This window comes from Cygnus atratus, chromosome 23, assembly GCF_013377495.2.
Source record: "Cygnus atratus isolate AKBS03 ecotype Queensland, Australia chromosome 23, CAtr_DNAZoo_HiC_assembly, whole genome shotgun sequence".
NCBI classification, from domain to species: Eukaryota; Metazoa; Chordata; class Aves; order Anseriformes; family Anatidae; genus Cygnus; species Cygnus atratus.
In genome coordinates, this window is record NC_066384.1 from 289,371 (window position 1) to 553,281 (window position 263,911).

At 44.7% G+C, this 263,911-nt stretch overlaps 10 protein-coding genes across 31 annotated transcripts; 4 read left to right on the forward strand and 6 right to left on the reverse strand.

The window, feature by feature from the left end:
- Positions 1–28,414: 28,414 nt before the first annotated feature.
- CLIC4 (chloride intracellular channel 4) lies at positions 28,415–57,731 on the reverse strand. 4 transcript variants are annotated; one of them, XM_035562033.2, is made up of 7 exons: positions 43,862–43,936; positions 42,358–42,417; positions 42,085–42,194; positions 36,413–36,538; positions 34,997–35,103; positions 33,466–33,647; positions 28,415–32,678 (listed from the first exon to the last, which is right to left on the reverse strand). In XM_035562033.2, the coding sequence occupies exons 2-7, from the start codon at positions 42,373–42,375 to the stop codon at positions 32,514–32,516; spliced, it is 708 nt and encodes a 235-aa protein (XP_035417926.1). In that variant the 5' UTR covers positions 42,376–42,417; positions 43,862–43,936; the 3' UTR covers positions 28,415–32,513. The 4 variants fall into 4 exon arrangements, with proteins under 4 accessions (XP_035417926.1, XP_035417925.1, XP_035417933.1 ...); XM_035562032.2 differs by lacking the exons at positions 42,358–42,417; positions 43,862–43,936 and adding an exon at positions 57,547–57,731; XM_035562040.1 differs by lacking the exons at positions 42,358–42,417; positions 43,862–43,936 and adding an exon at positions 56,930–57,111.
- A 15,267-nt stretch (positions 57,732–72,998) lies between these two features.
- SRRM1 (serine and arginine repetitive matrix 1) lies at positions 72,999–92,129 on the reverse strand. Of its 4 annotated transcripts, none has more exons than XM_035562293.2 (17): positions 91,972–92,098; positions 89,752–89,841; positions 88,135–88,257; positions 85,879–86,049; positions 85,554–85,666; positions 84,929–85,129; positions 84,240–84,443; positions 83,577–83,681; positions 81,797–82,068; positions 81,572–81,652; positions 81,145–81,231; positions 80,399–80,543; positions 78,008–78,112; positions 77,209–77,667; positions 76,109–76,295; positions 75,154–75,348; positions 72,999–74,936 (listed from the first exon to the last, which is right to left on the reverse strand). In XM_035562293.2, exons 1-17 carry the CDS (start codon positions 91,990–91,992, stop codon positions 74,832–74,834), a joined length of 2,664 nt encoding a protein of 887 aa, XP_035418186.1. In that variant the 5' UTR covers positions 91,993–92,098; the 3' UTR covers positions 72,999–74,831. The 4 variants fall into 4 exon arrangements, with proteins under 4 accessions (XP_035418186.1, XP_035418185.1, XP_035418187.1 ...); XM_035562292.2 differs by having other exon boundaries at positions 73,044–74,936; positions 83,577–83,696; positions 91,972–92,129; XM_035562294.2 differs by having other exon boundaries at positions 73,671–74,936; positions 83,577–83,678.
- Positions 92,130–94,559: 2,430 nt separating this feature from the next.
- Positions 94,560–107,539, reverse strand: NCMAP (non-compact myelin associated protein). Of its 5 annotated transcripts, none has more exons than XM_035562231.2 (6): positions 107,210–107,539; positions 99,011–99,134; positions 96,534–96,581; positions 96,330–96,424; positions 95,851–95,935; positions 94,560–95,340 (listed from the first exon to the last, which is right to left on the reverse strand). In XM_035562231.2, the coding sequence occupies exons 4-6, from the start codon at positions 96,412–96,414 to the stop codon at positions 95,193–95,195; spliced, it is 318 nt and encodes a 105-aa protein (XP_035418124.1). In that variant the 5' UTR covers positions 96,415–96,424; positions 96,534–96,581; positions 99,011–99,134; positions 107,210–107,539; the 3' UTR covers positions 94,560–95,192. The 5 variants fall into 5 exon arrangements, with proteins under 5 accessions (XP_035418124.1, XP_050571144.1, XP_050571145.1 ...); XM_050715187.1 differs by lacking the exon at positions 96,534–96,581 and adding an exon at positions 101,590–101,659; XM_050715188.1 differs by lacking the exon at positions 99,011–99,134.
- Positions 107,540–109,795: 2,256 nt separating this feature from the next.
- Positions 109,796–121,240, reverse strand: RCAN3 (RCAN family member 3). Of its 2 annotated transcripts, XM_035562279.2 has the most exons (6): positions 121,108–121,156; positions 117,402–117,460; positions 116,125–116,369; positions 113,395–113,568; positions 112,648–112,819; positions 109,796–111,929 (listed from the first exon to the last, which is right to left on the reverse strand). In XM_035562279.2, the coding sequence occupies exons 3-6, from the start codon at positions 116,317–116,319 to the stop codon at positions 111,721–111,723; spliced, it is 750 nt and encodes a 249-aa protein (XP_035418172.1). In that variant the 5' UTR covers positions 116,320–116,369; positions 117,402–117,460; positions 121,108–121,156; the 3' UTR covers positions 109,796–111,720. The 2 variants fall into 2 exon arrangements, with proteins under 2 accessions (XP_035418172.1, XP_035418171.1); XM_035562278.2 differs by lacking the exon at positions 117,402–117,460 and having other exon boundaries at positions 121,108–121,240.
- A 4,949-nt stretch (positions 121,241–126,189) lies between these two features.
- NIPAL3 (NIPA like domain containing 3) lies at positions 126,190–139,127 on the reverse strand. Of its 8 annotated transcripts, XM_035562235.2 has the most exons (13): positions 139,013–139,127; positions 137,356–137,709; positions 135,170–135,576; positions 133,269–133,337; positions 132,999–133,170; positions 132,841–132,900; positions 132,008–132,153; positions 131,175–131,271; positions 130,807–130,942; positions 130,064–130,152; positions 128,777–128,840; positions 127,587–127,681; positions 126,190–126,918 (listed from the first exon to the last, which is right to left on the reverse strand). In XM_035562235.2, the coding sequence occupies exons 3-13, from the start codon at positions 135,266–135,268 to the stop codon at positions 126,719–126,721; spliced, it is 1,227 nt and encodes a 408-aa protein (XP_035418128.1). In that variant the 5' UTR covers positions 135,269–135,576; positions 137,356–137,709; positions 139,013–139,127; the 3' UTR covers positions 126,190–126,718. The 8 variants fall into 8 exon arrangements, with proteins under 8 accessions (XP_035418128.1, XP_035418135.1, XP_035418132.1 ...); XM_035562242.2 differs by lacking the exon at positions 139,013–139,127 and having other exon boundaries at positions 132,008–132,129; positions 137,356–137,675; XM_035562239.2 differs by lacking the exon at positions 139,013–139,127 and having other exon boundaries at positions 135,170–135,418; positions 137,356–137,670.
- STPG1 (sperm tail PG-rich repeat containing 1) lies at positions 137,391–146,397 on the forward strand. The gene is given in 7 exon segments (XM_035562306.2): positions 137,391–137,655; positions 137,882–138,060; positions 140,243–140,344; positions 141,128–141,301; positions 143,985–144,096; positions 144,798–144,963; positions 146,268–146,397. Coding segments are annotated over 7 exon segments (1,002 nt in total). The 3' UTR covers positions 146,272–146,397.
- A 5,764-nt stretch (positions 146,398–152,161) lies between these two features.
- On the reverse strand, positions 152,162–191,437 carry GRHL3 (grainyhead like transcription factor 3). 4 transcript variants are annotated; one of them, XM_035562201.2, is made up of 18 exons: positions 181,640–181,747; positions 181,333–181,384; positions 180,746–180,827; positions 170,240–170,426; positions 169,472–169,533; positions 167,543–167,879; positions 167,159–167,238; positions 165,153–165,306; positions 164,067–164,178; positions 163,272–163,366; positions 161,340–161,498; positions 160,526–160,604; positions 159,982–160,115; positions 159,056–159,090; positions 158,245–158,333; positions 158,017–158,102; positions 156,793–156,857; positions 152,162–152,960 (listed from the first exon to the last, which is right to left on the reverse strand). In XM_035562201.2, exons 1-18 carry the CDS (start codon positions 181,682–181,684, stop codon positions 152,846–152,848), a joined length of 1,968 nt encoding a protein of 655 aa, XP_035418094.1. In that variant the 5' UTR covers positions 181,685–181,747; the 3' UTR covers positions 152,162–152,845. The 4 variants fall into 4 exon arrangements, with proteins under 4 accessions (XP_035418094.1, XP_035418097.1, XP_035418095.2 ...); XM_035562204.2 differs by lacking the exons at positions 180,746–180,827; positions 181,333–181,384; positions 181,640–181,747 and adding an exon at positions 191,386–191,437; XM_035562202.2 differs by lacking the exons at positions 180,746–180,827; positions 181,333–181,384; positions 181,640–181,747 and adding an exon at positions 187,043–187,179.
- A 22,975-nt stretch (positions 191,438–214,412) lies between these two features.
- IFNLR1 (interferon lambda receptor 1) lies at positions 214,413–218,973 on the forward strand. Its single transcript, XM_035562268.1, has 7 exons — positions 214,413–214,470; positions 215,150–215,273; positions 215,527–215,708; positions 216,133–216,275; positions 216,812–216,968; positions 217,729–217,853; positions 218,074–218,973. Exons 1-7 carry the CDS (start codon positions 214,413–214,415, stop codon positions 218,971–218,973), a joined length of 1,689 nt encoding a protein of 562 aa, XP_035418161.1.
- Positions 218,974–223,304: 4,331 nt separating this feature from the next.
- Positions 223,305–232,720, forward strand: IL22RA1 (interleukin 22 receptor subunit alpha 1). The gene is made up of 7 exons (XM_035562271.2): positions 223,305–223,456; positions 225,957–226,089; positions 226,777–226,958; positions 228,198–228,382; positions 228,849–228,984; positions 229,217–229,338; positions 230,252–232,720. Exons 1-7 carry the CDS (start codon positions 223,414–223,416, stop codon positions 231,260–231,262), a joined length of 1,812 nt encoding a protein of 603 aa, XP_035418164.1. The 5' UTR covers positions 223,305–223,413; the 3' UTR covers positions 231,263–232,720.
- A 3,778-nt stretch (positions 232,721–236,498) lies between these two features.
- Positions 236,499–263,069, forward strand: MYOM3 (myomesin 3). The gene is made up of 37 exons (XM_035562273.2): positions 236,499–236,573; positions 238,662–238,796; positions 238,950–239,024; positions 239,685–239,844; positions 240,089–240,246; positions 241,304–241,399; positions 242,053–242,141; positions 243,346–243,390; positions 243,595–243,735; positions 244,778–244,939; positions 245,224–245,365; positions 245,457–245,656; positions 245,988–246,041; positions 246,368–246,495; positions 247,402–247,585; positions 248,478–248,652; positions 249,290–249,411; positions 250,087–250,274; positions 250,443–250,569; positions 251,068–251,246; positions 251,323–251,437; positions 251,659–251,815; positions 252,184–252,293; positions 252,789–252,833; positions 252,965–253,101; positions 254,728–254,872; positions 256,126–256,185; positions 257,184–257,251; positions 257,539–257,649; positions 258,293–258,380; positions 258,711–258,749; positions 259,271–259,376; positions 260,188–260,351; positions 260,974–261,010; positions 261,132–261,154; positions 261,245–261,300; positions 262,367–263,069. Exons 1-37 carry the CDS (start codon positions 236,539–236,541, stop codon positions 262,661–262,663), a joined length of 4,353 nt encoding a protein of 1,450 aa, XP_035418166.1. The 5' UTR covers positions 236,499–236,538; the 3' UTR covers positions 262,664–263,069.
- Positions 263,070–263,911: the final 842 nt, after the last annotated feature.

A 263,911-nucleotide genomic window follows, 5' to 3' on the forward strand; every position in this document is an offset into this window, starting at 1 on the left:
ACCAGCATCCTCAGCACCATGGCACCTTGCTTCAACATGGAGGTAGACAAAGCAAAGGGGAAAAAAGTAGAAATGAGAAGTTTCTTAACAGTAGCAAAAAAACCTTTCAGCTGACCCAAAGCAACTGGCTTTCCACACAGATTTTGTTTTTTGGAGGGGAGAGAGGGCATAAAAACAGAGAGAGCGTGCACAGAGATTTCCACTCCTACCAGGGCCAGACCATCTCCAACAGGTTAAACACCTTCCCCAGGGTAAGAAAGCCTGGTACTGGCCAGCCCCTTGGTGCCTGACCCCTCTTGCCAGGCTTGACGCTAAGGCCAGCATTTGGTCTTTGTGCTCCTGAAGCAGTCAGAGCAGCCTCGGGACTCGTCCCTGTCTGAGCACATGGAGACACACACACCCCCCACCCCACCACAGTCATCACACCCCCACACACTTCATCTTCTATTTTTCAGTAAAATACAACTGAGCACTGATCCAGGTGGGGCAAGAGCGCACTTTGATAACTTTGATAAGTCCAAAAATATGAGTGCCATATTATCTTTAAACCATTAAAGAAATAACACAGCTAAAGCCCTAGTGGGCAATGAGAAACTTTAGCCAAGTTCCCCAAGCCAGCCCCCTGGTTCAGTTGTATTCCCTTGGAAATCCTTGCAAAGAAAAACACAGGGCATGAAAAATTTGGTTTTCATTAAAACCTCGAATGTGAGGGGTTCTGTAGCTTTCAATGGGGCTTTGATTCCTATAGATGATGGAATGTTTTCAGAACATTTAAAAAATGTTCTCCACCTTTATATCTTATATCTGCAGAAAACTGTGCTGGCAGATTTTTTACCCCTGCCCATGCAATAGTACTGGTGTGTGTTGAATGCACATGCAAACCGTTGCCTTTATTTACCCTGAGGTTTCATTTAAAAATACAAAGATATTTTCTTGTGGCTTTGGAACCAGAGGAGATACTCTTCCAAAGGGGGGGGGGGGGGGGGGGGGGCCAGGGCGGGGGGGGAAGAAATGTGTGGAAAGTACGGGAGGAATTTTCTTAGCGGTGTTTTTTTTCTTTTTTTTTTCTTCATTGGGAGAAACCAGGGTGTCTTGGCACTTAAAGGCACCTGTGTGCCTTGCTGAACACCATCACCAGAGAGGACAGAGGCATCTCATGGGTTTGGGGTGGCTTGTGCTTTCACGTGCAGGAAAATAAGAAAAAAACCTTGTTATGCATGTATGATCCGCACTTGGCATCTCTGTGCCACGCTGCGCACGCGGCAGCAAGGAGAGGTGAGGGCCCAGCCCTGCATGTGCCGAAATGCAGCACCGCAGAGCAGGCTGGTTCAACCAGCCAGGCTGGCTGGTCGGCGGCCGTTTCACCGGGAGACACGCCGCGCTCCCCGCTCTCTATCTCTTTCTTTTCTTCCCCTCCCCTCAGCCAGCTCACCTGCTGCTGTGCATTAAAGCCTCATCTCAATTACAAGTCATTAGTCACCGCCCAAGGAAGGGCCACCCAGTCTGCGGTGGCGGGCTGCCATCACTGCCGCCGATGGTGCGGGTGCTGGCCCCACAGCACCCACTGCCCCGTGCCCAGGGCCTGCGATGCCGCAGGCAGCTCCGGCGCCTGCCCCGCCAGCCACGGCTGGGCCGAGCCGTGCAACACAGCCCGGGGATCACCTGCAGGGCTCCACGTTTATCAGCCATTCGTCCCAGAGGGATGAGAGGGAGCCAAACAATTTGAATAAACCCAAACAAACCTCGTGCACATCTCAGAGGAGGCAAGGCGTGCAAAACCCCGAGGACGCCTCCGCTCCAGCACAGACCCAGCAGCATCAGTCACCAGCCGGGGGTGTCGCTGCCCCCCCCACACCCTGCATGGCGGCAGGGCCGGTGTGCGCGTAGCCGATCCAGGGGGCTGCCGATGTCAGCTCCATGCCCAACCGCGGGGCTCCTCCCAGGCGGCAGGCAGGGACAGGCCCGCTCTGCCTGCAGGCCGCTGCCAGCAGTAGTGCAGCAGAGGTGGGAGCATCGCAGGGCAGGGGCCCCCTGACCTTCCCTGGCCGTGCCGGGACTGAGGGCCCCTGCCCACCTCAGTTCGCTGCCACACTGCTCGGCGCCACGCCACCGAGGCCGGGAGGCGGAGGAGAGCGGCGCATGTGTGCCTGCCTGCCATGGCTCACGTAGGCAGGAGGTGCTGCTGACCTCAGCTGCCTCCTCACTGCAGCAGGAGGATGGCAGTGCCTGTGTGCAGCGCGGGCAGGAGCTGCACATCCTCACCCCGGGCCCTGGCCCTGCAGCAGAGCTGGCTGCCGAGCCCAGCCTGGTCACAGCTCAGCCACCTCAAAGATCACCATGGCTGTGCCTCATTTTAGGACGTGTATGGCTCCATCCCACCCCCACCACTCTCTCAGAGCTTTCTGTGCCAAGAAGCTACGAGTAACAAGTGGCCAAATAAAAGCTACCCTGCTCCTACCTACCACAAGAAATAAAAACATGATTAATTTTTTTTATATATAATGAACTTTTAATAAATTTTACCCTTGCTCTAGGAGTACAGTTACTGCCTCTGCAGCTGTCACTTCAACGCTGTGCATAAGGAGGTAATAAAACACCCTCTCAGAGCCTTTAAACACTTGATGGCTCCGCGTCCTGCCATACGGCAACAGCAAGGACCCCCACAGACGGCATGCTAATTAACATGCAGTGGTGTGCAGGGTTAATAATCAAAGAGCTTTCACCTCTGCAGCATCCCGCTGGCCCAGGCTACAGCCATGGAGGAGGCGGATGCTGGTTTTGGCGAGGTCGAGCCCCCAGTGCAGCCTCAGGGCCTGGGACCAAGCCCTCCCGGGCATGGGGGGCGGAACGCAGCCAGGCCAGCGGGCTCCAGGCCCCATCAGCATCTGTGAGCTCGTCAGGTCCCTGGCACAGCTTGGAACAAGCTGAAATTATTCAAGGAAAACGTCAAAGGCCCCTCTATAACCCGGCACGCAGCAGTGTTGATCTGTGCCTTGATGAGCTCTAGCACTTTGCCCAGAAGGAAAAAATGCTTATTAGATTAAAATCCAGCCCCTCTTCATGAATCCTCTCCCTCTTCCCAAACCCAATCATTTTAAAAGGTAGAGGTGAAGAAAAAAAGGGGGGGGGGGTAGCTTTAAAGAGACTTATCCATTAACAGGAGATACTTTGGCCTTCTGTAACTTTACAAATAAACTTTGCTTTAAAAGTTTGACTTGTGGCACAGTTTTGGCAAATTCAGACCCCTTAAATACACCATTTCCTGCATTCTTGATTGCTATCTGAAGGCTTGTGAAAATATACAGGTGGATTGAAAAACTTTAACTGTTTACTCCCCACCCTCACCCTCTGATTTGGAAAGATGCTGTTGCATGGAGCTCAGCCCTGCTCGGGACAGGGCCAGCACTTCTGGCTGGTGACCGAATCTCCACCATGGCACCGGGTCACTGCATCCAGCACTCGTGGGGCAGCAAGGGGAGACGCTTGGGACAGGCATAGGGTAAAAGAACCGGGGCCAAAGCAAAGGCCTGGAAATCAGGATCAGTCCCAGCTGCCCTCTACCTGTCTGTCTGTGCTGCCAAAAGCCTGAGGACAGGAGGGACAGACAGGCTGCAACGTCCTGTGTCACTGAATGCCAGGCTTGCTTTGCCTTTCCATGAAATGGCCTCTCACCACAGCCAGTTCAAAGAATGCCTGCAGAAGCCCTCAGAGGTTCTCACTGCACAACTGTAAAGGAATTTTTATTCTTGGTTTAAAAAAGAAGAAGAGGCATAAACATAGTAATTTATGGGATGCTGGGCTTGCATCCACGAGCACCGGTCCCAGCAGCCCTGGGGTGCAGTTGCACCCACAGGGGCGAACTCCCCCCGGAGCCACCCGGCTGTTCCCCATGGGGTAGAGCAGCCGGGACACGTGCCAGCCCCAAAGCCCACCATGTCCCCAGCCCCTGTGCGGAGAAGCAAACCACCTACACGGAGCACCAACCAACCTGTCTTGCTCCCTGTTAGAAGCCCATTTTTAAGACAGTTCCCTGACCCTTTGGCCGTGACCAGCCACCCAGCAGGGCTTTACTCAGCAAGGAATAGCCTGCCTTTCTCCTTCCAGCATCAGCATCATTGTGGGAGAGTGAGGCTTGGACCTAACCCTATTAGTTCCTAGTTATTTCCTCTCCGTCCACTGCTCGAGCATTAACAGGGCTCTTCCAAAACCACTGGGGCTATTGGCATCAGCTCTCCTCCTCGCTTGGCCGTGGCTGAGGGCTGCAGAGGTGAGGGGGCTGCCTTAGCAGGGGGCCCAGCCCACCCAAGGGTGCCCAGGGATGGAGCAGGGGCTGGGGTGAGCGGTGCTTTTTAGAAACGGGCGCCGTGCTGCTCATGTGGTTGTCCTGGCATGTTTCACCAGCACCGTCTGGCTTCTAAAGGAAACAAACCCCTGCAACTACAGCGAGCACTGAGATTTCAATCAAAAAAAAAAAAAAAAAAAGGAATCAAGGAAGCCTTTCCCCCACCCCCGCCCTCTCCTGGACAAACAGCGTTTCTCAGCCCACATTCAATACCTAATTTCTTTCTGCCACATCAAGATACTATGGATCTGAATCAGCTGTTTTCACAAGAGAGGATTTTTTTTTTCTCTTTTGCATTTGCCAACAAAAGTATTAATAGTTTCAGCTCTGGAGATGAAAAACAAGAGGCTGGAGAAAACGCAGCCCAACTCCCAGGTGTGGAGCTGTGGGGAATCTGCATGCTGCCCAGAGCTGGTGCTTTGGAGGGGGCAAGGAGAAGCCAGGAGCTGCAAGTTCAAGTTAATTTCCACCAGAACAGAGAATGAACACCAGCAATTTTGCTGGCCCCAGGCAGCCTGCATAAGGCCAGGGAGTATTCCTGTGCAGCTCCCCAAGCTCATCTGTAAAGTGAAACAAACAGGGGCTCAAATAAAATAATAATAAAAAATCTGAATTGAAAATGCCAGCCAAGGCCTTTTATATAAAGGGGACCCCGGGAGCTGCAAATACGCAGGTCCTCTGGTTTTCTCTGTTCTGCATCTCCTTACCCAGGCTGGGGGTTGCCGTGAGCTGCCCCCACCCCAAAGCGGCTGTGGGGCCAAGGCAGGGCTGCAGCAGGGGCAGAACCTGGCTCTGGTTCTGCACAGCTTGGACGAGCCTTTCCTTCACGGGCATGCAAAGGAGAGAGGTACTGAGTGGGCCTTTCTCTCTTACCTGCTCAGGCTGCAGGGTTGCATAAAGACAAACCATTTGCTGCACAGCAGCCTGACTCCAGCACACGTAACGAAGGTCCTTGTCAGCCTCGTGCTGGCACGAAGAGTTGTGCAAGAATTAAAACTCACTCCTGATCCCACCCACTGCTGCTGGACAGAAACCAGAGCCTTTCCCCTCATTCAAGTCTCTCATTTCCAGTGCGCCAGGCTGGTCCATTCTTTCCTCCCAGGCGCATCATGCCATTGCCGGTGGCATGCCTTTGCTCCACTCAGCAGCAGCAGGTTAGGGCCGTCAGCTGGCAGAGTTTGATGGCAGTTTTGCAGTTGAGTGGCTTGCAAAAGCTGAGTTCGCTTTCCATGGCACACGTGGGAATTTATTCATGAAGGAGCTGTGCTTGGGGACTGCATCGCGGAATCAGCGTGTCGGACAAGGACCTGCCCAAGGAGCCCCTGTCCGGAGCAGGCGAGGTGCTGGTTGCTGGGCTCTGCCTCTCCCTCCCACTTGGGCAAACATTGCCAGGGTCTGCTGCACGCCTGCGAGCACGGTACAATAAGGTTTAAGTTGCCAAAACCACAAGGGAAATAAGCATCTGTTTAAAAAAAACAAAAGGGAGGGAAAAAAAAAAGTCACAACACTGATGCTTTGGTCTGGGATTTTTGAGCTGGGGCAAATCCGAGCCAGCGTTGTCCCTGTACCAGAAACAAACCTTGGGTCTAGCCCAAGCAAAAGGAGGAAATTCCAGTCCCTTTCATTTTATTTAGCACTGTAGAAAGATGCTGAAGGTGCCCAGAAATACATATTTCAGAAACACGCTTCGCAGTGGCTCAGACACACAGGAATAACGCTTCTGTGCAAGAAGCGTTTGGGCTAGGCACTGCTTTTGCAGCTTTTTTCCTGCACGCATGGGCTGTAACCTTGGCTTTCCGTAAAAACGGGGGCAGGAATGCTGGCAGCACCTGGGCAGCTGCAAGCTGCTGTGGCGTGGATGTTGCCAGTGGGGTCAACACAGCCTTCCCAGAGCAGCAAGTGCCTTGCACAAGGGCAGGCACCAGCCCAGCAGCAGGAGGGGCCCAGGAACGTGATGGCTTCACAGGTCCCTTTGTGCAGCTGCGGGGCCACCAGCCTCACAGAGAAGCCCTTCCCTGGCGTGCTGCATCAGGACAGCTGGTGAGGGAGGGATTGCTAACCTCTGCGGGGCCTGCGGGCTCCCTGGGCAGGAAGGAGCATTCGCCGCTCCTGCCTCAGCCTACGCTTGCATGAGGCTGCCTTTGCTTTGCAGAGGCCAGATAGGACCGTGCTGTCGACCCACTGGGTATGCAGCCAGTTTCATGGCTTTGGCTTGGAGGAAGCCCACAGAGAGCTGCTGCTGAACAGAGCTCTGCAGGACTCTCCTGCTGGCAAAGCGGCGTCTGCAACATGCTGGAGCTGCATGGGTCCCTTCCGAGCAAGACAGCACGGCTGGGCTTGGGCTCTTCCTTCTGGGGAGTGAAACTAGCTCCACTGAATGAGGCAGACAGCAGCTCCGAGCTGTTGTGAATACCCACATCTAGTGAAAATTACTGGAAACTAAAGAGTTCACCATCACATGGCTCATCCCTCCCAATTCACCTGAATGCCCCATGCTTTGAGCACTTTTACTGACTCCCGGGTACAGGTTCAATCCAAGCCACTGATGCAAACACCCTGTGTCAGCAGCCTCGTCCAGCAAGTTAGCATGGAAAAATATAATGCCCGTGGAAGCACTCATACAAAATTAACAAGCACTCTTGCTGCTGCTCATCACACTGAAGCACCCCAAAGGCACCAGTTCCCAGCACAGCGATTACCTGCTCCAGAGCCTTCCTCGGCTGCAGGATGATCTCTGGACCCTCATGAGACCCACAGGAAGGAAGATGAGAGCTCACCAAAAGCCCAACTCAGCTGTAGTGCTGCCCAGACCAAAGTGAACCCTGGAGTCGAGCTGGAGAATTGGAGACCCTGGCACTGCTCCTGCATGGCACTGCCGGTCCCTGTCCCACATCCACTCGGCCCCAGGTGGGTGGGAAACAGAGCCCTTGTCTCCCACAGGATTCCCCTGGCCTTGCCGGCCCAAGAGGGAGCTGCGTGGGCGTCCCAGGGGCAGCTCGGCTGCCCTCACTGCCGTGTGGTGGAAACACGGCCAGGACATGCCATGAGCGGCGGGATGGTGATGGGAGCCCGGACAAGCTGTGGGCCCTGCCCTCTGGCAGTCTGAAGACGGGAATGCGGAGCCCACGGTGAGCATTGTCACCCTTAGACACACAACCCCACAAGGGACCGGGACACAGGGTGGGGAGGGGCATGCTTTCTTGCCCTGCTCCAGTGCAGTGGGGGCAATTAACAGGTGCCTAATGAGGCCCCTGTCTCACCCCTATTTCCCCAAGCAGGGCCCAAAAGCACCTGGGCATCAGGGGCCAGAGAAAGTCATACAGCTCTGCAGCTCTGCCTCAGCTGCATCCTGCCTGATGCTGGCGGCAGGCTCCGCACTCCCAGCTGCTGCCAGAGCTGGGGCCAGGGCCAGTGCCTCCCGAGGCTGAGAGGAGCTGGGGCTCCCTGCGGTGCAGGGCTCACACCCCCTGGCCCAGGGCAGATGCTGGCCCCGGGCTGAGCAGCGAGAGGCAGCGCAGCACAGATGAAAGCACAGGGGAGTGTTTTTGGAGCGATGGACAATACCGGGGAGAGGATAAGCAGATGTGAGCCTGCCCCAGATCAGCCTCGTCAAGGCTGGGGTGAGGTTGGGGAAGGTGTGAGCCCAGATCCAAGCTCTGCCCCAGATTTATGGAATGACCTCAGGCAACTGCTTTCATCTCGCTGTCTCTGTAAAACTGGGTTAAACGCTCCCCTCTTTCCTCCTTGTTTGTTTAGACTGTGAGCCTGCCAGAGCGAGGGCTGCCTCCCTGGTCCTCCCATGGCCAGCACCGAGGCCGAGCTGCTCCAGATCCTGTTTGACCTGAGAGCCAGCAGGCTCAGGCATCCCAGCTCAGTGCATCCACTCATTGCACAGCTCTGGGAATATCCCAGAAACCCAGCGTTGCCTCTAGAAGTCAGCAGAAATACAAAGTAGATTCTAGCCCTGGAGTTACAAAACCTGGAATGAAATAAGGGCATAAAAATGGTGCTCCTTTTCTCCTTTGGTAGTCATCAGCCCCTCTTTACTCCATCTCCAAGGGAAAGCAGAGGAAGAAAAGTCACAGAGCCCCTCTGTCAATGTCGGAGAGCTGGGACAAGGAGACGAGGGCAGGAGCTGTTCCCTTTGCGGCCCAGACCCTAGGGGCCATGTCGATGCTTTTATTGCACATGCCATGCCTTGTCTACCCTGTCCCCCAGCACAGGGATGGGGCGGGATGGAGACAGGATGGGGCCGGAGGAGAGCCACCACATTGCTCACCGCCCTCCCCTGGTGCTCTGCTGGGGTTTGCCAGGACAAGACAAAAGCACACCCACCTCGACGGGTGCTTCACTGCAGACTGGGGAGAGGACCCGGGTTATTAACGCAAGCACTGAAGGGGAGAGAGGAGGAAAAAAGGAACCTGAACCAAAACCACACCATACTTGTTTATGGGAATGGTTTACACTGACCACAGGAAATACTGCACATGTCCAGGCAACCCTCCTGGCCAACCTCCGCAGAGCCATTACCTTGGTGCAGGCAGGCAGAGCTTGGGCAGGAGCTGCTGGGGTCAGAGCCCAGCCCGCAGCCAAGGAGGCAGTGCCATGTCTGTCCTCGAGGACACCCGGGGCAGTGCTGGGTGCATGGAGAGGAAGGGGGATGCACAGATACACCTGGGCACAGAGCATTCCCTTTTCTCCTCCTCTCTCTGAAAAAAGCAGTACCAGAGTTTTCAGAGGTCACCTCTGTGTGCAACAACATTTATCAGGACTTCTGCTTGGAGAGGCCCCTACCAGCTCCAAGTGCCACTGTTTCAGAGCAAAACAGCATGGTTCACGTCCCTCTGCGGGGGCAGCCCTGCATGCAGGCCCGGTGTGGTCCCGAGCTCCCCGCCAGCCAGCCCGGCTGCCGCCGTCAGCCACGCAGCCCCGACCAGCGCCGACGCCGTGCCAAGCCAGCAGACCCGGGCGCTCTGACTCACGGCGCGGAGCCATCCCCGGCCTGCAGAGAAAGTCGGAGGCGAGAGCTGCGGCCGGCGATGGGGGAGCAGAGGCCAAGCTCCCCAGGCAAATGTCCCGTCTTGGAGCAGCGCGAGCTGATTGTGCAATAACATCCCTGTGTGAGCGGGGCTTTGAAATGCAAAGGCAGAAAGATCTGTTATGTTCATGTAGTGCTGTTGTGGTCTAAGTCAAACAAAGTACACAATATAAATTGGCTGCAATTGCTAATCAGCAGGCAGATTCAGACCAAGAGGCATCTCGCATGTAAATCATATTTACCACTAATTAAATGCACAAAGAAGTTTTTTCCAGGCATTCAAGGTTGCTTCTGCAGAGTTTGAACACCCACACATGCACACACCCATCGCCTCTGCAAAACGACAACTTTTTTGCGCACAAAGCAGTTCATTTCCATGCGCGTGGATTAGGCAAGCACTTGTCGAGATGCCATTCCCATGTTCCCATCCCTGCTCCTGTAAAGGTGCATGGGCTGAGCAGCAGCAGCACCCGGACCCACCGAGAGCTTGTCGCTCCCCAGGCACCCAGGTGGCTCCCAGGGTTCAGCCTCACGTCCACCTCAAGGGCATTTACATGGCAACAGGACCATTTCAGCCCATTTCCAAGTTCAATGGAGATGGGAGAGGTCTCAAGCTGCTACAGGGTCTGTGAAAACATCTGGTTTGATGGGGAGAGGCCTAAGAGGTTCCATCTCCCCAGGGAAAAACCCAGTCCCTGGTCCACCTTCCCAGGGAAAATCCCAATCCCTGAGGTCCAGCCGCTTGTTCCAGCTGATCTGCTAGCCACTTGACACATGTACCATCAGACACTCGCACCAACAGCCATAGGAGAAAGTCATGTGTCACGCCAGTGTAGATATGCTACATGAGCCAGGCAGAGGTAGCTCAGCACCCAATATATTGGGTATCAGCTGAATGCCAAGGCAGGTGCTGGAGAGGCATTAGGAAAATGCAGCCTTTTTCTCTCTGACCAGTTTTGGGGCTGCCATGAGATGACATGGGCAAGGGGCTGCTGCAGTCCCCCTCTTAGATGTTTACACCTGAGGGATGTGCACACTTGCCCTGTCCAGCCAACATCCCAGACCCTGTGTGTGAGCAGCAGGCAGCATCACAGGCCATGCTCTGCTGCCACAAAGCTCCACACCAGTCGGGAGCCTGGCTGCAAGATAATGAGATAATTTGGCAGAGGAAAGCTTGGGGTCAACAAATAATTGGGTGGTGTGCTGTCATGCACTAGGGTTTGTGAAGCAGCCAGCCTGCAGGACAGAGCAGCAAGTGTTGCCTTTAATGGGTGATGAATATAAATCATCTGCTAAACGTACCTGAAACTACGGTGACTTCAGAACAAGGAGGAGGTGATGACAGTGAAACTGAGCTGGCCTTTTCCTCGATCTCTTCCTGGAGCAGCTTTACCAGCAGAGACCTGCTCTGCAGCTCAGCTGAATGCGGGCTCCATGGGCAGGGCAGCAAGGTCGGCCTAGGAGGAAACGCAGAGCAGCAGCACACAGGGATGTCGCATGCTGCAGTCCCTGGCCACATGTGCAGTGCATGAACCCCAGCTCCCCCATCTGCACCGAGCAGCATGGCCAAGCACACCCCAAAATCCTGATGCCTCTATCCAGGAGCCGCAGCACAAGGTGCTCCAGGAGCAGGGGGCTCCGTTGCTTTGAGGAGCAGGGTCACTCACAAGCATCATCTGCGTTTGCAAGCAAGGCTTTAATCTGCGCTACCCGGCACGCCTGTGAGCAATCATCATGCTGCAAGGATGTCAGCATGCGCCGGCCCTCGCACAGGACACATTTGGATCGCATTATACTGGGGGTGTCAGCAGAAGGCATGGTGGTGAATGCTTCAAGGCCCAGAGCCGTGGACAGAAAGACATTCCAGCTGGTTTCTGACACAGCAGAGACCCATGTACGTGTCACGTGCAATTAGAGGAATGATCAAATATATGTCAGGGCACTGGGAATTAAACTCCTAATTCAGCACAGCACTAGTCCCTGAGAGGATCAGGCAGCAAGTCTGCAAACCCACAGAAAGAAGAGCTTTCCATGTGGTGCAGCATTAGGCAGCGAAAGCAGCTGTTGGGGCTGAGGATGGGAGGGTTCAGGAAGCGTGGAGCTACTGGCTGGGATGGGCTGCAGGCAGTGGCTGGCAGCTGCTTGTCCGTGGCAGTGGGAGAGGTGCAGCAAGCAAAGGCTTGAGCTGGCCCTGCCGTTCCTCTGCTCTGGCCCCTCGTGGAGCAGAGCCACACAGATGGCACCGAGATCTCTCTGTGCTGAGCACACAGGCTGCCCCAGCACAGAACCCCACCAGCACCTTTCCCCCACAGGGGCAGCAGAGGCACGATGCCACCAGCTGCAAACCAGCCCCTTGCCCTGCCGCCTCCTCCCCGCAGCCACAGCATGCCCAGGCCCCGGGTGCAAACCTCCACTCGGACGGGCAGCCTCGCTCCGTCCTCCCGTACGCAGCGCCTGCATCCAGCGCTGCCCAGGCATGAGCGGCCTCGCCAGAAGGGCGCATTTCTGAAGGCAGGCTGTGAGGGGGGGGCAGAGGGAAACAGCCGTTGCGCAAGAAGGCAGGCGCTGCTGCGAGCTCGGCGGGACGGCTCCGGGGAGTAATTCCACCCCACGGTGATGGAGAGGGGCGGGGGGACAACGTGGCATTTAGCAGCCGGTTTTCAAAGCCCACTCCACCCAAGGGAAATGCAGGGGACGTTCAGACGGCAGACAGCGACGGAGGGCCATGTTTCACAACTGCAAATGGCTCGTGCCCCCCACCACCCACGTTTGGGGTGTGTTTGAAATCTAGATGTTGACTTTGTATCTCCTGCTCATCTCCAGTTGAAACATTCCTTCTTGTTTACTGGTCCTCTCCTAGTCACAGGATCCCAGTTGAGCGAAGGAGCCTTCATTTCCTAGGGACATCTTGCATTCATTAGGACATGTTGTTATTGACTTACAAGGCTGCTAATTCTCAAGGTCCAATTTAGCCCTCAAAACCACTAACATGTGTGCTGGGGAGTTGCTACATTGCTGTGACCAGCCAAGTGCTGTTCGCCAACAAAGCAAAGCCGGGCACAAAGGAAGTCTCCATTTAAAGCCATCTCCTCCATCTCCTGGCGTGGCAGAGGTTTGGCTCCTCTCCTCTGGTGCTCAGGAGCTTCACCCCTGTGTGTTGTGTGGCAACGGCTCTGCTGGGGCTTGGTGGGCGACAAGGCTGGCAGATGAGCTCGAGCATCTGACCGCTGCAAATGGGAACGGATGTCAGGAGGGGGCAGCCGTGGTGCCAGGAATGCCAGCAGGGCCCCACTGGGGCCACCAGGACACCTGGCCCCCAGCACACTGTGGAAATGCACACAGGCTCCTGCCCGAGGAGCAGAGCAGGAGCCTTGGGGCTGGGGGAGCGCAGGCTCCTGGGGCTGGTGCCCGGCAGGCTCTGCACCAAGAGGCAGCGCAGCCAGGCGCCTGCTTCGGGGTGAATTCAAGTGGTTTAAGAAGTTGCCTCAGCCGCAGATGAACTGTGGCAACTGACCACGGGCTCCTTGTCTGGGCCCAGCATTAAGTAAAACAGGCTTGCTTAACTCCCCATCTCAGGGTACTTCTCCCTACCTGTGCTACCCAGGTAGCCAACAGGGAGGGGCAGGTTCATAAATTGCCTCCTAGCAGCCCCACTGACTATATATAGTGAGCCCAAGCTCTTAACTTGAGCCCCTCAGGGCACTGACTCACCAACATAGGTGGATTAAAGTTGGGTGGCTGAAGCAATTACAGCCCCCAGCTGCCAGCCCCACCCCAGCCGGGAAGCTGCAGCCCCCACAGCGGCGATGGCTGAACCACACTTGAAGCAATGCCTGAACCGCCGTGTTTACAGGCTGGTGAATGAAAGCAGCACTGGGGTGCTCCAGCGAGCCGGCCCACAGCCACCACAGGCTCCACGGCGCGATGGCGGCTGATTGCGCCTGGTGGGGTGTGCAGCCATGGTCCTCTGCTGCGGGCTCCGCAGCAGCCGGAACAGGGGGCAGCAGGGATGCAGTCGATGCACCTGTGGAAGAAGCTGCTCTTGGAAAAGTCCTCTTGACTTTTGTTGGCCAACGAGAAGCTAAGACCGCGGACAAAGCTAAAGAAAAAAGGATGAGACTGAACCTATGGCCCCCAGTCCATCGCTGAGCTGGTACCAACCCCATCGCTTCCTTTCCCCAGGAAAGGGTAGGTTTGGAAGCACCACAAGGCAGGACAAGACGCCCCTTCTCTGGGCATACAGAGCTTGGCATAGGACCAGGAGCTGAGGCCACCAGCACAGGGATACCTGAGAAAGGCACTTGCTGATGGCTCACTCATTGCTCCAAGGTTGAGGTGCTATAGAGGTCTCTTCTGGACGAGGGGGTCTGGGAACAGAGTTCCCCCCCAAAAAATCCACCCTGCAAAGCCCATTTTGGGCACCAGCTGGCTGCATCTCCTGGGACCGTGCCTGGCGCCAGGCCGACGGCAGCCAGGCCCCAGGCATCTCGCCAGCATTGCCCACAGGCTGGGCCTGACAGGCCGCCTTCCCCAGCTGGGCCTGTCCCAGCACACACCGGTCAAGCAAAGCCCATGCACTTATTGCTGCCTTTCCAGGCAGCTCCTTGAACAGAGCAGAGGCGACAGCAGCCAGGAATTGCATTAGCCCCCTGAGGTGTTTACACAACGCACAGAAGCAGGAAAGCTTCTGGCCATATAAATATCTTCACACACACAGGAGCTGCTCGAGTCACTCAAGCAAAAGGATAGCAGCCCAGTTAAGCACAGGGGCCCAAACCACCAGAAAGATTCACAGGTTTGCAACACAAGGTCCAGAGGCAATGCAAACTGCTGCTCTGGTGGGAAGAGAGAGGGCTGGAAGGGAGCAGAGGTGGCCAAAGCTGTCAAAGGCAAGTGACAGAATCCTGAAATCATTAAGGTTGGAAAAGACCTGCAAGATCATCTGGTCCAGTCATCCCCCTACCACCAGTATCACCCATGTCCCTAAGTACCACCTCCAACCTTTCCTTAAACACCCCCAGGGACAGTGATATTGTTAACACCCAGCAGGCTGACATGTCCCCAGGGCATGGTGCAGAACCAGGAGGTGCTCCAGGCCCAGGAGAGGTCAAGGTGTCTTCACATGCTGCTATACCCAAGCTAATCCACCCTAGCTGCAGGTGAGGTGCCACGCTGATGCAACTCCATCACCCGCAGGCTTGGCAAGTACTGCTTCGGGCAGCACGTCCTTGGGCAGCAAAGCAAGCAGGACCACCTTGCTTCAGACACGCTGTGCCTGGGAAAGCGCTCCCTGGACAGCATGGCCAATGGAAATCACTGGGGTGCTGCATTCCCTTTGGAAATCAGGCATTGCGAGGACTTTGGGAAGGGACTAGACCGTCTTTGAGAGCCCACTGCAAGGACCAAGTCCTGGGAAACCCAGCCTTGGGCTCCTTTGAAAAATTGATTCTCAGGTCATGGTTGAAGGACTTGAATTCATTACCATACATTTAAAAAATGCAGATGAAGAAGAGCCTGGGACCGATACACCTTGCTACAGGCAGGCATAAGGCAACCTAATAATTAAAGGCTTCAGGTATTTCTTCCCAGGTTCAAGTCATCACTTAACTGCCCGTCAGACGACTTTGTCCTCAGAGGAAGCTGGCCCTGGCCACTGCTCTTGGAGTGGCTGTTAAACATAAAAGTGATATCAGACAAAACCAGTGAAGCACCTGCTGATTAATGCTGGCATGAGACATGCCATCACAGGGCTGGTGACCTTAAAGGTCACCTGAAGAAGTCATCCATGTTAAATAATCAGGAAAGTCTTTGTTGGCACTAAAAATCTGCCTCTATCATTGGATAAGCAACCCCAAAAGTTTTCAGCAAGCAACACGTTGCCAAACACAGAAGCCCTACTGCACACAGAGGCTGGGCTGCTCCCAAAACGCTGTGCATCTTCAGAGAGCCCTGAGCCTGGAGATGGCCTCCCAACACACAGCTGTGAACAGCACCAAACCGTGCAAGGCCTTAAAACAAGAGCTGAAAAATTCAAGCAGATCATTTCCTCCTGGACATATTTGGGAATGTATTTATTTTATATCTTGTGAAAAAATTCCAGGATGTAAGTGAGAAGCCAAGAATGAAGGGAAAAAAAAAAAAGGAGGGGAGGGGGGAAAGAAAGAAAACAAATTTGAACTGGGAATGTTTTACGTGCAGTATTAAATCTCCAGCACACAATGAATCACGCAGTTCTTGGTCTAACAAGAAGGACTCCAGAAAGTCTGTAGTATGAAGGAGTCACTGGAGACTCTAAGAAATATGACAAGCTCAGTCCAAAGTGCACAAAAGAAGTGTTTTTTTTGTGTGTGTGTGTGTGTGTTTTTAAGTAGAGTAAGAAAGAAAGAAAAGAAAAAATTAATGGTAAGAAAAATTCTCTGAAATTACAGTCCTACAACAGCTCCATTTGTATAATCCTTCTCATACCCAGAAGCACTACAAAACTGTAGTGCTCAACGAGACTAGAAATAGATGACAATGCAACAAGGACAATATGTATTTGAACTTTTGTTCAGATCTCAAACCTGTGTTTATGGTGGGACAAGCACATAGGTGAATGAATGTGCCCACAAGCAAGTATGTGCATACAAATCACAGAGAAACAGCGCTGGAGCCCAGGGAGCTGCCGAACCTGTTCCCTCGCCCAAGGCACACTCATGTTTACATAGACAAACATCTGTCTGAGTGCTTTAACACGTCCTTCACCCCCAGTGGTGGCGGTTCCCCAGCCTGCTGAGACAACTCAGGCCTCTGCTGCAAAGCCAGAGATGCTGGGAAAGTCCTCACCTTGTGTCCTCTCTTTTGGACGTCAGTTCCCCTCCGCAGCTCCCGTTTGCACAGGGGGGATTTGTGCTTCTTCCCGCTACTCGTTTCTCTAGACGACACACCATGTCCCTTCGTGTATCCTGCTTGAGGCTCCCAATGTCTGCCTCCTTTCTGTGAAATTCCAGAAATAGCCACTTACCTTTGAGGTTTGACCTTACAGCCTCCAGCCCTGACTTCTCGGCTGGGGCAGACGTGCACAGGACAGCACAGCAACCAAAGCGGTGCAGAACCACCCAGAAAAAACCCTGGGGAAAGCTTCCACTCTCCTGAAGCTGCAGCACAGCCTCTCCCAACGTCTTCCCATGCATGGTTTGAGCTGGGCAAGGCAGGAGCCAGGTTCCTCTTTTTAGGGCTGGCGATCCTAAGGGGTAGATCTGAAGGAAGGTCCAGTGCAGCTATGCGACTGATTTAGGTCTGCAGAGGGTACATTCAGCCAAAAGCTCTCCAAGATGAGGTGCACGAGAGCTCCAGGTATGATGCCCAGTATGCACAAAGGCAGAGCAGCCTCTGGCAGCTGCACAGCCAGCAGAAGAGGCTGGAGAGGCCGTGCAGAGACCTGGCCAGTGCTGCAGCAGCAGACCCCTTGTCCACAGTTCCACCAAGACCCCTACCAAGACGTTGCTTTGCCCGCTACCCAAAAGCTGCACCGCAGCAGTTTCCCAGTCCCAAGGCAGGACACAGAGCTGCATTTCTTACCAAACCTGTCCAGACTGCTGCTGCCCAGCTCGGGACATGGCTGCCCCTTTGGTATCTACAGAAAAGCCATGGTTCTGCAAAGAGAAATCCCCCCCGACAGGGAGCATGTGCATGTACAGTGGGGCTCCAGCTTCCCTTTGTGCCTGCGACAGGGAGTGGCCAAACTCCACAAGGAGATTGCCCACACATACTGGCCAGGGTGAGTCCAAAACGTCTGGCCTCTCTTAGTCAAAAGCAGCAATGTCAACAGCAGAATGTCCTGCCTTGCCCAGTCACACCAGGCTCCAACTGAAGCGATTAATCTAACATGTGGAAGGAGGAATGCAAGAGTCAGCAAGCAAGCGGGGCTGGTGGAAGAGCCTCCAGGAAGGAGCGGGGCTGCCTTTTTTTTCAGTAGAACAACAGGCTGCAGGAAGCAAAAGATCAACCTGTCAGCTTGGCTCAGCCCAGCCATCAGTCTGTTACTTCACAAGCAGTGAAACACTTTGTGGTTTTGCTCCATTACCACCATTGCAGGGCCTTTCTGGAGAGCTTGCTTGCTTCTCGAAGCAACTTTGATGCAGGGTGAATACAATAAAAATGGGGGAGGGGTAGAAAACTCACCCCATGGGCATGCACAAGCACAGCAAACTCGTTCCTTGGCCTTTCATCTGCCTTAATAACATGCCTTCAGTGGCATCTATAGAAACCTGCTAATAGCAAAGAATATGAACTAAATGTGTATCTAACTTCTCCACATGTTAATGGCTGTGATGGAGCCTGGGGAGCACAAAGTGAGGACAGTTACCCGGCCAGACAGCAGCAAAGAGTCTCTGAGCATCTGCTGTGGTTAACAAGAGTGGCCACACTGTTTAAGCAGCAAGGGCACCAGCTTGAGAGAGCTGGGGTAACTCCTGGCTCCCCCACCCTCACCCTACCTGTCCCATCTATTGCCAGCAAAATGGGGACATGAGACCTTCAGATCTCACTGTTAAGCTTTTTCTAGAATGGATTGATGAGTACTGTGGAAGAGACCAAGGAGAGAAAGGTATTTTTTTCTTCTCCATCAGTACTCCACTGACCCTGAAGCCTCACTGCATACCTGCAGCGGGGAACTTCCTTCCTTCACTAGAGCTCCATCAACCCAGCTTGCCATATGGACCACGACCACTGTGATTAGTGACTGAGTGTCATGAAAGCCACGTCCCATTGGCAGGGCAGGAGCACAGCACAGGTCATTTCAGGAGCCTAAACTCAGCTCTGCTAATTAACACTGGGCACTGCACAGACAGCACACAGCAAGAGGAACCACACCGGCATCCAGCCGTGCTTCAGGTTCCTCTGTGGGAAGCCAATGGGAACAGGCCAAAGAAACGCCTTGTGGAATGAGATGGTCTCAGAAATACCATGGTAAGAGGCACTTGTCCTGACAGAGAGGCACCACACAGACTTCGGTCAGCAGACCTGCTCTGTAGCTTGCCCCAGGGGTCTTCAGAAACTGCCCAGACCTGGAGCTGTGCTTTGGCCAGGCTACAGAGGCGTCTTGGTGGTTTGTGGCATTTTGAGGATGGGGACTCCTACCACAGCAACCATATACACCCATCGATTTCCAGTGTTCCTCACTTGATGCATGAGGAGGGATCCGATCTGTGGTGCAGCTGGACAAAACAACACAAACTTGCCAGAAAAATCCACAGCCTCATATGGGGTCCCACCTGTGTGGGCACCTCTGATTTCAGCCTTAAGAGCATCCATGTGCTCCACTCACAGCTGAGGACACCTAACACTTAGAGGACAGCACAGGAAAGCAAACACCCACCCGATGTGCATCTGTGGCCATCTCTGACCTGCACGCTTGGAGGTGTGAGACTCGCACCAGCGCCCCGGGGATGCGGCACAGGCCCTACGGGGCGGGGAGGAAACTTTCTCCGCATTTCCCCAAGGCGACCCCCCCATCCCCTGCACGCCCCCCGCTGTCAGGAGAGGCCAGGCCGCGGCACCGCGGTGCTTCTCGCCCTCCTTCCCCTCCCCTTCCCCGCTCGGGCCTTGCTCGGTGCCCCAGGCCGGGCCGCGGTTCCCGGGCCGAGGCCGCCCCCTGCCGGCCCCGCGGGGCGCTGCCACCGCCTCCCCTCCCTCCAGCCACGAAGGGGTGTAAGGGACAGGGATGCTGCGGAAACGGAAGGTTCGCAGCAATTCATTACGCTGTCGGTCCCGCTGTCAACTTCTTCAAACACAACGCTAACGTGAGCTAGCAGGCTCCCAGGAGCAGGCATTTCGCCAGCTTCCCAGCTTGAAAAGCACAGCCGGACACAAGGCAGGCCGGAATCCACAGATGCTGAACTACCAGCAGAAAGTTTGTGCCTTGCCTTGTTTGCATCCTGCATTTCCCTACTGAAGTAAAGCCGCTTGGATCTCACGCAGACACAAAGAAGCTTCTGGCAGCTCCAAGGCTTTTCACTCCCCATCTGCCACCACATGCCCCAGACCCTTCTGTGGGTCCTCTCCCACCTCTGAAACTGAAGCAGACACTGCCTTCTGCACTGTTTTTGGAAGAGCCAATACACACAGGAACAGAGCCCCAGACTGATCCTGAAGCAAAACTGGCTGCAGAACCAGTGGTCTCTGATGAGATCCACACCTGGTGTATACAGGTTGCAGTGAGCAAGACGAATGCTGTACAGTAGTGGGGAAAAAAGGTCCCCCCAAGAAAACAATCTTTCAGGAAGACCCTTGACAGACAAGCTGAAGTACTAACATGCTTTCCAGAGCCTTGAGGACCCCTTTTGCACAGAGAGGAGGAAGCAGAACTTCACAGCCAGGAGCAGACCCAGGAGTCCTGATCCCCTGAGATCCACACCATTTGCTCAGAGCAGGCACTGAGAGGCGAGGACTGTGCGCTTTTGCACTAACCCAGTGCCTGGAAGGGCTTAGCAGGTCTCCAGTTTATCAGCAGGGCATCAAACATTGAAGATTTGGTTTTCAGCTCAAAAACTTAAAAAAAAAAAAAAAAAAAAGCCCACCTAATTTGCGTAGCCAATATTGAGTCTTCCTTTTCTGAAAAGGTCCAAGGCAGCAATGCATATGCCCTGATGGGGAACAAAGTCATCTCTGAAAGGCAACAGCAGCTCTGAAGCCTCTTGCCTTGCTGAGGTTTTCATTAACAGCTGCTGATCTGAACTCCTAGATGCAGCATTTGTCTCCTCAGAGCCTTGGCTTTGTCTGGGTGTTAGTGCCAGATGCAGAAGTTCTCCTGGGTCCAAGTGGGTCTGCTTTGCCCTCTGCGCACACCAGCCTCCCCACAACATAGCATGTGACGGGATGGAAAAGAGCAGCCCCAAGGGGCAGTGTGCGGCCAGTGCGGCAGGCAGTCTCCCTGCAGAAGGGCAGCTCTAAGTTGGTGATGCTGGGGAGACATCAAAACAAGAAAATCAAATGGAAGATTATTCAGAGAATCATTTTAATGCCTGGAGGAAGAGAGTGGGCAGAGCAAAGCCAATGAAGCTGGCAGGACTGAGTGAGTGGTTTGCAGGTCGGGGCTGTTTTCAGGAGGGCTTTGGCCAGACATGATGAGATGCCCCGTGCCCCTCCACCTGACACCACTGCTTTCCTCTCAGCCCAGCCTGTGCTCTGCATGGCACAAAGTGACAGACCCCAGGGGCAGCCTGAGCCCTGTGCTCCAACACCAACGCTGTGGCAGGTTCTCTCACCTACCCAGCCAGGAAAGTGGTTTCACAGAAATGGCAAAGGCCTTCCATCGAACAGCTGCATCTGCAGAGCAACATTTGGCACACTGAGGCAGGTTTTCTCTCTTCTACTGCCACTCCTGATGGGAATTGTGGGAATAAGCAGTGCTGATGGGAAAACAGAGCCTCTGGCATGGAGAGGGCAAAGATGTCTGACTGTTCTGCCACAGCCCTCTCACGTGGTAACCGGCCTTCTCCTCTGCAGACCCCTCTTCTCCCTCCTGGCCAGCTGCTCAGCTGGAAGGAGCAGCCTTGCCAGACTGGTACTGTGAAGATGACATGAGAAAAAAAAAGTCTCCCATGAAAACTCACTCAGGAAGGCGCCTGGCAGACGATGTGATGTACCGACACATTCTGCAGAGCCAAGTGTTTATACTGAAGTGAACTCTGTACAGATATGCACTCTAGGCTGGGCAGAGATCAGGATCACAGCAAGGGTGTAAATAAGATCATGAATGTAGCACTGATTCCAGTTTGCCCACTAACAACGCTCCCAGTTACTTAAGGAAACATTCCCAGGAACCATTCCCATTTGCTATCTAGCAATTCAGGCTGCGTTCTTCTCCTCTGTTGAACCAACACTCCCGATAAAGCAAGGAGCCTTACAGCCACTGTCTTAATGTAAGGATACAGAAAAAAAATCCTCACCTTTCGCTGCCTGTTCCAACCAGACAGTGGGGCCAAATCAGGGATCCTGGGGAATCAGGACTCCTGGATTCCTTCCTAGACCTTCTGTTAATGCCAGGAGAGGCACTCCACCCTCCACATGCAAAGGGGGTCCCTGACATGCACCCACATTCCACCAAAATGGGTGCATTTATAAGATCAGCTCCCTGTGGACATAAGATCAATCCTTGGAAGCAGTGTGATCACGGCAGGACAGCACTGCAGCTGGGTTGTTTGACCTCCATACAGCATACCCCAGATACTGCTTCACCCCTTCGGGTCAGGTCACAGCGGGGGACCTCTCCTCCCGGCTGCGCTGCATGATGCAGACACGCGCTGGGTGACTCACACAAGGGCACCCGGAGTCAGCAGCAGAGCCAGCTACAGTGCCTGTGAGCAAGTAACCTGGAGGGACCCCCAACGAAGCTGTGAAGCTCAGCTATTCCTGGGAACCAGTCACAACTTGCCTTGGTTTCAAGGCCTTCTCTTATCTTTTGCAGCAACTTGGGCTCATTGTGAAATCTTACCACTGGAGATGTTAACAGCTAAGATTTATGGCTTCTGTAGTTTCCCTTTAATAGCTTCAGCTGGGGAAGCGCTGGCGAAGGATGAAAGATGCTGGTACGGGATGGATGTCAGGAGAAGACTTCAAAGACTTCCAATACATTGAGTCGCGTTATGATACTCCGGATCCTTCTCTTACAACCATCCAACACTTTCAGGAGCCTCTCCCTCCTTAAGCACAGGCTTAACCATTTGGACCCACAGTCAAGCACCTGCATCTCCTCTCTAGAGGCTCACAGGCAGGATTCCGCCCCAAGGAGCCCCTGTTCACTTGCCCCCAGCAAGTTTCTCATCACCTACAGCACATTTTGAGTGGTACCTTCCTCCTTACCCCAGACTTCCCTAAATCCTTCACATTCCCAAAGATGCTATGAAATGCCGACTGGGTCAGACCAATGCAGTAACCACTGCAAAATCCAGCCTGCAGCAGGAAGTTTCATGGGAAAAGCAGCAAATTCTGCTGTAATGAGTTACAGAATAACTACCCATAGGGAAAGTTTCATCTGGAGGGGAAGGACAGAGCGAGTCTGAGAAGGGATTTTGCACACTAATAACTGTGGATTGCATTGCCCTGTGGACTAGTCACACTGTGAGAAAGTTTGCTCGTGTGCATCTTTCACTGCCCACTAGTATGAAAGGATCCTAGACTAACTGAACTGGTCTGTCACACGTTGTGACTGCAGGGCAGGTAGCTGGGACCCGGGAACAATCTCCATCCTGCAAGTGTGCAAAATTTCTTTCTTCAACAGATTAGCACAGAACTCACCCAATGATCAGAGCAGCATTATTCCACGGTCTTGCTATGGCAAATTTTACTTCATGGTTGATTCTGGTTCAAAGTCCAGAAACATTCTGAAATAGTTAGAACCCCTTGAAAAAAATCTCATGCTGAATACTTCGAACCTGTCAACCCCTCGCATGATGCCTGCAGTAAACGCAAGTGTGCTGTAGTGTATCTGATTCCTAGGCAAGTGGGTGCAGCAAGACAAAGAGCCAACCACTGCCTTAATAAAAACACAAACTACAGGAACTCCCAGTCCCCATAAGAAATATTGCCTGAGGAAATTAAAATTAAGAAGTAGCTGAAGCAGCATATGCCTGCCTACACCTTAAACCCACATATACAAGCAGGAGTTGTAATAACTCTCAGCATTCTCCTGCCCTGTGTCCCTGTGACCTTGCATGGTGTATCCTGGCTTCACAGGCTCATTTGTCACAGGTAATGCCACCCTGCATGCAAACAGCATTTTATGCTGTCCCGGTCCCTGAATAACAAGAAAAGCACAAGCTTCATCATATGGGTCTGTTTCAAACATATCCAAAGCAGGAGCCCATGGATGCAGATCATCCCAGCCAGATCAAATGAAAAAATTCAGCTACAAGCCACAGAATCAGTATGAATGCTAACACAGCTTTGTTACACCGATGTAACTTCGTTCTCAGTGAGCCAGCAAAGCAAATAAACAGAAGTCATTGTGACCAGAAGAGCTAATAGAAGCCAGTTTCCCTATGGCACATGCCCTTGTCCTCAAGCACTCCTCTCCGCTGCAGCAACCTCAGCTCTCCTCTTCACCCCACAGCCTGCTGACACTAGGCAGGGTGCAGCAGTGCCGTAACTCGTCTGGAGCTCTGCATGTGCTTAGGCCAGCTCTGCTGCCAGTGCCAATATAGCAGCTGAGCTCTGCCCTTCCTTGGATCTCACAGGGACATGACTGTCCAGGATACCTTCTTCTCCTTCAAGTTTCCTCACTGGTATCTACAGATGGAAAGCACTACTAAAATATTTTAATGGAAATCACTCCCTTCTTATGAAAGCAAAAAGCAGACAGCACAAAGGAAAACAGCTTGCTGAAAAGAGGCAAGAAATTAACCCAGGTCCCCTTCCATCGAGTCCAGGGAACTATTGTTAAGACCACAGTTCTTACACAATTTACTCTACAAGAAATTCATCCCCAAAACAACTCCCAAAGATCCTACAGCTGCAGAGTAACAGCTTGACTTAGCTCACAGAGCCCAGTTCTACAGCTTTATGAGGCAGTAAATTGTTCAGGAAGAAGATAGGGGCCTTTACCTTTTGCCTGGCATCCCACATAGCTGCTGGAGCATTCAGAAGTGTAAGTTCTCCTTGGAAAGCTGTTTACACAGCATGACAAGCACAGAGCAACTGGGCCTCTGGGAGAAGGCTGTAAGGTGGGGTTCATTGCTACCAGGCACTAAGGTGACTGCAGCTGTCTGCCTCGCCAGGAGGCTGCAAGTGGGCTGCTCTAAATTAAAACCAGGAGCCAGCCGCAGCCATGCTCCACATCCAGATTACAGCATCACACAGCAAACGCTGCAGCAGGGGTATGGAACTAAAGGAGCAATAACAGCAGAAGCTGTCACAGACAGATGATACTTAATGCTGGGAACAAGTAGGGTCAGTCAAGACTGTTAGGTTTACATGCTGGGCAAAAGTCTGACCAACAAGCTTCCCGTTTCTAGTTTGTCACTTACATTTTGAGAGAAGAAAAGGTAAAAAGAACAGCTACCTGTGCCTGGGTTCTGCTCTCACTCTGACCACCAGGATCTTTTAAGATACTGACTAAAGATTTCCGAAAGCCACAGTCCTGTATTACTAATGGGCACATCAGAAGATAGGATTGGAACAGGACTCAAATGGGCACCAAAACAGAGAACCCACTCTACTGCCCAGCTCTGCCTTGCAGGCACCTCCTCTCAGGTAACTAAGCTTCCTCTTTAGCACAGCAGCAAACCTGCTGCCTTGGAGTGTTTTACTATTAACAGCAGCTTCTTCAGCTTCTTAGAATCAGCTTTTTAATCACACATCACTTATAACTTTGCCACGTTCAACATCTAGAGCTCAACACTGGAAAAGGGTTCTCCTCTACCCTACATCTTTTGGTACATTCTACCAATGCATAGACAGAAAAGGTCATTTTAACCAGAATAAAAGAGGAGCCGTATCACTTTAATCAGACTCTTTAAAATAAGAATTCCATGTGCAAACTGACAAAGTCATTCTCCTAGGTCCTGCCAAGCCCCTTGCCGTGGGCAAAGGAGCTGAGACATCCCTTAGCATCAATTTTGTTTGTTTATAAAGTTCACGTTTGATCTTTGTTTAGCAACTGTTTTCATCTCTCTGTCCAGTGGTAAGAACACAGCAGTTCTTCTCTTGAGTCAAAGAATCATAAGTTCTCTTTTTCTGGCTCTGGAAACCATCCAGCATCAGCTCTGAGTGCTCACAAGAAGTTTAGCAAGACCAAATGCTGAGAGAAAGACCACGTACCTGCAGAGAGAAAGACCACGTACCTCCAGACCTTTCATTTTTCTCTCACACAGTTAAAAGACAGGCAGCTGTTTAAGTCATCTTAAGTTTATTATGTTTCAGAAGTTATTTATCGTGACAAATGTATTACTTTCCCTGATCTCTGGTTAATTTTGAACACGGCAGTCACGACCCCAAGTTGCTCAGCCACGACACACTTGTGGTAATCTCAGCAAAATACTAACCCAGGCTAAAGAGCTTTGTTACTGCCAGTGTTACTGCACTTTTTTTCTCATTAAACTGCATTAAGTCTCACACTATACCTACTGAGTACGCTAGACCACCACAAAACCAAGCATTTGGACGCGAGCTATTCACCAGTTCCAGGTGAATCTTGCTGTTGCAAAGAAAATTCACCGAAGTAAATCCCTAGAGCAGCAGTTCCCAAAGACTTGTGATTAAAACGTCTGTCGGCTTCTCACAGACCATTCACCTTTCATTAACACTATCCCCTGCTTCATGTAGGCCATAAAAAAACTCTCATTGGCATCATGCACCACCCGCGATTCACAGAGAGGAGTTTAGGAACCACTACAGTTAAACATATTCTTGATTAATGAGTCACTACATCCACCCTTTCTCCTGGAGACTTTCAGAGACAGCAAAAATGTTTAGACATTCAGCTCATACTTAGCTTTCATTGTAATGGGTGTCCAAAAGCCTTCAGGCAACCACGTCAAATGAGTTCCTTTTCTATCCCACTGAATACAAAGGTTTGTCCACTTTTCTTTTTCCTTCCATAAAAATCTCAACTGCACTCTGACAAATTGATTTATTCCTACACCAGCACGTAGTCAGAGATACTAGCAGGCTCTCCTTGGCCTTGTAGCTACTGTATTTTGCTGCTGTTTATAAGAAAACTGATTTGAGGAAGTAATTTGAGAACTGTTTCTGGATTTTCCACACCTAATTAGTATTACTGAAACTTTTGGAAAATAGTGTTTTAGCCTCTTTGCAATAAAAAAATTGAGTTTGAATAAAGTGTGCTCATTGCTAAAGGAATGAACCAAGACAAATCAGATCTTCTGAAATGCGAGCAACACACCTGCATAAAATACACTAACAAAATCAGGAAATCGTATAGCCGTTTATGTTGGAAAAAAATGCTAGCTTATTTCTAGGAACTTCAGTGAAACATCACAAAAATAAGGTGATGAGCATCTAAAACAGTATTTCCATACAAGATGCCAATACTTCAAGGCCAATGCCATTAAAAAAAACTTAAGATGAACCAGCACTTAAGATCTCCAGATCTTCCTGTGGCTTGGTTGCCCAGAGAAGTTGTGGATACCCCATCCCTGGAGGTGTTCAAGGCCAGGTTGGATGGGGCTTTGGCCAACCTGATCTAGTGGGTGGTGTCCCTGCCTAAGGCAGAGGGGTTGGAACTGGATGATCTTTGAGGTCCCTTCCAACCCAAGCCATTTTGTGATTAAGTTCAGTCAAAATAGGCCAGAGTACAAACAAGAATACTCAAATATAACTGGGGTCTAGCTAAAGCCTGTTGGTGTTGGGAGAGGCGGCACAGGAGAGGAAGATGAGTGACAAAGCACAATAGTCACTGCAGTTCAGATTCCACTGGTCTCAGACCTTGCAACTGAGCCGAACAGATACTGACTGTTTTCACAATTACTACATACCATAATTTAGGTGGTTGAAATCCTACACCACTGCAGTTCCTTGCAAGAGATCTCCATACTAATTCTCCTAGGGAACACAGTAATATTTTTGGAGAGATAAGCCAGAGCTATGAAACCTAGATTTACATCAAGTTCATAATTATTTGGATGAGAGAACAGGGAGAATGCAGTGGTCAGAAATAGCATGAAACATTCAGCCTCACCTAGCTCCCCTCAAGTTCTCTCCATTGCTCAGTCAGCAGCTACACAGAACTGTTTGAGAATGGGGCCCATAGCTTTCACTGAAGCCAAAATCCATCTGTTTCTTGCTAGGACATCCAGTAAGAACCTTCCGCACCAGACTGGGCACCTGAAATGCCTTAAAACAACATCTAGCAAAAAATAGAAAGGTTATCAGCTAGATGAAAGCAGCACTTGCAGCAAGTTTTAATTATACAAAATATTTATCTTAGGACTATTGTTTTTGCTCTTCAGGACAAACACCATCTTCGTAGCTTCACACCATTCCCTTTCTGTATGCTTTTCACACAAAGAGCGCGTTATCTTACTTTATGGTCCGCACAGTTGCATTTCATGGAACTATGTGACCAAACTGAAGGTAACTGGAAATCTCATTGCAAAACCCAGCTCTGATCACAGACCTCATGGTCAGTAAAATAATACAGGGATACAAGCATGTAATCATACCAAGGGTTTAATTGCCGGATTTCCTGCTCCTTCAGGTACAGCCATTGCTTTCCTGCACACGCTTGAACCCAGATGATAGCATCCCAGATTACAGGCTCCAGGAACGTCTTCTGGATTCCACACATTTCCTTTCAAAAACAAAATGAGACCCAAGATGCACCTCAAACACTCACAAGACAGACAAGAGATTGACATGATAACACTTAGGAAGTTTTGAAGAAAACTTCCACTAGCAGCTGGTGGTCTCTGCCCTGAAGACCTAATACCTACTTACACTCAGATTAAAAGCAGGGGTGTATGGTGTTTACCACAACTAGTTTAGACATACTTGCAAGCAAAAGACAGTATGGAACCAGGGCTGAAACTCAGAATAAGAGCACCAAAATCTATAAACCGAGATTTCTGTAGAGACATGAATTCAGTCTCAATTCTTGAAATGCCTATTTTTAGTGGATTATTTGGGCATAAATAAGTTTAAAAAAATACAATTTTTTGATGTATTTTTAATCAATTTTCCCAGTTTAACTTTGAGTATCTAGTGTTCTGGAGAAAAACAAGCTATCAAAATTTATATTCTTAAGAGTTTATACTTAACAATGCGGAAACCTGGAAGGGGGACCAGGGGGGAACATAAACCTTTTCAAAGTTTCTGTAGGAGAATTTAATGTTTTTCAATTTGTTCTGTTCCTTTGTTAATGGGCATTACAGCTAGTAATAACGTAAAGAACAGTATGTATTCTGCCTTAAGTAAAAACAGAAGGCCAAAAAATTGAGAGTATAATCAACTAAAAACTTCTGTAGTTTAGCACACCACATTCATGTCATAGCTTACACATACAGGAACTTAGTCTTCAAAAACAATAGAAAATCTGCTCGGTAGTGAAAATATAATTTTATTTTTAACAATAGCTGCCAGCAGTATACTGGTATATCTGTAAAAGACGTTCAAGAGAGTGAAAGACATAAGCAAACTACAATAAATTGTATCAACTCTTCAAGTATTTCTGCAAACAATGCTCCAATTCTTGATATCTTGTCTTGGGAGTCTCTATATCCTATTCTGCTCCACTCTTCTCCCATCCTCACACCTCCTCCCTCCAGAAACAAAATGTAATAGTGGCACAGGTTCTGAGGCAGATTAAATGTTTTTCACTTGGGATAAAGCTTTCTTCTGAAGATATTAATTGGATGTGTTCAGATAGTATTCTGAGTGGCAAAGAGTAAAAAATAAGTTGACTGTACTTAGCCACTTTTTGTTCTACATTAAGATAGGCATCAGTGGGTTTGGCTCAGGCATCTTCAACTTATTCATGTCTGTATTCCTTTGAGATGAAATGCTAATTTGCTACTTTAGCATAAAATCTTGATTACATCTCTCTTCTTATCATGGAACTGCACGCAACTCTCAACCAGTTTAGACATGCCCATTGTGGAAAAAACACCAATTTTATGGGAAAATTCAAGCGTACAAGCTACATGGCTGTGACTGTCAATGAGGGACATTTACACAGACCAGCAGTGAACAGTAGATGGATAGGAAGGTTTTGGAGTGCATGAAACTGTTTCAGAAGTTCGCATGCCTCTTGTTCAACAGGCAGCTGGGTACACATAAGGAATCTCTTCAAGCAGTAAAGCTTTGTTAAGAAAAAAAATCATGCACATACTATAATCTGTTCTCCCACACAAAACCAGGGTGAAGATGATGGATTTTCCCTTTATGTTCAGGAAACAGAAGTCACCTGTTTTAATGGAAAATTAAGAATATTTCAGCTTGAGAATAGAGCAAGTTATTCAGCATGCTAATACACGCAACCAACTTGCAAACTGGAATGCCTACTTGAAAGGGTAACTGCTGTTTTTAAATTGTAGAAGGGGCTAGAAGCATCATTTTAAATTTAAACAGGGGGTAGATTAATTGCTGTTTGATGAAATTAAAAATGCATTTAAAGATCAGATTGTAAACAAGTTGACAGAAGTCAAGAATTTACATAGTTATGAAAGGGCTTTTTTAATTAATGTGGAGCTGGTGATTGGGGCCAGATGAAAGTGCTCTACCCACACCAGACGCTAAGGCTTTTACACAGCAGCCTAGCTATACTGTGCTGCTCCAAAAAGATCACCTACAAAGGTGAAAGCAGCTCACCCTCTATTAGACTCCTGGACTCTGCTGAAGCCAGCAAGAGGCTGGCCAGCTTCTGCCACAACACAACAAAGCTGTGCAATAGGAAGCCAGAAAGTAACCAATTCCTTTCACGTTGGACAGTTAACAGCTATCATATGGTAATCGCCTTAGGAATTACTAACCTGGCCCTCATTTGAATTACACCTATAAGGGAAAGGCTCTAACACTCAACACTGCATTGTACTGAGATAAAAAATACATTACTTACAGCAAGAGCTTCAACTTTGTTTACAAGCTTTCAGACATAATCATTAAAATATTTAATGCTGAATATAATGTATTACAAGTGTTTGAAGATTGCCTAAAAAGTAGAGAGAGTATATTATCTACACAAGACAACATGTCTGGTGTTTCAACAAGTTAAGTATTTGTGTGCATTGATATGCAGGCAGCACACACGCTAGAAAACTGCATGAAAGCATTTTCATGTTCATATGCACAGAGTTGCCTGGTGTATTGAAGCGTGCACATGACGGCTAATTTGCTTTCATAAAGAGCAAGGCCTGATTACTACAACCTCAGACAGCTAAGGGCCATCACGATATAGGTTTTAAAGCAGGGTTAAAAATTTAACAAAACTATGCCCACAATTACATTGCTTCCTATACTGTTTTTAAAGGTTAACTACAGGATGGCAAGGAGCACCAAAATAATGAAGGCTTTTTTTTTTTTCCTTTTTTTTTTTTTAAACTCTGTGTGTCATTAAAAATGCTTTTCTCTAACAAAAGAGGATGTTGTTCCTTTTTCTAGATGCCACGTATCAAAGACTGAACCCCTACGAAAGATTATTATGGCTGAGAAACTTTATTCAGGATGAGAACGTGACATTAGAATACAGTAATTATTAAAAGGCTACAATTAATTCTTCCTAACCAGGTCACCCTGCAGAACTTACTTTCTGTGCCTCAACACTCCTGTAGTAAGTTATAATAGGGTCTAAGTGTATCTATGGTTGTCTTAGAAAGACATGTAACAGGATTGCTAATTGCCTTTATATTGCAATTCTAGTTCTAGGAAGGCAAGACAAGGCACCACAAGCCATGTATACAAATACAGATCTTTTACTCTACTTTTTCTATGTCAAGCTAACATCATGGGTATATAAAGTAGCAAAAGCAGGATGCTTAGAAAAGTCAGGCTGGTTTTCATAAAACCAGTGCTTACCAAAAAAAATTAGTGTATAAAAGTGTTTATGTGAGCATTTTTATGTTATTGCAGAATGTTAAATATTCCAAGAACAACCTAACAGGAATAGCACTTTCCAGCTTCTAAAATCAGTTAAATATAAAAGTATCTTCACAAAAAAAAATAGGTCTATAAGTCTAGCTTTCTTTGGAGTTGTTTATGATGGCCTTTTAAAAAATAACCTAGCAATTTATTTCATGCATCAAAATCTTTAATCTTAAACAAGAAAACTATTCACCTGGTTTAGAAATATTTGAAAATTGTTTTAAAAAAATGCAGTGCTATTCCTCAGTGTTGCTGTAAAAAGATTATGTATAGTAGTGCAATGATTACGATTATGCAAAGTTGCAATCCAGGTGCACAGACAAGCAATCAGGATAAATTCAATGTACAGACTTGTTTTCACGCACCATTTCTTTATAAGAGAAATTAATAAGTTTCCTTTCAAAAAAAAAAAAAGGAATACTATAATTTAAGGCAAATGTTATCTTTAAAGGTCACTTTAGCTTTCTTCAGGAAAAAAATAGCTTAAGAAAGTTCCCAGAAAGACTCCAACTTTAACGACTACCAGTGTTCAGTTTTATATCACTAATCATTGCACTGCTATTCACCATATACAGTAGCTATCTATCAACTATGACACTAATGTTTACATGTTTTGTTTACGACAGCAAAGATTTTTAAGTAAATATCACCGGAAAGACCTATACAAAATAAAGGCTCTTAACTACCAAAAAGAAAGCCACTTGCAATTTTTAAGGTGAACAGATGGCAAGCATCCAATTCTTTTGGTTTCATGATGTTAAAGGGCATCCTGACAGTTATTTGCTGCAACTCAGAACTTGGGGCAAGTGTAAGCTGATGATTTTTTTTTTTTTAATCTCAAACTCTTGAAGACATAACTAAATGCTAGCTCTGAACTGCGAGCTTCTTCTGGCTATAGTGCACAAGCCTAGATTCAAACTTCCTGATGTTTGAGGTCATTCAAATCCAAGTTTCACATTTGAGTCCACTCTCAACCATCACTGTGATTTCAAATCCAAGAGAAACGTGTTTTTTTTTTTTTTTTTTTTTTTTTTTTTTTTTTTTTTAAAAAGCCAAATATTCTGCAAGTGTCTTTTCTGGGTAAGTTCCCTTCTATATGCAAAGAGGATAGATGAACAGGTACAGTTCAATGTGTTGTAGATATGACAACTGTGTATAAATCTTCTGGAAAAGCAATAAATTCCAAAATACATAAATATTCCTGGTACCATATAGCAAGACAGTATCCTAGACCAATTCATAGACAGGGACCAAATGTTTGCAAGGAAAAGTAGCAGGGGCAAGGTAACTCTTCATGTTAAAGAATCTAGAGTTATCCCAGTGCAACATTAACGTAACTGCGTTAATGATATTCAGACTTGCTATGAAAAGAGGTAAGGAAAAACAAGGCTATAATTAAGTCTGCAAACTTTAGGTAATTACTGTACCTGGTCTATCCACCATTAACTTTGAATAACTGCAAGTTCATGCAAAAAAATTGCTATCTTATATGAAAAGAGCAGTCTGTTAGAAGCAATTGTTATGGAATACGTAAGAAGTCATCTCTTTTGCAAGTGTTGTTTACTTAGTGAGTCTCTTGGCTACATCACTGTAAGCTATTTCAATTTCTTTGTCTCCAGGACAGGTATTGGTGAATTCATCCCTGCTATAAGCATTTGTCAGGTATCTCCAAATGCCTGTCATTTCCTTGGGAATCTCGAAGTTGCGATACTTTTTGGCCACCACCTAGAACAAAAGAAAATAATAAATGTATATATTTCAGCATAAAAAACTTTTTCATCCCTCGTCACTCTCTTGCTATGTTACCCTTCCAACATGCTCAAGAGTCACTTCTCGATTCTGTAGAACCTGCCCCTCCGGGATATGCCTGCACCTGGCAGCATACTGCCTCATGTAGTCTTTAATTCTGTCCTCGCCAAAGTAAATACTTCCGTATCCAGGCAAAAGCTTAATCTATGGCTCCATCTGCAGTACAAAACTGTCAAAGATCACTGGAGTGAGTGAAAAGAAACCAACCCATGACTACATAGGCACATCTTCACTCCTGTAGTTATCCTGTGCTACTTCCTCCTTTCTAGACCTCTGACTTGCCTTTTTTGTTTTCCTCCTGCATCGAGCTGTTTACACTGTTACTGTTAGAGCAGTTTTCTCTACCTGTAAAAGAGGACATCCACTTCAACATTACCTGGTCACACGATGTTCAACTTCCTTCTTCTACCTCATTCATTTATGTATTCCAACTTCCTCCTGCGACCATATTGGTCAGTGCAGTAAAATGGGATTTAGCTTGTCCCACTGTATCATCTACTGCCTGACTTGTCTATTGGTTCATGCCTTCATAGAATTCAGCTGCTCTACCCCTAAAGCCTTTGTGAACAGTACCTTCATGTACTGTTAATATTGCAGTTAAATTTACACAGGAGCATGGTTGAAATGAGTTGGACTCCAGAATGTTATAGACTACAAGCATTTTTTTCCTTAATTGTCATGTAACTACATACAAGTCATTCACCTTGACAATGTGTAGTTTGGGTAGCAGGTTGCAGTCTGCTAGTGTCATCTCATTGCCATCCAAAAACTTGCGAGTAGAAATTGTAATATCTTCCATGCTATTTTCATCTATTTCATCAGGAAGAGGAGAGTTCAGATACTCATCCAGTTTCTGGAGGGTTTTCAAGAGACCACGTTCTAAGGCTATTGAGGAAGGAATAGCTTTAAGAACAAAAAGCCAAACCACAGCAAGCAAATTTCAAAGCAAATTAACATTTAGGATATTGATACTGGTACCAGACCTGAAATACAAAATCCAAATCACTGTGCTACCCAGAAGAGATTATACAATGAAGGATTTCTAATCCTTGCACAATTTTGGCGACAACACCTCTGCTGGAACTGCAATTGCAGTCACTTGTAACACTAGTAACAACGAAACAGAACTAGAATCTCTTAAATATCACACTGATACAGGTTATCTCAAAGTTAGTTTATATACAAGCTTGCACTAATTTGTAACACTGTAAGACTATTCACAAATGTTTATTTTTGGATTAAAAAATGGCTTATGTCAGTTTCTTAAAACTCTTCCTAACTGGCTTAAATTCTAATTAGAATTAAGTTAAGCTACCTAATCTATTTAATGTCACATGCTCAGCTAAGAGGCACGACTAAGCATGCAGACTACCTAGGTTTTTGAAACACAGCAGCAGAGGGCAGCAAAACCCATAAAAACAAAAAATATTTCTCATTAAGAATGTTTGCAAATATTTTGGAGCTCTCTGACTGAAATAGAGCAGAAAGGCATTCTGATTCCCTGAATGAAGTTTTCCCTCAAACTACATTGACCAGAAAAGACTTGTACTGAATGACTTAAAGTCCTAATTGAACATTCTTTCTCTCTTATTAACCTCACACCTTCCATCTACTATGTTCTCTCCACACAGAAGTGTCTTAATTCTTTACAGAAACTGACATGAACTAAGCTCAATTCATCAGTGTGAATAGGAGCACTCAGTCACAGAAAAGTCAAATATCAAGTGTGCAGTAAGACCTCATCAACTGGACTGTAACTATGTCACTGAGGCATGGTACAAACTCTGCATGGAATTCGGTTCTGGATGTTAAAATCATTACTACTTAGTTCAAGACTTTTGAATGGCTGTTGCAGAGAGAAATTTCAATGTTAGGGACATGTACAACACATGCACACCCTACTAAAATATCCTGCTTATAAGAAGAGTAAGTGGACAGAATGATTCTTTTTAAAACAAGCTTCAAGAGACTTGAAGGGGTGCAAGAATGGAGTGATGTCCTTCTCTTCAACCAATCTCCTCTGCCATACATAGAAGGACATGCTTAGTATAAGAATCTAAGCAGGGACACAAGACACACAAAGAGCTTTAAAGTTCTTCATGTTTCCATCCTTTTCCCCAGTCTTATTGGGAAATAAACTATTTGATCTTGAAGAGTGAGACACTTCACATAGCTCTGAACAACACAAGAATATACAGTAATGCAAGTACGGCTATCAGCCCCCAGTGACGTACCTTCATTAGCCTCTGGCCTAGAATTTTTTATAAATGCAGAAAATTTGGCAAATATATCCATTCCAGCAGTGTTTGATTCTGGGTGCTTTGGAGAAAGTTTTAGGTACCTAAGAAGTAAAAAGAAGTAGATCTACAGCATATTCAGCAGAATGACGATCATCATATATTAACTAGCATGAAATGACATTTTTTTAAAAAAAAGATTCTATATCACACACATTTACCGATTTATCCATTTTCAGATTTATGTGGGGAACTTGCTTCTTATGTGTATTATCACACACTTCTATTTAAGTTCAAGATTTTTAAATCCAACTTATCAGAGGAGAACCAAAGCATGTTTCTGCCTTCTGATTCAGACATTTGCTTTAAGCAGTGTTTGAAATAGACCATAGCAACAAGAACAAGCTCCTTTATTCTAGCATAGCTGTGTTGCCAACAGGGCAGATCAAACAGGTACAAAATGAAATATACTCTTGCCCATTTTCTGTTCGCAGGAGATATTTTTTTTCCAAGTTAATGTCAGTTGTCCCAGAAAACCCCAAACCTTTCAACAAAAAGTAGTCTTGCAAGCTTTAAAGACAGAACAGTTCATTCTGCTAAAGATGGTGTCTGCATTTTGCCATTGTCTCCCAGTTGAGGTAAAAGAAAGCAAACAGTTTAGAGAAACCTCAAACATGTTTCCCATGTTTGTGCTGTTTTATTTAATTATCTCAAGAAGCATCCAGTATTTTCAACTACACTTTCCAAATAGTAAATACTCTATCTCCAGGTTTCATCATTATGCCCAATATGAAGGAATTTTTAGAAAAATATTTCCAATTTGCTTTTAGCAATCATTTCTGTACAATTACAAACTGTTGATCTGCTTATAAAAAGCTGGAAAGAATAATGAAAAAAATAGTATTAAATACAAAGTTTCGCTGATATTCCTGGTGAGAACAAGAAAATGACAAGTTCTTAGAAGCTTAAATAACACCTTACTTCTAGAAGAATGACTGCCCATACAAGCCTCCAAAAGGAGGCAACATCTTAAAAATCAGTTTCTACTATGGTTCATTACTGAGTCAGGGCTAAGTTTTGTATAACAGGCTCATCTTAATTTACATTATTTGGACACATCATCAGAATGGCCTGACATAGTCATCAAAAGGAAAAGTCATTTAGTCTGAAAAAATTCAGGTAACAGGAAGGGTGACAGGACTAAGAAAGGACAATTTTAAAATAAGTAAATGTCTTTTAATATAAAAGATGGAAGAGCTGGAGGGAAGAAAGGTATGACAAACAAGAATTCCAAGCTATTACCGAAGTCTAAGCTGCAGTTTACTGATGCTGAAGAACTTACTAACTAGTGCAGAAAATCCCTGAGAACACTCCATCTAATCTAAGGTGAGAAATCATCATTTTAAAACTTACTTTGGTGGAGCCAAAACTTCTTCCAGGAACTCTTCAATTTTATTCACATCTGTTTTCACCTCACCATTATAAGTTATAAAGGGTGGATGAGTGCCTGGAGCCAAATTTTGAAGGTCTGCTGGTTTTCTAGGGTGAAATACAAACAAATACAAAAGTAAGCTTGGGACACGCATTACCCTATCTTTCAAAGATACGATCTCAAAAGCAGTGTGTGAGGTTTTCCAGTTCTTGGCAGTTCAGAAAATATATCACCAGTTTTCTTTTAAAAAAGAAGTTTAAAACTTAATTAATATTTTGAATATTTTCTTTAACAATTAAAGTGCTTTAACAATTAAAGTGCTACTGCTTTCTCCTACCTTCTGGTTACCTACTTTTCCTCAAGTCAATTGTATAACGTTGAATAGTGTGGCTGGAATTAGGTGATATGTACTATTACCACCCCCCAATACATACACACTCCCTCCTTCCCAACATATGCAGTACAGAGCTTATATAGAGTGTAATCTGCTATCAGTGATAATCCTCCCCCATTACACATGGCTTCTCTGGAAATAAGCAATGCAGAAAGAGCCATCTACTTGCACCCACTCTCCAACTCTAGACAAGGTAACGTGCTTAAGCATCATGTTTAAAAATGACACCTGCAGCTTCCTCCAGTGGAAAAAAAATTACAAATAATATCAGCACACTTAGACAAGGGGAGGAGAATCTATGATATTACCATAACAAGACCCAACAGAAACACAGAATCACGCTTAAGATACTTACACATTTCCACGCAAGTCAGTTTTGGTGATACCTCTTGCTATTGGAAGACCGACTCCATCTCCTTTTATACCAATTCTTACCAAGCTAAGCCAGTCATACGCAATTTGCTCTTCTCTCCTCTAGTGGGCCTTGATGTTGTAGTGACGAGTGACAGGCATTAATTTAGGGGTCTGTATGTCAGCTGCACATACACACCTAACTACTCATTCACCCCTAAGTGCCTAACTTACTCTTTAATGTAAAGCTCTCACATATGCCTTAGCAGCAGGTTTACATGCAAAGCTGGAGTCAATTCCATAATGTGATGTGGATTCATTAGAAGCTGTAGAATCCAAAACAGACTAAAAAACTGCACTTTTTCTCCCGGTAAACCATTATGTTATTGGTTAGTCCCATGATAACTGCAGCAGTCTCAGTGTAGGCAGAAGTAAAATTACAGTACCGCTTGGCACGACAGCAGCAGCACCTCCCTCTGATGAAGCTACTGACTACAGCTCAGAAGACTATCAGAAGAACAAATACTGAATGCTTGAAGAACCTTTTCACATTTTAAAGGGCAGCATGCAATTCCTAGCCCCTCAGACCACCCCTGTGTACTAATATCTGACAGTGGAGGCACAAGGGTGCACCTACATTTCTGGCAAGTTAACCAGAGCACCCGCTAGAGGACGACTACCACCTCTTGGTAATGTGCTGGACGAGGAACAACAAACGATACCCAAACCCAGCAGAAAGTTTGCCAAGACAAAGTTACCCCTTCGTTACTATTTGAACAAATCTAAGCTAGAGCATCACCCTTGAACTGGGTCTGTGCTTCGCACAGTGCGGCCTTGACTCTGGAGCCGGATCTGCTGTGTACTGGAAAGCCTCCTGACCACACAGGGCAGGGAAACCAGCCCCGCCACACAGCCACGGCCAGCCAGGTCGGCACGGTAAAGCATCTTCCAGGGACAGCACTCGAACTGTCCACACACACAGGTACAAGTCTGTCCTGTGGAAACCTAGCTTCTAAGTTCTTACAAGATTAAGATCCCCTGCCAGGACTTCGTGTCCTGCCCACTGCTGAACCTTTGAAGCAGGGGAAACAGCAATAGCATATAGTGCCAAACGGCACTTAGGACAGCTATGAGCACTTGGCTGAACATGTAAAACCTGATTGAGAAAATGGATTTTCATACTTAAGAAAATTAACTTCCCTGCTTTTAGCCAGGTGACAGAAGTCAGATGTTAATACAAGAATTTAACCATTTTCAATCAATTGTTAAGCTTCCAAGAAGTTACTTCTCACTACGAGTTGTCATTGCCCTCTTACTGTTAGGATTTAAAGTCTGTCATAGGCTAATGCTTCAACCTTAGCTTAACACTTCATTTAAATACAGCTTTGTAACCCACAACAATTATAGGAAGTCATTGTGGCTCACTTCCAATTTTGCATCTTGCCTAGATAACATTCCTCAAAAGGAACGTAACTTTAAAAACTAACACAGGCAAGACCTCCAGATTTGCACTAATACTATCACAGGAAAGATTTAATTTCAGAAGCAGACTAGTCTAATGAACTAAACAAAGAAGTTTTCCGGAGAATCAGAGTGCATCTCAAGGATACCAGAACATTTTATTGACACCCCCCCCCCGCCACTCCAGTCACACCATCTGCATCTTTCAAAGACAGCAGAGATTAACATACCACAGCCAAAGCCTAGACATTAATACTGGCTTTGACTTCCAGTTTGCTGCTCTTGCCAGTAGACATTAAACAAACCCTGGTTACCACATACAAGCCGCAGCTTCTCGAGCACCATAAGTACACAGGAATATCCTTAAAAGGTTGTGAGCACAACTTCCCTTAACAAAGAACAGCATTAAAAATATATAGTGAAGTTTACTTCAGATATGAAATTGGGCAGTTTAAAGCAATTCCAGGATAGTTAGTACCTGCCCTAAAGTTTGCTGAGGTATTTGGAGGTAGGACCACATACTTAAATATCTGCCTATCACTACCTAATCACTAGCTAATTAAATGGGCAAACTCTTTAACATCAGAGCTCAGCTACAGAATAGCTATAAACATCTTGTGGCTTTCCACAAGCCAGAATAACAATCAGTGTTTCAGTAACTTCTTGAGGATCAGACAAAAGCCATCCCCCAAATGTAATATGCTCTACTGTGATGTGTAAGTTAGACAAGTACTGAAACGAGTGCCTGAAGAGTTAACTTGGCAAAAAAAAAAAAAGCAAGGAAAAAAAAAACACACAAGAAACCCATCTCCAGTTCCTAAGCAGTATTGTACACTGCTGAAGTTGCATTCACCTCTGGGCAGCCTTTAATATTTACTAATCTCTTTATTTAATCGTTGTCTGTCAACATAATTGTAAAACTACACAATCAAGATGTTTAAAATAGGATTTCAAAACTTAACTGAATGCAACCCGGCCCTGAATGTTATGACAAGCCCAACAACGTCCTGTGACTGGTTTACGTACTGTAACTGCTCTAGTCACCAGAACAAGTCAGATCTCTGAGCACTGAAATGCTGCTTCTGCGAAGGGAAAGAATAAAGTCTCTGTCTGGCTGAACAGAAGCAAGAAATGCATTACTTCTTTGAAAGAGCTGTGCTTCCCTCTTCATTTGCCTATGTGCATATTTTGCCCTAAAAGTAGAGCTGAGGACTGCAAAACGTTTGTTAGCACAGTGTGATGCTCAATGCAAGCATGGAAGGGAAAAATACATGCCATAAAGTCAATCAAAACAGACTCATTCTTTCCTGTGTCCCGAAGTATTAACTTGTGAACTTTTGTATCCAACCCTGACCTTTTAAGCCTCGCAAACAGAGCTTGTCTAACTGTTGAACAGAAATTACACTGAGCCTGAAACACATGCTTTGCAAGTAAACCTGTTTTCTTGGCTAGTAAAATAAATGCAAATGATAAAACGTTACTACCCAGAATCTTGAACAAGTTTGTGTCTTTACTATAACAGGAGGGGAAAAAAAAAAAGAAGAGAATAATTGGCTTGAACAGTGAACTTGTGAAATCAGTTCCCTGTGAAATATTAGAAGGGCAAAAACTAGCACCTATAATCATTCTGGTAATGCTAACGGGGTAAAAATACCAGCATAAAACATTTCCACTTGAGCAGTTTGCTGAACTTCACGTTCCGCAAGCTACACTAGACTACAACTAGATATTAGACAATTCAGAACATTGTTTTGTTTGTTTGTTTTTCTTCTGAAACTTTATTCAAAGCCTACAAGGAATCAAGTTTGCATCATCATCTATTCAAATCTGAATTAGCTTCAACGGTCCTTATTTTCCTTCGCCAGTGTGCTAGGAAAAATAGAGTTCATTTGACCTATTCTTGTGCATTTTTTTTGAATTTTGAACTCACTTTGTGTTTTCCCCTTCCCAACATAAAAAAGAAAACCTGAAAGAAAGCTCTCTCTTGTGTAAGAAAGGACAATTTTAAACATCTGCAAGCAATTTTAATTCTAAACATTAGTTCTACATCCCAACATGCCCCCATCCAATCAACTCAAAGTTGCCAAACAAACCCAAATAAACCAATTCAATAGGGATCTTTGGCATTTTAATGATATTTCTCAAAACTAGTTCAGCAGTACTAATGCTTCAAAGTATAAAACAGTTCTTTTAACCTTTTTCTAATTTTTCCCCAGATGACTGCAAAAGGTTAAGTAACGCCATCATTAAAAGTAAAGCAGGTCCAAAACCTATAAACAACACACAAGCACAAGCTCTGCTCCTGAGGTTTCCACAAACCACATGCAGTGCTACACGGAAGATATGATATATTTGGTTTGTGTGTGCTGGCAGCAATATTTATGTTTGCAGTAATATCCCGCATCAGCCAGAGAAAATCTTGAAGCTGCTACAAATGCAAACAATTTACAAAAGCTGCTTTATACCCCTGTTTGAGGGGTCTGCCTCAGTCTTACTGCACATAGAAATATTTAACACTCGCTGCCACTTCAATGCTGGCAACTGAGAATTAGGTAACACTGGTATACTAAAAAGCAGTATTGTCAGTCAAAATGGAGGGGGACAGCAGAGGATGTGTTATTTCTTGAAGAAAAAAGCAAAACAAGTAACCTCCTTCAAAAAAAGTTAAAAGTGGAGAGGTTAATCCTAGGAAAGTTTACAGATTTTACACTTGATTCATTGGAGAATGCTGTGTATTTCTATTGGCTTTATTTCTGAAAATAAGATTTGCAAGCACTAGCAGCCTCTACTCTCTCCAGAGAGTTCAGTGACTAACATTACATTAGTGCTTTGAAATCATTACTTCACAGCAAAAACAAATACAAGCCCTCTGCTGAATTTAGCAGTACCGCTTCTAATAAAAGTACATCCAACCTTAGGAAATCGAGATTCCTGGATTCACGTCTCATCCTTCTCATCCACTACTTCAAAGATAGCGAAGTTATAGTTTAGGTGACATGCAGCATTGTGACATTTATTCTTATGCATAATAAGCAATACTACCTTAAAATCTTTAGGGAGAGGAGTAGTCTGCACATTATTTGTGACAGTTATCCAATATTCATTGCAGATTTGATCTAAGATTTGTTGATCTAAAATACTCATCTGGCAGTCTCTACTTGTGGGGTCTCAATGTGAAGTTAGTAAGATTCAGTATTCAGTTATAAGATTCTTCATGTCAGTTTTTAGTTTTACAGAAAAGCATCGTTTATCAAATTCAACAGAATTTATCGGACCAATTCTTTTTGATTACAACTGCTTATAACATTTACATTAAGGCTGTCGCTTAGGATTTGAGGACTTTTTTTAAATTTTGGAAAATAAGACATGCGAGATTTAGAAGCTGCTAACAAGTATTTGTTCTACCAACTGTACTGTTGCTTTTCAGATAAACCAAATATTTCTTACCTCTTCAGGTCAACTGTTGTGACACTAAACACCACTCCCTTCAGCCAAAGTATCATGAACAGCCTCTGAGAAAAAGGACAGTTTCCTATGCTTTCACCATCGCTGCCAGCCTGCAGAAGAGAACAGAGCATGACTATTAGAGGATAGAACTGTGCCATCTACACGCGCTCACAATTACTAAAGATCTTTACTTAAAGACAGTAACAAAACACAAACTCTATTGCCTGTACTGTCTTCACACCACTAGCTCTTCTAAAGATGCAACAGACTCACAGTCAAACCTAGTGTCATCTTGCAGGAACACTCTTTCTTCTCGAAGTCCAGCCGATGCACCTGGAACAGATATCCTGATGGCACCTCCATATAATGCATAAAGATAAGCACCCTCAGAATATGTAAACGCATTTCCTATACCAGGAAAGTGTGGAAACAAAATGACATGGAAGTCCAGGCATGTTTTTTATACCTGGACCTTCCAGTGATGTTTTTTTGTAGCAGACATAACTAGGATTTCATTACAGTGAAATTTACAAAAGCCACACTTTTGACTTCAGTTCTCCAAAGTAAATATTGTTCTTTGGATTTATTCTTTATGCCTTCTTCTACAAGGCACAGATAATTAACTACAGTCATCTTCCAATTTACTGCTCATCACACTGTGTAGGCCTGCTGAGACAACCGCAACCAGGAGCTACGAAACGTTACTGTACTGCAGGTGCTGTAAGGAAGGACGTAACTAAGTACATAGGGACTTTGCTGCCAAAACAGTAATATTCCAAAGACAGTTTTTATAGGCAATTTATCAACAAGCCTTTGTCCTACTACAACAAAGGTCTATTGCATAACAACAGTAGGCCACTCCAGGGCACCCAGCGATGGCATGCATCTCATGATTGCTCTGACAGTGAAGTACGTACTGCTGAGTTGGAAGATTTTAGTATTAAAGTAGGCTAGAATTAGACATTGGAAACCTCAAATCCTGTTAAAAAAATTGAGCTTTTGAATAGAAAATCGACTCATTCTTAAGACTGCGTATGTCAGATTATCTTGACATGTACTTTATGTTAAAAAATTATAGAATCTTGCTTCTTATTATTAGAATATTTCCAAGAAAAATTTTAATCAATGAAATTCTCAAGACCAAGCTAATCCTTTCATTGTTACTATTACCTGTTCCCTAGACAGGCTTTAAAACACATTGTAAAATATGCTGGCTGTACTCCTCTGAGAAAGTACACAGGACAATTATGTTTACTAAACACTGCATAGTCACAACTGGAAGGGCTGAGTACAAGGCCTGGGCATTGACTGGTAGAGATCCATCTTAAAAAAAAAAAGTTTAGGCACTCATGCAAAGGAATTGCTTTTTCTTCAATTCTCTGCCAGTTCCCAGCCATGCACTGAGCAGGGGGCCCAGTGGGGAGAATGAAGAAAGACTGAGCAAGTTAAAAGGACTAACAGCAGGATTTTCAAAGATTGGGAAAAAGGTTTTCAGAGAAAGTGTCTTAAATTCAAAAAGCTATTTTATTTTTTTAAAAACTCAACTGCTTTCCACAGATAAGCCATCTAGACATATCAGGACATGAGGATTCATGACTTATGATACCTCAAGTTTATGCTTTGTTGTGGAGAATATATGGAGCCATTTTTCTTCAAACATTTACTAGTTTCACTAATGAAGGTTAGAAAGGAGAAAAGTTGGCAGGTTGTTTTTGTTTGTTTTTTGCCTAAGTTACAAATTGCCTCCATTTTCTTGGGAAGGAAATAAAACTGGTACCTAATTAACAGTATTAGATTGTCTTCAAAGCTGGCACATGACTTCTCAGTGTCTGGGAGCCTAAATTCTAAAAGCACCTACTGAAATGAGAAAAAAGTCAGTCTGGTTACTCTGGCCATTTTGCTTTACACTGCTCAACACACAATTTTCTATTGAGCACATAACCGTTGAAAGGATTGTAGCTGCTACGTATGGATGACCGCGTTCCTACTTCACAACATGCTAACATGAAGGAAGAGCTCGCTCTGCAGTGTATTTCCAACAGCTGTATGTTTTTATGGGTGTTAATATTTAACCACAATGCCCATCCCTCCAGATTGCAGTGTATATTTCAGAATTTTCCCCTGAAGTGGTTACTGTGTTTACACTGGAACAGACACTTTCTGCAGTTGAATTATGCCAATGTAGATTTGCACCTGCTTACTTCCCCCCCAAAACACCTTCAACACGTGCAAAATCACCTCTTTTGAAAAACAATACTGAAAAAGATACCACCCCATCCCATCTGAGTAAATATATATATTTTCCTGCCCCGTCTAATTCATACTCTCAAGCAGAAACGACTCTTTGATTCAGAATCGATCCCCATCTTCAAGTTTTACACCAACGCTATGTAAACCAAGGCACAGGCAGGAACAACACAGGTGGGCATGTCCCATTTTGTTACGCTGTACTCCACTTCCTCATGTGGAAAAGCCACCACATGTTTACCGTAAAAGAGAATATGGGCATCTACCAAGGCGCAACACCGAGACCGTACGGCCATCCCCTCGGCACCTCGCAGCGGCTGCTGACGCCGCCGTCCCCAGGGGGCTCCCGGGGCTGCCACCCGCAGCAGCCGGGAGCAGCTCTCCTTGCTCTCATTTCCTTCAGCGCTTCTGACCTCACGACCAGAGCTGGTGCAACACCACATTGCCAGAGGTCTTGTCTTATACATCCCACGTCTTCTTTCACGTAATATAATTCCACCACTGAGCTTTATCATTTCCAGTGGAAGATTAAAGAACTGTGACTGGAATAAAGCAATCTCAAATTCAGGAAGCACTTTTGCTTGTACTACAAATGCAATCTTAGTCCATCTGAAACCCAAAACAAAACCGCTTTGAAGTCACAGAACTGAACAAAAATAGATCAAACTTTAAGGCATAGCACAGAACTGTGGCTTTCATTGAAGCCCAATAACAAACCCAAAGCAATTCTTATGAGGACCAAAAAAGGTCAAATGCATTTATGCTGTACCACCAACTTGTACAGAAACTTTTCCTCTCTCTCAATATAAGCATAACATTCGAAATGAACAAACAACATAATCAATAGCATCTGCTTTTTGTTTAATCATTACAGATTTTTTAATTACTTTAAATCAGAGAAAAAGGAATACAGCCCCCTACTAAACAGCAATTTTATCAAAACCTAATGTGTTTTCAAAGCTGCAACCAAACAGCTAAACTGAGCATAGACTTTTATATCTACATTCAAAAGTTTGTCCCACTTCTGCTCCAAAAAGTCCCGAGTTATTCTGAGCACATACTGGAAAAGGAATGCGGTCAGAACGCCAAGAAACTTCTGGCTTCGATGCTCTTGCGCCAAGGAATTCTGCTATGTAACTGTTTGCCCGAGAGGCCCGTTTTTTATCTTCCTGTATTTGATGCACTGAGAGCTACAGCCCAGATCTGTTACAACCGCCATCAAGAGCGGCACCACGCTGGCAGTGCAGCACATTGTTCTCCTTCAGTTGCACACGGAACTTTTTCTCTGGAGGGAGACAAGTTTGGTAGTTGTTGAGTCTCTGTCAGAGTCAGTGCAGACTGATCTTCCCCCTGGAATACGTATCTGTGTCGGCAGTAAAGTACCTTTAAATATTGCAAGAATATTCTGAAGTTCCACACGACTAGTCATGCAGGGGATTATTATACAACAGTCATTTCTCGAGCTTGCTGTTAGAAGCCAGAAATTTGGCATTACCTGGTCTTTTAATTCAGGCCACAATATACCATGTTATCTTCAGTCTCTAGTCCTCAGCCTCTAATCCTCAGCACCATCAGACTGAATATTAAACGTTGACTTCTCTATACGAAGATCAGTCTAGATTATTTGTTACTTCAACAAGACTATACTAATTCTATACAGAGAAGCTAAAGACATCCAGCTGACTTGAACGAAGTTGTGTTACCTTCCAAACTGACCGCAAGTAAGAAATACCTGAGAAGATGGCAAAATGGACCTCACGTTACTTGTCAGGTGCGAGGCAGAGAAAGGGCTGGGCAGCCACTGCAGCACGCAGTGGACAGGACTGTATGACGAACTGGGCAGCTTTTAAGAGCAGAAGAGTCACAAGGCAGTAAAACAAACCAGTATGCTTCCTGAGAAGACAATCTGATTTATCATAGCCCACAAACTTAAAACAACTAGCAACTTCTAATGTCAAGTACCTCAGATCATGCAAGAGTGCCAGCTACCTGAAGAAAAAAATCTGCTTATCCCACTGCCCGGGAGGCTCAGCTCAGCTGATCCAGCCAGTGCAGAAGCCACCTCCTTTCTCTTTCCCCAAAGCAGTGACTTCATTCAAATTAGATCATCTTTCCCCAAAAAACAGAGAGTCTAAGTACTTGTACATTTTTCTAACAGCTAAATAAGCTAACAGAAGTAAAAAAAAAAATCAATTAAAATTGTGAAGAGTTTGTGTTTACAAGAGCATAAAAATTAACTTGACCCCCAACACAATGACCTGCATGCATTTACTTTATCAAGGTAGCACTGAAGTTTACTGCAAGACTAACAGAAACTGACAGACAAGAAAAGAAACACTCAAAAGGATCCAAAGCCCTCTTTATATAGCATACATCTAAAAGACTTGAGAGTAAAACAGAATTCTAGAAATCTTTGGTCCTGAAGGCTTGCAAAATCATTTCCAACAGCAATCATTTAAAAGGAGTATATTATGAGTTTCCCAAATTGCATCAAATGACTGCAGGAATAACAGTAAAGTCAAAGTGCATCTGATGAGAAACGCAATACAGTTCAGTCTCTGCCTATGTAAATAAAGGCAAAGAAAGGGCAGGACAGTAGACCACCCCCCTTCAGGAATGAAAAGCTATCAAAGCAATTTTTCCCAGATTTGATATACCAGGAAGAGGAGGGAAAAAAAGTTTTGTTGAAGAAGGAAAAATCCAATTTAGAAACACATCACAAAATATTACCTGAGGGGAATAAAAAGGCAAAAAACACAAGTGACGAAGCTAGTTACACCCCCCAATAACGTCCCACTGCTCTGAACAAGAAAACTGAACTTCAGTCTAGAGGATTAAAGTTCAAAAGCAAGTAAACAGACTAGGAAAAAAAAGAAAAAAAATAAAAAGCAATCTCTATTTCAGTTCTAACTAATAAAAAAATCTGCCGGGAAAACTACAAGAGAAAACAGCATGATATATACCCATTACCTCAAAACAGCAGATAAAAATCACTCTCGCCCAGTAAGCTCATTCAAAAAATGAGCAAATTAATAATCCTACATGGATTAGTGTTTTAAGAGGAAACAGTTTAAGGTAAACCAACAAAGTGATTCAAGTGAAAAACAAGCAGCAGTTCAAAACCCCAGAGATGAAAGAATACAGACAGGAGTGGTTTAATGTTCCACGCAGGAATACGGAAAAGTCTGGCAGTATCAGTCTAAACCCTTGCAACTCGCGCCTTTATCTTGCCGAGCTGGATAAACAGAATTCCAAGCTGTTGACTGGGCAGGGCTCTCAGATAAGACATAAGGAACCAGGTCTGCGCGAGGACCGCAAGGCTCTCTGGTGTAACGCCCTCAGCAGCTGGACGGGCTTCAGGGTGTCGCAGGTACGCGCTGGCTTCGCCTGCCAAAACACACCTTAAAGGATCACAATGCCTAAAATATTAATGAGGCACCATTAGGAAGAGAATATAGGTGATGAGGTGGTAAGATGCACAGCTCAGGACAGACAAAAAAGATGCGCTGTCTGTAATATATGATGTTGGATTCTCGTGCTTCCAGACTTGTTAGCTTGTGGAGGCAGTTGTTTTCATGGGAAGAACAGGTCAGGCAGCAAGCTAGAATCCAGCCCCAAACTCTGCTGCTAGCTAAATCTGGTTCAGCCACATTTAATCCGAGGTATGACAAGACAAAGGGACACCTCTGCCCCCAGCTCCCCCTTCGCCTTGCCCCCAGGCACAACGGATAGCTCGCGTCCAGCTCTCGGTGGCAGTGGCCATCAGGCTGGGACGTACCGGGACGCTGCCCCGCAGGACTGGCACACTGTGATAGAGGAGGCCCAGACATCTGACAGCCCAAAGGAGTTCCCTGCCACAACAAGCAAGACAGACTGAAGGTCAGATCTAGGAAAAAAATACACACAGCTGTAAAGCCAACTGCAACCTGCAAAGGATTCAGAATACTAGAAGGACTTTCTTGCCATGTTGCAATATAGACCAAACGTTGGATTGCAGTTACTGGAAAAATATAGCTAGTGGCAGCAGTGGGTCATTGCTTGTGATGCACAACAAATCCAAACACTCATTTTCATCATCTTAGCAGCACTGAAAGGGATCAACTAAACCTTACTCTAACTTTAGTGCTGAAAGATTGTTTCTAGGTACACAGCCTGCCGCTATGGGAGTCCTTTCTTTCAAATGCAGCTGTCCTGGGAAACGTAAAACAGGGTGCTGAAAAAAAAAACCTTAACATGGAAAAGCTGAAGAACAGTACTATGAGGATAGGCATACTAGCAGATGAAAACAAAATCTCAGGGTCTATTATTCAACCAACCAACCAACCAACACCTGCTACGCCAGCACAAACCAAGGGGCAGCCTTGGACAAGTCCTTGCAGCATGGTCCCTTCTCACGCCAGACATATCAAAGAGTGCTCAAGCAACGAACACTTCAAACATTGCAAGAATATCCTCTTGCTTTTTTTTTTAAAAAAAACAACAACTTGTAATTGTTGTTTATTTATTTACATGATTTAACGTCTCTGACAAGCACACTGACTCCCACAATTCTTTTATGATGCTCAGAAGATTCTAAATAAAACATCCAGCATCGTTCTCATTACCTCAGAGGTCAGCGGTTTGACAACTTGTATAGCCATTAGTTCAAATTTACCTCTGTTCATCATGAGCCTACTGCATTAACAGGCACTACCACTGCATCATGCCTTTTTCTACATAATCTTGTTCTCCAAATCCATCATTAACTAACCTTCATCTTAAAGTCAACTGCTTCTAAACTCAGAAGGTAACTATTTTTATAAGGAGGCGTGTGCTTAACTTGCCTCTGCCTTCAACACCTACAAATAGGAAAGTATCTTCTAGGAAAAGAATGTACATCCATTTACAAACAGGCCAGACAACCTCAGAAAGCATCAAATTAAGCTTCCAGTGCCTATATCACAGCCTTATCCCTACATGAACTATATTGATTTGTGCAAGCCCTTGTTTGACCTTTAGAAGGAGACTTAGAGCTTGGTAGCACTATATCAACTTAGGTTTAAACTCTTAGATCACCAGAAAAGTAATTAGTGCTAAAGAACAATTTAGATAATCATTGTTATCTTAAATAGCTGGAGTCCTAAGAAAAGCATAGGGGAAAAAAAACAAAACACAAGTCCATTGCTCATACTTGGAATTAGCTGTAAATACAAAAAGCCTAAGATGATTAACCCATATTTTCTATGTGGTGATTGACACCTACCCCAACCTGAGGAAAAAGCAACCTTAGCTACTGCTGCCCCTGGACAAGCCGCACCTTCTTTACCTAATCTGTAATCGATCCAACTTCCACTTCAGCTGATATACCTGTAAACTCAAAAAGCTTTTAAAAAAATAAATGAATGAATTGAACTCCCAGTAAATACTTGAGATCTGACTATTAAACCAGGGAAAGGAATGTTTATCAGCCCATTCAAGCAGCCTCTTAAGTCATCACCTTTCTGATTAGCCACTGCTGTGTTAGACATTTGACTGTAGCAGCAACTGACCATTTTAGGATGATGCTGTATTTAACCCTGTGATCCTGTTCCTATCAAAATACTTAAGAGATTTGTCTCGTACAGTTTCATGCAGCTCTTGCTTATTGCTACCTAATTTTCATCATAAATCTTTTGGAAAAAGCTATGGGATTTTCACGATGTATTAAAATAATTAATTTCTACTGAATTATGAAGTTAAGCCCTTCTAGTTCTTAGGAGGAAAGACATCATCCCACATTCATCCTTTGGGAGAACTGGATGAAGAGTCAGATCGAAACCTGCATTAAATACTAACCACCATTTTCTTCAGTGGAGAAATTGGCTTAATGTTATGAATACAAAAACTTGGTATTACTGTGGATAGCCAGATGCATGGCTTTCTCCTAGCCTGATATAAGGAAAATTAAAGTTATTAAATAATGGCAAAAGCCTCACAGCTCATCTCTTCTACCCTTTTTACTCCAATGGCAATACCTTCAACAAAGTGATTCCGTTGTAACAAACCTAAATAAGATAAATATGGCCAAACTCACTGAAATCTGCTAAGTGACAGCTTGACACATTCTTGCAATTATACAGTAGGAAAGGCAAGTATGCTGTTAACCACTCAGCACAACATGTTTCTTTCCTCTCCCAGCTTATTAAATTTGTTAATGAAGTGTTTCGGCTACACCCCAAGATGCCCATTTCCAAGATCTCCCCCACACCAAACACTGAAGCATCTATAAAAATTAGAGGAAAGAACAGCAAACCTGGGTTACTGGGGTTCAGAAGACGTGAGTGCAATTTTAAAATTTTAAGAATTCTTCAAATAACCCTTCGAACACACATCACTTCTGGGGGACAAAACAAAGTGCCCCGTTTATGGTAGTTTACAGCTGAGTTCTTGGAGCGAGGAGGTGCCGCCAGCTGGGCAGGATGCCCCCAGCGGAGCCAGTGCTGGATGCCCAAACAAGTCCCACATCGATACACAAGCGCTCACCCAGGAGTTTCAAAATTCTGAAAAAAAAATAACACAGCTAAGCACAACTGCCTCCAAATCGGAGATCAACAGCAATGTCCGTGGAAGAACTGCCTGTAAATGGAAAAAATTGCTTGAATTCTCAAAACTCACTGAAGCAGAGCTGCCATTTTGAACCTGCACCCCCTGCTAACAGCACATTCAATGCTCTAGCGAGGAAAACCATTCACTTAGACCAAAATTGGTGTTGGAATTTTTATTCTATAGCTACTAGAACACGAAGGTTCCGCGGGAGGCTTGCCCTCTGCTGCTTCTTGTTCCAGTGCAAGCACTGAGCAATTCACTTACTAAGAGGCACCTCTATGGATGTATTCTACACCCCTCGGGAAGCAGTATCCAAGGTCTTCATTCGCAGAGCAGAACCTCCTCCTTCGGGACATGTTGCCTTATCTCATTAAGATCCAGTACAGCACGTCTCACGAGGGCAGCTAAAACGTCACTTTGAAAGACTACAGAAATGTACTTATGCTTTCTTTCATTTTATTTTTAGACAAAACCATGTAAAAAACTATTTCCTTTATTTAAAAATAGCAGCTCTCCAAAGTACAGACCAAAGTCTAGCCAAAAGAGTAATTCTTTAACAGAGCCAAAACACTCTGAAGCTGATCCAGTAGCACTGACTGATCTCATCAGCTCTTCTCATGAAAATATACAGATGTGACTTCACTCCTGGATTACACTCCTATATTTAGTTTATACCTAATATGGATATTCATTGCAGAACTCAGTTATTTCCTTTCCTCGTGCAAAGTTCTTTGTCCTTTGTCTAGCCAACAATACAAGGAATACGTCTGAACTCCTAGAGAACTTGCACACAAAGACATCTGTAATTAATAGCAGTTTACCTTATGCTTTTAACTTCAGCATAAACAAACAGCATTCAGAGCCCTGAAAATCAGATTATGCCACAAATGCATGTTTGACCTGAATTGAAAAAAAAAATCAAAAAAGTTTAAAAGAACAGACACTATTCTCTCTTAAAGAAAAAATATTTCAAGCAAAGAACATAAAGCCCCTGATGTCAAAGCTCTATTTAAATTCATACCAAGGCAAAATAATTGTTTTGGGATGTCTTAACTGCTAACATGTTCAGAAACTCTTAATACAAAGGAAGAGTAGAATGAGTACCTGACACCTATTTTAGGAGTATTCTGAATTGAAGAAAGTTCTAAAAGTTTTCGCAGTCCCAAGTGCCTCTATCCTAAAGGAGAAGCCACCTCACTTTCTCCCACAGTCCAGTTAAGGCCTTATAGAATTGCCCTGCTCAGCTGGTTATCAGTTGCAAGGCCTAATCAGCAGAGAACATCTTCAAAAGAAAAATAAAATACTGACAAGCACATTTATCCAGTCTTAAATGTAGCTCCTGGGGAATTCTACATAGCCCAGCCCACCCAGAACCTGGAACTGATGCAGGCACCACTGCAGAAGCACGTTGGCCTGGCGTTAGTCACATCACAATGAACGCCTCCTTCCAAAGCGAACCTGAACGTGCTCGCACCAGTGAGAAAATAACAGAGAACACAGCTCTTCTTGTCCCTTTTAACTAACGTACACTTACATTCACTCTTGCAACCTCAGCATACAAAAGTCACTTTCCAAAGCAGACAGATTACTGTTTAGCTAAAAGTTCAACAGATTCCCTGGCTAGGCGCCTAAAACCAGACTTTTATGGGATAACACAGCCCTCAAAATCCACAAGTTCAGTGACAAAAGATGGCTGCAGAGCCAGCTGCTTCTCTGCCCACCCTCTTTCCCTTAGAAGACGGGCAGGATTACTTCTCAAAGAGCTCTTTCTTCCCTCTCTGGTTCCTTCCACGGGCTTAGGCCAGGACAGCCTGCGCAGGGCCGGGCAGGGACGCCGCGAGGAACAATGACCGGCCGCTTGCCACGCTAAGGCCCAGAGACCCATGGACCCCCCCACGCGCTCCCAGCGGTGGAACCGACCTTACGAACAGCCCTCACATCCGCCCGCTACTTCTCAGCCATCGAGGCAACTCCTTCCAGAGGATTCTCATTCTCCTCAAATATTTTTGTATGATCTCTAGTGTTAAGTATACTCTTCTCTGCTTCCGTGCATTCCTTACTACACACGTAGATGGTTGGACCGAAACATAGAAGCACAAGGCTCACACTGCTCAGCCCCTTGGCGTGCGTTTCGCCCAGCTTTCTATAGGACCCAGATCCCAAAGCTTCTCCAGCAATACCTGTCCTAACTCACAGGCGCCCCTTTCCTTTCGAGCCTCCAATGCACAGCCTGAGACACTTCCCTTCTGGGAAGGCTGAGGACAGATTTGTCTTTCACAGCAGGATTTATGCTCAAAGAATGCCTTTGTGGCACACAGCTCCTACGAACACCACGGAGCCAGTGACTCAGAAGCCCCGCTGCAGGCGGCGGGCAGAGGAGCAGGCTGCAAAGGACGATGAGCTGAGGCCCAGGGGCTCCGCCAGACTGCTCGCTGGGGACAGAGGAAAGGCGCGCGAGCAACAGGCATCCTGCAGCAGCGAAGCAAGCCTCAAGTTCTCCTGACCACCTGAGCTGCCTAGATGCTAATCGCTGGCAAGGGGAGGGCAGATGCCAGTGAATAAAACCATTATTACTGTGGAAAGACATGCAGAAGCAATTTCACAATGAAGATAAAGTAACTCCTCTCTGTAACCCCTTTGGAAATTATTGCTAGAAGTTTTTAAGCTTACTTTCCAATGTTTTGGAAAAAAATAATGTCTACACTTGGGACCATCTCTCTATCTGTGAACAATACTGTGCAAAGTGCACCGGTTCCTGCATCAGCAACCAGATTGAAAAAGACAAAGAGGTTTCTGGATATGAGAAGTCTCCCAAGCAGAAATTCAAACAACGTAGTTTGTTGGCCAAAGAAAAATGCCTGATTCACCACAGTTAAGCACAGGTGTACCAAGATGGTTATGCTTCAGTGTATAAAGGGATCCTTCACAATAAATAAGCCACACGTAAAATGTTGCTATGCATACCAAATGCATACTGAGAAAGTTCTCAGGTGCTGAGGTTATTACACTAAAACCTCCAAAGGATGATCTTGTACATAAGGAAGAGACTTATCCAATAAGATTACCAAGTAACAAGCCTGCCCCTGACAACACCATCTCTGAGAAGCAATGTTACGTGTCTCTAGTTTTATTCCTTTCCAGTTATTATTTTTTTTAATTTTACAGCTGTATTGCAGTTGACAAAAAAATGACAATGAGCAAGTTTATGGAATGGTGTGTTATAAACCAATATACAGCAGCACAACAGATCAGACCTTACATAAAGACACTCACAGGCAAAGAGCAACCGTAAAACAAAGGCAGACCCACACATCAGCAGGTCAGACAGATCGCGCTCCTTCACCCAGCACGGAGCTAGCATTGAGTCTGCTGCTAGCTATGTGGGCACACGCACATCCCTTGCCTCTCACAGGCTTCGACATCTAACTGAACAAACTGCACCTAGGTCCCAGAAAACAGAGTTCACCTGCCAAATTTCTCTTTAATTCAGCTATACAGAAGTGTAGATAAACTTCTGATACAATCACTGGGAGTTTTAGAGGAGAATATTTATCAAATATGAATTCACAGCTTTTTTCTACAGACAGCACAACTCACATCTGATTTTCAAAACAAGTGCCCAGTTTCACAAAGACATCCTATCTGAAAGCTGCTGGATATCCAAGGCCTAACTAATTTACATGTACACATGTTACACAGCTGAAGAAGACCATATATTCCTTAATGGTTACCTACATCTACTATAAAGAAATGTCTCCTGCCAACAGATATACAACTAGGAATTTCTTGTTTGTTGAGTTTGTTTTTTTCCTTAACACTGAACTCAATGATCGTCCATGTCTTCACCTCGCTATTACAAGAAGAATGCAATCGCTGGCTGCCCTCTAGAACACCAAAGGCTGAGCTATAGGCAGCTGCCATCCCCACCTCCTTTGTACACATCTTACTCTGCACAGGCTCTGTCCTGCAGTTTCTGCAGAAGAGTGGCTCTGTTTGACCAAAGCAGTCAGACACACTTTTTATTTACAGTAAAAATCCGCACACGACCAACTAAATTGCAGTTATTATAGGTGGCCTATATGAGTTGTATTCAGATCCCAATGCCTGAGTTTCTGTGTGCATGTTCATCACAGTGTAGTCTTCGCTTTTCTAAAATGCCACCAGGGTATATAAAAATATTCATTAGACAATGGAAGTGGACCTCCCTTATTAATAATACACGTGAACATATGAGGAACTGAATGAAATCAGATACATCGCTAGTTTCTCCTAACCAGCTCTCAGAAGACTTGAGAAATATTTTCACTTAGTTTAAAATAGCCTGCAGGCAGCCCACCAGAGCTGTAACAAAACAGCTCCTGAAGTTGCACATTATGAGACCAAGAAACACGTTATTCATGTCACTTCCAGCACCACAGTACAAACATTTTCTTACCTGAATATTCTACTTCTGCACATCCTTTATCACAGCCGATGAAAATACAAGTTATAACAGACTGATACACTACACTGTCTTCTTGAGTAAACCAAAGCAATCGGCGTGTGTCAGCCCTACACAGCTATTCATAACTGAAGGCTCACCGTCTGCGCACTACTTGCTGTGCCCACCCTACCCAGTTACTGATCACAGTTAAATAAGATTCAAACACTACATTTTGGGCATGAAGCCAAGCAGTTTCCCCTGCTTCACAGGTTTGTTTCTCAAGCTTTAACCCATACCTCTGTTTCATCTTAGTCTGGCTGCTACAATCCTTTGTACGCAGGTCATACAGTTGCCGCCCTTCAGCCGCAGGCATTTGGCACACATTTCTTTTTTCGTCAGGAAGTCCTTCCACCGCCTCTGTCTGAAGCACTTCGCTGACTAACAGTGCATGAGTAGACCCAAGACCCCATGCACTGCTTGGAACATTATCACATTGGGAAGTCTTGTTCTAATACTCAGTAACGTCAGACTTTTTCCGGTCTTCACCCATAGCCAGGTGAAAACTGTGCAGAACAGACAAAACCAGACACTGAGCTTCCCATTTACAGAAAAAAAAAAAAAGACTAAATCAAGTTCTAGTGCTCTGCTAAAAAGACTCTGTTAGTTCTATTGAAAAATATAAACATTTTGCTCTCATTCGCACGAAGCAATGATCTGGGCAGTCGGACAGCATACAAGACTTCTGTTAGCTTTACAGAGATCACTATCCCAGTAATACTTAACAGCTTCAGCAAAGTATGGGACAGGTAGCAACACCAGATGAAACAACTATTGCCAGTGTTCTGGGGGGTAGAGGGTGTTCTTCTCTGCAGGATTTTCCAGGAAAATAACCTTTACCTAAAGATCGTGAAGACAGACAAAAATAAATCCCTTTCCCTGAACTCTATTGCAAAGGCTGCCAAGTATACAACTTGTAGCAGTCATTCATAACACTGGGAAAAGGCTTCCTTGAGGAAGATAGTACTCGCTGATAATCCTAGGCACAGCCGTCCTAAATCCATCCCAATAAAGAAATTTTAACCGAGAGTGACAGAAAAGTTCCCTGCTTTTTCCCTATCATATTCACTGACATCATTACCGGTCCAATAGTAATCAGAATCAACACATTTTTCTGAAAAGTAATTTTACGCTTTCTTTCGTGCTACTCCTCAAGCATGACACAGCCTCCTTGAACAGATCCACAAGGATTCACCCTGCCCCCAAATCTTTCTGCCATCAGTAACTGCTCTAATTTGTTTAAAAATAAAGAAAAAAACTAGCGAATGAACTTTAGGTTGGATGAAGGTAAGCTGGCACGTTATACTAAAGAAGTACTGCTATAAATAATTTACAGTAGCCTACAATGCAACTGCTGTCCCGTTGAGCTCTAACCGAGCTCTGGGAGCCTTCACGCCCGGACCCGGACCAGGCCTGGAACCCTGCCCCCGATGCTTCCCCTAGGTCCCGCATCTCCACACCACTAACACGTCTGAAAAGAGAAAAAGTCAACTTTTTTAGAGCACCATTAAATAAATTAGATTACGTATTAACAGCTTCTTGGCAAAGCCCTACGTGGCGTGCAGGAGACGTGTGCCCGTCGCCTCCCGCGCCCGGCAGGCCCCCAGGTCCCGGGGCTGGCCTCCCACCGCGCCGCCACACCGGGGAGCTGCGTCCCGGGGCTCCTCGGCTGCTCTCCGAACCGCGTTTAAACGGGGAAACCGAACCGCCTGCTCCGCGCTGTCGTGCTAAGCGCGAGAGAGACGCCACCGGGGCCCGGGGGCGCGCAGCCCGGCGACAGGCGGCGACAGGAGCGACACGGCGCGACACGGCGCCGCCCAGCGCGCGGCCACGCGGGGCTCGGCCACGCCGGGGCTGCCCCGGGCCGCCGCCGCCGCTCCCCGCGGCCCCCGGGCGGGCGTTTTCCGGCCCGCCCCCAGCCCCGCGCCCCCAGCCCCGCGCCCCCCCCGACCCCGGCCCCTTTTGTGCGCGGCAGCCCCGCCCCGCCCAGCCCGCAGCCCGCGGCCGCCCCGAGGGGAGCGCCCCGCACCTCGGCCCCGGGACCCCGCGTGCGGCCCGGGGGCCCCGCGCCCGCTGCTGCGGGGAACGTGGAGCCCGCGGTGGGTGGAGGGCGGAGGGGGGGCGCCCAGCGGCCCGAGGGGAGCGGGGCCGGGGCGGGCCGGGCCCCGTACCTTGACGAAGAGCTCGATGACGGGCTCCTTGTCGCCCTCCTTGAGCCCGTTGACCGGCACGGACAGCGCCATGCTTCGCCCCTCGCCGCGCCTCGCCCGGAGCTGCCCCGCCGGGACGGCCGCCGCCCGCTCCGCCGCTCGCCTCGCCCGCCCTGCGCGCGACTGCGGCCCCGCCCCAGCGGCACGGGGACCCGCCGCGGCCGGCGCCCGGGGGCGGGGCCGAGGCCGGGGGCGGGGCCGAGGCCGAGGGGGCGGGGCAGTACCGACGGTGGGGGGCGGTGCCGGGGGGCAACGGTTTCATCGACGGGCCCCGGGGGTCCCCAGCGGGCGGCGCGGGGGGGCCCTGCGGGGGGTCCGGTGCTCCGGGGCGGCCTGGGCGGGCCCGGCCCTGGCGGAGGCGGCGGACCCGCGGGCGCCGCCAGGCCCGGGGCGGTGGTGCCAGCCCGGGCTCCTGCCTGACGGCAGGGAGGAGCGCGCCCAGCCCGGTTTCTGCCACGCTGTTGAGGGCAGGGGCTGGAGGCTCCGGGCGCGGTGACGTTCGGCGTTCGCCCTTTTCCAGTCGTCTCACCAAAACAGCACGGGGCAGCCCGCAGCACGGTTTCCCCAAGCCACCTCATGCCCGCGAGCCCCCTGTGACCTGTACCCAAAGCACCCGTGGGGCCACATGGGCTGGGACAAGATGGTGGGAAGCGGAGCATTGGATGGCAATGAAGCCTCGTCCCTCCCCAGGGACTGTCCTCAGTCCTGCATAACCGGATGTCTCTAAACAAATTTCATCTCTGAGTGTCCCTGCAACTTTTCATCTAGAGCAGGAAAAACTGCTGCCGGCCTCTCTCCCTGCGCTGATAGGGCTGGGCAGCTGATATGACAAAGTCCTTGTCACTCCCATGGCTTCTTCACGGTGCTTCGCAGCAAACTCCCTCGGAGCCAGTGGAAGATTCCTCTGTTTGTTTTACAGAGTCCAAGGAGTCGCTCTGATTCACAGGGTGGGACAGGCTAAATTGGGAGTTGGTGTGTCACCGTAACCAAACTGATCTGGGAGCAAGGCAGGACCACACGTTCGAGCCCAGTCCAAGAACCTCAGTGAATAATCCACCCTAAGTTCGAGCCCAGTCCAAGAACCTCAGTGAATAATCCACCCTAAATTAATTGCAGACCGTACCACAAGGGATACCTTTGTTGGAATGTGGCTGGGAGAAAGGGGCGGGGAGGAAAAGGGAGGGGAGGGAAAAACACTTCCCCTAAATGGGGTTGTCACGGAGGTCTGAAAGCACCGGTTTGGGGTCTTCAAATGCACTTTTTCTGCGTGACAGAAGAAATTTGCACCAGTTGAGGCCCATGTCCCTGGTAGATTCAGAAACTGCTAACAGGGGGCTTTAATTGCAAGGCCACGGCAGCATGCTGGCAGGTGAAGGCTGTTATCCTCTGCTGCTTGTTCGATGCCTGCTGCGACAGGCCAGGAGCCAAGTCCGCCGAGCCGTGACCGGGCAGCACGGAGTATGAAACGCAGGGCCAGTCATCACCCTCCACTCTGCGCTTCACCTTCCTTTTCTGCCAAAAGCTTCAAACTCAGGGGGCTTTGTAAAAGCTGAGGTATTTTGTGCCTCCCCTCCCCAAAGCAAAGACCCTCCTACTTTTGAGAAGATAAGGTGTAGAGTACAAAGAAATAGCTCCCCCACAGAGCCAGTAAAAGTAGGTGCAGAGGTCTGTAAGGCACTCTGTGTTTTGTTTTGTTTTTATTTTACCAGCAGTACAAATGAGTTGCCAGGGCCATTTTTCCTCACAACCACTGAATTTCTTCTTTAACAAAAGAGTTCACGTGGTGTTATCTTGCAGAGCAGCTAATAGCTTATTTCATTTATATCCAGCTGCACCAGCCTTGTCGGCTGCTTAACATCTTTTCAGTTATTTTACTTTTAGATGACATTTTCCTGGTTTCCAGCTGCCTCATACCAAAGCCCTCATCCTTCCCATTCAATTGAAACCTCTTTCTTTAATGATGTTCAGAACAGTTTTGAATGCTGAAAGCTCTCAGTGGTTTCTTAGTTCTGTAATTGCTGGTTGTGTTATTCTGACAGGTTTTTGCGATAATACTTAGAATTAATTTTCCCAAGCTTTACAAAATAAATAACCAATCCTCTTAACGGTTCATAGAGGAGTATTACCCACCTTTTACAGCTAGGAGAAATGAGTCAGAAAAGTGACTTATTCAAAGCTACATTTGCACCAAGTCAGGGAGTCAGAACAAAGCAATTCAGGCCCCCCACCTATACTCAGAGCAGCAGGTCACTCCCTCTATATTATTTTATGCTGTATTGAGAAGGCTTATTTCCATTTGTCAGAGCAGCAGTACAGTATATTATTGTTTCATTTCTCTAGCACTTTGGCCTTTATGCAGCAATTTTCCATCTCAAACTTTCCAAGTGCTTTTGGAACTGGAGGCATCAGATGTTAAACGTATCAAAGCAAGTGCTCTCCTGCCCCAGCCCTCGCTGCGCAAACTCAGCCAGGGGCATTTGCTGCAGCATTGACCCCGGGGTTCAAAAGTGGCTCTTTATCCCTGAGTGGGATTTTTCAGGCACTGGAGGCACTCAGCATGCAGATCGTGTTGCAACTCAGCAGGACCACTTGCCAAGTCTTCATCCTGTTTTTTAAACAGAATGAATCTGCTTAGGGAAGAAAGGGTGCTGAGGAAAGTTTGGAAGACAAAAATGCCGCATAGCCCTGTGCTGGACCATCCAGTGTTGGCTGCAGCTGAAAACAAGAGCCCAGACAGACAGAAGGATTTGTTGTATCAATACAAAGCCATGGTGGATGAAACTGTGAGAAGAACCTGCCCACGGACACCTATTAAAAGAAAAGCAGAAATGACTCCGCCTGGTTTAAAAATACCAGTATTCTCATTCCAGTGCTAATTTGGGCCTGTCTGCAGGCTGGGATGCTGCAAAGCCCTTCCCCAGAGACTTGACGACATAGAAGAGCAGAAGCACGGGCCCAGGGATCGCATGTCCCAGAGGCTCTGCTGCAGTGGTGCCCCTTCGCAAAGTAACCCCATAAGCTCCAGTCGCCCTGTGCCTCCTGTCCAAGCACAAAGTGGGATTTTTGGCTCTGTCCATCACCTGCTGTCTAGGATGGACTGTTTAGTCTTGCTGATATTGCTCATTTTTATTTTATTATCCCTCTATTGAGCAGTGTTTGTTTATGGAGCTCATTGGAGGGTGTTAGCCCGCCAGACTTACAGGGATTGCGGGGGAGATCGAGCTTCTGTTTGTGTCAGACTGTTTGCAGTTTGCTGTAGCTCACAACCAGCTGTCCCTAGATAGCTTATTCTCATCCGGGGCGAATGCCAAATTTTAGCATTAACTGCAGGCTCACGGAGCTGATCCCACAAGGCTCTGAAGTGAGCAGCTGAGGACATGCAGCACTGTGCCCAGAGTTAGTGTCTGGTGCTGGTGAAGAACGTGGTGGAAAAGAGCTCACTGCTGTGGGCTGGCACCAGAGGCAGGCAGAACTATGGGAGAAGGACATGTCCCGTATCGTTACATGGGGAGCTGAGTTCATCCCACAATTTCTGGGTCGCTCCTGTTTTGCACAGTCTGAGTTAACACTGCTCCAAGCACGAACACTGAAGGATAAATGCCTCTAGGAAGCATTAATCGGGAACTTTTAGTGGAAGTAATTGCAGCTTAGAGACATTTAACAATCGATGTACTTTCCATGCAATAGCATTCTTTTTTCTGGTTACTGGCATATGGTCCTTAGCCCAGGGAGCTGGACAGTAATTAATGCATTTTGTGGTTAAATGTTTGGACTCAGCATCTCACGGCACCCAAGGAGAACAGAGGTAGACAAAGCATGCATTGTCTGCAGGTTTCCCTGGGCTGTGTAAGTCCCCTAAACTGAGGCACGCTGGGGTCAGTTTTACAGGAACGCTGGCACAGGCAGAGTTTTCACCTCGCTTCCTTTGGAGTCACTGAAACATTGGTAAAGTTATCCTGCTTGGCAGCTGGCCGCCCTTGGAGCTGATGTCCAAGGGGTGGAAAAGGAAGGTTGGCTCTGAGGACCACACATATAGCACCAGCGGGAGACTGGTGCCGTGCCTTTTGTCTCTTTTCCATGTATTTCTTACTGCCCTGCTTTTAAAATTCAGATATTGGCCCATGCTGCAAAGGGTTTTCCTGTCCTGTTAGCATCAGGAAGCAAATTTAAAGATTTCAGCTTCACATGCTGTAGAGAGGGACCGTGAAAGGACCGAGGGTGAGAGCTGGACCCTCAGCTGCGTGAGAAGGAAGCTGGGACCCTCTCAAGACACGTCCCCACTGAGCCCACACACACCTGGGGCTCCTACAAGAAAACCCCAAATCTATCACAGTGCTGGTTTCAAAAATTATTTGGAAAAAAAGGACTTTTTCATCACCTACTTGAATAAAATCTGTATTTCCTTACCCTTATGCACAAAAGTTGCCTGAAAGTAAATAAATGAAGAGCACTGACTATTTTCTTTTAAGGTCTTTGTCATTCCAGCTCTTTGAATTGCCTAGTGTGATTTTGTTAAAGAAAACAACACTAGGCAGCCTGCGTCTCTCAAAATACCAAGTTTGTCTGTCTTTGGTTGATTAAATGGTTAAATCAACCTCACTATACTGAAGTGAGGCAATCAAATGCCACCACCTGTGTTTCCTCCTGGATTTCCATCTTAGTGCAAAGTGAAAAGCCTGAAAGTTGCCAGTAGCTGGGGACTCCCCTAATGAACTCTTTATATAATATCCAAGCTGCTCCCAGCTGGGTTTCAACACCATGGACTGGCTTCTGTCATGAAGCTTAAACGGAAGAAATGCTCTTTGATGTGGTTTTTTAATGGTCTGCAAGTCCTGTAAAAGACCCCGGGGGAAGATCTTGTGCCGAAAAGCAGTGCACAACACAGACAGCCTCTGGTGTGCTGCATGCTCCGTTGTGTGTGAGCTGAGGGTGGAAGCACCAGTCCCTTCATCAGCCTGCAAACAGCGTCTGCAGAGCATCAGCCCAATTAAAGCCGTGACACCAAGACGGTCAATTTTCTCTCTGGTTGCAGGTTAACATCAGAAAGAAAAAAAAGAAGGGAAAAAAAAAAAAAGAAAACCCCAAAACCAATACCAAAAGCTCTTTATCCTCATGCTTGTTGGATACAAAACCATGCAACCACTGTAGACACCTGATCATCCATCTCAATTTCTTGCAAGACTGTCACTCTTAAAAATACAAACCATTGTGTTTTTTCATCAGTAAATATACTGCTGATGTCCTCTGCTCCAGCTCAGCCCGCAGCCACTGCTCAGAGCAGCATTTCCATGCTTGCAGCAGGACGGCAGCTGCTGCCTGGGCAGGGCGAAGCCGCGTACCACAGAAGAGGCATCCGAACGCCCCCAAGCTTTCCAGGTGGTTCTCTGGGCAAAGCCCATATCCAAGATTAATTGCAATCATCATAAGACACAAAAGCAAACGCCCATCACATAGCCAACCTGCTCCGGACTAATGGCGTAAGTGCTGAGTTGACTCAAGCGGTGACGTGATGAATGTGGATTTTATTTCCTCCTATCTGAGTCACGGTGGAATGAGCCAGATTTTTTTTTCAAAGGAATCGAAAAAAAGAAAAGGAAATGTGATCGGGACAAGAATCCAAGGTCTCACAATCCTATGAGGACTCAGAAATAATCTTATTGATAAAATTATTTGTATTTCAGCAACACCTATAGTGCTAGTAGCTCTCTAAACACAGTAACAGAAACTCCTCCACCTTCTTTAAACCTTGCAGGCACAGCAGTGCCAAGAAAGTGACCTACCCAAAGCCCTGATATACCCACAGGAGGATGGAGACCTGATCTTGAACCTCCTGAGTCACAGCTTAAAAACTCACAGGAGCAGCTGCGGTCCTTGTCACGGCAAAGCCTCTTTCACCCTGCAGATGGGGAGAACGACAATCCTGGAGGTAGAACCAGAGCAAAGATTTCCCAAATATTCCCATTACAAGAGCCGATTATTTGCAGCACGCACTCTACTTGCTCGGGCTGAATTTCTGGTATTTCTAAACACTGGGTATTTGATTTTGCAATTTTAATAATCACCTCTTTAACCCAGTGGTTTTTCTGTGTAATGATCACTACAGGACACTCTTGTAGTGATATTAATAAGGCTCCTACTACGTTACAATAACAGACATGCAGAGCCTGAAGATTAGATGCAAAACTGGGGCAGCCGTGCAAGAGGCCGACCCCTCCCTCCATCCATCTCACGGGACCAGCCCAGCACTGGGGAGCTGCACACACACAAGCTACTGGAGCCCCTCCGGCCCTGCACAGCATTCCTCTGAGCACCAGCGCTGCAGACGCTTTCCCCTTTTAAATCCTCTGCATCCGTCCCATCCACGGGTGGCAACACCGCCAGGTGATCTGCAGCACTTCCCGGCCACTCGCAGCTGCGAGGTGAGCAGTGGAACCACACCGGAGCCACGCGTGGCAGCGTGCAAACCGCTACGAGGTGGTTCAAACACAGTCTGCTTTTCTACAGCCTTCCCAATTAGATGCACAAGAGGTTTCTGTGATTCACTTTTCTCTTACTGATCTAACGTTCTGGGAATGCAAGTGAGCAATTAGCAGGGCTACATCTGCGATGTCATTTAAATTCAAATGACACCCTCATTAAAACACAGGTGTGCATTTTGAGACAAAAAGCCCCAATCCCCTGTTGTCAGCTGGCAGAAGTCCAACCCTCCGCACACCCCTTGTCCTGCGCTGGGCTGCCTGCAGGGCGCTCGCCACGGGGGTGGACAGATTTAGGGCTCCCTGGGCATTTTGGCAGAAACCCTGTTTTGGAAGGGAAGGTTCCTGCTGCATTCGCCCAATGCCACACCATCTGCCTAGGCGTTATCCTATTAATCCAGTCATAACATCAGAAGACTTCTCGCTTTGCATCAGTGGACACAACCTGGGGGGAAAATCCACGCGCGCAGCTGCTCGAGCTCCAGCGCAGCAGGGCAGCTCCCTGTCTGTAGCACAGCAAACCCGAGCAAGGTTTGGTTACACCCAGACCCCCAATTTCCACATAACTCCCCCCTACAGGAACTGGTTAGCCTGGGACTCCCCATCCCTCTAGGGGGTTATTTCACAAGCAAGCCCACCCCCGGGCAGGGCAGGGCACCGCACCAGTCCTCAGCCCATGCCTGAGGTCCAACACAGGGCACATCGTGGCAGGGGCCGCTGCTGCTGGTGAACGCTGCTCCTTGCATTCTGCATCCTCGATGTCTCCATCTGAGGGTGGTGCCGGGGCCGCCGCTGGGTGCTGTCAGGGTGTGGGGGCAGCACGGAGCCTGGCGGCCACGCAGGAGGAGCTGGAGCAGGGGCTGGAGCTGCCTCAGCTCCGCAGGCAAATCCCCGCTGCAATCAGCCCTGATAAACCGGTGCTGCTGGTTGCATGCAAACTGCCTTGGTTCCTCCTGAAAACCGTGGAGGCCCACACGGCACCAGGCCGGGATCTGGCCATCTGCTTACCCAGCTAGGACACCGGTGTCCAGCACCGAGGAGCTGAGAGGACAAACCATGGTCCCCAAGACCCCAGCAAAGCCCATGCACCACCTGCATCACTGGAAAATCGGTTGCAATGGCAAAACACGTTGGGCTCCTCTAGGGGGAAAAGTTACTGCAGACAAATCAGGTTGACATGGATGGGGACTTCAGAGCATTTTTAGTTCCTTTGGGGGCTTCACTTCCAGCAAAAGCAGCTAATTTTTGTTTTGACAAAATCAACTGTGTGTTTGTGGCTGATAGCAGGTGGGTGCAACACACTCATGGCAAAGCAGAACTGTGGCGATTGCAGTGGGTGTGGAAAGGCGCAGGGGTGCATGGATCTTTTATTCACATTTGATAACCCCAAACTGTTACAGCTTGCTCAAAAGGCTGGGGAGCCGGGGCCCCTTCCCCAGCAGGGCCAAACAGCCGCAGGGATCACAACGATGGCATTCAGAGCCGGGCTCCTGCCGCGGCACTGGGAAGAAGGCCCCGGCGGAGCAAGCTGCAGTGCAGTGTCATCAGCTCAGGACCGTCATCATTTCCTTTCTTCCCCAGTGAGAAATGATCAGAAAAGGACACCGAGCAGCAAATTACATTAACATTTTGCTGCAGTTTCTCCAAGCTGCCATTGAGGCAGTGAAAGGCACTGAATGCTGCACTGAGTACAGGGAGGAAGGAAGCAGCAGCTGGAGAAAGGCCAAGTCCCTTTTAGCAACAGAGCTAACCTTGAGACAAGGTGTTTTGTGCATGCAGCGTAATTTGGACAAGTGATGAAGCAAAGCTTTGTAGCTGGAGAGCAGTGCTTGCAGCTCCGGCTGAGGTGCTGCTGCAGCCCCAGCCACCATTCGGAGCAGTAAGCGGACACCGGGGTGACCGAGCTCACAGCATGCCCCAGCTGAAGCAGTCTGAGAGCCTTCGGGAGGACGAAGCTCACTCAGCAGTGAGGTTTACTCTGTGGAGGCCTCGGGAACCCACAGACCACCACCATGAGCCACTCACCCAGTCCTGTGCCTTGCGTACATGGAGCTGGTCTCCTCCTGGGTAATTCCCGGATCTTCCACAAAATGTGCAAGTTACTCCATTTTCACATAATTGCTGTCAGTTATCTCTGTCCTGGGTAACAGCGAGGTGTCCATTTTCCTTGCCTGGAAAGGAGAGTTGAAGCTGAAAGTGGAGTCTGCTTCCTCCAGAAGCTGTGAGAACAGCTCGCTTTATCCTCAAGCATACATAATAAAAGGATTCATTCACGTGTTTGTAATAGATTAAAAATAAATAAGAAAGAGCTCAATTCTGTTTTGCCAATCATGCACTTAATATAATTTTCTCTTCTTGTCCCCTTGTGTCAGTGCATGTGGACTTGCAGAGGTTTTAACAAGCTGGAAAGGAGCCAAACCATTTCTGTCTCATTAAAAAAATATCATTGCAATGACAAAGGTAATTTTTTCACATCGGTAGTCAAATCTGCTCTCTGAGCTAAAGTCCAGCTGACATAGAGACCAATCTTTAATGGGAGCTGAAAACCCCTTCTGGAGAGGGGAAGCATGTGGAGGCTATTTACAAAGGAGATCTGACTTTTTCATAACAACTCTGCTAGCTTCAGTCATTCATTTGAAGCAGACAGACAATTATTTTTAAAACCTGAATGAGGAATCACAAAAAGCTGCTGTCCCCAGCCAAATACTTTTCGTGATCTTCCCAAATAGAGCTGCAAGCCCATGCAGGGTCTGTCCCACCAGGAACATTGACACCCTGACCTCTCCCAGCATACCCCGAGGTGCGGGCAGCGCCACGAAGGCAGCCGAGATGGGCGCTGCTGGGGATGGCCCGGGGTGGGACGCGGCATCAGTGCAGCTCAAGGGTGGGGAGAAAACTGGAGGGAAGATCTGGCCAAGCAGATAAGTAATGTGCATACTTCTGTAAGTCTGGCTGCATAAGGTGAAACTTCTCTCCAGGGGCCACCCCCAATCGGATGTCAGCAACTAAAACGCCATTTATTGCAACGAAGCCGCAAAAATTTGCACGAGCTGAAGCTCTGCCCTTGGATTTAACACAAAGCTTTTGCAGAGGGACTGAACAATTCTTTCCCCTTCGTTGCTTGCCCAAGATAGCACTGTTTTCCATATTTTCTTTTAAGTAAAACGGAAGGATTCAGAGCTATCCAGGCTGGCACGCCACGAGCATCACCCCACGCAGCTCCCACCCCGCACCCAGGGACTGTGGATACAGCTCACGTGCTCCAGACCAGCAGCGCTCCTCTCCCGCAACTGGAAAGAGCGACCTGAGCAGTCAGCTATCTATTAGACAACATCCTTCTCGGATTCTCTGTAAGCACCTCCTATGCCCTGGATTTATTACCTTAATGCAGTGGCAAGATCCTCCTCTAAGCTGGTTGCGTCACGGGCCTGTATCGCTGCCGGACGCCAGCCCCACAGCCCTCGTGGCCGCTCAGCAAGGCCCTGCTCCCATCTCGCCTCCTGGCTGAGCCTCTCCTGCGCAGGAATTGTTCACAAAATGCACAGCTGCTCGGGCTGGCCGCGCACACAAAGGCAGCATTGATTTCCCAAGCAAGGGCTACCTACAGCGCTCTGCCCGAGGGGCAAACACATCCTGCGTTTGTATAGAAGGAAGGCCTCAGCCAGACCCACATCCCTTCTGCTGTTTAACTCGTTACATCATGTATTGCAGCATGCCCTGGGTGGGGAAACAGACGTGGGAATTAAAAGCAATTCCTGTTCCCCTGCACCCCCTGGCCTGAGCAGCCTCCCCCAGTCCCTGGAGACAGCTCACAGCCTAGAGGTTAAGTCCTGCACAACCGCCTGCCTCGGGCTTTCAGCGTGCAACCCCCCAGGGACTGATCCCAGACGAGAGAAAATGCCATTCTTGAGGAATCTGCCATGATACAAACTGCAAAGATAAATGCTTTGTGACTAGAGCACCTTGCAGTAAAGGCTCAGTCGCCCACCCCTCTGCAGCAAATCTCCCAAAGCTGCTGGGGCACTGCCAGCACTCGATGCTGGTCCCAGTTTGGGAACCAGCAAGCTCTTCCCTGCAGTGCTGATTTTTGGGTTATCCAAAACAATCTCAGCAAAAAATAGAAGCAAAACATTGCTGAACAAGTGGGTGCATATAGCAGGAGGTCGCTGTCACTGTGAGTCACTGTGCCCTCTAATCCCAGTTTCACCTGGACAAATGAAAGCGCAATGACTGACTCACCTGCCCCAGGAACCAGCACATTATAAAATACGACACTCCCAGCTAAGGAAGCATTTGGATTTTCCATAGTATTTCCCCTGCTTGGTACACTAGCTGGCCCTGTGTGATACCTGTTTGCTATTTGGACACAGCCCCTTCTCAGTTATATAAGACATCAGCAAAATGCATAGGAAGCATACTGCAGCTCATGATTTTAAGTGAAAGACTAAAAAAAAAAAAAAAACAGTACTTTCCAACAGTACTTTTAGTTCTGCAAAGTAGTTATAATCATTCTCCCTTAAGCAACAGCTTCCAGTTCAGCAAACCCACTAGCAGATAAGAGAAGAAATAAAATTTAATTAAGTGGCCCGCTGTATACTGGGCCAGAGCTGGCACTGCTAGCCTAAACACAGAAATTACCCTAATGGATCGGGCTGTCTCCATCTAATCTACTGTCCTGTCTCCAAGAGCAGCCAGCACCAAATTTCCTAAAGCCCTGGCATGGAAAACACTGTATTCTGTTCCAGCAGGAAGCTGAGAGCTCCCCATTTTCTCTTGCTTAAGAAGGGATGGGTAGAATCAGGGTTTATTAGCATGCTTGAATTAATTGAAATCACTAATTTAAATCCTGATTTAAATTAGTAGACAGGAAGCAGCCTTTCAAGTAATCAGTTTTATCCTATTTTGCATTTTTAGTTTCATTTTTCTTTAAAGAAAGTAACTGATATAAATGCTAGGCATGCAATTTACAACTCTGCGGGTCTCTACTCTAAGCTGGATGCTATTTTTTGTAAATTTGATACAGCATCCCTGTATGCTTGTAAGCACTTACCATACAACTTACAGACATATTTTGACTTTGTTAAATACCTCCTTCCCCCCCCCAGTATTTTGCCAAATTGCACATAGATGAAAGTTAATCAGAACAAAACGTGAACTTTTTTTTTCCAGTTGTTTTGCTATGTTTGATGATTTTCACAGCCATTTTCCTCTTCAAAAGCTGAAAAACTGAACAATTCCCGTGCTACTTTGGTAGGTTTGTGGACCAGCTCAGTTTGCATGCTGTTTCACCGCCTCAAATTGAATACATTTAACAATACTTAAAACAGCTCTGGTAAAGTTCAGTATACTTTCTGTATTTTTCTTCAGAAAAACGTTTACTACTTTGCTGCATGTATGTATGCGTCAGTGTTTTTCATTGTCATCAATAGGCAACATTTTAGCGAACAGGGCAAGTGAGCCCAGCAACACAAAGTGAGTCCTTTTCACATTGTGAAGAGACCCTAAAGACTACTGTACAATTTTATTAAAAAACTTTTCTTTTACCAAAACACCCAAGTCTTTGGGTATTTGGGTCAGACAAGTTCCACATCAATGATCACCCAGGTAAGGCTTCACACCTTTCTCCTGGTGTCCTTTTCTAGAAGTTTCTGCACTGAGTAAATTTTAATAGATAATTTTAATAGATAACTAAATTAAACTTTAACTGATACAATTTTAATCGGTGATTCCTCCTGAAGAACGCTGAAATCTAGTTTTGATTTAAATGGAAGACACCAGTCACAGAGGCGTCTTTTTCTCTCCCCCATCCCTGGCACAGCCCTGCCTTCCTGCTCCCAGCCCCACCTGGTGAGAGGCACTCGCAAGTGCATCCTGTCCTGGCAAAGCCTGGCCAGTGGTAGCAGCTTTTAATTCCCTCCCTTCATCCAAGGATAACAGAAGAGGCATAGCCCTGCGATAACTGCAGCTTGCATTTAAGCAAAACAAATCCTTTAAAGGTAAAAGCGCACAGCTCCCCCGAGCTGAATCCCTATTTTTGTATCTTCAGCTGCTGCATGACACAGCACACACACACACAGAGCACCTGAGCTACCTGCAGAGCTCTCCACTTGCATTAGCTTCCTCCAGCCAACCCTGTAATACAGACAAATGTGTTAATAATGTCTGCCGTGAATAGACTGAGGACCACCTCTTTAAACAAAGATCATCGGTAGTTCTACTATTTTAAGGCCATTGAAATAAGACCTCACCCTTCTCAGACATTTTCCATGCACAGAACCGGGCATATGAGGAACTTCGTCCGCATACTTGCATGTTGATTACTAGAGGTAATCTAAGCAACAAAGGAATTAAATAAAACATCACAAGTGGACCATAAGGTTTTTAAGCATGATGAATGGTAGCTCAGCTTCACTTTTACTGGAAAACAATATTACTAATTCAGAACTAAACCTGAACAAGAGAAAACAAGTTGAGCTGCTTATTTCAACTGGAATATACCTTGAAACAAAGACTGCGTTATAAGTTAAACAGTTTATGTACCTTATGCATTCAAGAATGCAATAGAGGAGGAATATGCGATACGCGTGCTGTACTTCAAGCAGCTGACTGACTGATTTCTGAGATAAAGAGCTCAGACAAAAGTCACTGTTACGGGACGACTCCAGCCACCAGGGCGGGGAACAGTGTCTTCTTGCTTCGTTCTGTAGCAAAATGGACTCAAACATACGAACTCTTCAAGCTAGTTCTAGGAGAGCTGAAGCAGTAAGTTCAAAAGTCAAACTGTTGATTGAATCTGGAAATATACAATTGCCTATTGTTTTCAGATTTCAGAATCTTTTTAATATTAAAACAATATACTACTTTCAATGTAACTTATTACAATGACTGAGACCGGACCAAGAGGGAAAAAATAATTCCACTGTAAAGTTCTGTGAATGACAGGCAAACTAAAAAGGTACAGCAGTAAAACCAAGCTGCCCTCCAGTAAAGCGAAAGAAGCTGCAAGGTAACACTAAAAAGTGGCAGATCTCCTTTGTCTGCCAAAGTCTGTACTACAGTTTTGGATAGAGATTGACAAGTGAACCAAGTATTGCTGTCAATGCTGGATACGAGTCAAAGTTTTATAAGCAAACGATCCTATACTAAACAATGCTACCACACTCAGCAGCTGAACTTAAACTCCATAGAAACGCAGTTCGATGCCCTGTTGAAAGCTACTCTTTCAATAGCACTTTCCGTATGAAAAGATACATATTAGTAGGTTTAGTGTTTGTGGAATGAAATCAGCAGTGTGCAAAAACGCGTGTGGTATTTAAGCTGCTACAAGTTAGTGCACCTTATGTCATAGCCTACACTAGACAGTTCTCCAGCTCTGAGCCTCTGCTTGGGAGACAAATTAGTCAGACAACACGCAGCTGAGCAAGCTTTGACATGCAAAATTTTAGTTATGACTCTAAGCGCTGAACTCTGCTTTGGTGATGTTATTTATCATCCAGACTACATCAGCTTTCAGAGTAATAGACATTTCACAAACCAGTAGAACTGCCTCTGTCCCGAACATTAAGGGAATTCAGAAGTTAGATTGAGTATAAAACTTCTGGTGAAGCTCAGGGAGCTGGCCCATTAAGAACTCACTAGGCAAAATTCCAAAGTCACGTAAGAGGAAAAATTTAATAGTTCAACAGTGAGTTTCTATAAACTATTGCACACACCCTTGCTATTGTCGCATCTGTTGACACTACAAATACATCTTTCTTTACTATGAACTATAGATATCGAACTGCCAGTGACTCATTTCATCCTTACGTTTACTTATGTGGAATCATCTTCATCTAAATTATTAAAGTCCAATTAAACTTGATAATTTCTTTTTGGCATAGTTATAGTTGTTGCAGCAAGTCAGTCGTATAAACCCACTTATCTGTCATTTCAGGAAGGTAGCCTTGATTAACAAGTACACATACAGCATTAGCAGATTCAGAATAAAAAGAACAAGCATGATTCATGCACTAGAGATTCTGCCACATCGTACAAGGCATCCTACATGGTTACCTTGTGAACTACAACAGCATGACTACAAAAAGGACTGAGGAACAGAGATAAAAGATTAACCAAGATGACTGAGTGGCAAACAGATCAGACAAGTTTGACTTTGGATGATGTGATCTCAATTACAGACGATCAAGAGAGGAATTCAATAAGTCAACAGTTCACCACTACAAAATTCCACAGTGGAGACACAAACACTAAAGGTTATTATCCTTGAGTGATTTTGTACTAAAACAAAATATCTATACAACAGGTATTCAAAACAGCAAGAGACGGTGTAGTAACTCAAAAGATGACAAGGGTGCTTGCTATCACTTGTCTAGTATTTGAATGTAATGTGATATACAGCTAAGTAGGAAGGAATCTAAGTATTATGCTAAATTCTATTTAGAAGTGAAATTCTTCTTGAAAAGTGTATTAATTCCTCTTTTCAAACAAATTATTCTTTATGGATAGACACACAAAGAAAAGAGAAAGGGGACACCTAAGAATTGAAACTCCAAAGAGGAAAAGGTGGGGGGAACACCCAAGTCTTGGGAAGTTCCGGTATTCCTTCATGGTTTGTCCAAAATCAATAGTGAAGTCCTTTATCAAAAAGTACAGTCCTGGAGACAGGAGATGAAAAATGGGAATAAGGAAAGTTAAGCTGTCAGAGACTCAGGTACAGAATATTTTTAAAGTGCTTCTATTACTCCAAAGATTAAAAGATGCAGAGGTCAACAATCCATATGAAAATAAGACGGAAATTGTAAAGAACAGAATGTTAACTCCTTGTGAAAACTGCACGCATACAGTCTAAGACCGAATTTCAGAATCATTTGCGCTGCCAAGAAACACCACAGGAAAAAAAAAAAGAAAGAAGCAATGACATTAGCACAATATATTGTTAGGTTCTGTAGCTTCATAGCACCAAACTGACTCCAATGTATTTTTCAAAATGTGTTTGTCCAGAAAGTTCTTGGAATTTATTATAGACATATAATAACAGATGACACTCAACACTGGAGCGTTGATGTACTAAGTTTACAAGCACTTTAGCATTCAATGTATACTAGGCTAAGAAACAAAAAAGCTTCAGCATATAAGGAAATGAAGAAAGAAGCAAGGGTTATCTTTAAAAGTTGCATCTGGTACCTACATAATACCAGTTTTATTTTAAAACCCTACACAATGTCAAGTAAGAAGACTAATCAAATATCTACACTTAATTGTGCACACCACATCTACTTCAGACATAGAACAAAATTTTCAAAAGCTCGTATGTTTCAGTCCTCCTTCCAGAGGAGCCCTAGACTCCAAGATTGGCTTGCTATCAGAACCAGAGCTTGAATTTTTAGAGATTTTACAGCAGCAATCTACCAAGTTTCAAATATGACTATACAAGACAGTGAGCAACCAGAATTCTTTAGATGATCATTCAAACCAGTGATTACATGAACAAAATTAACTAAATTTATGCAAACTTGACATTTAAGAGTCATGATTTTTTTGCAATACTTTGAAACATTCTACTTACTATGACAAGCAGTTTTCACTGGCAAACTTTTTTTTTTTTGTGTGCGCTTGTTTTTTTGACATTACCATCCTAACAGAGTGCTGACCAGGTAAGACTGATGTTCTTGCAAAACAAGAGTAAAACAATCTAGACACATTAGGAGCACCGCTGAATTAACAAAGGGCTATTTCTGCTATCTATAGGACAGTTAAAAATGAAGGTCCTGATTTTTCAAAAGCCAACATACTGCATCAAATGTTTTTTTTTTTAATCTGTGTATTTGTTAAACCTGTACAAAAGAAAGCTGATTAGCAAATGTAAGTGTTCATATAAAAATAGCCAACATCTGTTTAAATTTAGAAATTTATTTTGTTTAATCCACAAGCTTTATATAGCTTTAGTTAAAAAAACAAAAACAAAAAACAGTGAAAACATGACAATATCCAAAGTTTAGGTTCCTCAAACTTTCAAAGACCACATCTCTGAAAGTTGCTTATACCATTCAGAAGAACCGCAACGAGACAAGATTTATGAATGGGGCAACAACATCTCACAAACAAAATTTATGTAACTGAAGGAATTTTTCTGGGACTGCTGATCATGGAAACTGCCCTTTAAAAAAAGAACATAAAAATACAAATGAAATTCCAGTGTTCCAAATCAACATGTTACATCAATATAAACCCACAGTGTCCTGGTAAACAACATGCTTTCATTTATGTACCACTCTAAATTGCTATTCTTGATTTACTTTAATGGAGACTGTACAGGCAACAGTAGAAAGCATTAAAATATATGTACTTCCTTGGTAAATCTGCAGTGGTTTTATTTCTGGGCAAGCTTACAAACCACAAAGGTTAGTAGCATAATGTAAGTGGATACAAAAGAAGTCAAATGAGACCCTCACAAATTATTCTAAAGGCTTTGCTGAATTTCAAAGAAACTATGGAATTGACGGTCATGTTTAAAACCTTCAAAACAAATTCCTACTGCTTCTAAGAAGTCTCACTCTAAATGAAATTATGTTGACTGTCAATGAAAGAATGTCACTAGTACACTGTGGACACCTTTTGTAATGTAAATCCATGCCCTTTGTACATGGTGAACCTCAACCTAGCAATTATTACAACAAATGTTATATTCTAAAGCTCAAACACATTTAGCAATTTGAAATTGAATTCTGAGTACAAACCAAATAAAATGTACATTATATCAAAGGATTCAGCCTAAGATGGTGGTGACACTTGCGCCTTCCTCATTGACCTCAGTGCTTTCTCTCTCAGGTGTTTTTCTAGGTCATCGAGGTTGTCTTCTGGTTCACTTTCTGTCTCCTTGAAACAAAGATAGAACATTTCTTCAAATACTGAAAGCCAAGCTGGGCTGCAGTCCTCCCGCTATTGTAAATCATCAATTAAAGTTATGAAACAGTAAGTTGCATTTCTGAAGTAAGATTGCTATTTGCTATCAGAGTACTGTGTACATTCATCTCCTTCTCTACCTATTTTCTTACACTGGACTCTGAAACAGTCATATCTACCAAATTCCTACCTTTTTGGGTTCTGTCTCTGCTTCCTGTTCTTCCTGTGCTGAGGTGGTATCTGCTGCAGCCACAGCAGCAGCTGCTGTAGCTGCTGCCGCCTTTTCCTTCTTATGTTTTTTGTGTTTCTTGTGCTTCTTATCCTTTTTATGCTTCTTATCCTTCTTTTTCTTCTTCTTCTTTCCACCCCCTTCTTGATCTGAATTCTGTAACAAACCATTCAACAGACATTACAACTCATTTCCAAGACTTAAAAATTGAGTTAGAACAAACCCATACCCATACTGGGCAATTCAGATGGACTGTGCAACTTCTGAAACTCAGTGAAGTCTAGACTGCCTTCAGAACTTGAGGAAAGTCACATGCCAATGAACTGTCAGTAGCAATCCCAGAAGACAAGTAACATAATGCACGGTTGTGCTGTCTGAATACAGAACGTAACACCACACAAACTTGATACGCTTGTCACAGCAACAACATGCAAGTCTCTTCATAGAAATGAATACTGCAAGTGGAATCTAACTCCCTAACACACTCTTCTACCAAAGAAATGCAATGTCCCTAGGAAACATTCACAGAACAGGTAAGAATACCAAATTATCTGTTCTCTCCTACTATGAATATAGTTCGCAAATAACACTGCCAAGCATAATTCAGACCACCTCACTTTGTAGGCCATGAAACTAATTACAAGTGAAGCAATACTTAAGTAATCCCAGTAACTTCATTAAATGAGAAAGTATTTTGTTTCTAAAGTTATAACAGCACCTTTTTTCAGACTCAGAAATGTTAAGCTTGAAATGTTTGTGTTGTGAAGTAAGAATTTTAACTATAAAAAAATCACTCCAAGGCTATTTTTCATTTTGCCATGTGAATAAGCTTAGAGCTGTTCAGCCATTAAGTCTTTATGAAAATAACTTGTCATATAACCCCCAAACAATATTGCTTTTATTAGCAAAGAAATACCCTTGCAGGTGATGGGCTCTGAGTTGGACTTTTAGCCTTTTTTGCAGGTGACCAGTTTGCAGAAGGGGAACGAGATCGAGCAGGAGATGGAGGTCCTTGATGTTTTTTTGGAGCTGGTTCAGGTGATCCTGATGCAGACCGCGATGAAGACACCCGTCTTGCAGATCGTGGACTTGGTGTGGAAGCCCTTGAAAACAGAAAAGCCACGCTTAGATTCTAGTGTTAGAAATACGACATGAAACAAGGAAGTAAAAATTACAGAAAGTCAAATGAACATTTGTATTTATAACTTGGTTAAGCGGCCACTTAAAAAAAATTAATGTGCTGGCGTATGTTACAAAGGGCAAAACGATCTCATACCATTGTGTATCCGTAATGCAAAAGGATATTGCAACTCGATAGCTTGTTAAACAATAATGCTATTGTTGTTCGGGAATGATTGCTCCCTTTCTTTTTCTGATATGACTAATTTATAATCTCATTAGAATTCAAGAGAATAGCAATGCTATTTTATCATCCAATGAAGGAAGAGTGCAAACCATTTTGTTCAGCTATGTTTTCTTGCTGAAAGAATAAGCCAGCACCAAACTTTTGACAATCTGCTCATAACAGCAACATCACACTAAAGAAAACTGATAAAATTTTAAGTATTTATCTTCCATAACCGTGTGGGAAACGATTTATAAACCAATTAAAAGCATCAGTTTTATTCTGTTTTATTTAAAAGCTAACTGCAAAGTTCATTTTGCTTTAAGCAAAGCTAGGAAACAGTTTTTAAGTTCTTTTTTATCTGCCCACTCGCAGTAATTTGTTAGGCTACTAAAAAGACCCCTCAGACTCTAGATCCTCTGTAATGCTTCTCCCCACATCTCACTTAAGGTTGGAAACACTGATTAAAATAAACTTCAGAAAAATCACCTAGGGGTCGGTTCTATGAAAGCCAACACAGCCCCCACTAATTGAGTGACCTCACAATACATCAGAACCATTTCCATGTGATCCCCCAGCTATTCTCATTGTATTATTAAATAAAATTAAAAAAAAAAAAACCACCACCAACAAATAAGACTGATTTTTTTTTTTTTTTTTTTTTTTTTTACTTTGTCTTCTTAGGTTCTGGCGTTCTTGACACCCTCCTGATGGGTCTAGTGCTTGGAGATGGAGACTGTCTTCTCTGCGGTGAAGCTGAAGCTCCCCTTCGCAGTGGTGGTGGGCTTGCAGAGGTATGAGAAGCTCTAGGCCTTGGTGAAGGTGAATGCCTTTTGTTTTGTGGTGGAGAACGTGCTTCGCGATTAGACCTACTGGGAGGAGAACCCTTCCTGTGCTTGGAAGATATTGAAGGTGAACGCCTTTTAGCAGCTGGAGAGCTCCTTTGTTTTGGCGGTGGTGAATGGGAGACTCTGCGTTTTGACTGTGGAGACGGTGATGCTCGTCGTTTAGGGGGAGGAGGAGAAGCTGTTCTTCTCTTAGGAGGTGGAGAAGGAGAGTATCGTCTCTGTATTGGTGGAGAGTATCTCCGTGGAGAAGGTGAGCGTCTACGTGGGGGTGGTGACGGAGACCTAGAAAGAAAACAGATGTTCAGGTGCCAAACAGCCATGTGAATTAATTTCAGATGATTATATGATCGTTCCTCTGAAATTCTTAAAAACTTTATTAAATAAAAACTTTTTGGAAAAATCAACTTAATAGATGTTATTCAGTATCTGATAACAGCAATCAAACTGTATCCAGACCACATGCCTACCATAGGAAATCTTGGCAGCAAAACTACATTCGCCTTAGTAAAGCTGTAAATCAAGGAACGAGTTTCTTGTATTATGGCATTTACTTTTACACACCATAGTTGGAAGTCAACAAACCAAAAAGCAATCATTTCACAACAAAAATGCATTACAGTACCTTCGCCGAGGCAATGAAGGTGACCGTCGCCGCCTAGGAGGAGGGGCAGGCGAAGGAGAGCGCCGTCGCCTGGCTGGTGGGGGTGATGGACTTCTCCTCCTCCTACTAAAGAGATAAAGGGATTACTCAGAAAAATTGCAACTGAGCTGTGAGATTTTTTATTATTATTATTATGCTTTCACTATACGATAGCATCTTGCTCATGTACTTCTAATTCTAATAAAACCACTAATGGGAAAAAAATATATATCCAAGTGTTTCTAGAGAGTAAGAGAATAGATTTTCATTGTAATCTTCAGACCCCACAACACCTCTCACAAGAATTTCACATTCTGCTTAACCCGACCTATTTGCACCCTGCAACCAAAGAGCAAGCCCCACTCTCTCCTATCTTCTTCTCCTGAAAGCTCATTTCTGCCACTTTCCTTGGGCTAAATCTAGTGATCATGTAATGAGTCAGACCAGCTTACTGATTCAACAACAACAACAAAAATTCTGTCATCACACAGTTATGACTGCTAGGTGTAACATAAGGGAGGAACTGGGAATGCTTTCAGCAAGAGCCTGAAGTTGGATCAATTTTAAGTGTGAAACTTGAAAACAGCTTTTATCTACGTATCTGAAATCCAAAATGACTTATTCCTTGAAATGCTAAGAATAATTAATCAAAGTTGTTGCAAAACTGAAGCTATCTGGATTCAAGTTATCACAAAATAAGCCATTTTCTGCTCTCCAAGACACGGTTTAAAACAGACTTCCAGGGAAGTTTCAATAAAGCTTGTACTTTCCTGAAGTTATAAAGGGAGGAAAACTTGCATTTTGTAAAGAAAAAACATTCTTCCCTAGCTGTTGTTCTCCAAGGCAATGAATTACACTTTTTATAGGTAAGAGTTTACTCCAAAACACATTATTTTATGATCTGGAGAAAGACAGCCTCTAAATGTCATGGTTGCCCTAATTAAATGTGTTTAAGCATTTACACAATCAGCAATAGGTGAATTTAGTATGCTGCAAGTTTTATGCATAGTTTAAGATCTTTGGAATTCCAATCTGTTTTACATAGAATCGTTTGATAAATGACAAGATACATGATTAGAACGGACTACATTGGTAGAAGTAGTCACACAATCTCACATCATTATGTATGCTGCAACTGTATTCTAGCTAGGTCTTAATTCACAGATTGCTCACGAGTGATTATGTCAGATTAATAAACCCATCATACACTGAGGTTCCAACATTCCAAGATCAACACATACCAAACAATTCCACAAATAGAAGAGTTAACTTTTTTTTCTTTTCTTATGTAGGCAGTATTGTAAGTGTTAGCTGTTAGTATACGACTACTACCTCCAAATACCTTATGGATGGGAAGAACGAGAGTACTGAAAACACAAATTAAGTGTGACCCAGAACATCAAGATCTTTATCCCCTATTGCAAGTCTGTGGAAGGGTTTTAGTCGTAATATGAAAGGCAAGTATTCAGTTATTTTCAGGCATCAGAGAGAACATTAGCGTTATTAGCTGTTACAGGCTTATTAGAATTATCAAGTAGCCTCTCTTCCAGGAGATAGTACAGGCATTTCTTTTGTTTGGTCTTTTTTCCCTGCCAGTGAAACGGTCCCAAATACAAACCAACAAGGAACAGATCAGACTGAATTTCCTTTGCCTTACTGCTTTGAGTGCACAAATCCAAAGGGCAGAAGTACTTGTCCATGACAAAGTAAGTGAGAGCCTATCTAAATGACTTTTGATATGCAAATCCTGTTTAACAGATTAATTTCTAACCAACCTTTTCATCACTGGTGATTGCCACCTCTTTTCCATCTGCATCCTGATAGCAGTGGAGGAAAAACAAAACACAACATCTAACTGCCGTATATTTGAGGCAAAAATGAGCAAGTTCAAATAAAGTTCAGGGTAATTCTCAACAAATGAGAAAAAGAAGAATGCAATCTTGAAGCAGACCAAAGGTCCATCTAATCCAGCATCCTGTTTTTGACAGGCAGTGGAAGATACTTCAAGGAAATAGAATAAAAAGCAGTCTGTATTAAAATAAATAAATAAATTTTATCTTTGTGATTTCCAAAGGCTAGCAATTTTAGGAGAATTCCATGAACTTTTCCACAAGTTTAGTTCATAGTAGGGGCTTTTAATAAAGCATCACAGGCCAGAACACAATCATGTCACTATAGAGGAAGCTTTCTAGAACCAGCATTGAGATCCTCATTTTCTTTTGACAGTTACTTTGGAGAAAAAGGATTATCTGCTTGCACAATTTTGGGCTAAATTCTTTTGGGTAGTTGCCAACAGTTGCATAGCAGATAAACGCAACATTAACCAGTTATTAAAAAAAGACATCAGTTATGCCCAACTTAAGAAGAAATTACCGAGGGGAGGATTCCTTCTGTCGTTTTCGTGGAGATGGTGATGGACTGCGTGAATGTGAATGGCGTCGGCGTCTACCAACTTCCCCATTCTTCACATTGGATCTTTTAGGTCTTTCCTCTTCAGACGAAGATGAGGAGCCAGAATCTATAAATGTAGAAGAATTATTCTCTGGAATATGATTCTCATGACACTCATTACACAGTTACTGATATGGTTATACTGCTGTTTACACTAACTTCCACTGCTGCAAAACAAGAAGCCTCTGTTTAGAAGCAATTCAACTACAAACATTAGTTGAAGTGATAAATAAAGCCATCAGAGTTGGGTAATAAAATTTGCAGCAACCTAACTGTCCACATAACATTTAACTAGCCAGGTAACTTCAAAAAAAAAAAGTCAACTGCTGTTATATATAAAAACAAAGTGGACAAAAACCTACACCAAGTCCAGGCTATCTTACTGACCTCAAGCAAGCAAAAGTCCAAGTTATTAGAAAATAACCTAATGCATCAACAGATTAAGTAAACCATAGTATGATTCTATGATAGTAAACAATATTTGTGTATGATGGTAACAGTTTAGAAGTGCAACTTTTAAAGATACAAATTCATAATGATACATACCATAACCTTAAAAAAAAATTAAGTTAATTATTGCTCACACTACTTTCACAAAGAATAAAGGTACTTGATTATGAATGCTAAATATATACAACCCAATTTTAGGAAATGTACATTATCCATACCAGATGAAGACTGTTGATTTTGCCTTCTGTATTGACGCCTCTGTTGCACAGAATCTGCTGCAGCCATTTTACCACCTTTATCTTCTTCTGAAAAGGTACATACAGAAAAAAAATAAATTAAAAATACAAATTTGTCTTATTGAGGCAGAAGTAATTAAGTACAGTAGATCAAGCATTTTTTTTTTTTTAATTAACTCTCCTCATCTTAAGGTTGTATTGAGTCTGGACTATTCTTTCGCTTAGCTTTTTCCAAGAAAGCTCAGATGAAAGACCTTACGCAATATGAGTGATTATATTTATGCTTCTGAAAAAATCTCTTTCAATGCCGGTTTATCAACAGGGTTTGGCACTTTACTAGTATCTTTTATTGTCATACACCTGATTAAAAACCCCACCCAAAACCAGTGTTGAAAAGTGAGAACCATACCCGATTCAGACAGCTCAGCTTTCCTTGGTTTTGGTGCTGGTGAAGGAGATTCTCTTTTTTCAGTACTCTTATGTTTGGGTGCTAAAGGACAGAAGTCAAATAACTTTGCTGTAACTTTTTTTTTTTTTAACATCTGTGCATGCTTTTCTGCTCTCACAAACCGTAAATACCATATTTGAGAAAATGAAAGCACAAGAAGAATAAAGTGCTGAAAAATGTTGTTACCTGATGCTCTGCCAGGTGAAACAGAGCCACGGCTTTTTCTTGAACGATTTGACTGCTGAGGTGTTGGAGATCTACGTGGTTTTGGAGGTGGACTTGCTGGTGGAGATGGTCTGTGCCTCCGCCTAGGAGGGCTTGCAGAAGGAGACATCCTACGCGTTTTACGAGGAGGACTGGATACAGTTCTTTTAGGTGGTTTCTTTGGTGGTGATCGGGAACGTGAGGAGGAGGAAGAGGAGCTACTACCAGATAAAGATGCTGATGACCGTCTTCTCCTGCAAATCAAATGTAACATTAGACAATGACTAGTCAGCTTTGGAAATGTTTGAGCATGAACACAGAACCGCATTTGTTTGCGAGCACATAGAGAGCCACATACAACAGCACTTCCAAAACATGGTGGACAACCTTCAACACGTGGCTTGTAGAAGAGATTAACAACCAATCTTTCAGTTATCTTTAAACTACAGTGAGCAAAAAAAAAAAAAATGTTAGTGTTACCTTTGCTTGCTTTCTGTCAATCTACAGACTACAACTAAGCTTTTCTCCTGGGTACAATTAGTTTTCTTTGAGCTTTCTAACTTTCGGATGGTTAAGAGAATTCTCCATGTTAGCACATGTGATTTAATGATCTTCAAAACAGATCTATTTAAGAGTTTAGTGGGCAAGTATGCTAAAAAGTTTTTATACCAGGAAGAAAAAAATTCAGACAGCTTAACAATTCTGAATCAGTATATCCCTCCTTATGTTTTAGTTTTTCAACTTTACTTTGCAATTTTAAAAAGGTAGGGCCTCTAGAATTCTGCGGCAAAATTTGTGGCAAGTTCTGTTGTAATTGTGTACCTGCAGAATCCACCTTTGGCTGCAGAATTCCTGAGAACCTGGAAAAAAGAAACCCTACCTTGAGTGAGATAAACATTTGCTGAAAGGGAGCTCTTGTACATCTTGAAACATACATATTTGATACTTTTCACAGTTCTCACAGTAACTGTGCAAAACAAGCATCTTTACAAACTCAAGAAAGTACTTATCACCTTGTCATAAACAAAAAAAAAGGAAGAATTGTTCCTTCTTAAAAAGGAAGAACTATTGTACACAGGAAGCATCACTAATTCTCTTTCTACGACGAAAACAGGAATCTATTCTCTTCCTATGAAGACAAACATTTATTTTGACATTACCCTAAGTATACAATTCTCTGCAGTACAACTAGGAGCTTTCCTACTAGGAAAATTGCTCATGCCATCAAAAATATAACCTTCAACACCCAAGAGACAATCTGAGAAGATTTTTATTTACTGAAGCAAAAGAACATGAAGAAATACATTTCAAGTCAAAGTTTAATTTTGACCTTAATTTTATGTGATGGAAAAGTGACTCATAGTAAAAAAAATCCCTAAAAGTAAAATTAATAGTAAATTGTTCAACATTTTCCCTCAAGTGGGTAAAAAAACTGTTAGAAAATGTCTGATGTCATGTCTGTCTATGCTGGGAGCTACCCAGACCTATTTCAAGGAAGTTTTGAAGTTGCTACTTTTCAAAAAAGTGGAATTCTCAGCAACAATTTCATTTCAAAAGAAATCATCTCACAGCAACTAGAATGCCCCCACACACTTATGAAATATGACATCGCAGTTTTTACATCACTCAAATTATATATTACAAACAGTATTGAGTTAAGATGAACAAGGTGATTTTGATAACATTGAGTTTTCAGGAATGACTGTTACCTTCCAAATCTAAGTATAAAATTTTCAAGTGTCTCAAAAAAAGGGAATCTTACCGCCTCACAGGCGATCTGCTTCTTCTGTGTCTGGGTGGGGGAGGCATTCGCCTTGGAGGACTCCTCCTCCTCGGAGATGGTCGTCGTCTTGGGCTTGGTCGCCTTCTAGGAGAGTAAGACCTGTCACAATCAAAAATTCAAATGAAAAGCAACTACCTAATTTTCAGATTTGAGGAAATTTAGCCTCAGGGAATTGAGTGTAAAGTTGCTTCTCTCCAAGTGCATTACATTACAGCCGCATTTAAATTATGGTGCCAAGCGGTATGTTCAGCCACGGTGTTTTTAAGTTTACCAATACCTTATACTAAGTAGTAAAAAAAAAAAAAAAACAGTGGGAGGGGGAAATTTGCAAAATCTTCAGTAAACCTACCTGCTAAAAGGCTACACAATTGCCACTATCAAATGCCACACTCAGCATTAAGTACCCCGTTCTTTCCCCAGTCAGTGAAAGTCCCTGTAAGAATCTTCCCATGAACTGATATGAAGAAAACTCCTGAGCATGCTTATTCACTGAATGTGTCGTTCTCATTTGGCCTAAAACACTCATAGCTCAACGTCATTAAAAACATCATTACCTTAATTGAGAACATTACATTAAATGGCAATTTCAGAAGAAAATACTCAGTTCTCAATCTCTGCAATCAAGACAAATAGAAGCCCTACCTTGACCGTGATCTATGACGCCTTCTTGGCCGAGAATGAGATGGAGAACGGGATCGAGACCTTGACCTTGACTTGGACCGAGTTGGGGATCTTTGACGAGTCTTCTCCTTCTCCTTCTCTCTCTCCTTCTTTGAATTACGTTCTGGTGAAGTTTCCTTAGTCTCTGGCACAGGAGGTTCAGATTTAGGAGCTTTTGGGATATCACTATTAAAAAACAAAAGAATTAATTTACAAGCACATACAAACCATAATCACTGGAGTAACATTTTAGAAGCTGACAAGATGTTCCCCAACAATATTCTCTTGCCCATCCACTGACAGGACGTTACAAACCCCACTTCAAAATTGTGAAAAGAATTAGAATATGGTACAATGATTCAAAGAGAAGAAAAAGTAATAATCACGCTATCTCTTAACTTGCTAGGAAACAAGATGACATTGTCAGAAGCAGAGAAGATGCCCAGTACGATGAAACAACAGTGGCAGCTTAGCACCCTACCTTCAGAATTCTACATAAGAAAAAAGAAATCTTACTGAAGATTCTTAAATTCTTTTGCCATTTTAGGGGGATAGGGAGAAGCAGACATTGCCCCTACACAAGCTAGGGGGAACGATCTTTAAAAAAAAAAAAATTATCTTAATTCTTGTTAAAAGTAATACATAGTTCTACACACAAAGTTATCGCTTACCTGTTTGAAGTTGCCTCTTGAACAACAGTCTCCTTTGGTTTCACAGAGGGTTCTGGCTCAGGAGTTGCCTCCTTCTTTTCTGGTGCAGGAGTAGCACTACGGCTCTTGGTTCTGTGATGAGGGGAGCGAGAATGGCTGCGTTTCCGCTCTCTTCTGACAGGTGATGACCTCCTTCTAGGGGAAGGAGACCGTGATTTGCGTCTAGGAAAAAGAAGCACCATAATATAATGAAACAACGTATGCGAAAATAAAAACCAGTGATATTCGGGAGCTTAAAGCTCTTCTTAATCAGGCAGGCTCTCAGTACTGTCTACAGCAGTTAAAACATATGTAGGACTACTTCAGATTTTCTGCTAGTAATTTACAGCCAAATTAAGATTTCAAACTTCAAAAAAAATAAGACAAAGCCTTAAACAGAACAACTTATTAAAAACAGTTCCTAACGTAAACAACACCTGTTTCGATGTTGCTCTAGTAATTGCAATTACTGTTTAGCAGTAAGTCAAACTAGCTTGCTGGAAATATTCCCCTTGAGCTACTTCAAACTTCAGTGATTTTTCTCTGCCATGCATTCTTCTCCCCAGTCTAGAGTACTGGGGAGACATTGCCTGTGCATTTTCATTACCTTCTTGGACTCCTGGATCTGTCTCTCTTTTCTCTGTTGTCTTTGTCTTCCTTGTCCCTCTTCTCCTTGTCTTCATCTTGTTTCTTCATAGAAGCCAGTTTCTCTTGCTCTATCTAAGCAACCAAATGTCACTTAACTCAGAGGTAACACAGAGACCTTATTGAAAATCTATTTTAAACAAAAAGAACTACTGCTTCAGACTAAGGTATTTATTGCTCAAGTAAGAGTTCTGCTGAACACAAAATATCTGAATGCCAATACTTACACAGCCACTAATCCTGCACAGTGCTCACAACTCACCCACAAGTCTGTAACAAAATCCTACCTGTCGCTGTTTAATTTCTTCTTTCTTCAATTCCAGAAATGCAGTTGGAATACCAGCAATGTTTTCCTGTGCACTTAACAGCAGTGGCCACAGTTCTCCCATGAACTCCCTAGCATTTTTCCCATTCAAAAAACCAGTCAGGTTGATTTGCATCATTTTGGAATCTGGATTCTGCAAAGAGATATGACAGGAAGACAAAACGGTTATCTGAAAAAAACAGCATACAGTTTGTATTAAACTTAAATTAAGTCTACCATGGGGGCTAAGATACGTATACACTCAAGATCTATTTTTTTTTAATCTTTCCCTAGTGTTTTCTCATCAATATAAGTTTACTCTATTATTAATTTTCTTTTGTGTTTTACTATAAATATTCAGAAAGGCCTGTTAATCCTTTGTGGGTTTCACAAGTATTTTTTGACTGCTTAACTGCTATAAAAGCAAACCAAGGGCCTTAAATATAATACATCACTACAATGCTGCTAGGAGTTTTTACAGTTATTTTCTAATTTTTTTTTTCCTGAATGTTTTGATACACTTTGCTTGGAAATCTTCCTTAACATCTGCACAGTGGACAGAAGCCGTATAATTGCCTAACGCTGCAGATGACATTCTGCTAAGTCCTGCTGTGAATGTTCAAGATTCATGCATGCATTTTCCTACTTCCTTCAAAACACTAGACTATGCCTGCACTGAGGGAGCATACACTAAGTAGGTGCCTTACAGATTTTTCTTGAGTAATTATGTAATTTCCACAAAGGGTTAAGAGGTCAAAGAGCGGTTCAAAGTTAAAGTGGGCTTTTTAATTCTAATGTTGTTTGTTGGTCAAGCAACAAGGTCCATATAACAAGCACAGCTCAACAGCACAAAGCAAGTACAGATTCCAGGTGTCTTCAGTTTCTTCTTGGAACCTTGGGGGTATTGGAATCGCCAAGTCCCCTGTAGAGAAAGATGTTCCCTTGGCTTGCTTCCGACTCCCTACTGCAACTCAACCACCTTGAGTTTAATGTTATATCATTTATCTAAATTGCAAAAGACGAACAAGCAATAATGAGTACACAACCACAAAAAAAGAAAAAATTGTTTTTAAAAAGTTCTAAACTTTAATCATGCTTAGTATAAGGGGAATTAAAATGAGTATTCAGATTGTATTACACTAATACACGTTAAGAAAACATTTCCTATTACAAACCCTAACTTTATTTAGCTCATTACTTAAACTGATTTCCCCTTCTTTATACATAAAAGTGTCTAAATATTCATGAAATAGACAGATACTAATATATTTAAAATACAGTGAAATTTAATTCTTTTTTTTTTAAACAGCAATACCTTTATCAGTTGAAATGTCAACTGCCCTCTCAAAAGACAAGGCTGAACTCTTAGGAAAAAAGATTAAGTGTAAAGTACATCAGCATGAGAATGGTTTGCCAATAATTCATGATACATCTCTTACTGTCCCTTGGGTTGCAGTGGCACAGTGGCAGATATTAAGAAAAACTGACTTTATTACCACCTCTTTTTTTTTCATATCTTCCATATGAACATTACTGCACTAAATGATCTCAATAACATTCATTCTGTATCAGTCTGAAGATTAACTACAGAAAACACAAGTATTACCCTACAATAATTAACAAAAGAAAAAACGAACACAGCTACAGATCTGGATTGTAAACTAACTTGAGTACTTCTTTATTAAAATATCATCTGATCAATTTAGAATTCCCCTCATGCTTCACATAAAACCTCATCTACTTTACAGTAATTTCAAGAGCAGTGTAAAGCTTTGCCCAATTGCTCTTTCCTGGATTTTTGGTTCGGCCACTTTACACAACTCACCTCCAAACACACACTGCATCATCAAGGGAGTTGGGTCAGAGCGACATTGGACACTCACTCTGCTGTGACCTAATAAGGTGATGGTGCTATACTTCAGACGCAAGGAATAACTTCCATTTTGGTTCAGGCCTTTTAAATCATAAATCACATCATCATTAGAAAATTGCTGTCAAAGTAACTTAACATGTAACAGCAAAATTAAAACAGTAAGTTTGATTTTCACCTGAGCAGTTTGCAAGCTATGCACCTTCACTAAACTTCCAGCCTTACAGTTGATTACAAAGTGAATTTCTTTCAAAAATATACATACTAATAAAACCCCTCCTAATTGTACTTGAGAAATTCACAGATTCAATAGAATTCATAATAATTATGTAACACATTCAGATACAATATACACAACAAAACTGTTACCTTCACTTCCAACTGGTTGAATATAAATTCAATTACTACATCATCTTCAAATCCAAGGATTTCTGTTACTCGTTTTGTTATCCATGGTTTGATTACTTCCAGATTTACTTTGCTCATGTCCACCTATATTAAAGATAAAGGAGAAACAGAACATTTTCAAAACAAGCCTTTTCACTGAATACACAAGCTGAGAATTGTACCTTGAATTATTTCACAGCAAACTGAAACACATGCTGCTACATACTTTACTATCCTGGCCTAGCTTTGTTTTAATCCAGTTTCTAACCTCTGCTGAACAACAGTATTTTGATTAAAGCACCAGTTTGGACCACTTGTCCGTTGATTTTGTTTTCTGGTTTGTTTTTGTGTTCAAATTCCCCTGACAATGTTCCACAACGGCCTTCAGCAACATTTTCTAAAAAACCTTAAGGTGTTCAACGTTAGGAGAGAATTGACTATTCAGAATTTCTTAATTTAGTAAATCCTCACCCAAGCTAAGAGCACAATCCAATTCTCTAGAGAAACAAAAAATTGCTGGAAGTTTTATTCATACCTTTGCACCTAGAAACTAAAGTCATGTTATTATTGTATTCTTGGAACAGTATGCATGAAACTATTTGTTAGTTCCATGTAACTCTACAGCACATGATTCTGTCAGGAATCAGTTCGTCATTTACAAAATCAAAGACCCTCTCAGCAAACTGGGCACAAATTAGAACACAAGAGGTTCCGTCTAAACATCTGGAAGCACTCTGTTACTGTACAGGTGACAGAGCACTGAAATAAGCTGCCCAGAGAGGTTGTGGAGTCTTCCCTCCTTGGAGATCTTCAAAAGCCAACTGGACACAGTCCTGGGCAACCTGCTCTGGGTGGAGGGCCAGATGACCTCCAGAGATCCCTTCCGACCTCCTCCATTCTGTGTTTCTGTAAACGAGAGCTCTGCTTTACACTACAGCTGCATCAACAGCTTCATTGGTTGCTTCCTTTGCAGGTAAGGGGCAATAAAGACCGGTAAAACACCAGCTTCATTCTTTGAGATAAAATGCTAACTAAATAGGTATCTACTAACAACAACTGCCCTGCTTGCATCACATAAACACCCACCTTAGGAATGGATTCTCCCTAACAATTGACAGGTAAAGACTTTAATATGGCAAATGACAGCATCTGGGCAAGGACTCTAAACTGAGTTTTCTGCAGGTCTCTCAAGGCCCCCCTTCCACTGCCGTAAGGACTACCATTGCTTCGCCTTCACCTACAGGATAACCAGCATGCATTTCCAACACGCTATTCTAGGAACTAAGAAAATCCAAAACAAAAACAAAACAAAAAAAAGGAGAAACATTTAAGAATGCTTAGAATTCTAAATTACTTGGCATCTTCTGATTTATTCTGAAGCCGTATTTTACGTAAAAACCCACCAACATTTAGCATTTTAACTTGATCAGGTATATAAGTACTGTATTTTTGATGCTCAAGCAGACATTCCACATTTCCTCTAAAACTGTACTAGAGGATATGAAATTCCTGTACATACCCCCAGACACCTGACTACTCCATTTAGAATTGTATTTGATTCATTTGTCTTACTTCCCCACCTCATCCTAATCAACTTACCTTCTTTTCTAAGCATTCTGCAAATTTCAACTGCTTCAACAGTTTCTTCTGTTTGTTGCTGAAGCGATTGTCCTGTTCTGCACTTGTTCCCTAAAGCACAGGAAAAAAAGATGTTTAGTCTGCATGACATCCATCCAACTTTTAGTATTGGTTTCCTATATAATCTTTGCCATGTATTTGCACAGCAACACCAGTGACACCATTCTGCACACAAATGAGCCTTTTCAAGTGCCTTTCTATTTTAGCACTGCAGTCATCACCTACCACTGAAGATTTAGGGGTAGGCAATCTCCTAACTCTACAGTGACACCTTAATCATATAATCTCCCCGGCACACTACTTGCAAATTTTAAAAGTACAGTAGTGCTGAACTGCGATGAGGAGGACCTATGCTGGAGCTCGCGAACTCCTCAGGAGTAAGTTCTTCTTCCCCTTTCCAGTAACAAAAACATTGTATTTGGCTACAGTGACATCTATGACAGCCCCTGGGTAAAGCTCTCAAGCAAATTAGCTAACACGGAGTCAGCAAGAGTACAAAGAATACTATTTTATTGATCATGCTCTGTTAAAGTTCACCAACTTATTCCACTTTCATGAACAGAAACTATGGATGAAATCATCTGGAACTGGAAGACTTGAAAGCCCGTGTCTGCAAAATTTACTTGCATAGAAGTAAACAACCGCACATGAACTGAAGTATGTGCAGAATTGCATCCAAATACTAATAACCCGTTAACAATTCAAAATCCCACAATTCACATGTGAAGTAAAGTTTATTCGGGAAATCAACGTGACTGATGAAGAACACAGGAACTTAATATATTCAATTTTCTGTGCATGGAAAGAATGGGTTGCATGCAAGCAATAATAATACCTGCTAAGGAACCAAAAGATAAAAAGCTCAAAATTCTAGGGTAACCACTTCATTTGGTGAGAAAACACCCTGAATTAGCAATGTAATACACTCCAAAGTCGTCAAATACAGAATGGGAACAGAAACCATTAACATTCCTGTTTGCAACCTTGGGACACAGGAATTCTAAAGACTCATTGTGGCACAGACACCTGCCAGGATTAAGTATGTTTAAAACTGTTTATAGCATTTGCAATCTACACCTTAGCAACAGATGCAACACTCACCAGATCATTCAAGAATGTCTTGGTTTTTAACTTTTCCAACTGTCTAAAAAATTATTTACAGTCCTGTTTCACTACCATGTTTTGATTTTTTTTTTTAATTAGACACCTTTCACAGCCCAGTCTAAAAGAATACTCAACTTCTGATTCAGTTTTTTCAGGCCCAGTCATTGCACTATAAGTGACAATTATTCGGTCTGTAAACTTCTAAAGAATGGCACCAGAAAGGACAAATATAGGTTTAACTTGTAATTATTTTTCTCTTCAACTCATTTCCTAGCACGCTTATGACATTTTTACCAGGCTAGCACATTATCATAAAACTGATTAAGTGAAGGGATACACGTGCTCCCATGCTTTAAAAGCATCCCTGTTGCAGGAATACAAAATAATTGGGCTGAATTGGTCAACGACTCTCCGTCAGTTAAATTCCGTGTAAAATTAAGTACTCTCAAAACAGCCGCGGAAGTCCTCTTAAAAACAGATCAATTTTAATTAGCGGAAGAAAAGCTTAGGAAGAAATATACCCCTAGCTTATTTCCTAAAGTACTGAATAATCTTCACGCCACGGAGCTTTAAGTCCCCACTCTCCAACACAGGGCACTTCTGTTTATTTCCTCTGAACCAGCACGTCTCACTGCAAACCCGGGCTCCCCCCCCCCGCCCCGCGCTTCAAGGCCCCGGGGGCTCAGCCCGTGAGGCGGCCGCGGCCGGGCCCGCGCAGGGCAGGCCCCGACGCGCCGGGACCCCCCTTCCCCTCCTCCGGGCCCCGGGCGGGGAGCGGCGGCCTCGGGAGCCCCGGGGCACCCCGGCGGGCGGCGGGCAGCGCCCCGCCCCCGGCCCCGGCCGCCCCGCGCCGCCTCGGTCCCGCCGCCATTTTCTGCGCGGCCGCCGCTCGCAGGAGCCTGCGCAGGGCGGGGGCGGGGGGCACGGCGGCGCTGCTCGGGGAGCGCCGCGCCAGCGCCTTCCTTCCCCGGCGGCGGCGGCGGGGCCCGCGGCGGCCCGGCCCGGCCTCCCGCTGCCCGCCGGAGCGGCCCCGGCGCCCTCCCCGCCCGGCCGCCCGCTGCCGGGGCCGGCACTTACGCGGAAGAAGCCCGCGTCCATCTTGCCTCCTCCGCCTCCTCCTGGCCGCAGCGCGCTGCCGTCCCGGCGTGCACCGCGCGCCGCGAGCCCCTCGCACGCTCCTGGCGCTGAGGAGGGGGGAGGAGAGCGCGGCGCGCCTGCGCGCAGCACAATCGGAAGGGGGCGAGGGGGCGGAGCCGGGCGCTCCGTGAAGGCGGATTGGCGGATCCGATTGGCGGATGCGGGCACAGAGGCTAGCTAAGCGCGCCGGAACTGGCCAATCGGAAAGCGCGACGTTCCGGGGGCGGCCGTGCGCGGGGCTGCGGAGCTGTGAATCCTCTTCTCGCGAGACGTTGGCGGTGGGCGGGGCGGAGCGGGGCGGGGCGGCTCCCAGGGCCCAGCCCCGCCCCAAGGCAGCGGCGGGGCCGGGAGGGGGCGCGCGGGGCCCGGGGCCGGCCGGAGCCCCCCGGAGCCCCCCAGCGGCGGGAGCCCCCCACCGGCCGCTCGTCCTCAGCGGCCCGGCGGGAGAAGGCCGCGCACGGCAGGCCCGGAGCGCGCCCCCGGCAGTTTCCGGGGCTCGGGGTCGGCCGCGGGGCCCGAAGGCAGACGGCAGCCTCGCCGTCCTGTCACGGCGCCGCCGGGTCACAGCGCCCGCTCTCCCCAAAGGCTTACAAGATCCGTTTTGGTTTTTTGTAACAGAGCAATTTCTCATAGCAGCTCTCAGCGTTTTGCTTTTTTAAACAGGTCTGCGTGACGGCGGGCCTGCGCACAAAGGCACCCAAAGGAGAGATTTAAAAAAAACAAACACCCCAAAGGGAAGGCAGCTGCCTGGGCAGGGCAGGGCAGACGGGTCCTCGGGCAGCTCCTGTTTCAGGACAGGGGCAGTGCGGGGTTGTTCTTGGAAAGCCTGAATCCAAAGCGCGTTACACGCGTGTCACAGCGGTACGGCGGTGGAAATGCGGCGCCGTGTGCCCTTAGGCTGAGTTGGCCTGGTCAGCAGAGACGGGATTGTGCTGATGGAGGCACAGCGGGTGGTGGGGGCCTCCCAGGCGGTGCCAACCAAAGGCAGATTTTACTGGTAGAACAGCACAGTGAGTTTTCCAGGTTGAGCAGTGTTAGTGTGGGTAAGGCAGGGATTATTCGGCCAATAGTAGTGATTACCAGTACAGAATGGTTTATGGAAGTATTGTGTGTTCTGCTTCAGTGAAACAAGGTGAACTTTGTTGTTATGAAATTCTATAAATGGAAAGCAAACAATTTGTTAGAAGCAGGTCTGCCTGATAATGTTAAAAAGATAACAGCAAGATGAGGTTTATCTTTTCTAAAGATCTGGATTTGGATACGGTAGAACATGCTCAAAAAACAGCTTTAGATGTTCAGAAATGGAAGCAGGAGGCCAGCTCCTCTACAAAAATTCCATTGGCTTCTGCAACCTCTTCTGAATTATTATATCAATTATTCATGCCACCAGAGTAAGTTACAGAACTTGGACAAGTAAAATATTTACAAGATTCAGAAACTTCACAAACAGCTGTCTTAGTATTTAGTTTGAAATTCAAACTGTGCTCAAGTTTCATTAAATAAATTGCAGAGTAATTAAGTTTCTGCACAAAAATAAGTTAGTAAAAATAACCTGTTAAAGAGATGTTTTCACATCTTGGAGAAAAGTACATCAGTGTATCACTCCTGTCCCTTACCACTTTACTCTCAGAATGGTCAGCTTTGTTTTGGTGCTGCATGATTTAAGAACAGTAACTGTTCAAGGGAGTCATGACTTGTGACAGCATTGAGAAGAACAGCAAGGGAACTGCCGCAAGACAAAGAAAAGCTGCTTTGGGCCGCAGGTTCTCTGTGACTCGGTTTGATGAGTAACCTCTCTCTCTGCAGCTCCCAAAAAGGAGTTCAAATACCCTAGTAAGTTTTACTGTGGTCTGCAAGCAGGCTGGAGCCCTCTAATGGTCACAGTAGCTTAGAGCTAACCTCTGGGATTGTCTAAACGTGAGAGAAATTTAATGTGATAAATCCAGACCGTTACTGCTGTATTTACTTCACACTATCTAGCCGGTCAAGTGTGTGATTTCTTACAATTCAAGGTGTATCTGTCAAAGAGCGGAGCTGTTTCTCAATAAAATGGGGTTTCACTCCTCGTCTTCCTAATACTATCTAGCCTGTCCGCCAGTGCTTCAGGGATGCTTTGATATGCACACTTGAGACAATAACCCACAGAACGTCTTGACAATGCCACTGTGTGATCAGACTCAGTGGGCTGTGAAATATCCTTGGGAATTTCTTTGGTGCATTACTGTACACCCACAGCCATCACTCTTACAGATCAACATCACTTTCAAATACTTTCTACAAGAGCAGAAAAAATTAAAACTATTTCAAGCCTAGCCTGCATTAGGGGACAAACATTTCAGGATGTTTTCAAGTTGTAGAAAAGTAGTTGCATAAACCCTCACTTGCTTTATAGTGCCTTTCCATCTTTACTTTTTTTCAATTAAAGAACTTCTCAGGCTCTTAGACTAAATACTCTAATGCAACAGCAGTAGTGAACCTAGAGCAGCAATCTTGGCATGAAATTGAAAACCCTTGGACATAACAGTTCATTTGGAAACAGACAAGTTACCAAGTTTATAGAAATGTTTCAAAAATACTTGAAAATAAAAAGTAACTTTCCTGTCTAAAACCATACATATGCGGTATTAGAAACACAAAAGATGACTAAAGATAAATACAATTTTGCTACTTACAGTTTTGCTACTTCCCATACTATCCATCATGTATAAAATAGGCTACAAACCTGTTTCACATAAATCTTAACAAACCCAGGTTCAACCTGAGTTGCAGCTTGCATGTCCAAATTTTTCTTCCATTTATCATCAGTCATTGCAGAATAGAAAAAGTTCGAATTCTGAGTAAGCAAAAGCTCCACAAAACACGAGTTTGCACCATTTCTTCCAACTAATAGGCTTGGCCTATTTTGTCTTTCTGCACCCAGAGCTCTGTAAGAAGGCTCATTGCATTTCTCATGGTCTGTATGCCTTCACCAGTTGATTTTCATCATACAGAAAGTGTTCAGATTGTTTAGTTCTCCTCCCAAAGAGAGAAGGCAGGGCTAATTACAACCTATAGACAAGATAACAGCTATCACCGTTCCCAGTGCGGTGTCACTTTGCTGTGAGGCCCAGGTCCACGTTAATAAGAACTCCAGGTCTTTTCTCTCACAGGAGGACACATGTTCACAGTTGTCTGCTCTGCATGTGGATGTCCACAGGTATGAAAGTCACTGCAGGATGCTGAATAACGCTGTCGCTGTTCTGCCCTAAAGCAGGTGGCATTGCTGTTTTGGTGCTCTTGGGTTCCAGCTCCCGCTTCACTCTCATGTGTCTGTAAAGGAAAAAATGAAAGCATCATCAGTGCTGGCACTTGTTGTGGTGTCTCCCATGATAAGTATTGGGAAGATTCCTGCAGAAGCAGGTTGAGCTGAATAGCCATTGGGAAGTTAATGTAAACCGGGATTTCATTCCAAAGATACTAAATGGCAAGTCACTGCTTTTAGAACACACACAAGTCTAACCCAATGCCTTGAAACTGAGAAACTGAGCTCTGCTCTGGCAGCCTTGATGCTCACAGCAAACTTCTCCTATGTCAACGGAAGTCCCCTAAAACAAATATCCATCAGGTGCCCTCTGTCAAGGACCTATTCTGCTTCCTAGCCATTCAGTCACAGACGCTGACCATGAGATTCAGGTAGCATCAACCAAGTACATGATAGTTTGGATTCTCCTTGAAATTTTCAGCAACAAATAACGAAACAGTCTGTGAGATGGGAGCACACCTGACTGATTTTGGTTCATCCTGCTTTGCCTTACTGAAGTATAGAACTCAACCACATACCTGTTATACGTTTTCAGTATGAGCAGAACCACTGTAAAAATAATAATTACTCCTACTACGATGGCAGCAACTATTGCTCCAGAACCTAGCAGGGAAGCAGAAAGGAAAAAGGTCTTATTTAAAAAGTTATCGCTGTACTGTTTGAAGTTTGCTAAGTTCAAAGGTCCATTTTAAAAAACTACAGGGAAAAAATCATTTCTCTTTGTTACTTTTTATTCAGTGGAACAGTTTGGGATACAAGCATTTGGGAGGCAAGGAAGGAAGAGGAGGGTTTAGCTGGGAAACTGGAGCACCCAGGTACTGCATGAGAACTGGAGTATACAAATAACTGTTCTCTTTTTCTCATGTCTTTTCCTCATGTATACTTAACAAATACGAGAGAAAATAATGAAAACAAGTTTGGACGTCACTACTGATCTAATCAAGGTACGGTAATTACAGTACAAAAAAAAAAGCCACCACCCCACTACTTTTCTTACTTTGATAAAGACTTTGTTCTTGAGACTTTGTGGTCACATTTAATGAGAACTGAGTATTATTGATCAGTGGTGCGGCTGTCGTCATCTTGATTGGGCTACAGAAGAAAAAAGAAAAGTGATTTCATCAACTATTATCACTGAATTGTGCTACCAATTTTTCATTAATTAGACAACTGCCTATTAAAGATTCTGAGTGCTATTTACCTTCTATTAAGGTGTTCTTAGTATTTTCTTGGTGGTGAAAATCTGGCCCTGTGGAAGTCAATGGAAATTTTGCTACAATCTAGACTTGAGCAATGCACCTTAACAACGTACACTGGTCAGTGTTCATAGGATAAAACACGATACCCACACAATGATGCATTGTTACCCATAGATTACTGATGTTACAAATTTTTTGGACAAATATGTGCATCTTAAATGGTTTAGGATTTTAGATTGTCATACCAGGTTATGAGATTCAGGTCACTGAGAAAATAAGTGAGCAAATCAGGGTTTAAGGGGAGGAAGAAAGTACTCAACTTCCCTGCCCCAAGCCTCCATTGCAAAGTTGATTTATAGAGATGCTTATCTGTGAAAAGTTCCATATCCGATATTCAGCAATATAAAGGAAGGCAAAAAAGACAGGTTTTCTGTTAAGTTACTGCTGCCAAGTGATGTAAGGATACTTATTGGTGGGAATTACAACAAAATGAGAGATTTTCATACCAAATATCAATATATCAATAATACCTTAACAAAGCAGGAGGAGGTGAGAGAAGAAAAACAGTTTAATTGCCTAAATTGAAGCTCCAAACTTACACGGCAAACAACTGCTATCCCACAACAGAAAAAAAAAAAAAAGGCAACACAAGTGCGACAGTTTGCTTTGTGTTTTGGGAAGTAACCTTACTCACACCAGTGTCATTGCAGGTCTGTTACTGGAAGAGGACAAGCCTGCAAGTGGATAGCTGAAAATACACCTGTTTCTGTATTTCTGTAGGGTAAAATTGTAGATCTAGAAAGAGCAGTCTGTATGTTTACTGATTTTCTAAGTGTTTCCCATGTTTTCTAAACGTGACTAGTAACCTTAGCTACCAAAAGAATCCTTCAGAATCCTTCACGGTGTGAATACCAAGACCTCTGAAACCATTTCAGCTCCTAGCTTCAGAGCTAATACCCTCAAACTATCAACCGAAAATTAAATTATTTTTCAACACCTGATACTGAATTTGAGTTTTCTGCTTCAGATGCTGCCCAGTATATTCACCAAGCAGGACTCTGCCCTACCCTCTGTTATACTCCAGTGGGATATTGTGGACCTGTGGCATGTCCTTAAGTAGCTTTAAGTTTTACAGAGCACACAGTATAGAATAGCCAGAAAATGAAGTAGATAGAAATTAGCAGTAAAAAGAACTGCAGCTCTGCAAATCAGCCTCCTAAGACACAGCCAGATAACTAGTTAACTACTGAAAATACCAATTCACAGCTAACGCGTCTACTCTGCATTCTTCCTTTCCCCTTTATTAAGACTTTCCTAAAGGTTCCTTCAAAGTAATGTCTATCAAATAAGACTAATTTAGTCACAAGGTACAATTTTGGGAGGCAAAGAAGATATGACTGTGATTGCTCTTCACAGGCAGGGTTTTGTTTCGAGGCGGGGAGGAGACCAGTAGCTGTGTCAACACACAGTGCATACTTTGGAGGCTCCATTTAATATATGAGGAATGAGAGGATCAGTAACCGGCAGGAAGGAAAAAGCTGATGTTTGCTTGGGTATGAAAGATTAGAACTGCAAGGTTGATTCAGTCAAATACTTCGATCCTCCTACGTTCAAAAGGGGTTTGAGATTTTTTTTCTTTTAAATTAAAAAGCAAAAATAACTGTCTCGGAATCTGTAACTGGGTCATTCTCCTCTGACTGAATGATTCCTTTGTTTAGCCAATGCCAAGTTAATACAGCAACATGATCATCTACTGTCGTCGTAGATCTTTCCATGCTAAAAGAAATATTTTGTGTTGTTTGCTCAGCCTTATTGTATAGCACAGTGAAATGATTTACACGTGCCTTGGTGGAACCTGTGAGAAGTCACCGAGTGCTGTTAACAGCACTCTCCGCAGCTGTTTCCCCAGCCGATCCATGTGAAATCGCACTGGTGAAGGTCATACCACACACAAGCCCAGGTTGAAGAGACTCACCGTTGCATTGTAAGCTGGGGAAAGCTAAGCAAGTATTTTGGCTATGGACACAATACAGAAAAATCCATGTCCAACTTCCACTTTGTTGCTCCTGACTAGGAGAACACAAACTCCAAATTTAAAGCAGCATTTTTATCTTCTCTGACTACCAAAATAAAAATCCCAAATAAAGGTGGCTGAATGTTTAGGTATTAAGCCCTCCAGCAGTCACACTTCATAACTTCCATCTGGTTCAAGCCACCTTGGTAATGGCGAGCTATTTGTGTATGAGTCACCTACAGCCATACAGTTGTCATTGTCAGTGAAACAGCCTGCTTACAAAAAGGATGAGTTTGTCTGACAGGTTGTAACAGTCTTAAGATGCAAAATGAAAAATGCAAAAAATCTTTTTTTCTGCATTGTGTATTCTATAGCAACTGGAAAGGTCTGAGGTCTGTATCTCGGGTCAGGATGGGAGGTGCCAGTCTTCAGTTCTGCTGCTTTACCTCCAGCTCCATTCCTCACCTGTGAATCAGCAGGGCTATTTACACCTGCCCAAGCCAGCCTTGCAAGGGTCAAGGATGCAGCAAAGTCCAGCGAGGTCCATGGGAAAATACCAGTTTCAGGGTATTGCAGACTGGATCCTACTCTGTTTAGAAAAACATTTGGAAAATGAAGAGTGCTTAATAGAAGCTAAACAACAGGGGAGAAGAAATGGACTTTGCTACGGCAATCGCAGGACATTCTTTCTTTATGACACAGTATGTACTTCCCCTGTGCACACACACCTGCCCTAGTTTTGGAGAACCAGTAATTCACACACAGCTCTACAGGCGGGTGGGGGCACACACTGCTGGTTATTTTTGCATCTATGTAGTAGGGAATTGGAAATATTTCCACAGAGTTAAGTTTTGGCATTTTTCCACTTAAAACACCTTTACAGATACAGCGTATAGGTTGTTTTGGCAAGTGGTAGCAATGCCCCCATTTATAAGGCCTTCCTGCCTCCCCCTGTCCTGTTGAATTTCAGAGTGAATGGCCATGCTCATTTACGGCAAGGGCAGGATCAGAGCTGAGCTGCCAAGCGGTTCCTGCCACCTGGCAGTTGCAGGAGAGGGGTAACAGGGAACAGAGGGGCTTGTTTGAGTTTTTCCATAAGAACTGGACTTGAAGAGCTAACTTCCTGCCAGGGAAGGCAGGTGCTGGTTAGGAAGACACACAAATTCAGCACTTTGCCACTCAGAAAAAGGTGGTCTTTGCATCAGGCTGTGCGGCAGGCTTTAAATGAAATACAAAATCATCTATTATGTCTCCAGTAGGAGTTTTGAATCAAGATGTAGTTTCAGCCCAGGATCTTAATTACAGAAATATTTTATCCTTTCACTGGCACTGCTGCACAGATAGCATCTTATACTGTGTCCAAACACCAGCTGAAAAACAGATGATTTTCCCCTCCTTAGACCCAGGTCTAAGGGAGACCATTGTCTGCCACTGCTGCTCTGGGACTTGATTCTCTTCTCTTCTCAAAAGCGTTAGCAGGGCAGGGTCAGGTTCTTACTTTTAAAATCACATAAAACAGTAAAGAATGGGACAACAAAGCCCAGCATGGGGTTGCTTATTTTCTGTTTTTCTTAACATGCTGGCCATGACAGCTGCTAGCAAAGGGCATGTTCTCTACCAGCCTGGAAGCTGAGCTGTTCTCTCAGGTCCTCTTGCAGCTTCAGATGAGTGGGTCTGAAGCAGCGCTATGTGTGAACAGCCTGAAGTGACCAAAGTCCCTATTTATTTGAATAATACCAGGGTGCTAGAGTTGGGTGAGGAGAGGCCAATCAGAGGTATAAAGCATTAATTAGAATAAACAAATGCCAAAATGTCATCTAAGAAGCCCAAGAGGCAGTCAAATCCTAATAAATAAGGGTAGAAGGAGTTCTACTACATTAAAGGTTTATATGCCAACAGCTGACTGAATCTCAGATTCATTCTCTCTTGCAAAAAGAGCAAATCGCAGAACCATCATTATATTTTATCCTGCAAAAGAAGCAGGTAAGGAGTCAGCTACCATCCACGTCCCCCGTCCCACTGCTGCAAAGCTTGGAGCTTTGTGCTAAGGCACATCTGTCTGAGGCTCAGCTCAGCTCATACTCCTTCCAAAGCCGTCAACCTAATATCTGTGGGAAGCAGCAAGCTCACTCTCATCCAAGAGAGAAGTTAATCCTTCTAACGAAGTTCAGAGTTTTCTGCTCTTCCTAAAACTAGGTTCAAGAGCAAGGACCTGGCTTGTGAGCAATCGCCGGTGGAAGTAGCTATTTTTTTCAGTTCTGCTCCTGCCTCTGCAGGCAGCCTGGCCAGCCTGGCAGTGTCAGCCCTTACAACAAGGTTTGCCTTGTTTAATCACGATGAGTGCTTAGTGGTTGGAGCTTGAGCGTTTTATTGTTCCCAATTATGCTCTAGCAGCGGGGCATGGGGATCAATTGAGCATTCATGGCACAGTGCAGAAAGGAAACAGGCTTATATTTAAGAGCCACAAACTCAACTTCAGCTCCCCATAAACTGACAAACCACCCATCTGCAAGCCAAACAGATGCTACTGCCAGGTCAGTCATGTGCTACCGAGCTCATGTTACAACAGCATAAACCATGAGAACTGGGAACATTGCCTGGGTTTTGAGGCAAACTGTAATTTCAAAAAGCAATAAAAACACAATGTGCTTCAGTGAGACCTGAATGTGCCTGAACTTACCTTGCAAGGCTCTGAGAGGGAGGAAAGGGGGAAAAAAAGCAAGTTCAAACTGGCTAGCAGGAGCTAAGGCATAAACGTGGCCTCCGGCAAACAACACGGCTCTGTATTGAGCATGTGTATTAGCACATGTCCCGATGTCAGACCAGCACCTTTATAAAAGCATTTGTCTTGGGCTCTGGCACGAGCTCTCCAGATTTAGCTGTTGTTAAAACACATATCAAAAGCATTTCATTTCCTTGTCGAGACAAAGTTACTCAAACTACAGGCAAGTCTACTGTGCAGTTAACAGCACGAAAGGAAAAAAAAAATAAGTCTACTTGTGTGGCTTCTATCTCAAGAAGCACTGACAGCCCTCTCAGCTCACCTGGTGGACAAGAAGTGAGGAACTGAAGACAGGTCACCAGAAAGGAGTGCCCTTGTTTTGAAAGGCATGCCTGGAAATTTGAACCAGATAGACTTTATCATTGACTTGTCCAGCAGCAGTATCTAAACCTGACTCCAAACTCTGTGTTTCCCAATTCTAATCTCCTGCCTTAAAATGCCGGGCCACACACACTTCTCCTTGCCATGTGTGTGAATGCAAGTGTTTCAGTATGTGCAAAGCCTCACAGGAGCCCAAAGCATACCTGAGCTCCCCAAATGTAACACAGTTCAGACCCTTTGCTTACAGTAAAGTGGCTCTACCCACTGCACACTGATAACATCCCACACACTGTGCATGGGCTATGGAGTACTCAGGTCGGGGTGCAGGAGGAAAGGATTTGTATTTATCAGTTAAATATTACCCTGAAAAACTGATTCAGAAAGAAGAAAAATGCCTTCAGGCACCACTATGAATACCAAGGTAGGAATGACTCATGGGAGGGGGTGAACGAGTCTCAGGGTGACAGAAATTTTAGAAACCATCAATGTGTGCACTCAGATGAAAAGTAAGATTGGGTAAGAAGAAAATTAATCTGAGATGAACCCTCTGTTATCAGGCTGGCAGTCATCAACAGCAACATGTCACGCATCCCTCAGATGACACTACCTAGGAGTTTGTCTCTGCTGCTAGGACAGTGGTGTTCAAAGAAGCCCCAACAAACTGCATGTTGGTGAGAAATGTAATGTATCTGGACAAATAAACCACAGAAAAACAACTTGCCCTTGAGCACGGTCTGCCTCCAGTCTTGCAGCAGAAAGTCAACCCTGCTGTGTAAGTGTTGCTCTAGAAATGGCCCTGTTATTACTGGACTAATTTCAGCTCTTCAGCAATATCGTTGGAAAACTCTCTACAGAATTTCATAGCCCTGGAGACCAGAATTAAGCTGATTTTTGCAAGCAACAATTGTGCAGTTCCAAATCCAGCTCCACTGCAAAGCTTCTCTGGCAAGGAACAGGGAGCCACGTTTCTCAAGAAAGTAACAGTGACATCCAGGTAGGTCTTCTGAGTCTGCTAATCACAGTCAAATTACGCAGAAGGAAAATGCCTACTCCAACAAGAAGCTCAAGCTACTTGAGTTTCAGCTGCAGCCCAACCATGCATGTATAGAGCTGGGTTTCCACACCAGAGTTCAAAAATACATTCCAGATACAGTAATGCTTTTGCAGAAATGATTAACAGGCTTTAGACCTTGCTGGATGTGCCATTTAATGAAAGGCTGGGGGAGTTCAGGAAATTACACTGTTGTAGAAAGCCTCTCTCATTTCTTCTGTCCAGGCATCTGCTTTACTCCAGTCAAAAATTGCATAAATGCTCCAAAGCCCAACACAGGGAATCGGGACTGATACTGTTAGCATGGGAATTGCAGCATTAACTCTTTCATTTAAGCACCAGAGACAGGCATCTCTCTCAAAGTTCACATCGCTGTCTCTTGCCATATTAAAGGAAATATCCCAAGTAGTTCCCAATTAGAAAGGAGAAAAACAGAACAAAACAAAACAAACAAACAAAGAACACACACACACACAAAACACCCAAGGGACTGTGGTACGATAAAGGAATTCCAGCACAGAAGAAATTGGTTTAATTTAGGGCCAAAGTTTTCACTGTTTTTGGAAATGTAACTTTAAATGAAGTATGTGACTACAATCACTTAGAAAATGAAAAGTTTCCACCACTTCAAGTGATCAACCTCCCTGATTCCTACAATCTAACCTGCTTGACTGAATTGGTCTGAATCCTGTGCTTATGTCCTGCAGTGAAAGGTGCACTTTCTGCATGCTCCCTATACAGCTCCAGAGCTCCTCAGAAATGACAACACAAAAGATCGCTTGGGAAAGAAAAAGATGACAGCAACAGAAAATAAAGGAGCATTTCCCTCCTAGTTCAGAGCTGGATAAACCGGTGTCTTGTTGTGGTCTTGGACCTTTGAAACGCCACGACTCCGGTCAGCTGAACTACCTGCTAAACAAAACATTTATTTTTGTTCATTGAAACATGTCACAGAAATGCCTTTTACCTGTCCTCACAGAGACAAAGACCTGGGCCCAGGAAGAAGAACGCAGACATCCCAAGTGCACCTCCCGCATCCTCACCAGCCCACCCCTTGCTCCTGCACGGAGCAGGCGAGGAGGAGCGAGAGGGGGGCGCTGGGTGCCTGCTGCGCACCCAGGTCAGCCCTGCCCCCGGGCTCTTCCACCCACACTTCCCATCGGTGGCAGCTTCACAGGGGGAAATGTAGACCTTCTTATGGAGTCTTTCGGACCTTTTGAAATAGGTATTGCAGCTACACTCTACCACAAGCAGAAGTCTGCTGAGCCAAGGACACAGTCCAGACAGGCAGGACCTCTGCCACCACTCAGAGGATCTGTAGCCAGGCCTGGCACTTGTTCAGGGTGAACAGGCAGAACAGGAACACTCGGGAGGACCTTACACATCAGCTAGGAATCTGGAGAACCCAGAGGTGAAGAGGAAATGGCAGGAGAGAGGAGCCAGAGTGGGATGAGGAGCCCATACCCGTTTTAGGTGTGATGATGGGCTTGGAAATCTTGGGGTTGGGCTGCACGGTGCGGCCACTGTCCCCAGCAAGCTGATGTCCTGCAGGTGCTGAGCTGCACTGGGCAGCCAGCGTGTACCTTCAGGGCAGAAAGACTTCACCACTCTGTTTTACAAGAGACTAGGCAGCAGAGGCAGATTTCAACACACTTTTTAAAAACAGGTCAGGGGATGTTGATGTGCTTGTTGTTTGCTGAGTAGATTGAGTCTGACAGCCTCCTCTTAGTCAAATATTAACAGCAGTACAGACAGGCATTTCATCAACATGCTGAAATACCTTCCTCTAACAGAGGGTTAAAGCACCACCATGAAATAAGCCTGGACAGAATGTGTTCACACACGTGGTCAGAGTGGCTTTGAAATATATAGCATATCCTCCATCTTCTTTCCTAACCAAACTGAACCATGGCTGGAGTTCAGTACCATTCCTGAGTGATTTGCCCAATCCAGGACTGGGTTCCCAGGCTAGAAAGCCACATCTCCCAGTTCTGATACCACTGCACACCTCCCTGGCCAGTCCCTTCTGTTCTCCAAGTTCTTTGATGCCTGCAGGCAAGTCGCTTACCCAATGGCATGTACACTGGGAACAAATCCAAGAAGGAATGCAAACCCAGATGTGCTCCTCAGGCACCCCTCACTACGTCCAACAGAATCAGAGACATGAACACAGCTACTTCGGAATCTACCTTACACTGAGATTCACATGGGACACAGCAAACACCAGTTGCTCACGTGGTGATTGCACAGCCAGCTGGATTAAGTTCGCACCCTAAGCTGCCTTTCATGTCAGAGATCGGCTCCCTGCATTTATCAGCACAAACCGTAGCACATGAATCAACACAGGTCCTGTTTGCTGGCAGAAGGGTGTTCTTTTTTCTTTACTTTACAAATACATTTGCTAGGTCAAGAGCTTCGAGGCTTCCATTACAGACTAATAATCACGTAGGAAATTCTGTCTTTCCAAGTAATTATTTGGGTTTCTACCCTGCTCCAAGCAGAAGCACCAAGCAGCTGTGCAGGACACAAGGCCATGGCACTTCGAAGCAGCACAGCAGAGGATGGGCAGGACAAGTCCCCCCAGTGCTGTTGCAATGGTCTGTGGGCTCATCTCACCCACCTCAGCCCGTGCACTGCAAACTCCCACCAAAAAATCAGTCTTTGCAAGCACACAGCTGGGTGGTTAAATGCTGATGTTAGGTACGGTGATTTAGGCGTTTGGTCCAAGGGTCTCCATCTAGGAGGCTGTGATAAAGGTGGAGCCCCCTTCCTCTGCCCACTCCCCCAGACTGCCATGTGAAGCAGCTGCATTAACCCCAAAGCCTGGTAGGGGGATGCCTGACTCATAGCTAGCCCTTCACAGCTGACCATGAGGAAGCACCATGACTGCAGGGGTGCTGGAATTACATTATGCTATAAGTCTGCTGCTCCATGGAGGTGGTTGTGAAAACATTAAGTTATGTATGTCAGTGGGAAACTGGATGACTCAGACATCCCAGCAGCTTTTTTTTTTTTTTTCTTCCTGCTTTTCTCCTCTCTGATCTCCATTCATGCTTCATATCATCTCTCCCTGCAAGAGGTCTATCTGTTTTGGTTGCATTTCCCGATTTCTGTGATTCTCCATAAAGGCAGCACAGTCATTGCCACCACACTTTTTTCTTCTCCCCCATGCCTAATGATAGGCCAGGTCACGGTTAACTTGCCAGCCCCGACCAAACCCCCTCCCAGCACAGTCGTGTGTCAGCACTTTTGATCCGAGCCTCACACAAAGGCATGAGAACCCAGCACGAGAGTTATCACCCCTGGGGAGCAAGAACTGCTTTGGGCAGGTGCCAGCACCCCGCAGGGTGTTCAGAGTTTCTAGATTTACCCTGTGAGCACAGTAGGCGTTGATTTGAGAACAGGCGGCTGTAGGCTCTCAGCATACCACTCACAGGCTTCCCCAGCTCCTTTGTGCAGTAAGCTTCCTGTTCCCAACTGATTCACTGTTTATTTTTCACTATTATTCACTTATTCACTATTGCCATAAGTAAAAAGAATTTATTGCAACTAACAAAAGTCACACCTTCAGTCTCAGCAGGCAGATAGGAGCAAGGCTGGACAGGAAACCTTCATGACTTACTGCAAACAGGGGAGCCAAGTCTACTGCCACTCGTGGATTTGAGTTTTAGGACTGTTGCTCTCTGCCTGCAGCTAACGTATGCAGCACAAAAGTATGCGGCTTCCCAGCTGCAGGACTGTGTCTTCTGCAATCCAGACTGTTCTTCTACCAAAAAATGTCGAGCTCAATACTGTTGCAAGAACCTCTGCAAGTTTCACATCCTGAGTATTTTTCTATATTAAAATACATTTAAGACTATTAATAACTGGCAACTCTGTTCACTTTGCAGACAGCAGAATGAAAGCGGTCACAAGATTTCTTCAAGTACTGTATATGCAAGCTTGTTGAATTGATGACACACATTCCCCTCTTCCAAGGGCACCGTGCAGATAAACCCGCAGCTAGTGCCATACTTTACACCTACACCCCGTCCCGGATCAGAAACTTTCAAAGCTCTTGGCAAGCACTCAGTGTTTCAGCCTGGCACCCAGCGCTGTTACCTGTCCACGCAGCAAGACAGCAATCCTCAGCGAGCCACGAAGTCACTGACTTTGTCTTCTGCTTTCTCATCACTAGATCAAATCCTTCAGCCCAAACACTCCATCAAGCGCAATGTATCACGTTAGCTGAGTTTGTTTACAAAATGCTATGCTTCTTTAGCAAGGGCTTCCTAGGGCATTACATACGTTAATTGCCATAAAAAAAACAGAAATCACAATCCTCCCCTGTCAGCGCCTGCAGCGTGCTCCCACGCGATGGGAGCGCTGCGGGTCCGCTCTGCGCTGGGGGCACTCCGCGGACCGCCACGCAGCGCTCTCGGCTTCCAGTGTCCCGTTAAATATCAGCCCGCCAGCCCTTCCCAACGTGTCGCTCGGCAGATTTTGGAAAAGAAACAAACAAAAAACCCACCTCGATGATGGCGCTGGGGGGGGGGTGGCTGTCAGGACAGGAGCTCGGGCATCTCGGAGCAGCCGCCGCCGGTCACCGGCCCCCGGCGGCTTCTCGCGGACGGGACGGGACGGGACGGGCAGCTGCTAAAGCGGCAGCCGAGCAGATCAGCGGCGGCGGCTGCGCTGCGTTTCCTTCTGCTTTAAAGAGTTCCCAGTGAAACGCCTCGCCGCAGGGACGTCTGCTTTATTCGCTCGCACGCCCGGAGCAGCCTCCCCGGGGGGGCTCCGCGGTGACAGCGCCCAGCGGCGGCAACGGGGCAGAGCCGGAGCCGCTCGGGTCCGACCCGCTCCGGGCAGCGATGGGAGCGCCGCAGCCGGAGCGAGGCTACTCACGGAGGACGCGGCAGCCTCTGGGTCCTCCCGGGGTCATCCCCGCGGCCCGGCCCGGCCCTCCCCTCCCTTGCCGCCCCCCTCCCTCGGCCACCGCCCAGGCTCGGCCCCCCGGCCCCGCTCCCCGGCGCCGAGCCGAGCCCGGGGTCGGGCGGTGCCGCCGCCGCAGGTGGCTCCTCCGGCCGGGCCCGGCCCCCGGCACCGCCTCCCCGCTTCCAGGCTTCCCTGGAAATGAATCTATAAACTAATGTTTTTTGGTGGTGATTTCAGCCTGTGAAACGCCTCCACTCGAACCTGTCTCTGCTTTGTCACGCAGGCAACAAAGTCCAGGGTGAGGGTCTCGGCTGGCATCTTTGACCTGCACTTCTGGATGAGTATGAAACTGATACGAGACAACCAGGAACGTTAGTATAGAGCCAAGTCCTATGACGTTTAGAGCTTCCCTTTGGGGACAGTTCAAGAAGAGCTGGTGCTCCTGTCAAGATGAGTTTCAAATGCATGATTTATGCCAGCTAAGAGAAATAAGGATTGCTGCAGACCCCCCTCCACACCTTGATGCAGGCAATCAGGCAGGGACTCCCGCTGAACCCGATGGGGAGCAATACATCGCTCTCCCCCAGCATTTCTCACCCTAGAAATCCATATGCGTTTTGCTTCCTGCAGCCCCGAGGACAAAACTTGTGCAGACTGTGCACAAGTGTCTGCAGCCACAGAGCCCAGCTCTCAGCCACGGCAGAACCCAAGCATGGGGACATTTCTAAGCATTTCACCGATAAGGCATTGCTAATGCAAACAAGCTCTTCAATGAATCACTGGTGGACAGAGACAGGGCTAGGAGAGAGAGTACTGGCTTGTTACAGTTAGGTCTGCCAGAAGGAAGGATAAAACAAAGATCTAGAGGGCAAAAAGATCTTGTCTCACACTTTTGTATTTTCACATCCAGAGAACGTACTACTGACAGAAGCTGACAAGCAGATGCCTTCCTTGTCCACTTTTAACACTTCAAAGGGGGGACCAGAAGTTCTCCAGCTCAGCTTGGGTTAAATTCAGGTGCAACATATGGGCTGTCCTTTGTAGATAGCTGGTAGAATCACAGAACCATTTAGGTTGGAAGAGACCTCTAAAGATCTTCAAGTCTCTGCCTTGCACAGAGCCCACTGGGCAAGGTAAGATTCAGTGCAAACACTTTCTTGCCTATCTTTGCAACAAACCTTTCAAAGCATTTAGGAGCTTATACAAATACATAAACATGGCACACCCTTACCTCGCTGCCAAGCCTTAGAAGCTGGATTTACCCAGGAGAATGGGCTCTTACCTAATCTCACTGCTCAGGGAGCTGTTGGCTGCCTCGATAAAGCTGAGATTCAGTTCTAGGTGAGTTTTGGAAAAGGACTGAACTTTTGAAGATTACCCACACATGCTTGTTGCCCCTCTTGTCTCCCAAGTCAGAAAAACAAATACAAACCACAACTGCAAGGGTTGGAACTGAAATGCAGACATGAAGTGACCTGCCCCAGCAGAAGGCCACATATAAACCTGGTTGTCCTCCCCAACCCCAGCTTGCTGTGCCATGTTATTTGAACAGGAACACAGTCATTGCCTATAGAATCAGAAAAGATTCAAAATTTGTTATTTTTCTATTTTAGGTAAAACAGCAAAACCGCAGACTCCCATTAGCATCTTCCCCACTACCTCACCCTAGTACTGCTGAGATCTGGGTTTCGACCAATATTGCAATGGGAATATGTTTGCTTCACCAAGGAAATCAAGCATTCCCTTCTACAAGGCTCAACTTGCCGAAGTATTAAAATGCAAGAGATTTTTGAAAATAATTATCTATCTTTATTACAACACAAACTTTATAGGTCTTAATACTGCAACCCAGACCAGACATTCTCACCTACATCATACTTGCTGTTTAAGTATGTGTCAAACGCCCATTCAAACTCAATGCCAGCTAAACATCCACATGGAACTCTGCTTCGACAGGCACCCAAAAACACCATAAAAAAAATCTCGCTCCTTTCTTCAGATGTCTCTTCCCAGGATTTTTCTGTGGAAGTCTCCCAACTTCTTCAGAAGTATTTTTCCTTAGTGATAGTTTCTGGGTTTTGTTTCATAAGAAAAATTTTTGACTGGTCACTCAGTGGCACAAGAGTACAATACTGTTAGAAAACAAACTTGGATCGATATGGAATACAGTTAGAGAAAACCATACGAATGGCACTGCATTGTTTTTATTTTAAGCCTCTTTACACAACGAAAGATGTTGGAATGCAGGTTCTTATACATTTTACACAAGATACATTGACAACATCACTTACTTGATTTGCATTATAAAACTGTTTCTGAAGGTTTTCCACTTATCCCTACTTACACAAACTTTTACAATGGGGTAGAAATTAAACAATTAACAAAATATAAACACCACAGAATCCAAAATGGACTTCTGGAAATTTTAAAATACACAGGCCTCATGGACAATACAAGATTTTTTTTTCTCCCTTTTTTGTACTGTAGAACAGTGACACAAAAGTCAGACTTTAAGTGATTTTAATACCTGAAGAGATACATAAATATCATGCCTTTGGAGGCAAGATGAACAAAAACATTTTCCTGCCTTTTTAGTACATACTATTCCTACCTCTGGAACAAGGACCTGCCTGCAGGATCCCGTTTTGCAACTCGAAGCTGGTGGCAGGAAGGGATCACAAGCTGGCACAATATGGGGTTGAAAACTACTGCGCCTATGCAAATTCGTGACCATTGCTTTTTCTCTCCACTGTCAATCAAGTGAAAATACTTTTGAAAGTTCAATAAACACTTCATATAGAATTAAAATACAATAAAATGAATTGAAAAAGGCCAATTTCTGAATGATTTATATATATATATATATATATATATGAATATAAGCAGCCTGGCTTGTTCAGAAAATTGTAATCTTTTTATAGAAAAAGAATCTGGGTAGACTAAAAAAGGTTGATTATAAAATAGCATAAAAGCATAGGAACATGTGTCATTATACTGAGGCATATTTTCCTCCTACTAAAATACTTAACGTGAGTTTACAAAATTAAAGATCTGTATTTTAAAAGATGCATCCTGATCTCAAAATTAGTGGATGCTTTATCAGACATACAGGATGCTACACAGAAAAACTCTTAATGAAAAACAGCAAATAAGGGCTCAAACTGCATAAAAGCTGGCTAAGCCAGGCAACTGACTGTCTTCTTAAAAAAAAAAAAGAACAAAAACACTAGAGAAGTTTAGGACCACAGGTTAAAAATTAACCCTAGATGTTTTTATCTCCTAACATCATTTAGTCATAACATAACAGTCGTAGAATTTATTTATAAATGGAGGCCATCTCTAGAACTGGAGAGGAACAAACATTACCATACTTTTAGAGAGGATCAGAGACAACACATTCAATAGCTGAATCCCTATTTCACTCTGCATATTGTAATTCACTCTTAATCAGATGTCAGTGCAAACCATTGTACCATCAGATAGCAGCAGTAGTGTTGGGTACAGACTCACAGTCTGTCTTTTAGTGGTCTGTGGTTCTTCCTCCTGTACTCTTCAAGTAGTTCTGCTAACTACACAGAATTTAGTTCCATACGTGTATTTGTGCCTCATGTCAAATTAAAAACATATCTGAGAAAAGCAAGCATTAACTTTCACACTTCAGAAGATTACTGGCCGGGAAGGAATTTTAGCATAAGGAGTATTCTTCGCTTCCAATTAATTTTTACATGAATTAGAAGTAGTTGTACCGGCACGAATCGGTTTTTAATTGCTTTACAAAGAACTTTCTTGAATCCAATAGTGACAGTAAGATATTATTTCAGCACTTGGTACATCACACTTCACAGTATAAAGAGAAGGTAACATCTTCAAAAAAAACCTAAACTTCCTATTTTTCACTATTGCAAGTCAGGTGGATTTGCTACACTTGGGGGACTAGTCCTTAAAATTAAAGTGCTTTTTAGAGCATTGGCATCCAAAATCTTGAACATGAGAGACAACTACAAGTAAAATCCGTTGCCGCTATATGTAATATATAGCAGCACTACAGACATCAACACATGTACTCATTAAGTGTCTGATTTTTGATACTATCCTGAGCATCACAGTTTAACAGTGCATAGTACCCCCTACCTCCAGTGTACAATCAAACGCTTTAGATTCATTCAGTATTGTTGCAGGTGGTTCTGGACGCCTCGTCTGCATGATCTTCTGTTTGGGATTTTTAATTTCATCTTCCTCTTCTGTCTCACTTTCACAGACGTGGACAACTACACTAGGAGTTGATTCTGTTCCTGCATGAAGTTCATACTTCTCCCCTGAAAAGCAGCAAACAAAGATCATACAAAGAATGTCCCCAGCAATACTAAGCCACTTTATCTCAGAAAATCCTTAAGAGCTGCAGTATACAACAAAGTAGTAATTTACTCCCATCTCATCTTTAATTTGCTCAAATTTCATAATTCACCAGACCTGTTTCATGTTTTAAAAATAGCTCCTGTATCTGTTATACTGTTCTCTGAAATACAGTCTTTTAATTGATCTTCAAAGGGAAGGAGGGAGAGATGTAAGAAGGCATTGCAAAAAATACTGGACCCAATTCAAGAGATTACACACCAAAGCACTTCTGATGTGAGAATGATAAACCTCCCTTTCAGGGAAAACAGTGTTTTTCCAAGTAAGACCCATGAAAAAGTTTGATAATCCAACAAAAAACTACATACTGCTTCATTAACAACTGTGGCTGTTCACCTGCAAGACACTGAACTTTCCATTGCTCTCTTGTATGTTAGTTAATACTAAAGCCATAGCAAAATTCAATAAATGGATGTCAGGGAACCAGTGCCACACAGTCTAGTTCTGTGTTACACTTTCCATGAGTTAAGGAATGAAGTAAATTTTGATGGATCATTTTATTCAAGTAATGTCAAGTCAGAGAGACTCAGTTTCTTCTCACAGAAAAGACAAGTACATAAATTCTCTGAATATGTATTTTTGAAGTTAAGTAACACAGCAAAAGCAGGTAAATACCCCTACCTGGTCCCAACTTGGAGACAGCACAAAGCAGGTCGTAGTTTATCAGCGGAGTTGCATCTTCACTCTGTTTCCATCCAACTGGTGGAGATGCAGGTGGTGATATCAGAAACTGTTTAACAGGTTGTGGAGGAAGAAGGTAGGACTTGTTTCCTACTTCATTGGACACCTGTACCTGAATACAAAGGCCAGGAGACACAGAATGAAATCACAAATATTAATTCTTCTTATTTAGTCTGCTTCCCCAGTAACGCATGGCCAATCTCTGCGTTAACAGTGCTTAATTCAGTTTAGCTTTAAAAATAATAGTACAACTTCTATCATTTCTCTTGGTTTAACGCCTCAGATAAATGATGCGGCTAAGAAATTGGTCTATGTAAGTGTTGACAATGTAGCTGTAGATAACATGAGCTGCTAATCCAGCAAAAAAGAATATGCCAGTAGAGCACCTATTGTGAAGGGATCTTTGGACCTTTCATTTAGGGATCTTTCATTTACTTTCAACACATTTCTGTTTATATATGTGAGAAGGTGGTTTGTGTCACTACACAGTTCTGTAAGTTCAAGCTGAAAAGTAAAACCATCTCCTAAAGCATGAATTTCTCAATGAGTAGAAATAATACATGATAGTACAGAAGAACAAGAGGTCAACAGTAGCTTCAAAACTTCTCAGAAATGAAACTCATGGGCAAATGTGACACAAGAAAAAAAACAGGGACACATGCAGAACAAATTAGTGCTCCATAATACCTGTGCAAAATATAGCTTCAGCTTTTTTCCATTGAAGTCAGTTTCATGAAGTTCTATCCGTGCTCTTGCTGCTGCCTCTGGATTGCTGAAGTTTATCCTTACTCTTCTAAAGCTTTTAAACGACTGGAATGTGACTTGATTATCATAGACTGTGAAAAGAGCTTCAAATCTTTCCTAGAGATGAAGTACAAAGATTCTTTAAACATAAAATGAACATTTTCAATCAATGAAAACACATTTTCCTTTCACTTTTGTCTCCCAAATCCCATGTGTTTCCCTTAATCATCTCCTAAACCTGTGCATTGCATACTTCGCTCTTTGACTGCTTTATCTCACTGCTTAAAATCTGAATTCCAAGAGTACATTGATGTGAACGAGCCTATATAACTCAAAACACGAACTGCCATCTAGTGACAGTTTCCCAAAAGTGCAGTCAACAAAAGTAGTTGCACTTGCACCTTTCACCCAAGCACCTCCAAAAATACTACGCAAGTCAGTTCATTTTTAAATTGAATAAGCTAAAGCAGAGAGTGCTTAAAAACTGTCAAAATTCACAGGATGAATAAGGCTACTTTTGAAGAGACAAAGATCTATTATTACTAAACACTTTTTTGGGAAAAAAAACACAAATATGTTCCATTGAATACGGAATCTCATCTTCAATTTTTTCAATAATTAATAATTGCATTGTTACAAAATTGAATCCATTTTAATTCAATAGTTCTCTATGAAAGACAATTTGCATTTTTTTTCCTAGTTTTAAATGCAGGTATTTTCAGTATTTGAGAAAGGGACAATATGTACTTTTACTCTTTTAACTGGTAACCTTTAGCTATTAGAAGTACACTTGAAAAGATGTTTCTGGATATTATGTAAAAGACAAAATTATTAGAAAATACAAGATAACTTAGACATCTTACAGTTTTTCCTGTAAACATACTGGGCATTTAACTTAAAACATTTAAGCAAAAGAGAACATTGAATTAAACATGCAGGCAATTCAGCAGAGAACTGTTAAAGTGTTGCTTTAAGTAATCAACAGTAAAAAAAAAAAAAAACAAAACTCTAGAAGCTGAAAAATGTCAAAAAAGGGATGAAAGAATGAGAAATAGAACCTGAGCAAAATGCTTCATAAGAATTAAATATCCAGATTTCAAATTAATAGTGTCTTTTTAACCTTTTCTCCTAATCAGAATATTAATCGTTATTTGCTTATGCAAAATTTCACAAATAAAAATGCTAAGGACAAAATATTTGTGTCTACATGCAGAACCAGGCAATCTATTCGTTACAATTGCAACTACTACAGAAATCAGGGAAGAGAAAAATTCATTTTGATGCAGTCTGCTTGCAAGTGCTGCTAGCTATGCTACTGTTACCAAACAAACTAGAAGAATGTTGACAGGAAAACCCTAAGTGCCACCAAAACAAATGAACAAAAACACAAAAACAGAACAAAACCAAAAAACATGACAATTTTTCAAATAGCTTTCTGTATGTGTGCAGACAGCACAAATTGCATTTGATTCAGTAACTGCTGTGCATTCAGCCTTTAATAAAAACAGATGTAATGCAGAAGTACATCAAGCCATTGAAATGTGTGTCCAGGGGCTGACTAAGCAGAATTTCATAACACAGATAAAAGCCATATTATATAGCAAAGCCCTTCTGTTCTTTTGAGCGCTAGGCAGAAGCCTGCAGAGTAAGTTTCCTGTTTATAGATGTAACACACACAATTCTGACCTATTCTGAACTAACATCTTGGCTATGACAATAAATCAGCTTAGATGGGATTGCTGACAGTACAATCAGTACACTTCACAAACTATATTTTTTATAAAGAAAAATTTAACCAGAAGTGGTTAAATTCACAAGTGGTTCCATGTGACATCTAATTATCCTGGTATTGTTAAAGAGCTAGCACATCTCCCTAGATGCACCTCATGTGCCCTGACATACTGGGAGAATACTTCCACAGAAAGAGCAAATGTGCATACGAAAATCACAAATCACTGGTAGACGTGTAAAATAATTTAGCAGGGCAACACTTCTATACCAGACACACAATGAGTTACGGGACACCACTGTTTCACAAGTGTGAAACACTTCACAAGTATTGCTGTAAACTGAAAAAGCTGCAAACCAAAGCTTTCGCATTGGCCCCTCCTATTTTTCCTCTACAGCTCACGTACGCTTGATAATTACTCCTGATGCTCTTGGAAGCAAAGGGCAAGTACAGATTTGACTGAATAGAGATGTTAGCAGGCCCAAGATGATTTAGTTTATTATAAGGTCTTAAGCCACTTTTAAGGTGTTTTTTAGCTCAAATCAGACCGTGCATCCTGAAAATGTGTAATGCTTTTTTTCTTTTAACAGCATCTTTGCCTTAAAAGAATTAATAATTTAAGTTTACCTTCGAATTTTATTTAAATTCCTCCCTTAAACTTGGTACCATGGATAAATAGAAAAACCAGAAGAGCTTGTTTTTTTGTGGAAGAAGCACAGCATATCTATTAGCAATTTCAACTACCATAAAACTGTAGCATTACCTGCTCCTTGGCAACTGTTCTCATTCTGATCTGAGCTTACCGGTAAATAATTGTGTGGTTTGTTCTTCCACCCCTCCCACATAAAATATGCAACAATACACTGGAAATCCAGACAAAAGCATTCTCTAGCTGTATCCATACTTACAGTACTATACCCCAAATACGCCCCTCTCCAGCTTACCTTTTCTTCCTGTACCTCAAACACAGCTTCATGAACACTGCAAGCAAACAGGGAGGTAGGCAAGTCACTTAAATCCATCATTTCTTCCAAATCATCTTCATTTTCTCCAAAAATCATCTGTTCTTCCTCTTCTTGGTCACTGCTGTAGAGGTCTGACTGGCTGTCGCTCCAAGACTTCATAGTATCTCTGAGCATGGTCCGCCCAAAGCAACTCTCCTTTACGTTCCACAGTTTCTAGTAAGGGCCTGCCATTTAAAATGGAACAAAAACAGCGTCAAGGTACCACATCTTGCTTTGTCTGATCCCTAAAGGAAATAATGTTACAAAAGAGAACAGAAATCAACATGAGACTTGCTCTCTCATCCACGCAAGAGAAGACTACTTCCCCTTTGTGTAAATCTACGAAAAGGAACATAAAGTCACTCAGTCAAGTCAATGACATTTCTCCTCCTTTTACTCTGACATAAACCAAGAACTACTGTACTGTTCTACAAGCTTTTCTCCATAACATTTTTCAGTCAACAGCAATTTCTTAAAGAACTTTCCAAATAATCAGAGTAGTCTTCTGACGCTTGAAGAAACATCAGCATTTCATCAGAGGGAACAGATGTACAGAAGAGCTGAATCATCTGTCCAAAGCTTCTCCGTGCCAGCAGCAGATACAGCAACAAAGCCAGGCAACACCCAGCGTGAGGACGCTGCCTTGTCCCAGGCACTGGTAACACCTTCCCCACGCGCAGGAGACTTAAGGGTGTGAATATTGCATGTATGTCAGGGGAGAACAGAGAAAACAAGCAAGAGGCTAAACAGAAGATTTTAGGTAAAAAAAATAGTTTGTACTGTCACAAAACGAAAGCACGTAACACTTTAATAGAAAACACCTTGCCACCTCCCACTGCAAAAATCACTGGGTTATTACACTACCATATATTCTAATGTAAATGACAGAAAACACGCAAGTCTGTACCACATTTAGGTTCGGCAGGAGGGGTGTTAGTTTGTGATACAGCCCTGAAACAAAGGGTAAACAAACATTATGTTTCACTGGCAACAACCTCATTCGAATGTTTGCCTAACTAGTTTATTCCTTCGAAGCAGGATCATGACAAACACCATCAACTGAAACCAATATGCACAAAAAAATCCATAAACAATCCATGCTCACACAGGTGAAAAGGTTTAAGACCAGTATTTTAATTAGCAACAGCCAAACACTCTCAACACTTCATACTTAAGGAAAAATAACACGTGAAAATGGGAAAAAAATAATTTGGTACCTGTTTTAGGTATTTACAAACTGCTTAGTCACAGTATCAGGCAGGGTGCATGGCCACATCTGTAAACACACAGACTTTTTTAAGGCAAACTCATTGGTCATTGAGCAGAAAGAGTCGTGGTGGGAAGAAGATCGCCCCCCCCCCACCCCCCAAGGTGCGATGCCAGCTTAATTTGGTCAAATCAACGTGACCGTTGGGACACAAAGCTGTCTGAGGCAGTGTGTGCACGTAATGGCATGGGTTCGGCACCACGACCTTCGCCGAGCTGCGACCAAGGCACAGCAAGCTCCCAGCGCGCACCGGAGGCGCTCTGCAGCATCACACAACGGATGTAAACGCAAGGCAACACGGAGCTGCTGAGAAACTCGGTTTTCTGCTTGCTGATTCATTCAAAAATGAACGAGAAAAGGAAAAGAAAATACGTCAACCCGGTGAAAACAGAAGCCACCATCTGGCCTGGAGGCACAGGCCCGGCCCCGTGTGGCGCCCAGCGCAGAGCAGGGAGACCTGCACCCAGGGCAAGGGAGAAGGGGCACCGGGAAGGGAGAGCTTGGTAATGCCACCATCGAAACTCAAAGACTCAAATTAGCGATGAGTGAGACAGGAAATCAGGTAAACTACAGACCAATACAAAACACGGCCGAGTTGGCCACACTGTGAAGAGCCGTAGGAAGTCCGAGCTGGGCCTCGCAGGCTACGAGGTGACGCCAACACAGCACGCCGGAGCGAGGTGAAGGCACCACAGAAACAGGACTAACTGAGTGCCCTGCAGCGCTCCTCCCGCTCCGTGCTGTGAGCGCTGCGGAGCCAGAAATCGCAGTTGAAATGAGCGAGGATTTAATCCACTGACTATCAGCTGAATCCATTGCCCTCCTCTGAAGTCCTTATCAGCTTTCACATCCTTTAAGGAGCTTCCAGCTGCAGGTTGCCAGCACCAAACACGGCAGTCGGGGACCATGGAGATGCCCCCTTGGTCGGTATGGAAGCACAAGAGAATGGCACCTCAGAAAAAAAATGAGCAAAGATATGGACAAAATGAAGGCAGAGCTGGGGTTTTATTTATACACATAAAATACCCAAACTCTGTACAGAATATTAGCCAGACATGCAATAAGACTTTGTACAGACTCCTTGAATAGATGCAATCTTTTACCCAGCAGTGAGGCAAGTGTGCAAATATCTACTTTAAAACAAAATGGGATGTATATTTTTTAGAAGAACAATATAATGGACTAAAACACTAAGCTAAAGCCATAAGGAATGCATTGTGGAAAAAAAAAATCCCAGTTTTCACTTCTTTTACCAAATTTGGTTAAAATAACTCAGAGAATTCAAATTGAGTTCAAAGCTCCAGCATGAGGGTCTAAAACTCTGAAAATTATTTGGTATTTTGAAAAAAAGACATCCATGTTTTTTCCATGTCTACTTGGCATCACAGAATAAGACAATTTTGTACATGAAACAGTGACAACACATCCAGTAAGGAGCAGTAAAAGGCAAGAATGAAAGCTATGTAAACAATACACCTAAGGAAAAGTCTTTGCCAAATCAACTTCGGAATTTGAGAAGGATCAATTACAAACTGAAATGTTTGCAAACAAATGCCAGGCCCTTGGAGATCACAGAACCACACAGACTATTAGAAAGGAAGGAAAAAAATACAGAAAAGCAACAAAAAAGCCCCAAGATCTAACTTCTTTGAATTTTACATATCATTAAACAATTCAACTAGCTAATGAAGCAGACAGAGAGAAATAAAGTGATGGCCACAAGATTTTTACCAAAGGTGAATCGGCGAGACTTGACCGAAACAGCCCCGCTAGCGTTACGGAAGTTAACTTGCAGACCCGCAGACACCTTTAGTCTTCTGTGTGCTGACACACCTCATCCACAGTCCCGTTACACAGGCAATCAGCGACTACCGCGACCTACCCGTGTATTCCCACCTTTAAAACACACACAGATCAAGACAAATGACCACGGCGTGGTTGCTCAGACACAGCTGAGCTGATGGCACTGCAGGCCTGCTGTCTGCTCAGCAGGAAAGATGACTCCAGAAAACCTTTTACAGCACAAACACCCTTGTTACGAGGAAAGCACTGCTTTTGCTCAAGAACAATTTGTGGTATTATGACCCATGCCAAATACCACATAGGCAGTCCATAAGAGATGCTCTGCAGCTTTGCAAAGAAGTTGCAGACCCTCGAGACGACACACACCTGCTGGGCACACTGCGAATGTCCTCGCTGTCTTCAGGGTTCATCATATATAAATTCGTCATGCTGCACCATTTAATTACAGCAACAAAATGCATTACTGTGAGATGTTTTCTGCTCTGTGAAATGACAGCAAGCCTCCAATAACAGTAAGCCTCCAATAACCTGTCTGAATAATACTGGACAGCTGGGGCAGCTTAACCATCCCCACTGTCGTGAAGCAGAGTATTGCTTTTCTATTGCAAAAATGGAATTACCAGAGAAATCACCGTGCTCCTTTAGAAAGCCAGAGTAGCAACTTGCACACTAAGCCATAAGAATGCAGTTATTCCCTTGAATTCCTACAAGCAGCCTGTAGGGAAAGGGATTCAACAGAAGCAATCTTCATCAAAGGTAACGAAACATTTCAGCAACAAGTTCAACAGTTGTTCAATTGCTGAATTTACAGTACAGCATTTCTTGCAAGCATAAAAGCAAAACCTGAAAAGTTTCTATAGAGACCACAGATCTATAAAAAGAGCTACTTCAATTACATATATATATTTAAATGAGAACGCACCACAGTTCTAACTTTTTTAAAATCAGAATCCTACAAGGCTAATGCTCGTTCTTCCTCAGATTACCTATTTTTCCTGACTTCACTCACATCAGTATTAAAACACAATGGTTACCGAGCACTGGAAGAATATTGAATAGCTTCCCTGAAATAGGGATAGGGCTGATTTATGAACGCTAATTAAGAAGTACTGTCAGAAACAACAGCTCGAGAGGCTGTGCTTTAACAGATTAGGCGGAATTATTTTATTGTGCAATTATCAGAAAGCAATAAAATCAGGAGAAACGCTCCAAGCCTGGCAGACGCACTGATGCGGCGGGCACCCGAGCAGCCCCGCTCCGGCTTCCCCGACGCGCACGGGGCACGGCTCCGCTCCCCTCCCGCACACGAGCGCTGTCCGCCCGTTACAGCCCGATAAACCTCGCGGCGGCAGCGGCTGCGACCGACGACCCCGAAGGGCAGCACGCTGACGGGCTGCGGACACCCAGCCGCGTCCCAGCTCCGCACCGAGGGCGCTCACGGGACCCGGAGCCCCCCGGCACCGGCGCCGCTCGGAGAAGCGCTCTCACCCCGCCTTTGTTGTCCGGGGAGCAGCGGCTGCCGACGGCCACCCCGAACACCCCCGAACAGCAGCAAGCGCTGCCCGCTCACGCCACGAGCGGGGGCTCCCGAAACTTACAGGGGAAATTCGGCGATCGCCGCCGGTGCCCCGCCGCCCGCCGCCCCTGCCCCTCCGCGGCGCCGCCCTGTCCGACCCTCAGCGCCCGCCCGGGCCGCAGGCGGCGGCTTTCGGCCAGGCGGCTCCGGGCTGCGAGGCGGCGGTGGCGGCGGCTCGGGGCCCCGCGGGGAGCGGCACCGGGGACGCCCCACGGCCCCCGCCTCACAGAGCCGGGTAGCACCGCGCGGCCCCGCCCGCGCTCGGCGCGGCGCTCACCGTCTCCGCGGCGCGGATCGGATCCCCTCAGCGGCACCGGGGCAGGGCAGGGAGGGGCGGGGGGGCCGCCGCGAGGCGCGGTGACGGCGGCGCGCGCTCCCCGCCGGCGCCGAGCGGAGCCTGCGGCCGCGGGAGAGCAGCGGCGCGGGGCGGGAGCGCGCCTGCGTGCGCATCCCCGCGTCTCCACAGGGAGCTGCGGGGGGGGCGGTGACCCGGATGGGGGCGGCTCTGCGCATGCGGCAGGGGCCGAGGGGCAGCGGCCGCCGCCTCCGCGCGCTCCCGGGGCCGGGAGGGCCGCGCTCGCTCCCCGAGCCGCGGCCACGGGCGGGAGCGCGCATTTCCATGGGAAATAAGCAAAACCGCCGTCCTGCTGCGGTTGTGCTCAGCTCTCCGCGCACGCAGGCACACGCCCCTGGTGAATTCCCCTGACGCGCTTAGTGAACGGCTTTGTCCGCCCTTCGGGAGCCGGGAGCCAGCCAGGATTCTGACGTTGTCTGAAATTTCTGCGGTTAAACGCGCTCTCCTAGTTTTGATACAGAAAAAGGCAGCGAGTAACGCTTGTCATGAACCTGACAGCCGGGCTGATCGCCACCTCTTTACGTTGGCACTTAACACGGTTGTCTGTGTTATAACACAGTCACTCTTAGACGAGGTGCGCTGAAGTACTGCCGTGGTTGTCAGCAGCTGCTCCCACCAGCACTCAGGAAAGCCGGAGCCAGTGGTACAGCGCCGATATCCCGGGACTGCGATGTGGATGAGGCTTTGGTGTTAAACCACACGTGTGGTTTGGGACCCCAGGAGATATATTTAATGAGGAATATCCTGAGGGTTATCTTCTGCACATCCCCCTGGCCTACAACCCATATGGTGAGTGTTAATTAGGTTGGCAAGCGTTCAATTAAGCTGCAGTGCCAATAGTCTAAATTTATGACCGTCTATTTCACTTAATGGCATTGTTAGGAAATGGCCTTAAGTGTCTAGTACTGCAATCAAAGATGCGATATCCTGTGTCTGAGGGATGGCATCTCCTGCAGCGTGGCATTCCCAACTAGCATTAGAGGTCTTTGCTGTCTCAGAGAAACATGCTGTTGTCTCAGTTTCAGTATTGAGTTGGCAGGCATGCAAAAATCCTGAGTTAGGCCAATAATAACAATGATTCTGTTACTGTGATTTGTCTTATCTTGTCTTTCTCCTCCTTAATCCCCCCACTCCTTTAGGTTATACTTAGTTCATATTTTCAAGCTCTTCTCTAAAATAATGAACAGTAAGATTTCTTGAAAGCCCTCTAAAACCAAAATTTCTAAGTAAATACTTGGAGAGTCATGTAAATTTGCAAGCCTTAGTAGTGCCGCAGCCCCAAACATCAGTTGTAGCAACCTGCTTTTCATTTACAGATTTTTTTTTTTTTAAAAAGACACTTCTTTGGATGAACATAGTACCTAGGGTTATAAGCTATTACTCTGTCTTAACTTTCCTTAAGATACTTACAGCTCATGAAAGCTATAGCAAGAATACTTAGCAAGCCAGAATTCTATACATTTTATCAGGCTCTTTTATTAATTTTAATTTCCAAATGTCTCACCAAAAAGACAAAATTAAATAGACATGCAACATCGCTTATGAAAAATTAAGCGGTCATCCTAGCTTTACAGTGTTGGACCATAAGATTTATATGCACATTTTAATGTGAACAAGAGAACATTGTAAGCAGATCATTTTGTACATTCAGCCAACATTGGAATTGTATTCCACAGCATAAAGTTATATGCAAGATATACAGTGAGAACAAAGTAAGTGCTCTGGTGCATTGAAAAGCCACACAGTGTAAAGGCAATAGATGTCAGTTCACATTTGATAAGGAAACTAGGAGAGAGAGTCAAGGAGATATTCTCCCAGATTAGTAAAGGAGACAGCTGATTTCTGTGCTCACTTTTTCAGCTTTTGATTTTTGAAAAAAAAATGCTGCATATTTGGAAATCTAAGCACACTCCGCTGTTTACAGTGCCCTGCCTCTCTCAGGATCAGTTCTTGATAAACTGAAGCTTTGACATACACATGTTCGAGTGTGCTTTACACCAACTGATCCCTTTTCATGCTGCAAGAATAATTAGCATGTGGCACGGGGCTCCTCTCCTTTAAATCTTCACATGTATTTTAGCTGTGTTTGCTGCAATCCTGGGCACCATTGTCACCTCAGCCCTACAAATATTCTGTTAGAAGTACAGATCTGAGGGTACAAATAGCATCCTGTTTTCAGCACGCAAGCTCTTTATTACAAGAGAGGTAAGGAGTTTATCGTAATCCTGAGCTATCCCCCCCACTGTTAGGCTGGGGAAGGCCAACACTCAGTTTAAACAGACATTTAGTTTCTAGGAGCCCCTACTCATGCCTTCTCAGCAACAGAGATGGCAGCTGTAAAAAACTGCTGTAGATCAGAAAGTAAATTCTTCTGAAAGCTTGGGAGAATGAGCAAGAAAGGGGGAAAAATACATAAACAATGAAAACCACAAAATCTAAAATTCAAGTATTGAACATAGGCAGCAAGCAGGGGCGAGGTGCGCCCTGGCAATCCTAGCACCACACTTACAGTGGCTAACAGACTGGCAAGAATGCAACTCTCGCAACATCAGTGCGCCAGTTGAGGCCTATAGCCCAAGGAACACCTCAGGCTCTGCTGATGTGGCACAACCGAATAATCTAAAATATTATGATTTACATGCTCTAGAAATAAACATCACCTCCTTTGAAATCCTTTGTCAGAAAGCTTCCAAAAGCAAGTCTCACTGAATGTAAAGGTAACTATCAGGTAGAATTACTGAAACACGCACAGACCAAGCAAACGAGAGGTGACTGTGTGAAACACAGTAGCAGGACTCTTGCCTGTAGAGACTGTGAAAGAAAAGAACCAAAATACCGCAACAGCGTAAAAGTTAAGGTTCTGCTCGGTCACCCAGAGCAGACAACAGCCATGTGCTGACAGCTAAGGACTCTGTGGAAGAGAGGAACATTAGGCTAGGAGTCAGCCAGTGCCCAGGCTGCAGTGCTGCGGGTAATCAGGTAGCTTACTTCTAAAAATCACTGAATCAGGCCAGAGAAAGGCCCACACAACACAAGTAAGTACACGTGGATGCTCAGCATCACTCAGAGTAACACTCTCCCCCTCCTCCAGCAAAGCACTGTGTCTGTCTCTCATGAAAAGACAACCCTACGATTAGGAGAAAACCCCAACCAGCTAACCAGAAAAGACAACTGGCCACAAAGTCTGCACATCAGTCAGCTGCGGTTTTTAACTACTACTGAGAAACTAAGAACTGGGAAAGCTGTGTTCAGTTACGCAGAGGATCATCTTATGGATAGGAGTCAACAGCAGGCCCTTCTGATTAACGGTTTTACAGTATAAGCATTTTATACCTCCGTAGTAATTAAACACAATATTACTATGTAAAATGTAGACTCCGTAGGTATGCATGATTTAGCACAGCTTGTTTTAAAACAGGATGTTTCTGCGCTTTCAGAATGATCAGGTCAATCAGCTACTGCCTCTGAAAGGCGAGAGAAAAGGAAAGCCTATGTACTTGTACCCTGCCCAGCCAGACTCCACTGTACTACTCTGTTTTGTATTTTAATGAACAAAAGCGGCACGTAAATTCACAAAATCAATTACTGGGGATATAGAGCCAAAGGTAGAAAATCAGTGTCACTGCAACTTCAATGAAATTAACATACTGGTAATATTAGCCCATTAACATTGTTGTCTGTGTATAAGCACACACAGTATTGTGGGCAAAAGAAAAGCTGATACTTCTTTAGGTTTCGTAAGCTGTAGTGTATGTGATGCCACTGACAAGATTTAAATTGTCAGATATACCAAGCTGGTGAAGAAACTTCACATACAGGCACATGTACAGCCACTAAGCAACTGCTCTCTGCAGAGGAAGGTGGTGGTGTTTTTTTTTTTTTTTAAGCTGCACAAAAACGCCAAAGCAGTCTCAAGTATTTCCAGATTAAATTGGTATTCATAGCTGGCAAGGCAAACATGGGAAAGAATAGTTCTGTTGTCATCTACAATAGGAGGAATCAGGAATAACTACACACAAATCAGTGGAGCTCTTGGGAAATTTTGGTAGTAGGAACAGAACCTGGCCATGAGTCAAATTAAAAAAAATAAACTGCAGAAAGACACTGTTGCAAGCCCAAGATCCTTCCAAGACCCTTGGAACCAGAGTAAGCACTTAAAAATGCACAAAACACGTTCACTATTCATTTCAAATTAAGCCTTCTAAGGTCTTAAGGAGACGCTCTTATATGCGTACAGTCCAGGACACACCAAGCAGACTTAAAATTCTGTTTCCAAGTAAAACAACTGCTTTTAGAGAAATGAGGATATCAAAACGTCAAAGTAACTTGCATATGCCAGTAAACCTATGTACTTTGTCCCCTTCACTTGACATGATTCTGTGACTCTAAGCTTCCCCCACCTTGTGTCTATTCTCCCTTTGTATCAGCTTACAGCCTTCTCTTGGCAGCTGGAAAGATAAATATTATGAGTACACAAAGCTTCATTATTCTTCCAGTACTGAGTGCTGGACTGTGTATGCTTCTTTCTTCCTCCCAGGTCACTCACAGTATTAGGCCAGTACCTTTTTCAATTTTTAGAAAAAAAGGGGCACAAAAGGGCGCCCCAACCTACACCACCTAAACTTAGCTTTTTAACACTGCCAAAGGAATGTTGGCTCTCCTAAGCGTTTAAGATCACTAAACAAAATTGTAAATCCCGCCTCAGCCACAGAGAAAATAAAAATAAAGAATTAGGACCTCTTCAAGAACTACAAAAACATCCCCTTTAGTCATGTTACTGTTCTCATTTCCTCCCTCTTCTACTTTACAATGTTCCCTCTGTACCATTTGATCCAACTTGAAGTTTTTGCTATGAAACCAGAAAACTGGCAAAATCTTTGTTCTAAACTGCCATATAATCCAGTGGTGCTACAAAAATAATTCATGTGCTCAGTGCATATGTTCAATGCTAGCTGGAGAACAGTTATACCAGAAGTGCCCAAGAAGACACAGTAAGTTCCACTATTCATGCTTGAAAGTGATTACATTTTATTGCCATGTTAAGGTAGCTTGGTGGTTATGTTAGAGACATGAGGATTTACAACTTTTCCAGGAAATCATCAGTCTCTCTGCATAAGAGATTAAATCCTTCCCTCCTCTCACTGTGAGCAACTCCTGAAAACTTCTATTTGGAGATAAACTCACTGCCAGCAGGGCTAAAAATTGCACGGTCACTTCTCTTCCCACAGCTCTGCATTTCTACAGCATCTGTCATCCCATAGGTTTCATAAAGCCACGACACTGCATTCTGCATTTCACACTCCCATACAGCAGCCTTCAATGGAGAACTGTGATTTACTTCTTGCTAAGATGAACACTTTCAAATTCACAACTATAGAGAGCTGTTTATTTTAATAATCAGCCTTGAAAGTTAAGTTTGAGACAAGCTTTAAACTATACCAAGGTTGGTTTTACACTTGCTTATATTTTAACAGGTAAATAAATAAAGGTCATACTTCTGATGATTCAAATCAGTTCCTTAAAGATCGGTCACTCACTCCTTTTTGCTGTGCTCCAGCACCCGGTAGGGTGGAGCAGAAACTCCTCTGGAACCATGTTGCTCCTGCACTATTGGCAATGTAGCTGGAGTATAAATTTCCGGCATGTTGTCATTGTTCTCTAGGGCACCATAGGAAAAGGAAGCTTTGAGGTCAGGCTGAACTGCAATCCCTTTATCGTGCATGTTTTGCATGCCTGAAAAGTACAAAGACAGAGATTAAATGTTTAGGAACAGAAAAAGTGCATTCAATCTACACTCTATTAAATCAGCAAATTATGGTCTCGGAGTTAGCAATATATGTGGCTCATCAGCTCCTTGAGTGTTAAATGAAAGACAATGTTTTTCTGCTTAGCTCTAAAGCAACTAATGGAGAAATAATGCTCAAGTGAATGAGAGATGGCAGTCAGTTATTTATCAAATGCTGCATGTCTTTTACACAGATCACCAGAAAGACACTTAGCTATTCCTAAAATAAGTTTCTGATCCTTCTGGCCTCTACCTCTTGCCATGTACCTCAGTCATCCCCAGCAATTGGTTCTTCCAGCTTGATGAAAACCAATCCCAAGCAAATGCTCAAAAATCAGTTATCTTCCCAGACAGCAGCCACCTAGACAAGGCTGTTCTGACACTATCCCTGGTGTCAGGGGACCCAGAATAAGAGTATTGAAGTGGAACATCATCTCTTCTCTGCTTCATGCAAAACATGGATGTACCCCTCACATGGCACAATCAACCAAAGAGAAGGAAAAAAACAGAAAACAAAACAGCTGCCTGATATACTGAGATGCTTAAGAGAGACTGAAGCTTGAATTTCCATTGTGAAGCCCAAGACTTAAGAGGCAGTGCGATAAAACACCGTTACCTGGCATAGCATCCATTGATATATAAGGTTCAAAGGGTATGGATTTCTTCCTATTTCTTGTGATCAGGAAGACACCTAGAAACGCTATGAGGCACCTGAGAAAGAAGACAAGTTCTAATGATATGACTGTGAAAGGGGAGAGGAGATTGAAAGGGGAGAGGAGATAATGTTGCATGTCGATTTTTCTGAGGGCCTATCATATAGCACAGTAAAGAATTCAGAACTGGAAGAGAAAGGTCTATGAAGTCAGAATTACAAGGAACCCCCAGCAGAGTAACCTTCTTTGACAGTATTGAAATTCACCTAGCAATCACAATTTCACCTAAATGCTGAAAAAAGTTCATATTAATTAATTGATCTTGACTAACTAAAAGCAGAAATCAAGCGTATCAAAATTTGATTTGCTTTCATGAAATTCCAGGATTTAACAGCCTGAACTTTCCAAGATTTCCCACCGGTAAACACATGAACAACAACTGATCTTGATTTTTACAGTATGTTAACAGAGAATGGCACAGTTCATAATACTAAACTCCCAGATATTGTTGTCTTCCTGCATTAAATGGAAAGACATCTCAGAATGTCCCCTGCTTATGGAAAGTTAATCACATCAAACGCTGTGCACTAGGACTAAATGCTGAGTTACATAGTGAGTTTTACTGATCATATCTGCATTGGGTGAATGGCCACGCCCTACAAAACAGGACTCCTGAAGTCCCATAATAATTCAGTGAAGGCGCAGTGCAAAACCTGAAATAGATCCCTTACAGATGGCTGCTTCTAGTTATTTTGCAGTTCTTCTACATTCATAAGCTGCTTGACAGCATTCCAGCTCACCTTAGACGGAATGACCACATTTGGAGAAGTGACCCATATGCCTCAACATCCAGGCTGATCATCATTCAGTCAGTAAAAAGATTTAATGTGGGGCACAAACATTTTACAATTATGCATAACCTAGCATGACAAAATTCTTCTACAGCACCCACCATTACTCAGACAACGCACTGACTCTATGGGCCACCGTCTGCTCTTAATAGAGAAAGTGTATTCAGTTCATCCTCCTTTCCAGCAGGATATGCATCTCATATGCATGTACATAAACACATATATGTAACATATATAGTTTTTAAATTTATACATATGAAGAAATACTTTTCAGTTTTCCATCAAGGAACCTTAAGACTTACCCAAGTGCAAACATACATATATGGAGAACATCTTCGCCAGTAAAGTCCAAGTAGAAAGTTGCTCCTTGAAAAAGAAATAATTCATTATGCCTTTCTTCCCAGCTAACACAAGTACTTAGTGCTGCATCACAAGCACTGGTCCCTCCAGAAATCAAGTCATTAAGATTACTATTTCTATTGCCAGCACCTTGTTTATAGTCTTAAAATAGATTAATATGCCCTATTAATATTTCTGCTTTAACAGAAACTGTGTATTTACAAGTCTTCGCACAGCAACTAGTACCAGTTTTTTGATATTGGGGTAGGGTAGGAAATAGCACTGGAACTACTGCAGGTCACTGTGCAAATCAGCCTGAGTTCTCACCATATAGCAGTGGGTACCATATAAACATATTTCTGATGTCTGAACAACAGACTGGATCTCTAACTGCAGCAGGATCCCTTGGCCCCAGTCAAGTATACACAGCTTAAAATCATAAGACGGCAAGCATCCTTGGCACCCTGGATGTCAACAGGACAAGCAGCCCATTACACGCATTCTAGCTCCTACTCTTTACAATTCTAATTGACGTAAAGTAAATAAGCTGATGAATCTGAGAGCAGCATATGGCTTGGAACACGCCAGGAAATAAACATTAGCTAAAGAGCAGGCCACAGTCTCTCATGAGATTGAAGAAGCGCATTAAAAGGCAATGTGTAACTTAAGGGGGGGGGGGAGCTATTGCCCCTATATACCTAGAAGAGAATTACTAGTTTACGTGGATGGTCCATCTGCTTGACTGCAATGAATAATTTCTCCAGTGTTTTTTTCCTTCTAGTTTTGCTCATACATCTAGCTACTGAAAACAAGATATTTAAAAGGATATCTACAGGTTTGAATTCTAAGGGGGTTTAAAATGCTTATCTTTGTTCATATAGGTGAAACTTTTCCTGTGTGGACAAGGGCTGAAATTGGAGTAATCTGTACAGAAAGAAAAGTGCCTACACAACTGTGAGCGGTTGTATCCTAGATACAATACAAACAAGAAAAATCAGGAAGAGAACTGCAACACCTTTTTCCAGAGGAAACAAATACATTAAACGAAAAGACAGAACTTAACACAGTCTAAATGAGTAATTCACATCTTGGGAGAGGAAAAAGAAATAAAGCCAACTCCAGAAGAGAGATTACAAGAAAATACAAGTCATCGTCTTGTGAGTATTCACCTTCCTCAGCTGTGAGAATTATTTTCCAAAATCTCTTGCCCATCTTTTAGAAAGGACCAACACACTGTTTTGTGCAGTTACCTGCTGTGATAGCTATTGTTGTGGACAGGATATAGCCGATGCTAGCAATCTGAGACGAGTCATACAGCTGTGAGGCTTGAGCTAAAAATCTGCAATACAATGACAGATGACAGGTTGACTTGGGATGGATACTCAAACTGTATAGCAGTTATCACAGACTCCTGTAGTTCTCCTTTCTGGAGGCACCTTTCAAATCAACGGCAAATAAGTTTAAGAAACTTTATTCTAATAAACCAGCATCAGCATGCTTTGGAATTAATACAAATGATTGAGGAATAAACCTTCTAGCTGTACTCACTAAAGACAGTGAAATTACTGCCATTGACCTTGAGGCCAGAATGCCACCCTCATTGTGAATTGCTCCTTATCCTTGCTACTACTAGTGTTTTTAATGTTATCACAAGAACAGAGGGGAAAAAAAAACACCAGAGCACTGATTTTGGCCAGTGCAAAGATACTATATTTGATTTGCCACCATTTCAATCATACCACTGTTTTGCAAATACTTTTCTGATGTATAAATTTGGGATCAAAACTACTTGGCCATGTCACTACATGGAAAAGCAAAGAAAAATGCTATCCCAGGCTCCTGTGACATGGGTTTGAGTACAGGTCATAGAAGAGACCAGGAATTCTTCCTGCTAAAATTTGATCAGCATTCTTTACATAGATAACAAACATTTCATTAATTACTGACCCACTAAATCCAGCAGTTATAGACAAAGAGAGGGTGAGCATCTTACGTTGCTTGAAAGACTGCTGTAGCAATCATGCACACCAACATAATATAAAATATTGGGTAGTCGAGTTGGAGGTTTCCTTGTATTGAGACAACGATCATGCCTGCCACAGCTTTCACGGTCACAACAGTCATGGAACCTGTGGATGTTTACAGAGACAGAGGTGACAATTCAACGATCATTTGCAAAGATCCTAAGCGTCACTAAAATAGCTTTACCTAATTTGTAGTAAAATTTCTGGAATAGAGTGATGCATTTTATGACATCAATTAGGCCAATAAAATTCCCTATATGCTACAGATACATCACTTTACTGTAGTTTAGTGTTTTAAGCCACAGTTGGAAGATATTGTAAGTCCATATCAACTTACCCAGCAAAGCCACCAGCAGGAGAATAACTACAATGTAGTTTGCATTTTTCTCCTTGTAAAAATACAGTAGCAGACAGAATACGATGATCTCCAAAAGCTACAAAAACCAGAAGAGAGAACATTAGATGTTGAGTATATGGGATTCTGAGCCAGTCAAATATCAGAATCATACAACAGGACAAATCAAAGGAAAATGAAGACCCGACACAGTTACATATCAAATTTAACATGATCATAGATTCTAATTAGACAAGATATTCAATAGGTTTTTGCAGTACAGGAAACATGGGACATCTTTGACATTACATTCTAGGTAAAGAAGCAGATCAAATAATCCCAACTGAATATTCACATCACAGATCTCAGCCTACTTTCTATTCTCCTACTTTCCTTAAGTGACCCCTGCAGCACTCGTTTTATTTAATGCCCAAACTTATCTTTATTAAGGAGCAACAGATTGCACGATATTATCAATGAGACAATGATGACTCCAGAGAAAGCCAGCCTAGGAAAAGAACAGATGCAAGCACAATATTTGGACACCTCTAGAACAACTGTTCTTAGCTGCCACCAACACTACTGCCACAGCCTGAAGCTGACAGGTCATGGAAAGAGCAGGCTATTTAAAAATTTTAAGCTAAAGATATTTAAATTCTAAGTTGTGCATGCAGGTGTCCACATGCGCTGTGGAACTGACACTAGCAAAAGCTGAAAAGGTCCACTAGCAAATAAGAAACATTGCTAGTACTCATAAATAAAAACAATGCTTGAAACAAAACTCCCAAATCAGGCATACAGCAGAAAACTGTCCCATGTTTTATGGGCCATCTTACCATATACAACAGAAATGGCCAGCTCACTAAATGCCTAGTGATATTTTCTCCCGTCATCTTCTCATGACTATTAGGTCCAAATGTTATCAGTAGGTAAGTTCCAATAATTGCCAAACCACAGCCTACAAAGGATAAAACATAGCGCCCTTTGGCGACCAAAGGACAAAAAAAAGGACAGTTAGTGGGTTAGTATGGATGCATGGAATTAATATCGCACATGCGCAGTGGCCATGACATCATGCGTATTCCTCCAAATGACTCATTCCTCTGCCATTCATGCCCCACTTTCAAAACATTAGAAGTAAAAATAACCCTAAGCAATACGTATGGCGTGAGTTGAGAAAAGAACTCATACCAGGTAGCATCTGTTAAACCAACAGAAGTCTTAAGATCTACATTTGGGGCTTATCATGCCTGCCTACAGCCCATTTTTCAGGAAATTGAAGAACGAATGCCCCAGTTCTGCAAACACCTGCACACATACAAAATTCATCTGACTCAGTTGTGCGTAAGCTATTACAGTCGAGGCTCCTGACTCCGGCTTCAGCTCAGAGAACTGTGATTCTCAAATCTGCAAACAAACATGATTTCTATGTATTCCAAAAAAAACTATGAAACAGCAAGGTGAGATTCTGATAACTTGGCACCAGACAGAGAAACAAAACGAAAAATCCATTTTTAACAAATAGTGGATGAGATGACTTTTTTTTGAAGAGGTACTATAGTTTATGCAGACTTCTCCATCTCTCTAACTGTGACTCTTAGGAGGCCATGCTATGTGCAGGATAGCTTGTAAACAGAAGGGAAAAATGAAAAGGAACTGTGAAACTTACTCAAGAAATCCTTGGGCTTCCATTTTTCTTTAATAAATATAATTCCTATGATCGCACTAGCTATAGGAAAAAAAAGAAAGAAACAGGATGATGTACGTATTGACCCAGTCACCAGCAGTATCACAGTGCAACACACTCAGACATCAGTCATCTCTTACCTATAACAGACACTGCACTGAGAGGCACAATCAGTGAAAGAGGAGCAAAAGCATAAGAGGAAAACACTCCCAGTTCTCCCAGCACCAGCAGAAACAGTCCACACCACCATGTCTTGGTTTTGAAGTAAGCTCGGGGGTCTTTGGAACCTGCCAGCCGGATGTGGCTGTATTTCTAGAAAAGAGAAGAAAGGTACAGAAGCTTTGGCATGCTTGATGCTTTTTAATGCAGGATGCTTGAGGCAGGATCGATATTTGTTTCATGATACCCACCTGAAGGTTGAGTGCAATACTGATAACAAGATGCCCAAAAATAGCTAGTAATGCACCAATCAAGTTCTCCTGGAAAAACAAAGTAAATACACAGATATTAAATTTACCCACTGGACCTTGAAGAGAGTTCAGGCTTTTTGCACAATCTGGGAGAGAGAACACTTAAAACTGTTCCTAGATCACCTGTCAATAAAATCATTGTTTATCTTCTCTACATGACCTAAGATAATTCAAGTAGCTTCCTTGTGGCTTCATTCCAAACCTATGAAACTCAAGTGAAAGATAGCCCTTCCTTAACTAACACTTTGTATGAGACTTAAATTAGCGTGCATGTATTCGCATTTTCGCGGTTTCTTAGAGTGAAAGGTCAGACTGCTAAATGCAACAACCTGTTCACTCCTTCTTCCCTTCAAAGAATCTGTTTTTAATATCTTTAACAATACCCTTATGAAATCTGTTTTGATAAGGTTGGCCTGGCATTCAGCAGCATATGGATCAGGAACCTCTGCATTCTGTGGGTCACCTTTTAATAACTATTTTGCTCTTCTCCACCTATACCATCTGCTGGTTCAGTGAGCAATTTGGCTCATTTAATGGAGCAGCCAATTATCACAGATTTTATGCTGCTTTTTACATGAACCAGACACTCCAAATTAAAAGGTAACTAGTAGCAACTCCTAACAAGTTCTTAGCACGTTCCACGTAAGCGTTACTAGCTCAGCAATAATTCTCATGGTCTAGAGACACAGCTTGAAATAAAAAAAAAAAAAGTATAGCAAGCTGAGTCACAACAGAAATGTACATTAGGAGCAAACAGAAGAGCCTGAAGTCAAGACAGGCCATTTAGCACTTGTGCTCCTCCAACAACTGTCTAAATCTCATTAGATGTCACTAGCACTTTTCATCTCAGTGCAGGTAACAAAGATACAGTGCAGTACTACCTACTAGTACTACCTACTACTACTACTAGTTGGGATAACTGAGCTCACATTTGTATTCCTCCCTTAACTGTAAATTTACAGTTCCTGATTTTAACAATGACTTTAGACTTTCAAGTTTGTATCAGCGAAAGAAAAAGCTTTGTCTGGCTGTGAGAAAGTGAGATTTATCCAAGCAGTTTCATTCAAAAACATGAGATGCTTTCCCCACAAGACAGTAAAGTTGGCACAGAAACATCACCGTGTGATCACAAAGAAAGTCAGAGAAAATTCAGCATGGTTTCCGGGTTCAGCACCAGGTTCAGTGTGGAAGACCGCGAGGAGGAAGCCCTTTCAGCTGAGGCACTGTAAGTAGAGCAGAGTGACTGGCTTCTGGACTGAGAGCTTGCAAGCCTGTGGAAAGCTCATGCCAGTCTGACTAATTTTTACAATGCATCTTGGGGAAGGAGGGAAAGCCCTTCTTGCAGGGATTTTCCAAGCACCTTCCGAATGATGGATTCGTAGGAAAGTGATTTGGGAACAGTTCCATTTCCAGTTGGAAAATAAGAAGGAATTATTGCAACAGGTCCTACCTTGGCTACAGGCTCTGAGAGATCATGGGCTGAAATGTAAGCACTTGAAAATAGTGCAGATGAGAACAGCTGGTCTCAATCACTGATGTACAGAACAGTCTGAAAAGTTACCTAGCAAAATTTATTGCTCCTAACCCGCTTTAGACAGCTATGTGATCTTTTAACAGTCAATCATTCTTCCTTCACTTTGTTCAGCTCTTTGAGACACAGAATTTGTCTTTCTTTCTCTCACTGCTTATATACACAGCATATAACACACTCAGGCCTGCAGGCATGGCTAAATACAAAGACAGTGCACTTTCTGCGAAAAAAAATAACCAAAATAAGTGGCATTATCAGCTTACTTGAATAGTTAAGGCCTTCTAGGGGTAGTCTGGGATAGAAACCTGACCTTGTAAGAAAAGGAGTCTGTGTGTGGCTGCACAGAAACTGCTGCTGTGGCCAGTGGGAGTTGCTGAAGTTGCAGATTCGGACTGTTGCCTCCTTCCATTTTTGTTTACTGAAGTGTTTGGTTTTCAGCCTCCGAGATGACAGAACTTCTCTTTAAAGGAGAGACTTGGACTCTGCTAGAACCATGTTGTCTGGAACTTAGTACCAGTTCTTCCCCTCCATCCTGTTGAGCTTGGACAAACGATCACATCTGTGAAGCACAAGTAAGCTCTCTGAAATCCATTTGCTGCTCTTCTTCCTCCACTGGGCTACACTGACATAGGATAGGCACTGCAGGCAGAGGTGTAGATGAACTAATATTTCCAGTGAGTTAGTGGGGCAGTAATGTTATATTCCTCCAAGATGACACTGATTAAAAAAAAAAAAAAAAAACCACAGAAGAAAAAGAAGAAGAAAATAAAGAATCAGGTCAAATTAACTCAGTTGTCCAAAAGCTGCAATGAAATGATGCTGAAGGGTAGCCCACAGAAAAGTCACTGGAATCAAACTAACAGCTACACGTATCAGCAGAGAAAGAGTTTAAATGCCTTTTCAGAAAGTCTCAGACACAGAAACTTGCAGAGAATTTTGCTTACTAGAGCTCACAAACTGCCTCAGCCCCAGAGGTGACATACCCCACTGGCATTTAAAACGAGCCTTGCCATTTGGAAAGCTCTTATCAAAAAGTCCCTGAAATGCTCCGAGTCCTGTTTTTCATTTCTCTGCTCCCTACAGACCTCTGCTGTTTGCTCAGCACCACGTTAGCAGCGTGCTGGGGCTGACAGCGCTCCCCCTCAGCGAGCAGCGCGCCCCCCAGGTCGGTCGGCTGTGAGCGGAGCTCGGCGGCCAAGCTCCTCGGAGCCAGGCTCGCCACAGGCGGCTGGACACCGGGCCGCGGCCCCTGCCCGCCGCCGCAGCTCCTCTCCCCGAAGGCCCCGAGAGGCGCCGGCAGCCCCGAGGAACGGCTGGCGGGGGGGAGGCCGCCTCGCGCGGGGGGAGGCGCCGGGGCAGGGCCGCGGCAAGGCGGCAGCGCGCACGGCTCGGGACCCCGGCCGGCGGCAGCGGAGCGGAGCGGGCCGCGCACCCCGCGGACACCGGCCCGGGCCCCTTGGGCAGCGCCGGGCCCTGACGGGGAGGCGCCCGCACTCCGCGGAGCCCTGGAACGGGCCCGGCCCGCCCGCGCACTCACCTGCTGCCTCAGCGGCCCCATGGCCCGACCGCCTCGCCCCCACCTCCCGCCCGCGGCCGAGCGCAACGCCCGGTCCCCCCCCAGGCCCCGAGGCGGCGGCGGGGGCGCTCCCGGTCCCCGCGGCGCTCCCGGCCCCAGCGACGGCCCCGCGCCCTCCCCGGCCCCGGCCCCGGCCCCGGCCCCCAGAGCCACCTTAACGCGCGTGCGCGAGGGGCCAGCCCCGAGCCACCTTAAGCAGCCGCGCGGAGGGCGGCTCTGAGAACTCGCCTGCGATTGGGTGCCTGCGGGAGGGCTCGAAGGAACAGGCCCGACGATTGGAGGAGATCTGGGCGGGCCGTTGTACCGGCGAGGAGGCGGGGGCTTCCCCCGGGCGCCTGCCGTGCCGGTGGCCGCGGGGCGGGGCGGGCGCTGCGGGGCCTGGGTGCGCTGCGCCGGGTGCGCGGCAGCCGTGTGCTGTGGGAGGCCGCACCGGTGGAGCTCGAGTTACAGTGAGGAAGGGTTCTCCCAAAGCACAGCGGGGGGCTGCTGACGGAACCGACCGACGCGAGGGGAGCTCCGGGAGCGCGGAGAGCCCAGCCACGGACAGGCCTCAGGCCCCCGTTTGCCCTCCTGGGGACGTCCTGCCCGGCACAAGGGCACGGAGCGCGGCCGAGCCCCGGCCCTCCGCGCTCTGCGGGGCCGCGGAAGGTCCGCGCTTGGCTCCCTTGTCACGGCAACCGCCTCCTGTCCACCAGCCGCCTCCGGTCCCTGCGCCTACTGCCTCTTGTCCCCGCACCAGCCGCCTTCTGCCGGCAAGCCACCCGCCTCCAAGCCCAGAGCTCGCCCTGTGGCCTCGCTGCCCTCGTTCAGAAGCACACGCACATTCTCACTGAGCTCACAGTTCGGTATTGCACACGCACATTTTCACTGAGGTTAAAGTTCAGTATTGCACACGCACATTCTCACTGAGCTCACAGTACCGTTCAGCACTGCAGCGCCGTTGCAGTGCAGCTCCATGACTGGCAGTAACACCGACCCCGATCCGATGAAGTGTCGGTGGTTTTGTCACGATACGGCGGTGACACTGTGCAGCTGGAGAACCCGGCTGGCTTCAACCCCTGCCTCGCGGCAGCTGCAGCGCAGCCAGGACGAGGCCTTTGAGCGCAGGCCTGTGCCTGCAGAACGTGGCGCCTCTCGGGTGGCACCAGGCCGCACAGCGCCCGAGTTCAACCGGACCCAGCGCCCTTGGCCTCTGTCTTCAGGTTCTGAGTTCGGAGAGGGTCAGTGCTGTGAGGGGAGATGTTGAGTTGCTTAACTCAGTAAATGAGGAAAATCTGCAAAAGTGATTAAACAGCACTGAGTCAGCCCATTTATCAACACTAGTGCTTCAAAGTGCTTTTTTTCCCTTTGCTTTTTAAATAAATGCAGAAATGACTGCTGGTTTCTTGACTTGTATACACCATTAATGTTAGATGTGCCCTTAACTTCTACATCCTATTTAAAAAGAAAACTGGTGTTGTAGTTACATTCTTCCTGTATCTTCATATTCAGAATTTTGTTATTATTGGCTGTTCCTCTTAGGTTTCCAGATTTCCTCCAGTCCTTATAAGCACCATTGTAAGGTGATCTCAAACTCAGAAAAAAAGGGATTTAATTCTCAATCAAAGTGATTTCAGTATAACCAGGTGAGTAACAAAAATGTTTGAAGTTCATGTCCTCATAATAAAAAACTAAAAACTAAACACTGAACTGCAACTAAAAATATATTATGGCAAATACGCAACTAAGCCTAGATTACGGTAGTTAAATTTGCTTTGTAATCACAGCTCTTAACAGTATGAAGTAAATGGTAAAGCAGTGTTACTAATTTAAACCTTGAAATTACTCCACATATATCACCCTTGTCTCCCTACCTCTCATGCACCCAGCTTTGTCCCTGGTCCCTTCTCCAGTCTTGAACCCTCATGGACACAAACATATATCTTGCATGTATTGTGAAATTCAGGAGCAAATTCAAAGAAATCAGTAGAGTTAACACTTGTATTACGATAGGAGAATATGACCCCTTCTGTCTTTTGATACTCTTCACCCTGATCCTTCCTTGATTTGTAGGAATTACATTGGTATATCTGTTATCTGGCCAGCAGAGGGAAGCAGAAAGATGCGTTAAAACCATACTGTTTTCCCAGCCTGCGCTGTGCAGGTCTTCTTTTCAAGTCCAGCCAACACTCAGAGGTGCCATGGGCCTCCTGGGCTTTCTGGATGCAGCTTTCAAGCTACATCCTCTGCTGGTGGAAAGAGGATGCCCATGGCCCCTGCTGACTGTTTCCTGTAATCTGGTGACTAGGTGGTAACACCAGAACTCTGAAAACTAAGTATATTGAGATTTTCTGAAGCTTTGGGTCCCAGGTATGTAAAGCAGGTAAATCTCGGAAGTATTTGGCTTCTTCCCTCTTTCTTCTTTTGCCTTTGGCATCTTCTCTTTCTTCTCCTTCCTTTGATCTCTTCCTCCTTGCTTGTCTCTCCCATCTCAGTGATATCAGGAGCATATTATCTCGGGACTGAATAACAACAATCAAGGACGTAAAGGACAGAAGATGAGGGAAAATGATCAAGGTAGAGAAGTTGCTTAAATACCTTTTGTAGGCGCCATCAGTCTGTCTGGTCAGCTTCCAGGAGTTCCAGATGACCTGATGCTAAGTTCTGAGTAAAAGAGAAGAGGCAGAGACTTAAGGTAGCTTCACAAAGCACTCCCTTCCCTTTGAGAATTTCCTGCTTGAAGGGCAGAGCAGGCAGGAAGCCAAACCACAAGCTATACAAGGGCTTGGCTGATTCTTTCTTAAGCTTTACCCTAGAGAAAAGTTACTGTGCTAGGTAGGGGAGGGGAAGCATTAGGTCGCTTAATACTAGACCTTTTTGCAGCTACTGACTTATTTTCCTCCACCAGTGCTTGATTGTGTTCTCTTCAGCACAAGCCATTTTGGAGCACATTCCTTTAGCAGGGTAGTCAGGGATAAATGAAGTTTACCAGTACACAAAGTTTACCCACCTGTAATGTAGGCAATGTAGAGAGCTTATTTGCTTCTTAGTACCTGACCTGGAATAATTAACAAGTGAGTTGACCCACTTTTGTAACTGTGCCAGTTTACCACTGTATTCACACAGCCCCACAGGTACCTGAACACTGGAGTTTGGAAGGCATTTCTGGTGGATTTACCACACAGCTAAATCCTCCCTTATATTTACCAGAATATAGTTCAAAGTATTCAAAGGACACAGAGGTGTGCAGTCACTGTAGCAGGAGGTAAATTTCCAAGGGAGTGTAGATGTCTAATCTCCAATTACTTTCAACAACACTGACGTGATGATGTGCATGCCAAACCAGAGCTAGATGCAGTGGATGGGAGAAGGGCTCTGTAGTTGTTTCCCTGACACGTGCTGTCCTGGAAGGTGCTAATTAAGAACGTGCTGTCAGAGTAGTAACTCCCCCCTTCATGGGACAGGGTTGAGCATGGGATTCCATCCAAGCCTCAGCAGGCTGGTCAGCAGGAGCAGCCAAGCCTGGGCAATACCAGGTAATTGAGCTTGCAGATGCAGTTTTTTTTTATCATCTGCTTTGGAAACCCGCTGCACATTTAATAGCTGGTTCTAGCAAATTGGACCAGACTTGCTGCCCTCAGCACAACCATCTTGTCCATGGAGCACAAGTTGGAGTGCCTCAAGTATGTGGCAGAAAGATGAGGTACTGGGGAAAGGAGCTGTCCCATTAGCATCAGTGTGAGCCTATGCCTGTATTTCATTGCCTTTGCCCCAAGAGAGAGGTGATCAATACAGCTTGGTCAACACGTGTGATACTTCTCTTGCTAGAGTGAAAATCCAGGCCCAGGATTCTATAACGTCACTCATCAGTCTCCAGGGATCAACAGCACTTCATTGTCAAAGAAAGGAACTGGATACTTTCCGTCACTGGTAAGAGGAAGCATTTTATTTCAGACTGATTTCCAAAGCTGCTAAAATCACATAGTCCCTTTGTAGTGACTTCAGGAGACTGCGGATCTGGTCTTTAACCTACTCTGTTGCCTGTCTGCAGTGTCTATTTAGGGTTGTACTGGGGATGTTTCTAAAATCCAGCCAAGAAGGAAAATCATTTTTCACTGTCATCAGACAGAGTTATAATTAAAGTGGAAGTCCAACAGCTATTCTAAGCTGCTTTTTCATCTTTTGTTCTCTTTTAAATTCAGTTTCCAATGGGGCTGGACTTTTTTCTGCTTAGTCTCACCCAGAGGTGGTCCTTTTTCATCTTGCATGAACCTTTTCAAACCAAATTGGCAGAGCTGTTGTTAACTTACAAAAGTGTAAAGGAGGATACATACACACATGCTTTGTGGACTCATTGAGAGCGTTGTACTAGGCTAGCTGAAATTCATAGCTAAAGTGAATAATTTCAGGATCCGTTCTCTCTAACACAAGAATAAAATAAAAAAAAAAAGTTTCTTTTGCCAGCTGATGAGCATCTGCCCCCCCTAAAAGAAGAAGTCAGCAAAGCTTATTACTTGAAAAAGTCATTCTCATCCCCATTTAATCTCACAGAACTTGCAACTGTGAGTGCTGTATACCAAAGTTTCTGCTATTTTAAAATGCTAGAGGTGATTTGTCCTTAAAAATTGCATTTGGTGAATACCAGGCCTCAGTCATTTCACAATTTCTTTTCAGCTCAGCTACTGACAATTTCCTTTCTCCCTCTCTTTCCAGGTTCCACACACTGCACGCAAGAAAATCTCCAGCTATCCAGCTGCGAATGCCTACAACAGCCTATCCTATTTTCAGTCCAGACGAGACTTTAGCGTGGGAAACTCTAGGGTGTTTCAACAACCTGTTTCTAGGAAGACTGAGAAAATCCCTACTCCAGCCCCCAATCAATACCATGTAAGGAGATTTGGAAGGGAAGACAAGGCAGGCAGCAGGGCACAGCTAACATGTAATGCTGGTGAAGTCATGTTTGATGTTCCAGGTGATGCTATGAAGTTCCAGAAAACACAGGAACTAGCTGTAACCGAGCTAGTTTGGGTACAGCTCTCAAGGTAGCTGTAACAGCCCAGAGCTTTGCACTAAATACTTATCCTGTGCATGATGGTTCTGAGGTCTGTTCCACTGCACTCAGTAGCTAAACGAATGAGCATGAACCTAGCTCAGGTATTTCTGCATGATTTACCATCTCACCTCTGACCATGCTGCAGGTGTATCCCAAGGTGTTGTGAAATGAGCATACATCAGGCAGTAACTTTTCAATACCAAGGGAGGAAAAATGCATCCTTGACCCTGGGATGGTGGCAACCTCTGCCCTTCTTGCCACATCACTGGCTTTGATACTGGAAGACCCCACTGCATCCTGTGAGTTTTCATCCTAGAAATCTAGCCTGTGTTGGTTGGCTACAGGGAACTTCTGCCAAGAAGCTCAAGGCAGGTGAATTTTACATCTTTAACAGGTACTGGGTTTTGAGGTTCAACCTCAGAGCTGGGAATCAGGTTTGAGTATGTTCAACTAATGTAATTGGCTGTGCCCTTCCACTTGCTGTGGAGCTGTGCCAGTTTATATCAGTTGAGGACCTAGCCCTCAGGTTCAGTTCCTGAACCTCCTCCTGATTCACCCTTGTGTAAGTCACTTAACTGTTCCATGCCTGATACTCTCCACCCATGCCACGGTGACCAGGCTTCACTGGGGTGTTGCAAGTCTTAGTCCGCAGGAATTTGGAGTGCGTTTTGAAATATGGAAGATGATAACAAAATACAAAGTGTTATTAACAATTATCAGATAGTTTATAATAATATGCACACAGCTAATGGACTTTTTTTTGTCCTTTCAGTGTTGTCTTGCTTTAGCCATATTTACTTTTGGATTTTGTTATTCCTTAGAGAGATTTTTTTTCTGCACAGAATGTCTACATTGCAGCCATTTCCTACTGAACTTTTCCCTTTCAAATCGTATTTTGATGCAAGATACATCCACTGTGATTGAGGCAGAACATGTTGACTCTTCATAACATTTGATGACATTGCATAGCTGTTTAAGGCAGAATGAACATGATACAATTTAATAAGCTTAATAAATTGCTACTCATCAGCTGAGACAACTGTCTGCATGCATGTTCTTGAAGCAATTCATGCTTTTATAAAGTAAATTGATACAGTTTAAACATCAGCAAAGGTGTTTTAAACAAACATGTCTTGCCTCACAATTTGGGTGTGCAAAGAGCACACGTACAGAGTTACTGAGACTCAGCTGACATGGAGTAATCATGTTCGCTCGTACAACCTATACACTAAGACTGTGAACTTTCTTATGATGACTCACTTCAGCTGAGTATCTGCCCCGGCATGTTCTAAGTTGATTAAACTAGTTTGCAGGCCATAATTATTTTCTATATCATAGTATAATGGATTCACATCATATTATTTTTAACATTGTAAGAATTTGCTTCTGGGAACAGCCTTCTTGAATTAATCACTGACTCATGATTTACTGTAGGAGATACTATCTAACCTACAAGAAGCAGAACAGGAAACTATCTATTTAAAAGATGGCAGTGTCTGATAATTTATGACTATAGACAAAGAGACATCTGAGAAGAAAAAGAAGGCCAGATCCTGCACTCTTTATGCAGCCACTGCTCTTAGGCAAAAAGGAACTTTTGTCTAGGAACTGGAAGATCTGTTTTTAAGGCGGTGACAGATGAAAATTGACAAATATTCTGGGGAAAATGAGTGAGCAACAAGAAAACAATATCCTAAGTTGTCCTCAAAGCTATCTTCAGCTCTGGGACCAATTCTCTCTTTGAGTGTGAGCTCCTTAGGGGCTTAGGATTAAATGTGTTCCTATGTATGTTCTGTACAAGAGCTGCAGTGTGTATCTGGGCAGCGAGTGTGGCAAATAGCTGAGTGCTCCACGAGAGCAGCATGACCTCCTCCCCCAGGGACTTTTGGCACCTCTGTCCAAGTTAAGTAGCTTGGGGACTGCTAGCAGTAGAACTGCAGTGCTGCACACCAAGCTTGGTGCAAGCTGCAGGAGGGCACAACCACTCCAGCATTATCTGCAGGCTTGAATGAACTGAACTGCAGAGTCTTCAAGTCATGCTTAGTTCAAGGCCACTAGCCCATGCTGCAGTCCCAGCAGTAACAGCCACAGACACAGCCCCTTTTCACTGCAGCACTTTCCAGGGGCTGTCTTGCAGATGGTCTTTGGTGTCTTGGCAGTGCCACCTCAAATTCTGGGCTCAGTCAGCAGCTTGATCCAAACAAGACACTTATACCTGACATCAGAGAAGTCTGGAGATAGCAATTAAAGCCAAAAGCCACATTTTCTGCACAAGTTTCATGTCCTCAGTGTGTGTGTAAATGCAACCTTTACATGCTGGGCTGTCACAAAGAGACCTACCTACAATTGGTAAGCACTCCAATATTTTGGTCCTAATACCGCCTACAGTTGCATCATTAGAATCATTCACGATGGAGACAACTGGATTTTAAATGTGGGTTTTCCTTTGTCAGTAATTACCCACATGTTAGGTCAATTAAAGACATTCACAAGCCCTTTTTCTTTTTTCCGAAACAGACATCTATGGATTTCTGCAAGCAAAGCAACAATGTTTCTGCCCATGCAGTCTTTGTGTCCCAAACCACAAGAGGATTAAATTTGGAAAAAATTGGAAAATGGCCTTCTCCATGTACGTGAGCCTTGAGCTGGAAGAAGGATGTTGCTGGTGATTTTGGTTCTGTTCCGCCAGGGTGCAGAGCACCATTGCACACAAATTCAGGTCACTCAGAGCTTCTTAAGGCATACGAGATTTGAGCAGGTGTCAGAACACCAGTGTGCCTCCCTTCCAAGTGCTATGGGTTGACCCCGTTGAGTCTCTGCTGAGACAACATTCCAGAAACCATCCTGACAGTTTTGAGTAGCCTTAAGGAATCACTAAAAAACCCTGCAACTCTTGTGTAAATGCCAGAGGCTTCTGGAGAAGCCACATTAGTGTATAATGTACCAAGCTCCACAGTACTCTAGCTGCAAAAGAAGCCTACTCCTGGCCCATAGCCTGTTGAGGTTTAAGACTCAGAGCATGAGGGCACATACTATCGTGCAAAGTTATATCACGTGTGAGTTCTCCTCCTGTTTGATTCTTTAAAATTGCTAATGTCTCCATTTGTGCCTATGCTCAAGACAAAGTTTGGTGTTGCCTTATCAGTGTCCCTCGAAATAAGCTCTGCCCAGGACAACACTTCTTAAATCCAGAATTGATTTCCCCACACAGTCCTGTTATACCGGTTCTTTTTCCTTCTGTTACATTCACTGACTGTAGCACTCTCATTTCTCAGCACCAGTGTTGCAGCCATGTTTGGTATTTACATCCCTTTCCTGTATGTTTTGTAGGTCACTACAACATCAGCGATTCCCTCACCAAGGTGTCTCCCAAGGGTATAACACCTTGCTTCAAGTCAAAGACCTCCCGCCTGACAAGGACAGACAGAATTACTGCAGAGCCCACAATCTATCAGCTACATAAACCCACCAGGGAAGCAAAGAAAACTCCTTTCAAGTAAGTCCAGCTCTGGAAGACATGCCACTTTCATGCGACATCTGAAATGAGGTCAGACAGCAGAGTGATTCCACAGTATCCCACTATATCAGCTGGTCCAATTTGGCCAGTTATTGCCACAGATTTACAGGAACTAGCTCAGAAATGGAAGTGTTACAGGGCATTGCCTTGAAGGGGAGTGTGGGCTGATAACATCCTGGAGCAGTGTATCAGAGGTAGCTTTATCCTATGATCTCTCAGACATTTACAAACAGTAATTAAATACTGCACCACCCTTATGATGTAGGGGTAATATCTTACCCCCATTTTACAGAGGAAGAAGTCAGAGCACACATGACCTGGAAAAAGATCCTTCAGCTCTCGTAGCTCAGGCAGGGATTTTAAGCATGAGGCTTTGCTTCTTTTGCATTGCCAGGGCCTAAACTCACCCCCAGAGTAACACTGGGCATAAAGGGTCAAATCCAGGAACCACTGAGCAGGAACAGTGAGGGTTGCTCACAGCAGTACAGCATCTCAGGCAACCTAGGGGGCAAATTGTGGGCATTTTGCTAGCCCCTGCTGTGGTGGGAAGTAGAGCTGGAAGGAGGCTTAATAAAACTCTCAAGTACTTCCTTCAAGCCAGAACTGTCATTCCCACGTATCCCATCCTACCACTTGTTTCAAAGGGATTAAAGGCATGAAAGGAAACTCCTTCCCCTTCATATCCTTATGAGAAGGCAAATAAATCTGCCTATCAGCAAATTGTTCAAGTAAATTTATTGTCACCATGCAGTGACTTTGCCTGGCCTAAGATTAAGATCAACAATAAATTCCTGACCATGGAAAAGAATGAGAACATGAGAAGGCACACAGCACTCCTTACTCAACAGGTGTACCTACTACATCTCTCAGCAGTTGTATCTTTTAGCAGGGGTTTTGTACAAAGAGTGGGAAGCTGTAGGCTGAGAGGGAAGCAATGCCAAGTGGCATTTGATAAGGACGGAGGGCTAGAGGGAAGGGCAAATTAAATATGAGGAGATAAGATTGCCAGTCTGTACCATGGGAAGACACAAAAACACTTCACACCCAGCTGCTGGGGTTAGAGCCTGCACCCTCTCCTGTTTCAATCAGTGGGAGAGAATGGGAGGAACTCCCAGCTGGAGTTATTTGGCATTGTTGCTTTGGCTTCAGTGCTGTCTTACTCTGGAGCAGCTAGGTCTCTGCAGAAGCTGGACCACTGACAAGTCTTTGTATTTTACAGTAAATAAAGCAGGCTGACTATAGCATTGCAATTGGATCTTCTTTTTTTTTTTTTTTTTCCCCAGATAATTCCCCAGAGGTTTTGGCTTAGGAAGATTAAGCACTGACCTCTCCAGGGCACCTGACAGAAACAACAGCTTTTATTTCCTGACAAAACTCCACCACTATGGGACAAGCTTCTTAAGCCTCTTCTCTCCTGACAGTCAGAAATTCTGCTTGATGCTCTGTGCTCCAGCAATCCCACCTTGTAAAGATCCACCTTTTCCTGGACCTGGGCAGTACAACCTCGTGGATTACAGAGGATCTCCAAAGCAAAACTGCTCAAGTGCTGTGTTTGTCTCAAACACAGAGCAATGGATGGGGAGTGGATCACAGGAAGGGTTCCCTGGACCAGGTAAAAATAAGAATTATTCTGAAGTACTTCTTACTGCTAGAGATGTGAGACCTACAAATGTGACTAAACAGCACTATTGCCCATCCAACAAGAAGGAAACAAAGCACAGAAATTGGAGAGCCCACCTTCAAAGGCATATAGACACTTGAAGACACACCATTTCTGAAAGGCACCTTACTCAGTAGTACGTGTCACGTAGGATCTTTTGTAAATTGTGACAGTAGGTTTATGATGAGCACCAAGCAGCTAAATCCTTTTGAGATCAGAGCATAGTGTCCCCTGCTACCTTTCACTGGTCTAGTATTGAAAATCTGGGCTAAACTGATCTCTGTTGCACAACAGCAACATGGCAGAAGCAGGACTAGAGTCCTAACTACCAGCGCTATAACCAACTTGCTGTTCCATATTTTACAGTATTATTTTTTTAAAGGCAAGATAGAAAAATTCATGTTTTCAAAGTAAAGGCCATTAAAATATCACCAGCTGTCAGTGCATTTGACAAACAGGTTCTGTGAGTTACAGTGCGTGTGTAAAACTACCACATAATTCTGGCTGTTGGTGCAACAGATGTTTCACCTGCAATACTCTTCTGTTCAATTGGGAGAGAAGAGCACTTGGAACAAGAGAACAGGAAAGAAACAACATCCTCTTAAGCTAGAGAAAGCCTCCATACCCCAGCTGGAGAGCAACATTACGCAGCACCTCAGCACAGTGTCTTTGGTTTTATAACCCTCTGGCTGTTCTGTCCTCGGCAGGATTTGCCAGAATTTTCCTGATCTAAACTTGAGTAAAACAAGAAAAGAAACACACCCAGTAGCTTGTAATCAGGAAACATATGGTGAAGGGTTAGGAGGGACACACCGCCATTGAGGAATGGGTTAAACACACCAGGCTGACTTGCAGCAACATGCATGGGTACAATTGCCACCAGTCTGTCCGGCCAGGACCAATGGGCCCTGCCTCACCCCTGCCAGCAGTGCTTGCAGTGGGAGTTGTTCCTCAATGGCAAAGGGATGGCTTGCATGAGGAAGCACGCCCGAATTTTGACCCTCTGACATTAGCGCTGATAAGGGAGGCAGATACAGGGACAAATCCTGCTGCAGTCTCCTTCTGCAGAGTAGATCTTTCATACACAGGTAGGGAGCTAGTCACGGGGCGAAGGTAGAGCTCAGCTCAGCCTGGGTGGAACGTATCCCGTTGGCGGATACGTTTCTAGGCATGAGTAACATTATTTTTTTCAGTTAAGACTCATACTTCTTGCCCTGTTTATGTCTTCTAACATTCTAAAGTTCTTCTAGATGGTTACCAAAGGTCTGGAAAAGCAGTCAATAGCAATACTGCTGTTATTTCTAACATATGAACTTTCCCAGATACAGAATTTGTACCAGACACAGAGAGCAAGAGAACATGCTTGTTGCATTAGTCTCTCCAGCGCCCTTGAGGCAGCACAAACTGGGGTAATGGGCTTTACTGGAGCTCCATCCAGATCATATCCCAGACTTGCAAGGTGCTGTGTCAACATGCCAGCTCCCTGAGAGCCATTCTGCTGACTAAGCTAGGACAAGATCCCCAGCCAGAGTAAATTAGTCTGTCTCAAGTTAAAGGTACAGAGCTAGGCCAGTTTATTTATGCTGAAAATCTGGCCCAAAATTACTAAGGATGGTTACCAAGTTAATTAAAGAGGAAGGGAATGGACTACAAATACCTTCTGCAGATGGTGAAGAAATGCCATCTGTCATTTTCATCAGTCCTTCATGCCAAATTGATTAGAAACCTATGCAATACCATGTTAGTGCATGAAAAGGACAAGGATACACCATCATCGCATAACCATGCAGTCTTCTTTCTGTTGTTAGAAAAAAAAAATACACACACACACAAAAAAAAAACAAACCAAAAAACCACCAACAACAAAAAACACACACAGATCTCCTTTCTGGCCCAGTCTGAAAAGTGGGGAAGAAAATTCCATAGAATCGAAACTTCAAGTCATGAGATTAGAGGTGACTTAAGCCCTTGCCCACAAGAACACATGATACGTACAGAAATATTCAGCACTAGACCACAAGTAATAGAACTAGAGGAAGGTAAAATACTTCAGAACTAAATCAGCTGGTAGCTGATAAAAAGCAACAACTTTAATAAACGCTGGTTATTCACCAGTTGTTGATGCCTGGGCTCCTTTGGAGCCAGTGTCTCAGTGTTTCAGGAAATCTGGGTAATCCCTTACATAGGAGTCACAGTTAAATTTACAGTCAAGACAACCTTCAACATACTAAAGCTACCCCAAAGTCTATGTACACCAAATGTTAGCACAAAACTCTAATTCTATGGCCAGAGACACTTTACAGAAGATACCAGGACATTCACACAGGCTGAGGATTTTAGTACCTTTCTCATAAATCAGAAATTTTATACAAATCCAAGGAATTGTTCAGGGAAAATGTGAAAAAGCAGAGTGGAGGGGACCCCTCAGTGACTTCGTTAAAGCTTTCCACATTGTGAAACAGATGCAAACAGTTTCAGTTTCCTGTCTTTGATCCTTTCCGATATCCAACACAGTGCCAGGGAATCTCCAAACGTGATGTGTGGGTGTTTTAACAAAACACAGGATGCTGTTTTTCCCTTCGTAGTGATGGAGAATCACACCACACACCAAGATCCTCAGCTGCTTGGTTGATGATGCAAGGAATGAATAAGCATGAATAAAGACATAGAAACCGGGTGTTATTTGTACAGCTGAAAAGCAGAGCCCTCCACCCAGCACTGTGGATACCAGAGCTCTTGCAAAATTCAGCTCACACACTGCTCACACTGCTATGTTTCTCTCTCTCTCTTTTTTTTTTTTCCTTAATGCATATCTGTCTTTGCAGGTGCTTATTCACCCAGAGCACTTGGGAAGTATTCCTTCATCTACAACCATGATCAGAAGGGGGTCCCAGTGCTGTGAGCAGCAGAACTCAGACACCAGAGTAAAGCTCCTCACACAAGACTTCTTTCAAACTCTGCAAAGTACATGCTAACTCACAGTGAGCGGTACTGTCCTCAGCCTGCCATGGTTGGCTGGCTGATCGTTCAGCAGCTAATTGGTGATACTTGGTGCTGTATAATGGAAGATATTAGCTAAAGTTGACGTAAAAGCTTCCAATTTCCTTTGTGTTGAATAATTACTACAATTATTGGGAGTTGCAGAAAAACTCCTCTTGGTGCTATCATCTGATAAACCAAAAAATAGGTGGTGGAAACTCGCCGTGCCCATAGGAGACATTGCCCTGGCTGGAGAGTCCTTTCTTATCAGGGTTAAAATATGTGAAAAGGGCAGCGCAGGCAAATCCTACACCTCTGCTGTGTGCTTGCTCAGGGGATGGACACTTGGGTTTGCCAGCACCAGGCCTTGGTGCAGCTGAAGCACAGTGCCTGCACAGAACACAGAGCCCAGCGTGGGTGTGCATGCATGTGTGCACAGACACTCTCTGCTGCACACCTGCCAGGTACATTTTACAAGCCAGTCAAGAGTCAGCACAAACCAGCTGCTGACTGTCCAGAGCAGATACTGCTCCAGAGGAAGCTTCTCTCATTTGTCAGTGTAAGGCCTTTGCAAAACACAAGTGGGTTCATTCTTTCACACGACCTTTGTTCACTCAGAGGTGAATCGCCTTCATCACTCGTATCTTAATCTTCAAAAGGAACTGGTGGGCTCCGGGCAAAGAGTCAAGAATGCTTTCACATATTTGGGAGCTCTGCTTTACGCAACCTCTACAGCAACTCGCCTTTGCTGGAAGGGATGAACGATACTAAGCCAGTCAGCAAAACACCCACCCTCAGCAGTGGTGGCAGGGGGCGGTGACTGTACCTGCGCTGACGTTGGCATGAATCAACCAGCATTTCCCCGCACATGGTGGAGTTACTGTGATTTAAAACCCAACAAATTCAGGCTAACCCAGAACCTGCACAGGAAGAATTACCCGGTTCTTTGCCGCCTTCTCATGAACACAAAGGGAAGTCATTTGAATGGTGCAGACAAGCTTAGTGCCAGCCAGGGCAGTTCTCACACTGCAAAACTTAGGACAGATTTGTCTCTAGGGGTGTCGTATGCTCCCTCTCCCACAAGCAGTAGTAAACCTGTGTTCTTCCCTTAGCAGCCAGCGCTTGTCCATCGGTCAGGCAGAGCCCATCCGCCCTCCCCAGGACCAGCCCTGCACAGACAGCAGCGGCAGGGTGCCCAGCACCAGGAGTCCTGCTGCAGAAATCCCCCTGAGAAGAGCGGAGCTGAGTCCCCGGGCCTGCCTGATGTGTCAGGATGATGAGGGCACCTGTCGGTTTCACAGCCATCTTTTCTAAGCACTGGGGAGCTCTTGGTGTGCCTGTTTTTAACTTGAGCTGAAATTCTGCTACAGCAAGACCCAGAAATTCTGCTATAGCAAGGCCCAGACCTGCAGAACTAATACTGAATCAGAGAAATCCTGTTGAAGAAGGAGTTTATGATATGAAGATGAAGGAGTATAGAGTGCCAGGAGAGATTGTCAAAGGTTGATAAGCCTTCAAACTTATCTGAGTCTCATCTAAGAGGCCCTCCTCATAATAACAACAATTAAGTAATCAAAAATTCACCAACCTGACATATTTCAACATTTCAAAACCCCCTTCCCAGTGGGAGTAGAGCTTCTCTCTCTTCTCTGGTTATAGGACTCACATTCATTTCACTTTGATATAGACAGGAAAAGCTGAGGATTGAAGCAGACAAAGAAAGAGGAAAGTCCACAGATTTCAGTCATCAGAGGATTAATGGGAAAATGGAGGACTCCCCCTTGCTATGTGTATATATATATATATATGTATTTAAACAAAAAAGCAGCTGCAGACAATTTTTAGCACAGGAGACAGAGGGGTGGAAGCTTGGTGTTTGAGAGGTAGCAGGTGAGAGGAATTTGGGCAGCCAGTGTAGCACAGGTGGAGGAAGGTACACAACCGGCTATCTGGTAACACTGCCTTGCCCAAAAGATGGAGGCTGCGCTGCTCCTCCTATGAGCAGAATTAAAAAGGGCCTTTCTTTTTGACTTGCTTAAAATTTCAGCAGATCTGTGGAAGGTAACCCCTCTGAGCATTTATCCCTCCATCAAAGGGATGTGCCCAGAACTGCTCAGTCACCTCCACCCGCCTGCAGCACCGTGACGGCATGTCTGCAGCAGCCGGCACAGAGCTGGGAGGAAAGCCCAGCTGTGGGTCTGTGCGCCTGACGGGAGCTGTTGCTGCAGACGTACACAGACAGGCAGCATTTGCTGCCTCACACCCCTTTATGAAGAGGCAGTTTAGACTGACAAACTTCTTGAGCTGTTAAACAGCGTGCGATGCAAAACAACCCCAAGTCCTTTCTGTGCCTCCAAGGTCACATCTCTGCCCTGGCTCCTGCCCAGCCCTTCCTGAAGGCCTTCCCAACACAGACCTCAGGAGCTGGGTGAAAACAGTTCACTTTCTGTCTTTGAACCTTTATTTTTATGGAATATCCAAAACAACAAAACCAACAACACAGTTACAAAAGGAGTTCACGGAGAAATGTGAAGCAGCCTGTGTTTGAAATGCTCTGTGTCACCGTACTGAGTCAAATATAAAACAATGCATATTTATACATATATAAAATATAAAAGGAACAATACATCAGAAATGTATAAACAAGGGCTATGGAGGCCTTTGTGGTATTTACAATCAGAGACACAGCAGGGTGGGGGGCATGGGAGCTGGCAGTGTCCGTTCAACAGTGAGTTTTAAATGCATCTGTGAAAGTCTCTGTGGACAGAGGTCAGAGCTGGGCTCAGCCCTACTGGAAATGGTTTGAAGGTTCTGCATGACTGATGGTTTGGGAGAAAGCCAAAGCCTATGGTTGGATCAGTCATGGGCTAAGGCAAACAGTGAGCAGAGGCAGTCCCCTGCCGCTGCCTGGGTTCTGACAGCCATGTTAGTGTAGCTGCACGTTCCCAGCTGTAAAACAGAAGGTCAGGCCCATTGCCAGAAGGGAATAAAATAAAATAAAATATAAAATAATAATAATAATAAATTCAGTAGAGAGAAGTTCCACGTTCACATCAGTAACAGATCTTCCAAGCAGTCTCTGGCCAGGCACCATGAGGCCGAGTCCCTCCCAAGAGGCAGTGTATTCAAGTAAAGGCAACAAACTGAGGCATTAGGCTGAGCTCTGTTGGGTCAAACTTGCCGTCTTTGAGAGAAGTCCCAGTAAGTGCTGCCTGCGGCTCTTTATAGCTCCTTGAGGATGACCTGGATCTTGTCTTCTGCTTCCACCATGTCCAAGAGAAAAGCCATATGGTTGCTGTAGTGCTGGATGATGTTGTTGTCCATGTTCACCAGGATCCTACAGGAGAGTGAGGATGTCTGGGTCAGATACGGCACATTGAAAAGCCTTGTTGGAATTTGAGTACTGCATGCTCAGGGTCCCCACAAAGCCTTGTGGCGTGGGGTGGCCCTCCCTGAAATTTCTCCGCACAAAGTTTGTGTTAAAAAATCACCCACACCACCCATCACTGCTCAGTCAGTGCTGCGTTGCCGCAGCTGCGCTCCTCACCACCCGCCGACCAGGAGGCTCGGCCGCCACTGGGCTGCTCCCGGCATCATGGCCCCACAGCGTCCGCCTCTCCTGGTCTGGCAAGCACAGGATATTGAAGCTCCAATACAACACAAAGAAACATCCTGCAGTGCTTTTTGCAATTCTACCCACAACATGCCTAGGCCCAACGTTTGCTACACAGGCAAATTAATCTGGATTACAGGAGGGCGTGAATTTGGAGCAGAACTGCTCACTCCTCACTTCTTGCCTGGGTGCTTTTAGGGATGCATTATTCTGAACAAGCTGAGACTGCTTTGGAAGCAGATGTAAGTGGTTTGGAATAGGATGCCCTTCTGTTCCAGGACAACCTCCCATGCAGACATGCCCTCAGCATTGCCTGGGAGCCCTTTCCGCCAGGAACACACGCAGAGAGCATGTGGAGCCAGCTGGGCCAGCTGCTGGCAAGTTCCTCCCTGTGCTCTGGGGCACACCTCCAACCCTGCCGCAGATTGCGCAGCTCCTCCGATCTAGACTCAATTACAAGGAGAGATGGGGAGAAGGAAATATTTCAACAGCTGATTTAAACCCGGGGCTGCAGTTCTGTGCCAGGCAAGAGCCCCCCATTATTGTAATGGAAGTAACGGGGCAGTTTTGCATCACCCCACTGTTTTCCCATAAATCAGATGTGAAATTTGTAATTGTTTGGAGGAAACAAAGAGAACAAATTATCTTTCTTTGCAGAAAGCAAATCCCCTCCAGGTTCCTGCTGGGGTCATTAATGGAGCAATAGCATTAATTGTGTAATGCTCCAGAAGCCAAGATTAAAAACAAGAAAAATGAAAGACCGAGCATCTAACAGTTTAACCAGCACAAATGTGGGGCCCTGGTGACTCTCTGGGGGCTGCAGCAGCTGGCTGCTCCCCTTCCACCACCGCATGCAGCGGGAGGCTCAGTGCACCTCGCGTGTGCGGAAGTGCGGGTGGGAGCTCTGCCCTCGTGCCACACGTCCGCCCATGTGGCGTCTCTCACCCACAAAGGCAGCTGGCTGAGACAAGGGGGAGGCAACTGCATGTTGCTGCCACTGTACCTGATACCGCACTGCCGAACCCCAAGCACGCAACGTGCCAGTGATGGGGTCCTGCTCCTTCACCCCCACAGGAGCCTCTATTTTCCCTTGGGCCCCAGGAGCCTGGCCTCCGATGGGTGCCTGCAGAGAGGGACAGTGGATACCCAAGGGTGGCTCATCACTAAACGCCTTGCAACAGAGCAGCTCCAGCCATCTCTGGCTTAGTGCAGGAAACCAGAGAAGTCACCTGTGCCTCTTGCTACTGTGCTTCCATCAGATTTCCAAACCACAGAAGATTCAAGGGAGTATTGATTACAAATCTGAGCCCTGTATTGTTTTTTCCAGTCCAGACCTCAACAAGATACTAAATCACTCATTAGTGCTCTTGAGTAATCCTGAGGTTAAGTTCATCTGAATGAGGACATCACACTAAGAAAGCCCAGGCTGACAGTAGGTCCTCACCTACTGTCAACCCAGGTAGTACCACTGAGATTCACTAGTTTAAATCAGATGAAGATCTGTCCCTCAAGGTGTAATTACCAAGGGTTTAGGGTGGAGCAACAGGATAAAATCATTCAAGGGAAAATTAAATCTGGGGGAGCAGGAAGCAGTGTCTGACCCTGCCATCCAGTAGACTGGAGAAAAGTTTGTATTTCCCCCACACTTCAGCAATCCATGGCATCAGGTCCAGCTTTCATTAAACTGTCAAAATATGTTTTGGATCTAATTCCCAGGTGTTGCCTTTTCTTTTCATGAGATACTTCATTGCTTCTCCATTCTGTGGAAGAGATGGAAAAGACACCTGCTTGTTTTCCCTCCCAATCATCATTAAACCACATTCACTACTTATCAGATCAAATAATGACCAAAACCAAAGCAAAACAAAGTAAGGGTGGCCTCTCCCCTGAAGCAGTGCCATTTCCTGGTCCACCTGCAAACTCATCAGTGTTTGGATCTCTCTTGCAGTGCTGTGGTTCACAGTCAGCTGGTTCAGAAACCTGATGACAGTCTGATGACCTGTAATGGCCACATCACAAGCCACCACCACAGCTGACACACCTGAGCTTTGGCTCAGTCATGAAGTTGGAGACTGTAATAACAAACTGACCACCTTGTCACTCGCAGTCGTTCTTTGAAACCAGACTCGAAGCACAGTCTGTGGGGAGGTGTATGGGACAACCCCTCTCTTGGGGCCGTCAGTGCTGATCTTTGTCTTTTCCATTTCTAGGGATATCAGATGAGCAGCATCTGACAGTACAAAGGGACCCGAGTTCAGGAGTAGGTGCAAGAGGCTTAAAATTCAGACCACGAACCCTCCTGAACTCAGAAAGGTTGCTCGATGGTGGATTTACAGGTGAGGGGACTGTAATGGTTTGCCACTTCAGTGACACCACATCACAGCATGGAGGAGAAACTCGGGGGGAGGCGGCACACTAGTGAGAACGTGGGACTGCACAATGCAGGACCTGTCATCAGCCTTGCTTTTCTGCTTGTCTCTCCCCATGCTCAGAATTTGGACCAAGGCCAGCAACAACAATGAGTTCATCTCCCAAGCTGTCACTGGTGCTTGCAAAGGCTGATTGTATCACACTCGTTCTGCAAGAAGAACTCTGGATTTAGCTTTATGAAAATAAGCTTGGGAATTTATGAGTCTTTCCCTTTCCATCAGCTGAAGGGAGAATTTTCTGCCAGAGATAGGCATGACGCAGAAGGAGTTCATCAGTCCAGAAAACATTTCTGAAAGTAGCACTTTGCTCCACATCAAGACTGCTGCCCTCCACAGAAGACTCAACAACTGGTCCTCAGCTCGTGCAAACCAGTACCTTTCCCCCTCAGCCATGGGGGAGATCCACATGGATCAGTCAATAATAAAGACCACATTGGAATCACTTGAGAAGCCATTTCACATTTACTGCAAACCTCATTTGTCCACTCCCTGCAGAGCTACACCTGTCTCTTAGCAGCACATGGCAGGTCTCTCAAGCAGGACCTGCATTTCTGTACTTGGCTGCACAAGAGCCACCTGTGCCCAGGAGGGTCTGATCCACCTCTCAAAGTCAATGTGAAGTTTCCTACTGACCCCCCTGGTCTGGGAATGGGATGGTAAAGCTGGGAACAGACAATCCTTTCAGATTGCCCCTTGTCTCTACTGGGGCTGCCCATGCTTTTATTTAGCTCTAAGATCTCTTTCTGAGCCAGGGACGCTTAGGCATTTGGTTTGGAGAAGCAAAGATTTATACGTCTCTGATGGCAGTAAGATAAGTTCTCTAAAACCTCAGGCTTTCAGAATGAGACATAAGGGATCACCCATTAAACTACCCAAACAATTCCTCCTTCATCCAACTTCCTTTCCTTGGGAGACTTTACACTCCAAACAAATATAATACAAACAAGCACTATCCCAAATCTTTAAAGTCCTGAAAGATCTGAGTTTTATATGCTCCAAATAGCACAGACCCCACATGGCTTTACTTTTTATTATCTTGTTAAAATGCTATTTCAGCCTATGGTAGGGTACCAAAGAGAATGGGGTTTTAGAGGCACAGCATAAAAGCAGATGAGAGATTAGCTTACCCTCTTTTGCATTTTTTGTAGACTTTATAAATGCTTTCTTCAGGCAACCCATATTTTTCTGAAATCTGTGAGAGAAAACAGGGCAATTCTTTGTACTTGTAAACTGAAATTCCTATGATAAAAATCAAAGATAACACTGAGCCAGGGTTATTCAGCAGCAAAGGATTCCCCCTCATTTTTACTCAAGAAAAAAGTCTGAAGTGATGATCTGAACATGACAATTTGATCACGTTCGTGTCTTGTAATGGGCAGATAGGCAGGCTTCAGTTTGGTCTTGGTTCTCTTTCTGACGGCTACTTACAGGCCATGAACCTTGGGGAATAATTTTTGTTTTCGTTCTTTCATTCCCTGGCCTATTTGGGACTACTGGGCATAGAGAACACTGAGCTTTTTGTTATAAGATGCATCTGAAGGTGAAAGAAAATGCTACAGAACGCGTTTGTGTCTGCTGTGGATGCATCTGACTGAAGCTATTGCCTAGGTTTTATCTGATCTGCGATGCTTTCCTGCAGAGCTCTCCTAGGCAAGTACAGTTACAATTTTAGGAAGTTTGGGTGGAAGGGGAGTTTTGTAGCCTTTTCACAAGCATTTTCTGTAGAGTTTTTTGACTCTCTGGTGAGGGATGGGGGAGGGAGAAGATGGCAAAGAATCCTCTGAATCTTCTGTGCTGACATTTTTCAAACTCTGTTTTTAAAAGTTTGTAAAACCAACAGAGCCTAAAGTGCAGTCATAAAGCCATCCCAGATCTGGGAGATTTATTGTTTGTTTCCTTCCCAGTAATCCCCCAAGAAAGGTAGGTTATCAGGGACGCTGCTGATAATCATCACAGAAATATGCCTATGCGCTGCTCAAATACAACACAGGGAATTCCAGCACAAAGCCAGAACTGGCTTCAGACTGCACAGTTACAGCTAGAGAATGGAAAGGGTGTTTTACAATGGAAAATATGAATGTGCTGTCACAAGAGGAGACTTATATTATGATCTGAACAAAACATCTCCCCTCTGTGGCACTAACGTTCTTCCCCTCTGTGGCACTAACAACACATAGCCCAAGCCAGGAGCTGTGTATAGAATTCACCTGTACTCACAATTTCCATTTCCACTCGAGAAGAAAGCAGGCACCAGATATAAGCAGTCTTATATCCAGTTTCCTATATGTCAAGTACCAGCACCCTACTATCTGCAGTGTGTTCATGTGCCACAGTTTTTGGAAAATACTTACAGCTGTTCTGAGGCCCTGGAGATCTGGTGTCTTCAACATGAGAGCATCAAACACTTCCTCTGACTCCCTCCGCACATACAACAACACTGAAGCAGAAAGCATAGCACTGAATCAGTGCTCTTTACAGCATGTTTTCAGAGTTATGTGGTCTCATATAATTCAAGATCAAGAGTTACTTTAATCAAATGAAACACGACATTCAAGAACAGTTCCCATCCCAAGGCTTACCTCTCTGAGGATCTTCTTCCTTGGTTTGCTTTGGAGGTATCGGGTCAAACTCATCTGTGAATGAGGTACCACTTCGTTTTAAGGGCAGCCTAAGCAAAAGGAACACAATACTCTCAGGAGAACAGAACAATAGTAGCAAACAAAACAATTCCAGCAATTCTACTTTTGATTGAACAACTGATTATTCCAGCAAACATCCCGCAATTAAATATTGGTTCTGTAATTATGGCAGCAGAGTATCTGCCACAGTTGCACCTTCCTGCCTAATGCATAGAGGGAGGTCAGTGAATGTAGGCAGTGGTTTTGGTATCACATCATAAGAAAAAGCCTTTTGCACCTTCATGTTCTTGTTCTCTATTGGTATAACTAGACAGTGGATCAAGCCTAGGGTAAATATCTGGTTCTCCCCACTCTAAACACATTAGAAGTGTGATTTCTACTTCATTCCAGTTTCTTTTACAGCAGTAGCTGCTTCTGGTTATATGAACCCTTCAGCAATAGTTGTGATCTTTTTCTTTTTTTGTCTTTCAAACTTTGTCTCTATAAGAACAGCAGGACAGTCAGAGACCAGACTCATGTTGGAGTGTGACACTGACAGGGGAAGAAGTGTACCTGTGTTTCTGCATTCCTTTAGTCCATTCTAAGCCAAGGTTTAACACATATTTTGACACTCAAGGGCTTCAGGGAGACACTCTGCTCTGTCATTTTGCGCCTATAGATATTGTGCTGCCTATAGATATTAAACCACCATAACATGCCCAAAGAAATAAAGCAGCTGTTGGACAGGAAAGGCAAATTGCAGCAAAATTACCTGTTTGCAGAGTTGGGAACAGCAGGAGGAAGCACCTTGAAATGGAAAGGAAACATTGATCTTTTAGCATACACAGTATCACTGGTGAGGGACAACATGGTGACTTTTTAATATGATTCCCTTCCTCCCAATCCATCCATTTTTCCTTGAGAAGGCAATTAAACATCTATATGCGTTTCTTAGACTAAATAAAAACTGATATAAAGACCTATGTAGGTTCTCCTCTGTCTAGAACACACCTGAACATGTATCTAGCTACACCAAAAAGCAGATCAAATCTCATCACCTTCTTGGGATCAAGGACCAGCCATTTCTTGGTCAGTTCTTTTATTGCAAACCAAATTCTTCTAGTCCCTTTTTTTGATGTGATACATCAGTACAGCAGCCACTGCAATGGGATGCTAAAGTATTGTCACAGATGGCTTTTCCCCCAGTTTTGACAAACTGAGACATTGTTTCTTGAGGAAATATTGATGAGGTCTGAAGAAGGCTGAGTCTAGGATTTCTCAGGCTCAAAGGCAGATAGATGGGCAGAGGAGAAGTGAGAGATGTCCCACACATGAAGGGACTGATATGGTTGCATTTTTCAATAGTTTATTTTCTGCCAATATTTTTCCCACTACTCCAGTCTTCTGTGGAAGTTCCAGATAATACGTGTAAATCACAGGAATAAAATCTGGCTGGAAAGTACCTGGAAAGGTTATCTTGCCTATCACTCCTGTATGACTATCCATACTACTCTTGACAGCTATGTCTTCAAGTTCACCACATTTCCAATAAAGAGCTGTGGATTGATTTTTATTTATTTATTTATTTATTTATTTTTACATAACACAAGTCATGTCTGGGGGACTGACCAGTTTGGAAATGATGGGGGCGACTGGTTGATGAGGGCAACAGGTTGGTTGTTTTTTGAAGGGACTTACCGTGCCACACCTCTGCTGGTTTGAAAAATGGACATTGGGGATAAACAGGACTGGCTGGGTTTCAAGGTCAGTCTCTGGCCTCAGGAATGTGATTTCATTCCCTCTGAAGCCAGACAGCAAACAGCCTTTCAGACCTACAAATGGAAAGTCCAGTTCATCTCTGTTCAGATGGCCATTTAAGAGGCAACTATATGCAGAGTGGGGAAAATGCCCGCCCAAGGTCTCCCAGCAGAAATATTAGAAATATCTCCCATCTGTAGATGGGACCAAGCAGACCTTCAGGGTTTGCCCACTGCTGTCTCCCCTAGGAAGGCTCCCTGCCAAGACCCCATGACAATTCAGAAATGTTGGTTAGTATTGATAAGAGGCTTTGAGAGGCTTGGTAGGAGGAGACCAGGCAGGGACCTGACTGACAAGTTGTTTCCGAATGGTGCTGATTTCATCAGGCCTGGCAATACCCAGGGCCGGATCTCATGGAAGGTAACGGACAGGCCTACAGGAATTTCAACATGCTTCAGATCAGGTAACAAACACTAGCACTGACCATTGTTATTGGAGTCCAGGCATTTTCCTTTCCTTCTGAACTGTTTCCGTTCATCATCCCGCATCTTCCTCTCTGCTCCCTGCAGGGAAAATGAGGCAAAAATTAGGGCATTGAAAATTTTAACATAGCATTGGCAATAGAGGGTTTACTGGCCATCTCTGGATGGCAGGCACATTGAGGTAAAGGCAGCCTTTATTAAAAATGATCATCTCAGAGACCTGCTACAGGCCCTCCAGAAAAAGAAGGTAGGTGTGCACTTTCTGATATTTATTAAATTTATTATTATTTATTATTAATTTATTTATTATTAAAATATTTATTAAAATTTATCTAATTATATAAATTAATATATATTTATTAATATTTAAAATTAAAATTTATTTAATTTATTATTAAAAAGATATTTATTATTAAAAAAAAAAAGCTTTTTACAAATGAAAACCGTGGACAAAAATAGCTGTGCAAAATGTTTCTGTTGTAAGATATCTGAGGCTGGGGAAGAACCTCTAAAGGAGGTTCTCATCTTTTCTGCTTTTTAAAAACTTGTCAGAATTAGACATTAATTATGAGACACAGTCCTATGTAGGTCTGATATGAAGAAAACTTTCTCAGGACCCTGTTCTGTAAAGGCCTCAGCGGTGCAGACACATCCCAGCTGTCCTGTCTCACTCATCTGAGGGGGCTGAACAATCTCTATTCCTCAGCCCTGTCTGCTATGCTGCTCTAACCTCCGACAACCTTTCTTTTTATTCTTGTGGAGTCACTGGAGTTTAAATTTCCTCTCAGACAACCTGGTGAAAAAGCAATGTTCTACCTTATCACAGAATATCTTGATCTGGCAGACGGCACGGTGCACCAGCTGGCTGGTTCCATTGCCGTAGTCGTAGGTGTCTATCTGGAGGTTCAGTGGGACACCTTTCACTCCTTTCTGGGAGGAGAAGTCGGTGCTCAGGCAATTCACCCCAATAAATACCTGCAAATAGGAACAGAATTTGATATAGCTTGTTGGTGCTTAAAACATTATCCTCAAACAGAAATAAGAACGGGGGATAGGAACAAAAGCAGCTCCTGAGACATGCTTCCAACCCCCCCAGCCTTGGCCGTGCACGTGGGCTGTTGGTTTCCCACCTGAGTGCAGCTGCAGGTCCTTTCTAGCTGCACTCTCCCACATCAACTATGCCAGCTGTCCAGGAGAAAGAGCTTTGTTGTGTGGACAGCTCACCCTTTATCATACTGCACTCTGTTACATCCCTGATTGTCTCTGACTCTTTATTAACACTTTGGCTATCCACTCCCATCAGTTCAGGGAAGCTTCAGATCAGATGCAAAGTCTGCCTGGGGATATTCTTGCTGATATTTTTGATCTTTCAGTTGAACAAGGGACCCTCGGACAGCAATGCCCTGGAGGAAGGGAGGAGGGCTAGGCTTCAGCTTGAGGAATTACAAATCATTGCTGTTAGTTAAATAAATATCCATCCTTACGCTGGTCTCCTTTCACTAGGATGGAGTTACCTCCAGTGGGAACTTAGGAAGAAAAGCTGAGCACAGACATAATTCACACTATCTCCACAATGCCAACTCATTTGCGTGACCCTGAAATTTCCCCTGGTCTCTCTGGGGACAGATCTGCAGCTGGTGAAGCTCACACAGCTCTTTCAGCAGGGCTTTCGCTGAAGATTACAGCCCTGAAACCTAGTGTCAAATCTAGTCAATACCTACATATAGAAAAGAAACCACTTATCTGTGGTGTGAAGTTTAATTGCACAAAGAGAGGTAACAGGTGCCACAGACGACCCAAATACCTGATCCACCCCCCAGCCCTTGCAGGTCTCTGAAGTCTCACCTTTACTAGCCCCAGGCCAGTGCATGTACAGAGTTTCTGCTAAGAGTTAAATCCAGTTTTACTGAGGTACCCCTGAAGGCTTGCCACATACCTGACATATTTCCATTTCTGACAACTTTGCCTTGAAGACATTTGTTAACCTCCTGGGTTGTAAAAGACCAAGGTCGCCTTTGGGCTAAAAGAATGACTTAATGAGATCCCAAAGCAAACCAGAGTTTTCCCAAGCTACCAGTTTCAGAGAGACAGGATTTATGCTTTTCTTTTTTTCTTAGTTCTTTCATCTTTTTTTTTTTTTAAATATGCTCTTTTCAATCCACACTAGATAGCAAAGCATTAACAAGAGACTCTGAAGAGATGCAGAAGAGACAGCAACGCTCTTCTTTCGCTACACGGGAAAGATGTCAACATAAGTCTTACAGATTTTAAGGTCAAAAGGGATCTTGTGACCTGCCTGGCTCCCTTCCACATCACAACTCACAAAAGGGTGGTCAGTCATTTATGCATCAAAATGCTGCCTTGAAAGGAGGGTCTTTGTTCCCTAAGCTGTGGTTTATTTAAATAGGTTTCACCCACATGTGAGTAGAGTCCTCATCTAGGCTAACTGCTGCAAAGAGTTTTCTTGAGTTATCCATCAGCACTAAAATAACATCTCTGAGTCAGTCTCAGGTGTAGCTAGAATGTTTATTAGCTAATGGCAATGCTTAAACACACAGAAGCACGGTGTCCTTCCCTGCTGTCCTGGCAGACAAACACTACCTGGGGCCACTGGAATGGCATTGTTTGGATTTGAAACTCTGCCTTTCAGCTGAGAAGCAGGGGGAGCACGGCTGGGCTGTCAGAAAGCAGACTACAGTTTTGCTGCGGACCAAGGCTTCCCATTTCCCTTCCACAAGCAGGTTGTACCTTTGCTTCTTCATGGACGTTCCACACAAAGGACAGCGCATTGTAGGCTAACTCCTCAATGTTCTGAACCGTGTTGAAGTTTTCTTTGCAGTCAGCTGAAATGCAATGAAGAAGCAGCTTATACTCTGGCTACAAAACTGTTTACATTCCCTAGGCTTTCCACTCCCCAAATGCCTGCCTCCCACTGACTGACCACTGGATAAACTTTAGTGTGCATAACTAAGGCCAGAAATGACTCAAAGGTCCTGGCTGGTGGCTGCTATTTGAGTAGTGATTTTATGCAAAGTCAGTGTACATTGGTTCTAAATTCAAACAAACACGTCTTGTTCTGAGCCACAAGGTGCTTGGCACGGTGCTCAGCAAGATGCTGTGCTGGACAGGCAAAACATCTGTCTGGCCCAGCATAACTCCCTGTAAACCCTGTCTGCTGGCACTGAAGGACAAGCAGTACCAAAGCCTTTTCTATCTCAGATTCCTAGACTCCAAGAGGACATAGGTCACATCTGTAAGAGCCAAAATAGTTTAGAAGCTTCTGTTCCTCTGACTGAGGCTCTTCTTGATGTATCTTGAGCTCCTTGCGCATGTCCCTACACTTGGCAAACACCATCTTAAATCCCCAAGAGCTCACCGGACAGAAAGGATCTGAAGCCAGCAGACCAGCCTGCTCCTCCCTGATTTCCCCCAGTCCAGATTTTTGAGCTGCAACCATGTTATTGTGTATTGAAAATGCAGTAAACTGGTGCTAGAAGTTATCAACCCCACCCAGCCATCACAATCTGACAGCCATGCTCATACCAACGTCAATGACTCTCTGCTTGGCTGTGGGCTGGCGGGAGTGCCAGTGCTTCCAGAATTTGAGCTGCTCCGTTGGTATCTTTTCATTGTCAAAAACAATCATCACAACACTCTGTAACACAGTGAGGATATCCCATATCAGTACACACAGCAGGACAATGTTTGGTGCTCTCACTGCCCTTTCCATCCAGTGCATCCACGCACTGGCCAAGGGCAGCTTAGTGTCATTGATAATGTTTTATTGCTGGGGAACCTAAGGCAGACAGGAGAAGGGACTTGACCATGATCATACAGGCAGCCACAGAGCCAAGAGCAGAACCAAGGTGCCCTGTATGTCCCCTGCTTGCAGTGCCCATGTGTTTCCACCAACTCCAAGGCATGCAAGCATCCTGCATTGGGAAATTGTTAGCAATGCTGCAGTAGGTATTAAACTGAGACATTCTAGAAGATCTTTTCCTAGACATTCTCAGTTTCAGAAATCCTGCAAGTCTTGTGATGTCCAAAGTCCAGCCCCTAGATACCCCTCAGGGTTGGAGGACCATGTTTCTTTGGTGGGAGCTCAAGCTCAGCTTAGACTTGGGGGTGACTCTGAAGCCTGGACACACATCCCAGGATCAAGACAGGGCACTTGTTTCCAGTACTGAAATCTTCATAGAATCATAGAATGGATTGGGTTGGAAAGAACTTTAAAGTTCATCTAATTCCAGTGCCTGTGCCATGGGTTGGGAACCTTCCAGTAGACAAGGTTGTTCAAAGTCTCATTCAACCTGGCCACTTTTAGGGATGGAGCATCCACAACTTCTCTGGGCAACCTTCCCACCAGGGACCCCAGCCAACCATCAGCTAGGGAGGCATATTGTGCATCCCTGACCTGACTGAAAGGTTTCAATTGACAGGTAACATGCAAGCTGTTGCTGTGGATCAGAGGATTAGTTTGCTATGAGTGAATCCATCCCATTCATTACTTTAAGCCAACATGAGCCACAAAGCCATTACTCTTCATGTTCAGGTCTGTTCCCAGGCCAGCACAATTGCTGGATGTCTGATTATAGCATGTGTCAGCAAAATTGTCAGCTTGTCTCTTACCTTCACTTTATTTGAGGACAAGTGTAAACATTTGCTGTCTCCAGCTGTCCGCAGTGTGATGGGGTAGAACTGTCCTTTGTTGAGGTAGGCCATGGGAGAGTCCCCAGATTTTATGTGAATTGCTTTGGGCGACCCCAGAGTGTATTCAAAGTCACTTGTATGGAACAAAGAGAGAATGATGAGTATGATGAATAAGCACACACTGCTGTTTCACTTCAAAAGTAAAACAAATGCAAGTCTCCATCTTTACAGGCAACAGACACCACACACATAGAAGTGTGCCCTACTCCCCATCTCACAGCTGTGGTCAAGCACCTTGCAGCACAGCACATAGTGATCCTCCCAACACCCTGGGGAACAGCACTTATCCAACATCCTCATTTTACCTTTTGTTTTTGTTTATGTTAAAAAAAAAAAAACATACATTATTGTAACCAGTATTTTTCTGTGGATGGCTACAGAACCAATGCACAGTCAAAAGCCTGAACCAAACTAAACCGAAATAGGTACTTGTGATGAGACTTTTAAAGTGTCCTGAACTCCGATTACTGTCTCCAAATTCACACCCACAAGTGGCTGACCCAGGAGGAGTGTGTCCTAATTGGTCCTATAGAAACAGGAGGACCTGCAGGACACTGACATCTGCTTGTTTATCCAGGTGCTTAAAAAAATGATTTAGAAGCCCAGCTTGTTGAACTCTCAGTCTCATGGACAGTAACTTTAGTCTTTACAGAAAATATCAGTAGTATTAGACAGAGGAAGGCATAACTGTTGACAGGCAAATTTAAAAGAGGAGCCTGATTTTTCCAGAAGGCCCGCTCTTGGACATTCACCAGCACCTATGAGCATTCAAACCATGATGCTACAGCTCAAGCATTTCTTCTGTGGGGAACCTGTGCAAGCCATCACCTGTACACAAGCTTTCACACAGACCCTTCAGCTGCCTGGGAGTTGAAGATCATCATATTCCTGCTTAGTCACTAACTCTTTTTCCTGCTCCCGCCTCCCCAGTGATGCCATCTCTGAAGATAGACTTGGCAACTCCTCTTATCTAGAGCCATGAGAGCCAGAGAATTTCAGTACGGGAATAAACAGCAAACAGAAAGCCTCTCGCTCATGAACGCGAGCTGATGTCTGTGTGAAAATCCCCACGTCTGGCAGCTGAGTCACAGAGCCAGGTGACTCAGGAGGCAAATAAAAAGTGGGAGGTGGAATAATGCTACCTACTTGGAGATTTGATGTGATATCTAGAGCAAGAAAGCTCTGCCTGAGTGAGGGATGGAAAAGAGGATGGAATCTCTCTCATGTTTTAGGAATGAGATGCAGTGGCACCTTCTCTAATAAATGTTCTCTAACAGTGCTAAACCCTAAGTAAGAACCTAAACTTTAGATTAGGAGGAGGCTGTTTTTCACCCTTATCAACTGACATCCTCATTTTTTTTGTCATTTACCCCCATTCCAAGTAGCCTGTAGAAAGATGGTGCAGCCACCTGGATCTACACAGGAACTACGCAGTGGTCCCGGAAAGGGGGTTGTAGCACCCAACAAACCCTCACATGGCAGACCTCAGTGCCACATCTTTGCTCTGGCTAAGGTGCTTAGGAGATGTGACCACAGCAGTAAAAAGAGTTGGCACTGGATTTACACCAGGTTGGCCAACAGAGTACAATCTGAACCACACTAAAAGCATGAGCTGGCACAAATCAATCTAGTAACTTGAACTTAAGACTGGGTTTGATCCCTTTTCAACAAAACATTTCAAATCCTAATCCCTGCTTCAAATTTCACACACTAAAATTCATAAACTGTTCTGTGTCTAGAGAGTCATGGAAGAGCCACTTGCTTCTAAGACACCAGGGACACACCTGCAAAACCGTGACATCTCTAAGTTTGCTATGGCCCCTGCCAAGGCTGGTTCTGGGGCGAGGAAAGGGCTGCAGTCTCTCCCCAGGAAAGGTACACAGCCAAGTGCCCTGGAAACCCAGAGATCAAGGACTGGCAGTTACCTCTTAACACTGTCCGTAGCATAACTCTCAGGGCAAGGTGGCTCTGGCTGGGGTTTGAGGATATCACTGAAGAGTAGTGACTGTAGAAAAGTGGAAAAAAAAAAAAAAAAAACAGTCAAAACTAGAATCTTTCATTGCTTTGTCAATTCACCTTCTCCAGTCATTACAACAGAGGCCTCTGATAAAACATAGAGCCTCATTTCAAAATCTTATCTTACTTCTAAAATCAATGTAAACCCCCCAATAATTCAATGCAAATGGCATCAAGCTTGTAATGCAAAAGCAAAGCTCCCACTGACTCCAGCATGAACAAACCCCAAATTAGAGACAGCGTCATGCAGTACCCCCGGGCTGCACTGACAGCATGCAACCAACAGCTCTGACCTCCTGGGGATCCTCTTTGAAAGTGCTGTCTGGCTGCCACCTCTGCTGTGTTGGGGCCACAGGGATGGTCTCGAAGAGGGAGTTCAATGAGCTGTTGTCGTATACATCCCCTGGAGGGACCATGTAGGTGTCTGGTGTGGCATCCAGCTTGCTAACGCCTGGTGGAAGCATGGCTGGTTTGTGAGGAGTAGGGATGCCTTCAAGATTTAAGCCATTCTTCTTCTGCGGCTCACAATATTCTTGGGTCATAGAAGTGTTTTCAGACAAGAGCTTCATGAGATGGGCTGAGCCATCAAAGGATGCGATCTCTGGGTCGTACTCCATTCCGTGGCAGTGCCTGGTGGAGAAAGGATCCCATCTCAAACCAGGGAAGAGGATGGACAACCCCAGCAAGTTGTCACAGCAAGATGCAAATGCCTTGATGCACTGCTGGGAAGCAAACTGCACAGTCTAGCTGCCAGCTGACCTTGAGTCATCAGCATACATCTCCCACTTGATACAGGAGATCTGACAGGCCCGTGGGTAATCTCCACTCACTCACACACCTCTCAGTGCAATCAACAAGAGCCAGAAGTGCTCAGCAGATAAGGGATGATCACACAGAATCAGAGAATATGGTTTAGACATTGTTAGGAGCTGCAGATCCAGGGCCTACATCCATCATTTCTTTATTTAGGCTATTAAACACTCAGAGCAGCAGGGAAGATACAGAAGATAACTGCTATGTGGTCTTTTCAGGGCTCATTGACAAGGAATTTATTTTATTTCATTTTAAGAAAGCTGACTTGCACTAGTTCACGCAACTCCAGGAACTTAGGAGACAAAACTCCCAGAGATCACGAGATGAGTGAAAGGTTGCAATATTAGAAATGAGATGTATGGCTCAAGCTTCAAAGCAGAAGAGACCAAGTATAGGAGCTATCAGATGATAAAGACATGGACAAAATGCATTCCTGTCGCACACACAAACCATCCCTTGGTGCAGCATCCCAAGAACTGGTCCCTTCTGCAGCAGTGACTTTGTGACCCTGCTGGCGCTGCAGTCCTCGCTCAGGTGGGAAGAGGTGGTTTATTGCCCCTGTTACCATGCTCAGAAAACAAACCAATCCCCACATTATCAACCCTCACACCTCTTGGCAGCATGAGCTTTCCCTAAGGGAAATAAAGCTGATTGAGTAGCTCCCACCCGCTCTGCTTTGAGAACCTTCACCTTCAGGTATATGGTGAAATCTATGTAGCTAATAAAAAAAACGTTCCACTGCTATAAATACTGTTCAGAATGCAGTGGCCTTTCAGAGAGGAGAAAACAGCTTAACTCAGCCTACTTACGAAGAAGAAATGAAGTATCATTTAAGGGGCTTATTCTGTCAAATAGTTAAAAACAGACAACCAGAAAAGGTTGCCAAAGTATACAGCATCCAGGAAGAGGAACTGAACTCATAGTGGCAAATGAGCTATTAATTTCATAGTTAATTATCTGAAAACCTCAAAGGACAAATGGGAGTCACTGGAGGAGAATCCTGGGAGACTAGAAGCAATTACAACAGAAACCCTTATCAGCCCAGTGAACAGAAGAGAACTTTGTCATTCCCTTCTCACTGCCAATGCTTAATCCCTTTCCCCTTTCCAACTGGAACAAAATAGGAAATAAATTCTTTAAATAAATTCTTTAGCTACTGCAAATCAGTGCAACTACTCTGAACGCAGCTAGACAGATCCTCAGTTGTGTAAATGGGTGTAGCTCAATTTATACCTGCTTGGGATTTGGCCTAAAGAATTTTAATATATGTCTCAGGGTTAATAACCTCCACTGTTGTTGGTAATAACACCATGCTTTGATGTTTATTTTATGCAAGCTAAGAGACCCATCATGCATGCAAGCAGCTGCAGGAGAATTAGACTGCTATAGAGAGCAAAAGTGAAGCTAACCTCTTTCCTAGTTCATTGCGTCCCATCATACCAGACGGAAGAATCCTCTTCTCCTTTGGGACCTAGAACAAGGCAGAACAAAGAGTTTGTTTATTGTTAGATTTTATTCATGGAAAGCAGAGGCAAAATTAGCCTTGTCTGTGTGGCAAGTGAAGTCTCATAGATAAAACACTGTGTGAATAATAAACACTGGGCGAGGACACAGGAGACCTGGGCTCTCCTGCTGGTTCTGCCACGGACTCCCAAGGTAACCTTAGGCAAGCCACACCATCTTGTTCTGGGAATGACTTTCAAAAGCACCCAGCTGAATAGGAACATCAGTCTTATTGGTTTCAATTAGGTCTAAATCCTACCCACGTTTCACTAAGCCCCATCCTGCAGCAGCAATGGAAAAAATAAAGCTGCAAGGGTCTGGAAAGCACATTGCTGTTTTAACTTTGTGTCTCTCAAAGCATCCCTGTTTCTTACAAGAAAGCTGTTATGTAAAAAGAACACCAGCCTGAGACACCAGACACCCAGTTTCAGTTTTCCACCCTGTTCTGGTTTCGTTCTACAGTACGAGGCTCTTTCATGCCTCAGTTTTCCATCTGTGCACTGGGGATAATAGTGGCACTCTATGCCTGTGAGCGTTATTCAGGGATCACTGTATGAACAACAAAGAGAGTTCAAGAGGTGGGTACTCTCCTAAGGTGGCTCAGCATGTTTTACCTTCACACTTGTCCTCTGGGACAGACTCCCCCAAGACACCCAGCCCCAATAGGAACATACCATGTAGTAGTCATAGAGGAGGCTCAGGGCAGCCACGCTGTCATCATCTCCATTCACCCTCATCATCGCCTTGGTGGCTGCAGTCAGGGGGTTCTCCAGGTAGGTTTTCCAGGCTTCGTCTTCATTGGTGTAGGAGAACTTCTGGAAGTTCATGGTGTCATTCTTCATCAGGCGCACAGACCTAAAACTAAGCCAGACAGAGGAAGCAAGGGATGAAGAATACTAATTTTCCACAGAAACTTCCATGCCACCAAGCTGAACACATGAAGGGCTTTCCAGAGGCACTGCTGGAATGGAGAAGGGCTGCTTTCCTGGTGCTTAACTCCCAGCCTCTTTGGGGTTCCTAATCCTGCCTGTAGCTATGTACAAAAATAGGCCAGAGTGTCTCTGGCGGGGCTGCGCAGAGGCAGATGTACTTCTGCATCCCTCCTCCTGCCCCAAGGACGCAAAACTCCACGTCAACATCTGCGACTGCTCCCCCCGTACACACATGTGCTGGCCAGCCAGAGCACGTGCTGTCAGGGTGGGATGTTGGTCAGTAACCTGGATGCAATGTGATCAGGAAACTTTGTAAAATTATTCTGTGAACTTTGAGCTAAAGGCCAGTGCAGACCACAAAATATCAGTCAGCATTCAGAGAACTTGACCTACCCAGAAGAAACCAAAACTCATTTCTCTTTGCTGTTTATGGATTTAAAATTTAGCTGCATCCTAAGTTTTTTTGTTTGTTTTGTTTTTTTTCAATCATTAGTAAATGATTTCACTTTGAGGGAAGTAGACAGGCAAATCACAACACCCTCTCTTCCACTAAAAATACATGACAGAGGTGATGCTCATGGGACTATGTGTGCTGAGAAGCAACATACAAAAAAATGTCCTGCCTCTTCTCTCTTCTGGCACTTTCTCTGGGTCTCTCCACCTTATGTTAATAAACTGCCAGGTACATAATTACCTAAATATTGGTCATCTTTCCCTTTCCTCCAGCAAATCCTACTAGCAGGCAGCACAGAAGTGCTTTTGCACATCCCCTGGGTGCTCCGTGCTGCAGGTCCACCCCACTCAGGAGAGGCTGAATCAGGGCTGTACTCCTGTCACGTCCATCAGCCATGTGTACGTGGTGTCACCACCACAGCTCATTGCACTCGCCATAAGAAAATAAACAAGCTTTGCAGTCAGAAATTACTTCTTCATCAAATGTAAACTTTCAGGAATGGCAAACTGTTTTTTTGTTAGTGGAAGAGGCTTAGAAAAATAAGAAGTAAGATGCCTTTAAATCTTCAAAGTTGCCAAGAGCAGAACATTTTCAATTACTACATTTTCTATGGGAAGGCAAAGAAAACGCACAGGAATTCAGGTAATGAGTACTGCACTTCAATGTCATTTTTATAAGGAATAAGATGTTTCCATTACCTTACTCTCCATACGTTTGTAATGAGGCCTGGGCTTGAATTTTAAGTGAATCACTTGGACAACAATAATTTCTCTTGAAAGGAATTTGGCATCTCTGAAACTCCCAATTATTGCCAACCAGGATAGACACTGCCAGCCCATTTAGTGTGAGCCGACAGGGTGAAGAGCCAGGTGCTCGGCAGATGCTCTGGGGCTGGAAACTGGAGGGGTGCAGACATGACGGACGCTCGTCCATCCTCCCTGACAGCCCAGCTAAGGCAGCCTGGCTCCTGTACATGCACCAATGTCTCCCGTAGGCATACCCATAAAAGCCAGGCAGGGGCAGTTTTGGTGGTGCTCGAGAGCGCTCCTTGGCCAAGCACTGTGGCAGCCCTGCCGTGGTACACAATGTCTCCTACCGCAGCACAGATGAGGCTGCCAACAGCTGACTGCTGCCCTTGTCACTATTTTATTAAGCTATATGCTGCTTCCACACAGAGTCCCTCCACATACAAGCCATGCAGCAGAAGCCAGTGAGGGCTCTGCCAATGGTCCGGGGCACCCCATTCCCACTGGTTTCGACGCTCACTGGAGGCTGGGGCCTGGGCTCAGGCTGGCAGAGAGAACAGCAGCTTCCCAGTGGCAGTTCTGTCCTCCGCCAGCTCCCATCGCGCCCCGGAATAACGGAGATGCTGAGCTTGCTCCTCTTCTCCCTCACACACTGTGATGATGCACTAGCACCAGTTTCACCTCATGCATGAAACTTCACCAGGTGTTTTGCGAGTTTCGTTGTCTTTAGCATTTCTCACACAGCCCTCCCTCCCCTTCAGTGCCGCTGCTGTCTCCAAGGCGAGCAATCGGCATGACTCAGATTTCACTGCTGTCGACTTGGCGATGGGCTGTTCAGTCCTGTCTGGACAGGAATCCTCACCCATTCTCAATCCGATCTTCTCAAGGAAGAATAGGCAGCAACAGAGCTTGCTCTCAGGGTGAGACTCCACTCCTATCACTTATAATCAACATAGATAAACACACCGTGGTAGGATGTAGCAACAAAGCATTCAGGAGCTTAAAAAAGCACAGATATTACCAGGAAAAATGATTTGGAGCTTTCTTCTCCCTCACCTAAGCTCTCAACCAAGGCACTCCTTGTTCTGCAACTCCATTCTGCCTACCTGTTTTGTCCATCTGGCGTAGCACAACCACCATAACCATGAGCTGCTACTGCTTTAGGATTTTATCACCCGGTCTACACTTTGGAGGCAGAGGAAGATGGGTGGGGGAGCTTGAGATCACAACCACTCGCAGCTGTGTCCAGTTTACGAAGAATACAAGTTTGAAAGGTGCCCTAGGAACCTACATCTTATTTCCACATGTGACTTCTGGCTTTGCTGGGTAGCCCTGGCTATGATGCTTGCAGACATTGATACCTCAATCCCTGCCCACCTCACACCTTTGCTAAGAGAAACTGTCCCTGTAGCAGAGGTGGCACAACAGAAAACCCACCCTACCCAAAACCTATTAAAGTAAAGGCACTTTCCTAAAGTCCCAATACATGCACTAAACTGGAGGAGACCTAAAATGTGGGCACATGTTGCCTTATGCTACTCCCATTACAGAAGCAGCAAACTCCAGCAGAAAGAACGGACTGGAAAAGTCCCTGAAAGCCAAGGGGCCAACAGCCCAGCCAGCACAGTGGCTCCTGCCATGCTCTGGCAACTGCATCGGTCCCAGTGAGCTTGCACTGATTCACCCAGCTGGGGACCTGGACCAAGCTGACATTACAGGCATCCCATTTATTCCATTTTGTTTCCTTCATATGAGTTCATATGATACCTAATAGTCACTGAAATTAATTTGTGTAGAGCCAACTATTGTCTCAGATAGAACCCTGCAGCTGGGACAGTTCTGCAGATGAGACCCAACACAGACTCCATCCCACCTTACTTTTCCAGAGCAGACTGCTCTGACCCTATTCCAAAGGGTCAACAGGGTTAGCCAGTACCTGAAGAAAGAGGGTGATGTGAGGAGATCAGCAGATATGATGACATGTTTAGAGGCACCTTTTTGACATTCAGATGCACTTCAGTTCATGTAGCTACAGCATACCATCATGTCAGTTTGCTTCTACACCCTACCTACAACTCAGCATTAGCAATCTCTGTGAAGTAGAGATACAGGAAAGATCTGGATCCAAATCCAGATCTAAACACGTGTGAACTTTATTTTCATCACTCCCTGTGATGCTTCTTCCATGTGGTTACACCATGTTCGTCCACTGCAAACTGTCTGCTCTGTTTGGCAAAACAAATGTTCCTTTGACAGGCAGTTGCCTTGGTGCAGCAGCGCAGACAAAGCACGGATCGGCTGGTGAAACACAAACACATGGGCCCAGCGGCCTCCCTTCTTGTGTGCACAGACTCACCCCGCTGGGGCCTCGGGGTCATGTGCAAAGCAGGGCATGATTTTGGGAAGGGAGCAGTCTGTTTGTTTCCAAACAGTTTAGAATTTGACACAAGGTGATACCAGCCCCCTTTCCCCGCTCCATCCCACCCAATCCGTGTTTCCCCAATTTATCTGTCAAGTCTACCATAACAGTGGCCTCCTGATTATGAATAAACACGCAGGGTTATGCTGAAACAGGAGAATATGCCCAAAGGGTCCAGGTGGGGAGATCAGCCAAGCAGGAAAGAAACACTTGTATTCCTTTTGCCTTTTGTTGGGTTTCAGTGGGTGGTTTTGCTGGCCTTTAAGCTTTGTGTTGCTTGTCTTTGTTCTCTCCCCATAACTGATTAGGTTGCAACCTAAATATTGGCCATGCCAGATGCTGATGGCTACAGGGAAACGTCAAGTTGTCAAAGGAACAGGGAATCCATGGCAACCAGCAGCAGGAATTCCAAGCCGCAGAACAGAGACCCTGGCCCACAGGACTTCAGAGATATCCCAGGCCATGCACACAGGGGCTATTATTAGCCCTGGTTTTGTGCATTGCACTCACCTCCCTAATGAGATAACCCTGATGCTCCCCAAGAGTCTCTCATCAGTAGATCCCTGCTACACCTGGGAGAGCAGGACAAAAGCAGCAGCATTTAGCATGCCTGCTTTCTCAGGGCAGAGATGTTAGCCTGTAAATCAGGCCCCCTTGCAAAGGAAGACAACATCCCATAGAACAGCCTAGTTTCTAAATCCAAACTTCTGAGCTATATTCTGATTTTTACTCTATCTTCACAAGTTTAATAGAAGCATATCTAAAGACAATGCGGCCATACAGCTACCTGCATGTGTACTGTCACAGTCGGGCAAAAATCCAGAGAGAGACAGAGCCAGGAAAGAAAAACAGAAAAACACACAGACTAACAATGAAAAATGTCGCCTAGATGCCAAGTACAATACAGTGTCGATTCACAGGTGTGAAAGGCCTAGGAGACCTCAAATCTCAGGGCCCTGACCTCCCCTGCCTACAGGCCTGAAGTGTTTTCACTGGCAACTGGGTGAAAATGCGCCCTGTGCCACTGGATTTCTTCAGGGGCATTTCACCTGCATGATCAGCCTTGGGGCAGTGCAGCACTGAGCCTGGCACCACAGCCAGATGTCTCCTAGCCATCCCTCAGCTCTGTTTCACCCACAGACAGCGGAACAGAGGGAAGGCGCCGTGTCCCGTGGGCAGACACCGGGGGCTGAGAGCCCTGCCCGGCTCCAGGACGCGGCCCCCTCCCCAGCTTGCCTGTGGAGCCGAAGCTACTTGGAACAGTTTGCAGCCTGAGCCCACAGACAAACCTTCCAGGGGCCGGTGTGCCCGAGTGACTTGCAGGGAACAAACCATAAACCCTAGATCCAAGCTCAGAGTTCTTCCATTTTTCACCAGCCTAACTCCATGCTTTTGGAGCTATTTATTTTCATGGGAGGAGAAACAGAGGAACGGGAATTGACATTACAATGACTTGTCCAAGGATGCTCGGTGAAGGTGAAGGAACAGAACTAGACCTGAATCTCTGCTATAGCAAGCACTTGCTATAAGCCTTGCAAGCACTGGACTGGTTCCTGCCTTGCTAGCCTGAAGGGCTCCACCGACGATTCAGCGTTGAATGATGCTGGGGGGACACCAGCTGGTATTGTTTTACCTGATAACATCGTCCTTGAGCTATCCACCCACACAATCATATTTCACAAATGATTCGTGTTTTAGTGCCTTTCCTGCCTAACATAACAAATTACAGCACAGAATTAGTTTGCAGTTCAGGAATTGCAACTACTTTTTTTCAGAAGCTGCTTTGTGATGTCAGATGCTTCAGTTTTGAGGCGCCTGAGTTTCAGGGTGATCTGCCTTCAAAGGGAGAACACAACAAACAGGCCCTGAACAAGGGCCTCCGAGTGAACGTCTGCTGTCACCTGGCATGTCTGAAACACTGCTCTAAAGTTCTACTCTTATTTTCCCTGTAGACAGATAAGGAGACACCTTGTGTGTACGTGTATTCATGAACACAAACCTTCCCCTCCACCAACACCTAGCGCACACGCACACACTGTATTGAAGCTCCCAGCCCTTCCAATGCCATGAGAAGGCTTACACATGACAAGAAGTCTTCATAACTTGGAGAATTGGGTGCTTCCAGTTATTGCTTTTGTTTTCAGTGCTTATGGATTTCCTCCCAGAGCTTCCACATCCAAAAACCTAGCTACTGGCTATTTTACTTTTTAATTCTCATCTGTTCACCTCACTCCAAGAGATGTAACTTCTAAGAAATAACAAATAAATATAAATCACAGCTTTACAAGACTTGGATGAAAAAGCCCAATGGTAGCAATAAAGTAATATGCAATCTTTTGAGACAAAGTTTGTTTTCTCCTGCTCTTCAGGTAATCAGGTTTTAATGTAGTAAACAATTACGGGTTATTCGTACTGTAGCAGGGCCTAGGGTCCCTGACAGAGAACAGAGCCCAGTCTTACTCAAGCTTCTGTACTTCCCTCATCACATCCTGTCAGAGAATCCTGCAGTTACACACTAAATAATGGGGCTGTCTCCTGGAGTTACATTTTCCTGTCTGATGCTCAGCACTCCAGAATGCAAGTAAGAGCAGCGACTAATATTAAGCTCACCTAAAATTTGTTATTTCAGAGTTACTTGTTGAATCTCAGGCCTCCTACGTGTTCTGAGAGCCAACAGGACAGTTCAGTCCACCCATTTTAGGCTGGGGTGTGCTGGTCTCTTCCTGCTGACTGCAAACACAGTCAGCTAACAAACTTGGCACCTGGACTGCAGCTGGCTGAAGGTGGGTGAGATGAGTTCTCCAGTGAGTTGCCCAAGAGGATACAGGAAGCGTGTGTCAGGGCAGGAGAGCTGCCACAAGCCTCACCTGATGCACCTCACTCCCCTGCCCACCTTGCCTGATGTCTGGCAGCAGACGAACCTTCTTCAGCTGCATTGTGGTCTATCTGCATGCAGGCCTGGCGAGAGGCAGCCCGGGTTGGCTCTCCCCGTTTGCTTTTCCCTTTCTTCCCATCCTGGAGGGACTTTTCAGGCTGGCCAGTTCTCACTCAGCTGGCAAGATCTCCTGTAATGTGCTTGGCCACAAGAGTATCCTCTGAACATATGTCCCCAAGGCCAGGCAAGCCTTTCACTTTGCTATTTAATCAAAAAACTTCATGCTGTGTTTTGAACAATGTTTTTGCCAAACAAGGATGATTCATTCCATTCTAGGTATAAGCCCATTAAACAATGCATTTCTTGAGAGCAAGCATCACAGCTCGGATGCTTGGCAAAGAGAAGAAACAAAAACTTAATACAGCAGGTGGCTGGCACCTGGGAGCCAAGTATCTTGGTAAATGACCCTTGCCCCTTTCCTCTGAACACTTCTGGTTATGAACACTTCAGGGACAAGGACCACTTTGGGATCAGATGTTTCACAGTGTCTAACACCCTGCTACTTTCACCCATAACCACAGCCACCAGCCAGAAAAACATTACACCCAGAGGAATAACAACAAACAAGCCATCACATTTTCTTATCTTCTGAGCCTTTGAAACTTGGGTATTAGCAACAGAGTTTCAGCCAGAACATAATCAGATGTTAACTCAGTTCCTGGTTAATGGACTTTTCGGCTGTTACCTTCGCCATCCTTGAACACACTACACGAGGATCCAAGGCACAGATCGGGAGCGGTCTCTGCCACTCAGCTGAACTGAAGCGCTTGCAGGTGCAAGGTCCGTGTAAGTGCATTTCCGGATAAACACTTTGCACTTATCAACAACTCAAACGCCACACTGGACAAGTGGGAGCAGATCCCCATCACTGTAACTGTCTTTGTTCTACAAATTTCATTGGAATTATACTGGTGTACCAATCAATTGAAAATGTGACCCAAAGCATCAAAGCAGAGATACTATGTAAATGTTGATTTATCTCTGCTTTGAGTCTAGAGTTTATTCAGAGGGCTTTTACTTCTTTGTTTTGAATTGCATAGCAGCTATTTGGTTGTTGTTTCTTTAATTTACAAATCTCTCTCTCTCTTTACATAATTAAAAAAAAAAAAAAGAAAAAAACACATCTCCCTTGAAAGTGTACATTGCTTCAGCACGGTTATTCCTTGTGTGCTTTACTGCCAGGATTTTATAAAAGGGCTTTAACTTTTCATTCACCAGGAGCATAACTCAAGTTTTAATAACACACCTTATGCATGACAAAAATTTGCTTCTGGCGATCATGGTTTCGACCACAAAACCACAACTGGGAGTAACTCCTGGTTAACTCCTTCAAGCCCACGCACTGCAGCATTAGACATAAGTTCAATATAGAAGACTATGGAAATTATCAGAATATTTTATAATAGGCAAAACATCTCATTCTCTCATGCCATGCTAGTCTCTTCCCAGTCCTTTCTGTGAAATTAAAGTTGCAAAGGGAAAGATGAGAGATGGTTCTCCCTGTAATTTTGGGTGACAGCACCAGTCCACAGGGATACCGCAGGAACCTGACAGTTGGCTACATCTGGGCACATGCACAGCTCAGCTTGTTGTGGGGGCTGCATAAAAGAGCCTCATTTCTGTGAGACGGACAGACAGGCACTGCTGCCCTTACCAGATCCTCTGAAACTGTCCCCAGAGCCCTTTCTGTCCACTGGTGTCCACAAAGCTGCCCCTGTATGACTTTGGCCCAGGTATTGGCCAGAGGTGTACGACTGCACCAGCCCCATGGCCCAGGTGCGGGGCTGCAGCAGCTCTTCACAGTGCTTGTCTTCCCCCCCGACGCTTCCTGTCCACCGAGGCACAGCACCCAAAAGCTGCCCAAACCTGGTGGCTGGGCTTTTGGTACTGCAAGGCTCCCCGCTCCCTTCTCTCCTGCCGCTGCTCTCCGGTCAGCCCTGCTTTGCGGTGAGGCCCTCCAGAACCTTTGTGCTCATGATTTCTTTCTGGGAGAGCTCGCAGGTACCTGCCCCACAGTGCAGCACCAGCACACGCTGTCTGCAGGGCCCACCTGTCTGCACTCCCAGACAAATTTTCCCCAGCTGTGAACTAGCGAACTAAAGCAGCGTTTTCAGAGAGATCTGTGAATGTGTCTGAGGGCTCAATCTCGAATAACATTGCAGAGCCTTTTACCTATGGAGGTAACCAAAGTTCCATGCAGATCTGTGCTAAGGACTGCAAGCAGATAGCAACCTCTGCATCTTTATCAGTCTCTGGCGCTGAGATCTGAATCACAAAAGGGATGCTACTCCCATCAGTTCCCCCTTTCTCATGTGAAAGGCACAGGGGTTAACAGTCCGTTAGAAAGAGAAGAGTCAAGCAACCATGTAATTCATCAGGTAACATAATGCCCCAGTCCGTAATTAGTAATACATCAATCTAATTCTGCAATGCTCTGTGTACACACAGAAATGCTCTTTAGCATTTTGAGAGTAAACCACATGGCCTGACTCTAAGTTTTAAAAACACCAACTATAAATTACCCAAAGAGTTCAAAGGTGAAAATTTAAGTCACTGATTCTTAATCGATCCAAGCATACGGATCCCAGTATTTACATAAAACAATAATCAGTGCTGCACCTTTTCAAGGCTCTCAGTTATTAAGAGATTAGCTGTCACAACACCTCCGTCGGGCTTGTAAACATGTACAGGTACGTGCTTTTCTTTCAAAATAAACCTTCTGGAGCACTGTATCTGTACCCAGATATACCCATATCTGTGCGTATATTTTTAATAAATTTTATTATTAAGACATTTCTTGATACATTTCATACGAGGCAACTTATCTAGATAGCTTTCTAAGACTAGATTGACAGCAGCATTTACTAATTTTCTACATCATAGTTCAATATACCACCAGCCTTTAGCACATCATGTCATGCTATTACGACATTCCTTCACTTTTATTCCAGAGGTGCAAGACATGCTAGGCAAATGCATAACCATCGGTATCCAAAGTCCAAAATATTTGGGAGGTCCCAAGATAAGAGGGAAGAGTTATACAGGATCAGCAAAATGTTAAATGCTTTTCCTTGATTTCAAAAAATAAAAATAAAAAATAAATTTAAAAAAATCAAAATAAATGAATACAGTTACAGTTTGTAACAGTTCTATCTATTACTTGATAGAATAATGTGAATCTATTTACTTTAACGTGCTCCCCTCTCTTATGCCCTTACTTCCCCCTAAAAAAAACAAAACAACAACAACAAAAAAACATGCTAGAAACTCATCCAAAACTGCTAAATACTTTGGAAGGTACTTTCTACAAAAAACAACAACATAGGATCACTGTAGCATATGTTAGATTTTGTTGGACTGAGGCAGAACAGAGGTGCCTCTAGACAGAAAACTAATGTGTCAAGTTTTAGTCCGGGAGGAAAAAAAAAAAAAAACAGGATCATGATTTTAAAAAACTCTCTTAAATAACAACAATCTGAAGCAATTTCTCTTAAGAGCAGCAACAGGCTAGCGAGGAACAGAAAGCCTGAAAAAAGTTCATGTCCATTTTTTTACTTCCATTTGCAAACAGCTGGACAGACAGATTAACCCAAGGAGTCCAATTCATTCAGACCTGGAGTCCTTAACCAAGCCTGAGAAAAAGCACTCAGCCTACACACAGGGGAACCAGGTAAATAAAACAACCTCTACTTACTCGAGTTCGTTAGACATATTTCCCCACGTTTCCAAATCTTTGCAGACGGTAAATTCGGATGACTTCTCTCTGCTAGTACCTGCTAAATACAGACATTGCCTGTGAAGCGCAGTGTTTGATTTATGTCGAGGTTTCGCGTGCAGGTATTTTGCTGACAGGTAGGCTGGCGGCGCGGCGCGGATTGGCTGTGGGCACAGGTGCCGTGGGACAGGTACACCTAGACAGGTGCAGCCCGTAACCCTCTGCGTGCCGGCCTGCGAGGCTGGAGGAGGGCGGGGAAGGAGGGAAAAGCCCCCGAGGGAAAGAAGATGTGATAAAGAAAGGAGTGGATTCAGTTATTCATCTCTGTGATAATTAGTTTCAGTTTGGTGGACGTGTTCCATGTGCTGCAATGCCAAAGACCTGTCATTTTTAGGAATCTGGGGGCTGATTTGTCCTTTGCTGTTTCTTTATATATAAATATACAGACAAAAATGCATAAATATATATACAGGAATAAATTAAGGAAGAAGAAAAGCCTCTTTGTTTCCTCTCATTCCTAAATGGTAATTGTACCTACAGACTAAACTTCTCTTTGCTTTTCTCACCTTCTCTTAGCAGCTCACTCCAGGAAGTCTGTGGAGGTTTGTGTTTTTTTCCCTTAAAAAATAATTTAAAAAAAAAAGACTGTTAGATGCCAAGACATGCAGGGAAGCCACTGACTCAGGAGATCTTTTCCATTGCAGTGGATACATATGGAGCAGGTCTGTGGGAGAACCCTTCTCCGTACCACCTGCACATGCTGTCCTGCCTTCACGGCTCGGACAGGAACATCGCAGTGAGGAGCCCGGACACACACTGTTTGGGAACTATCTGCGGGAATACCACCCAGGCAATAACTCTGGAGCAACTCACCTGTAAAGGGTGAAAAGATTTATGCAATAGAACAAAACTCATCATGGATTCAAGCACTCCTGTTGGACGGTTTCTGTCATCCGTGTTGCAATGAGGAGGCAAAGGATGGGCCCAGCGGGTGACTCACATTGACTCGATTTGGAAGGCAAGAGAGGATTTTACGAGACAAGTTGATACAAGCCTTAAAACAAAGGGAAAAAGAAAGGCTTCCACCACTCATTCTCATCCCCCATCACTCTGTCTCACTGAATCTGTCCCACTTGGTGCCCAGCACCAGCAGATGAATACATGAGAGGAGAAAGCTTGTAAGTCTTCAGCTCCCCCAGCTTGGTGGCAAATGGCCTTCCCAGCCCTCTCAGGCAGGCGTAAGGCATGTCTGCACAGGCAGACGTGGAGAGAGCATAATAATTTGGGTACAACACCCTTCAAGCACATCTATATGGCTCCTGGCCTTACACCGGCTCCGAGCGCAGCCAGACGGACCCTGGTGCTGCTGGGGCTCGCTGTGGGCCCCGGCCCCGCTGCACCACCTGGGCAGCCAGGAAGTGGCCAGGACCCACTTTCTGGGAACGAAAGCCAAAGGTGTAGAGAGCACTGGCTGCCAAAGCCTTCACCAGGGGGTAGTGCGATACCCAAAAACCAGCTGAATGAGGGCTGACCATCAGAATCAAAGCCAATCAAAGGCAGAATCAAAAACCTTGGCAAGTTCATGACAATTGGAGCTGTAGTCCTGGGTACTTGTCCTTTACTTGGATCCAGCCAGAGGGTATTCCACTGGCTCTGGGTAGTACAAAGAGGAGCAACATCCCCTTAGGGGACCTCCAAGTTTCTTCAAGCCTTTTAGAGAGATTTACCAGATTCCAGCAACAAAAGTGAAGGAGGGGAAAAGTGAGCTGAGCCAGACCAGGCAGGGGGATGGCAGGGCATGGGATTCTGACCTCCCTGAGAAAAAAACTGTGTCAAAGAAGAAAGGGAGAAATGTGTCTGACAAAGCTGACATGCTTTGCCTTAGTGAAAGGTGCCCTGTGGGCCTCAGCACCACCATGACTAGGTCAAATCCATGTCCAGATGGAAATGTTCAGGCATTCAGACTCTGCTTTTTGCATAACAGCATGGATGATGCTGTCTGCTGCTCTGCGACAGGGGATAGGAGGAGAATGAAATCACCAGACACCTGCAGGATCCTGAAGCTAAGCCCTGTAACCAGCTGATGAAAGAGCCGGGGAGCCCTGCTCCTGCCTTGGGGGCTGTAAGCCCACCCCTGCTGCACTTGCAGCTCTCTTGCCACAGCTCAGATGGAAGCAGGGGCAAGCAGGAGTAGTCTGGGCTTACTGGGCTCCGGGGCCTGCCCGCCAGTTGGCAGTGAGGCTACGTGCCCTGTCCGGCATCTCTGTCGCTGGAGTCTGCTGGAGAAGCCACAAGGTTCCTTGGGAAGCTGGGATGGACTGGCAGAAGGGACAGTAGCACAGATTCTCCTTTGAACAAATTCACCGGGGCTCCAAAAGGACAGCTGCAACTGTCTCTCTTGGTTTTCCTGCCTCTGTTTTTAAGTGTTAAGTTTCTCCTTTCCTTTGCTGCCACTGACCCAGAACCTCATCCTTTTCCTGCAAGGAGCTTACTGCAATGGCAGACAGGGAAACTGCCAGCTAGGCACATGCATGCTCATTCTCGCACGCAGTCTTATTTCTTATGCAATTAGCTATGTGCCTACCCGCAACACCAAGGCGCTCTCCCAGCCTCTAGGAGTTACGGCGCCTCGTTAAAATGGCTCACACCAAAAACGTCCCCTTTGTGTCAGCACCACACATCTGTCTGTGTGGTAATGCTGGCTGAGCTTTGCTCTCGGGTACCTTTCTGAGGCCAGGTGAAACTTTACCACCATCATTTCCACAGAGGGACCCCCACAGCCGCCCCCCAGCCAGGGTTACCCCACTGCTGGTGGAGGAGGATGGCACCGGGCAAGGGGTCGGTGCCCAGGGGGAGGCAGGAACAGGCGCCCGCCAGTTCCTGCTGGCCGGGACCACCCTCATGTGGCCCTTGCCATCCTCTTGGGCACCATGGCGTTCTTCTGATAATGTGTGCTTCATGGCGCCTGAGAGGCCTCCAGGCCTGGATGCCTAGACAATCTCTTTGACTATGATTTCAGTATTTTTAATTTTTTTTTTTTTTTTAACATTTATACCCCACCCTCCAAGAGTATCTGGTGAGGGGGTGGGTTAGAAGAAGGAGACCAAGAGATACATTCTCTGTGCACAAAACCCTCCCACTTCCCTTCCACTCCCCTGTTAAATATACCTTGGAACAAAAGCTCTTTATGATGCTCTAAAAATAAAGCATGAAGCAGTCAAGACAAACTGCAAAGTTTAAAAGAGAGGGCCAAATTCTGCTCACAGCTACACCCTCTCTAAGGTAACAGGGTTGCATTTGTGTTTGGATTGTTAAATCCTCTTTAAACATCCATGGGCAAGCTGTGATTAGCTGCATTTCATCAGCAATAGATCAGCAGCTCGATGACCGAGGACAGCATCACTCACCAGGTCTCCAGTGCTTGCCCTCAGATGCCGCTGCTGCACCAGGAGCCGGCTGGGTCTGCATCTGGAGGAGCGGCCCGAGGCGCAGTGCAGCCCTGTGACATGCTACCCTGATGGTCCTATTCCACCCTCCGCCACCGATTTGCAGTGTGACCTTGGATAAGTCATTTCACACTCCCTGTTCCCAGTCTGGCTTCTTTTCCATGTAACATGCAAGTAACCTCAAAGCAAGGGCTCTTATCCCTTGGGATACATGGCTTTTGCCACTGACAGCTGTCAAATATCCTTCCCAGTTGTCCCGTGATGTGCCAGGAATTTCAGCTGTGCTTGACCAAGTGTTATTAAAATACTTCAACAATTAACACGCAGTAAGTGGAAGCAGCCTGAAGCAGGTTAAAGTGAGCTGTTCTCCAAAGGGAGATGTGGCTGCTTCGGGTGCTTTTCCAGGAAAAACATGGCTTTCGCCATATACGTCTTTATAAACCTTTGATATCCAGACCAGACGGTGCTACCTAGTGAGGCTCCTGCCTCCTAGATCCTTTTTCTCGAGAAGCCAGAACAAAAAACTGAACCAGAACTTCCTTGGGCTGCAAGCCTGAGTCTGGCAGGACAGCCCTTTTGCTGTTTGTACAACACATAGCACAACAGTGGCCATGAAAAGTCACTCTGTAGTGCTATTGTCATATCAATAATGAGGAAAAGTAAAAAAAGAATTTAATTCTCTGAAGTGAGCGAGAGAGATGAACCCTTCGCTGACCCTTCCCAGCAGCTGTTTTCCAGTTAGGTGAACACCAATATCTGCAGGGTGTCTGGGAAGCTGGCTGGCCCTGCTGGGTCCCAGTACCACTGAACAATACGACCCAATGCTTGCATGTCTTTTTAACAGAGCCAGACCAGGTTGTTATTACCTGTTGTAGCCCACGGGGCTGTAGGACAATTCCTGTTGTCTTTATCTAGTTCTACCAGTTTTTACACAGTGACAAGTTTGGGTTGCAAACAACTGACCCAACTAAGAGTCTTCAGGGCAACCACCTTCAGATTAAATAAACAAACATGACCCACAGTCTCAGCCAGCTTCTCTTAGCTTCACTTTTTCTCACAGAAGGCTCTGAGCGCTTGGCAAATGCATTGCTGGGTGGCTGTGAGGGCAAAAGACCTACAGCATCTGGACAGCTGAGGCAAAGCCCTCCACCTCCACAATGGAAATGTGCTTGTTTGCTCAGCTTGTCCTGCCAGAGCTTGTCCGTGCTCCCATTTTGGAGCTGACTTTCAGGGCATGCATTTAGCTGACACCTGTCAATCCAAACCCAGCTAGAAGAAATCCACAGTGGGGAATGGAAATGCCAGTTTAGTCTATGGAGTGAGGGACTTGGATGGAGATGTAGCAAGGATGCTTTCCATTTCCAGACAAATATGCTACCCTGCCCCAGGCTTCCTATGACATTCAGTTACAAAGATGTACAGGGAAGGAGTCAGGGGAAGGTTTCATAGAAGAAAACTGTGTCTTCTTTAAAAGGGATTTCAGACTGGGTCCAAGTAAGCTTTGCCTTCTTACCCCAGCATCCACCAGTGAGTACATTTTCACAGTACATGTTCAGGAATGAAGATACAGGAATGAAAATAACTCCCTCACACACCCCCAAAAATGAGCAATTTTAAGACAGTCCCATAACTGCCAGGGACCTGTCTTGTAGTTTTTAACTGAGTCCTGCGCTTGGCAGGACCACAGTTCATGACAGGTTAGTGCTCAGGCTGGTCATATTGGAATCATCCAAGCCCACTGCAAATTTTAATTGTTTTTCACTTCTGTTCTGTACCCGTCCTTACTCAACCAGTCATGACACCCTGGTACAGGGGATGTTTAGGGATGGCCAGAACTGGCACACAGCAGCAGTCATCCTACCTTTCTCCATCTCAGCATTTTGGCAGGAGCTGACTTTCCCACAATACACTGAGAAGGCAGCTGTTGAACCTGATTATTTACAGAGAAAAGGAAGAAGGAGTTGGCTCTGCAATCTTGATTTGACTCTAAAATTGTCCCTGGAGTTGGGATTCCCGTGCTTAGATCCCAGGCCTGGTTTGGAGCCACCTTCCGCTCCTGAAGCATTCAAATAAAAAGGCAAACATGGAGGGAGGGGAAAAGTAGCGAGGCTGGGCAGGGGCTTGGTACATCAACTGTGGGAACTGAATCTCATTTCCACTGAGAAAACTGGAAACCTCAGCCAAAGGGCCTGCATGAGTCACCGAGCTATCGTCTCGCTGGCTGGTGCTGTGCAGGTAGCACAGCACGGTTCTGAGCAGCTTCATGTGGGAGAAGCACCTGGTACCCGGAGCTCTTGTTCTCAGCTATTTACAGGCAGGGAGGGATTTTCCTTTGAAAATCTCTACCAAACAAGCCCAGTGTTGGCCCAGCTCCCTCCCCAAGGGCTCCAGCTTTGTCATGCTAACACACAGCCATCAAAGGGAAAAGAGCCCCCCCTGCAAAACACGGGAGCCCACCACTGCCTGTCCGTGCTACAGCAAAGCCGGCAGTGCTGAAGCCTCCTGTAAAAATGATAGTTCTGGGCTGGCAAAAGGAAAAACGTGAGCTTTCAGACTATCTTATGGTGCAAGCACAGTTCAGGGGAGCTGCTGCAGGATGCCATTTTCGTTTGACAGCACGAGTCGGTCAGTGGCTCTCTGGCTCCCCTTTGGTGCCGCACACCACTTTGGTGCCCACAGGGAGGAACGCCGTGGGAAAAGCTTCATGGGGGGCCTCGGGCCCAGCACCCTCAGTGCCCAGCCCCTCTCCATCCACACGACAGCCGCATCCAGCTCTGGATGAATCTGTGACCTAGCGGGGACGGAGGTAATCCCAGCCAGGTGTCCTCACCTGCCAGCACTAATGCACTGCAGTCCTTGTCCTGCTGATGCCTCTGTCAAAGGAGCAAAGGCTGCAGGGCTCCTGGGCTCCTTCTTGTCTTTCCCCATCAGAGCTACAGTATGTGAGCAGGTGCATGGCATCTTGGAGGAACCCTGAAACTCGGCCAGCATGGTGGAGATAGACTCCTCGTGGCTCTGAAGACTAGGAGAGAGAAAAACAGACACGCATCTACTCCACCCTCTGGTAGTCGGCAAGCTCTCTACTTCTAACTGGTACCTATCTTTCATATTTGATACCAAATAAAGGCCCACTTAATTCTGACATGCTGTACCTGCTCAAATTGTTCTTTTCCTGGCTAGGCCATAATCCAACATCTAAGTTGAAAAATCTTTCCATCTTAAATGAAACCTAAACTCATATCATATCAGTGCATCTCCCTCTCAGACAACAAATCTAACCAAACCTTGTATGAATTTATTAGACCCTTTCTAAATTGCCCAGCACCTGGTAATCCACTGGCATTCAGGTAAGCCTTCCTACACAGCAAACCCAGTGGATGAGTTTGCTTTCAGTCTGCCTCTGTAGGGGTGGGACTCCCTTCCCAGGGCAGGAGGTTGGTGGGGGATTAACAGAAAGTTCATTGCAAGGTACCAGTTGTCCCATGGAGTGGAAAAATATCAGGTAGTTTTGCAACATTTAAAGAGATGCACCAAGATCGCCTTGGGTGGCAGTTAGCACATAGGGGCTACTGGCCCTCAGGGCTTGGGGATTTTCCTTCCCCATAGAAGATGCCTGCTGCAAGAAGCACATACCTATTACAAAACAAACTGCCGCTTTAGCTTTTCTAAATCACTCAATCTTGTTTTACTTCAAGATCTGAGGATCAGCCTCTCTTCTAAGCTGACACTGCTGTATTTTCCCATAAATACTACACGGCACCCAGATACCAGGCACTGACGGCCAGGTAGGCTTCTTGGGAACGGAGAATACGATTTACCTGCAAACCTCTGATGCTGATTTGAGCAGCATCAGCACTCATCACTGATATTCAGGGAGGACCTGTTGCCATAGCTCGTATCTGAGGCAGCTGAATAGAAAGCGGGAGACCAAAGCGCTGCTGGCTGCACATCGGTGTGCCTGAACTTTGCCTCACACAACCTCTGTGCCTGTTCCAGCAAGAGGCCTGTCTGGGCAGTCCTGCGCTTGGACAGATGCCACCCTGGGCTCTCATGGGATTTGGAGCCATGACCGTACAGCAAGTAATTTGATGCAAGTCTTAGAAAAATTTGCCTACCGTGAGTGTCTAGTCACCCACGCAAACCACTAGTGGAGATGTGACTTATAGCAATGCATTTTTACCCCAGTTTGAAACAAGATCAAACAAACTGTACTGCGCCAGCACAAGCCATGTCTCTGCTGGAGCCGGAACTGGAACTTGTGGCCCAAACCCAAGCACAGCCGAGTCCTAGAAAGGCACAGAAAGGAAGTTACAATTTTACCTGGACCTGAGGGATTTATAGCATGACAGCGAGACCTTTCCTTGTGAGGTCCTACTGTAGCTTTAGGATTAATTGCCGCTGATGAGGTCAGTGCTTGCCGCTCTGATTTTCAGCATAGAACAAAATCATTCTAGGACAAACTAGAAAGACTCAATGTGGGCCAGTCCTGGGAGAAGCCATATTCCGAGCTCAGTGGAGAGATAAAGCTGAAGGCTGGGTTCAGATGAGGGATGCCAAATGGTAGCCTTGTATGGTAGAGCAGCCCATTAGAAAACCTACGATTTAAATGTATTTTCCCAATCTTGAATAAAAAGTCAAAAAAATGAGACTCGAGGCTCCTGCCTGGCCTAGCTGCCTCTCCATTTGGGTTCTTGCACTTGCAGGGGCTCAGCAGGCAGGCAGGGGAGGGCTTGCTCCTTGCCTCAGGTCTGCCCTGCCTTTGTGCTCTGGCCGATGGGACTACTTGCGTTGCACTACTTCTCCATCTCAGCCATGCTTTGGAAGGAGCTGGGGGACCAAAGATGGGGAAGACAACCCAAGCCAAGAAGCCCTCCTTGCATTCAGCTACTTAATCCCAGCACACCAGAGGATCCCAGTGATCTGGGGAGCAGCACTGAACCCCACGTACAGGCAAAGGCCAAACGGGGTAGCACAGGGCTGCTGCGAGCCTTCCCAAAGGAGATTTTCTACGGCTTTGGACTCTGGATTGTTCTTTTCCTCCACACAAGGAAAATCTGCCCGTGGCAGAGCCTCACAAGGTGGGCTGGCATTGGTTGGCAGCTTGCAGGCAAGGGCCTCTGGAGACTGCTCCCCCTTGGCACGAGCATGACATTTGGCTGGCGTTGGTACAGAGCCCATCCCTGCAGCATCAGATCCTCTCTCCCTGTGAACTTCTTTGTCCTACAGACCCCAGGCAGCTCCCCTGGGTAGCATGAACCCAAATCAAATTCTGGCCATTCGCTGCCTGAGGTCAAGCCATAAAACGAACAATCCAAAATTGCCCCGAAAGGCAGATGTACTAATTAGAGAAACCTTGGGTGGCAGTTCTGAGTATGATGCTTTTAATAACTGCAGGGATGTTGAGAAGCAAATAAATTATATGATGAAAGTCTACCAGGCTGCAGAACCCAGATATGTAATAAGCAAGACTGGCAACAGGACCAAAATTTTGCCCCCTGGGCTTGGCATTTCATCTGATTGCCTTTCCAGATGAGAAGGTATCTGGAGCTTCCGGTCCTGCCGACTCCTTGGCAGAAGGTGTTTCTCAACAAGCACCTGGGGAATCATCCTGGGAAGGCTGGGATTAGAGAGCCAGAACTCACTGGCATTCCGGGAAACACAGCCAGGTTTTCACCCAAAAAAGGTGACCAAGGTTTCTCTCCTGACTTTTGCACTTATAGTGTGCATATGCCATATGGAAACTTCAGATGTGCTTAATATTGCCAAAATCAAGCTGGTTGGTTAAAGCCTTCAGCTCTTCTCATTGCCCACACACAGCTTCAGGGGTCTGGACTGCTCCCGGTCTGACTGCGGCCTCCGATCTCCCCATGCACACCGCAGCGCCAGCCTCACCCACCCAGCGCTATCGCGAAGCTGGGAAAGTCTCCCACCGCTGTGCACTGATGCGCCTTTCCCTCACAACATGGCATGGTGCAGAGGTCCCCATGAAGGCAGAGACAGGATCTGATCTGCTCCCACCCACACGGCAGGGCCGGTGCAGCGCGGCTTCCAGCCCCAGGCCGCTCGCAGGGCTCCGCAGGGGGAGCATGCCCACGTGGGGTCCCTCGAGGGTCCCGTGTGGCACCGGGGACAGGACGAACACCACCTGGATGGTTTGGCAGGTCCGCGGCATGTGGCAAGGCTCTGCGAATCCCCTCCTGCGCTTGCTGCCCTCACCCTGCACCCCTTGGTGCCCTGCTCTGCTCGCCCCCAAGCTCTGCTGCCCTGAGGACACCGGGCGCCTCTGCCACAGCCCTGCCGTGTGCCTTGGCCAAGGTTTAACGCACCTTGCAAACGGGGGTCCCCAACTACAGGTTTATGGCCCCCCGCTACTTTGGTTGGTCCCGTAGGTCATCGCAGCTTTCCTGTGGGGTGGGCCTTGCCTGAAAGCAAAGTGCCCCCCACCTCCGGACCCTGCTTCACCGGCTGGGACCAGCCACAAATTCTGCTCCTGCTGATGGAGCGAGGCTGGCTGCAAGAGTTCACCCAGACTTCGCCCAACGCTGCCCAAGAAAGGAGGACACCAGCAGCCACAGCACACCTCTAAGAGCTTCCATTCACTCACAGGCTGCTACATGTCCCAAACAAGCCACACACAGTTATTTTCAGTGGCAATTAAAGGCTAGCTCTCGTTTCAAGGGCTGGACAAAGAAGTTGCAGGAAGAGCTGCCCTGACCCAGCAGCCATTATGTCAATGAATATGCTGGATTGAGAGGTGCTGACACTCACCCTGGCTCCAATTCACTTCTAATTCTCATGGCCTGAAATCCTGCAGGAGTAACATGGGGAGCTTGTAGCCATTGCATGGGGATTTCGGAGCAGCACCTGTTCCAGAAATAATCATCCCAGCAGGAGGAAAGCTTCTCTCTGCTGGTCTCATACTATTTACATTTTTGACCCTGTCTCAGCATGATAATAGTGCACTTTGTCAATCTTGCACAAAACCTCGCTGGGCTCTGTGGCTGGTTTGTCCTAACTCCTGCATGGCTCTATTATGATTTTTCAGACCTCCCATAAGGGTTAAATGACCTCACATTAGTGCTAATTTGGGACTAAATTTCCTATTCAGCACATAACAAAGCGATTGTTGTTTACCCAAGCCCCATAAAGTGACAGGGACCACACACAACCTACCTGCCCCTGACAAAAGTCCACCTCGGCCCCTCTGCATGTTGCCGTCTGGCAGGAGGGCGCACAGGAGGAAGGAATGGGAGCGGCTGTTGGAAAATCGCCCCCGGCCTGTGCCCAGAGTACAACAGACAGAATTAAGCACCAACAGAGGAACCTGAAGCAGCTCAGCTGTCATCCCCAGCAAGACTGCAGTGGGAAGAGACAGCGGCCACCCCTCCCGCTCCCCTGCGTGGCCTAATTGCAACCCGCTGAGTCACAGAGCCGCGGAACTAGGCTGCTTCATTCCTTGGCTGCTTTTCTTCTCCACAGGCTCCTTGTGAAGTGAACTCATATTAATTTGATGCCAATAAGTGACCCTGCACAGCTAATAAATTAAATGTCTCGTTGATGCTGCTTCTGGGAAAATAAAGGTTCAGTGGAATGAGAGCGGGGCGCAGGCTGGCTGCATGGCCTGTCACCACAAAGGGATCGCCGGCCTCATCCTGTCCCATCACCTCTCCATAGTTAATGACAATGCAAAGTAGGGCAGGCTGAAAATAAGCACAAACCATGACTGATGTTCTCAAGCACAGAGCTAGACAGCAAATTGGTGTCATGATAGGAGCAGGACGGCCGATTTTGCCCTGCTGTGGGGCAGTGAGACCAGACGCCCTGCCAGGGCTCTCTTGGTGCATCATGCCACCTCAATAGCCCAGGAGGGCTGCTGTTTAGCCATATACTCACTCTCTTACCTTTGCAATTAAATAAGGTCAAAAAAAAAGAAAAAAAAGAACACAAACATGTTATTGGTTGAGTGAGTAAACATTTCAGACTCTTTTGCAATCATTAATGATAGTACAAGGGGTGTGTGAACTTCCTGCACACTGTACTACAGTTCATTCTGAATTCACCGATGCAATTAGGGTGTCTTTTAAGCAAGAGCTGAAATTCACCTAGATTGATTTAACGAGTATAATTTCCTCCTCGGAACTGCTGGAAATTAATCATCACTTCTCCAAGCTCCATCTGGAATTCACTCTGTCAGCACAACACACAGCTATAGTGGTGGCATCTAAAGCGAAACGCATGCTGACTACCTGCTTGTTGACTTTGCTCAAGTATTTCCTATACATAGAATGGGAAATATCTCAAATATGCAGCAAAGACAACTATCCCAGCACGGTGCACACTGAATTTTTTTTCTCTAGTGAAAACCATCACATAGACAACAAACCCAATTCTCTTCTTGCTCTTGCTAGTTTGTATTGAGGCAACTGTTCCAACTTAATTGGATTGACTCTAAATTGCAGTAAGTGAAAGTGACAGAAGAAATTGATGGAATATTTTTAAAATAAAATAAATACCCTTAACCAGTTACATTTCTAAGAAGCTGCATTCACACAGAAAAATGTCCATTTGTGTACGCAAATCAGGTAACTAGCCACCTAATTCCCCCTTTTCATGGTTACCTGCCCAATACGTGTATCCAGGTGTAGGATTTGGGCAGCTCAGAGAGAAGTGAATGCTGCTGAGGACGCACAGGACAGAATTATCTGGACTCCAATAAATCTCTTCTTTCCTGCCCATTTCAAACGCAATGAAAATCTACAGATGGAGTCAGACAGAGGAAAGCAAGGGATAGGGAATTTCACAGTATATAGGGACACCGCTTAAGTAAGTAGCAGCTAAAAGATTAGAATGCTCTAGAAAGAAAACTGTTTTGTATATTAAAACAATTAATATAGCTTAAAAGGAAGAACAGTGAAGTAGGTGTGAATGAACTGCCCTTCTCAAAACTGAGGTGTGGCTGCTCCGGAGGTTTTCCCAGCATTTTGGTGTCTTTTGATGTAAACCACAGAAACTAAAGTATATGAATTAAAATCAGACCTCCTTAAAATTCACTAGTTCCAGGATTATTCTCGGGAGCTGACCCATCCCTAGACTACCCCACAGGTGTACAGTCACAAAGGAACTCACATGAAAGTTTGAACAAGTCTTTGTTGACTTCTTCCAGCCAGTGTTGACCTATTTCTAGCTATCAGAAGTTTTCAACACTTTTTGACAAGAATCTCTACAAATTTTCCATTATTCTGTATTTAATGAGTTTAAACCAACCAACAAACAGCTTCCTATTCTCAGTTACCATCTGCAGGCTCACCAGAAGTTATACAAGTCTCCTAGGAATCTGTGGCTAAAAAGAAATGATTCCCGTCCCTTTAATTGCTTCTCGAGCACATATCGTACCCTTCACTCAGCTTCTTGGGAAAAGCCAGGATTTACGCTAGCATATTTTTGCTCCAGCAACAGTTAGTTCTGCCATAGAAAGCTGCATATTGGAAGTACTCTACAGGGACCATCTAATTAAAGCTAACAGCATCCCTGGGAGATATATAAACCCAGATGATTATGTCTATCAATAGCTGGGGAAAACAGAATGAAAGGTGAAGCATCTTGCCCAAGAGTACAGCGTGAGAGAGCAGCAGAGCCAAGATAACAAGCACTATTGGTTCCTGCCACACTGTTTTCAGATTCTGGTTGGGACTAGGAAAAAAAAGCTCCCAAAATCTTCCTCATGCTAAGTTTCTGCCTCTCTTTGGAGTGAGGGCGGATGGAAATTAAATGAAAATATCTGTTCTTAGAAGACCTCCATCCAGTTTTGCAAATAAACAGATGAGCAGCCACACAGCACACAGTGAGGGAAAAAAGATAACTAGTTGGGCACCACGATGCAGGAAGGTGTAAAAAAAAAATAAATAAAAATAAAACTTCAAGGATGGCAAAATGGATGTGTAGAGATGGAATTATGGACAATCCTAATAGGAGAAAGGAGGGTTTGAACTTCCTGTGAAAAAGAAAAACCACAAACAAGCCTGGGAGATTCTGAGAGCCATGGGGAAAGGAGAGGCGGGGTAAAACTGCACGAAGCAGGAAACTGCCACAGAAAACTTTGAGCTTTAAAAGTCTTCTCTTTTATCTAGAGAGCTTTGGGGTAAGAATGGAGCAAGAGGGAGTAATAAGCATTGGTGCTAATTGCACAGAGCATCTCCATGGAGCTTTAGATTAAAGACTCCAGCACCTCAGGGGGTAAAGGAATCTGTTGATCTTGGAGACAATATGTGGGGCAGGCAGCTGCACCCTTTGTTACTAACCTGCCTCCCTTCCCCATCTGATCATGTAAATGAGAGCTACAAATGCTGGAGTTTAAAGCATGCAACATCTGAGTTGGGATCTCTGGAGAGACCGGGATGGATTTATTTACATGTTCCGAGTTATCTCTGCAAACAATCTAACAGGGGCCCCTTCACATTTGTAGCATCCTGATGAAAGTAAAAACATTGTACCCAAGTATTTCTATTTGTGCTTCTGGCACTGAAGACAGAAAGGACGGATTGTCTGCCTGCTCTACACCCCCTTAGCGCTAGTATTTGTTATAGTCTGCTCCTATGAAGCCTGATGTGTCTTTGGCAATGAATACGTGCACTTTTTAGGGGAAAAACAGGCTCAGATTCACTCTGACTCGCTCGGTGTGCGTCTGTGTGGCCTCAGATCTTCCCCAGGTGCCAGCCCAGCATGGCTGCGACGTGGCCTCTGTGGCAAGGCCACGCTGCACCAGGCAGGGTATGCCCGGCCCCAGCAGGAGGCTGGGTGCTGGGCGAGGCCTCCCCACGTCCCCACCACCCGGGGCCTCGGGGAGAAGGACTTATCCCCCTGCCATGCAGGTGGGAATGAAGCTGGTGCCTGGCAGCCAGGATCAGCCCAGGTGGCTGTGATCCTTGCCAGAGCCCAGAGGAAGGAGGATGGAGGACGGCCACCCCTCTGCTCTCCTCTGCCAGCAGCAAAGAGGGAAATGACAAGAAACAAAGCCTCGGGTGCTGCAGGGGCAGAAGTGCTTCACCTTCACAAGATTGTCTTAAAGATTGTCAAGATTGTCACCTTCACAAGATTGTCTTAATATTTCATGGCTATTTGCTGTTTGCTTTCATATAGACCCAGAGTCTGCAAACCTTTTATTTTGGAAGAATCAATTTCATCTGAAAAAAAATAAAAATTAAAAAAATCTCATTCTTGCTAACTGGAAAAATAAAACAAAATCTAGAACCACAGAACAAATAAAACTAATTGAGCCCCAGCATTCCTGCAGTGCACTTTTGAATGTGTAGGGCTCATTTAAAGAGCAACAACGACAGGTGGAGATACAGTCGAATTTCTTTGGCAAGTGCTGTGGAAAGATCGTTCAGGGAGCTCTCAGAGGGGCTGAGCGGCTCGCAGCGGGCGCTACAAAAGCTGCACTCTTGGCCAGCAGAGCCATGGGGACGGGCAAAGCAAGCAACTCCTGCACTGCCCCGGAGCCGTGACTCTTCCTGTTCCCGTGTCTCTCTTCTCGGCCCTGCTAGTGCTAAGGCCAGCCCCAGGCAGCGAGCTCCATCCTGCGAGGCGCTGAGCACCCTCGGCCAGAGCCTGTGGGAAACAGCGGGCTCTGCGTAAAATTACAGGGCAGCACATGGCGGGCTCCTAAAGGAAATAGCTGCGTCCAGTGCATTGCAGAGCAGAGGAATTTGCAGCCACAGGAATACAACTGAGACAAACAATGCTGACTGGGTTTCAAACTGGGGCTGGAAAATTTTATGACTGCAAATAACACTGGCAGTCATATAAGCCAAAAGAAAAAAAAAATAGGGGTAATGAAACCTCCTGCTTCAGGGCATGTGCTGGTGGCCTCTAGGGACAACAGAGGAATTTTTCTTCCCATGCACAGCATTGCTCAAGTAGCTGGGTGCATTCTGTAGGGGTTTCACCATCCGTGGAAATACCACGCATCGGCTGCTGATGGTAAAAAAAGATACTGCGCTGGACAGGTTACTGGCTTGATTTGGTAAGGATACAGAACACAAGCAGGCAACGGCATTATAATGAAATAAAAGGGACATCAGAGATGAGTCCAGCTCTGGAACCCCAAGGAATCAACAGGGATGCTCTCCAAGGACCAGAGCGAGACAGATCAGACACAGAAAAAAGGAAAAGGGTATGCCAAACCACTGTGTTTTGACTCTGAGCTGGAGCAGACTATCCAGTGCCATTATACAGGCAAGTGAAATAATACATCAGTGGAACTGATTTTAAATTTCCACATTTGCTGGCTAAAGACTGGGCAGCAAGACCTGTGGTTCTTTCTGGGTTCCCCCTCCCCCTGAACACTGCCAATCTGTCCACACAGAATGAAGTTTGCTGGGCGTAAAGTTTGCTGGAATGTTCCAAAATGTAGTTATCTTTAGTGGGCAAAATTGTCTCCTAATCGTCAGTCTAATTTGACTCAGGGCCACTTTAAATTCACTGATTATGATTTCAGTATTGTCCTCTCTCTGAAATAGTTCTAGTCCTAGTGTTTGAACACACAAGCACACGCACAAGTGCACACATATGCAGTGTGCTTTCTGAGGATGCATCACAGTTCACAATGGGAGAACGACGGTCTGCGGAGTCCTGAAGTGGTACAAAGCTGAGCTTCCCAGGAATCTTATTCCCAGACCTAAATTTGTTTGATGCCACTTTGCAATCTCACTCCCAGCACCCCCATAACGAGTAGCCTGAAAACCCAGACTACAGGACTCAGGGTCTAGCAAATGGGCACAACAGCATCTTGTGCCCCATAACACTGCCAGCAGCACTGAGGGCACTCAGATACAGAGGCGTTAGGTGGTTTTATGGCCAAAGCCTGGCAGATTTCCCCCCAGGGCCCCCAGCTGTTTGCTCTGCTGGTCATCGCTCCTGTCAGGCTAGTTCAGAGTGTCTATGCCTTTACTCTTAGTGGATTAAGGGGCGGTTGAGCAGTTATTTTCTCCTGCTTTGTTGCTTGGAGATGGGCCTGCAGAGGGGAATGAGTTACCTCAGATAAATACATTAAAATGTCACTCTGGGAATTACCTGGAAACCCCAGTCTCTCCAGGAAAACAGTACGAATGGCAAAAGAAAGTGCCACTGAAGGCATCCTACCATCATTCACGTGTATAGATCAGCACGGATATTATTTTTCTTCCCAGTAATTAATTTCAGTGTATTATTAATGGTAATAACTAGCAATTTCTAATGAATACGCTGGGCCTCATCGAAATCCTGGCACTTAGCTGTCACAATTAAAGTAACTGTAGTATTCCCTGATCAGCGGGCTCAGTCCTTGAGTAAAACTGCACCCAGAGCACTTACAGCCCAGAGGGAGCGAGGTGACTGCAGCGTTAACCCAGCACGCGGGAGCTCTGCTGCAGATTCCTACAGGACTTTGAGGAAAACTCTGCCTCCATCTCATCCATAATACCAATCCTGAACTGCAACAGTTTACTTGGAGGTTAGCCTGTTAAAAATACAGGGATGATTCAGATATTTAGATAACTGGATCCACAACATGGTATCTGCTGAGAAAAAAGCCAGCATCTTAGGATGGCTAAACATTGCTAAAACATCTCCCAAAAAAAACCCAAGTCAGCTTCTAGGTGAGTTAAAGTCAGCGCATGCCCTTGTCATATCGGGCAACAATTACACCAGCTGAGAGCTTAATCCAGACACACACAGTGACAGCAACATGAATGTTTGTTATTTCCTCTGCACAACTACACCAATTAGAAACAAAACACTGGATTGCTACATGTGCCATTAACCTTATACTTCTCACATTACAAGCACATTATAATCAAATATAAAAACACACATATTGATTACAGCATGAATATCTTAGTCACTGTCCTGAACAAAATAAAATCTGAAAAATTTATAATTAAAGAAAAATGTTTTTCAAATGAGAAGCAAAAATCCCACACGGACATAATCATGACGCATCCCTTGGATGTACTCTCTTGGATGGGGACTACCCTCTGTTCTCAGCTGGTCCAGCACTTAGCCCAGGAGGTCCTGGGATTACACACTACTACAATAGCAATTAAGTTTCCCATTAAGATACACGTATCTTATTATCAAGAGATAATAGTCACCATTACTAGCAAAACATTCAAGGGCAAGTCAGTAAATTATAAATTGTTTTCTTTGATTTTACCATTTAAAATCATCTTAAAAGAACACGTTTTGAGAAGGATATCAAGGCTGTAAGAGCCAAAACAGTTAAAAAGATGAGTAATTTTCAAGTCAGAGTTCAGGACACGATATGACATTGAAGTACCCTTCTCTACATAGCAGAAATCCAGACGTGAAGTGCAGAACTGCCAATTTCAAGATTTCCCAGTATGTTTAGCCAAGGCAGGATTTGAAGCAAGAGGCATTATTCAATACAGCTCCTGCTGAGGGCAGTGGAACCAGGATTTCACAGCGTGCTTAAGCAAGGCAAGATTTGTAGTGAAAGGTGTTATCTTTAATAAACCAGCTGCTGGAGCTGAAAAAAACAGAGGTGCTTTTGGGAGCAATATCCTCAAGCACGCCTCTAGACGTGACTCAGAAACAACAAATTTCAAGCTACATCCAGGCCAAAAACTCTGTCTTTGAGTTTAACTAGATCATTCTGATCCAATTATACAAACTGAGAGAAAAAGCAGTTGATATTTGTACCAAGTTTTTGCTTGTTAGCACAAGTTCCCATGATGCTAATAAGGCTGATGGACTTCCAGGCTGAAACGACTTTAGATTCGGTTGGCTCAGGGTATGGACAGAGGAGGTTCAGGGTAGCTCGCGCCCATCCCCATAAATAGGGCCCAAGCCACGGGCACTTATTTACTTAGTCATTTCCTTGCTCTGACACGATCACAATTTACAAATCATGTAACTAGGTGTAATGTTATCACCCAGCAATGTTTTTTCAATGAAAATTTTTGGTTCTGGACTATGACCCAACTAAATGGTTTAGAACAACAGGTGAATCTCAGGATCTTGCTGTCGTAACCTTCCTCCTCCCCGCGGAGTCTCCTCCCCTTTGTTTACTGCAATTCCTTCCTGGTTGCACTTGGGCTGAGAGATCCCACGAGCAGCCCCAGCCAGCCTTTGTTCAGACTGCGACGCACAAACAGCCATTTGCATGCAGTGGGAGCCTGGCCTGACCCAGGCCTCACTCAGAGCGGTGGGACCAAGATTACATACATTTACATACATGTAAATTTTGCCATTTGCTGTGCAAAAATATCCTGTCTCTGAGATACGGGAAAATATAGTTCTGACTCAGAACTGATGCTATCTTTCCAGTCAAGATTAGAGTCTAAATTGTGCAATCCAGTTTAGCTCACAGTATCAGTTGCTATGCAAAAGATGGTGTTTCATACAGAGGTGTGGTCTTCCAAGCATTGCAACAAATACAGACCACAGCTGGCTTGCCATTTAGATCCAGTACAGTTGGAAAGCACAGCCATTCAGGTCTGATCCTAAAAGAAGATGATCATTCTTCATATATTGTGGACTGACCTTATGTCATGGTGAAATTAATGGGATTAAAGGTTTTGAATGCCTGTAAAGGCCTGTAAAGAATCTGTCCCTAAAGACAAAAAAAAAAAAAAAAAAAAAAAAAACAGAAAAGGTGAAAGCATGTTTAAAAAAAAAAAAAAGAAAAGCCTTCTTTCCCACAGGAAACTTCCATCACTGTTGTATTTTCCCTAAGGATGTTTCTGTATCTGTCACTAAAAATTACTGCTGTCAGCCATAATGCATCAGCACAAACCAGAGGGCTGGGCTTTGGTGGTCTGAAAGGCTATGCAAAGCGCAGTTGTCTTTAACCACCATCTCACCTTAGCTCCAGTGAATGTATTTATTATGCAATAAATCCAATTTTGTCTGGAGTAAAAATGATGTCGGGTAGAAAAATTGTGTGTTTTTTTCACAAGTGCATGCCTGATGCCTAGCCAAGGCTGAGAGAGAGACATTTCACTCGCGTAACGCGAGCAGCTGCTGAAACAGAGGTGAGTGAACTGAATCAAAGATGCACGATAGGGAAGCAAATGTAGATGAATGCCAAAACCCTTTGAACCCCTGAAATGGCAAAACTGTCTCCCAGCAGAGCCCCAAAACAAAGGCCTTACAATGTCAGTGGCAAAAGAAAGAAGCCTAAAACAGATTTCCTCCATAGTGTGAAACAACCCCCTAGAAAATTACACTACTAATAAAAAGCTATCAAAAACGTCTACTGGGAACAGTTTCTCCCTGCAGATAACTTGTCCCTCCTGATCTTAATGAATTCACTTGCAATTTTGACATGCTTTTATTACAGTGGCACTCAACACCCTATAATCCCAGCATGCTAGGTGCTGTTCAGAGATGGTCTTTGTCCCAGGGAACATGACGTAGCTCTTAAAAAGGCTCTGATACAGGCTGCTAATTATTCATTGTTTGCACAGGGAATAAAAAAGGTTTATATGGAACTAACGTATGGGTAAGTGTAAGGATTATTAGCAGTAATTATAGTAACTGCCTCTATGATCCTCCTCTGTTATATTTGAGGCAGACTTCATTTCATAACTACAGGTTTGTCTGCTAAAAATCCTCTTTCACAACAGACAGCCCATTGCAAGCTGCTTTCACGAATCCTGCCACGCCGGTGGAGCTGTCACGCAGCGGTGAGTGGTCGTCTTCAGGCAGAGACCAGAGGAAAGCCACAGCACAGCTGGGTGCTATGCTCCTTCCCACAGGTGCTCACCAAGGGCTTTGCACAGAGAGATTTGAGAGCAGAAACCTGTGGGTTGTCAAATCATCGCAGGGACAGCACAGTGGAAGGCCCTGACCCCCTACTTTTAATGCAGGCAAAATTCCGTCTCACTTCGAACTAGCATTCAGTGGGGGCCAGAGGTGGGCAAAAGGTCTCCTGCCCCAGCAGTTCCTGGGGTAAGGGCAGAATTAAATGGGATGAAGAGGGCGTGGGCTGCCGGCAGGCACTGAGCTCTCTTGCAGCACAAGAAGCATCTGCGCTCAGGGAGCTCAGGGGGAGCTTCACCACTACCCATGGCAGCGGTTTCCTCTCCATGCCTAAAGAAAGCCAGGAGAACCATGGCTGAAGCAAATTTTGATCCCCTTTGAGAAAACGCAGTGGTGAGAGCACTCTGCTCAGCTGTGCTCGCTGCTGAACCCACGCAGCGCTCGGGGCGGGTCTGTTTGTTTGGGCCACAGGAACAGCAAACAGGAGAGGAGCGACCGCGGCCGCATCCTCCTCACGCCCACGCACCCATGAGTGGCCTTCTTTCTGGCTAATGAAGTGAGGATTAATTAGAGGAGGTAATGGGCTTCCACAGACAGCATTGTCAAGCGCTGCTTGCTGCTGTTTGTTGATGCAGCTAGGCATTTTGTAATCCCTCACATTGTTTAGCAGTGACTACATGAAACAGGTAGAAAAGACACTTAGCTTTCCTGAGTTCAAGGCCCTTATGCAGATCCTTTAGAAATTATGGTTGGTGCTGCTTAGTACTGAGCAATACAAACGTACCATCAGTCCTTGGATAATCCCATTCATCTCCACAAGAAAGCTAATCTGTAACACATCCTTACATGGCTTGAGAAGAGGTGTCATGGAAAAAGTTAAGTCTTTATATTCTAAACAAAATCTACATGAAAAGGTATCTGCAACACTGGCAGTGGTTAGTTTGTCATCTGCCAATGGCAAAATGATGAAAAAAATCCACAAACTGATGGATGGGAAACAACAACATTTATATTTTATATATTTTATACTTATATTTTACTCCTTCACACATGAAGAATACAGTGCACCCCAGAGCCTGACTTGTCATTGCCCTTCATTGTGTCCAAGCTTTTGCACCCATAATAATACAGTGAGTAATGCTACTAGCCCTAAAGTGATGGTTGGCATCCACGCTGCCTTGTGGCAGCAATGCCCAAGCATTTAAGGCTCAGGCAATCCAGCCCTTGACATTTCCACACTTTCCGTACAACTTGGCTTTGGTCTGGGCCATAAGATAATACAGAAAAGGGTCTTCAGAAGCTTTCCCCAGCAGAACAACTTGACAAAAGATGAAGTTACTCTCCTGGGGCTGAAATAACTCTTACCTCCCTGGCCAACCCACCTGGATTTAGCATGCACTCTCCAGTCTTGTAACTCAGTCTGGAGAGCATGAACAAACATTAGGAGGTTTAAACTGCCCCATTTCTGTGCTTGGGCTAAGCAGAACTCAGGACAGGGATCTAATGTTGTCTTTGTGTGTAGAAACGCAACACAAAAATAACTGAAACACTAAGTCCTGTTTTTTCCCCTTAGGTCCTTTCAAGAAAGGTTAGCATTCACCCACCTACTGCAAATGTGGGGCCCCTTTAAAAGCTCCCCCAGGACTGTATTTGCTGCCCAGCAGGAAAGATGACGCATTAGATTTCATTTCATTTTCTCAAGACATGACATTTTTGTTGGCTCATGTAAGGGGAAAGTATCTCATGCCTTGCTAAAGATCTTCGCATGCATGAGCACACCTCAGGGCAGACAAAGCCCGAGCCGTTCCCAAGAGACGCTGTGAGAGAGATGTGTGATGGGTGGGAGACAAGGCAGACAAAGAGTCACTTCTCCCTAGTGTAAAGGGCTTGCTTGGAGGAGGCGTGCCAGGAAGGAGGGTCTCTGTTCCGTGAGCCAGACCCGTGGTGGCCACTGGCAGCCAGGCAAGAGGCATTTGGACCTCCTCGAGGAAGTGGGCACAGTGCAGCTTGGGCTCCCCGGGCTGCAGTGCTGTGCCACAGGCCGGTTGCCACCATCACTTTCACTCCTTCATCAGCGATGTCAGCAGAGGCAAGAGCTCCACCCCACCTCTTCTGGTGCACATCCCACCCAAGCTGGCTGTAATCATAAGAAACAAGAGGGAAGAGGGAAGGCAAACCGTCCTCAGAAAGGGAGGCCTCTTGCTCAAAGCCACAAGAGCTCCATGAGCAGAATGCAGCTCAGGCAAACCTGAGGCTGATCCCTTTCCGCTAGACCGTGCTGCTTCTTTCTCAGTCACCAGGATTCACGGCATAAACAGCTTTGTTTCTTCCCTCTCAGCACACTTCCTTGGCTCTGTCATAACCATACTGAAACACCCGTGGACTGAAGTTAGTGCCTGTACAGGTTTTCCTCAAGCCTGGTCATAAAGGTTACGTGTCACCACACCTGCCTCACCTGGTAGTTAAACACTAGACACAGCCTGCACCATCCTGCAAAGAAAACTCTGTGTAAGAAACATGTATTTTTAATGCAAACACATTCTTAGGGGCACAAAGGCTCCTGGTGAAGACACCTCCTCATGGCTGGGTACATGCATCCAGCTGCCATTAGTACTAAAGAGAAATAGCAAGCCTGGGAAGACTCATCCTCTTGGGTGGAGGCTCATCCTTGCACCAGGCCACCAGAGGAGATTTTAGGCTAATTCTCAAGGATTAAGAGCTCCTGTTTCAAATCACTAACACTGGATGTTTCCAGTTCAGCTGCAAACTCATAAAACCACTTCAGAAATTGAAACCAGGCAACATGAGTACCACAAGAACCAGAAACACGTGCGAGTCCCACCTCAGCCTTGGCAATGTTGAGGCTCTCAGTTAACTGAACTCTTGAGCAATTTTTTTTGTCTCTGACCATTCCCAAATTGGTTTCTTACGACATGAAAGCCAACTGACTGACTTTCTTTCGATTTATCTGATAGAGTTAAAAGAAAACTCCCTGGCGATGCCACTGCATCACAAGACAGGCTTTGATCGTCTGAAGCTGCCAACGCACCTTGAAGCGTGTTAAACATACATGACTCAGCTCACTGCATCTGTCTGTTTCCATCAAGTGTACCTGCAAGCAAGCCACCTGCTGAGAAGGGCCACTGCAAGGGAGAAATGACCTGGGTTTTGGGTTCCTGGATACTCCGTGAGGTTTGTCATAGAGAAACGTGGGAGCACTTTGTGTTGAGCATGTCACACAGCCAAGGTAAGCAAAGGCCAGATGGAAGTGCATTTCTGAGCAAGTTTTCAGCAGGAAATGACCTTTCCAATGTGGTTCTGAATGGAGAAACCTGCCAGCAGTAACAAAGTGAGAACCTTCAACAGCTCCCTCAGGGTTTGGGTGCTCATCTCAGCTCAACAGAGGAGGTTCAGCTCCTCGGACTGCAGGCGCTACCAGTCCATGCTGGTGACCTGGAGTGCCACACTGGGCAGTGCCATGTCAGGGACACATCCCTCCACCCCCTGCATACATCTACCTGTGTGCAAAGATCCTCCCAGATGAAAATGGCTCTAACACTGCTCAGCTCAAGAACCAGAGCACAGATTTTGGACTTGGCTTTTAAAGATTCTGATTAGGAGATGAGATAGAGACAAGTGCTAGAGTAGGACACACTGCTGATAAGATGCTATGATACTTCTACACAAGCTATGTGGAGAGATTACAGAAACTTACTTTTCGGTAAAAAAGTGACCCATTTCCATTAGCCTTTTGTTTCCCGCTGGTGGTTCATGACTCTTCCCAGATCTTGTTTGGAGCACAAAACACCACAACCAACTCATCCCCTGCCCCCTGGGAATGTGATTCTGACTTTGTAGGTTATCTGGGGTGGGGAGGAAGCAGGAGAGAGGAATGACAGGGCACAGTGCAGATGATTCTCATTAATTTTGGAAGGAGTTATAAAAAGTAAGCATTAAAGTGTATCCTAAATACAAGGATTCAGCTGATTGAGAACTCATCTGCTTCTATCTCTTGGGTAATCGTGAATGCACTTCTGCTGTGTCACTTCAAAGGCTCAGCACAGCTGGGAGGGTTTTCATCAAAGCTTCTGCATGTCTGGGGGAGGTTTTCCCCCCATGAATATACATCACTGGAGGCTCATTTTCCCAGCTTTTCCCATGCCTCTCTCTGATTGATCCTCATTTCATTCAGATGAGCTCTTCCTCTCTGGATGGCTAAAGGGCAAGAGACAGCTCTCTCCAAAGCTTTCCCACTCGCCTGGATGCCTCTCCGAAGCTTTTCCTCCCATCAGAGTGGGGGAGGGAGGGAGCTGTTCAGACAAGAGATTGAGCCTTTAAATTAAATTCTTGTCATCTGAGGGCTGGGCCTGATAGCAGCGGGGGTGGGAAGCATATTCTCCTAGTATCGGGACTCTGGCCAGATCCTCATCTGGTGTAAATGTGTTCTGGGGGACTGATCTCAGCAGTCATGTCATCAAAACTACAAGTCTTAAAACACTCCCTGCTCCCTGCCCCTCTCTGCAAGGCAGCAGCTTGCTGGGTGAAACCAGCATCATCCCCTGTGAGCCCGCTCTGCAGAGTACGTGAGCTCCACAGACAAGGAACGCTGGCTGAAATTGCTCAATTCCCCTCTTTTTCAGAGGGGAGGGAGGGCTGGGCAGCTTGGTGGAATTTCAAACACTCAGCCACCCTCAGCCAGGCTGGGATTTCACAAGAGCCCAGACCCTGTGTGCACCCAGCACGTGCGAAGCGCTGGTGGAAATGTGGGCCCCTGTCCGGATCTCAGACGGGAGCTCAGCCCTCCTGGAAATTCTGGGCCCGATGCCACTGAGTTACAGCACGTCTCCTGGCTGGTGGCCAGAGCAGAGAGCCTGAACCTCACCGTGGCTCTTCCACCCTCCGCCTGCTCGCTGTGTATTCCCCTGGGCCAAAGTGACCCCAGGGACCGGCAGCGCAGGACACTGCCGGGCGACGGGAAGCACACCCTCTTACACCGCTGTAAAGCTGCCTGGTTTGAATGATGTCATGTCGCTGTTGATGTTTGGTTTGGTTTGGTTTGGTTTGGTTTTAACAAAAAGATGTTACGAATCTCCTCTACAGTGACCCGTGGAAAGGTGACAGGCTCAGACATTACCTGCCTGCTGAGATCCTCGCCCGCTCCAGGGGCAGCCCTCGGCAGGCGGGTCCCTCTCGGACAGCAGCACAGCCAGCACCAGAGCCTGCCTCATGTCCTCACAGCCTCCCGCACGCCCTCCCTCAGCTCAGAGCTCTGCCAACACACATCCCGGACCTTTGCTGTGGAGATCTGACATGGTCCCCAAGGACGTGTCACCCTTCCAGGGACCCTTCCAATGCCAGAGTGTCTGTTGGCACCTGGAAATCCTGCCCTGCACACAGTTCCAGCCTGCGAGCCTCCCTGCACAGCAGCAGCCTCCCCGGCAAGGTATTCAAAGCCAGGTCAGTTGTGCTGGTCCTGCATGTGATTGGGACACTTCTTCCCCCCAGACAGGGATGGGGTTTTCCCGCACCAGTCCCCCGAATGGTTAATTGGATCTTGAATGCTTTATCGCTTCTTTCACTGGGGTGTGTGGTTGCATCTACTTTGACACAAGCCCCTTTCTGAATTGCAAGTTGGCAACAATAAAAGGGAGAAGTCTTTAATTAGTTATCTGGCTAATTAACTTTTACGGCACTGTATAGCTTTGGCATCCAAATACTGCAATGCAAAACATTGCAAACATTCAAACAGAGGCTGCCCTCCCCACCAGGAAGCGCGGCTGCTGCCACTCGTGGTTGCAGGGGAGCATCTCGCAGAAGAGGGCACCTCTCACGGCGCAGTGCTCCTTGGACTCCCACACATCCCCTTCTGCCCCAGCTCACCTTCTGATGGTGTTCAAGTTAAAGGCGCAGAACATACACAGCTTCCCCATGTCATATTCCCCCTCCCAGCATGTGCACTCACTCTACCCCTGGGTGAAATATACCCAAGACAAAATGTATTTCCTGCTTGAAAGGGCTACGTAGAGATAGATCCCTGCGTCCCTCTGCCAGGCAGGGGAAGAATTTCACAACCAGAGCCAATGTAGTGGCATCCTGCAGTCCTGAGCCCACAGAGAAACCCCTCAAATTAGGCAGGGTGCCATCACAGCACGCAGTAAGGAAACGCTCCCAAAGAGGGACAAGCTCTGAAGCCTGTGGGATGACCCCCAAAAGCACAGTTTGGCTCAGAGAGTACAACAGACAGGTTGCCAGAACTAAGTCTCTCTCTCTGTTGGAACATGCAGGGTCCCCACCGCTTTTCCCACGCTGATCGGTGAGAGCTAGGGGTTTCGGGAGGCACGGTGCCCCCAGGAGGTTCCCGTGTTGTTATATCTGCACCTTGTGGGCTAGCACATGTTTTACTCTGTGTGCACTGGAGTTTCGCCGTTACTGCATGTCCAGGCAAGCTCCCTAACTGCTTTCAGCATGAATAAAAATGCACTGTAAAGGGGAAAGGACAGGTTTCAAGAAACACGAGAGAAGAAGCATAAAAGTCTATTGACTCGAGTCCACTGGCTAACAGCATCATCCCACACTGCTGCCCCACTGCTCAGGGAGGCAGAAAGGATGGGAGAGGTCTGTCCGACTTCAGGCTGGGGCCCAAAATAAGTTTATTGCAGTTTGGACTTTAACTGAGATCCATGTAACTGCTCTGTTGAATGTACTTGTGGCAGAAGAGTAGCACCAGGTCCAACCAAGTGAACAGGGACGAGCCGTTGCCCCTGCCTGAAGCCAGTTGCTGCGGGACACGGGAGATCAGCGGACTGGCACCTGACGGAACTGGTGCGCTTGCTCAAGAGGCAAGTTGTTGCCTTTAACGTTACACAGCCAGCTGCCCAGGGAGGGCTGTGACAGGAGTGTTTCAGTAAAGCGGCGCTGTGTTTGCACACCACAGGGCTGCAAACAAAAAGCAGGTCACAGGGAAGGTAATGACGAAGCCAGCTCAGAGCTGCAGCATGAGTAACCGCTGCTACAGAAGAGGGCAAACCCCTCTTGACGTTCCTTAAACATGCACACGAGACTCTTCTGCGTGTTCATTTGCTGTGAACAAACAAGCAAATCTTTTGGAGAGAATGATTTCACTCCGTGAGCACAGGGGTTTTGCCTTACTCAGTAGGGCTTCTCTTTGCTGAGGAAGAAAATAATCTCTGCAGATTTGCAACTGCTAGATGATAAAGCAGGTAGGATGGGCAAGATCCCTGCTACAGGAGAAGAGATGAAGGGAAAGTTGTCCCCTCCAGGTACAGGCACGCACCTTACCAGCTCTCCCTGAAACAGAGGAAGACCCATCTGAAACCAAGCATGGTTTGGGCAGCTTCCCTCCCAAGTGGTGCGGGTGAAGCCCCCACTTTCCCCCAGATCAGCACTGGCCCATCCAGCCTCAGCTCCTGCATTCTGCTGGGGCTGCTCTGAAGTTGTCTCCTCCCTCAGTGCCACCGCGGCATCCGCTCTGCCCGACTGCAGTGCTAACGGTATCAAGGCTTACAACGGAGGGCGGTCTGCTGGCCCAGCACTACTGCTGCCTGTGCAGGTCTGAAGCAGCGCTCTCCTTAGGCAGCTCCCAAGGCCTTGCCTGACCTCCCCTAGTACCCACTGCAGTACAGCAGTCTAATGGACTAGGACACAAGTCCCGTATTTAACACAAAGGTCAGCCTACAGGGTCCAGCTGTCTTTACAGGATTACTGTACTCCCCTTACCCTGCAGGAACAGACTGTCAGGTGTATTTACTTTACTTGTGAGCCTTGTATCTGGAGCTGTACCTGGCTACTGCGTACGGTAAAGGCCCTGAGTTCCTTTAAAAACCCTGCCCTAGAAGAAAAAAAAAAAAAAAAAAAAAAAAGAACATGAAATGATTCATAGCACTTGTATGGGGAACATTTTAAGGTTTTGTTTTTGCTTTTGCTTTTCAATCTAAGTCTTTTCAGACTTGGTTTAAAAAACAAATCAAGCCCATTCTCTTATTTTCTCCTGATGACAGGTTCCCCAGATGCCTGTCTGGGTCAGGGGGACACTGCTGCATTTTATTATTTGGCATTGCTCAGCCTTGTGGACTTTTTAACCTCTTAATTACCAATAGCAATTTGTTCTTTCTAAGCACAAAAAGGAAAACACTTCCTGAGCTGCAGAAGTTCAGGTATCCCCAGTTCCAGGTCAGAGCTGAGCCTTCAATGAAAAGATTTTCCAGGGATGAGTGAGAAGGTTCAAGTTCACCCAACTGGCTCAATAAAGACAGGACCAGGCTTGCTGCTACATCTCCTTGCCACTGACAGTCTATGGCTGTCACTTTACATCTCTCCTTCTCTCAGAGTCTGTGCTGTGCACCCAGTGCCAAAGCCACAGCTGCAGCCACCCGAGGGGGCTGGGGCTGTTCCCGTGCCCCGTGCTCCTGATGCTTTGAACGCCTTTGCTGCAGAGCGTCCTGCAGACCTCCCTTGCTGGGCAGAACTGCCAAAGAGCTGGATGCTGTCAGAGGGAGCGAGGTGCCAGCACCTCAGGTCCAAACTTGTCCTCTCAGCACGAGAAACTCAGGACAAGGGAGAAAGTTTCCAAAACTGGAGACTTTTGAGTTGTTCAGAAATGTTCTGCCCGTCCCTGAAGTGTAGGTTTTCCTGAAGATCAGCATGTTCTCCACAAAAAATACAAGTGGTTTCCAGGGAAAACTTTGGAATGGTGTGAAACCTTGCCTTCAGTTTCAGATCATGCTTTTTGTTTAGATTGGGGCTAATGAGTAGTTTCTCTTTAGACACGGTTGTGCTCATTCACTTTTCCAGAGAGGTGGTGAGAAACCTTGAAGGAAAAATTCCGCTCCTGCCCTTGGGTTGTACTTTGCCCAGATCTGAAGACAGGCCCATACCACACACCTTTGCCATCACAGATAGATCAGCTTCACCACCTCCAGAAATGAAGAAATTAAGCCAAGAAAAGCAGTCTTGCACTGGTGAAGCTCCGCTAGGAAGCTCTGCAGGCGGCTTCCTAAGTCATAGACGTTACTTTCAGACTGCTGAATCCTGGGCCCAGGCCTCTGAACTGTGCTGGGGAAGGCACTGGTTTTTGTGTGCTGCAGTCCCCATCTGTGAATACCATGTACACATGCCTCTACGTTTAGGAGAAATGTGAAGAAATGCCACGTGGGACAAGGGCTGCCCCGTAAGCCACAAGCAGAGGTCGAGCAGCGAGCACAGGGGTGCGAGCTCAGCCGCAGGAGCACAGCAGACAGGAGGTGCTGCCAGCAGCGTTTGCAGCATCACACCCTGAGTGAAGCAGAGATGTTAATTAAACAGCAGGAAAGGAAAAGACCATTTAAAGAGCTTTGAGTCTGAATGACTAAAGTCTTAGTCACCCATTTACCAAGTTCTCAGCCAAAAACTCCTTTTAAAATAATTTTTATCTGGATCATGTTCCCTTGAGAAATTTGTCAAATCACCCAGCAAGAAGTACTGGGAAATGTCACTCAGATTGCCTGAGATTTCCAGTGTCTAGTGTGTCTGTGACAACTGCCACCTCCCCTCCCTGCTGGTAACGTTCTCTTAGCCTGAGTGCTCTCACCTAACACAAGGCAATGACAGCTGGCAGAGAAGAACGGTATTTCAGAAAGAAACAAAAATCAACTGGGGAAGACGCCATGCAGAAGCTACTTCAGAAGGCTGGTTCACATTTGAAGAAATACTGAAAACATTCACCCAGTCCTTCATGCAACGTGGTGGTGCTGGAAATGTACGAGCACATCAGAAATGTTAGGTGTGCTGTGAGTGGCAGCAACCATCACAAAACAGCAAGTTACTATCTGCACCTTCCTCTAAGTTGTGGTCAAGAAATGTTCATTCATTTTCGTGTATGGATCAGTGGTTTGGTTTTCCGTGGTGCCATTCACACCAGAAATGCCCTATTAAAATTTTTAACGTGTGGGCTTTTTCTCAGCTGGCTCAGCCGTCCTCCCAGGCTCACAGCACACAGGTCTGCCAGAACCACCGCCTGGGTAGGGTAGGAGCTAGAGGAAGCAGCCGGGATGCCAGTACGCTCTGCTGCCCGCTGCCTCCAAAGGCTTCATAAAGCCAAACCTCAGCCCAAACTGTGCCTTCCTCACAAGAGCAGGACTGCATTTCCTGCAGTGCCCCTCCTCCAGAAAGGAGCCATCCGTCAGTCTGACTCACGAAATGCTGCAGGCTTGGTCTGAATCACCTGTGGCACACAGAGAGCCGGGAGGTGACAAAACTGCGAGCGACCTCCTGCCGCCACAGCACCGCAGCAGCGTGCGGAGGTCCACCTACACGCCGGGCCACCGTCCTGCACCGGCTGCGTGCGAGTATGGCAGTGGGGAAGGCAGGCATGGCGGCGAGACCTGCGGGAAGGTCGCACCAGCGGCACCACCGAGCCCAGGCCCCTGCCGCAGGCGTCCCACCTGCCAGAGCCCCGGGCCGGGCCGGGGGCCGCCAGCCCCCCACCGAGGCCTGCCGCCTGCCAGCACCCGCGGCCGGGACACGCCGGTGCCCACGACTCGGGGACGCTGCCCAGGGGGCGCCGGGCAGAGCCGGGCCGCGGGGGCTCTCCGGGAGCCCTCCGGGATCCGGCCGGGAGTGGGCGCGGGGCTGGGGGGGGAGGCGGCAGAGGCCCGGAGCTGAGAGGCAGCGACACCTCGCGGCACGGCCCCCCTCCGACACGACCTGTCGCGACAGACAGCCCCGGTCTCAGGGCAGGCGCTCCCGGCCCGGGGCTAGCCCCGGAGTCGCCTGCCCCCCGTTTGTTCGGCTGCTGCAGGGAGCGGGGGGGCCGCGCTGGGACGAGCTCTGCGGTCGTGATGCTGGAGGAAAGCAGACCTTGGACCCTCCAGACCCTTTGCCTTTGTGTTTCCTCCTAAACTAGCCAAACCCTGTAGTAAACTGAGAAGGTGTAAGTAACCTCGTGTAATCTAGATCCCAGTCAGGTTTCTGTGATGGTAGAAAAAGCATCCCCTTCCTCTGAGGACTCCTCCGGAAAGGCACAGACACCCAGGTACTGGCACGCTGTCAGCCTGCTTGCTCTGGATGCTTCCTTAAGCACAAGGAGAGTCCACAACAACCAGGGTCTGCTCCCCAGCTTCATTACCAAACTCGACCTGAATCACCATAAAAAGCTGCCAGTGACAAGGACTTGACTATCTCCTCTGTCCGAAATGTGGTGTGGATGGAGGTAGAATGGCAAGGATAAGGCAAAAACTGCAAAGGCACTCCCACTCCGCAGCTCTCCTGCAATGAGTGTGCAGGGAATCTGTCCTCAGAAATCAGAAGAATAATGTTTCATCTGCACTATGCAGTATTTTGCTGTCTTAAATTTGCATTCATCCCGGTTCAGAGCAAAATCCAAACATTTCAGAATTTCTCTGGAAAGGAAAAGAAGCCAGAACCCCCCTCACTGGGCAGGAGATACTGAAAGCCGCAGGAGCCTGGATGCCCACATGCTGAAATATAACCAGGCAAGTCACCACCAGGGGAAATCCTTCAGGGTGCCAGCAGAAGCCTGCCTTGATGAAACACATTTGCAAATCTTCCTTTCCTATTGATCAGCAAATTCCTATGCAAAATGTTTCACTGGAATTTGGGAACTACCATTCTTCCACTGAGGTAAGTGGGAAACATTTCTTTATGGACTAGGTATTTGAACAGCAAGAACACACCTCAAAATACAGGCCATAGGCAAGGACTAAATTAATGTATGCATCATGTGCACAAAACATCAACAGGAACCTAATTTAAAAAAAAAAAGAGAGAAAATAAAAGTGAGAGGCTGCCAGTATTGTAGGGTTTTGTGTGTGTGTGCGAGAAAGAAATTTCACAGAAAATAAACAGAGGTAGCAAAAGAGCCAATGAACAAGAAACGTACGGTTGCAGAGGCCTATGCAATGAAGAAACATATTTTTGGAGAAAGTTGTGATCAAAGAAACCTGTAACAGGGTCTCCTCCTATGGCTTGAATCATAGTGTGTTCGGGGAAATGAGACATTTGATTCCTTCCTGGTAAACATACAAGCTTCCACCAGCTCCATCAGCTGCTCTCCCACTTAGTACCCAGAACCTGACAGCAACAGGGGAGGGCATGAGGCCACCTGCTGGGCTTGGTGAGCCTGCCATCTGGGGAAGACCCAGAAAAGCCCATCTCTGTGCTGGTGTTATCTTCTGTGCAGTAACATCATTTTTCCTTTCCTTTCCTCACAGCACAGGCCTGGAGGTGGCTGTGATGAGAAGAGCAGGGGAGCAGTCTGGCTAATGAAACAGCGCAAGTGGTCGGGCTGTTGGTGTCCCTGCTCTCACTGTGCACAGGATGCAACAGCACAGCTATTCCAAGAACATGCCCCTGAACACACTGTACTCAGTGACGTAGCTCACAGCTGTACCAGGACCTCTCCGGCTGTGTTTCTGACAAGCACTGAACAAAACTGCTGTCTCCGTGACTTTGCTGGGGGAAGATGTATGAGGCTGTAACAGCAGCAACTTAGGAACTGAGCTTTGCTCCAGGAGAACTCTGGAGTTTAAAGGTGTTGTTGAAAATACAAATATCTCAAGAATTTCATAGCTGCAAATGCCAAGGCCAGCAGCTGACGGGCTCATCGATTTGGAAGTGCAGGGGCCAAGAACCATCTGTGTGTTGGCACAGTCCTGACAACTGGTCCTGATCTTGACTGATATTTTGGGAGTGATGACAACTAATTGATAAGTGATAACTGAAGTAAAACAACAGCAGCACTGGCATCCAACAAAGCACAGCCTTTATCAAAAGGGTCCTCGTCCTTTTGTTCCCCCAATACCATGTATGGGGCAGATCCCTGCCCCAGTTCTGCACTTTGCTTTCCCCACTATAAAGTGGGGTAAATCTATAACTTGTAAAAAGCAGTCTTAACCTCATAACATACATTGAGAAAAAATCCTTGGCTTCTTATAAACACAAGACTAACATAATATCACATACTACTGCTTACTGTTTTTATTATTGCTAGGTTATTATCAGATAGTTCATGCAGTAAAACCTTATTTGATTTCTTTCTTATATTGATTTCTATTAATATTTGATGACCAAACAAGTAAATTCCAAAGGTCAATTTTCTTATGAAGTGCCTCACAAGAGAAGGCTAGCACTGTGTTCCTTTTGCACACAGCCTGTGACGGAGAGATCAGGTAAGTTACACGGGAGGGCGTTGTACTGCAATCTTTACAACATTTTTGCTTTCATTAAAAGCAGCTTCACCCCTACTCCCTTCTTGGCTCACTGTGCAGTCCTGTACTTGGGTTGTACCAGGAAGTGAGGCTGTGCACATCGGTGCAGTTAACTACATGCACCTCCATAAGCCATACAACTTAATACAGGAAACAAGATGATGAAAAGGTAGCAAGAAAAGAAATATATTACAAGTGGAAAAGTTCTGCTTCAGCATGTCTGCTTGGAGGATCAGAGTCCTGGTAGCACTGTGCTTCGTGCGGCAGCCGAGAGGTACAATACTGCTGGCTTTGTTACTTGCATTTCGCCATGCTATGGGGCTTTGCTTGTCAGAGGAAAGACATACACAGAGAATTTTTAAGCAGTGAGAGTGGGGATGATCTACATCAAGTAAAATATTCTGCTGTAAAGAAATGGCAATTTAAAATCTGTCTACAGAACATGTCTAGTTGAAGAGTAGCGATGTATTTACCTACCGCAAACAATTACTGCCAGAAAGCCCACCGGCAAGCCTGCATGCTGCATCTTGCTGTATTTGTGGTACAGTCTGCCTTGGGAGAACTGGGACTGAGTTCTGTGACCCAGCTGTGTCTGCCTCATCTAGGGGCTCGGAGGTGGGAGCACAAGGTAGTCAGGCTGGAATTTGTGGGGTTGTAAGCCGGATCGCAGGAAAATCCAGTGAGACCATGGAGAAAGCTGCTAAAATTATAGAATTGGATGGGTTTCCCACACTTAGGTCCTAATTCTGAAAGCTCTTGAGATGAAGATATTTTATGAGAGATGAGGAAAACACAACTACAACACAGACATACCTGTTTCCAAAACCAGTTTACAGTCATAAATTAATTGAGCTGCTTAGAACAATTTTGAAACCACCTTGACCAAAAACAGGTGATATTTCCTATCCCCAGAGCCCTGCTTAATCATTCACATAATTGTCCCTTTCAATTAGGTCATATTCAGCTTCCCCCTCCTCAGAATGTTACACTACTGTCAAAAGATTTTGACATGATTTTGACATGGACTCCAGGAGAAGGATCTCCACCAGATGTGACATACACTGTGAGGTATGAAAGGTAAGTGCTTACCAAGGATGTCTCATTGAAAGTATGGCACGATGCAAACATCTCTGGATGTACATTTAGTAACAGCGTTACGATCAGTGATCTGACTGCATTCTTTCACCAAAACCAATCCTTATCTGTCTGGAAAGTGCTATGAACTCTGAGCAAGATTTAGTATCTTTCCTGCAAAACACTTCCTTCTCTTGCTCTATGAATTACAACAGAACAGCATGCTTAATATTGTGGTGTTTGTTTCTTCTTTTAGCCAGGAACTCATGGACAAATGGATAAAGGTTCGTCATTGTAAAAATATCCACAGTACCTCTTGCAACCTGACTTGTGTACTTCCAAACTTCTTCATTAAATTCCGTGCTCGAGTAAAAGCCGTTTCTGGAAAATTCCAGTCGCCATGGGTAGAATCCCAATTCAAGGAATACTATTTGGATGGTAAGTGCCTGTTGGGTTACAGCCTGGCTGAAAGGACACCCCAACAACAGTGCTTGCATGAGCAAATCAGTTAAACCACATACAGCAGAAAGACAAAGAGTAAGAGGCAGCTTTATGAATACCAGATTTGAGAGTGCACAAACAACCCATAATGATTTGAAAATAAATTTTGTAGGAGGTATCAGAATTTGTTTCATCAGTGTTGTAGGTAAACAAGCTGGTTTCAAGCTCTCCACAATGGAAAGACAGCACCAGTGGGGGTATATTAAATAAAATTTTAAAAAGGTATTCCTTTGCCTTCCCTCTTCCTTCATGTCCATCACAGAATATCAGCTAGAAGTTTAGATCAATCACATAAAGTATTACTTCTGTGAGATTATGATGTAAGCAAGCACTATTCTTATGTCTGGTCGATCATTTACAGTGGAACTGGCTCCCCCGGTGCTAAACGTGAACATACAGGAGAACATACTCCATGTGAATGCCACCTTCCCTTTGGCCACCTGTGTGGAGAGTTTCTCCTGGATGTATGACTTGAACCTTTGGGAAGCTGGATCTGAAGACAAGGTCAGTAAAAGTGGCACTTCATAGATGAAGTGGAGGAATGATGCCCAGCTGAACTGAAATAGCTGCAAATTTCTAGGCAGGGAGTGACTGGATCCAGGGCCTAGAGAAACTGAAACAGTCAAACCAGAGTTAAACTAAAGCCTGAGAAGAAATGAGTGCATTACAGTCAGCATCCTTATTTTATCAGTAGCTCCCTCTCTTGTTCTATTCCTATTTTTATCAGAGAAGATGTGATGGTGAGGCTACACCACAGTCAGCATAATAGAGAAATATCTGAGGTTTAAAACAGCTAGTTCAGGTACTGCTAACAGTGTAGCTGTGGCAGCAAAGAGCATAACCCACTTGAAATCCCACCCAAGAAACCATAAGGCTTAGGAGAGATGCTTGCTTTTTGTAGCGAGTGCCTCTCCACACACCTAACCACTGGAGCCATGCAACATGATGAAGAGAATCGTGGGCTCAAAAAGTAAAGAAGCAGCATCTGAATAATGAAAGAACCGTCTTTCTAACCGTCTGTTCTTTTTGTTTCTAAACAGAAGCAATACGAAAGTATCTTTAGGAAGAATACAGTGACTATCGACACCACTGCGCTTAGAGGCAACTACTGCTTGAGTGCCAGATCCTCCTTCCAAAGCATTGGCTTCAAGTACAGCAAATTCTCCCAACCAGTGTGCATGCTTTTAAACCATAAAGGTATGTCCCAAGGAAGGATGTGTTAAGATGTCAAATGCCAGTAGGGCCAAGTCAAAGATTTCCATCAAATATAGCTTGTCAACAACAACAACAAAGCCTTCCTGTTAAATGGATTGGTTGGATTTTCTAGTGAAAGGTAACTGCTTTCTATAGAAATGTTTTCATTAAAAAAATCCATCTGTAATGTATTTCCAGAAAATCTTGAAATATTTTACTCGAGTTATGCTCACACTGAAATTTTGGGAATTTTCAAATTTCTCCTGGAAAAAAAAAAGAAAATAAAAGTTAATAAAGTCTCATTTTTGACCTGCTCTAAGTAAGGCACTGGCTGGTATCAACATTCATTTCTATCTGTGACTCTGGCTTAGAGGCTGGTCTTAGGCAAATCTGTTATCCTAATCTGTAAAATAAGGCTCTCGAGCCATAACATTTTCTGAGACTTCTAAAAGAAAAGCTAAGCGTAAGAGCCCATTATTTAAATTTACCATCACTTTAATTTGCTTAAAATGCTATCAACTGAAAAAAAAACATAGTAACATTGCTGTGAAGATGATGCCAGAAGTGAACTACAGGTTCCAGCATCCAAAGCTCTGACCTTAGTGAAATAACCAGTTTCTCCTTAAAGATTATGGAGAAAATGAAGTTACTATTGATAGCATGCTCTGGTAAGATTAGACTCAGCCTGTTTATGTTGAAAGAAAAAAAGAACACAATAACAAAGAATAAAGGAGATTATTTTCCTCTTTTTCTTTTTCAGCAGTGGAATGGAAGCTCCCATATTCTGCCATGATCCCCGTGTTCGTCCTCCCCATCCTTCTGGCAAGTGCCTTCATCACCTGGCTGCTGAAACAAGATGCTAAGCACAAGAAGCTGCCTCATGCTTTGGTACGGTCCAGAGGCTGGGCTGCCGCCCGACTTGATGTCTGGGTGATTTTCGGAGGGTGGCTGGGGAGGAGTGGAAGAGCTGCACGTGTGCCGCATTTCTTGGTTCTGCATTCAGAAATACCATTATAAGACAGCTTTGATTCTGGCATGTTCTATGTCCAAACTTCTTTTTAAAAAGCACCACTAACTCTCTGATCTGTCTTGTTTCTTTCCCTGGTAGGATTTATCTAATTTTAAAGGTGCTGGAGCACCCTTTCACTGTGAGCTCAGTGAGGAGTTCCTCGCGGACTCTCTGACCTGCACAGAGAAGCCAGTGTCACAAGGGAAGAAAAATAGAACATCACCAAGAAACAACCTACCATGGATGGCTTCTCTCCTGTCATCATCGTCATCAGAAGAGGAGGAGGAAGATGAAGAAGACAGCAGGACTTTCATCCCATACACTGAAATGCGTCGCTTTCCAAAGAGATGTCTGAACTACCAGCCGTCCAGAACTGCTGGGCCGGAAACAGGCAGGGACTCCACATCTGGTGGTCTCTCTGTGGACAGCGGATCTGTGATGGACTTCACGGCCTTGGGTTTCTCTTTCTCTCCAGTGAGACAGAATGAAGTGGACACCTCAGGATCCCAAGGAAACGAAAAGGCATCCCTTCCTCACAGCTCCTCTTTGGGAAGAATATCCCTCACTGACGTGAGATTCCCAGGTCCCAGGGAACATGGACAGCATGATACAGACCGGGATGACTGCCTGGAAATGACTCCCCTCCAAACACCGCTGAACAGGATTTGTGCCAAACTTCCAGCTGATGAACGCAGGAATCATCACCATGTCACCACATGTCACCAGAAACCACTAGCTGATCTGCCCGTCCAGGTCAGGGAGAAGTCACAGCTCAGTGTGGATCCCAGCATGGAACAACTCATTTGCTTTCAGACCTTACAGGTGGCAGAAGATGAAGGTATTGCAAGTGACTGTGACAGCGATCATTTTATAGAAGGGACACCTCCTGCATCCACAGTGCTAAGTGATGCATTTGGAACTTCAAATATGGAGGGAAAGTATGATCAAAAGTTTAAATTCAAAGGCTATCAGCACACACATTACATGCGAAGAAGCTAGAGTACCCCTGAAGTTCTGTGGTGTGCCTGGAAAGTGGTAGAGAGCTCTGGATACCCAGGCAAGGATACCTAGATGAGAACAAGGACAAATAACTGTCAGTGCTGTGATTATTTATTTATTTATTTATTCGTCTGCACAGAGTTTTTTCTATTAATGTCTGGCCTATCAAGGATATGGCTTTAGGAACAGAAGAGGTGTATTTTTACTGCAAGGTAACTAATGGACATTCCCCATGCCTCTGTACAATACAGCCGTGAGACAGCATTGAAGCGACGGCACAAGGCACACTATTTGAATCCAGCCAGGGTGAGGCATGTGTGATATCTCATGGAGGTATCACACAGCTAACACACAGTGCCTTGTGCTCACTTGAGACTTCAGAGCAAGATAACTTTTACATGTGAGTTATGAAAGGCAAAAACACTTCTGAGATGGCAAAAACATAACCCTGTGTGAAACCATCAGATGGGTTCTGAAAATGCAGTGAGTTGTGACTGCATGTTGGTTTTGAACCAGGATGAAAACACCAAACATCACATTTGCTTCTGTATAACAGCAAAACTGCACTCCTGCTTGGCTGGAAGCACCTTACAGAGACATTTAGCAACCTTTGCTTTTTGTGGGATGAAAAGATCTCCCTCTCAGTCTACAGAGATCACCTTCTGTATTTCAGTGGAGTGAACTGAAGTCAAAGTGAGAAATGTGCAGCATGTTTGTTTATTTATTTTGCTTTTTTATACAAATGTATATATAACTACTGATTGCCCCTGCTGTGCAGAATGAGAGCTGCTGCATGCAGAGGAAATAATATTTTCATAGATAACTCTGTGTGTGTGTGTGTTTATGTTTCCCAGAACTGCAAAGGGTGACTGCAGCTCATCTTGAAAAACATTATATTTGAAAGCAGGACCCCATCATGAGCGTCCCATTTCTATTGCTTTTGTCCGAGTGAAGTTCTGTGAAACTTCTTGGCCAGGTCTCCATCTGGGTCACTGAACGTCCAGGAGCGTGGCTATCTCTGTAAGCAAAGAATCAAATAGGAAGTCCACCTACAAAAGTCACAGGAGGGACAGGACCTCTCTTGACTGAGTGATACTGACTTTTGCAGAGTATTTTTCATGTGCACCCTTCACATCCCACAGAAACATATTTTCCCATTTTTTTCCCCAGTAAAAGGACATGGAGGAAAACAAAGCATTTAAAGAAAGAGGGAGTCACACAATAGCCATTCTCTGCATTCAGAGAGAGTTGTCTCAGATGAGGGAAGGGTGTTGATTGGGGCTATTAATATTGACATCTTTAGAGAATCGGGAGAACAACATCAGAAAGAGGTAGGGGGTGATATGAGGTGTTGGGAACTGCTTTGAAGAGGAAAGCGAGACATACTAATTAAGATTCCAGATTAAAATAAAAAGGGAGGTGGTAAAAAAGATTAATCAACTAGAATTCTCCTTTTTTTCTTACCTGTTTCCCCCAGAGTATCCTTAGGTACATCCTGTACTGTAATGCCTCCTGTCAATTTAGAAAGAGATAGATCATCCAAATATAATTACCACCCATTTTCTTGTGCAATCAAGAAAACCCCCTAGGCTTTGGTTTCCAGGAAGCTCAGAAGTTGTGTAACCTCTACAAAATGATTTGGACGTGTCACAGCTCTGCAAACAGGGCCCGTGACCAGTTCTTTGTCTTGCCCAGGTCTTCTCACAATGGAAGCTGGGGAGAAGGCTGCAGGCAGGAGAGCTGTACTGGTGGGGGCAGCATCCCACTCCTACATAGCTTTTCACCAGGGCTTGAGACCTGCTTTCCACTGGAAAGGGACGAGGGGCAGCCAGATCTCCCTCTGCTCAAGCAATCATTCCATATCCTCCGTCCTACTTAGTGGTTGTAGCTGTGTGACAAGGAAAGCTCTCCATTCTCATCAAGAGATATGATCCAGTCCTCCAAAAATCTGGCCATTGCTCATCTACTGGATAAGCACAAGAGCTGGAACCAGGTCTCCCATATCCCTGGATCAGCAGTGGCTGGGCTTCACATGGCACTCACAGAGTGGGGCTTTGCAGCCCGGGCCCAGCAGCACCTCAGGAGATAACCATCTTGGTCTGTTAAGCCTTGATTTCCTATCTTCACAAATCTCTGGCACGCAAGATTTGTCTTCTCTTTCCCAAGCTGTGTCATGTTATAAGAAGAATTCCATGGTAAATCTGCATTATGAACCTCTCAGTCTGTTTTTGTCCTTATGAACTAACTTCTGATATAGGTTTAAGTTTGAAAGCCAATTGTTGAATCTTAAACATAGAACCAGGCTTCTGGAGTTTTTCAGGTACTGAAAGATTCAGAAGGGTGCTTCCTGGGCTATTTAAAAGGTAACGTCTCTCTAGAAATAAGGCAGAAATAAAGCTTTAAGTGGTATTCCCAAAACAAAAGTCTGAGGTGTGGTGCAATTTCCCTCACCTCTGCCCTGTGATGGGTCATCCCACAGCAGCAGCATAAGGCAGTGATATGAGGGAAGGGAAAAACTGGAAATCATTTAGCAAGCTATATTCAGAAAATACCCTAAAAAAGAGCTGTACTTAATTAGATGTAGGCCATACTGATGGATAGGTGGGTCTTGTTTAATAAACCTGTAGCTTGTGCATTTGTGAGATGAGAAAGATAAAGCGATAGCTATGCATCAGTGGCATGGTTTGAAGCAGACAGCCCTGTTAGTATCAATGCAGAGCAGGGAATACAAACAACTTCAGGACAGAAAATCCACAAGATGAATGGGTAAACAGGAGGGGTAGTAATTTCTACCATGTTTGGCCACCAAGTGAAATAGCAAAAGCAGCGTGCCTTCAGCTTCAGAAGCACACATGGGCTGTATTTTGATAAACTTAACTGCAGGTATGATGTTCCTTCTGGGCTCACTTGTAATAATAAGAAAAAAAAATCTAGGATTCAGGAGCTTTAAATAGGCTTTAGACAATATAAGAGCACTGCTCATAAGGAATTTGTCTAATGCACAGTTGTTCTTTGTGGTTTAGGGTAGATATTTCTGTTTAAGAGTTTTTAGGGCTGAAGCAATCACAAATTGAATAGTTCTCGGTGCCCAGAAGCACAGGCCAATTGGTTTTGCTCTGGGGGAATCTGAGCCTTATGCAAGGCCCAGTTAGTCCTAGGCAAAATGGAGGACTCGGGACAGGACTTCCTCGTTTTGTCAACTGTTGTGTCCATGGGATAAAGTAAGCCAGAGAAAGAGCCCAGGGAGGTTATCCAGTCTGTGTAAAGGGAATCGTTACATTATAAAATTCAAAAGCAGTGTCTCAGGGAGTTCCCTAAGCTTCAAGTGCAGGTTGTATGTGTGAAGCTTTCTCCGCTTACGATGTATTAGGTAGAAAAAGCAGCATGCAACTGTACCAGTTCCTATTTTACACACATCTGGTGGTTCTAAATCCACAGCTCCTGGAGACAGGCAACTAGTTTTCACTGAGAAAAGCTTGAAAATATAACTGAACAACACCCTAAAAAAAAAATAATTAAAAAAAAAATCCCAAGAAAGGTACAGAAAAGGAACTACATCTCTTTCTTGTCTAGATTTCTTACAAACATTTTTATCGTATGGTATTCATGATATCCAGAACAGAACTTTATATTGTAAGCAGCCACTAAAATTAACTGTAGGTCTACAACTGCCTCTGAGAAAAGCTGTGAAGCAACTGGGGACAGATATCCTCCTGCTGCAGAAAGGTGACCTCCCCCTTCCTACGCCAAGCAAAGAACCTCTGCAGCCACCTGGCAGTGCGGAGGCCTTGGCACACCTGAGGAGCTTGTGCTCTGCCCAGCGCAGCAGGGCTGCGTGTTAGTCAGTTGGCTCCCACCCATGCCCAGCGCGAACAATAGAAGAGCTTAAAAACTAATGATCTGCCTTACTTTCATTTTAACAAAATACCCAAAGGTATTTCTTAAGGAAATAGGTGTGTTGTTTGCAGCAGTTATAAAATCAGCTACGAGCACAGCACTAAATATTAACTTCTAGAGTTCCAACCAGTCAAAGCTATACAACCAGAAAAGCAAACCCCAAAACTGAGAAACCTCAGTGAGGGCTTTTAGGCAGGAAGCTCTTTATCAGGAAAATGGTATTTGGCTCTCTTTCAAGAAAAACCCGGGGATTTTCTAAGCCTCTGGCTCGTGCACCTTTGTACAGTTAGGTGTGTATACTCAGAGGGGGTGAGGTGTTTCTGTTGTCACTCTGCTCTTCTCTCTCCTGTGCTTACACATGCGCACAGGTCTTCAGCTGGTGATCTCAGATGAGAATGCAGGCGGGATAGCAGCTCCGCAGCCTGTTACTGGGCAACAAATCCAACTCAGCCTCACAAGCAAGAATTTAGCTGTTGTAAAAGGTGATTCATCTGCACACAGGATCCACTGCCTGCTCTCCCAGCGCAGCTTGCTTAGCTATTCATGAAGAAATTTCTGATCGTCTTGGCTGTGTGTTCAGTGGTCGGTAAGTTCTGACTTCTTTCCTATCACTGACCGCGAGTGTTTCAGTTTGGGCATGTAGTATGGGAAGCAGTTCAGTCATCTGTCCTGAAACAAGACCTAGAGAATGAGCTGTTGCTTGAGGTTGTTCAAAAGCTCTCTCCTTTTAATATTTTCAAAGTATTGTTGGTGTGCTCAGTGCTTTAAGGATTAGTAGGGAGAAGAAATGATTCCCTCAATCCGAAGTGTTTGCCACTGGCTTAATGCAACCCAGATCCTACAGGAGTAAAGGATATTCACTGACTTCAAGGGATTTTGGATCAGCCCCCTGTGTCTTACGCAGATACACACAAATAGAACAGCCCTGATTTTAAAAGAGGTACAAACAAATAATATATCCCTAAAAGCCATTCAATCCTAAACCAAATGTGGCAAACCCACTCCTGGGTGAATCAAGCATAAACTTGCTATGTTTTTGAATGACAGCTTCTCAGCTAGCAACCTTAGCGTTCATCTGCTTCTGCTTTGCTTTTCTGCATATTTGTCTATGACCTTACACTGTAGGGAAGGTGCCTACAGAAACTTCTGAAGCAGAGGGACTTTCGCACTCCGAAATATTGTGGTTCTTCCTGCCCACGCTGATTGTGCTTGTGTTACACTGGTTTGCATAACCGTGTTTTAGTATGGATAAATGTGGGAAGATGGAGATTTCCTACCTCTGATATGATCAAGGTACTGGTGACTCGGTCTCATGGTGACCAGACAGGGAAACCCACCCGCTTTGTGCTGCCTCAGGAGGAAGGCTGTGCTCAGCTAGCATTTGGACTAGACCAGAGCCTATTTCTGTGTTGGTTCCCTGTCAAAATGCCTTACCCAAAAAGACTGATAATTGGATCTGTGTCCTTCTGACTAATTCTCCTCCTGTAGAGCACAATAGATCAAACTGCTGCCACACAGTTCTCCATGGAAGCAGCTGGAGGGAAAGCTTGGGGTAAGGATCCAGGAACTGGCATATTTTAGTCCCTGCTCTACCACAATTGTTCAGTGTGATCTTGTCCAAGTCCCCCCCAGTCTGGTCCTAAATTTTCCCATCTGTAAAATGCTGCTACTTCTACCTGTTTATCACCGTTTTTTCAGCGGGGTCGCATTGATTGTGTGTGTCTGTTTACAAGCACCATAACTGGACTGTTCATTTCCAACAAGAGCAGGCTGAAGCTCCATTAGTTCAAGGAGTTTATCAGTACTGTAAAGCAAGGGTTAAAATTAATGTATAAACTACACAACTTTGAGGATGTGTCTATAATTCAGATTTACAGAGCTCATAGATTCTGCAGGTTACTGCCTAAGTTAGAAGGTCCTGTGAATCAGCCTTGAGGCAACGTGGCACCATGTGTTCTGGTTACAGGAGGGACCCCAAAGTCTCCAGGACACTCTCCAGCAGCTGCTCATAGCCAGCTTGCTGCAGGTGGATCACAGTGGCGTTCTGCTCTACAGAGGGCATGTTTGCCAGGGCAAGGGACATTTCAGCTTTGCAAAGCTAGAGCCCATCCTCTGTGTGAAGAGGCACGCAGCTCGGTCTGCAGGGAGCCAGGAGCTGTTTGCCCTCTCCCTGGCACACCCAGATCAGAGTCCACGTCTCAGGTCTGTCGAGTGTCGTTCTGCACAGGCAGTCTCCATCCCATAAAACATGAACCATGAGCAGCTAATGGCCATCACATCTGCAGTGATGTGAGACTGATCTAAACACATTACTTCCCTGAGTCTGGGCAGAAGTGATGGCATTCACAGATTTAAATCTAGCCTGGAAACAGGTTATTGTTCTTAGTTTTCCAGCCATTTAACTGCTTTAAAAGAAACCTGATAAGAAAATCCTGGATTCTCTCTAAGTTTTTGAGGCCCTTCTGTAAAAATTCCTGACTTAGATTCCTTTGGGATGAGCCAACAATCTGCAAAGCCTATATGGTGATGTGTGCATGATTTGAGTTCCTGTTCTGTTGAAGCTTCTGCTCTGCAGCCCCTCTCTAGCGACCTGGAAGTGGCGTGCCTGCTGTTCAGCCTGCAGAAGGGAAGGCTCTGGGGTACCTCATTGCGACCTTTCAGTACTTAAAGGGGGCTTATAAAAAAAGATGGAGAGCGACTCTTTGCTCAATCAGATAATGACTGGACAAAGGGGAATGGTTTTAAACTAAAAGATGGGAGATTTAGATTAGAGATTAGGAGGAAATCCTTCACTCAGAGGGCGGTGAGGCACTGGAACAGGTTTCCCAGAGAGGTTGTGGCTGCCCCATCCCTGGAGGTGTTCAAGGCCAGGTTAGATGAGGCCCTGGGCAACCTGATCTAGTGGGTAGCATCCCTGCCTATGGCAGGGGGTTTGGAAATGGATGATCTTTGAGGTCCCTTCCAACCTGAGCCATTCTGTGATATGATTCTGTTCACCAAATGGCTGAGCAGTGCTGGATCCATGCTCACCTGAGGGCTGAGATGCCAGAATATGCATTTTAATACCAGTTTCTTTGCTACCCTAGGCATTGCGACTACAGAGAGGTCATCATGTCTGAAACGTGCAGCATTTTCTTCTACAAACTTTGAGAACATCCTGACATGGGAAACTGAAGCAGATATTCCCCCTGGCACCGTATATGATGTCCAGTATAAGCAGTATGTGAAGTTTGCTTCTTTTTGGAATTCTGTTGTTCTTGCGGCCACTCTTCTCAGTAGATTTTGCTGTTTCTGCTGCTTGTCTTGCTTTCATGGAAATGGTTCTGCTTAGACAAGAACTCAGTAAAGGACAGGATTATTTAAACTGGTGGATGGTGCTTAGCTAAGCAAATACATTTACACTTTGGACTGCCCGTTTTACTCCATTACAGAGCTTTGTCTTCAGCAACTTACTTCTCTCTATTCTGCAGTTTCCTCACCTGTAAATACAGGTAATAGCAATTGCCTTCCTCCAGGTCAGTCACTAGAGCTAAAAGAAATCAGACCAGTGCTACACAATAGCTTTGTTGCATTTGGGTAGTTTGCAAAGTCAGCGGTGAATTTGCATGCAGCCATTCAGTGCCAGACCGAGCAAAGAACCCCAGAGTCACCGACCGCAGGACACTCTTGTGTATGCCTTGAAGTGAGCTGCACTTCCTTATCCACACAGAAGCATCAGTGGGAATGGATTAAGGGCTGTAGGCCAGGGGAGGTTTCTCTGCCATTTCATTCCCAGCCACTTGTTAATCGCAATAATTAATTTAAAAACTACTAGTAGTTGGCAAAGCAGCCTGCCTGGATCATTCCGGGGGATTGTATTGCATCTGCTATACCAATCAGACTAAAAGCTATTTTGTCCTGTCTAAGGTATGGAGAGAAAGCCTGGCTTAACAAGCGTGAGTGCCAGAACATCACACAGCCTTTCTGCAATCTCACTCATGAAACAGAAAACTTCACCGAGCACTACTACGCCAGGGTGAGGGCCACTGGCCAGAACTACTGCTCCTCCAACTGGGTGCGCTCAGAAAGATTTGAACCCAGAAAAGAGAGTACGTACCTCTGCTTAAATCTATTAAATCCTGCTTGCTGGAGATTCATCTCTAGTCTCACTGATGTTTAGGACAGTGTTTCCTCTGATTTTAGTATTGCGAGACTCTGTGCTTGCTAGGATGGGGAGTGAAAGCTTTCCAGTCCTGAAGAAGGCTTGCTGTTGGGCAAAGAGGCAAGTGAGCAAATGGGCAGGGCCAGCCCTGAGGTCTGACGCAGACTGCAATTAGAGAAGGGGAAAAGCCAGATGTGCTAGAAGGAAGAACTGCTATTAAGACAGGCAGGAACTTAGTAAGAGACATGATGGGCAACCTGAGGACAGCCAGTAATGCAGTCATAGAAGCTAGGGAATGTGAACTCCAGCACATCGGGATAAGCAGCCAGACCAACTGATGCTCAGTGCTCCCAAACCCAAGTGAGCTGTACGACAAACACCACACCCTTTGGACATCCTCTTGCTTGCTCTGTGTCTAAAATTTTCCCACTTTATACTTGTCAAGAATAATTCAGGGTGACATTAGCAGTCAGTGGCTATGAAGAGCCTTCAGATCTTTGCATGAAATAAGCCATGAAAGAGCCATGTAGTTGCTTTGATCACGAAACATTCACTTTGCATTGCAGCATAAGCCTTAATGCTTCTCGTGAGGTGAGCCTATTCCCCAGAGCCATTCTTTTTACTATTTTAAGCTACATGTCCTTAAAGGAGTACTGAGTGCTGCTTTTAAATATCCTGTTATGGATTGGGTTAAACCTCTGTTTAAGTGTTCTGCATTGTGTATACCCTTCACTGAAGATAAGTTTCGATACACAAGACCTGAACTGCTCTAAAGACAAAATCTGAAGTAGGATGGGAATAGGAACGTAGGTAGCAGTTAGCTGTGCGCCCTGTGGTGGGATTCCACACTCATCTCAGCACAAACAGACGAGGGAGGATGCTTCTGTGCAGCAAAGGGAACCAACACAGAAACAGTGAGAGCATGGTCCTAAGGAAAAGCCTGGGGAAGGAATTTCTAGAGACAAACACTGGCTAAAGGAGGCAGAACCTTGAGGAAAGGCATTATCACCCATTTCCTGATTTTTCCTATGGTCAACGAAATGCAGCCCAAATACTTTTTTGATTATACACAGGCATAATCATTTACAGTCAGTCTGGTGTGTGTGTATAAGATGTGTATAAAACACTCTGATAACATATTAGCTTTAATCTTAACAATTGACACTTCCTGTTCTGTCTTTTCTAGCTGTTATTGGAGCACCAGAATTAGAGTATATTCCGTATGTACGGTCCATAAAGTTTCTTATACGGCCCCCCTATACTCCGCTGAGAGGTGAGGATGGCCACCAGCTAACCATAGAGGACATTTATAGCAAATTTGGTCCTGTTGATTATCACTTAACACTATTCAACCAACGAACACACCAAAAGGTAAAGTACAACCTCAGGCCACTAGCCACTGACTTTTGTAAATCACATTTTGCATAAGGTGGAGAAGGACACCAGAACTGGTACACAATAGAGGAGATTTCTGATGCACAAGGAAAAGAAATTCTCTTTGACTTTTAGCAGACAAGAGGAACTTAAAGCATTCCTCTGAAATTTTGGAAATGGAACTAGAGTTGACCACGTTACAGTATCAGTAACAAAAAGTAAAGCCGACAGTTACTGAAAAAGAAAGCGACATAGTTCAAGTATGAATGAAATGAAATGCAAAAACTAAATGCAGTAATAGTAGAAAGGAAAATGTGTATTTAGAATTCCATATATGCAGAATTATTACGGTCCTGTAGCACGTTATTAGTAACTTTAATATGCTTAATTCTGCAATCTGAGTTGAGGAAATTGTATGCATATTATCTTTCTAAAATACAGCATTTACCTTTATTTTAAATAGTGGATAAAGAATGAGCACAACAAAGAATTTGAAGTTATCAACTTGGACCCAGACACTGAATATAATGGAACAGTGTACATACACCTCCGTGAGAGAAGCAGCAAATCCCAAGTATTTTGGGTGAAAACTCTAGCAGGTGAGGCTGTTAACTCTGCTCAGCTAAAAGTCTACCTGGGATATTGGGTACACGAAAGAGATCAGTTTTTAGCTGGTGCTAAATATCATAGCCTTACTAAACATTTTGAAGCAATGCAGTTTCCTGATTTAAAAATTGAGTCCTATGAGATCATTTAGATGATGCCATGCATTTTTTCCAACCCAGTGCTCTGAAGCTACATTTTCACTTTGTTCTTTTCCTCACTAACCAGACACCACATGGCTTCTCTACTGCTTTGTTGCACTCGGATTCTGTGCTGGGCTGGTGTTTGCTGCAATTAGCTACGTGATCTATAAATACGTCAAGCAGCACAGTGCGCAGCCTATGTCTTTGGTAAGTGTTCTTAAGCCATCGCAGCAAAACTTTAAACTGCTCAGGACCATGTGAATGCACCTGAATAACAGTGCTAACCGAGGAGGAAGAATGCGCATGCAAGAGCATTGTCTAGGCATTCACTGCAGACTGCTGGCAGTTTTAATTTGGTCATCCTTACACACATAGAGAAAATTTGTTGCGGGGAGTTGTAAAGTAAGACACCAAAGATGCCTGCAGATCTGAAGGATCTTGGTTATTCTAATAAATTAAGTAAGTTGTTTATATTGTCCCTAAAGGAGAGCAAGGCTTTATACTAATATGTTAGAGCGGCTCTCAAAATCAAGGACCCCCAGAAGTTTCCTTTCCTCTAATTTTAAACCTAAAATTTTCAGAAGTTTTTTATAATTTTGGCTTCCAGTTTTTGAGTGACTCAATGGTAATTTGATTTACAGAAGATGGGTGCTCAGAGCTTCCCCAGATTGTTCCGCTCTAAAGGAAGTGTCAGGTTAGGAAGCTAAAACCTGAGGCATACTAAATCACCAGTTCTTTTTGAAGCCCCAGGCCATCCTACCTGTTGTTCATCTCCCTTAGCGAGCACTGGTTGTTCATGAATGTTAAATTAACTTAAGGGCAATCTATTTCCATGCTCAAGGTGCTAGGCCAAAAACTGCAAAATTTTAACAGGATTTTTTCTTCCTCATATTTTAGGATAGCACAATTGTCCTGAAGCATAGTGGGAGATGCCTGTATTCCTCTGAGCGGTCATTCCCCGTAAAAAGAAACAGGTCTTTTGTCAGCACAGCAGATGCCAGGTGGTAGTTGCTGGCTCTTACTGATATTTCTCCAAAGAAAAATTTTAAGAATCTAAAGCAAACCTTCAAAATCACAGACTTCTTGTTAATAGCTCGTGTTTGTCTATCTACTTCAACAGGACTTCAGAGGGATTTCATCATTCCAGCCTCTCACACTGACAGTGGAGCATATTATAAAGCCCATTAATTTATCCAAACCTTCGCTTCTCATCCCTGAAGTGCAGTTAGTGCAGATCAGCCAGCATTTGGACAAAGCCCTGGAGCCACCACAACCTCTCTGCCCACCAGAAGCTACCTACCAGCAACAGGCTGACGTGCAGGCGTCCCAGCTGCCCGCTCAGCCACCCTGCCTGGCAAGCACAAATCCTGCTTACGCTCCCCAGAGAGCTGAGCAAAGGGTCTCCAACCTCCCCCTGACCTACGGGGTGTGTGTCGATGGCACGGACCATGTCGACAAGAACAATTTGCACCCAAACCAGGTGCTAAAGGAAGTTTCTCCAGATAGCTTTGCTGGTGTGAAGCTTGTAAACCAGGTGCTAGGCAAAAGCTGCAGCCACTGGAGTTATAAAGAACAGAGGCCAAACATGGCACTGTGGGGCAGCAGTGGCGTGGGAGAGCCAGCTCCTGTGCAACGGAGCCCCGGGCAAACGCAGCAGCTGCTGTTGCAGACTGACGGGATGGAAAGTAAAGTGCACGTACCCCAGCTGGCGCTGTCTTTGGTGGGACAAGAAGGATGCTATAGACAGCAGACAGCAGAACTGCCGCTGTTGTTGTCTTCGGTTACGGTTGATGGGGACCAGGTTCCAGAGGATGAATCCCTGCCATCTCCATCAGCAGCTCTCCTCCTCTCAGTCAGTACCGGTGACAGCTTCCCTGGGGAGAACAACACAGAGTGGTGGATGTCATCAGGTTCAGTGTCACATCCTGAAAATAAATTTTACTTCCTAGAAACTCAAGAAACACAGAAGTTAACAGCAGTAAAGGAGCTTAGCTGCACTAAACTGAATAATGTTCTGTCCCAGGACACTATCTCAGACCGGGGCAATGGCTTTTCTCTCACTACGCTGTTCAAAGACCTGAACCTGAAAGTACTGTGGGATCAAGAAGATGAACACACAGAATTTTATTAAGAAAAGTTAATAATATTAAAATCCAGATTCTGTTTGCTTACATAAAATAGTAACATATCCTGAAAACAGTACAACACAAATATACATAGCTAATCTCGGATGTATTGTAACAGGGCACTGAGCTGTTCCCACTATTGTTCTATCATGGGCTCTGGTACCTTACTAATATAATTACTTCCTGGTATGCTATGATACTGTATCTTAGCACTTAATTAGTACATCTTCGCTCTGTGGATATTCTTCAGACTGGTTATGAATTGGACTACTTTAAAGCTGAGTTAGGATTCAAGTTCAAATTCCAGATTCAGTTTCCTGAAATCTTGGCTAAGTTCACAACAGAAACTGTATTTGTTCTTTACCAACACCAAACAGCCAGCTCCGAAATATGCCCATGCTTTGAAGAAATTAAAGTGCAGATGTGTGCAAAGCTAAAAGAATTAAAACAATGTGGTACAGTAAAAGAATGAAATACATATTGGTGTTCTACCCTTGGATATATGATTCTTGCAAAGCTAGTTCCATAGAATGGACTTTGCCTTTAAAGCAGTCATTGAAACTGTGGTAATAGCTCCTGATACAGCAGTTCTGAGAAACTAAATGCCCTCTATTCTGCTGTGCTCTTTAATGCTTGTAGAAAGATTAAACCTTTTTCATCTGTGCAGCAGAATGATGCAGTCTTGGCCCAGCCCTGACGTATTTTTCAACTGCTGCTCATTTCTTTCTCATGAAATAGTCACCCATTCTCTTCTTCCCTAGAAATCCCCAGGGACAAAGCAGGGAGGCTCACACTCCACATAGGCATGAACACGAGGATTCGCACCAATCTCAGTTCAGCCCCATGAACCCTGAATGAATACTGAGTGCATTACTCTCTGTAATCTACCAAGGAGACCAGGGAGGTGTTGAGCTGCTTCCACCTTTCCTTCCCTGGCACTACCAGCGAGGAACATGCTCCATGTGAATGATGGAGAAGAATCTACAACTGCAGAGGTCTCCTCTACCTCTGTTACCAGCACACCCACCTCCAGGGCTGAAATGAAGCAAAACCAACATAAACTGACAGCCAAATTCCTTTGGGGCTGCAGCTTTGCCAAAAGCAAGCTAAATGGTATTTATCTGGGGGACAGAGATGGCAATTGTTTTTCATTAAGAGGAGAGTGTAGTTCAGCCTGTTGATTTCCACTGGTGCAGTGAATAAGTGCACGTGTCTGATGACCTCAGGTTTTCAGCAGAACTGAAACCATATGTAAGAATAAGCCAGGTTTTGAGTAGTATGGGGAAGTACTCACTGGAAGCACTCCCTGAGCGCTGCCAGGGGAAGGCTGACCAGGAGCAAAAACTCAGCTGTTCTCACCACGAGTGCACTTCGGTGTTTTCTCAGTCTGGGGAAGCGGAGGCCAAAGGTTAAATTCCACTTTCGTGGTATGATTTTGCAAATAAACTGTAGCTTTATGAAGCAAAGGGGTTTTGATTATTCAACCCAGGATTAAAGGACTAACCGTAAGAATGCCAAACTTCATAGGTAAAGATTCAGGCCCTAACTCCAGCATCAATAACAAACAAAGCACTGTGGCCATGTCATATGAGGCCAAGAGATGAAATGTGGGATGTGGTGAAGAACGGCCATGGCACAGGGTGTAAGAGGTGTGAATACGTTCGCAGCCTGGGCAGCAACGTGGAAGGACATTTCCATCGTGCTGACTTTACATCATGCCGTTCAGCATCGGAGGTTTAGTGGAGTGCCGTTTGAGCTGTTTCATGTACTTTTGTCCAAAGTATACCATCAAAAATAACACAGAGAGAAACGTTGCAGTTGCAGGAGTTGCAGCAGCCCAGCTCTGTTGCTTCCAGGCAGTGCGAGGCCCGGGGTACCATCCTGCCCTGCTAACTGCCCCCTGGAGAGGCGGCATTTCAAGCCCGTGATGCCAGGTCCTTTATTCAGGGTTGCCGCAGGCTACGTATCCTGTGTCAACAACATTCCCAGTGATGCTACTCAGGGAATAACCAAATGCCACGACGCCAATATTTTGGCTCATGTTGTGAAACCCTATCCTCAGTGCAGCGTCAGTATGGGCAGCACAGTGTGGAAGGGAAGGGGGCCTTAGTAGAGCATTTGAAGATGCTGCTAAAAAATACAGTATTTGTTACTTAACAGCCTTCTCAAATCTCTCTGCAGCCCCCTGCCACAGGGCCTGATCATGTCACAGCCCTTAACAAATGTGTCGTCTTGGTGCCTCAAGAGGAGACATACAGCTAAGGCAGAGAAACCTGGGACCAGAGTTTTAGACTTAAAGTAGGTGCCTAAATACGCAAAGCGTCCCACAGCAGGATGTCAGTCTTTTCTTCAGGCACTTAAATACCTTAAAAGCTCCATTGTCTCTGACTATACAAGTTGATAAAGGCTGCGTATAGCAGAATGGTCTAAAGTCTCACAACCCAGCTCTTGCCTGTCCTTATCTGTTCTACCCCTAACAGCATGAGCAAGGAATGTGGTCAAGAGAGGCACTCTCTGAGCCATGTTGTAAGGAGGTGATCTCCTACAGCAATATTCTCAACTTCCTGCCATGATCATGGCTAACTCAATATTTGTCTTTTAGGCCTTGCTGTACTAAGCAGGAGGAGATTGATTCTTGTCTCATGAGTCACCTCTTGGATTTAAGAGGAAGATCATATCTTCTAAAACTGTTTCTCTTTGGAAAAGCTTGGAAAAAGATGTTGATGCTATTTAGCTTTACTGCAGCTGCACAAGTAGAGTGCTCATCCATCCCCCATCAACACATGCTGACCTTATTGCCTTCCACTTCACTGCTTTTCATAATCAAATTGATAGCCTTGTTTGTTTCAAAGTGCATCACAGCGAACAGCTATAGCAGGATCTAATTATCTCACTCTCATTCGGTGTAAGAACATTTCCAGATAAGCAGCATGATTTCAACATTGTCTCAAAGGTCATCCCATGCAAGCCATCTGTACCAACCAAGAGACTGCTCCTCATTCATCTTGACTTTTCCAGATAGCAGTGCTGGTAGCCCTAGATAACAAAACAGAGAACTGCCTTACGACAAAGACCGTGCCTGCTCCTAGGCAGATGTCACGATGATGACAGGTGAGCGCTGCAGCTCCAGTTGTCACAAGGACATCCGCGCAGCAGGTGGCTGCTGTAACCCTAGAGCCAAGCTTTGCTCTTTGTCTTCTCAGCTAAATCTGGGAGCTGTCACTTTGCCACTCCCCAAGCCCTGCTCGTAGCTCGCCAGGGAGCTTGCACAGGGGCGAATGCATCGCTGCGGGGTGAGGCTCGCTTTTTCCCCTGTTACCTGTTTTGGCTTTGGAAGGTGTACTGGTGGAAGACTATCTGAAATCACGGGTGATTTTTTAACATGTGCTTTGAGGAAAACCTTACTGAAGGAACAAATGGGGAGCCCTGAATTCTGGAGATGGGATGAAGCAGAGTTGAGGGGCAGCTTTGAAAGCACCGGGACCCTGACAGAACAGACCTTACAGCTTGTCTCCGGCATCACGGTGGCCAAGCAGTCCTGCAGTTGGAGATGGGGAGGTACGGTGCAGCAGAACTGCGTGAAGAAGCCTGCACCGCAGATGGATCTCGGTGCTAAGCAGTGGCCTTATGCTTGCATGTTCAGAGGATGTAAGACATCCATGTGTATCTTTTCAGATTGAGACAATGAGAGAAGTGAGACATGAAGACAAGAGATTTTTCTAAGAAAAAGGTAAAAAAGCAGTCAAAGGTTTGAAACAGCTTCCATATGAGGAGAGCATGACTGGTCTTTTCTCCTTAAAACACATAACAGAGGGTTGATATGACAAGGATGAAAGAAATTATTAATGTTAAGCAGAACAGGCCATAATTACCCATTTCTTTTCATAATACCAAATTCAGGAAAGCACCCAAATGTTTATGCAATGGTTAAAAACCAATGAGAGAAAAGTGTTCCTTCATTTTGACAGCTTCGTTTATACCAAAATGTCCTCAGCTGTGCCTGCCCAGGAGTATCTGTTTACTGCTTTCTTTCGAATGTCTGAGGCAGCCACCAAATAAACTTTTCCAACGGAAGTCCTTGTTCCAGTGCCAATCCTGCTGGAGTTCAGCTTTGCTTCCTTTGGATGGTGAAGCAAACACAGGTTCTTAGAAATGGATCCTACTGATACAATCAGGGTGACTCAAAACCTTGCCAGATGTAATGTTGGGATTCATTTCCACAAAGTCTTGTGAAGGCCAGAATCGTTAGACTAATTAGCAGGGATAGGTCTATTAGCAGCAACAAAGCACGGTGGGTGCTCAGCTCAGGAAAAGCTACAGGCCTCTGTCAAGAGACAGGGCACTGGGCTGAACAGACCTTCAGCTACACCTTATACAGCAATGTTATTTTTTTACAGATCCTCTTTACTGCCTTCTGGCCACTTGGCAAAGCCCACTGCTGGTGCACTGACCTCTCATCTAATCAGATGGAGCTGCAGAACACCTGGCTAACAAACTGGCATTGCAGCTGCAGAGCTTTACTTGCAAGCCTTTGTTTCTCCTGATATCACAGAAAATACCACCCACTCCTCCCATTGCTGAGAAGGGTTTATCCCGAATGCTGAAACCGCAAGCTGGTCATAAACACATGGAAAACTAGCAGTCTCTGTTCTTTTACCCTACTCCAGCCTCCCAGATACTGCCATGAGCAGCTGGATATGTAAGCTCACTGCTGTGGTGGCATCGAGCCCTCCTTTGCCTGTAACAAGGAACGTACAATAATCACAGCCAACCCAAACACATGAGCTGTTGTTAGCTCTGATCTAATTATACACTGACATAATTTGCCTGCAGTTGGCATTCACTAAAGTGATGTCAAAATAAATGATTTCAGTCCATTATGCAGCAATGGCAATGTTGACCCAAGGGAAAATCCTGGAGGAGGTAGAAACATTCATTATTCATTTTAGTTGCTTCACGAGTGTCTATCCTAAGGAAGCAGAGGATAATACAATGCTCTGATGCCTGAATTTTGGAGGCACCTGTCTTTCCTTATATCATTTGGCAATGGCAATTATTTGACCAAACAAAAAAGAGTTTGTGATTAGTTATCGCTGCAGTACACAGCTCAAGCAGTGTAACCCCCGCATGGGTCTCCCCATTGTCACTCTGATGGCATGGTAGGATGCTATATTTAAGGCTCGAGGATGGGCACTCAAACATGGGGAACATTCTTTTGGGGAGAGTCATTCTTAGTGTCGTCAACAGGGAAAAGGAAACGTTCCTTTGTCCTTTCTCTTGCATGAGGACAGGCACTCTCGCTGTAGTCTTCACAGGGTGAGTTTGTTTATCTGTAAATAAACTACTGTTTATAGCAAGATTTTAAAAGATCTTTATAGCAGCATCAGCTATTTTGTATGATCACTTTGTTTGTATTGCACCTCAGAGACAGATTGTGCTTTGTGATTGTATCTGGTTTAGAGTGTCTTTACTGTTTTTCCAGTGTTGTTCTTATGAAAATAATTTTATGTTTTCTCACAAGAGTCTATTCTGTTTATTGGTCTGTTCAGAAAAAAAATGCATACATTTGGATTGAAAAGTGTAGGCTTCTGTAGATCAGAACTCTGTATCTTTGGAACAAACACCAGATTATAGAGGACAGAAAATTTTCCAGGGAATAATAGAATGTAATATATATTAAACATGATTTTGGAACAGTAACTCTTCATGAACATAGAAACAGAGATCTGATGTACAGTAGTCATTCTACAGCTGCAATAGTCCTGAAGAGAGTAGTATTCTAGGAAACTAAAAAGATATTTTTCCATAAAAAAATTCCATTTTCCATTTTCACTTTTTTGTATTTGCCAATGCTTCTTTTTTTTTCATCCAAAGTTAGCATCTACTGAGGAAATCTGTATTTTCATATGCATTTGGGAATATTTTGCATTTACCATAACTATGCTTTTCCATAAAACTGTCTTTTCCGTGGACAGTTTCTACACAATTAGTTTACATTAACAGAAAATCATACTCCTGGTAAAAGTTGTCAGGGGTGTATTTTTAATTGTTTTAGGGTTAGAAAGCAATAAAACTAAAATGCAGTGAAAAATTTGTCAAGAGAAAATTTCAACAATAGAGCATGAGCAAAGGAAGGATTTACAAGCATGTTTGAATGACTATTATTCAGCAATGATCACGTTTCCAAAGAGCCAATGTGCTTTCATAAAGTAACATAAGCTCCTAGAACTTGAAAATCTGTGCAGTTTACAGATTGTGCTGTCGGTTTCTGAACCTTTTGCAAGACATAAGGAGATACGGAGGAATACCCTGTTAAAAATCACTTCTGATTGATGCCCATTCATTATCCAGTGCCTAAAAGCAGTACACTTTATTCCCAGAAGAGGGGCTGCAGCAACAGCACGGTCCTTTAGCAGCTAATGCAGGAGGTGGAAGGCAGCCAAGAGCTGCTGTTTGCTCCCCACGTTTCACCTGCAGGAGGGGGATCTCTCTGGGCAGGCTTCTCCACTCCCTCTGGGGGGAGTCCTGATGTTTACTGAGCAACGTTACGGCTAGTGTTTGAAGAATGCTAGCTAGCTTCCTTCACAATTTATCAACTTTTTCCAAGACCTAAGAAGAAGCAGGAGGCACTCAGAGGACTGGATAAAGCATTACCCCATTGAAGTACTGACTGGAACTGTCAGCAGCTTAAGATACGCAGATGGGATATTTGGGGTGAAGAATTGCTATGTCTGCAAAAGATCAGTTCCAGAAAACCAACTTGGATTTTCCAGTTGTCACAGACACCAAGCAATTCCCACACAGCAGCCTGTGATGCAGCAGTGCTGCCTTATCCAACCCCTGGCACATCCAGGCAAGGTCAGAACATGGTACAACTGCAATCTGGATGTCAGGTCACAGGCTATCTGGCATCAGATACCCCTGTAATAGTTTCCAGACGGAAAATCTGCTTATTTTCTAAACTTTTCCTCTGTACTTCACTATCTAATGTTCCATATCTTATTTTATCCCTGATCTTCTACGTCCCTCTGACCTCCCTTCTCACGATGCTCCTCATTTGCCTGCATGCTATATTGGGGGTCTGATCTAATGGAACACCCTGGAAGATCCAGCAGCTTTAGAGCATCAGCCTTCGGAAAACAAATCAACCCACAAAATGTTGCCTACCTACTGTTCTGTTACAACTTCAGCTGCCTTTAAAGACTTATTAATTTGATTATCTGATTCCATTTTTCACTGAAGCATCACAAAACAAACTTCTTTCACAGTTTGAATACCAGAAGGTAGTATTATATGAACTTTCTTTCATGGCCCTTGAACATTGGAGCAAAGCAAGGACTTAATGGTAACTGTAAGCAATACTGTTAAGCTTTGAAAGCCACTTTATGTTTAACTCTATTCCAGCAAGAAAGTTCATTTCTGGCTTCCCAGCATGGGAACCCGAACCTTTTTCCACCACAGAGAGGAGGAGCAAAAGGCGGAAAGGGAACAGAGCTTGCAAATGACCTCCACAACTAGAAAGAAAAGGTTCAAAACCAGGTAAGCCACAGAGATAGTTTGAGCAAATCCTGTCCAGACAGGACTTTCTAAAGCATTACACTCAGTACCGAACACTCACAGATTTGTTGAATTTTGAATTTATGAAATTATGGACATTTGTCTGGGTTCTTTTTATGTGTCTGCCTCTGGAAGTGAGGAAGAAGAGACTTTCAGCCTTTCAGAGTTATCCATAGCAGCTGCCCTTGCACTGACCTCCGAGATACCACAGTAAGTCAGAAATCATTATAACTCAAATACAAGCATTGTATTGCCTTTCTATAGGGGTCACAGGTTCCAACTCATTTAATTGGACTCAAAAAGACCAGGTTCAATCAAGAGGTTCTTCCTCTAAAAACACCAGTCCTCTACAAAAATGCAGGAAACTAAATTACATTGCCTTGGTACCTGTGATGATGAGCCCTCACAAGCCAGGGCTTAAGAGAAACTATATTTCATAGGAATAAATTGAAGATACAGAGTCAGATTAATATATAATGGTAACAGATGGAACTCACCCCTCTTTCCAGAAAATCTTGGCAGTGATCCTGCTGTCCATCCTTCTGTGAGGGCTGAACAACCTACATAGTGAGCAACACCCCTCTTCTCTTTAATCCTTCTGCCAATTCCCCATACGGGATTAAAAGTGGTCAAATAGTGGATTCCCTTCTTGAGTCATTAGAGTGTTATCTCTCATGGTAGCACTGTTGGCTTCTATGACACACGATTGCCTGTCATCATACCCCATTCTAAGTAAAAAATGATGTTTCTGTCCTTAATACTTGTTTAGATTTAAACAAAACTATGTACTATAAAACAACACAAAAAGACCAAAACAAAATATAAAGCATTATCCTAAAATTTGTTGGCTTTTAATATACTCTATTGCAGAGATCACAAGCTAAGAAGAGAAGCTGCCATCCTAGAGCTTGAGCAGAGGGGGCAAAAGAGGGTTCGGTTTGGAAATGAGATGGAAAAGCTGGAAAAGGAGGTTATTAGGAACTGCAGACTGCTGCGTGTGAGAGCTGACCGGAAGGCCCTTCGGAGGAAGGTCAGATCAGATGTCTCTATTGGTAGCAGAAAAGCCAATGGGGTTGTAATTGCCAACACGAAGTAGCATTCTGGAGAAGATGCTAAACAGGTGTTGGGACAACCTCAATACCATCAGCAATAAGGACAAGGCCTTATACTCCTGCCCCTGAAGTGTTATTGTACATGTCCCTTGTGTAAAAGAGTTTGTATAATTGGAAAATAACCCCTTTCCATTGCCTTTATTTAGTCTATCTTTGTCACAGGCTGTAGACAAGGCACAGATGGAGAAGGACTACATCGAGCTGCGTTCTGGGCGCCCACCTATGTTCTGGATTCCCCTCCGGGTACACGCTGTCTGGGAGAGGATGGAAGTGACGCTGGCATGCACAATCCTGGCTTCACCACCACCACAGGTTACCTGGTATGTCTGCCGATACCAACAACTTGTCCTGCCCGTGTGGCTGACAAAATGTGTGCATTTCAGGGGGCAGCCAGAGGAGTAACATCTGGGTCCTGATAGAAGGGAGGAAGGGAGAGCTTAAGAATCACAGAAAACACTTTCAGTTTAGGTCCCTTCTTCAGTTCAACTGTTAGGACTGGTAAAGACGTGAGGTATTTAGTGGGCCCTGAAGACAGGCGGCAGTCCTACTGGGCTCCTTTGGGATGGGACTGATGCTCACATTGATCTCCGTGCTTCCCTTGGTGCTCGGAAACCAGAATCTCCTGCCAGCACTAATTCACTCTGCACACACACACCAGCAAGTCTTGGCTACCTTGGATACCACACAAGTTTTGGCTTTGATACCATCAGTCCTACAATTTGTGAAAACCAAACCAACTCCTTTACTTACTCAGCCCTGGTTATTTATCAGCACGCAGGAGAGGAAGCGTTATGTACTGGGCCTGACTGCAGCGATTGCCATTAATAACAGAAGGACAGAAATAAATGAAAGATTACCTCAGAAAACAATTTGTAGAGTGTTCCTTGATCAGTTTGTTAAAGTGATTGACCATTCCTCCCACGGACGTTTTGAAGCATGCAAACATTTGGATTACTACTGACTTTGCAGGCAGCCAGCTCCGTACTGTCAGAGCCCCCGTGTCCTTCCAGAATTACCCCTCTGAATTTCTCAAAGAGCAAAGAGAATAAGAACCTCCCACAGCTCCCCAGCAAACCAAAGGAAGCAAGAGATACCTGCTCCAGGTCCCTCACCCGACATGCAAAGCAGGGAGCACAAACCGAGGAGGAAGCCAGATGCCAGCGCCGATGTGTGCGAGGTTCCCTGCGGGGCTGCTCGGGCCTGGCATGGATGCAAGCACTGAAAGAGAGAGCTGCGAGCAGCTGCCTAAGCACTTGTCTACTCCTCTGTATCTCTATTGTGTTTGATGTCGCTAATTTTAAAATAAGGTGTTAATTTTACCAGCCAGTCTCTTCATCCCTTCCTCAGCACCTTTGTGTCACCTTTGTGTTCAACTAGGTATAAAAATGGAGTCCCTATCAATCTTCGCCTAGCCCCGGCAGGAAAATACAAGATAAAAAACAAGTTTGGGATGTTGACCCTGCACATCAGCAGGTAATGTATATACTCTTGTCTGTGAGGTGTTTTTTTTCTGTTGAGTAAGACCTGCTCTCCTGAAACATCCAGTTTGTGTATGCTAAACAAAAAGGATAATTCTTCTGGCATCTGACCCTGCTTGACTTTAGTGTGTTGTATTTGAGCTAAGCCGCTGCTGTTAGTGAGTGATATCAATGGTTCAGAAGGTTTAATTTTTTTAAAAAAAAATAAATCGTACGGCCTTATTAATTTTTACTCCTTTTTTTAGGCATGGCCAAAACATTGTAGTGCCCTGCACATTAGGAGCACTTACAAGCAAACATACCAATGTGAATTGCTACATTGATCAATTACTTGATCAAGGTAATCAAAATAACATTAGCTCAACAACCCTGTGAGCTATACAGGTGACAAATATTCCTGCATATCTTCACTGGAGCTTAGCGTTCTGCAGGTCTTTTGCTTGCTCCTAATGTGAAATCTTCTGCTTGTGTGTATTAAAAAACAAACAAACAAAACAAACAAACATACAAAAGACAAAGTATAAGAAATAGCTGCAATCAAAAGGAAAAACACTTTCTTGATGAAAAGCAAATATCTGCTTCTACCTTTTGTCCTGTAAAGTATGAATAATGACTGAAACCTAAAATGAAGGGGAAATATTTTTTCAGATGCTCCATGGAAGATTCTGCTGAATATAGTGTTGAAATTAAGAATCAGTACGGCGAGGCTTACTCATTTGCTACAGTGCTCGTCAGGAGTAAGTAGAAAATGTTTCCTTAGTTTTAAATTTTCAAATCCTTGAGACTCTTCAAAATAGTTTCAATGCTATATACATTATATCAAAAAAAAAAAAAAAAGCACTCTGGAAAAACAGAGAAAGAAGTGAGAATTCTGTCAATAAGATAGGAAAATTCCTCTAATTTATTAGTGAGGGAAAAGCATAGCTGAATAAACTAATTTTTAGCAACCGCCAACCAATATGTAATGGCTGTTAAAACAGCTTCCCTTTCTCAGTCACTTTTGGTCTCAGGCAAAATCTTTCAGATTCCATATGGACGCAGCTGTCTTTCTACTGCACTGAAATTGTACTGAATTTAGATACTTATTTTTTCTGGACTGATGTAAAACAGCCAAACATACACAATGCCTACAATACATAACAGGATTAGAAGGAGTCTCTTGCATTTCTAAAGTTAAGAAAGAAATTGGTTAACATTTGCTGTGACTTTCATGGGGATCTCTTGGTGCACTATTGCATGGAATACCGTACCCCTCTCTCAAATCAGTAATCACCAGGAGCAAATACAGTAACTGGCATAGACTCTCTGGAGTCTGGCACAAGCCAAATTCAGACGTGGTGAAAAAAGTAAACCACCACTACTTAAAAATGGAAACTATACCAAGCTTTAAGAAATATGCAATGAAGTCTCATAGGATCTTAGTTTAGCTGCTCATACTTCCTCTCTCTATATAAACAGATATAGATAACAATTTTGTCATTTAAAAAAAAAAAAAGACCTACAGAATTGCAGACAACTAAATGCCTACAGTGGGACTGAGAGTCCAGGGAGCAATTTAAATGGTAACAGATGAATAGGAGGTGAAGAGGTTTGCTTTGGAGACCTCACAGGTCATGCTAAGACAGGTGTCTGGCTGAATGAACTGCAAAGCCAGCTCAACTATTTTTTTCAGACAGAAGGGGTCTTTTTTGGTTTAGATAGATAGTGTATTTGTTGGTGGTGCTGTAATATATTCTTGGCATTCTCTGTTATGGGTTATGTTATTATCATCCCTACTCTTTGCATGCTGTATTTTGATCACATCTGAATACCATTTGGAGATGCATATACACACAGAAGAATGTGTCTCAAGAATTTTATTTTAAAATGGGCTGATATTATTGAGTGGAAGATAAACACTGGCATGAAATTTCCTAAGGGTATTTCCTTCTTGTCTTACAGAATATTATGGGAAGGAGTCGGGATTTGATTCAGAAATATACAGAAGTAAGTAAACGGCTGTTACTATTATTTCTTTGACTTTTATATCCTGAAGCAAGCTGGTTTTTCTGAGCTATAGTTTTTCCTATTAGCTTGACTGCATATGAAAAGTGCAAGGCTCAGATACCACTCTTAATATAATAAAAAAAACTACAAGGAAGAAGATTCTGTGAAGTCTTGCTCATGCTGAATTTTGTTTTAATTTCATAGGATCCCTTATTGCCAGAGAGGCAGATTTTGCCTTTTCAATGAAACCCTTATTTTCAAGAGAGAAGGAGCCATTTACCCTCTCCTGTTACTTCTCCTCTGATTTACTTGAACACCAACGAGACATTGCCTGGTTCAGAGATGGTTTGTATTCAATAGCTAAGCTCATATAAGCTTGTATACATATACACATCTGAATATACCATTTAATTTCACAGCTGTGATCTAATGTTTACAGAAGAGAATTAGAATTCTGGATTCACGAGCTGCTCTCAGCTCTTCTCAAGCAGTAGGTGCTATTATTTAATTGGCATGCTTTCCTCACTTGTAAAAGGATGACAGCACTACAATGGTTTGGAGGTAATGACTTATTTCTGCTTGTAAGAATAGTTTAAGAGCCATAGTTCTATACAGTGGTAGCTCAAAGTGTTTGCTGTTAAGTCACTGAAATGACAGAGGGAAAAAAAACACCTTCTGGCTATCCTTTGTTGTTCTCCTGCCAGATAAGGACATCCATCTTAGCTAGACTGGTAATTCTTTGTGTGCTATTAAGTTTTGGAAAGCAGAGGCAACATATTAAGATGCCTCTTACCATTGCAGTGCTTGTACCATAATCAGCCACAAAAATAACAGGACCTATTGAGTTTTAGTGATCTGAGGAGAATTTGGCTATAGTTTGTATTTCTGAGCAATTCCGGATTTGATAAATATATGCAAAATGCACAGCATGTGCCATCCTGCTTTGTTGGTTTTGAGGGCCACTCAGGCAGAAGATCCTGCAGGCTACATGGTAATGCATTCTCAGGCAGAGCTGGTAAAATATTTGGCAGACCTCAGAGCACCCAGTTACCTGGTGTGAAGAACACCTTTTACTCACTAATTTGTTTCAAGCTGCATTTTATTTACTCTTTATTGCTTTGATTACAAGCTCTTCAGGATAAGGTCCACGCTTTTTGCACTGTGTTTTGTGTACAAAGAGAACACAGAGGGATAGCCACAAAGTAGGATCAGAGTCCAGGACTGTATCTCAGAAGCACAACAATCATAGTAGCAGAATTGTCTCGCAGACCCCTTTTCTTGCTCTGTTTTGTTGTTATTTTTGGTTTTGTTTTTACATTTGGAAATACAGTGATCCTCACTCCACCAGTTCGGGTGGAGATCCTTTAACCCTTTTCATGCTTCACAGGTGAGTTGCTGCAGAACTCAGAATGTCAGAAATTAAAGTACCAAGACCGGGAAGCTTCTCTGACAGTGTCATGTGCTCACAAAGAAGACGAGGGATTTTACACTATCCGCGTCCCCTCACTGGATGGATATAAGGAGCAGACCACTTACGTGTTTGTTAGAGGTATTATCAGGATGCTGTCCTACTTAAAACAAAAAGCTCCTTTCCTAATATCTTGGCATAAAGGAATTCACAGCCTCATTCTCAAGAAAACATGTCCCAATTATGTGCATGGGTACAATTAACAGGATGTCCAAATCCTGTTTTCAATTGTGATTAAGGTTCTAGAAAATATGACTTGCATTACTGAGATGTAGGCCTTTGCATACTTAAAATCAAGTTACTGAGTACAAGTTTTAGTACAGAGAAGAAAAAACCTTAACCGCTGTAACTCGCTGTTTCTATAGATGCTGCAGCAGAAACAGCTGGTGCACCCGGATCCCCACTCAATGTGAAATGCCATGACATAAATAAAGATTGCTTGATTCTTTCTTGGGTAGCACCCAGTGATAATGGAGGAAGCCCAATCCTTGGATATTTTATTGAAAGGTCTGTATGTTGGCCATCTCAGAGCAAGAAAGCTCATCGTTATGTTGTGGACAAAACCCGAAGGAACTCCACGGGCTGTGTTCCTTTCCAGGTGTGTTGCCGGGTCAGAGGACTGGGTCCCATGCAATGACAAGCCTGTGAAAACCTGCCGATACCCGGTCCTGGGCCTCACTGAAGGACAGACATACCAGTTCCGAGTAAAGGCTGTCAATAAAGCAGGCATCAGTCATCCTTCAAAAACCAGTGCTCCAGTTACAACGTATGACCCCAGCAAGGACAAGAGAGTGACAGGTATGTACTGAAACCAGGAAAATGTGCTCTGTAAGTACAATGTGAGGCTGCAGGTATAAACGAATGCAGTTTGTCCAGATTCTCCTCATTCTCACAAACGTCATTGCAACATACTGCCGTGCTGTGCATTTGCAGAACCCACCTCAGTGCTATTCTGAAACAGAGAAGATCAACCACACGGGACATTTCATTAAATGTGTGATGAAATGTATACAACTATTTATATAATTAAATTACGCAGTTCTGATCTCTGTCTCTTCTGACAAGCTCCAAGCATTTTGACACAGTTCTGTATCTCTTACTGGATAACACTGTCCTGTTAACATTGCAGTTATTCCATATGACGAAGGCAGGAAGATAGAAATTTTCAAGGATGACCTAGAAGGTACGTTCAAATTTATACTGAGCCATTGTCTCAGAGAGAAATGATTGTTATAGAACAACGAGATCAGTACTAACATGACTCAGGATATGGTAAACATAACTGCAAGCTGCCCAAGGAATGGAAACTACCCTCTCTAATGTCTAATCTAAATCTCCCCTCTTTTAGTTTAAAACCATTCCCCCCTCATCCAGTCACTATCTGACTGAGCAGTCTCTTCCTCCATACTAAAAAAAAAATCTTACTTTACAGTGGGAAAAAATCTGTTTTAAAAGAACACTTTTCTGCTACATTATAACTAAAGCATATTCTATTCTGACTTCCCATAGGACACATTAAAATTCCTTTGCCACCCACCAATGTTCACGCAAGTGAGGTCAGAGAAGATTATGTGGCTTTGGCCTGGGATGAACCAGACCCAAGAGGCAGAGAGCCACTGAATTACTACGTGGAAAAGGTAAGAAAATAATATCACATAGAAGGGAAACTGCTGCTACTCCTGAACAAAACTGTTTATTTCTCATATGGCCTATAGCACAGGCCAATATTTATTGACCGTGAATAACTGCTGGTGAATGCTTAGAGTAGTCAGTGAAAATAATTTAAGTGACTGCTTCTAAGGGAGAGGTTTCCTCCCATCTTAAAAAAAATAAAAAATAAAAAAAAATACAATCATGTTTTTCCTGAAAACCTTGGCACAAAGTAGAAGAAGGGAGGCAAAGGAGCTGAATCGCCCTACTCCCTTGAAAATGTGGTCAGTCCCTTACTGGAGTGAGACACCCTGAAAGGCTGCTCTAAGGGGAAGCTGCTTCTGCTTCGCCAGCACTGCTCACTGCGCAGGGAACTTCAGAACCAAGTCAGCAATGACTTTCTCGGCCTCTCTCCAGCTCCACAGCTTACTAGAGCCATGATCCTGACTCTGACACCAACATACATAGCAATAATTAGCAAAGAATAAATTAGTGAGTTTTACACCATACAATGGTAGCGGAGTTTTAACAGGAAGACTGTTCCTGCCTTATGGGCCCCTAGGAGGGGAAGAGCCATGAAGAACTGCACAGTAGTTCACTTTACTGCTCCCCTCTAACCCCTTTGCTAACTAATTAGTATCTCCTACCAATTTCCTTCTATATGTACTCATTTCCCACCTGCTGTACCATTTCTGTTGCAAAGAGGCCCCCTGTTGCCATGGAAGAAAAGTTTAAGTTTATCAAGAAGTGTATCATCTATATTTTGTTTTTGTTTTTTTTTTTTTTGCTGTTGCTTGGTTGATTTATTATTTTTCTATGAAGATTGACTTTGTTATTCCTCAGGAGGGTTTTAAGCTTTCACAAGTTGTAAATCATCACCTTTTTCTTTACAGTCGATTGTAGGCAGCAACTCCTGGCAAATGGTTAATCTGGATATGCCAGTTAATTCCCCAAGATTTGCACTCTTTGATCTTGTTAAGGGAAAATCATACCGTTTCCGCGTGCGATCTGTTAACAAGTACGGAATCAGTGAGCCATCCCTGCCCAGTGAACCCATAACTGCTGGAGCAAAACTGGGTAATTATTTCACTAATATGCACTACACTAATGATATGGAAAAGGTGATGTACTATGAAATTAATGTGTGGGTTCCCCCTGCCCCCACCCTGCTTCCTTTAAACTTCATGTTATATTATTACACAGCAGTTGCTTTGATATCAGGAAATCTCTTAATGCCTTAAATCCTTGTTTAATTACTTTGCAGTTGGTCAGTGTAGTGTAAATCTAACCAAGCAATATGGGAGAATTACATTTAATTAAGGCACATTTGAAGCCTGTGATTAATCCAAGTATGCTTCCAGCACTCAAAAAAAAAAAAAAAAAAGAGGCTGCACAGGCCTGTGTCAGAAGGAACGATACAGCTGTGCTTGCTGAAGGAACCTGTCTCGGGGGCTTCAGAGTAAGGAGCAGTCCCTGAAGGGCTGATTTGTTCTGTTTTCTTCCCAGGAATGACATGACAACAGTAAGAGATGCAAAGACTCATGCACATGTTTCTGTTACACAGAGAGGACTAGCTCTTTCTCTTATATTTTATATATCCTCATATTAAAGCTGCCCTAGTGTTCATTAATGCTGTCCTTTTTTGTCAAGAGTGAAGCAGGTCCCATTTCACAGTGGAGTCACGTGAGAGTTAATATGAGTCTTGTTTCTCCTCAGCTTCAGAGGTTACATAGCTGTACATGCAGAAATTTATGGGCTGTAAGGCAAAGGAGTATAAGGAGTCATAAACCCAAACATAAACATTTAGGCTGTAGACCAGGACAATGTCTATGGTATTTTGCTCTAATTTGAAAGTGTAGCTCTGGAAAAGGTGAATAAATAATACAGCTCAACTCACTTATGAAAACCTTTGAATTTATAAGTTTTTAAGAATACAACTATTTTTCTGTTTTCATTTTTTCTTTTGCAGCTACTCTGCCTCCACCTTCTCAGGTTTTAGCTTTCAGAGACACCAAGACATCTGTTGTTTTGCAGTGGGATAAGTTAAAGGATGGTCTGGAGCCTCTTGGCTACTACATATATTGTCGGGAAACTGGGACAGAAGGATGGCAAACCGTCAATAATAAGCCCGTGACATGTAATGAGTGAGTTCAGCTATTATACTGCACTGAGAGAAGACAGGGTGCCAGCTTGGATTCCTGTGTATGGCCGGAGTCATATTTCAGATAAAAAAAGAACTTCCTTCTCTGCATACACAGGCATGCACACACACAAACGCCACGTCCTCTTTTAGCATTAAGTATTGCTCACATGCTGAAATGCCCAGTCTTACTTTTACATCCAAAGCCAGACTGACAGCAAGGTCTGTGTGGATCTTCGGGCTCTAAGTCTGCAGAAGACAGACCTTGTGTCATGACCAGCAGAACCACATTCCATTTTTTTGCTTGCTTTCCAGAGAGTAAGTTGGTGTCACTCACACACAGGATTCAGAAAACCTCTCTAACTGTGGGGGCCACATGTCAGCAAAAAAGTCCATTAGAAGTCCTATTTATTCTACTGGCAGTGCCAGACAGCAGCATGACACCTCTTGGTATCTAATCCATACTTACTGTCTGATTTATTGGTAGCCATTTTATGTGGCACAGTGCTCTTTAATCTGTAACGGCAAATAATGGTCTTGCAAGGAACATTGCCTTATTAAAATATACTGCTGTCTGTTCAGAGGACTGTTTACCTGTACTCTGAAGAGTCAGATACAAACATAGTAATTTTCTCTCCTAGATTTACTGTTCCTGGGCTGCAGCCTGGAAAGGAGTATGTCTTTTGTGTGAAATCTGTCAGTGAGGCAGGACTAAGCGACAGCTCACCAGAGACGGATCCTATCGTTGTCAGGCCAGCTATTGGTAAATAGTATATAAATGCACATACACACAAAAAATAAACCCCTCCAAGAGGTATCTATCATACAAAGCTATTATGACACACAGTGGTAATAACAGTGAGCAGATAAGCAAACAAAAGCAAGAGGGAACATCTTCTTGCACCCCGCTGGTTCTGTTACTAATTATACATGTCAGGGGTGGCCAAAGTTAATTTGCATTTTGGCAAAGGAGTGTGTTAATGCTTACAGTATTCATCTGGTACTGGTATAAGTGAACGTTTTAAGTGCACTGTTATGCTGGTATCTTGAAATCAGCAATGTGAATTTCTCCAGAGCAATTACAAAGACCTGCCCACCATGTTAAGACAGTAGCCGACCCTCAGCCTTCACCTTTATACCAACTCACTGTGTCCATCTTTTCTAACAGACAAAACATAAAGCAGCATGCAAGAAACACCCTGAAACATTTCCATGACTTTTCTTGTGGCATCTGAAAAAGAATCCACTCACTTCTAAACCCTTTTACGCTGTAAAAGTGGTATTAAAGGGCCTTAATATAAATAGCATCACATCTGATCTGCACACACAGGGCTTTCCTCACCCTGGTTTGTCCAATACGTACAACTCCTTCCCTAGTCCCCAGAGCCCAAGCCCACACTGAACACCGCTGTCCTTCCCCCCTCCCTTTGCTGCGCAGCTCGGCCGTCTGCGCCCCGTGGGTTTGTTCTGCTGAGCTGCGGGAAGAGTGACATGACCATCGGCTGGAAGCCCCCGAAGCGCCGAGGAGGAACAAAGCTTCTGGGCTACTTCCTAGATCAGCACGATACGTCTGAACTCGACTGGCATGAAGTCAATATTCAGCCAATTCCCCAACAAGTTTACACGGTATTAATTTCAGATATAATACTGTGCGTCCTTATGTGTAGTGGGAACCATAGCTCCAACACGAGATGAGCTGCTTTTCCTCTACTTCCTCTAGTCCAGAACTTTCCCCATAAGGCTGCTACCATGCAAGGCCACGCCAATAATCTCTTTGTGCTTCTGAACCCAAAGGTTGGCAACCTTAAGGAAGGTCACCTCTATGAATTCCGGGCTTGTGCAGTGAACATGGCTGGTGTTGGGGAAGTGTCTGAACCCAGCGACGCGTTCAAGTGTGAGGAGTGGACAATGCCAGAACCAGGTACCTCTCACAAAAAGAACAGGCAGAAAAGTATTACCAGGTACACTAGTTATCTTCTCGCTCTTCTGTGACTCCAAGGGACTTCTGAAGACTACATTTGTACAAGGCTGGGTCCCAGTGTACAGATGCACACAAACACTTCTGGGGACCTTCTGATTCAGATGTAGCATGTTATTTCTGCACTACACACATCTAGCATCAAGGTATTTTTAATAATATTGTTTCCAGAGAATGAATAATCTGGATCAAATACCTTAACATCTTTGTATACTACACCAGAGCACATAACATCAAACCAGCTGATGTATGCTTTTTTTTTTTTTTCCTAGAACCTATAGTTCTAGAACCTCTATGGTTGAATAGCATAGAAAGCACCACCAGTGGGCCCACTCTTCACATGTTAACAGAAAGCTCTGCTTTCTGATCTCAAACTCAAATGATGTGCACCTACTTGCAATTTTAATGTTATTGCTTGACAGCACACTCTTCTCCGGACAGGCCCTCCTTATGATGTGAAGTTCACAGAAGTAAGAGACTCATCTCTGATGCTACACTGGCAAGCCCCGCTGTACACAGGCGCAGGTCCAGTTACAGGGTACTACGTGGATGTGTGTGAGGAAGGGTCAGAGGAATGGAAGCAAATAAACAAGCAGTCCGTAGCCACCACTCACATGAAGGTCTGTATGTGCACTTACTATCCAAATGTCACTTCTCATTCAGCCTTATGTTAATTCCTGTCACTGGTTCCTACAGGTTTCAGATCTAGAGACAGGGAAATGCTTTATTTTCCGAGTAAGAGCACTGAACAAGGCTGGAATTGGGCCCCCTTCACTCCCCTCGGATCCTGTGGTGGCTAAAACCAAGCCTGGTATGAAACTAAAGTGGTGAGATTTTAAATATTAGCTACATGTTCCATAGCAAGAAAAAGCCTGAGTCAAAATAAAGATTAGCAAATTAATCTGCCCAAATGAATTTACTCTAGCTGTACACTCTCTAGCCTTTAAGCCAGATGTCCAGATGTTACCTGTTTAGGTAAGGAATGTTTTGCAGTTATATTTTTTCCTTTGATTGCTTACTTTTGTCATACAGGCACAAATGAAATTGAACTTGGGGTTGATGAAGAGGGTCTCATTTATATGGCTTTTGAAGCTCCTGAGAAGAATGACTCTTCTGAATTTATCTGGTCAAAGGACTATGAAGGACCACCAGATGCTGACAGAGTTCGGACTGAAGAGAAGGGCAATAAGTGAGTACATTATGCACACTGAGAAAATGAATTGTGGACTGTGGAATAAAGAATGCCTTAAACACAGAGAAAAATGTGAGGGCAAATGTTTCCCTCTCCTCCCAATATACAAGTAAACTGTTGAACTTCTGCAAATCTCCCCCTCTCTTTTGCAAATCTCTTCGCAGCTCTGCTGTCTATGGAATGGGGCAGGCAGGGAAATGGTCAGGTCACGGAAGGGAAACAACATCCCTTATATTGTTAATGCTTTTGCCTTGCTTCTCAGTGTCACATATATGTGATGTTCCAGATGTATCAAATGTATTGTATTCTCTTACAAAAAGCATAAATTTTAAAAAATATATTTCTTTTCTATTATTACTTCAAAGATCTAAGCTTATACTGACAGACCCATCAGAAAAGGACTTGGGAGTATATTCAGTGGAGGTCACAGATGTAGATGAAGATATCTCTGCCAGCTGCACTTTAACGAAAGAAGGTAAAAACTAATTATTAACAAGCACCAAAATCTAATGTGCCATAATTTTCTAGTATGAGATGTTTGGAGGAAAGCTTCTCCTAAAGGAATAGTAAGTGACTGATGTCACTTAATGATGGGGTATCATTAGAAAGATGTTTCTCATTCCCTGAAGGCCAAAGGGCAGTTTCTTTTCCAGTCCCCTACAAAAAGATACCATGGTCCTGGAAGGTCATTTTTCCATTAGAGTTCAGATTTCACACACAGCTACACTATCACAGTTATTTAAAACTTTAAAATATTTCTCAAGTTGATAGAACCAACATTCTGTTTGGACATAACTAAGAATTGTCTTCACCACCACTTCAGGCCCTCCCTGCTATGGAATGTCTTGTACTTATTATCTTCTTCTTGACGTAAACAAAGCTCATTGACAAATTAAGTCCAATTGATATAATGATTTTGATTTGGCCTCGTTGTACTAATCTCAATGATTTCTTATTCTTTGCATTTCAGACCTGGACAAGTTACTGAAACGTAGCCATGAAATCAGGAACCCGTGTAAGTTGAACCAGGCTGAGGCCACTACCATATATATAGATTCCGAAAGGGGAACTCTGGCATAATCCTGGCTGAGCCAAGTTCTGTGGTTTATATATGAATTCCCCTTGGCGGTTCTCTTTGTTTTCCAGTGATAAAGCTGATATCTGGGTGGAACATTGATGTCCTGGAGAAAGGAGAAGTGCGGCTGTGGCTGGAGGTTGAAAAGCTGTCACCAAACGCAGAACTGCATTTAATCTTCAATGAGAAGGAGCTTAAAAGTACTCCAGTACGTTTGGGTATTTTTAATTCTGACTTACTTTCCCCTTGCTGAACAGGGAAATAGACCAACTGGGCACGTCCCACACTTTCTAAATTACCATCAGACATTTTGATGTGTGTTTTTGGGAGGGTCTGTGCCTTGATTTCCCACTGTGCATAAGCAGAAAGCCAACTGTCTGATTCTCAAGCTGTCCGGCCTTAGTACCACGCACAGCCACAGGACCGACGCTCAGTTAAAGTCAGGGCAGTCCTCCTCAGTGCTGTGGCCAGCAGAAACCTCAGTGGTAAGACGCAGAGAACACCTTCTCCTTAGCCAGCGTTCCTCCCACTGTGAGAAGCTGCCTCTGTCAACCGTGCTGCAGCAGACTTCCCTTTTACACATGGATTTTCCAACAAAGCCCATCCATGTCCCATTCATCTGATACTAGATGCACCTGTGCAGGACCAAGAGCTTTCTCTTAGTGAACAATCTGAACTCATTTAAGAGGATGGTAAAGAAATATACCATCTCTGACAATGAGGCAGGATATTTTCTCTTCTACTTTAACAAGCAAAGCTGCAAGGTATCCACCCTCTCTCTTTGAACTGCATACGGATAATGAATTCTAAGAGCAGATGAAAGTGATTTATTTCTCTGGAAATAACTGGAAATAACACTGCATCACATGTTACAATACACTCCTACCTTCTGATATATTTTAAAAAAAGAGTTCTAGCCTCTTCCTTGTCTTCCCATATCAAGTTAATATTTTAACATTTAAAAAGCATTTGGAATGACAGGAGCAGAGTGGACAACAGTTGAGAATGAAGAACAACATAAATCATGTGCCTGTCAGTTAAAACGCAGCGTAGCAATGCCAAGATAACAAAAAAGCAAAACAAAACAAAAAAAAACACCACAGATACAACAAAGGGATAGGAGTACGACAAAGAATTTCAGAGCCTTTATTGCAGTGGTTCCTGGTTTTGGGGGAAGGGCTGTTTTCTTAAAGCAACGTGTAGTGAATTTACTGAAGACTTTTGTCTATTATAAGAACTGCCTTTTCTACACTGGAGAACTGACATACTAATGCATGATTACAAAGTGTTTGCCAAGGTCTTTGTAACAATAATATTTGCCTAGAGCAAACAATGAGGTGAGGCCTAACAATGGTATTTACATGTAAGTGCCTGGCAGGTTTCAGGGTGTGTGTGTAAAAGATTCAGTAGTGCTTGCACGGTGTCAGAGGGTGACAATATTACTTATAATTGCCCAAATATGTGATTACTTTCATTATACTAAAAATCATAGAGATCCTGGCAAGTTGAAAAGTCTGTAATACACAACAAGAAAGAATGCATTGTGTTGTGTGGTTTTAACAGAAACTTTCTCCCAGAGAAAAGTTCTGCTGCATGCAATTCTGCTATGCCTAAATGCACAAACAAAGAATAGATGAATCACAGAATGCAGAATACCAGAGTGCGTTGGCCTCATTACAGCTGTAGGATGAGGGAAATACATGAGGGTACATACATAATGGGACTGTCTGATATCTGAGTGTCTTGTGAAAGATGTTGAGCCAGGATCTAGCCTTGGAACTGTTCCTCTGTGGAAAAGCTATTTAATTTATCATATTTGCTTTGTTTTACACAGACACATAAAATAAACTTTGTCAAAGGAAAAGGTCTGGTAGAACTGATAATCCAGAATTTCTGTGATGATGATAAAGGGATGTACACAGCCCAGCTGCAAGATGGAAAAGCTAAAAATCAATTCACCCTAGTTCTTTTGGATGAACGTAAGTGGAAATTCAGTATTAAATATAGACTGCCATGCCGAGTGGAAATTTTTCAAGGCACTTAATGACCTCAAGTATTTCTGACAGCTATACTGGCACACTGGGAATGTGGAGAACAAATTTTAGCATACATTGAAAGTCCATGAACTGTGTAAGAAATAAACTGTATTTCTCTTTAACATAAATTGAAGCTTTTGGTCTTACAAATAGGGTCCCTGATGATAAAAATGATCTGCTAAAGTAAAACATGTAGTGAATCTAGTTTAGTTATTGTTTCCAAATGTTTTACAGTATTATCTTGCTATGTCAAACTGTCTGTATCTTGGCAGCAAACTGTATGGCAAGTATTATGATACGTACCTATTTATTTCAGGACAGGATCAGGTTGAAAATTCAGTGTATTTAACAGCTGGTCAGTTGCATCAAACTGAATGCAATAAAGAAACTAGTGTCGATTGTCCTGAAGGCAAGTCCAAGCAACAAAGAAAGATAAACATGAAACATGCAGGGTCCTTGTACATGCTAGTACAAGGAGGCTCTTTAATAAATTAAAAATAGGAAGCAACAAGATTAGCATTCAAATACTTCCCCACATACTGTCTATCTCCATTTTCAGTTCTTGCAAACAGTTCGATGATTTCAAGCAACCTTACAAAGCTTCCACATTCTGTGAACAGAAAGTGTCTGTACAAACGTCACATCCGCTTGACTCCCTGTACAACCAGCAGAGAGAAACAGACTCTTGTGGGGTGATCCAGCACATGTTAAGTTCAGAATACAAAATGAGCTTGACTTGTGCTCTGTAAGTGCACATTTTTCTTTACTGATGATGAAAGAAGTAGAAAAACCTCAAGTTACATACAGTTGTCTAAAAGTGAGGTAAATTTTATGCTCTCTGCCTTCCTTTGTGTTTCCTACTTTTAAAACATTTTAATTTCAGGGTTTTTAGCCTATGTTTTTGTATGGTCAAAAGTCCTATTTCATTTCCTAAATGCATAATGGTCAGGTCTCCAAAGACCCTTCTGTGTTCATGACAATAAATATTACATACTCGGCAACCAGTACAATCAAAAAAAAAGATGGTGCTGATCTGTTCAAGGTTCTCAGTGAGGCCAGAGGTAACTGATGCACTAGAGATACCTTATAAACATGTATCACAGCTCTTATGATAACACCCTTTGCAACCAGAAATCTCTAGTGTTATAGTAAGAAACAGGCTCTTTTGTTGACTTTGACAATTACTGTTCTTACAGGTTTTGCTAAAGTTGCAGAGGAGGCTGATGCAAAACGGAGAGAATGGAAGAAAAAGCAGGGTAAGATAAGCTGAAGGTTAATGACTTACCAGAGCTGTGCCAACAGGATGGCAAAACCTGAGCAAAGCCATATTACTGAGTGCTCTAAACACTTTTCTTTATCATCTTCTTTAAGTGTATTATTTAAGTTGATTAATACACGGGTATAAAATTCCTTATTTTCAGATACTCTGCCCCAATTCTTGAAAAACAAAATATTTTCTTAAAATTAGTTTTAGCCATGCTAGCCACAATACTCAGTATAGGTTCTCTGAGTCAGTACTGTAACATAGAGCATTTCTTATTTCTGTAAATTGTCCAGTCTGAATATATATGTTGGAATTAATATCCATTCATTTTCCTTGTAGAAAACAAGGCTCTCTAGACATGTTTAAAAAGATCCATGCGTCCCACTTTCACTTTATCCCCCATCTTACATTCATGGATAAGAAAGTTTATGAAACAGTTTCAGAGGAAAAAAATATTACAGTTGGAAAGACGATCATCCCCTTCTAACTGGGATACAAGTATCCACCACCACCAACTGCTGTACAAGAGAGGGCTATGGGTGCAGCCGTCTGTCTTCAGAGATGACCAGTATAAGTTTAAGCTGTGTATAAAGGAACTTGCCCCTCAGTTTGCCCCTACAGGAATATTCAGAAAGAAAATTAGAAAGTACACAGCTTGTCTATTCTGTTGCACTTCACTCAGAAAATCTCTCATCTCCCACACTGACTTCATGCAAAGTAGTCATTAAGTAAAGGACTGCTTAGGCATCAACACTAACATCATTTTAAGGTATGATTCCTCAACAAACATAAGATCTGTTGCCTTAGGACATTACAAGAGCAGCAAAAATTGTGTGCTGTAAACTGTGGTGTCTGATGCATGCAAAACTAAAAACCATGATACACTCCCAACGAGCAGCACTGCTGGGATTCACCACTAGATGGGGCATTTCTGTAGCTAATTAGGAGCTGTGGCACTGTACAGCAAAAAACACTTATTTTCTTTTATAGGCCCATATTTTATAGAGAATTTGAGATGGAAGGTTACCGAGAGCTGTGAAGTACTCCTTACCTGCAAGGTACATACATCTATGAGATGCAACTGCACAGCCTGAATTCCTTTAGCATTAAATTTTAGATGTGAAATTTAAGGGATGGGAACAAACAATGCTCCTTTAAATGGTTATTTGCAGACCAATGAAGGGTAAGAGATAGTATATCTTGGACAGAATTTTCAATAAAGAAGGAAGTTTCCAGAATTCTACACCAATCCTGTAATGCAAGTGATGTTTTGCATTAGGGCATGTTGGCATTCAGAAATAAAATACGCTTGGGAACCTGACTTCTAAACCTTGACTTTAAACAGGCAACAAACCTGAGAAAGGACACCAGCTTCCAGTGGTTCTTCAATAAGAAAACACGAACAGGTGGCGTGTTTGATCCACAGACTGGGATAGGAACTCTTCGTGTTAAAAAGGTGAAAAACATAAAAGCAGAGGCATTGGAAGTCATGTCAACACGCAAACATAGGGTTATCTTGCACTTAACATTCAATTTGTGTTTTGGGTAGTGCCCACTAAATGAAAGAAGAATTAATGCTATAGCCAGCTGAATTAGAAATCAGATGTTTTTAGCAGTGAGTGGCTGTTAAAAGTTTAACGAGTTCTGAGAGTGGCTAAAAAGGAAGTGTGGGCTCTGCAGGTTTTCTGAGCAAGATTGGTTGCCCATTCTGGAGACAAACTTTAGTCAAAAAAAAAGTTACTGTGCTCATTACTGAAATGACTGAATTAAATTTAAGGCGTAACCTGCAGAGAAGGCCAGACACGCTGAGCTAATGCCCACTGTAGTCTTAACTCTGCCTCAGGGGAGTAGAGCTGAGGAAAGGGAGCTTGGTGGTGCAGAGTTTTAGTGTGATCTCTGCATGGCTAACTTGAATCCCGCTTTCTTCTTTTGTCATCCTTTCTGATCAGTCCAACCTCAGTCCAGGGAAGACGAAAATCTCAGCTCTCTGCCTTTTCCAAATCCTGCCTTATTTCAATGATATGTGGAAATTCTATTGTCCTTTTTTGTTGTTGTTTTGTCCTGTTTTATTATTATATATGTACATATGTATTTGCCAGATAACCAAAGCAGATGAGGGCCAATACAAAGCACTTGTTTCAGATGACCGAGGAGAAGACTACACCCAACTTGATCTCACAAAAGGATGTAAGAGAACCTTGTATATGGCAATATTACACATTCACACACCTACCTGGATTCATTTTGGATTTAAAAATAAATTTTATAACTTGCTACCGTGTTTTTAACTGCACACATTGAGTGCTAAGGAAGATAGAAGCATCTAAATACAGTAAAAAATGCTCAGCATCTAAAAGTAAATGTATTGGTGACAAAACCCCCATACCCGGTAAGCTTTGCAACAGAAAAAGACAATGAATAACTGATATATTCTAAACATAATGAAATTAAGTTAGTAGATCAGATGTGATTTGCTAAGTACTGTATAGTTAGTTAAACATCGTTATGTCTTTGCAGCCTTTGAAGACCTTCTCAAGGAGCTGTGCAGGATCAGCGGTATGTCCCTTTCTCCTCAGCTGATACAGTAATTACAGAAGGGGGAAAAGATGGGGTGCCACAATCAGAGCAAACAGCTCACGAGGTCAATATTTACCCCCTCAAGTACAACACGGCCTATTTCATATTTCTTTGGCATCAAAAGCACCTTTAAACTGTCAGTGGGAATGGTCAGTATGTGTGCCCAGGGACATAAAACCCTCTGCACTTACAAATTATTCCTGTGACCTTTACGTGCCAGCAGCCTGCTCCTTGTCACAGCACTTGCTATGTGAATTTGGGCAAGTTGCACTGTTTTTATCCATGCGATGTGTATTTTGGGTCTCCAGAAGAGGTGTTGACATTTTTCTACTCTGTTGGCTAAAAGACCCAAGACTCCAAGGGGCAGAATTCAATGCCACGTTCAGCTAGTCACATTCTCCAGAGAGAAATTGCTTGGGATTTTGTTTGCATAGCATGTAAAATTACACAGATATTCTTGGACATTCGCCTCAATTTCAGTCTTTCAATTATACTATCAGCTCTTTCTGCTTCACCTCTGAAAATTCAGCCTACTGAAGAAGGCATCAAAATCTACACGGACGTGAAGTACTACACAGACTATATGAAAACAACCTGGTATCACAAGTAAGTCCCCAAAAGACATTTTCAAGGCTTCTGGGGGTACTGTTGCTTATACATCATAAAAATGTTGCTTGTCTATCATAAAAATTAAGCTTCTTAGGCCTGAATCCTTATTTTTTAAGGCAATGGGAGATTTATCAGGGTAAAGACTGAAAACCACAATCCTCTCTGAATCCTGAATCATGTCTGGGAATTCCAAAATAAACAAGTCATGCTATTTTTATCTTAGCACTGCAGAAACATTTACAAGTGGTCACCTTTACTAGAATAATAATTTAAGGTACTGCTCAGTTACAGCCACCTTGGTTACAAACAGGAAAGGAAGCTGTCATTTTTTCCCAAGTTCTTTATGTCTACTATCTTATACTTCCGTAAACCATATTACCCCACTCTGAGTAACAAATATTCCCAAACATTACAAGGTTCTTTCCAAACATGAGCTAATTTAGCCCCGTAACATCTTGGTAAAATAGAGAAATGCCTTTTTATTACACACCTCCTATAGACATATACAAGGAGGCCAATTTTTAAACAAGGCTAAATGCGTATGATGCCTACATCCTATTTAATCTCATACATAAGAATCAGGAGGTCTTTTGTAGAGTTTGTAGAGCTTTGGCAAACTGCCTAAACACAGAGATAGATGCCCAGTGAGATTTTCAAATGAGTGAGTCCATAACTCTCCATGAAATGAGCAGTGAGGTCCTGACTCCCACCTTCTTGTTCTAACTGGTTTAGGACTAACAGAAAGTTAGCACTCTAATTTATGCAGCTCTGCTAAATAGCATTGAAATTATATAATTTGTTTGCTTAGGGAGAAGCAAGTGGAAAGTCGTGACAGACTGAAAGCTGGGAGCACAATGAATCAGATCTGGCTTCACATCCTGAACCCCACAGATGCAGATAAGGGAAAATACATCCTGGAGTTATTTGATGGGAATGACACTCACAAGCTGTCAACGGACTTGTCTGGGCAAGGTAAGCTGAGTCAACAGCACTGCCATGGGAATCAGATCCACCTGAGCTGCTTTCCAAGATTCCTTCAAACCATTGGCAGCAATTCCTCTCTCTTGTGTTTGAGCTGGAGGTTTGGTTCCATGACAACATGCTACAAAACTGGGTTCAGAAAGACAATGAACTGCCCATAAAAGTCAAAGGAAACCTGAGGAGAGGAGAAGGGAGCAGCAGAAGGGACCGAAGTCTTTAGGGCACCTTGCTGCCAGAGCATAAGGTGCTGCTGGGGGAAGGATGAGTGGGAGGACAGCTGCTCCCGGGACATGCCGGGTTCCCCTGAGGCTGCCAGAGCTTACAAGCAGCACCCTGGAAAAGAGAACATTGCTTCATGTTTACAAAGTCTTTTCCAAACAGTTCAAAGGATTCTTTTCCTTCTGAGGAAAGAGAATATTAGGCTCCACTTATTTCAGTACTTTATAAGTATATTCTTATTTCCTTAAGGCATATATAATGTATAAGTGATAGTTAATTATAAGTAGCTTTGCATACAAATACCTGTATTTCCAAACCCGATGCATTACTTTAAACCTACTAAGTCAAAAGAAATAAACAGCAACTTTCCTTAAAAACATTTCATTCCTTGCAGCCTTTGAAGATGCCCTGGCTGAGCACAGAAGGCTAAAGTAAGTTTCTGCCTATTTTCACAGCCAAACTAATCTATTTCAGGTGTCATATTCTATACTGAGAATACAATACCTAATAAATAAAACCACTATAATTTTCTCTCTCTCTCTTCACTTTCAGAGAAGCAGCAGTAGCAGAAAAGTGTAAGTAAATGAATTTCCTTCCTTCTGCCAAACACAGCCAAGTGGTACACTGATAAGTAAAACTAAAAGGTCGTATTTGCTTATTCCCAGGTCGTGCCAGAGTTGTTCAAGGTCTGCCAGATGTTGCCACCATCATGGAGGACAAGGTAATATTGAGTAACTGTTCGTGTAACTGGGCCTTGCACAGACATGAGAATGACTGCTGGGAGGGCACTACTGGTGTCTCCCTCCTGTACGGTTCCAGGAGCTTTTCAGAACTACTGCTGAAGGAGCGAAGTGGTGCCCTCTGTGACACTTGTGTCAGTCCCATTTATTGCTGATGTGCTTTCAAATGTGCATGTGCTTCTGCACTTACACGTGCTTTCCCTGGCACAGAATCTTCTATCAGGTTACGGGTGTAACAGATGCTTTCTAGGTCTGTTTCCCAGTCAGACCCTTTCTGTTGTCTTCCCATAAAATACAATTAGACTAGGGGCTAAGCGCTGAACCTGATTTTTCCCATCATATAAACTTGATGCTTACATTTCTGGGTCACATTCCCCTTTACTACTACACAGGCAAAATAAATAGCAAGTCTGTAAAGTAATTGCAAATTCACCATGTGTCTATTTAAGTGCCACTTCATGGTGTAAGAAAGTTGTAAAAAGACAGCAGCACAAATATTAGTCAGGCCCTGTGAACTTAGTCAGGTTAATCCTGGTTATACTGGAAGATATCAGGAAAAGGAAATGCATAGTCCTGGAATCTCAAAACCTAGAAGAATTTGCTAAGTGCTTAAAGTGCCTCATGTCATTTCTGACACTTTATTACCAAGGTTGTGAAAGTGACTCCAAGTCACTATTGTAAGAATTTTCTAGTTCCGTAGAAGCTGCACAGAACAGCAATAAAATTTAATTAAGGACCACCATTTCCTATAGCCACAAACTAGACAGCCAATTAAATGCAATTGCAAAGTAACAACTTTAAAAATAATCATTTTTTAAATAATAGTTATCTTTCAGGAGTCATCACTCTCAGTTTATAAAAAAAAAAAGACCTGAGATAAAAGTGTGTACTATTTGATGAACACATAATATAACACATAATGAACAATACAGTCAATAAGCAACCCTTGTGGATTTGTCCTGATCTTGATTTTTATTTTTCTTAATCTCACATCAACTGAATTTCTTTGCTCAATTACGTGTTCGTAATCTCTCTGTTTTACGATAGACCCTGTGTTTAACTTGCTGTGTATCTGGAGATCCTTACCCAGAAATCACTTGGTTCAAAAATGAGAAGGTTATCGTCTTTAAAGATCGTTACAAAATGGATGTGAAGGGGACAGTTGTCACAATTACCATAGAGAAAGTCTGCAATGAAGACACAGGAAAATACAGCATCTATGTCAAGAACAAATATGGCTCTGAAACAGGGCAGGTTACTATCAGTGTCTATAAGCATGGAGAGATACCAGTAGGAACAGAAGAAAAGTCCCAGGTGGAAACTGTAATGAGAAAGCCTAAATGAATTAGGCAACTATATCTCATTGAATTTAAAAGGAATTTAACTCCTTTGGATTCATTTGAATGTCTCCACCCTAAAATTCAGTCTCATATCTCTATTTTTATTTCAGTATTATTTTAGTATTTTTATTTTGGTGGTTGCTAGAAAACAATTCTCACTTGTGTGTGGGTGCATGCACACACTTGCATGCTCACTTTACAGAGAAACTCTTTCCTGGCAAATTATGTTGTGTGGGAAATACCAGAGGATTCACGTGCATGAGAACCAGGCTTTTAGTAGAGGGTTGTTTGTTCTTGTTTTTATATATATATATTTTTTTTTTTATTAAATCCTCATGTGTTACTGATTATCTTGTAGCTGAGAAATATTTATGTCTATATTATTAAACTTATAACCTGAGTGACACCTTAGCACTGTCATCAAGTACATTCATTTTGAAATGAGTTAGAAGTGAAGAATTTTCCTAAGTACTGTGTGAATCAAGGTCTTGAAGTATTCGCCTTCACAAACTTAAGCCGTACGGGAAGAAAACAAGGCCTGGTGCTTCACAGAGGAACACATTCAGCTTCTCTCCATACTGACACGCAGTAATATGCTTACACAAGAGGATTGAGTGAAAGTCCACAAAGTTGGACCCAGATCCTTCCATCCTACAGCACACCTATATTCTTTAGAATTAAACAATTGTTATGTTTATTAGTTATGTTGGACTGTTATGAATGTAGAAAAAAGTGTGGGCTCTCAAATGCTCTAAAGCTATACCTACACTCCCAGCTTCTACCAGTAAAACCATGGCTGGGAGAGAGAAAGAGTGATTGTATTCCTGACAGAGCCATACAGCTACAGTCATTTATTCAGCAAAAGAGCATTTTATCTTGCTTCACAAAGTACTATAAACTGTCCTAACAGTAACAGTATTTTTCCCAGTTATTTGAGACACTCTGCTGTTTCAGTGCCTACATACATTAGCACTACAATCCTGTACAGGATCATATAACCAAAGGTAGTTACATTTCACACACCACTTTAAATTAAATTAGATTTATATAACTTTTATTATTAAATCTAATAGCAGTAAAAATGAGACCTTGGCTAATTGTCTAGATTCATCCTATAGTGAATGAAGAAAAGCAGGCCCTTCTGATCATTAACAGCAGATGGCACAATTAACATTGCTCTACAGTAACACAGATGAATCATGTCCTAGAATAACTCCAATATAAACACCTGCGTTTCACATCCATGTAAGTT

What these genes read in the sequence shown, in the direction of transcription:
- IFNLR1 (XM_035562268.1), top strand. Translation starts at nt 214,413, where the DNA reads ATGTCTGCTTGGAGGATCAGAGTCCTGGTAGCACTGTGCTTCGTGCGG. An exon ending in CTTCGTGCGGCAGCCGAGAG is followed by an intron (nt 214,471 to 215,149) that starts GTACAATACTGC and finishes CCTTTCAATTAG; the next exon opens with GTCATATTCAGCTTCCCCCT. An exon ending in AGAAGCTGCCTCATGCTTTG is followed by an intron (nt 217,854 to 218,073) that starts GTACGGTCCAGA and finishes TTTCCCTGGTAG; the next exon opens with GATTTATCTAATTTTAAAGG.
- NCMAP (XM_035562232.2), bottom strand. Translation starts at nt 96,414, where the DNA reads ATGACGACAGCCGCACCACTGATCAATAATACTCAGTTCTCATTAAAT. An exon ending in AGAACAAAGTCTTTATCAAA is followed by an intron (nt 95,936 to 96,329) that starts GTAAGAAAAGTA and finishes CTTCCCTGCTAG; the next exon opens with GTTCTGGAGCAATAGTTGCT. An exon ending in ATACTGAAAACGTATAACAG is followed by an intron (nt 95,341 to 95,850) that starts GTATGTGGTTGA and finishes TTTCCTTTACAG; the next exon opens with ACACATGAGAGTGAAGCGGG.
- GRHL3 (XM_035562201.2), bottom strand. Translation starts at nt 181,684, where the DNA reads ATGATGAGTTTTGTTCTATTGCATAAATCTTTTCACCCTTTACAG. An exon ending in CGCAATGAACTAGGAAAGAG is followed by an intron (nt 167,880 to 169,471) that starts GTTAGCTTCACT and finishes TTTCTCCACCAG; the next exon opens with GCACTGCCACGGAATGGAGT. An exon ending in GCAGAGAGTCATTGACGTTG is followed by an intron (nt 163,367 to 164,066) that starts GTATGAGCATGG and finishes ATTGCATTTCAG; the next exon opens with CTGACTGCAAAGAAAACTTC.
- CLIC4 (XM_050715173.1), bottom strand. Translation starts at nt 42,456, where the DNA reads ATGCATTATATGGAGGTGCCATCAGGATATCTGTTCCAGGTGCATCGG. An exon ending in ACAACAGTTGACCTGAAGAG is followed by an intron (nt 36,539 to 42,084) that starts GTAAGAAATATT and finishes ATTTCACCCTAG; the next exon opens with AAAACCAGCAGACCTTCAAA. An exon ending in CCAAACTACACATTGTCAAG is followed by an intron (nt 32,679 to 33,465) that starts GTGAATGACTTG and finishes CTTTTGTTCTAG; the next exon opens with GTGGTGGCCAAAAAGTATCG.
- NIPAL3 (XM_035562235.2), bottom strand. Translation starts at nt 135,268, where the DNA reads ATGGAAGGAGGCAACAGTCCGAATCTGCAACTTCAGCAACTCCCACTG. An exon ending in GTATTGCACTCAACCTTCAG is followed by an intron (nt 133,171 to 133,268) that starts GTGGGTATCATG and finishes TCTCTTTTCTAG; the next exon opens with AAATACAGCCACATCCGGCT. An exon ending in ACAGCAGTCTTTCAAGCAAC is followed by an intron (nt 130,153 to 130,806) that starts GTAAGATGCTCA and finishes ATTGTATTGCAG; the next exon opens with ATTTTTAGCTCAAGCCTCAC.
- SRRM1 (XM_035562292.2), bottom strand. Translation starts at nt 91,992, where the DNA reads ATGGACGCGGGCTTCTTCCGC. An exon ending in TGGACGCGGGCTTCTTCCGC is followed by an intron (nt 89,842 to 91,971) that starts GTAAGTGCCGGC and finishes CCTGTGCTTTAG; the next exon opens with GGAACAAGTGCAGAACAGGA. An exon ending in TTCACCTGGCAGAGCATCAG is followed by an intron (nt 81,653 to 81,796) that starts GTAACAACATTT and finishes TCTGTCCTTTAG; the next exon opens with CACCCAAACATAAGAGTACT.
- MYOM3 (XM_035562273.2), top strand. Translation starts at nt 236,539, where the DNA reads ATGAGGACAGGCACTCTCGCTGTAGTCTTCACAGG. An exon ending in GGTGGCTAAAACCAAGCCTG is followed by an intron (nt 251,438 to 251,658) that starts GTATGAAACTAA and finishes TTTGTCATACAG; the next exon opens with GCACAAATGAAATTGAACTT. An exon ending in GGAGCTGTGCAGGATCAGCG is followed by an intron (nt 258,750 to 259,270) that starts GTATGTCCCTTT and finishes TTATACTATCAG; the next exon opens with CTCTTTCTGCTTCACCTCTG.
- RCAN3 (XM_035562278.2), bottom strand. Translation starts at nt 116,319, where the DNA reads ATGCTCAGAGATACTATGAAGTCTTGGAGCGACAGCCAGTCAGACCTC. An exon ending in TTGAGGTACAGGAAGAAAAG is followed by an intron (nt 113,569 to 116,124) that starts GTAAGCTGGAGA and finishes CTTCATCTCTAG; the next exon opens with GAAAGATTTGAAGCTCTTTT. An exon ending in TGTCTCCAAGTTGGGACCAG is followed by an intron (nt 111,930 to 112,647) that starts GTAGGGGTATTT and finishes GCTGCTTTTCAG; the next exon opens with GGGAGAAGTATGAACTTCAT.
- IL22RA1 (XM_035562271.2), top strand. Translation starts at nt 223,414, where the DNA reads ATGAAGAAATTTCTGATCGTCTTGGCTGTGTGTTCAGTGGTCG. An exon ending in ACCAACGAACACACCAAAAG is followed by an intron (nt 228,383 to 228,848) that starts GTAAAGTACAAC and finishes TATTTTAAATAG; the next exon opens with TGGATAAAGAATGAGCACAA. An exon ending in TTGGGTGAAAACTCTAGCAG is followed by an intron (nt 228,985 to 229,216) that starts GTGAGGCTGTTA and finishes CTCACTAACCAG; the next exon opens with ACACCACATGGCTTCTCTAC.